Genomic DNA, 288,358 nt, shown 5'->3' with positions numbered 1-288,358 from the left:
TAAATTCATCTAGATATATATAAGTGAGTTGATCTTCTATGAGATGGTTTATCTCTTGCGTAGATTCATCTAGATATATATAAGTGAGTTGATCTTCTACGAGACAGTTTCCATCAAGTACAACACATGCATCATAATTCCAACAATCTCCCCCTTTGGACTTGATGGCAACAATACCAAATCACTCTCCCCCTTTGACATCAAGGGCAAAGGGCGGACCAAGATATTCTCTTCCTTTTTTGTCCATACTCCCCCTGAGTACCCGCTGAAATCTTTGAATGAGCTCCCCCTTTGTATATGCCATGGTGCACCAATCTGTCCATTCTCTTTCTGAGAACATGCTAAAATCTCTGCTCTGTTGAAATATGCTGTTCATGCTCCCCCTGACTATAAGCAAGGTCTACAAAAATATGTTCTACAAGAAGATCATGACTCTATACATCATAAATGACCTTCCTATCACCAAAGACTCATACATACATCTATCTCCCATCACAATGGTGATATACCAAAAGTTTACATATGATAACATAAGAGAATAACATCATTCATCCCAGGCATAGTGGGGAAACCAACATAGGCCGTTACATGACCTGAAGAGATCTCATCAAATGACTACAATAGATAGAGACACACTATTACATCATGAGTCATGATATGACCTTTACATCGAATGATATACATGACATTTATAACAGAGTCCAAACACCTAAATAAGATCATGATAAACATCAGCAAAAACACTGTATGATCTGCTCCATAGCATCTGTCAACAACAACTAGACTAGCAACTTGTATTAGTGCATGAATCATCAACTCATCCTTTTGAACAGAATTCTGTATATACAGAATCATTCACATTCTATCATATGTGAGAAACACCATAGCAATCCAGATCTGCATGAACCAAGTATCATCAATTGGGAATATCTGCATCAATCAACATATGTACGAAACAACCTATCATCATATAGGTAAGAACTCATCATCATCATGTCTCCAACAATGCAACTTTGAATAATCATCCATGTATCCAGCCAACAATCCTCATTCATATATGTGCCAAAAACAATAGGAATCCTGCATCATAACTGTGATATATGATCTTTATGCATATGAGGACAACAACATATGAGTGACTCATCATCAAGTAAAGAAGATGTGAATTCAAGCTATGTACTTCTCCTTATCCTTATGAAGATCACCATGTAATCACCATTAGAGAATCAACCACAAATCTGATCTAAATATCAACTATGTAACCCCAAGAATCATCTGAACAACTCATAACCATATCATAGCAAGATGAATCATTTATCCATATAAGCATCATCACTAAGGACTATTAACCATAATGCCAACAATGCATTAAAAGCGTATGCTCCCCCTAAACATGTGCCATCTTGTTTACTGTCAGATTTGATCATGCATATCAGCAAGAAGTATCAAGTCATCATCATTATCAAGTTAGAAACAAAAAAATTCTAACCATCAAGTCATTTCCACACATCATCAGCAAATTGTAACCATTATCAAACAGCGCAAATAATGAACTGAATCATAACTGATCCTTTTCCTGAACCTGTCCCTACTGCCTTTCCTCAAACAATCATATACACGACTATGCCATAACCAACTTGCGTATATACATGACTTCTCTTTAAGAAACTTGCGTATGAGATTTAAGACACTGAAGTTTTACACTTCTAGCTCCCTCTGATTCTGTTATGTCTGTATGTTGTATTGTGCCGCCTCTTTCTGATTGTACTTATTTCTTCTTCCACATCTTCAAGTGTGATGATGATGTTTTCTCCTTTTGGTATGGTGCCCATACATTATTCCTGCATTCCTTAGCTATATGTCCAAGCTTGTTACATGTGTAACATCTTACATGTCTCATATTTCTTCTATAGCAATCAACAGCTCTGTGACCAAACATATTTCAAGCAAAGCAATATCCATTAAAGTAACTTGAATGTGACGATCTTTCTGCATGATGGTCTTGAAACCTTGTTCTTCTACATCTAGTTGTAACATGTCCAAGATTATGACATACATAACATTCAACATTATTCATAGGAGGAGTAAAAGATTTTCTTTGAAGAATTTCTTTCCTTGGTTGATGATGAGATTGACCTTTCATCTCCTTATTGAGCATTTCAGATTTTGCAGTCGAGTCCCTTGTCTTACTTTGTGAACTAGATTCACCTTCAATAGATTCATGAAAACCAAGACCAGTTTTGATAGCATGAGACCTTTGACTATTAAGAATATCATCCAAGACTTTAGTACTATCTTGAAATCGTAACAGTTTATCCTTTTCTTCTAATTTATCTTTTAGAATATTTACCTCAACTTGATGTTGCTCTTCCTTTTCAAGATACTGCTTCTTCACATTTTCTTCAGAATTTCTTTCTTCTTCCAACTCATGTCTTAGTTCAAGAACTTCATTTTCATGAGCTTGGAGTAGTTCTTTATTCTGCTTCTTTGATTCTTCAAGATCTTCTTTTAGCGAGCAGATCGTGGCTTCAAGACTTTCATAGTAACTGGATCTATCTCTGAGTTTCTTGATGGATGTGCTTCTTTCATTGACTTCATCTCTTAGTGATGTTACTTCATCCTGCAACTTTTGATATTTGTCCTTGAATAACTTCCTTGCCTTGTTTCCTTCCTCTATTTGAGCTTTTAGTTTGGCAGCTTCTTCTTTGAAGACACATTCCCTTTTGTTCAATAGATCTTGTTGATCTCTAATTTTGTCTGTAAGCATTTTAAATTCTGCCTCTATTTGATATCTTTCTTGCTCACCCATAAAAGAAAATTCAGTTGTTTCACTATCACTTTCATCTTTTCAAAATGGATAGATAGCTGGAACATCAGAGGATAAAAAATTCATACCTGATAGTTCATCTTCATTCTGAAATGATTCTGAATCTGAAGTGCTTCTTCCACATAATCCCCAATAGATTCTCCCACTGTCATAGTCCTTCTGAGATGTCTTCTTCTCCTTAGGCGCTTTCGTCTTAAGCTTCTTTCCCATTATTCCACGGATCTCCTTCAAGCGATCAAGCTTCTACAAAGGGACCTGCTCTGATACCAATTGTTGGAAATAATACTGAGAGGGGGGGGGGGGTGAATCAGTATTATTAAGTCAATAAAACTTTTTCATTTCCATACTATGATTCATATAAGCTGCTTCAGTTAAGAATACCCGCGTATATTCAGTAAACTTATGATTCAGTTAATTGATCTTCAATGAGTGCATTAGAACATTATTAACCATATTAACACTAAACAGGTGCATTAAAATATAACAGATTATCACACATAAGCCACACACATGAACACCATGATATAAGGTGGAAACCCAATGTGGGAGAAAATCACCTGTTGCAAGTCATCTCAATCTTCTTCTTAATAAGAAAATCCTTTTACAAAAGTTCTGTACTAGTGCAGTCCTTTACCAGTACGTAGGCTACTACCTGCAGAGAGCTACAACCCTCTCTCATTCTCCAGTCTCTCCTGGAAGGGAGCTACAACCCCCATAGTTCTTGTACTAGCCGATCCATTTACTAGTATGTAGGCTGCTACCTGCTACAATGCTCCAAAGTTTTCAACTACTACTGGAAGGGAGCTACCACCCCCTTAGCTCTTGTACTAGCTAAGATACTAGTACGTAGGAACCGACCTACAATCTTCTCTCCTCCAGGTACCACGTTTCATACATTTTCATGCTGGATACTCCTGAAGCACAACGCATAATCTGAAAGGCCACGTTTCATCCAATTTTCATACTGGACCCATTAATATCATTGAAGCACATAATCAATCAATCTTATGAATCACCCAAACACCAGATCAATACATATACAAGTATAATATGTGTGTTAGCAACCCGATCTAGTCCATTAGATCACATAAATATGAGTCATTATGATCTTGATCCATTATTATATCTCATCCATCAACACAATCAATCAAACTGAATATGTAGAACACTGACACCATTAAATAGTCATCAGAACACATCAACAACCTGAACCACCTACAATGAACCAAACCTGTGTACATACGTGCTTTCACCAAAGCCAACCCGCATATAGATCTATAAATATTCAATCATGACTTGCAGCGATTTCAAACTTAAGTTATACCCAGTTCAGATCATTACAAGCATTAGTATACAGATCTAGAATAAGCATAATCAACTATATAGAGATAGTTCATTTCAAACCATTTGATCCTGATCTATCCTTAGATCTTGTTCTCCATCAATCGGTGAGATCCCTCTTTAGCTCAGATCCAGATCTGCACCTTAACCCAATCACAGTATTCTAGATCTAGCACTTTATCAGATATTCAATAATTCAGATGATGCTTTGCCAAATGATCTCCTTCCTCTTTTATAGTCTTAGGCCTTTCACAATACCACGGTCTGAAACCATAATAACACAATACCACGGACCCAATACTTGGGATCAACACTTTTGGATGCAATACCACGGACCAAAACCATAGGATCAAAAACTGTCCGACTAATACCATGAACCAATCATGAAAGTGTGCGAACTTTTCTCTTCCATGAAGGGAACTTTTCTCTGGATGAAAGTGCGTGAACTTTTCTCTACATGAAAGAAACTTTTCTCTGCATGAAAGTGCGTGAACTTTTCTCTACATGAAAGAAACTTTTCTCTGCATGAAAGTGCGTGAACTTTTCTCTACATGAAAGAAACTTTTATCTTCATGAAAGTGCGTGAACTTTTCTCTACATGAAAGAAACTTTTATCTTCATGAAAGTGCGTGAACTTTGAAAATAACTTTGCTGCACTATAATTTATCATCTGTGTGATTTTCCATCAAGGACAACACTTGTCTCATAATGCCAACACATATTGTGTCTTGTTAATGTAGTGGGAAGTGTTATTGGAAAGGGGAGTAAAGTCATAAAATCTCTGAGGCAGCAGACGCGTTCGAGATCAAAGTTATAGATACTGTTCTATGCCTTGATGAGTGCGTCATAGTAATCTTCAGCTCACCGTCAAGCGACCACAAGGAGCAAGATGGCGAGGATTGAAATTATGAGAATGAAGTGGAACCTGTGTGTGCTGCTTAGGATGCTCTTCTTAGAGTGCACTCTCTTATTGTCCAACAACCTTCTGGCACAGATAATGACATCGACAGAAAGAGACAACACATTGCTAGGTTGATGGTTGCTAATAGCTAGAATGGAGGTTTGATTGGAAAAGGTGGCAATAACATTCAAAAGTTGAGGAGTGAATCGGGAGCACAAATTTAGATATAGCCAAAAGACGAGTTTCACTGCATCCTTAAGTCGATTGCATATTCCCTGAATATCTGGGAATCGGATGGACATGGGTGTGATCAAAATATTGACCGCGCCCATGACAGTCCGATTCTCGAATATTTAGGGAATCTGCAATCGACTTAAGCTCAGGGTGAGTTTCTAGGCTATGCTTTTAGTTTTGGTGAAGTCAATGTTATATCCAGAGATAATTCCTTGGACAGATATTTTCTCTGCAACCAACCCAACTTCACTCATTCCTTCTGGTGTGCCTGCATTATTTAGTTTGCCAAGTTATGTTCCACAATGAGATTAACTGTTTACTCATCATCGTTCAGGTGCTCCAATTCTTGGTACTTATGCCTCTGGCCATTTACCAGCACTGGAAGGACATGGAAGTGAAGCTACTGAAAGTTCATGGCCTCTTATGCATAACCCTGCTCTTCCCATTGCTCCAAAATCTAGGAATTCTGTTGTTGACAAAAGTGTTGGCATTATGACATAGGTTTGGCGCTATGAAACAGGTGTTGTCCTTGATGGCAACTCACTCAGATGACAGATCACAGTTCAGGATCACAGAATGAAGGAAAAAGAGGTATACGCAGGTTCCCCTTGACCAAACCGCGTATACACGCGAGTTCGCAGACCAAAAGGCGTGTATGCATATACACGCACTTTCATGCAACGAAAAGCACGTACATGTTGGAAAACATGGTTTTGGTCCGTGGTATTCGGTCCTTGGTATTTTGACCCATGGTATTGGTCCAAGGTATCTTGTCTGAAGTATTGACCCTAGGTATTTGGTCCAAGGTATTGATTCGAAAGTGGTTTTGGACCATGGTATTGAGTAAGGCCTAAGACTATAAAAGGAGGAGGAGATCATTAGGCAAAGGTACTCAAACATTGAATATATAATGAAGAGTAATATCTACAATATTGGTCATTAGGTTATGGTGCATAGCTGGATCTGAATCAAGAAGGAACCTGAGCACTTGAAGAAGGATAAGTTCTATTCATGGGTCAAGATCTTTAGGCTTGAAGAGAAGTATCTTTATGTGGTTTTGATCTTTTATAATTGGTGCATGTCATAATCCATAAATCTGATGATCTGTGTATAATTGATGTCTGAATAGTTGTAAAGGTTAAATCATCTTTTATAGATCTGTATGCAGGTTCAGTATAACAAAGGCGCATACACACTAGTTCGGCATTTAAAAACAACGTATACACAAGTATGCCTTCAGATAATAGCTTATGAACGTAGGTTTGACACATTGAAGTAGCGTATGTCTCATAAAATATGTTTTAGCTACTTCTATTTATTGTTGCAGTGTTCTAGGTTCTACATTGGGTTCTGGTTACTGTTACTGTGTTCTAGTTACAACATTCAGAAAAGTGGCTGTTTGATTCAGTTTTGGTTGATGCAAAGGAGATTGATTGATGCAGATATATTTGATGTTTGATTGATGTTATTGATGGATCCAATCTGAAAATTTATGAAACGTGGTCCCTGGAAGAAAAGAGAAGGTTTTAGTCTTCTGTAGGTCAGCACCTACATACTAGTAAACACATCAACTAGTACAAGAGCTAAGGGGGTTGTAGCTCCCTTCCAGGAAAAGCTGGAGAAAAAGAGAATGTTGTAGCCTTCTGCAGGTAGAAACCTGCGTACTAGTATAAGGCTACACCAGTACAAAATTTGTAAAAGAAGTTTCTTATTAAAGAAAGATTGAGATGATTGCAGCAGGTGGTTTTCACCCACATTGGGTTTCCACCTTATATCTTGTGTTAATCTGTGTGATTTCCTGTTATGTTTACTGCATCTGATTACTGGTTATATGGTTCTAATACACAGATTAAAAGATTGCAAGGTATACGCTAGTTGCTCTAAACACAATTGCATATACACGTAGGTTTCATTAACAGAGGTAGCCTATATAAATCTGTTTATGGAAATGAAATATTGTTAAATTGGTAATATTGATTCACCCCCCCTCTTAGCATTATTTCCAACAATTGGGATCAGAGCAGGTCCTTCAGAAAAAGCTTGATCGCTTGAAGGAAGATCTATCATCATGAGTACCTACGAAAGAGAGGGATCCATTAGACCACCAATCTTCAATGGGAGCAACTTCGTTTATTGGAAGGTAAGAACCACAACCTATCTTCAATCTCTTGGAATATAAGTTTGGGAAATCATGGGAGGATACACATTTCCATCAACAATTCCTTCAGATACTACAGGTAAAAAGAAATATGAAACAAATGCCAAGGCTATCAACACACTATTGGGGAGTCTGTCATAATTAGAATTTTTCAAGGTGATGCAACTCAAAACCACCAAAGAAATATGGGACAAGATCATTCTAATCTATGAAGGAGACTATAAGGTAAAATGTGCAAAACTAGAATATCTCAGAATTCAATATGAAACTCTCAAAGTGCACAATTATGAAAGTATAGCTAATTACTTCTTACGTATAGATGAGATTGTTAATCACATGAAAAACTTGGGTGAAGAGATAAAAGAAGTTATTGTAGTTGAAAAGGTTTTGAGATCCCTGTCTTCTAAGTTTGAATCAAAAGTTTCTACCATAGAAGAAAAGCAGAATCTTCAGAGTATTACTATGACACAGTTGCACGGAATCCTAACTACTTTCGAAATGAGAAAAGGGGGTCCATCAGATATGAGAGAAGCCACATTCAAGGCTTCGGGAAGAGAAGAGATCAGTGAATGGGAACACATTTCAGAAGGAGAGGAAGAAGCAAACTTTGTTAAGAACCTTCAATGGGGTTCTAGAAGATTTAGAGGTAAACTATCTTTCAAATGCTTTGCGTGTGGAAGAGTTGGTCATTATGCAGCCAAATGTCCTCATAAAGATAAGCTGGATAAAGGTAAGGAACCGACAAAATGGAATAGAAAATAGAATGTAAGTAAGAAGAGCTACTATACACATGAAGATAGAGATGGTTTATCAAATAGTGATGAAGATGAACATGGTAATGATTATAGAATTTTGATGGCTTTTGAAGATGATGATTTCTTGGATGCTTTAGATGAAGATGGTCTCTATGAAGAAATTTCTAAACGTAAAATATGTTTAGAAGAAAAGAGTATGATTATAGATACTCTGACATTCCAACTTGCTGAAAGGGAAAAACACAATGAAAAGTTAGAATGTGAAATTGTGGGTCTAAGAAAATATATTGAGAAAAAAAAAGCTCTCAATCTTAGATTTGCTAAAGCATCAGAAACTTTAGATGAAATTATCAAAGTGCATAATTCTCCTCTGATAAAGACAGGTCTTGGATATACAAAAGAAGAATCTCAAGCACAGAAGCCATCAACCTCCAAAAGCTATCTTGATGCAGCAAGGAGAAGTGAACATGTTGACAATCGTAAGAAAAGGCATAAAGCAGATCATCAAGTAAATCAGGTTCAATCTACTTCAAGGATGAACAGAAGCTATAACCAACCACAGGTAAACCAGTCTCAATTTTCTTCAATAATGAATGTCAATGGAAACTACAATCATCGGGTCAGTAGATTTTATAATTGCAGGAATTTCTTTAATGGCTAATGTTTTTCATATCATAACCTTGGATAGAAAGCTGCTCAATATGTTGCTTGCAAGACCATCATGACTAGAGAAGCACGAAATCAAAGGAATGTGAATGGGATCATGAAAAGGACCTACAATAACTTTTCTGCTCTTGAAAATGAAATAGAATGCTCTATCTGTAACAACTTCGGTCATGAAGATTCTGAATGCAGGAGTAAATTTCGGCAAACATCTCAGAAGGAGAAAGCTTCATTGGGTCCCAAAACATGGAGAAAGAAAGAACCATAAACAAAAATATGTTGAATAGCCTTATATGCAAAAGGACAAGAAAATCAGTGGTATACCGATAGTGGATGCTCGAAACACATGATAGGTGATAAAGAAAAACTTCAGCTGTATAATGACTTAGAAAAGGAAAAGAAGGTCTCATTTGGTAATGACACTCCTATAGTCATAAAAGGTAAAGGCACTATTCTCTTAAAAGAAAAGGATAAAGCTGGGAATGTTATGTATGTAGATGGTCTAAAGCATAATCTATTGAGTGTCAGCCAAATGTGTGATCAAGGAAATGAGGTAGTATTTCGATCAAATGGATGTGTTGTTCATGAGATTGATACAAGAGAAACAGTGATCAAAGGTGTAAGAACTCTAAACAACCTGTACATACTCAAGGGGGGACAACAACAGTGCTACCTAAGAAAAAATGATGAACACTGGCTAGGCATAGAAGATTGGGCATCTCAGCTTCTGTCAAATAATAAAAGCATGCAGATACAAGGTTGTTCGTGATCTTCCAGATATCAGCATTCCAGAAAACACAATATGAAAATCATGTCAATTTGATAAGCAAACCAGAGCACATTTCCCTGAGAAGGAAGGATCAGCTAGTAAGCCTCTTGAACTTGTTCACACTAATTTATGTGGTCCATCTAGGAAAGAGTCACCTCATGGAGAAGAATACTTTGTATTGTTCATTGACGACTTTTCCAAAATGTGTTGGATAGGACTTCTAAAGCATAAAGACGAAGCTTTCGAAAAGTTCAAAGCCTTCAAAGCGTTAGTTGAAAATGAATCATATCGCAAAATCAAATTCCTAAGGTTTGATCGAGGAGGGGAATTTACCTTGGATGAATTCTTTGACTTCTATGAAGAACATGGAATAAGAAGGGAATTCTCTACAGCAAGAACTCCTCATGAAAATGGAGTAGTAGAAAGGATGAACATAACTGTTCAACAAATGGCTCGTGCTATGCTAGATGAGTCTAGAACTCCTATAACCTTCTAGGGAGAAGCTGCATTTGCTGTTGTCACTATTCTCAACAAAACAAACGTCCGGGTAAACAACACTCAAACTCCACATGAACTTTGGTATGGTAAGACTCCTACTGTAAAATACTTCAAGGTTTTTGGAAGCAAATGTTACATCAAAAGGACTGATGAAAAACTTGGCAAGTTTGAACCTAGAGCAGATGAAGGCATTCTCCTTGGTTACTCTTCCCAAAGTAAAGGATACAAGTGTTATAATAAAAGACTTGGGAAAATTGTTGAAAGTATTGATGCTGTGGTCGATGAAGCAGGAAAAAATCCAAAGCAAGTAAAAATCGAAGATTATGAAGAAGATTAGGACTATCCTTCCACATCAAATCAGACAAATTCTGAGGAAGAAACCAATGAGGCACCAGAAGAACAAATAAGGGTAGAAGAAAAGACTCCATCTAGTTATGTTCAGAAGAATCATCCAGAGACTCAAATTTTGGGGCAAAAAGAGGCGAAAGTGCAGACAAGAAGAACTATTATAGAAGCTTCAAGCTATCTAGCATTACTTTCCTCTGTTGAACTGCAAAATGTAAATGAAGCATGCAAAGATGAATGTTGGGTCAAGACCATGAATGAAGAACTTGAGCAGATTGAAAATAATAATACTTGGAAATTGGTTCCTAGACCTAATGATAAGAATGTCACAGGAACCAAATGGATATTCAAAAACAAGCTGAATGAAAATGGAGAAGTTATTAGAAACAAGGCTAGACTTGTTTGTAAAGGCTATGCTCAACAAAAAGGTATAGAATTTGAAGAAACTTTTGCACCTGTTGCTAGACTTGAAGCCATAAGAATGTTTCTTGCTCTTTCTAGTTTCCAAAAGTTCAAAGTATATCAAATGGATGTGAAATCTACCTTTCTTAATGGAGACCTAGAAGAAGAAGTGTATATTGAGCAACCAGAAGGATTCATCCTTGGAATGATCCAAAACTCGTATGCAGAATTAGAAAGGCTCTCTATGGTCTAAAACAAGCTCCAAGGGCCTGGTATTATCTTCTTGACAAATACCTTCATCAACGAGGCTTTTCAAAAGGATCCACTGATAGCAATCTATATATAAAAATTGACAATGATAAATTTCTAATACTTGTTGTGCATGTTGATGATATCATTTTTGGTAGCAATGAAGAAGCCATGTGTCAAAACTTTGCCTTGGTAATGCAGAAAGAATTTGAAATGTCCCTTCTTGGTGAGCTCACATATTTTCTTGGCTTACAAGTTCAACAAAACAAAGATGGTATTTTTTTATCACAAACCAAGTACCTCAATTAGATCTTGAAGAAATATGGCATGGAAGATTCTAAATTAGTATGTACCCCTATGGTAACAGGATGCAGCCTCAGCGCAAATGATGAATCAACAACAGTACATCAACCAACCTATAGATCCATGATTGGTAGTCTGCTCTATCTAACAGGTACTCGACTAGACATCATGCGTGCAGTGGGAATAGTTGGAAGATTCCAAGCAAATCGAAAGGAATCACACCTGCAGGCAATCAAAAGGATCTTCAAATATCTTCAAGGAACTCAGAATTTTGGCTTATGGTATCCTAGGGACACGGATCTTACACTTCATGCATACACAGATGCAGATTGGGCAGGAAGTGTGGATGATAGAAAAAACACTAGTGGTGGTGCATTCTATATAGGTTCTAGATTAGTGTCTTGGTTCGACAAGAAACAAAGTTCAATTGCATTATCTACAACTAAAGTAGAATATGTGGCTGCCGCATCTTGTTGTACACAACTCCTTTGGATGATGCAAACATTGCAAGACATTCAGATCACATGTACTCCGCCCATCTCCATTCTATGTGATAATACAAGTGCAATCAACATTTTAAAGAATCCAGTCATGCATTCCAAGACCAAGCACATACCTATCAAATATCATTTTCTCCGGGAACAAGTGCTTGAAAAAAAGGTCAAATTGGAGTATGTTCCCTCCAAGGAACAAGTTGCTGATATATTCACCAAACCACTACCCAGAGAGACATTTGAATACCTCAGACAGAAGCTGGGAGTAGTTGATGCATCATCTTGTTGTTGACACTTATCTGTTTTAGAGAACAGTGGTTGTATGCGAGTTTCATGAAGCATATCCGTGTACATAGGCCAGTTTATACGGATACAACCACGTATATGTTGGTTTGAAAAATATCAGTGGGCCAGACTGAGGATGAAACGAGTCTGATATGGGTCTAACAATGATCATCTGGTGTAGGTTCAAGGGGAACATATACTTCTAATAAAGCATTATCATTGTTGGCATTACCTTAGAAGATCTTGGTACAGTTTCACAGTTTTTTCTAATTCAGGTGGAACAAGTGTAGAGGGAGATCATGGTTGCTAGTCTGGATGGTGATTAGCAGATGCTGCTGATGATAGTTGCTGATGACTATCATAGTCTTGCTTTAGATATTTTGTCTCTATCTTATTTATATTTTATTTTCAAGGTCATGTAACGACCTATTTTGTTTCCCCACTATGCCTGGGATGGATGATGTAATGTTCTTGTTTTATCATGTATAAAATTTTGATGTATCCCCACTTGGTTGGGTGGATGAGTAAATCTTGGTATATCCCCACTTGGTTGGGAGATGGATGCATGTATGAGTATTTGGTGATAGGAAGGTCATTTATGATGTATAGAGTCATGTTCTTCTTGTAGAACATCTTTTTGCAGAACTTGCTTACAGTCAGGGGAAGCATGAATAGTACACTTTAGCATATCAGAGAATTCAGCATGTACTCAGGGGGAGCATAACCCTTTTCCCTTGATGACAAAGGGGGAGAATGAATTGGGGTTGCCATCAAGTCCAAAGGGGGAGATTGTTGGCATTATGACACAGGTTTGGCACTATGACACAGGTGTTGTCCTTGATGGCAACTCACTCAGATGACAGATCACAGTTCAGGATCACAGAATGAAGGAAAAAGAGGTATACGTAGGTTCCCCTTGACCAAACCATGTATACACACGGGTTCGCAGACCAAAAGGCACGTATGCATATACACGCACTTTCACACAAGGAAAAGTGCGTACATGTTGGAAACTTGGTTTTGGTGTGTGGTATTTGGTCCTTGGTATTTTGACCCATGGTATTGGTCCAAGGTATCTTGTCCGAAGTATTGACCCGAAGTATTTGGTCCAAGGTATTGATTCTAAAGTGGTTTTGGACCATGGTATTGGGTAAGGCCTAAGACTATAAAAAGAGGATGAGATCATTAGGCAAAGGTACTCAAGCATTGAATATCTAATAAAGAGAAAGATCTAGAATACTGGTCATTGGGTTATGGTGAATAGCTGGATCTGAATGAAGGAGCATCCTGAGTGTGTGAAGAAGGATAAGTTCTATTGATGGTCAAGATATTTAGGCTTGAAGAGAAGTATCTTTGTGTGGTTTTCATCTTTTATAATTGGTGCATGTCGTAATCTGTAAATCTGATGATCTAGGTATAACTAATGTTTGAATAGTTGTAAAGGTTAAATCATCTTTTACAGATCTATACGCAGGTTCGGTATAGCAAAGGCATGCATACACGCTGGTTCGGCATTTAAAAACAATGTATACATAGGTCTGCCTTTAGATAATAGCATATGAATCCAGGTTAGACATATTGAAGTAGCGTACATCTCATAAAATATGTTTTAGCTACTTCTGTTTGTTGTTACAGTGTTCTGGGTTCTGCATTGGGTTCTAGTTACTGTTATTGTGTTCTGGTTACAACATTCGGAAAAGCGATTATTTGATTTAGTTTTGGTTGGTGCAAAGGAGATTGATTAATGCAGATATATTTGATGTTTGATTGATGTTATTGATGGATCCAGTCTGAAAAATTATGAAACGTGGTCCCTAGAAGAAAAGATAAGGTTGTAGCCTTCAGTAGGTCAGCACCTACATACTAGTAAGCACATCAGCTAGTACAAGAGCTAAGGGGGTTGTAGCTCCCTTCCAGGAAAAGTTGGAGAACGAGAGAAGGTTGTAGCCTTCTGCAGGTAGAAGCCTGCGTACTTGTATAAGGCTGCACTAGTACAAAATTTGTAAAAGAAGTTTCTTATTAAAGAAATATTGAGACAATTGCAGCAGGTGGTTTTCACTTACATTGGGTTTCCACCTTATATATTGTGTTCATGTGTGTGATTTCCTATTTTTTTTACTGCATCTGGTTATTGGTTATATGGTTCTAATACACATATTAAAATATTGCAAGGTATATGCTGGTTGCTCTAAACACCGTTGTATATACACGCATGTTTCATTAACAGAAGTAGCATATACAAATCTCTTTATGGAAATGAAATATTGTTAAATTGCTAATACTGATTCACCCCCCTCTAAGTATTATTTCCAAAAAAAAGTGGCGAGGAGTTTTGTATCCGAATAGTATTCACAAATGATAAAATTGGAGGTTTGATTGGTAAGGTCAGCAATAGTATCAAAAGCATGAGGAAAGATACAGGAGCAAGTATTAATGTCAAGGACACACAATCAGATTTAGATGAATGTGTAATTGTAGTTTCCTGAACAGAGTTGGCTAATGATGGTGTTTCACCTAGACTTGAGGCCCTTCTCCAATTGCAAGGAAAGACTAGCATTGACAATGACAATGATGAAACTGGCATTTGTACAAGGCTTCTTGCTCCGTCAAGGCACATTGGTTGCCTTCTTGGTAAAGGTGGCAACATCATCAGTGAGATGCGGAAGCACAGTGGAGCAAATATTTGCATATTTCACAAAGAGGAGTGACCAAAATGTGCCTCCTCAAATGAGGAGCTCGTTCAGGTCACTAGAGAGCCGACTATTGCTAGAGCTGCACTCATCGAAATTACAAAAAGGCTGAGGGAAATTTTTTTCAAAGAGAAGCTGGATAGTGCTAACAACATTGACACTTTCCTTCCTTTATCTAGTCTATTTGTGCCTAGTGCGATTCCTCTTTCATCGAACTATCAGACAAGGCAATATGATACATGATTTCCTAGAGGAACAAGGTAGACCAGCTATAAGATGTTTCTTAAATTTGATTTTTTCTATTTGGTTTGATTTAAATTCATTACACCACAAGGATATACCAAATTCAATATTTCATATCATAATAGATATATTATTGGTTTGATTTAAATTCATTACACCACATGGATTTACCAAATTTATTCTTTTATATCATAATAAATTTATTATAATGTTGGAAATGAAATTTTATTTTTAATAAAATAAATGCAATTGTAAATTAAATAGTTAGTAATTATTGTAATCCAAATTTTTAATCTTTAAATAGATTTTGTTATATTATCATAACTAATACCATGACTTACAAATATATATAATTTTTCCATACAAATTTAATATCGGCTACTAGGACCAAGTATTGTAACACCAAGACCTACGAGATTAAGAATATATCTAGTTAGCTTTCCATTTGGTGTCTACCCGCTTTGCAATTATTCCACATATGGATCCCATTGTTCATCTCAATTTTAATCAATTTCAAACGATTAAAATGGTATCATTAAAGGATTCATTGCTCGATCCCTCCCCATTTTTCGTTCAGATTTTGGATCAAGTAGAAGTCCCCCCACTATCGAAGCCTCATCTGGAAAAGAGGCTTTTAGTGTATGTAGTTCCTAATGGAAGGCTTATTTTTCTTGTGGGATTGTTTGGCCATAAACAATAGTTAGAGTATACCATACAGTCGATCCAATAGGCCAAAATCTACCCGAGAGGGTGTGCTTGATGCTCACCCATTCATCAAAGACAAAGCATTGGTGGTCCCATATTATGACCATTCCACCCACTTGAACTTTTCCATCCAACACCACAAACATGATCCCTTTCTAACATAATTATATGGCATCAGACATCTTGGTTTCCACCATCTTTGTTTCATTGAGTAATACTATATCAGGTTTCATTTTTTTTATTTTATGTTTCAGGGATCAGAGCTTACCTATGCTATTCAAACCCCTAATGTTCTAGGATATAATCTTCATTGGGATGGATGAGGTGTGTGAGGGAAATATTTCATTAGCGGACCCATTTTGTTATGCTCTTAACCTACAACACAATACCAGAATACCAAATATGCGAAGAAATATACCTAGAACATAGAACAATGAGAAATAATTGCAAGTATTTTATTATTCAGAAAGAAATGTTCACTTGCCTCTTCGAGGGGGCAACCTCCAATAGAGCTGAGCTCGATTACAAAATAAGACATGATGCTCCTTGAAGGGAGTCTCTATCTTTTATATAGGATTAATACAAGCAATACCGTTGGGCAATACCAGGGTTTTTATTAATACCATCTATCTAATACCATGGCCCATTTGCAACTAACTGTGGTCCCTTCATTAAATTCGGGTTAACCACTTACAATTATTAATATGGGCTTTATTGACTCTTTACTTAACTATAACTATGACTCGATCCTATTACATAAATAAGGGGGTTAGGGTGGGACCCTAACATTCCCTCCCACATAAGAATAGCCTTGTCCTCAAGGCTGAAGCTGGGGAAACTATTGAAGAATAGTGGTTGGTTCCCAAGTTGCATCTTCCGAAGAGGTGTCTTTCCACTTGACGAGGACTTCCTTGATCATGCGTCCATGCAGGTGCTGTTCTCATGTGTCCAGAACCTATTCAGGTTGGAGCCAGATTGACCCTTCTTCATCTAGTTCAAGTAGACTGGTTTGAATTCTACAATTGTTCCCAATCACCTTCTTGAGGCATGAGACATGCTAAACTGGATGGATTTTTGCAGTGGGTGGCAAAGCTAGCTTGTAGGCAACTTCTCCAATGTGTTGAAGTACTTGATACGGTCCGTAGAATTTTGGAGATGGTTTCTGACAACCCTTGTCTTTGAGTGATGTTTACTTATATGGTTGCAGCCTCAAAAATACCTAATCTCCTTCTTGAAATTGGTGTTATGAGCGATGTCGATCTACCTGTTGCTTCATGCGGTTTTGAGCTTGATGAAGATTCTCTCGAAGATGAGCCAGCATGGTTGTGCAGTTCTGTAGGAGTTGATCCACTTCTTGTACCTTCGAGCATCCCTTGATCTAAGAAGTATGGGAAGGAGGGAGTGATCATAAACTGCTTCATATGGAGTCACTTTGGTGGTGGCATGATAGTTGGTGTTATACCACCATTCAGCTAGAGGTAACTACTGTACCCAAAGATGTTGCTTTTCTGAAGTGAAACACCTAAGGTAGGTTTCCAGACATTTGTTGACTACTTGAGTTTGACCATTAGTTTGTGGATGATAGGAAGTATTGAGTTGTAGTTGGGTACCTTGTAGTCGGAAGAGTTCCTGCCAAAAGTTACTAGTGAAGACCGGGTCACGATCAGACACAATGGAAGTGGGCATGCAATGCAATTTGAAGATCTGATCCATGAAATATTGAGCGACCAAAGTCAGTGTAAAAGGGTGGGGTAGGGCGCAAAAATGAGCATACTTAGAAAGTTTTTCCACAACCACCATGATGACTGACTTGTTTCCTGACTTTGGAAGACTCGTAATGAAATCCATAGAAACCTCTGTCCAAATTGATGTCAGGATGGGAAATGGCTGTAATGTGCCTGGTGATTTCACTGTTTCTCCTTTGTGGTGTTTGTTATCACTCAGATTGTTCCCTACCTCCTGAAGGTAATACGGCCAAGGTAACCACTAACCAATCTTTTAGCTACAGGTCCTAGCTTACCTGCAACCAGAGAGGGCTCTCTCTTTGTAATTTAGCTTTGTTTTACAGTATTTTAGGCTCGTTATTATGCACATGTTTTTTGTTTTGAGTTTTTTGGAAGGTAATTTTAGGTGGAACAGGGGTGCAAGTAGGAAACAATTTCTTCCATTGGGTAGATGGAGTCAGAGTGAGTGAACTGGTGAAGTGTTGAAATGTTCATTTGGTAAAAGGAGTTTGCTACAGAGCAGGGTAGTCAATTTAGGAGCAATTTTGATATCTGAAATGGTGGAATGAAGTCAGTGAATGAAAGGAAATCAAGAATCTTTCATTATGCTGGCAGAGGGAAAGTGCATGAAGATTACTAAGGAGCAATGAAGAATTCCTAAGCAACATTCAGAGTGAAAGAACTAGTGCAAATAGGAGCAATTAAGAATTCCTATTTATGACTAATTCTGAAGAAAACATATACAATAGCTGAGATTGAACACAGAGTGCCTTTAGGCAAATTCTGTGCTATTCTTCTTCTCTGCTACCAAGTTTATGGAACATACATGAAATTGCATACATAGAAGACATAAAAAACACAGAGAAGAGAGACTTATTGATCCATAAACGACGCAAGAATTCTGTAGCATTTCCCAGAGCTTCAATTCCACATTCAGATGGTTCAGCACAGTGAAATTCCAACAGCCTTTGTATTATACAGCTTCAATAACTTACAGCGCGGTTCAAAAATGAAATTACCAACCCCAAATACATTCTATGGGGGGGTATTTATACAAAAATAAGATACAAAATATCTTATGGATGAGTCTTCATGCAATAAGTTCCCTCACCAACTATTCAAGGAAGTAAATGAAAGAAATAAATGCTGTAGTAATTGTTGGTGTGCTAGCTGTCCACTTTGTCAGGGAAATTTGACTTTTTTGGACCAACAAAGTTGGCTGTGGCTGCGTCTTTAATATGCGGTTGCTGGGTTTTGCTGTCCTGCTGTCTTTACTGTGTCACCACTTTGTTGTCCTGCTCTTGGCATGCATACTTGGCCTTTTTATAAAATTGTTGTAGTCATATTTTGACTTCTTTTGCTTGCTGTCTTCATGCTTTAACTGGTGGTCTGTGTACCCAATTTCACTGACCTGTAGTTGACCAAAATCTGAAGCTGATCAAAAGAGGGAAAAGGACTGAAATTACCTTGGCAAAACCTCCAGCATTGCTTGCCACCAATCTTCTGTAGGAAATTGATGCCTTTGTATCTTTATTAATGTCTCATCTGCCTCGGTATATCTGTAAAAATTGGGCGGGACCTCAAACAAGTGATTGATCTCATGCTCAATGTAAAATAAGTTTTCCAGCTTGTCATAAAGGCTCTGTCCAGATGGAGGTCCTGTTTCTTCTGAGGTACTTGAAGATGCTGTAATCTGATTTGAAACATAATTATTTACCCTGGTGGCATACCGTTCACGGGTCAACAGTCTTCCAGCGTTGGTCAGTAGGCTGGGTAATCCTCTGCTCTGTAATGCTGCAAGCTTTAGCTTGAAATCATCTACTTCTGCCTACGTTTCCTGACACTTTCTTTCTAGACTTTCCACAAAATTTCTTAGGGTCAACACCTTTTTTGCTGTCAAAACAGTATCTGTCTTGTTACTGATGTCTAATGCTGCCAACTCCTCTTTAGTATGAGTGTTCAGGAAATGAATCATTTTACTGGCCTGCTCAGGCATATTTCCCAATGCTACTCTAGCCCTTTGAGTCTCAAATTGGGCTAGGCCTATCAATTCTATCTGTTCATGCATGGTTTGGATCGATTTCCATTGGTCAGTGATTGATTGGCCAATTTTGGCCCACAAAATCTTCTTTATTTCAGCTAGAGTCTTGTCCAAAGTCAGCTCCTTCTCTAAGGCTTTTATTTTGTCATTCAAGGCCTTAATTTCCCTTGTTTTTTCAGCTACTGTCATCTTGGACTTATCGTAGCTTACTTCCAGTTTGGCCAACTTTTCTTTGGCCTCTTTCACCTCTGTCACCTGACCTTCTAGCTCTTTGACAACTTTCATCATTTCATCCATGCTCATGCTAGATTTAGGTGTTGTTGTTGTTGCTGCTGTAGCATCTGTGGTTGTTGCAGTTGTTGTGGATGTTGGGATAATAGGAGGGATTGCTGCTGCTTGTGTAGGAGGAACAGTGACCACAGTTGGAGCTATTTGAGGTGGCTGGGAGGTCGACTCTCCTTACTTTCCTTGCAATGATTTCTCCAACTCTCCCTCCATCTGAATTATTCTCTGGTTCATTTGCATCAACAGATCCATTGTATCCTCAGCTTCTTTCTCTTGCACAAGTCCTGAAGTTTGTGGGTGCATAGTTGAGGACAACCTCAATTGTTTTTCAGTGCAGCAATATCATCCTCTTTCTTCTTCATAAGGGCCTTGATGGCTTTGGCATCCTTCTTAGGATCATGCCCTAGATCCACAATGATTTCTTCCAATGTCTTTATTCTGTTATCTTTGGCAGAGGAAGACATTCTTTCCAAATCCAACTGAGTGTTTGTGTTTTTCAATGATTCCTTCAGTTGATGAGCCAGTGTGGCCTTGTCTGCTAGGGTGGCATAGACCATCTCACCCGTTTGTTTGTGCAGCTCTATCTGATCCATCAGATGTATGTCCTTAGAGAGGACCTCTAAGCTTGTCTTGATATAGTCTGCAGCTGTCTGGGGCTATGGTATCTTGGGCTTAAAATGACTCAGAATCATCTTTTCCTCCTTGAAGTTATAAGCTGCCATTAATCTCTGCTATTTGGAGGGTGTTGCCTTAAGAAACTGATCATATAGTTGCACTCTTAATAACTCATTCTGAGCCTTGATCTCCAGAAAAGTTGATTTGATGCTAGGCGGTTGTTTGGTTTGCTGCCTTGAGGAAGACACCTCCATACCATGCTTCCTCTCTTGTTCTTGCTGGAATGAGCTAGTAGCTGTTTGCTGGCTTGTTTCTCTTCTCGGGCTTTCTATGACCTCTTCAGTAATTTCTTCCTCAACTTGAGGATCAACTCTTTGTCTTTTGGCCTCTGGTTGTTGTGTTGAGCCACTAGCTGGTGTAGTTTCTTCCCTATCTCGCTTCTTGCCTCTTTCTTCATTGGCAAGAGTTTGCAATGCTGGAATCTGTGGTGGCTCAGTCTGCTATGGAGGGGCTTGCCCTTGACTCTGCTCCTTTGAGGTAGCAGGCTGTTCTGTCACTGTTTCCTGTTCTGCATCCATTGGCTCCTTGCCTTTTGCTGTACCTGTTGCTGGTGTAGACCGTTGTTGGGCAGCTTGTGAAGCTGCAGCTGTAGATGGGCCTTCTCCGACTTGTTGTGGCAGTTTGAAAGTTACCTGGTCAAAAGAATCCAAGTCAAGAGTTTTTTCTAAATCTTTGACATTTTGCTCCATAATTTCTTCTTGGGTAAATTCCTCAACTAGTGTCCCTGCCACCCACTCATCTTGGTTGGCATATTGTTCAATTTGTGGGATTCTACAATGCTCATAGGCTGTCAGCCTATATTTTACCTTTCTGGCACTGATAAAGCCATCTGGGTCATAAGGAACCCACCAGAAACTCCTTTTCAACTTGAGCTTCTGCCCCAATATTTGGTCAGCATCTTGCCAACCTTCTTTCTTGTTCATGAGAAAGGGGCCTAGTTGGTCTCTGAATTTCAGGCGAGCCTTCTTCTTGGCACTATGAAAATGAGTTAAGTCTGAGTTGATGAGTTGCCTATAATACTCCAAGGCAAAGAGTCTCATTGGCACATACCTTGGGAGCCTGTAGGGACAAAGCTCACAACCATACATCCTAATGACAGTGTGATTCTGGTAGAGATACCAATCACCTATTTTATAGTTCTTGGACAACTGCAATATTTTCTGCATGTCATAAGATAGTCTGGGAGGAGGAGTTATTTTCAAGAGATAGGAGACTGGGTAAACAAATTGGTCAATGAACTCACAGTAGGAATATGGAGAGTTTTGAACCTCATGAAAGACTGATGACCAAAAAATAACAGACCTTCTTTCACCTTTTGAATCCAACTTTTTGATGGGGCATTGGAAGCAATCTGGCTGATAATACATGAACAAATGATAAATGTATGATGAGTATTTAAAGACTCCCTCCCTATCCAGCTTCAGTAGTTGGTCATGTATCTTGTTGGAGATAAATTTAGCATAGTTGTACTTGAAAGCAGGAGGCTGTCCTAGGCTATATGCGGACAATAAGACCAGAATGGTTTCATCAATGTGCTCACTTGTTTTGAAACCTAGCACATAGGAAATCATGTCTACCAGTAGTTTCCCTACTTCATTGAAATTGACATAGAGAAAAGGAGGTGGCTCTGTAGGTTGGCGATCTGCCCTCATGAACACTTTGGCAATTCTGGCTATCTCTGAGGTGGAAAGTTTGGGACCTTCATCAAGCAGATACTTCATTGAAAGAGGCATTAGAAGCTGAGTTTGCTTGAAGTTGAGCATTTGGTTGATTGAATCAGGGGTTATTTGGAAAAGAATTCTCCCAGATGGAGACTTAACTGCTCTTTGATTTGGCTCATAGTTTTCAGCACAGAGACGAATTATCTCAGGGAAAATGTTGACAAAAGGGAGGAAGTAAATGGGAAAATTAGACTCCCATATCCCATACATATCACAGTTGTTCAAGTGACTGTTTCTTAGTTGACAGAAGGTCTGCAAGTGGTTTCTGTCCCCAACCAAATCTTGAATAAGGTGGTCTCTATCAGTTAGGGGTAATGCTTCAAGTTCTCTATGAGGTACATTTAGAGGAGCAATGTTCAAAGCTGCTGGAGTAGCCATCTTGAAATTTTCTATGTTTATACTTGGAATAAGGATTTGTGCAAAAGCAGACTAATGAAAATTGCCTCTGAGGATTGGTAGGGGAGCTATAGAATGAGCTTGGATATGGCATTGGCCTTCACTGTCTATAGTTATGATAAACAGGCAAATTTACAGAGTTCAGATAGGCTTTTTCTTTTTTCAATGAATTCACTGGATTGACAGGCTGTGTGGGTAAACTAGAGAGGGAATGGGAATGCTTTTTTGAGCCAAATGGTGAAATTTTGCAGAGGATTTTGCAAAGGGAGTAATTGCACGGGTAGTTTACAAACTCTGCGGGTGAAAACGACCTTTAAAATGCGTTTTTACAGGGAATTTTGCAACAGAGGGCAAGTTTGTCGGGCTTCTCTTGAACATGGGATCAATTAGTGAATTTAGAGGTGGGATTCAGGTGCATGAGTGCTTTCTGGTTGGAAATGGCAGATGTTTACGCAACTGTAATGGAGAAAAACTGAGAAAAATAGGGTTTACAGGTGAAATACGGGTAAATACTTGGCTTTATGGTGCACAGGGCAGTTCAGCAGGTTCAATGGCGGACTGAGGGGTCAGATTTTTAGGCGGAACTTGCTTGGATGATCAAATTTGAGCACTGGCAGTAAATCGTCGTAAAAAAGCATGCATGTCGCTCCCACATTAACCAATGAAAATGAAACGAAATGGTCGTTTTCACGGCTTTTTTATAAAATTCGGGACTTTTGGCGCTTTTGACACTTTTTGGGGATGACGTCAGCATGACGTCATTTGGCGCATAATGGGTACGGAAGATGATGTGGCTGCTGACTCAGATGGTGACATGGCAGAGGACACGTTGGCGGGGTGGTGACGTGAGTAGGTGATGTGGCAATGGCACAGGGCAGCAACGGGCCGACGCGAACGTGACGTCAGAGGTGACGGAGCGCTGACATCAGGGGGCAGGAGGGCGGTTTGTGGTTTTCTCCCGCACCACCTTTGGTTCGGGGCGGTATTGGGGAGGGGGCCTCCGATCACGCCGGGAGAACGACGCGTGGCGGGGGTATGGCAGCAAAACCGCCCATCCCCCGGATGCTAATCTCCGGTAGATCGGGGGTCCCGAAATGACCGCCCACCGTTGGATTTGAAGCGCGGGATCGGACGGCGTTCGGGCGATGACGAGCGGCATGCAACTCTGGAGCGGGACCCGCCTTTTATTTAATGTTATAACATGCGCGCCAAGGTTTAAACTTTGGTTTATATGAGTTAATGTGGTTATGCGCCGGGGATATGGTTTATTTGTTTAATCAAATATTAAACAAAAACCCGAAAAATGAGCGCGGAAGGTAAATAACATATGATTTATGAATGAAGGGGGGGGAATGGTTATTAACTTAACCAGATGCTAAGTTAATTCCAAGGGCTAGGACGCGGAAAGGCTAACATTAGTCCCAAATGGACCAAATATTTCCCCAACTTAGGTTATTTAGCTATAGTGCCAAGGGGTGGGGATATTTACGTTTTTTGGGGTTTTAATATAGTTTTTTGTACCATAGGGATAGAAAAATGATTTAAGGGAGCTAGATAATAGGGTTAAGTGTTAATATGACCTTGTGAATTGAGATTGTATGGATGAATGCCAAGTTTATAAAGTGAAAACTTAGACACAAGGAAGATGAAAGGAGTATAGAGCAATGATTTTTACACAAGAAATGTGGCTTCTTTTCACTAAGTGGAGTTAAAATTCAACTCAGCATCTAGCATGAAATGAAGTGAAATAGGCCCCTTGGGCAGATCCCAAGCTCCTTGAGGGGATGTTAGTGAATTATTTATGGGGGAATGAAGGGGAATTAGACATGCTTCCATTGTTATGCAACCAAACAACTGGCATGGTACCAATGTCATTGATGAGATGAATCTTCTTTGACAAGACAAAAAATGATCATAACCTTGCTTCTGCAACCTCAAACTACCTACCCAGCCTAATACACCTAACATGTTTTCTTCATTTTGATTGGGTGCACTTGAACTAGCAAACCCTGATTCTCCTCTTTTCTTTTGACTACCCTCCTATCTAAATCTACCCTTATCTCTTCCAAGGGCCCAGATTAAGTAGTTGCACTCCTTTACTTTCTCTATCTAGCTACTCATCTGCCAAGCTTGAACTTTTTGGGCAGATATTCCTTATTTATTCTACAAGAAGCAATTTAAACATGGAATGTTCCAGATTGAACTATTGGACCACCCATCAAGTGTGATAAGCAACAGTATCTGCACATTGTGAACTTGCAGATAAGATAGCAGTGGCATTTTGGCTAGCCACTTTCCTGGTCTTTGGTTTGGGGTTCATTTTTATTATTTTTCCTAACCAATTTACTCTTTTTTCCCTTTGATTATTCTTTTAGGGCATACCCTCTTTACATTTTTTTAACTTTCTTTTCCCGTTCACAAAATATGGAACCTTTGTAGCATGCAAGAATGAACATATTTGGCACTTCCATTGTCAATCATGAAAAATGAAACCTATTGGTATAGGAACCTAACAGCGTTGACAGATGTCGCATTCAGCTACAAAAGTAAGAATGTCCTTTTTCATGCCTGTCCAAAAAAATGATCTTCGAGTGCGAGCATACGTCTTTTGAAAACCTGAATGTCCTGTAGTGGGAGATGAGTGCAACTCCACCAAAATGCATCTTTTGAGGGTGGATGTTGGTGCTATTATGACTCTATCCTTGTAGTGAAAAATCTTATCCTGCCACGAGTAGCCCACTGTGGAATTTGGATCCGCCTATAATTGAGTGATGAGTTGGGAGAGCCAGGGATGTGAAAACCATTCCTTACGAGCCTCTTCAATCCATTCTGGAATGGGAAGGGAAATTGTGAGCAAGGTACTTTCCTCCTCAAATTGGCGGGATAATGCATCTACTACAATATTTTCGCGCCCTTTCTTGTAGATTATCTCATAATCATATCCCAGCATTTTGGCGAGCCATTTATTTTGTTGTGGTGAGGATAGGCATTGCTCCAAAAAATATTTAAGGCTTTCATGGTCTGTGCAAATTTGGAAACGTCGCCCCAATAAGTATGGTCACCAGGTATCGACTACATGTAAGATGGCCATCATCTCCTTCTCGTAGGTAGATTGTCCCAGATTCTTCCCACTTAGTTGTTGGCTTGTGAAGGCCAAGGGTCGACCTTTCTGCATTAAGACTGCCCTAATACCCATACCTGAAGCATCACATTCAATCACAAAAGATTTGGTGAAGTTGGGTAGTGCTAAGACTGGAGTGGAACACATGCCATTTTTGAGAGCTATAAAGACCTGTTGTGCTTCATCATTCCAGAGGAATGAATTTTTCTTGAGGAGTTGAGTGAGGGGCATCCCAATGCAACCATAATTTCAGAAAAAATTGCGATAGTAACCTGTGAGACCCAAAAATGCTCTCAGGCTCTTCAAGGTCTTAGGTTGAGGCCAATCCTACATTTCCTGGATATTTTTTAGGTCCACCCTGACACCTTCACACCCCACAATGTGGCCCAAATACTCAACTTCTTCCATGCCAAAATAACACTTGGACATCTTGGCAAATAATTTATGCTTGCGGAGCAGTTGCAAGAGTAGATCTACATGCTGAAGATGTGCGGCCCAAGTGTGACCGTAGATGAGGATGTCATCAAAGAAAACAAGGACAAATTTTCTGAGATATGGTTTGAGTAGGTGGTTCATAAGGCTCTGAAAAGTGGATGGGGCATTACAAAGACCGAATGGCATGACTAGGAACTCATAATGGCCTTCATGAGTTTGGAAAGCAGTCTTTGGAATGTCGACTTCTTTCATGCGAATTTGGTGGTAGCCTGAGCGAAGATCAAGCTTAGTAAGGAATTGAGCCCCATTTAGTTCATCCAGCAAATCATTGACAACCGAGATGGGAAATTTATCTTTGACTATCAACTTATTAAGGGCCCTGAAGTCTGGACACATATGCCATTCTCCATATTTCTTGAGCACCATGACCACGAGCAATGAATAAGGACTAATGCTGGGACGAATGACGCCTGCTTCCAAAAGTTCCTTGATTATTTTTTTTATTTCATTCTTTTGGGTGAAAGGATATCTATATGGGCACACATTCGGTGTTTGGGCCCCTAGGACCAAAGTGATGCTATGATCATGTTCCCCTCTCAAGGGTGGAAGCTCATGAGGCTTGTCAAAGATTGGCAGATGGTTATATAAGATTTGTTGCATCTCAGGATGAATATGAAGAGAATTGGGTTCGAAGGCCTGGATGTCATTAAGTTGAGCTATAACTCCATGGTGGCCCTTTTTTAACAATTTTTTCATCCAATGTGAGCTGATGATAGAGGGAGCTCCCACCTGGAGTCCACAGAGGGTATGTGTGTGGTTTTTCTGCTTAAATCTCATATATAACTCCTGGAAATCCATTGTGATTGGGCCAAGTGTGCAAAGCCATTCATCGCCGAGGACAATGTTGCACCCTCCCATGTGTATGGCAAACATGTGGGTCTTTAATTGATAATCCCCCATTTGAAGTTTGACATTTTCACAGCGGCCTTCACATTTCAGTGTTCCCCAATTAGCAATTTGGACCTGGAAGTTAGAAATTGCTCGGACAAAACAATGCACTACTTCCGTGACTTTGATGGATAAATTATGTGTACTTCCACTATCAATCAAGACTACTACTGGGCGATGCTTAATAAAACCTCTGAGTTTGAGAGTTTGAGGCGAAGAAATCCATGCAAAAGCATGCAGTGAGATAACTAGTTCTTCAAGTACCTTGTCCTGTTGGTTGTCCTCTTCTTCCTCCTCTCGTTCCTCATGTGGTGGGGCTTCTTCCGATGAACTGTGATCAGTAGCATCAATTTGAAAGAATTTGGGCTCCTTGAATTTTTGCCTGGGGGAGTATTTCTCATCACAGTAGTAACATAATCCTTGCTTTCTTCTTTCTGCCATTTCTACTGGTGTCACCTTTTGAACCTTGAGTGTTTGGGTAGTGCTTTGAGCTTGTGGGGAGCGACCTTTGGCGATGAAATTTGGGCAACTGGACTAGGCTGCTAACGCACGTTCTACTTCATGAGCTATCTTACAGGCCTACAGCCATGAGCTAGGGCGGTGTAGTCGGACGTGGTCTTGTATGGCTTCTTTAAGACCACTGACAAAACACTCCATGTAGAACTCTTCTTGTAGACCACCAGTGCAGAAAGCTAAGGCTTCAAAGGCTATAATATATTCATCCACTATTCCTATCTATCAGAGCTTAGTGAGATGACCCAAAAAGGCAGATTCATGGTCAAAGTGATCCATAAGAGCCTTTTTGAATGTCTCCCAAGTCAAGGGCCTTCCATAGCAACGTGGATGCTATTGCCACCATTGCCATCTTTCATTGTCCAAGTACATGATACCCACACTAAGCTGAGTCGCATTATCCATGATGTAACTCAGATTGAAATATTGCTCCATTTGTGCTATCGATGTTGTCGGGTGAGAGGCATCAAATTTATACATGTCCAGCTTGGGTGGTCGCAGATGGGATTATTGGTGGGTGCCATAGAGGTGAAGCGATTGGCTAGACTCACCCTCACTATTTTCATTGCCAATATAGGCCTCCTCACGTGCCTCCACCTTGCCCTTAGAGAGTGTTGTATTTAATTTCTTCAGCAACATCACGACCTCGTTCAATGTTGATTTAAGTTCGTCGATCTTCTCATTTTCCATAGCTTGAGCTCTAGTTTCTACCATGCACTGATCTAATGTACTTGAAATTTTGGGACCGCTGGAATATTTTTGGCACTAACAATTGAATGGTACCACCTTGCTCAGCTCATCGTCCTGATTCTCTTTTTTTTCTTACTCTGAATGGAGTTTTACTCCTTTCTTAGGAATACTGCAGTAGCCGAATCCCAAAATTGTCAATGCTGCCAAAAGTCCTGAGAAAATCATGCCCAGGTATAGGAACCCACATAACTACTTAGATTTGGATGGCGGATCTGATGGATCTGAGAGATCCAAATGGCTGATCTGATAGATCTGAATGGTGGGACTGATTACTGCTATGGTTCTAATAGATCTGAATGGCTATTCTGATAGATCTGAACAGTGGAACTGATTGCTGCTGCTGCGACAAAAACCCCAGTTGCGAGAGCTGATTTGGTAAAGATTATGCATGATCTAGAGATAGAGAAGGGAACTATGGTCTCCAAGAGTGTCAGGTGCTATAGATCGCAATATACCTAAGGGTCTAACAGTGGTACTGGGCCCAATTTTTCAGGGCACTAACCAAGGAGGATCAACCATACCCTTAGCCGTACAATGCGACTACCCTATCGTATGGGTGAGTAATCTCTTCGAGTGCTATTCTCGGTGTACTGTAGCAGTAAGACGGCCAACGGTTTATCTATGGAAAGGTTTCAAGGGAGATAGGGGGCTTCCAATATACCCAGAGGGTACTTGGAAGACAGTCCATGCACAGTTCTGTCTAATGCGCTACTACTCGACAGGGTACCCACAGGGGTTACAAGGGAGTCCAACAAGAGTGACCACCTCTTGTATTTCTTGCGTGCATGCCTCCTGAAATTTATAGGTTTATGTGCTCAATGATAGATCCTGTGGTTTAAAGACACAGAAACACGTCTCTAGCCCAAAAAAAAAATTGCTAAAAATTGGAGATCCCACCAGCCCTGGAAAGCGCTCTGATACCACTTGTTATGCTCTTAACCTGCAAGGCGATACTAGAATACCAAATATGCGAAGAAATATACCCAAAACATAGAACAATGAGCAATAACAGCAAGTATTTTATTATTCAGAAAGCAATGTTCACTTGCCTCTTCAAGGGGGCAACCTCCAATAGAGCTGAGCTCGATTACAAAATAAGACACGATGCTCCTCGAAGGGAGTCTCTATCCTTTATATAGGATTCATACAAGCAATACCATGGGGAAATACTAGGGTTCTTATTAATACCATCTATATAATACCATGGCCCATTTGCAACTAACTGTGGTCCCTCCATTAAATGCGGGTTAACCACTTACAATTATCAATATGGGCTTTATTGACTCTTTACTTAACTATAACTATGACTCGATCCTATTACATAAATAAGGGGGTTATGGTGGGACCCTAACACATTTTCCCTAATTTTAATAGGAACTCTCATGCTTCCCTGATGGCATACTTTTTTTTTAATTTTTCCCCTTCTTCCCTTTCTCCATTGGTTGCAGGTCCATCGAAGGGAGGGATGGAGACTCTCCTTCCTTGAAAAGGGTCAGAGACCTTGACTCTCCCTCCTCTCTTAGAATTTTGGCACACCATTGGTCAAAGATATTCCATAAATGAGATAACTGGTTGGGTGAATATCTTTCACCTCATATCTGCTCCAACTATGGAAGAATTCCAACATTGAAAATTCATTTGATCCTAAGAGATTATGCTTCTCTTCCACTTCGAACACCGTGATTTTTTGAATAAGAATATCCATCAAATTATGGTCTTCTTCTAGGTCTTATGGCATTTTCCTTTTTGGCCTTTCTTTTCTTACTTGAGTTGGGTTCTCCTTTTCAACCTCCATGATTTGCATGGTTGATTGAGCTAGTTTCTCGACCAGTTTTCCTTCAATTTCCAGGTTCCTTAGAATCATAAATGAGTTCTTCTCCTTATCATTTAGGGGATCATTGTGTCCTTGTGGGGGTGAAGCATTTTCTGGTGCTTTTTGGTTCAACCAAGTACTAGATTTGGGTTGTTGAGGACACTGATGCCTATTTTTCCTTCCACTTACGATATGGAATCCATATTTGTCCTTCTTGGAGGATGACGGGGATTTTCTGCTTTTATGAGCGGGAAGTCCCGAAATAGGTGGCCATATGCATGGAACTTCCTATATTCAAAAGGGACATGTTCATATTTAAGTGACTATGACCAGATTGTATTGTGGTACTCCATTTTTATTGATTTCGGTAGGGGCTAATACATGTTCATGTACACACATATGCGAGCATAGGAAACATGAATTCGACATTTTGTGATTTATGATATTTTTATGAAATCTCTAGTGTAGTTCCCAATTAATTATAAGATATCTAGCTCCCAAAAAACTTGTGTTACCCATGAAGTATGGACCATTATCAAACACTCGTTTATGGTCATCCAAATCTGTAAACACCACCGTGAAGAATACTTTAGCCCTCAGACATAACTCCACTAGTCCACTAGGGTTCCATTGGATGATATCATGTTCTCTAGGCAATATGACTATAAATCTCCATATCAGAGCATGGTCTTTCAGGAATTATTGTGATTTCTCTAGACAATTTTTAGGGGTAATGAACTTGGGGTTTTTTTTATAACTTTCGGGAGGCAGTGAATTCGATTGTTTTCCTACCACTGTGCCCCCATGGATGGGGATTCTCCTACACCTGCATTATTTCCTTCAAATCTAAATTTCTTGGGAATTGCAACCTTTGGTCCTTACCTTACCACTCAGCTCACAGTTAAGAGATCTCCAATATTGCACTCAATGATTATTCAATCTTACTTCCCTGGCATCAACGTCACAGGTTGCGTCACACAACCTGTCGAAATAAAAACCTCTAAACCATAGTAGAACTAATGTGGTGTAGGTTGTTTTAATTAACTGGTCAAATATCTTTATTTCGAAAGTGGTTGAAGTAATTGACAAATACAAATGATTTATTAATCACTCTATGAGAATTAAGAAAAGTGTGAATTTGAAATAATTATTAAATAATGGTTTAAGAATTATCCCAAAAATAAAAGTAGGAATAAAAAATAAATAATGATTTATTTAATTATTACAAGGTGATTAACTCAAAGGCAATTACGAAATAATTATCAAATAATTATTTCTAGAGAAAATTAAATAAATAATGATTCATTCAATTATTCTCATGGGGTTTTTGAATTTTAATGAGAAATGATTTAGGAAAAGTGGTTTACTAAATTATTTTTTATGGTGAAAGTAAATTTACCATGGTAAAATTAATCCTACATGCTGTATTTAGAACCGCCTAAAAAGAAATGACTAGGTGATCATTTTTTGGGTGATAATAAAATTCCCCCCAATGTAAGAGTGTCGAGTGTAAATCGTTTGACCGAAATACATTGTAGGTTCCACTTTCTTGAGACATCGAAGGGAAGTCAGAGAGAGAAAGAAAGAGATGAAGCGAGGCAAGTAAGGACTAAAAATGGAAGGGGAGAGACCTATTTAGTTGATATAAGTCTCCTTTTATAGTGAGTACATGATCTCAAATGAGGTGGGTGAGGCATACCCATGCCCATTAAGATAATTGGGTATAAATAATAATTATGTGCCCAATAATTTGGTTATGAGTAAAAAATTACATGATACATGATATATGACATGCTATAATCAATGGGCCATAAAGTGATTAACTGATACAATGAGTCCCATATACATAGCGCATCTGGAAAACACAAGCCAAAACTAAATACAAAATGTTGCAACTAAATCTACAAGGAGTTGTTACTCTGTGATCTTGTGTCAAAATCAGATCACCAAATAGAGAAATAAAAGACCAGTGAAACAATAGAGTGGTCCCAATCCCAATTTTCAATCGTGCAGCAAGTAGTCAAATCTATGATATAAATACAAGAGATCAAACCTGGAATCCTCACATGTTGGGGAAGGGTTTTGAGTTTGATGCAGATCTTGCATTCCACTTGAGTGATCCAACACGCCCACACCAGATCTCTATCCATGCACAAAATCAAAACCAAACAAAGGCAATGGGTGATCTTCCTCAGAAGATCGTTAGATCAAAAGAAATAGATACAACCATATAACGTGCTAAACACAAATTTTTGTAAGGAAGGGAACATATGTTTCCATTAATTATGAAACATCAATACAATGTTATACCTTCACCTCCAAACTTCCTCTCCACAATCTAGTAGATTTTCCCCACTATGTCCAAGAAATAAAGAGTAGTAAACCAATGGAACAAAACCTCACAAGCTAACAACATAGGCTCATGATCAAGCTCTCAATACAAGCTCTCCAAAACTAGATGACCCTCTTGAATGATATAGTATAAGTAGGCAGAAGAGAGGTCCCTAAAGGATCTATCTGGACACTTAGGAAAAGGATAAGTCATAGAAACTTCTAATTGATAAGCCCTGGCCAAATTGAATAGATGAAAAATAAAACTGATATCGTAGGGACTAAGGCACTCAGAAGTCATCCCTAGACATTTCCACTGAAAGAGGGAAAAAATTCCCTGGGCACTCTCAAAGAGAAGGCCCGAGAGTGTCTAGGAGGCTTAGGACACTCCCATAGGCTGTTGTGCTAGCGTCTATGGGTAAAATGGGAGAAAAAGAAGTCTTGGGTCTTGAAAAAAGCCAATCAAACTCAAGTACTGAGGGTCACTGACCCAGACGGGTAAAATAGGTTGATAACACAAAAAAATCTGTTGATCTGAGTGCATGAGACATAATTCCCTTCAAGCTGACATGGAGAGGGGTAATCATAAAAAAATAATCCCTAATCAATATGATATGGCTTTGAAGATGTGAATGGATCATTTGAAGGAGATGGAAATGTTGTGAGCTCTACGATTGGTGGAAACCAAGCGAGTCAAAGAAACAGAATTGCATCTGAGGTTGGATCATAATTTGTTTTCATCTAGGAATGTGAGGGGGTACCTGAAGGGTTACCCCCTCACGAGGTCTGGAACATCTCAAGCACCCCTAAGAAATTCTAGTACAATCTGCTAGATCACTGGAGCATCAAGTGTACAATTATTTAGTGTGTGATAAGGAGCTAGAGTCGAGCACATGAGAAGCAACCAAGTCATACGAAAATGATGATTCCTTATGATTGATTCGAGGCACCAAACAATGATGAAGGATGGAGCTAAGGTAAACCACCCTCTAAACCTCTCAACTAGAATAAATGTTCTTAAGACAAGAGAAGAGGGCCTGCTAGATTCGAGGAAGTTAGGAGTCCTCAACAAAGGCGTGAGGATCATAGTAATGTGACTAAGAGACTGTTACTAGGGATAATGATGAATGGATAAGATGAGTGGTGGATTGATGACTTCCCTTGTCAGAGTATAAGATGCGTTTTTGACTTGGCAGTGACTAACTTAATTCGAGAGGGGATGATCAATTACTCAAATGGAGGCTTTTCAAAGACTAGTTAGTATAGTGGGAGGTCAAATATGAGAAAAATGGGATGAATACAACAAAAATATGTATGATACATTGTAACAACCCACAATGGGAATCTGAAAATACTCCATGGATGCAAGGGTGACTCATCTCAGATGCTCTAAACAAGGGTGACTCGATAATGATTCCACATGGGAGAGCCTTAAAGGGGACCATAAAAACATGAGAAAATAATGTTTACTCATGTTGAAACTTGACACATAAGTGAAAAAGTGCAAAGGAAAAGTGGTACTAGACTACAAGTGACTCATATGAAGATATTCGGTTTCGATGGGCAATAAAGTGAGATGTCATGGAAAAAATGGCTTTTTGGTGAAGTATCAAATTACCAAAAACACATAGAGACCGATTCTAGAGCTCGGTGAGAGCTTCCCGATGATGCTGACGTTTCGTGAAAATGAGCTATGGTTTGTCATAATGGCCAAGTGAAAAAATATACTTTTTTTTTTTATAAAAGGGGTTCTTTCCCCCAAATCTAATTCATTTACACATTGAGCTGTTTGAGAATTTGGAGAGGAGGAAAATTCCCTAAATCTTAGCAAGCTCATAGTGGACAAATCGACTAGAAGAATTCAGATCTATGAATTTCAGGTAGGTGGCCTTACCTATCTACAAATGACCTTAATGCTTCTTGGAAGGATGGTTCCTAGTGAAGAATCAAGGTAAGAAAGGAATACAAGAATGAACTACTATAGAAGGTCTAGAATCAACCCCACTCACCAATTTAAACATGGGGACTGGTTGGTAAGTGTGGCATCACATAGAGTAGAATATTTGAAGATATGGTATGAAGCATCTATGATACGTGATGTGTATATGGCTAGTCAGAAAGGTCGGTAGGAAAAATTATCCATCAAATGAAAGGATAATCGAGCATACCTAGATCATTGTGGTCTAGGTCGAGTCATATGATAAATAATGAGAAGGCGGCTAGGGGAACCATCATGCCCCCAAGCATGAGATATTTCCACCTAATATATGTGATGGAGGGGACTAATTGAGTATGGTAGGATGGGAATGATGCCCCTATCTGGGATGAGTTTGTGGAGTGCCATGGTGTTCCAAGTGCTCAAATAGGGGATTCAAGCATTCGACCCTACTGGCACAAGATCCTCCTAAAAAGGATGAGGAGACGTAGGGGCATAGGTGCCCCCAAATTTTGTATGGATGCATGTAGCATGATGTGGACATGCCAAATTTATTTAGAGTAGTGGACTATAAACAAATTTTTATGATTTGGTTTTCCATTTGTTGTTATGGTTGTCTTCTTATGGGAAGAATGAGTGATGGGTGTAGTATGATAAAGGAAATTGAAGATTACTAATCTCACTTGGCACTGCATATATGAATCACGTGGAATAAATTTTTGGGTTCACATACATGATGTCACTATAGCAAGGAACGGCTTGGGATATAATGAACAAATGCACACCTAGACAACACTAGGATTGGATAACAACAATGCCTATGGGGCTGGGTTGTTGATGGAGAATGAAGGAATGATTAAGTGGATCATCCCTAAGGTTATTTGGACTGATATGTGACTCCATAATTTCTTCAAGATGGGGAAGAGTAGTGGCATTGGAATCAACACTACCATATGCACTATAAGATTTGGGGAGAATTGCGTCTCCTAAACTCTGAAATAAGGATGCCACCTTACCAAAACATTGTGTGGTAATGTAATGTCCACAAGTTGGATGTGGTTTGAATTCATGGGTTCGAAATAAGGGGTCATGGAATTAATAATCATCATGGGAGATGTGGTTCACATGCACATCATAAGAAATATTGGAGGATGACTAGTAGATGTGATATCTATTGATGTTGAGACAAAAGTGTCTTCCAAAGAAGCTTCGAAAGAAGCACAATAAAAAGCTCCTAAAGAGTCTAAATAAGTCAATCCCATGAATGATGAAAAGTAGAGAATAGGGGTTTAGCTATCCATCATCTCTACATCGTGAGGGGGAATAAAAATGGTGGTTTAAGAAACCTCCTGTCCCGGCGAAGCATAGGGGTCATGACCCACAAGTAGAGTGGAAATGGAGTCACTACGAGCGACATCTAACTCACGAAGCACTTAAAGTGTATTAGGAGAATTTTCAATACAAGGATAGTGATGGGAGTAAAATCCATACTTATCACACAAATCACAAGGGTGATTTTTGCATAAGGTTTTTTTTTCTTAGCAGACTCAGGCAATTTGACATGGAACTAAAGAATGTTAGGGTCAGCAAAGGTATTAGAGACCACATTCTTAATATGGGGGAGTTCAAGACCATTTTTCATGGTATTCCTGAAAACATCACACAAAGCACATGGAGCAATAGGATTTGGAGGTTTATGAGGGGTGGGAGTTTCTTGTGGTGCCTTGTCTTTATTTCCCTTTTTATATGATTTCCCCCCCTCACAAGATGCTTTTGTAATAGAAGTGGCTTCTTGATGAAGTTGTTGTGGAACTGAAGTGAAGGAAGGGGAAGGAACAATAGGTTGAACTAGAGTCAAATTTGTGTAAGGTTTGAGTTGGTTGGGGAGAGTGATTGTGGGAGGATAAATGTACCATACTGGAATCCCCAAAGTGATGTTAGGTGGACTCAACACAACCATAATAGGGGTATAGAATATTCCAGGTGGTGGGAAAAGGAAAGGTATTTGACTAGAGGGGTGATGACCAGGGGGAAATTCTCCTATGTGGTTAAGTCTTGGAGGAAAGGTTCCTGGTTGGAAAGGACCAAGGGAGATACCACCTGAAGGGAACTAGCCCAAAGGAGTTATACCTGTAGGATGGGTTGAGTCTTGAGAACGTGGTTGTGGAGGAGTTGGATGCTGAGAGGGAATGTCAAACCACTTTCCTACAGTTGATGACTCTTGAATCTTGAAAATAATGGAAGAGATGGGCTTAGAAGGAGTAGGGGGTGGGAAATAATAAGCCCCAAGTAGTGTGGAATATTTATTGACTCCATGGGAAACATCAGTTAAGGAAGGGGTGGTCTTATTGTGATTCATTGATGAAATAATGGACAAGGGAGAGGTCTGAGACTGTGGGTCATAATAAGTCAACAAATTGATAGTGATGATATTTCTATTATGAGGAAAGCACATCTTGTGAAAAACAAATGATACTACAACTAACATGGCATATGTGTAACTACGACCAAAAAATATATTATAATCTAAAGGGGAATCAATGACTTCAATGTAGATTAAGACTGTCTTTATAGAAACAATGATGGGGAAGTTGTGATATAAAATGAGGGGCTATAAGGGATGACTATCCCAAGTACAAAGAGTGATAGTGGATGTGGATAGGTTAAGGGAACCAAGTTTCTTCTAAACACTAGCGACCATCACAGAGGTGGAGACGCATTCATTTTTTATAGACCATTGTATAGTGGCATTTTTTATGTAGGTTGGTATTTGAAACAAAAAAAATGAAGGAAAGGGGTCATGTTATGATTTATCAACATCAAAGACAATCATACAATAGTCAGATGGATCCATAGTTCCCAGAACAAATAGTATAGCTTTACATTGGAATGGGCATGTCTGGATGACTTCTAACATTGACATGACAAAGGAGACTATGCCAGGTCATCAAATATGTTATAAGTATGGATGGCTTTAGAACAAAAAACATTTCGATGTAATGTACCTTTAGGGATCTTGGGGGTGACCTATACCTCAGGTTGAGGGATTTGTAAGGTACCATTTGGTGACGACATAGGCTTAGTGGAAACTTTGGGTTGTGAATCAGTCACTGACTTCGCATGAGGTTTTTCATATTGATGCGGCCAAGTTTGGAGGTTGACTTTTTCGGTGTTGACTTCTTCAGAATTCATCATGAGAATATGGTAATTGTCCTAGCTAGATTATGAAGGTTTAAGGGTTGCAGTACTCTTTGAGGGTTGGGAAGCCACATATCCTTGATGTGGAAATGGTTTGGTAAGAAATGTTGGTTGTGATGAAGCAGGAGGGGGAGGAGATGAAGCAGTGGGTTGAGGTCCTTTAGAAGTATTTGCTTGAGGTTTCCATACTTGACACATCTGAGGTAAACAGAGAAATTCATGAGTATAATGGCCAAAAACTATTCAAAATTCACAAGGTTTATTAGTTCTAAGAGCCTTTTTCTACTTGGGTTGTCCATCCTATTGCTGTGTTCTAGGATTAGGCTAGGCACCCTAAGGAGAATTAGGTTGTCAACCTTGATTTCCTTGGTTACCTTGAGATTGTTGATTATGATTACCCTTCCCCTTATTCCTTCTCTTAGGGTTGGGGGGATTGGTCGTACTATGCTAAGCGTACACTTGATTATGTGGAGGTGGTTGTTGTTGTGGCATGGGAGGTTGAGGCATTGTTGGGATGGGATCCCCTGGGTCAGTTTTTCGGTTAAGAACCCAAGTATTGATGTAAATTTTGGTAAAAAGATGTAAAGTCTTTGTAATTTGTGGATGCGAAGCATGTAGATAATTAGAAGTCAAAATGGGTTTTATCCCCTTCGTTATGTAAATTCAAGTCGGTTTTGAGATCCGCACATGGTCTGTGGACCATGGGATTGTATGTAGAGAGACATAAATAGGTGTGTATTAGAGAGTCTAAGGTAGATCTATGCATGCTGATGTCTACATATGAGGAAAAAGGGCAAGTAAACAATGGGTAGATAGAAAGAAAAAGGCTCTGCAGCTGAGTGCATGAAGGCCTAGGGTAGAGTCCGCAGCTGAGTGTGTGGAGGCCTAGGGTAGAGTCCACAGCTGAGTGCGCGAACCCCTGCAGCTGAGTACGCAGGGTAGTTTTGAGTGTGTAACATCATATTGAAGATCAATAAAGAAGGTTGTTGAAGAAACTCATGTGTTGATCTGCTTACTTCTGTTATTTATGTTTTGGTATATGTTGTGATAGAATAATGTCTTTATGAAATAATTTTCTATTTATGGGCGACTCTATTGGATAAGTCTTATTAACTGAATGCAATGCATGTTAAGTGTTTATGTGAAGATTACAATACATATTGTTATGTTTACTAAGCACTTAAGTAGATCTGGGCGAACTCAAATCTAAGTTTAATTTATGGTGCGCATAAGTGGTTGATTCATATGTTAAGGGTCCATAAAGACCTATCATAGACCTTTGCGAAGGTCTAGAGGCCATTTAAAGGGAATTGAAGTACCATGACCTAGGGGCTTATAGATCTGTGCTAGCACAATAGAAGTCATCATACTAATCTTTGGATATGGAAACTTGGTTCTAGCGTCCCCCCATATTGCTTTGGGTGAGACTTCATCTGGAACTACGTAGGTTGATGCCGAAAGGGCCAGTAGTGTAGGGTTTTGTTTGGTGCAACTAACTCTGAACCTGGGTCAGGACCCACTAAGCCAACAACACTAGTGTCAGTGAGGCTGGAGCACTAGGTGGTGCATAAGGATAGTAAGGAGACGTGGAAACATAATGGTAACTAGGTTGATAAAGAGATGGCCTTGACATTAGTTGATGTATATGGGGATATGAATATGATGTTCTTGTACCTTAATAAGAGTTGACACGTGAAGGATAAGGAGGGGGATAGGTGTAAGCAGAACTAGTCCCCCACTTAGAGGACCATAAATCATGTGAGGTTGAGGATATGGGGGTGGTTAAGGGTAGGAAAGAGATCCAACAATACCATTAGTGGCATCAGATTCCCTTGGTGCATTACCAGCACTAGGTCGAGGTGGAGTGAGGAGGAGAGTATAAACATAACCTGACTGGGCATATATCAGGTCATATTTTAAGGCTATCTGGAGGGCATCTTACTTAGCCTTAGGGAAGTGAGAAGCGATATCTTACCAATGGGGGCCAAAATACTTCTTAGAAACCAGTCCATATATACATGACCTTTAAATTTAGGGACTCTATACATGTTCCTCCTTCTACACCATTCTTGGACATGGTCAGAAAGGCGACTGGAAGAAGTTTGACGAAAAGAGTTCAAAAGTTTGATAATGGTGTTGTATCAGAGAGGTAACTGGAAATATGAAAGAAAATATTTGGAAAGAGATGCAAAGGTAGAATGGGAGGCACAGTTGGCCCACATACTATTAAGCAACAACTCTAGTTAGGGTGCCTTGGAAGAGACAAGGATGAATGGAGTCTTCGGTAATGGAATTTGATGAAAACCATGTGTGGAAAGAGTAAACATGATTGGTGAGGTGTTGCGTAGGACTACCTTCAAACTTTGGAATGTTGTAAGGAAGCTTGGTAGGCATAAGAGGCTAACTGAGGTTATGGAGAAGAAGATAATTGATAAGCTAGCTAAAATCACGGAGGCTCAAGGCAGCCATATACAAATGAAACGGGGGATTAGTGGCCATACCTATAGAGGTTCCACCTGTGGGGTTTCCTTGGTTAATAAATTATTTAAAACCTTTGTTTCCACCACCCACATTGGTGCCTAACCTGGTGGTAGTTCAAGGGTGGGAAGATGAAGAATTAGAGGAAGAACTGGAAAAATCAGAAGAACTAGAGTCAGTATGGATACTCAATGGAGGAATAGGAGGATGCATTAGGGGAGTTTTGAGGTCTAAAATGGGCCTCCTAAGGAAATTATAAAATAATTGTGGAAATAATAAAATAATATTAGAATACATCATCAAATTTTAGAGGGAAAAAAGGAAAAACTATTTTTTTCCACTCGTATTTTCAACTTACCTCCCTATGCATTTACTCATCTCCCTATGCGTTTACTCAAATTTCAAGTGGCAACACTTGTTGGATGCATAATTTGATTCTTCATCCAAGGAGTACCCATGTTGCATACTTTCGATGGACCTTGCTACACGAAAAATGAGAAATACATGAAAAATGTGATTGCAATCATGTTTTTTCATGTATTTCTCATTTTTCATGTAAGAATGCCCATAGAAAGTATGCAACATGGGTACTCCTTGGATGAGGAATTAAAGTTTGCATCCAATGACTAATCCCCCTCAAAATTTGAGTAAAACCTTAGGGAGATAAGTTTATAATACGACTTGAAAAAGTAGTTTTATTATTTTATTATTTTTTAATCTTTTTACTTTTTTACTATAAAAATGATGAATCATCCCCCATGGTTGACATCATCATCTTGAATCCTATTGGTTCTTATAAAGTTTATTTTTGTTGTACATATTTCTTAGGAGGCCCATTTTAGATCTCATAATTCCCCTAATGGTTGTGTACTCGATGAGAGGGAGTAAGATTTACTAAAGTAAAATGGGGTGAAGGCCATGAAGTCTCCATGATAAATGCCTAGGGGGTGAAATGGTGTCAAGAGAAAATATGACTCAAGAGGCTAAAGGGTCAAGAAAAGTGAAAATACTAACGAACAATAAGTAAACAGTAGTGCAGTGGTGCAAGCGTAAACTAGCTATAATGATATGTTACTCTAATTCAAGGAATCACATCCTATCAAAGAAAAAATGAACTCTAGCCTAAAGGTGGTATAAATCCTCAAACAATTCCTAGACCTTCTATTTCAGATGGCCTTCCAAGAAACTTCTTACTTGACGGAATGTGATCCTTGCAAGAAGAGCTATCTAGAAAAAGGTGGGGTAGAGGACCAACCCCTTTCCCATAACCAGTCCTACAAGGTGTTTTCCTAAGATTGGCCACTAAGGATACCTTTGTCCCACAAGGGTGGTTGAGTCTCGAGCTTCTTGGTGATCAACCACAAAACAAAATTCCCTACCACTGTTTGGGTAGCCCCGAGGAGAACCACTCACACCATGATCTAGCCTAACCCTCTCTGAATCAAGTTCCTAACGCACTTCGGCTTTGGACCATGGGATGGTGAAGGATTTTAAGCTCCCTAATATGTCAAATTTATATGTCTCAATGTAAGAAATCAATGGGTGTTATTGGAAGCATATCCTAATGATCCTACACCTAACTACAAAGGTTATTTTGGCCTTGGTGCGCAAGTGGTTTTAATCTATGTGAGTTAATTTATTATGGTGGCTTGTTGCAAGTCTTGGCTTGGAATTGATAACCAAGCTCAAGTTCGCTTAAGGTCTATGTGTGTGAAGTAATGTCTCAACTGGATGAATTAATTAATCATGTTTTGATGATACCATGAGTTGTTGGAAATCAATTGTAGAAAACTGTAAACAATTCTGAAAATAGATAGTAAAATAAACAAGAAACTCAAGCACACAACTCCCCATCCAAGAAGGAAATGAAGGTGTTAAATAAATTGAAGGTAAACAAGAAACTCAAAGACACAAAAAATGGCTAAAATATCTAATTTCTAGGGGACTGGGATCTAGAGGCAAAAGGTTGTTGAAAATGGAGCAGAAAACCAACAAAAAAATGGTGAAATTGCTCGAATAGGATAGGCAAGAAGCTACAAAAGCAAGGATATAGAAGGGAATTATGAGGGGGAATGGAAAAAAAAGACTCTAAAGGGAGTGAAGTGTCTTAAAAATGTATCTAATAGGGTTTTAAAATAGTAAACAAAACCCTAAAAATCAGTGGCTAAAAATGTTGCAAAGTAGACTCCTCAACTCAACAATTCTCATCCTAAATGATGGATGTGTACTCTAAACCCTAGGAGTCTCTTTCCTTCCTAAGTGAGAAAATAATAAGTGGATCCAGGCCCAAGTGTGACTTAGGGAATAATAGAAACCCTTCTTGACACACACGCAACATTATCGACAAAATTGGAAAAATTTGAAAAATTTTCTAAAAAATTGCGGAGTGTGGAAACCGACGTGAAAAGTGTGTTGCGCAGTTTTTGGGATGAAAAGTGCATTTTGAGCATAGAAAAAAGGGCCAAAAAGTGCACCATGTTCCCACTTCTCCTTCTTAGCATATCAGACCCAAATTTAGCTGCATCCTGCTTGGTTGGTACTCGTGACCCGCAGAAAGTTGTAGAACCCCAATAAAAACAAAATTGTTTCCAAAAACCAAAGGAGATCTAAAAATATAAATTAAGAGGGGAAAATGTAGCTAGAAAAAAACTAAAGATAGCTGAAACAACAACCACCCATGTTTTGAATTACTACACTATTGGAGTCACCATTTGTTCATGACTAAGTAGCTAAAAACGGAGTGGAGTCACCATTTGTTAGTATCAAAATTCTTAGCATGTGTACCAAAAATGATTCACTTAAGTCACTAGTGACAAGTGACCCTAACAATAAAATATGGTTGTTTACACTTCAGATTTGCAATGAAATAAAAGAAGAAAATCCTTTAAGCAAAATATCATATGGAACCCAGAACATATAACAACAAAAATGAAATATTAGAAACCGAATGGATCATATAAATAATTGAATTTTATTAATGTAAATGAAACACTTGGTGAGGAGAATTTACAAACGTGGTTTTATAGATCCCCCTCCATGGGATGTGTCCTTTTGAGGTCCTTGTGCTTCAACGATCTCTTTCTCTCTCTCAACTTTTAATGGGCAAAAAACATAAAATAACTTGACCTCAAGTGGGAGCTCCAATGTGATGAGATGATAGCGGTGACGATGACAATGATAAAGGTGAAGAATGAATGGAAAGCCATCTTATTTATAACAAAGTATTGAGCCAAATTAGGAATTATAAAATAATAATATATTATTGACTAAATCAAAATCTAATAGTTGAGAATACATTATTATATTTTTTGAGAAGGAAAACATATTCAAAATGGTCAAATATATTTATTTGGAAAGTTGTTGAACTAATTAAAAAATAAAAATGATTTATTAATCACTTTGTGAGAATTAAGAAAATTGTGAATTTGAAATAATTATTAAATAATGGTTTAACAGTTATCTCTAAAATAAAAATAGGAATAAAAAATAAATATTGATTTATTTAATTATTCCAAGGTGATTAAGTCAAAGGTAATTAACAAATAATGATCAAATAGTGGTTTAATAATTATTTCTAGATAAAATTAAATAAATAATGGTTTATTCCATTATTCTCATGGGGTTTTTGAATTTTAATGAGAAATAATTTAGGAAAAGTAGCTTACTAAATTATTTCTTATGGTTAAAGTAAATTTACCATGGTAAAATTAATCCTACATGGTGTGTTTCAATCCATCTAGAAAGAAATGGCTTGGTGATATTTTTTTGGGTGATAATAGATTGCTCCCCAACGTAAGTGTGCCAAGAGAAAATCGTATGACCAAAATACATTGTAGGTTCCACTTTCATGACCTACTGAAGAAGAGTCAAAGAAAGAGAGAGAGAGATGAAGCGATGCAAGGAAGGACTGAGAATCGAGGGGGTGAAGGCTAGTAGGATAAAATATTAAAGGACTGAAAGGATAAATAACCATACCTATATTTTTGCGGTTTAGGCAGAGACTAATGATAAATAATGAGAAGGTGGCTAAGGGTGCCATCATTCCCCCAAGCATGATATATTCCCCCCCAATATATGTGATGGAGGGGACTAATTGGGTTTGAAATGGTGGGAATAATTCCCCTAGCTGAATGGTTTGTGGAGTGCCATGGTGATCTAAGTGTGCTCAAATAGAGGATTCAAGCATTCAACCCTACTAGCGCAAGATCCTCCAGAGAAGGATGAGGAGACGTAGGGGCATAGGTGTCCCCTAGTTTTTTATGGATAGATGTAGCATGCTATGGACATGAAAAATTTACTTGGAATAGTGGACTCTACGGGCCCATTTTCCAACGTAACACACCCCAGAAACATGCAAGAGGAGTTAGAATGCTCCCCATAAACTACCCAAGGGTGTGAGTCCCTAGGTCAACTCACTGGTTTCCCTAAAGGGCCTCGTTACCCAAGATTTGTGAGATTTTGGAGGTCAAAGAGCAGGTTGACTGATTGAAACTCCACTTTTCACTCAAATATTAGCCTGAAAAGCAGGAAACATCTGCCTTTGACCTAACTAAGGACATTTCTATTCCTAACAGAGTCTCATGGAAAGGGAAAGAGATATAAGGTGAGGAAACATCCCAGTTTTTGCCTCAATGGAACTCATGAGACAATTGACAAGGATAATCCTGTTATCATTTATATATTGGAGGCTTGGGCATTGTGATGGAGGTCAAATGGTTGTCATATGATTATCAAAACTTTGTATGAGATATAATGGTTATGTTGCCAAGAGGTTGAGAGAGGGGGAGAAGAGCTTGAGGACTAGAGGAAGCTTGATCCAACCAAGATTGTTGTAATCATTCGTGTTGATGTAGTGTTTATTTACATGTTGATTCAACACCATAAATTATAAGTAGCTTAGATGTATGTTGTTTCATATATTTATGTATCAAAGTTTTAGTTATCAAAGTTTATATGTTGTAGGATTACTCTCTATCTTGTTTATGTACACGTGCTAATTTAGGAGCTGGAAAATGGGTCTTTCGATTTGCTATGTTGGGTTCTCCAGCTACACTGCACCAAGGACTGAGGTAATCTTTCTTCTTATTCTTTTCCAATCATGCATTGATATAGATATGTATATGATTCTTTGTGACAGATGCAGTTAATCTAAAATGGTATGCCTTGGATCCTGGGATGTTCCTTCATGGTATTCCAGCCACAACCACCCATGCATTAATCCCTATAGCAGAATTGGGGACTCGAATTGTCTTACCAAGCCATTCAATCTGCATTTGATTCTTCCATCACTTTGGTTAAGACCAATGATACCATCTCCTCTCCCATAAAAACTCCCTTTAATTATATCCTCGATGAAGTCCTACCTATGGATGAAGTTATTCGAGATATCTTGTCTTTAGAGGAGCAACCTTGGGAAGTTTCTCACCATCACGCTTTGATATCTTATTCAAACATGACATTTGTAAAAATCCTACCTTGTTAACCACCTAAGATTGTTCCCTCAATTTATACGACTATTCAAACTGTGGATTCGGAAAGGAACTTGGGAAATATTTCAAAGTCTATGCTCATTGATATCTCAGTCAAAACATGTATTGTGGAAAACATTCAGATTGGAGCTAACTGCAATCTTGAGGAAATTGCAAGCTTCATCTGCCCTTTTAATGAATTTCACGATGTTTTCACTTGGTCTTATGAGGAAATGCTCAACATAGACCCTTTTATTGATGAGCATGAGATCAAGAATTTTCGAGAATTATTTTTGTGGAGTTTTTCTTACTTGTTAATCCGAAAAACCTTGAGTCTACTTCTTTAGGCTCATTAAATTAATACAAAGAAGCTATGAGAATTCCTTTTAGGGACATTTTCTCACACGTAAAAGTGAAAAAACCCCGATTTACTTCTTCAGACTCGTTAAAATATTATGGAGAAGATTTGAGAAAATCTTTTTCTCTCTTTTTCTAGCTCACTAAGCTAGAAAAGATAGTCTGAGCCTTCTTTTTAGGGAATTTTTTCTCGTTCGTAAAATTGAAAAAACCTCGAGTTACTGTCTTCGGGCTCGTAAAACTCATACAAAGACGATATGAGCACTTTATTTTTTGTGACCTTTTTCTTGCTCTTGAATTGAAAAATCCCTAATTTATCTTCTTCAGACTCGTAAAACATCTACAGAGAAGACTTGAGGAGTTATTTTATCTCTTTTTCCTCGCTCCTTAAACTGAAAAAGACATATCGAGTTTTCTTCATCTTACTCGTTAAATTTTTATGAATATCTATTGAGTTTTTCTTCATGTGACTTATTAAAATTTTAGGAAGAATATCAAGTTTACTCTGTCCCCTCGTACTTGTAACAAAATGAGGCAACCATCTATTGAGCATAGGTTTATCACTTATTCCAGACTCATTAGACTAACTTATAGAAATGGAACTGTGTCAGGTATACTATTGAACCTTTGTCGCACTTGGTTACCCACCATGACGAAGGGACCCCCTGGAGTTTCTCTTTAAGATCTTTTCAGACTCTTTAAATATGAAAAGACCACCGAGTCTACCCATATGGAGTCATTAAACTTAATCATATGGGGGGAATTAGACAACACAGTGACTTACTATCTATATTCAAAAGGATTTTTTGGTAGCAATCATTCCCTTGAACATGGCACTCTCTCAGCAAATATTTTTTGTCAGCCTCTCAGATGAACCTTACCATCCTATGATTTTAGCCTTTATATACTCTGATGTTCCTAAATCCATGTATCCTAACACTCTTTGGTGTTCATGAGTCTATGTTTCTTGGTAAATCTTTGTGTCGTGCCTTCTAATGTTTAAGGGATCCACCTATCCTATGCTTTTTGTATCGACCATCGGTCATATACTTCCATCATGCCCTCTGTCTATTTGACCCATTGCTCAAAATTTATCTCCAAAAAAAATCATTCTTGTCCCGTTTCATGTCGATTGATGTAGGAAACCTTATTGCCTACCTTTCGAGAGGTCTCTTCCTATTGACTTCAACACTCTATCTAGGAAGCAGATCCAGAAACATATCAATACCCTGGAACTTGCAGTCATCATTGGCAGATTACCTTATGTTTGATTGGGGGTTTTCATCATTGGCTCCTAGTTGAATGATTCTACGAGTGTTCAATAACAACATCATTCTTTACACTCACTAGATTATACTACATATCTTAGAGACCATCATCATTATTGATGGCCATCCTTACATCTATTAAAAATTATTATTATTAACTGGTAATCAGATGATTTCTCACATGTTCAATGTCAACTCCTTTATTTTTATGTGCAGAAGTATGTTGTTAAGATAAAGCACCAACCAAGACCTTGGGTAGAGGCTTGCATCACTAAGCCTTGTTTCCTCTCCCAAGCTATGCATATTATTTTCGAAGACAGGGATGATCATATTATGACACACTTCCACATTGTGCTTATCGATGGAGATGATCGTGATACTTCTTTTGAGAAATCACTCTTACATAGCTATTGAGGATGGGAATTCCCGACTCAAGAAATGATTTTATATTTTTGGCATATGTGGTTTGTTTTAGGTTTCTCGCAGTCCTGAAGCTCTGATCCTCTCTCTCTTTTCCCAAACAAAAATTATAAAGTATTTCATCCATCATCTTCATCTCTGACCTCACACTTTAGGGGGCATCTGTTATAGATGAAAATGACCTCTTCATCAACTCAGAGGAGAAAGACAGTTTTGTTAAAGACATGACCTAATTCACAGGCCTATTTGCCAAGGTAATGCACCCCAGAAACATGCAAGAGGAGTTAGAATGCTCCCCATGCACTAGCCAAGGGAATTATTCCCTAGGTTCACTCACTATTTTGCCTAAAGGATTGTGTTACCTAATATTTGTAATATTCTGGAGGTTAAAGAGCGGGTTGAATGACTGACAGTCCAATTTTCACTCAAATGTCAGCCTGAAAAGAAGGAAACATCTACCTCCGACCTAATTAAGGACATTGTTATTCCTAATGGAGTCTCATGGAAAGGGAAAGATAAATAAGGTGAGGAAACATCCTATATTTTGCCGCAATGGAACTCATGAGACAATTGGCAAGGATAAGCCTTTCATCATATATATATTGGAGGCTTGGGCATTGTGATGGAGGTTGAATGGTTGTCAAATGATTTTCAAAACTTTGGATGAGATATAACTATTATGCTGCCAAGATGTTGAGAGAGAGAGAGAGAGAGTCGCTTGAGGACTAGTGATCGAAATAGCTCAAAAATAAAAATTCTTGGAATCGTATGGAAGCTGAATGACTGCGTCTGTCTCATTTATATGATCCCAACTCAACTCGTTTCATTGAAAACAAAGCTTGTATGAGGAAGTTAGAGCTTGTTGACCATTTCACCAAATAGTAAAACAATTTGCAAGTACTGCCCAGTCAGAAGTCCGTACTAATGACGTGGCAGGTGACTAAGTAGGTGACGTGGTCAAGTCAATGGATTCAATGCCTGATGAGGGCTCACCAAGTGTCATTAGGTGATTGGTTTTCAGATTGGTGATTTGACGCAATTTCATTGGTTTATTTTGGGCCAATGAGAGAATGCCACGTGACAAGCCCGGAGGCCACCACATGGCACCTACCAATAGCCTTGGCAGGCTCCGTGCACAAAGGATAAAAATTTGTTGGAGACATTGGGGTTCAACCTTGTGTCCTCCCCTCCACTAACCACACACATTACCAACTCCACTACACATTAAGTCTTGTTATGTAATGGAATGCCCTCATTGTTAAAGGTTAAGTGCTAAAGGTTAGGGTTTAACCACTAGTGGTTAACGCTAACAGTTAATGTGCATGTGACCACCACTATTAACCACCAGAATTAAATCTTAGACAACATGGATTAGTTGATAATTAGTGCTAATTAACTATGTTTAAGTGCTAATTAAACGTTCTTTACAAATTGTGTGGATTTTGTGTTAAGCACAATTAGTGCTAATTAACCCTATTTAACCATTATTTAAAAGCATAGTTAACTTGGCAGAGATTTTGGTGGATTCTGCCAAATCTGGAACCACCCCCAATTTTAGTGGGATTAACTGAAGTTTTCCAGATTTGGAGGAGATTTCTAGGGAAAAATTGTTTCTCTCATAACTTGGGAAATTTTCAACCAAATGAGGATCAGAAAAAGGTGTTCTTAGATGATTTAGACCTTCTAAACATAATGGAATAGGTTTCAGAGGTAATGGGGTACTTATTTTTGTTATTTTTCCACATTGAAGTTTTAGGATGCGTAGGGCCACTAGGGAGGAGGTCAAGCCCAGAACAATTGTGGTCCATTTACAAAGTTTGGAGAGTCATATTAGGGGTTTTGGGATGATTTGAATCCATTGAAGCAGATTTTAGGAGCTTTAGAGCATTGTAAACTATACTTTTTCCATTTTGAAAAAATATAGAGGCCCAAGCCATGGAGACTAGACCAAGGAGATGTAGCCCAGGAGGAGTGAAACCCTTTATCAATACACTATGTTGAGTGTTTTTATTGATGGCCTTTTGTTCATTTTCTTACTTCTATTCAGTACTTTACTTTCAAGTTATTCTGCTCATGGTTTCACATAAAACTTGACATAAAATTTACCTGTTTCCAATCACAAACAACATAAGAGAACCCTGCGCATGAAGCAATAGACATGCATGTGTTTATAAATCTGTAATTGAAATTAGCACAACAAAACTAGCATTCAACTATAGATCAACTATAGGAACCTCGATCCATCCAATATGGTTGTAATCATTCTTCTTCAATCTAATAATATAGATATGTTATTGTGTTGTCTACTTGATGGTGTTTATGTAGTTTTTATTTACATGTTGATACAATATCATAAATTATAAGTATCTTAGATGCATGTTGTTTAATATATTTATGTATCAATGTTTTAGTTATCAGATTTTATATGTTGTAGGTTTACTCTACATCTTGTTTATATGCAGGCATTGATCTGGGAGTTGGCAGAGGGGTCACCCGCTTTTCTATGTTGGGGTATCCAACAGTGCTGCACCAAAGACTGAGGTAATATATCTTCTTATTATTTGTCCATCATGCATTGATATAGATATGTATATTCTTCTTTGTGACAAACACTCTTAATCTCAAACAGTGTTCCTTGGATCCTAGGAAGATCCTTGAGGGTATTCTAGCTACAACCAACGGTTCATTAATCCCTATAGCAGTTTAGTATGAGAAATGAAATGGTGGATCATGAATCTTACTGGGCACTGCATATATGAATCACATGGATTAAATTTATGGGTTCACATACATGATGTCACTATACCAAATAATGGCTTCAGATATAATGAAAAAATGCTCACCTAGACAATGCTTGGGTTGGACAACAAAATTTTCTAAGGGACTGGCTCGTTGATGGAAAATGAATGATCATCCCTAAGGTGATATAGACTAGTATGTGAATTTATAAGTTCTTAAAGATGGGAAAGAGTAGTGGAACTAGTGTCAAAACTACTATATGCACTATACGAACTAGGGAGAATTTCTTTTCCTTGACTCTCAAATAGGGATGCCCACTTACCCAAAAATTGTGTGGTAATGGAATGGCCACAATGTGTATGTGGTTTCAATTCACGGGTTCTAAGGGGTGATGGAACAAATCATCATGATGTGAGACATGGTTCACAAGTGCATCGTTAGAAATATTGGACAAATGACTAGTAGATGTGACGTCTACCGATTTTGAGACTGAAGTGTCTTCCCAAGAAGGTTCAAAAGAAGCATAATAGGAAACTCCTAAATAGTAAAAAAATGTCGATCCCATGAATGAAAACTAGTGGAGAATAGGAGTTGGAATATCCATCACAATGGTAGGTTGAGAAACCTCTTTTCCTAGTGAAGCATTGGGGCCAAGACCCACTGGTAGAGTGGAAGTGGAGTCACTATGTGTGACATCTAACTCACAAAGCACTTGAAGTCTATAAGGAAAATTTCTAAGGCAAGGAGAGTGATTGGATTAATTTCCATACTTATCACACAAGGAATGAGGGTGATTTTTTCATAAGGTTTTGTTTTTCTTGGTAGATTTAGGTAAGGTGACATGGATCTCAATAATGTTGTGTCGAGAAAAGTATTAGAGACCAAATTATTAATTTGGGAGAGTTCAGGACAATTATTGGTGGCATGCCCGACAAGATGACACAAGTCACATGGAGGACAAAAATTTGGAGGTTTAGGAGAAGTGGGTGTTGGGCACATCATAACTTGGCCAGATTTTGGGCAAGGGTTATTTTTTTTTGGAGTGTGTAGTACAAAGGATGTTGCAGAGTGTGAAATGGACAGCACAAAAGAGTAAAAGAGCACAACGAAGACCACTCAAAAAATTCACGGTGCATTATAGGGGCTTCGCGATGAAGCTCCTCACATTTTGTAAAAGCATATAATATTATAAAAATTGGAAGGTTTTGGACCATAGTCCCTTGTATTTTGGAAACCATGGTATCGAGCCCATGGTAATGTAGCGATGAAATCCATCCATGTAATATAGTATATAGGGATGAATAATAAAGAAGGAACATAGCTATTGTTCCATATATATGTTTTATTGTTGTATCTTTGTAATCTATACTTCGGAGAAAGGGTGAGGCTCTGCAGCTGAGTGCGTGCAGGCCTGGGTCTGCAACTCAGTGAACAGATTGTCTACAACTTAGTGCATAGACAATCTGCAGCTATGTGTGTACGGAAAGAAATATTTTTTGTACCAAATTCTATATTATAAGCAACATTTCCTGTCGACGTAGTCCTACATTAGTATGAACCATGGTAAAATCTCTGTCTTCAACAAATTTTTTTTTATTATCTACACTTTATTTTAGTACTATGAAGTTTATGTATGTTTATGTATGTTTATGATATATTTAAATGATGAACGTAATTATACAAAGTAATATATAAGTGCAAAGTAGTTCATGAACATGAACAAATTTATAAGCATTAAAGCATAAGAAAATAAAAGATTGCCACATCGTAGTATCCCTCAAGGATGTGAAACTTGGTTATGAAACCTCCCATAGTCACCTCGGGTGAGACCACGACTTTCTTGCAGGTCATTGCCGAAAGGGCCAGTTATTGAGGGTTTTGCTGGTGCACAGTAAAATCTGAACTTGGGTCAGCCCAACTTAAGCCAACAGTGGTAGTTGCTTGGGGTGACTTGTCTTTATTTCCCTTTTTCTTGGATTTCCCCTCCTCACCAGATGCTTTCACAATAGGAGTGGCTTCATATTGAGGTTGTTGTAGAACTTGATCAAAGGAAGGGTAGGGAACAATAGGTCGAACCAAAGTCAAAGATGTGTAAGGTTTGATTTGGTTAGGGGGGGTGTTTGTGGGAGGATCAATGTACCATACTGAGATCCCCAAATTGATGTTAGGTAGACTCAATGTATCTTTAATAGGGGTGGAAAATATTTGTGGCAGCACGACAAAGAAAGGTATCTGACTGGAGGGGTATTGACCCAAGGGAACTTTTCCTCAGTGGTTAAGTCCTAGAGGAATGAATCTTGGTTGGAAAGGACCTATAGAGATAACAGTTGAGGGGAACTAGCCTAGAGGAAATGTACCTACAGTATGGCTTAAGTCTTGAGCAGGCAGTTGTGGAGGAGTTGGCTACTCAGAAGGTGTACCAGATTGCTTGCTTGTCACCCATGACCCTTGAAGCATACAAACACTAGAAGAGTTGGGCTCAGAAGGAGTAGGTTTTGGGCCATAATAAGCACAAATCAAAATGAAATCTTTATACACTCGAGGGGAAATATTGGTTTAGGAAGCGGTGGTATTATTGCTAGGAGTTGATGAAATAATGGATTGTGGAGAGGTTTGAGACTGAGGGTCATAGTAATTCAGCTTATTGATAGTGAAAATACTTCCATTATGAGGAAAGAACATCTTGTGAAATACATAGGATGTTATAGCTGATATGGAATATGTGTAACTATGACCCAACAAGATATTATAATCTAAAGGGGCATCAAAGACTTCAATGACAATCAATACTATATTTCCAGCAATAGTGATGGGGCAGTTGCGATATAAGCCGAGGGGATGCGAGGGATGATCATTGGAAGCATGAAGAGTGATAATGGATTGGGAAAATTCAAGGGAACCAAGTTTCTTCCAAACACTAGCAACCACCACATAGGTGGAGGATCCTTCGTCTATTATACATCACTGGAAAATGGCATTTTTTATGGAGACTAGTATTTGAAAGGAAACAAATGAAGGAAGGGGGGGATGTTTTGCTTTATCCACATTAAAGACAATCATATGATTTTCATAGGGATCCATAGCAACCAAATCAGATAGTAGATCTTTTCTTTAGGATGGTCACATTTGGAGACTTCCAGCGTTGACATGGGAACATGAGACTACGCCAACTCATATACTATGATATAGGTATGGGTAGCTTTAGATGAAACAACATTTTGATATAAGGGACCTTTTGAGATCTTGGGGGTGACCTCTACCTCAGGCTGATGGATCTGTAAGGTAACATTTAGTGACAATATATGCTTAGTGGAAAAATTTTGTTGTGAATCAGTCGCTAACTTCATTGGAGGTTTTTCATATTGACATAACCAAGTTTAGAGGTTAACTTATTTAGTGTTGACTTCTTTAGAATTCATCATGAGAACACGATAATTTTTGTAGCTAGAATATGAAGATTCAAGGGATGTAATACTCTTTGAGGGTTGTTCTACCACATATGCTTGATGTGGAAAAGGGTTGGTAAACATTGTCAGTTCTGATAAAGCAAGAGGGTGGGGGAGGTGGAGTAGTGGTTTGAGGTCCTCTAGAAGCAATTGCTTGAGCTTCCCATACTTGACATATCTGAGGTAAAAGGGGACATTGATGAGTATAATGGTAAAAAAATCCACAATATGCACAAGTTTTATTAGTTCTAAGAGCCTTGTTCTACTTGGGTTGTTCGTCGTGTTACTTGGTTTCAGGATTAATCTTGTCACTTTGAGGGGAATTAGGTTGTTGACCTTGATTGCCTTGATTACCTTGAGATTGTTGATTTTGGTTATCCTTCCCCTTATTGCTTATCTTGGCATTGGGGGGATTGGTATTAATCTTCTTAGGATACATTTGATTCTCTGGAGGTGGTTGTTATTGTGGTAGAGGAGACAGGGACGTGGGAGGTTGAGGCACTGGTGCTGGTGGGGATGGAGCGTTAGGCAGTCATAAGGATAGTAAGGAGACGTGGCAACATTTTTGTAGCCAAGTTGAGAAAGAGATAAACCTAAAATCAGTTTATTCATATGGGGATATACATATGATGTGCTTGTACCTTGGTAAGAGTTGACATGCGAAGGATCAAGAGGGGGATAGGTGTAAGAAGAACTAGTCCCCCCTGGGGTAGACCATAACTCATGTGAGGTTGAGGATATGGAGGTGGTTAAGGGTGGGAAATAGATCCAATGATATTGTTAGTGGCATGTGATGCCCCTAGCACATTAGCAACACCAAGTCAAGGTAGATCAGGGAGGACAATATAAACATAACCTGACTGGGCATATACCAGGTCATATTTTACAACTATCGAGAGGGCTTCCTTCTTAGTATAAGGGAAGTGAAAAGTGACATATTTACCGATGGGGGCAAAATGAGTTCTTAGGAACCAATCCATGCATACACAATATTTAAACTTAGGGGATCTACACATTCTCCTCCTTCTATGCCATGCTTGGACATGTTTAGAAAGACGAGTGGCAGAAGTTTGATGAAAATAGGTCAAAATATCAGTACTGGTGTCATGTCCGAGAGGTAAATATAAATATGAAATAAAATATTTGGTGAGAGTTGGAAACGTATAATGAGAAGCATGTGTATTTTCCACATGCGATTTGGCAGCAACTCCAGTTAGGGTGCATTGGAAGAGATGAAGATGAATAGAGTCTTTGGTAATGGAATTTGATGAACGTTGTTGGGTTGTGTTATATTATTTCCATGACTATACCATGCATGGGGCAATAACAGGGTGGGTGGAAACCCTCTCTATACATTGCCCTAGATGGTATGCAGGGTGGCGGTAGCTCCCTTGCATAGGGTCTGGGGCAGTGCCCCGGGAAATATTTTTTGGACCCTATATTAGGTGGGTAGACTTACCTATGGTTTTGCACATCGATTTCACACATGATTTTGGGCATGATGGTTTTCTGTCCATGGTATTTTGTAGATCTAGTCAAGGGAACTATGGTTATGTTCTAATCAAGGGTTAATCGATTGGGGTTTATGGATGCTTGAGCATGTATATATATGTATATGTAACATTGAAAGGAAAATGATGAAAAATCAATCTGGTAGTCCTGGTTTTGGGATCTAGGGGAAAATATCTGTGTATATATGTTCTTTTTTTTATGCTCTCGCCATAGTTTATTTTCTGTTTTTAGAAATCGTATGCGAGTAACTTCTATACGGGGTTAAAGCCTACATTTGGTGTGAGAGCTGTTTTGGTTTCAAGGGGACGCCTTTGCTGCTGAGGGATTTTTCTCAGCCTTGTGGTAGACCCTGTTCAGTGCGAGATCTATGGGATCGATTCTTGAGTTGAAAGAAGATGGTGAGTAGTGGAAAGATAGAGATCGAGAAATTTAATGGTCAGATTTTTGATTTGTGGAAACTCAATATGGAGGATTTGCTGGTGGATAAAGATCAGTGGATCACAGTAGATCTAGGTACTAAACGAACAACAATATCAACTAAAGATTGGGTGAAGTTGGATTGGAAGATAAATAGCATAATATGATTGTGTGCCTTAGATTCAGTATTGTTGAATGTATCAGGGGAAGCTTCGTCAAAGGCTTTGTGGGAAAAGTTAGGGACTTTGTACCGATCTAAGTCTCTCGTGAATAAATTGTTCCTATGGAAAAATATGTATAGCCTGAGGATGAAATATGGAGACTCGGTGTCAGAGCATCTAAATGCATTTAATACTATGGTAAAACAATTATTATCTGCTGATATTAAAATTTCAAATGAAGATAAGTGCATCAGTTTGTTTTGTTCTCTACCAAATTCGTGGGATAGTCTATTTGTTGTAATAAGTAGCAATGCAACTGGCTTGCAGTTCGATGAAATAGTCTCATCTTTGTCGTTGGAGGAGATGAGATAGAAAAATATGGAGGGCCAGAATGGTGATTCCTTGTCTATATGAGGACCGTCCCATAACAGAAACAAAAATAAGTCGTCAAGTGGGAGATCTAAATCTAGAGGGAGACATAAATCTCCAGGAAAACTTGTAAAGTTGTGATGGAAATGTGGAAAAGAAGGGCACTATAAAAGGGACTGTAAATCTAAATCTCCTAAGAAGGAAGGTGATGTAATGATGGTCCTTCTGCAGAGGCGAAAACCACCTCAGATGAAGGTGGGGATGTGTACTTGGCTTCTTCTTCAAGTACACATGTAGATCATGAGGCATGGTTGATTGAATCAGGTGCATCCTTTCAGTTCACTCCCCATAGACAGTAGTTCTACGAGTATGAGAAATATGATGGTTGTGATGTATTCTTAGGGGATGACAAGAAGGACAGAATCGTTGGTCATAGAAAAGTCATGTTGAAGTTGCAAGGTGGAAGGATTAGAACACTTTCAGGTGTTCTACATATTCTTGCATTGGCCAAAAATCTAATTTCTATAAGCACGTTGGATGATGAAGGTGTAAAAAAAGTGTTCGAGAAAGATACATGCAAGATGGTTCGGGGAGCATAGGCATTGATGCGGGGAGTTCAGATTGGAACTCTGTACAAGCTTCAAGGTTCAAGGTAGAATTGTTATTGATGGGTGCAATAGTTTTGTGGTTCCTAAAAGTGGAGCAAAAAATCTAATGGTGTCTAGAGAAAATACCATGCTATGGCATCAAAGGCTTGGACATATTGGAGAGAAGGGCCTTCAAATACTTCATGGTAATGGTATGGTATAAGGTATGTATAATAGTTCTCTCAATTTTGATTTTTGTGAAAATTGTGTATATGGGAAGCAGAATCGGGTGAGTTACCCCTCTGGTGGTAAGAGGGTGAAATAGATATTAGAGCTTGTGAACAATGATGTGTTTGAACCTATGTCGGTCCCATCACTAGGAAAGTTTTTGCACTATGTATCATTTATAGATGACTTCTCAAGGAATACATGGATATACTTCCTTAGGAAGAAATCTGAAGTCTTTGATAGGTTTAAAGAATTTAAGGCTCTGGTGGAAAACCAAATAGAGAAGAAGATAGAGGTGCTGAGGACAGATAACGGTGGAGAGTTTTGTAAGAAGGAATTTGAAGGGTTCTATAAGAAGTGTGGTATAGCATGGCGGAGGAATACTCCATACACACCTGAGAAAAATGGATTTGAAACAAGAATGAACAATACATTGATGGAAATGGTAAGAAGCATGCTCAGTGGTGCCGAGTTAGGATAGGAATTCTAGGCAGAGACGGTCAAGACTGCATGTTACCGGGTCAATAGATCACCTTCATCATCATTGGAGGATAAGATTCCACAAGAGGTATGGATTGGTAAGAAACCTTCTCTTTCACATCTGAGGTTATTTGGATGTGATGCATTTGTACATGTTCCAAAGGAGAAACTAACAAAGTTGGATAGTAAATCTGAAAAGTGCATCTTTATTGGGTATAAGGATGGTTTAAAAGGTTATAAGCTTTGGAACCCAGAAACAAGGAAGGTTGTGTATAGTTGAGATTTGGTGTTTAGAGAGGTGAAAGATGTTATTAAACATGAAGTCCTACCAAAGAAACCTGAGATTATAAAGTTTGAGCTAAAGGATAAAGAATTAGACTCTACAATGGAAGAGGAATTAGAAGATGAAGAACCACAAACTTCGGCTGTGAGAAGATCAGTTCGAGAAAGAAGGCAGCCAAAAAGGTATAGTCCATCTACTTTCTGTTCAATTTTTTTTATTATCTATTACTGATGATGATCCCAAAAATGTGAGGGAAGCAGTAGATTTAGAGGATGGAAAAATTTGGAAAGAGACCATGGTTGATTGTTGGCTTAAGGGGGCCTAAACCAGGTTTAGAGTTATTCACATCAACAAACAAAACCCTAACTGCTGGCCCTTTCAAAAACAAGTTGCATAGCGCAGACTATAATCTCACCCGAAGCAGTATTGGGGGATGCTAGAACTAGGCTTCTGCATCCAAAGACCGTGTGATGTGTATTCTGAAGCCCTAGTAGCTCAGTTCTGCCATTGTGCAGATTTATACCTTCCTATGGTCCACTACTGCAACTCTATTCAAACGTCTCCTAGACCTTCGTGAAGGTCTACGATTAGGATTTTAGACCTAAAAGGAGTAGACTCACAACTTTTTCTTAGTAAATAACAACCCTAGATCTTCCTTTACGCATATCTACCCATTCAGAATAGTTATATTACTAGATCTATCTAATATCTTTGCAGAACAATTTATTATACTTTTGATGCATGAGTATTAAATATCTAACAGATTCACACAGAGAATACACTTTATCTCATATAAAACATATAATTACGTAATGATGCATAAACTTAATAGAAATAAGAACAAGGCACAAATACAATAGATTCAGTCCAAAATCAGTCTTTATTAGATTCAACATTCAAATTACAGACTCTTCCACCCTGTGCACCCAACTGCAGGGGCCCATGCACTTAGTTGTGGACTTGTCAAGGTCTTCGCGCACTCAGCTACAGGAGGCTTCCCCTTCCGCCTAAGTACAGGAAAAAAGATTTCCCCACCTTAGAAATTTTCCCTTACACTTTTTGTTCACCAAAATTTATTCTCCTATACTCGCTATGACTCAAATATGTATAGCCTTTCTATTACAACACCATGGCACACAGCCTATGGGTGAGTACCAAAACCATCCTATCACTTACCCATACATGGGGCTAAAGCCCATTTGACTCTTACCTAGCTTGACGCTTTGCTTTTACATTCATTACAAAATTATACTCAAAAATTTAGTAAACTAACCCACAATTGACCCTAGGGACCCTATCCCAATAGGCCTCCAACACAAATATGGTGACTCGCCCTCGAGTCACTCAGTTGGCTTCTCCACTTTGTGGTGGAGCTCACTAAAATCCTCCTTTAATTCTTCCATCTATGTGATGCCTTGTACTACAACCTGCTTCACCTCTTCGACCAAATTTTCTGTCGTTGGTCCCTCTACTGCAAGCTGCATGGTTCTATGAGTCTGTTCTAGCACTTTTAGTTTCTCCTTAATGGTCTAAGAAATCTAGTTGGCCTCCTCTATCCAAGGCTGAATTCGAGCCTTTAACACTAACTATTTTTGTTGCAACCCATGTACTTGTGCCTGTATCAACTTCCCTTCCTACAGGCACGTGAAGTGTTGGAATAGTGCTAATGTGCACGAAGTTTCCCAGATCTCATCATATCTTTGTTGGGCCTCTCTGAATTACGTACTTAGTCTCTACAAGTTTGGGTCCTCTTGCAAAGTGTCCCATAACTCCATGGTGCTGTTAAAAAGGAAGTTGTAGCCTTTGATTTCATTCTCCAGAGTAGTCATGTTCTCCTTTATAGTTGTGTTGTGCTGCTCCCAAACCTCTAGCAAAGTAGTTGGTTGTAGCTTTAGCTATAATTCTGATATCTTCATCTGGAAGTCAGATGTGACTCTGCCTATCTCATCTTTTTATTCATGGACCATAGTTGCCAATTTTCTGATCTTCGTTGTAGTTGTGGCGTCTTCTAGGATATGTAATTTTGGGACGGAATTACACACCTATGTAATTATTACTTCCAGGCTATGACTCCGTGCTTCTACCTCTTCCTTTTCTTTTAGGGCTTGAGATTTCTCAGCGAATATTTTTTCATTTTTTACCTTAACTTCGTTTATTACTACAAGTGCGTGCTTCTCTCTAATTCTAAGCTCGTCCGAGAACCCCTGATGCAATGCATGGAGGATCTGAAGTGGTAGCTTGGCTAAGTTTACCTCTATGTCTTTGATCGTTCCCAGTAGAGCACAGTCTTCCTCTATTTGCATGCAAAATAATCCTTCTGGTAAGGAAATGACTCTAAGGTCTATAGTCCTTTCCATCTACAATACTCTCTTTTTCCATTGCGCTAGGCTCACTTGCACACCGCTCGCTTGACCTACACTTGCTTGAATCCTGCCTATTTGGATCCACAACTCACATAGATCCTTCTGGACACTCTAGCGTCTGCATGTATTGTTGCTCAAATTGTTGCGACAACTCTATTGTGGTGTCTTTGACTTCATCCCCAATTTTTTCGAGGTCCCCTTCTATGAGAACAATTAGGTCAATGCGCACTTGCTTACCTGATTTGTGGTTCTTCCTTGGCCTGACAGTTCCCTACTTACTCCATTTCTTTAATGTGAAGGGAGTACTCTACTTGTCCCCTCTATCTATGCCTTGCTTGGCTAGTTCCTGTTCCTTAGTATGCTGGGAAGATGATACTTCAAATTCCACTAAGTCGATGGGCTCTATCTCAGCACGCTCTTTCTCAGTGTGCTCTTTTTCGGCGTGATCTGAAAATGAGATCTTTTAAGGTATTACAGACTCATGTGCAGGATTTGCCTATATTACTTAGCGCAATAGATCGAAAAGATTTCGAATAGTATAGACAATGAGAATTTAGAGAAACATAATAGACACACACACACATAACACAAAAAATAATCAAGGTGTTCACCCAAAACTCTTGGGCTACGTCTCTGTCGAGCCGTAAAAAGGGTATTTTTCACCTCTAATTAACTCACATTAACTTTTCAATCCAGGAACGATTTGTTATCTTAAAGAGTGTACTTAGTTTGAGGCTGTCATTTGTCAGAGTAATGCTAGTAGTATAGCTCAAGAAAATACAAGAGTAAACGGATGCTTGAAACAAGATCTACTTACAGCAAAATACTTCAAAAACTAAATCATGCACTCGGAAAACTAAGCAATTTATCAGTCAAGGGTCCAGTGACAATAACTCATCCCTTTGTAAACTGATGTAACTAAAGGTAATCAAGGAACAAATCATCATTCTGGGGACTAGACAATAAATGCCAATGCCCACTAGAGTTTCAGATCGTTCCACACACCAAAGCACAATAATGCAAATAACAGGAAATGGAACAGCAACTAGAAAATGTAACAACAACTAAGTCTGATGAACAACAACACCTTAATCTACAAGAACAAGCACAACAATCGTATCCTACAGAAATCAGATGGCAATCTTTACTCTAAGAATAAATTGGACAGCAAATAGAAATGGAACGACAACCAATTACCAATGAAATATAGAATAGTGCTTAGAGCCAATTGTGAATATACAGTATCGAAATAAATAACACACACAACACATAGAGATATTAAGAGAAACATTAATCTGAGTCTGATATCACAAGTATTGATCTCAGTTAGAAAGGATAACGATTGCAATTCATAATGGAACAGCAATGTTAATTGAACAGAAATCGTATGAAGTATAAACCATAGACGAATACAGTAATAAAACAGAGTTACAGTGGATCACTTCTCAACAAGAGTCGATGATCAAAGTTTCAAATACAGAGCAAAGTTACATAAAAATTAACAGTCGATCCCCGGGTTGGCAGTGCTGCCCCTACTTATAACAGCTGAAGCACAGATATCAAGGATGCGAAAATAGTTAAAGCAGCAATCCCTCAGGATTAAAGGATCCTGAGGGATTTGCCAAGCTGTTAATCCTCAGTTATCCGGTCATTTTCTTGCGCCGAGCTGATATCTCCTTTTCCTTCCTTGGCTGAGATGTTTTAATTTAGATCGTCTTGTTTGCATATGGTTCCCCGCCAAAGGGACAACAATTAACTTGGCCCTGTCTTTTTCTTTGGAGCAGCAATCTTTAGCTTTTCCCTTTTCCTGCATAAGAAATGGCAATTATTAGTGTTTTCATGTTGCATATAAATCTTATAGATTTGTCATCATTTCCCATTATCTAACTAGTTCATGATGCAAAGATGTTCCGAGTTCTAAAGAAAAGGTGACAAAATAATCAATAAAAACATACCTTCTTCAGTACTCCACACACACCCCTGCTTACCCTTTTTTATGCCCTCATGAAAACATTGTAGTTGACATGTAAGGTAGTGAGAGAGTAGGCTAGAGATGGGATCTCATGTGGTGGTCTACAGCCATGATGCCTAACTAGGGTGTTCAAAAAGATGCCATGTCTTACCGTCAGGCATTTCATACAGGGCTTGGTATCCAGGTGCAGGGTGCCAAATAATCGGACTCCGAAACCTATATCCTAACCAAAATGGCCCTGCCCTCAAGATAATTTCACCATAGAGGTTCAAACGATCAATGGCTAACTTAAAGTTCTCGTAATTAAATGGTTCCCTGAGTTGGATGTTCGAATTAGAGGTCTGATATCAAAATTTAGCAGCTGCAATGGCAAGGTCCTTAATGGTAAAGAAGTATTCTATCCCTTGCCGATTGATTACTATATGAATGGGTCCTAACGCGTCAATCACACCCGGAGTCCTCATGAGGCTCCTGTGTTTGTTCCATAACTGTAATGGATCTCTAGGCTTAGCTCTTACTCATAAGTCTAATCTGTTTTCTTGTCTTTGAAAGGCATTATAGGATTTAAGCCATTTGATTTGATTAATTCCAAATGAAATAAATTCCTGCAGTTGGATATCCCCAACGAAAGGGCCAGGGTTCTGCTCTGTCTCTTGATCTAACACAAGGTTATGCAGATAAAATTCACACAGTAGTCTTTGAACCTTTACTCCATAGTGCTTACAAAAATGTATAAAATCATCAATTTAATTTGTATAGGGGCTCCTGCTTTGACGGCCTTAATTTTCAATTGCAAATATCGTTCCATTAAAAACAAGGCATAATTCTTGGTAGGGACTCTACATGCTAGGACGTCAGTGTACAAAGAGCATAAGGTATCCATCTGTCTGATAACTACATCTAATCTATGAGTTACCTTTGTGAATTTTTCTTGTTCTTTTCGCCATACTTCAAAGGCCTAGCTTTCGGATAAATTGACATTCCTTAGTTGTTGTTGCAACTATTCATACTTTTCTCAAGAAACTATTTGTTCTGTGAGTTTTTCTATTGCCCGCTGAGCTTGCAACAAACCCTCTTGTAGGGTTACTGTCCTTGGATCGTTGTCCCACGTAGTAGTGGCTAGTGGAAGATTTACTTGAATCTTCTTATTGCATCGCCTCATGTTTATAGTCTGTATTCCTTCAGAGGACTATGCCTCTGTCTGAACTTCCTTGTCACAGGCCGATATATCGTCTGTTTTCACTTCAACATGGGCAGCAGTGGAATGCTGTTCCCTTTTCTTTTGAACAGCAGTCTGCATTTCAATAGGGGTTTGAATAGCAGACTGTTCTTCAACAGCGGTTTGAACAACAGACTGAATAGGGGTCCTTAGAACCTTTTTCTTGGGGGGTCTCACCAGAGTGGCTGCATGTCTGCCCCCGGAAGTTCTTTTTTCTCTCTTTCTCTTTCTCAAAACCTTGACTTGTTGTCGAAGTAGAGCTATCACATTTAGTAATCTTTGCTATTCTTTTTGTAATTGTTTAATTTCTTATATTTCCTTAGAAGGAACAACTGTCTGTTTACTCAAGCCTGGACTGTTATCTTGGCAAATTCCCTGGAAGATCTTCATGATCTTTTGCAGTTTCTCCTTCTTTAGAGTCCACACAGGTCTAGTGGCTGGCAGTCCCGAGACCTCTGCAATTACGTCATCGATAACTGCTTATGTGTTTTCCCCTTACTGTGGAGTGGTATACTTGCAAGTTCTGCAAGAATTCTATTGCCACGGTCTTGTTGGATACCTGTAAACGATTAAGATAGACTAACCATCCTGCCCTTGCCAGGATTTCCCGTGTAGCGTCAGAAACTGTCAATACATGTGGTTCTCTTCGAATTGACCTTCCTCCCATGCTTTAGCTCACTGTAAAAATGCAGAGACGACAATGGAATAGAAGGATGTTCAAAATGTTAGAAACACAGAGAAAATAGCAAAATCGCAAGGCTCATTCAAATCTTACTAATTGTTGTAGACTATGATACAGAAATATCTTAGGAACAACAAGGTATGCAAATTGAAAAACAAGATACCGTTAATCCTTGCTATCCCTGAGTAAGAGTTTGCCAAATAATAGCCTGACATGTATGTCAGCAAATTATGAAGTCAGCCCCCCCACACAATGTGATACTCCATCCTCGGCCATCAAATGAAGGAGTGGCGGGCCGATCTGTCCTAGTACAGGGTCATAAAGGAACAACGTATGCCAAGATGCCATGTTTACAAAAGGAATAGGTTACCAAAATCGAGGTGTATAATAGGATCGCTTAATAAATAAGAAAATGTGGTTACATGATGCGAGGCTGGGAGGATAGGACAATTGACGTGCACAACGAGTGTAATGCGATCATTGTCTACTTTTTCCGTCATGATTGGTTATGATGGATTTTCATGTGTTTAATGGTTCGGGGAAGTGATATGCATAATCTTATTTAACGGATTACAAAGGTATAAGACAGAGAAGGGTATTAATGATTACTATTGGTGTATAAGAAATGTGACTTCAATACCATTAACAGAGCTCTGCTGCCGACAGGTGTCCATAACCTTGGCAAAGTTGTTTGTTTCACCCATGGAACCATGATCCTTTGTGTATGCCTAGGAAGTATTGTTCAGTGTCAAAATGGAGGTCATTATGCTGGCTTGGTAACCAGTTAAATCATAATGCCATTCACCAGGAAGGAGTGAAAGGTGGGCAGGTTGGCTCATGATGAGACCTCCTGTTCCAAGGACTCTTTATTTTTTCTGATGTGCCACTTGGACCATATCCCTAGTGTGGTGGCCATAGTGGGAATGCCACTTCACTTTCTTCCTTATGATCATGGTAGGCTAGCTCTTGATGAGACCCCCTATCCTGCATTTGACAATTCAAAACATTCTTCTTTTTTTCTTTTCTTTTTTTATAAAATGCTTTCCTATTTATACACAAAGGGTGGTTCGGCCCTCCTTAAGAGTAGGAATGGTGGAAGAAGTCTTAACATCTCAATAGAAAAATATAAACCCTTTGTTCTTATTCCTTAATAATGATCAAAAAAGATTATGGGAATTTAAAAAGAACCAGCATGATAAAGATGACCAATCATGTCAGTATTAGTAGGGTAATGACAGCAAAAGTGATGAATAATTGTGTCCTTTATTTGTTCCTCTTTATCAATTCCCAACAATTTCTTGTAAAATTAGTTATTTTATATAATTTGCTGATTTCACTATGCTCTAGCTTTGTATCCATTGCATGGGTGTATAGTTGTGCTCCAAAATACCTGAAACAAGAGGAACATCAGGTATCTTTAGGCATAAGTAAAAGGAATACGAGAATTTTGTCATTTGAAAAAGGAAGGGCAAAAGAATACAAGTGCTGTTCTTTTGAAAAAGGAACAACAAAAACCGAAAAGTGTCATTCCTTTGAAAAAAAGGAACAGCAAAAACCGAACATGCTGTTCCTTTAGAAAAGGAATAGTAGAAAACCAAAAGTGTCGTTCCTTTGGAAAAGGAACAGCAGAAACGCAAGTGCTAAAAGTGTCGTTCCTTTGGAAAAGGAATAGCAAAAATGCAAATGTCGTTCTTTTGGAAAAGGAACAACAAAAATCAAAAGTGTTGTTTCTTTGGATAAAGAACAACAAAAAACTCAAATGTCGTTCCTTTGGAAAAGGAACAACGAAAATCAAAAGTGTTGTTCCTTTGGAAAATGAACAACAGAAAACTCAAATGTCATTCCTTTGGAAAATGAACAACAAAAATCAAAAGTGTTGTTCCTTTGGAAAAAGAACAGAAAACTCAAATGTCGTTCCTTTGGAAAAGGAACAGCTAAAATCAAAAGTGTTGTTCCTTTAGAAAAGGAACAGTAGAAAACTCAAATGTCGTTCCTTTGGAAAAGGAACAGCAAAATGAAAATGAAAAAGAACGGTTGAAACAAAAGGTGCTATTCTTTTGAAAAAGGAACGACAACAAAGACAAAAGTGTACAAAAATGTTGTCCCTTCAGAAAAGGAACAACAAAATGACAACGCTTTTTCTTCTGAAAAGGAGCAATACAAAAAAATGAAAATACAAAAATATATACAGAAACTGATTTAACAAAAAAAAGAAATTATGTACAAAGTGTAAAAATAGGTGAATCACTTAATGAATCACAGGTGAGGAAGATTTCTCTTCCTCCGGTAGAATTTGCATATCAGAGTCCTCGCATAGTTGTTGGCGGAAGGATTCCCGAGTAAGTAGTGCGGTATAATCAAACTCGGTGGCCATTTACTTTAAAGGTATGTCCAGATCCATCAATAGTGACTAGAGTAAGGGTGCCATTATCATGTACCTTCTGGATTTCATATGGCCCCAACCAGCCAGTCTGAAGTTTCTCGGGAAAATCTTGAAACCTAGAATCGTATAAGAGCGCCCAATCTCCTTCGCGGAAGACTTTCTTTTTAATGAGAGCATCATGCCATTTAGCTCATTGATGTTGGATTAATGCAGTGTGTTGAAGGGCAGAGATCCTGATTTCATCTAGCTCATTGATCTGCTGTAACCTATTAATCTGTGCCTCGTTTAGATCTAGGCTGACTTCTTGTGATGTTCGCAGTGTTTGGATTTCGAATTCTATGGGGAAAATGGGTTTCCTTCCAAACACCAATTGGTATGGTGAATAGTCGATAGTGCTTTTCCATGTTGTTCTGTAGGCCCACAAGGCTTCTGGTAGTATTGTAGCCCAATCGTGTCTATGTGACGCAATGGTTTTTGTAAAGATTGCTTCTATTATCTTGTTATTGCTTTCTACTTGACCGTTTGCCTGTGGATGGTATGGAGTAGTAATTTTATGATGGATATGATAGTTCTTAAGTGTTGCAGCAATCTTGTTACCAAAAAAATGTGGTCCATCGTCTTTAATTATGTCTCTTGGAAGTCCATATCGCACAAATATATGAAACAAGAACTGTATGACAGAATCCTTTGTAGCTCTCGGCAATGCTTCTGCTTCAACCCATTTAGTGACATATTCTATTGCCACTATAATATATGTTTTCTGGTTCGAGGATGGGTTAATTGGACCAACAAAATCAAGTTCCCATTGCTCGAATGGTTCAATAACCAGTTGTGAGTTTAGGGGTATTTCATCGGATTGGCCAGGGCGTCCTACCCTTTGACAACTATCACAAGTTTGAACAAACTTCTTTGCATCTTTGAAGATCATAGGCCAATAATACCTTATTTACAGCACCTTATGTCCAATTCTCTTATTAGCAAAGTGTCCGCCACATGGTCCGTCGTGACAAGCTTTCAAAATATCAAAAAATTCATTCTCCTGGACACATCTCCTGATGTGCATATCTGCTCCTGTATGGAATAGGTAGCCCCCAATCCAGGAAAATCAAGCACTTCACTGGACAATCTGTTTTTGTTCATTGGGGGTTAGATGTTTTGGTATTTTACCTACTGCTAATTAATTCGTAACATCAGCATACCAGGGTGTTTTAACAGTGACAACAAATAAATGCTCATCTAGAAATTGATCTTCAACTGCTGCTGCGTCCACTAGTTTTGGCATTCGCGAGAGAAAGTCAGCTACAAGATTCTCTTTTCTAGGTCTGTCCTTGATTGTAATATCAAATTCCTACAATAAAATCAGCCATCTAGTTATTCTACCATTTGTGATTGATTTATTTGCTAAATATTTTATGGCAGAGTGATCTGTATACAAGATAATAGGATATCCAGTAATGTAATGCCTGAACTTATTGACAGCATGTATTACAGCTAGAAATTCCTTTTTAGTAATAGTATAATTCAATTCAGCAGGGGATAAGTTCTCGCTAATATAATAAATTGCATATGGTTTTTTATCTTCTTCCTACCCAAGGATTGCTCCAATAGCTGTATCTGAAGCATCTGATGAAATTTGGAATTGAAGGTCCCAATTTGGTCCTCAAAGGACTGGAGCTGTGCACACATGCTTCTTCAGATTCTGAAAAGCATGGTCACATTTTTTTGTCCAAAGAAATTCAACATTACCTGTCAGTGCATATAGAGGTGCAGCAATATGTGAAAAATGTTCTATAAACCTTCTATAATAACCAGAGAATCCGAGAAAAGTGTGTACCTCTATTTGAGTGGTAGGAGTGGGAATTAGCAAAATTATTTGAATTTTGGTTCAGTCTACTTGTATGCCAGCTGCTGAGATATAATGGCCTAGAATAAGTCCTTCAGTCATCATCATATAGAATTTTTCATGGCTTAAGAAAAGCCTGGTGGCAATGCAGCGCTGTAGGACTTTTTCCAATGTATTTGGGTCAAAATCATCCCCATATGGTGTAAAATCATCCATGTAGACTTTGATCCCCTCATTTATTAGGTCTGAAAAAATGCTGAGGATAGCTCTTTGAAATGTGGTAGGAGCATTGCATAAGCCAAAAGGTAGAACTCTGTAGACAAATGTTCCCTAAGGAGAAGTAAAAGTGGTTTTGTCTTGGTCTTCAGGGGCAATCTAAATCTGATTGTATCCACTCAAGCCATCTAAGAAAGAAAAGAATTTCTTTCCTGCTAGAGTGTCTAATAGTTGATCAATGAATTGAAGATGAAAGTGGTCTTTTTGTGTTGCTTTTTTTAATTCTATATAGTCTACACAAATCCTCCACTTTCTGTTCTTCTTTGGTACCACAACAAGTGGAGAGACCCATTTACTATCGGAGATAGGGTAGATGAAGTTAACATCTAAAATTTTTTGAAGTTCATCTTTTACAACATCTTTTAGATGAGGATTAAGTCTCCTTTGTGGTTGGCGAACAGGTATCGCATCCTTTTCTATGTAAATGTGGTGTGTACATAACTGGGGGTCAATTCCTTTCATACCAGGGTAGTCCCATGCAAATTCTTATTTTCTTGTTCAGAAGTCGGTTTGGCATTAATGTTTAAAGTCTTTCCTGGCTCAATTTCCACAATTTTTCTATTCGAAACAGAGGTAGTAGGTATTGTTTGATCATGTGTATCTTTAAGAAGATCCTCTTCTAATCCATTATCAAATGCTACTTCTATCATGTGACATTGTACGTGGGATCCGGGTTCAGCTTGGCTAATGAAATTATTAATGGCATCATCTTCTCTTTGGTCTTTGAAATCGAGGGCCTCTTGTATGGTTAATGGATATCTAATATTTTCGGTGAGGTATGATACAGGATGCTTGTTAGTTTTTATTATTGTGACATTTGGCTGCACTGGGGGGTATAAAACTATATTCTTAATATTTGTCCCCCTCATAATGGTCATATTACCTTGTCGGCAGCCAATATAAGCATCGGCAGTGGCGACCCAAGGTCTGCCTAAGATCAATGGGTGTCCATCAAGTCGGTTTTTAGGGTTTATTATCAGGAAATCGGCCGGATAATCCCAGGAGTCAATAGATACCATAACATCTTGTAGGGTGCCCTTAGGCCTAACTACAGATTGGTCAGCCAATTCTAACAAAGTGGAGGTCAGTTCTACTGATGTAATGCCCAGTTTTTTGCAAGTAGTGGTTGTTAAGATGTTAATTGTAGCTCCTAGATCAACTAAGGCATTTGAGAAGGTTTGGCCATAGATTTGTACGATTACTATTGGATTTCCTAGATCTTCATATTTAACGGGTGTTTCTTTTCCTGATAATAAGTAAGATAAAGTGCCAACTACTTGGACTTTTGGGTTATTTGTTATTGTCCTCCTTGGTTTCTTTATACATAGTTCTTTGATAGTCTTTGCATATATCGGGATGTCTTGAATGGCTTGGAGGAGCGGGATTTTTATGTATAGGTTTTGTAATTCTCCCAGAATGTAAAAATCAAGATATTGTATAGTTCGAGGTATAATTAAGCATTCTGGGAATGGAGGAGAGGATGTGGTTGCTGGGTCATGAATTTGTTTTCTGGTCATGTCCTTTTCTTGTAATGGTTGTTCTACAGGCAACATATTTTCAACTTGAACTGTTTTATCTCCCTCTGTTTCGATGATATGCCCAGATCTTAATTGAAGGTCATTACACTCCCTTAGATCGGTTCCTATCTCTAGTGTTTTGATTATTTGAATGGACTGGATCGGTCTGTTATTGGGATTGGGGTTGGGTTGGGCTGGGAGTTGCGGCCTTAAGTTAGACTGGGGGATTTGTTGTAGGGCTAGTAGTGTAGGTTGAGGGAGCGGGATGGTTCCTACTGGCTGATTCATCGGTCTTTGCCAGGTTTGATTCTGTGAAGTAGGAGGGGTCCATTGCAGTGGATAAACATTGTTTTGCCAATATGGTGGGGTATATGGAAAATTTGGCCAATTGGATTTGCTTGCTTGATTCGGCCATGGAGATGATGAAGGGAATGATTGCTGTGACCAATTTGGAAAGGGAGGTTGATTTTGCCACATTGAATTATATTGTTGAGCATGATATTGCGGAGGCTGGAAAGAAGAAGTTGGATCTGAAAAAATACCTGTTTGTCGTGGCTGCCATTGACGGCACTGATTAAGTAGATACACCGATTATGGCTCTTCTTCTGCTTCCTTGTATACTTCTTTCAATCCAGGAAGTGAGGGGCATCTCTCTGTGGAGTGGTCTTTTGTACAAATGGCGCAAACTTGAAATGCATCTAATGGAAACTCCTTGTGGCTATGTTTCTTTCTGCATCTGGGACAAAATATTGCCAAATTCTGTTCTGCTTCTGCTTGCTTTTGTTTGGCCTGGATAGTATCAAGTTGTGTTGTCAGCGTCCCCAATATATCAGTTTTAAAATTTTCTAATAAATTTCCAATATCTGGATGAGTTACTCCTTCTGCTGAAATTCTATTATCTCTTACAAATTGATCATGTTCTGTTGGTTTTAGCCTTGTGCTTCCTCTCGAGCTCCTGATACATAAATCAATAATGTCAACAAATTTTTCTTGATAAATATCTCCTTTCCCCATAATGTTTAATGTCTCAATCCATTGTTCCTTCATTCCCCTAATTAATGTTGTTTTTAATACATTATCAGGTAAAGGTAATGATGCATAAGGAGATCTTTGAAGATTATACTGGAATCATTCAACATACTCTTCTAATGTTTCATTTGGTTTAGCTACCATCTAAAATATTTCATCTTTTAACTCTCGAGACCTGCAATAGTCCTGATATTTTTTTAGAAAAGACTCTTTCATTTGATCCCAATTATTTATAACACCACCACCTAATCCCATAAACCATCTTAAAGCAACCCCTTTTAATGTAGAGGGAAATAATTTCAGTTTCTGGGGATCGGTGGTATAGTCATATCCTCTACACAGCACATCGAATTCAAACAGGAATGCATCCAGATCTTCTGATGTAAGGCCATGGAAAGTAGGGATATGCTAGAGAGGAATTCCTTTCATAGGTGCATTAGCTGCAGTATCCACAATGGGGTATTGCAGTGTAGAGGTTTGGGTGTTAGGCTAATTTTGGACCATTTGGTCAAATATATGCCAATAGCCTTCTGGGATATCTAGGAGGGTATTCCTAGGTTGTCGAGGGGGAATGGCTCTAATCGGGATGGCCTTGACAACACTTCCTTATCTGGGATGATGAGAGTGCCTAATGTCTGGGGGGATTCAGGTCCTTCAATTTCGTTATAAATGATTTTTGCAGCACTTCCCTTATCTAGGCTGCTTAATGGCTGAATTATCCTAAGAGGAGATGTTGATTCTTTAGCTTCTCCTGTTTCTCCTCTTCCTTCACAGAGATTGCTAAGGTTCGCTTCCTGCAATGATTTTAGGCTAGAATTTTCAATTTCTTGAAAATATTGCTCTTCGATTTGGCTATGCACGTCAGCAAAGACTATAGATGGTGATCCTGTGGCCTGGAGGGAACTAGTAACCTGTCTAGAAGTAACTTTTCTAGGTCCTATTGAAAGCTGAGATTCTGCTTTCTTAAGGATTTCATCTATAATGGTCGATCGGCCAAGGGTCACTGGACCCTTAGCTTTATCAGACTTGGGTAGAAGTTTGGGATTCTTTTCTGGCTTTTTCTGCTTAGTCATGCACACAAATCAGCTACTAGGTTCTACCCAAACAAAATAGCAACAAATCTACAGGAAAGCAGGTAGGGGAGCAGGGCTATTACATACTCCACACATCGGCTCTTACCTTCTATTTTTAAAACCCAGTTCTTTCCTAACATGTTCTTACACTACTCTAAAAAAGAAACAAAGGGCTACACTCTTCCCTGTCAACGACGCCAAAATTTCGAGCCGTAAAAAGGGTCTTTTTCACCTCTAATCACCTCACATTAACTTGCCAATCCAGGAACAATTTGTTATTTCAAAGAGTGTACTCAGTTTGAGGCTGCCATTTGTCAGAGTAATGCTAGTAGTATAGCTCAAGAAAATAAAAGAGTAAATGAATGCTTGAAACAAGATCTACTTACAGCAAAATACTTCAAAAACTAAATCATGCACTTAGAAAAATAAGCAATTTATCACTCAAGGGTCAAGCAACAATAACTCATCCCTTTGTAAACTGAGGTAACTAAAGGTAATCAAGGAATAGATCATCAATCTGGGGACTAGACAACAATTTCCAATGCCCACTACAGTTTCAGATCGTTCTGCACACCAAAGCACAATAACGCAAATAACAGGAAATGGAACAACAACTAGAAAATGTAACAGCAACTAAGTCTGATGAACAACAACACCTTAATCTACAGGAATAAGTGCATCAATCGTATCCTACAGAAATCAGATGGAAATCTTTACTCTAAGAATAAATTGGACAGCAAATAGAAATGGAATGACAACCAATTACCAATTAAATATAGAATAGTGCTTAGAGCCAATTGTGAATAGACAGTATCGAAATAAATAACACACACAACACATAGAGATATTAAGAGAAACAATAATCTGAGTCTGATATCACAAATATTGATCTCAGTTAGAAAGGATAACGATCGCAATTCATAATGGAACAGAAATGTCAATTGAACAGCAATCGTATGAAGTATAAACCATAGACGAATACAGTAATACCAACTTAAGAATATTACAGCTCGGTTACTTTGCAATTGAACAATAATAGCATTCTGTAAAGAACAGTAATGTTACATTAATGACTTAAAGGAATAGCAATACGTTATAAGGTTAGAATGAACAAGAAAACTTTCCTATTATAGAGATGATATTGTAAATATAACAGAGCTGTGATAAAATAACAAAACACACCAGATTACCAATCAAAGCTGATAATGCAAACCACACACAAACTAAAGATAATGATACAGGAGCAAGTGTTACACCAGGGCTGGGCCCTTAGCCTCCAAGGACACACTGCTTGAAATTATTCCAGGATCAAAGATAGAACAGCAACCAGATTTATATTGAAGCATTAAAATAGAGTTACAATGGATCACTTCTCAACGAGAGTCGATGATCAAAGTTTGAAATACAGAGCAAAGTTACATAAAAATTAATAGTCGATGCTCGGCCTAGCAGTGTTGCCCCTACTTATAATAGTTGAAGCGGAGATATCAAGGATGCGGAAATAGTTAAAGCAGCGATCCCTCAGGATCAAAGGATCCTGAGGGATTCACCAAGCCGTTAATCCTCAGTTATCCGGTCTTTTTCTTGCACCGAGTCGATATCTTCTTTTCCTTTCCTTGGCTGAGATGTTTTAATTTAGATCATCTTGTTTGCATATGGTTCCCCGCCAAAGGGACATCGGTTAGCTTGACCATGTCTTTTTCTTTGGAGTGGCAATCTTTAGTTTTTCCCTTTTCCTGCATAAGAAATGGCAATTATTAGTGTTTTCATGTTGCATATAAATCTTATAGATTTGTCATGATTTCCCATTATCTACCTAGTTCATGATGCAAATACGTTACGACTTCTAAAGAAAATATGACAAAATAATCAATAAAAACATGCCTTCTTCAGTACTCCACAGTCTCCTGGTCCAGCTTTCAATGGCGGCCTCTCTATTATGTCTTCAAGAGGAGTTTTTACAAATGCGAGCTCAAATTGAGTCTCAACACAACATGAACAAACAAAAAGGTTTTGCTTGAATCCCTCAAGTCTTTCTGAGTACACAGACTCTCCCTCTCACTCTCTATCTCTGTTTTCTCTCTATTTTAGCACTGCCTGCTCCTATCTCTGTCATTTAGTGGCTTTTAAGCCAATTGGCTCTTGTCTGTTCGTTTTTCCTTTTAGGCTCTCTGGCTCCTGGCCTCTGTCTGCTCAAATCCCCTCTGAGTGTTAAACAATCATTGTTAAACATCTTCAGGGATGGTGGCCACCTGTTTTGTAACAGAAGGAACCATCAGCGCGTTAAAAACCCAAAAATATAGTTCCTATGTTTACACAGAGAAATACACATAAAATGCTATAAAATCTGCAAAAATTCCTTTTATCGGACTTGAAATATTATGGAATCTACCCTAAACTCCATTGAGTCTGCCTTTAAATCATTATCGCAAATCGCTTAGTCATGGTTTCCTTCGTATTTGGGTTTATAGCGAAAAACCCCAAATACAAAGGAAAACCCGATAAAAATGCCCTATATCGAACTTCAAATATTATAATATCGAAATCATAACCCTTTCAGGTCCAGCTATATATCGCTACCGCATATCCCTTTTGGCTTCCAATCATCGATTGTGCTAATCGACCTTATCGGCTATCAGCGCATCACATGGTCACTGGCCTCCTTGGCATCACCCCTTACAAAGCTGCGATGTGTTATTTCGATGCGATATATCGCAATCACATATCACCAATCCTTATAACCATGGGCTAAGTCCTACATATGAGTGATGTGATAGCACAGGTAAATCTGGACCATTGATTTGCGTGGTTGATCGATGGTCCTCGTTTAATCACGTTGATCACCATCATGATTTCCATAAGTCCACCTCCGATAGACTCTACCTGCTACCTGTCATTGTGATATGTTGATTAGATCTGGACCGTTGATCGTTCAGATCCGACGGCTCTTGTGCATTGTTGTTTTAGCCTCCAATGGGCTCTGTTTTCACCATTTCTGCATGTTTTTCCTGTCTGATAGTGTTTTCTGCCATTATTTAAGGTTTACCCTTTATGATGGTGTTTAAGTATTAAAAGAATTAGAGGGTTTTAGGATCCATTTTGGATCACAGTAGCTACCTTAGCAACAACTTATTTATTTCTTTGCTCAACCAATGCCGAGGCTACTGCCTGTGCTGTTTCTTTTCATTTCTGTGTAGCTGTCGTCCGTGCAGCAGAGATCTCTCTGCCCTGACTCGTACCTGTGCCAATATCCGTGGGTTGTTACCATTCTACTGGCCAACTCCTCACAATTTCCTGCACGTCTGCCTCTGCAACCAGGTATGGAAACTTGTGCCAGATATGCCTAGGGTCTCACCTCACCCAGATCGATACATTTTGGAAGTCAGCCTTAAACTCTGCGAAGGCCCTCAGTTTCTTAAACAAGGTTGGAGACAACCTTGGCTGCTAACTTATCACTGTGTGTAATTCCATCTCAACGAATATCCAAGAAAACTTTGACTCCATGATTCGCTTTGGATCCTTTGTTGACCACAGCGAAGCGAGCTTCGCTGCCTCCAGTAAGTCTTCTTCCTATAGAGGAAACTGACTATCCTTTGGCAGTTGCCATGGTACTAACGCAATCAGCAACATGATCCAAGCATAGTGAAACACCTTGCCCTCCTCCTGTGCTTCACGACAATTCACTAGGAATTATTTACATAAATATTGCACCCCCCTTGCGTACTGTGCAACCAACAAAACTACTGGTGCCAGAACTTCGTCTGCGCGACACTTCCTCATTATATTTCCAGCTAGAATTTGGGCAGAAAACTACACCGTTTGGTCTTGAATTGAGTGGATAAAATATATGTGCGACTCTTTTATCAACTCAAACTCCATCTTCATCTTATCTGCCAACCCCTTTTCTCTGCGTTTTCCTCCAAAATCCTTGGCATGGTCTGCTCGTTTAGAGGGAAACTTTGTAATTCTATAAATGAGCACATTAGTTATAGCGATGGGTTCACCGAGCCATAAGCATCCATCATGCACCAATGTGAGAAGCTTGTGCACACAAACAATGTTGGCGATCGACCGGTGGAAGTGTGGTACACAAAGCATATGCAACAATCCGGCCAGCTCAACGCCTTTGACCCATTTCATGGGTTCTAGCCTTGTGACACAAGTTTCTTCGTATTAAATATTCATCATATACTTATTGGTAGCTAGATGAGGGAATTTTTCATGGTCAATGAGATCCCAATTTGCCATCTTCAACACTGAGATGCGCGCTAAGAGCGCACCTTCAAAATTTACCTCCTCGGGCAACAGTGGTGTAGAGAGAGTGAACTTTCTTGAATCTGAGTCCTTGGGCACCTTGGCCTTCCCTTTTCATGGAGGGATATACATCAGGATCTATTTGATAGGCTCACCCTCCTCAACGTCTAACTCCTCAACTCCATCACAGAGTTCCTCTACCTCCAATTCCACTAGTTTCTTGACTTCTTCACCTTGTCCTTCTTTTCTTTCTGTAGAATCTTCAGGTTCTTCCTCGGTGAGTGCCTCACCGACACAGGTTTCTTCTTCTTCTCCTTAGTAGCTGATTTCTTCAGCCTAGGCGACCTTAGTGCCATAGCCACTGAGGTCATAGCTTCCATGGATATGATTTCAGGGCCTTCCACTTGAGAAACAATGAATTTGGAACTGACTGGCACAGACATCTTTTCGAGGATGATCTTTTGGTTCCACTCAGGAAAGGTTTCAAATATTGGGCTTGAAGCTAAATCCTCCCAAAACTGTTGACACTTATAGCAAGAAAAAGAGGGCTCATACACAATCTTCAGAATGCAAAGTGTTCTTCGACACACCAACATGCCCAATTTATAGGTGATTTTGAATTCAAATCTCACAATTCCCTCCATTTTTTTATCGTAAATGCATCTTTGATGGCAGATCTCCAAATATTTTCACCAGAAATGTCACATACCCGCTACTCCTAATAGGAATTTTTCCATCCAATCATGAATAGTGACTCCAATGAATATTTTTGGAACCATCTACGCGGTACCTCCCCCTGTGGTGTAACTCATGTATCACAGCTTCTTCTATCACACCACTTGCCTCCATCGCACAACCACCTTACTATACTTTTCTCCCCCCTGGGCAGCATTGTTTATAGTCCTGCACTCCCCTGCAAGTGCCTAGAGCATTAAGACTGTTCTACTACCATGTCGTCATTATGCAGGGGTAGGATCTGTTAGTGCCTAAATACTACCTCAGGCTGAGAAAGGCAGGTCCAGGGTAACATCAAACCACGCTTAACCTGGTAGCTAGCCCTACCAGGTCGGGAGAGGGCTCTCTCCTTGTCAATCTCAAAAAATATGGCCAATGAAGCTTGAAATGACTGATGTAATGACTCATTTTAGGCTAGGTATGTGTACAGGGGTATTTGATTGAATTTGATGATGTTTTGTTGGCTCAAATGTGAAAGGCAGATTTGGGTCCGGGGAATGAGGCTCAGTTTTGCAGAGATCTCTATGGGGCAAGGTAGGAAAATGGTTTGGTACTTCAAATTAACTGAGATGGAGAGCTTGTAGATTGGTGAGAGTTGGAGAGGGCATGAAAAACTTAGGGATCCTCTTCAAATAGCTGAAAACATAAATAACTAAGCAAACCCTAGGTAGAGCACTGCACTTTCAATGTATTCTACCTTTTATCCTTGTTTGATTTAGTTAAGATGAAGTAAAGAGAGATAATGGCATACATAAATGACATGTAAATTTACAATTCATAAGGAAACATAATACCAAAGAAAGATGCCACAAGAATCCCATAAAGTGCTGCAAACCCTAGTCTATTCCTTAGCCAAACTACTGAAATGTGTATACAATGAAGCTCCAAGCTTTCCCAGAAGTCCAACCATGCTAATGACTGAAAATTTACAAGATATAGGAAACCAAAAACTCATCCTAGCCTATAGGGGTCGATCTCATAAGTTTATGAGCTGTTCCAACAAAGTCTAAACTGAGAACTAAAAAGTAGGTAGTGGAACAACTTCCCTCTAAAAACTAGGAAACTAATTCATTCAGTTGCAAACTACCTTTTGATGGATGAATCTACCTCTATGAGTGAAAATTTAGCATAATTACATCAAAATCCATCATTTCACATTAAATTACATCATGATTTTGACAATTAGAAGGAGAAAAGTCAAACTGTGAAGAAACTAGGCGAAAAACAGTGTTTTTGGCCAAAAATGAGCAAAATTCCTCCAATGTGCCGCATTGATTTCCCTATGTGTAGCGCCTTTTTGCAGCTCATTTTGGAGGCCTTTCTGGTGTCCAAATTTATGCTAAGTGGGCTTTTTAGAAATTTCTACCTGTCTACTTTCTAGAACAAGTGGAATTTTTGAATTTGGCCTCTATTTTCCCCTCCAAAACTGAGTTCTCTCAACACTGCTTCCTGTGTGTCTAAAAAGGGGCTGAAAGGTCATTTTTGAGGTGTTTTTGACCTTTTTGAAGCTCAAAACCTGTCAAAATTTCTTGGCCATTTGTGGCCATGTATACTTTTCCATGAAAAATCCAAAAACGATGAGTTTTCCTCAAAATGAGGTCCCCATCAAAAGCGCGCGCCAAGTGGTGCAGCGCATCATGCAGAAAAACTTGTTTTTTTAGGCCAAAAATTCCAAAATTGCAAAAAGTGTCCCAAATTTCTTGAAATTTGTGCTGACTGTCCTTCATCAAGTTCTGTGTTGAGCCAAGGAAGCCTTAGCCAAGATCTGAAGTCTATCTTGCTCTTTTCACTTCCTCAATGCTTTCTTCAACTTGGCCTTCAAGTTCCTGATTCTTGCCTTGCACACTTTGTTTCTCGCCAAGTAATGATATGCCATGTGCCTCAACATAGTCTTCTCTCTGTTGGCCTTCTCTAGCATCTTTTCCAAGTGGATATTTTCCCTCTCAAGCCAAGATTCACGATCAACATTGATTTCTTGTTCAAGTTTTGTGAGCATGACTTTCCTCCTTTTGGCAGCTTGCCAGTTTTCTCGTATGTTTTGTAGCTCCATAATGGTTTGCTAATCCTCTAGCTATTTGTTTCTTTGCTCCAGATATTTGATTATCTGCTTGGCTCTTTCTAGGTTGAGAGACAAATACTGAATGCCATCTTGTTTCTCTTGAATGATCTCTCTAAGCTTTGAGCTTTGTGAGCCCAAATCGGTGTCGTCATCCTGAATAAGAATGAAATCTATCTCCTGCCCTCCTGAAGGCCCCTCATCATGTAATGGCTGCTTTCCCTTGTCCTGTACCTACTCTTCTGATGGAGGAAATGAGACCCCTTCCACCCTGGGTGGAGATAATACTGGTTTTGCCGCTGCAAACAACCTTCTAGTGTCCTTTTGATAGGTGACAAACACTGGCACACTAGTGGTTTGTGTCTCATGAATCTCCTGATGATGTGAAGGTCCTCCTGTCTCATGAAAAATTGTTGGGGGTACTTGAGGACCTTTGAAGACCTCAAGTGAAATGAAATCCTCCCATGAGATGTTCTGTAAACCAAGCTGATGCAAGACCACAATTCTGATTAGTGCAAAATGATATATACTATTTAACTGCTACTGAGGAGGCTTCCTTTGCACTAAGGTGGTCATCTTCTCAATGTTCCAACAAATAAAATAGGCGAGATTCATCATTCTCACCATAGTGAAGTGCATCAACAATCTTATGTGATAAGCATATAGGCAAGAAAAACAGCCTTCACAGCTGAAATATTTAATTATGAGTTTCATTAAGGGAGCATATGTGTCCTTCAGATATCGGAACGAAAAAACCCTACGGAGATGCCTCTTATAACGAGCCTCGATGTAAGGCTCATAATGCTCTCTATCAATCTGCTGCCTTTTATTCCACTGCTCACCAACATTTGGAATGCCAGTTGCTTGAGAAATAGTCTCGGGTGTCAAGGTGAATGTCACACCTACCAAAGTGACTTTACCATTATGAAGATGGAGCACAAACAATCTAGCCAACTCATGATGGTACTAGACTCTCTCTTCCAACTCACAGAACTGATAACAAGATTGGTGTTGAAAGCATGTGACAGCAAGAGGATAGGCCAACAACTCGACAAGTGAAGTAGGCTCTTCTCATACATGTTTACCACCCTTGTGAGGTCTCCTTGGTGCATTCATTTCTCTAGAGGAATCATTGAGTGTCTCCTCATCTCAATCATAGGAGGGATTTGACTCCATGTTTGCCAATGTTTGAGTTTTCTTGATGAGTATGAAGAGATTTATGGTGTCTTTAAGTTTTTGCTGTCAAGGATGAGAATGTATGAGGGACTATGGAGGAAATGTGTATGAGGGGTTTTGGGAATATTGTTGTCAAGTTTCTGGGGAATAGAAAGGTTTAGGGAATAGTATTTAGAATTTTGGGACAACAATTAGGGTTTGGGAATTTTTAATTAGGGTTTGGGATAGTGGGATTTAGGGATTTGGGGTTAATAATCTAGGGATATGGGGTTTAGGGAGTGGGTAGGTGAAAATGTAATGAGAGGGAGGGAATGTAAGAGTGAGTGAGTGAAATGGCTAGGAGTAAAATTGGCAGCAAAACATACAATTTGCAAACCCTATGCAACTGTTTTTGTCAAGAAATGAAAAGAGGTAGGGTTTTGATTTTTTCTCATTAAATCACCATAAACATCAAGGTAACTCATTCATTGGTCATGGGAGAAATGTTAAATTACTTGAACACAAGAAGATTGAGCAAATTTGGCAATTTGGATGAATTTGTGGGTGAAATCGGGCTTGAAACCCTGTGCGTTGCGCCACAAACCCAGTGTGCCATGCCTTCTCTATGCGTCACGCCTGTGTAAAATTTATGCTGTAGAGGGTGGTCCAATGCGCCGTGCCAGGTGGATGCACTGCACCCATGACCCAATGCGTCGCGCCTCTGAAACTTCAAACTTGTTGCAATTTTTTGCCTCCCTCTCTTCAACACGACCTTTCTCTTGTACACTTTTTCTCTTTTGGATGCAAATGAGCTTTTTGAACATGAAAAATGGTTTATCTACAAAATATTTTAATTTTTCACTTATCAAAAACCCACTTTGTAATGTTTGCATTTGACTTGCTTTTAAAACTCTGTTTTTGGGCAGTTTGCTTTATTTTTGCCTTTGATGAACTGAATGCTTTCACTTTTTGTTTGCCTTGCAGGTGATGGAGTTGTAGAGGCTTGGCAAGGTGACCAGGGTTGCCACTGAGGTTATTACATATGAAAAAAAATGAAATTACATCAAATTTATACATGAAAGCATAAAAAAACTCTGTTTTTCCTCAAAACAGGGTTTTGAGGAAAAATCAATCACTGAGCATGCGATTATGGAAATTATTGTTGCTGAAACTTTATTTGACCTCCTCCTACACCTGTTGACCATTATTGAGCATGTTGAATACCTTATTGACGAAACCCTAGACCTAATGAGACCTAAAACCCTAAAAATGAATTTTGCAGATTTAAAGACCAAAATTGACTACAGATGATCTAGATGAATGAAATTGGGGCAGCACATGAGGGAAAATGTATAATAAGCCACTATCTTCAAATGATCCATGACCCTAATGGAATGCAGCTAATTGGGTGAGACACCTAACATGCAATGCAAAAAGAGAATTTTGATCACTGATGGAGGGATGAAGATACTGACACTAACAAGATCCCCTGTATACAATTTCAACCGACTACCATTCGCTCTTCTAGGGAATAGTTCACCATCCAACTTCATGAGTTGAACTGCACCACCATCCACGATATCCTTAATAACATATGGCCCTAACCAGTGCATTTGAAATTTCCCCAAAAACATTGTCAACTTGCTCTCATATAGCAACACTAAATCATCCACCTTGAAAGTGGGCCACTTAATATACCTATCATGCCATGCTTTCTCACCTTCCTTTTGCACTTGTTGGTGAAATCCTACAAGAAAGTGGTCCTCTTCCAATTCCATCAGCCGCATGAGCCATTCCTCCAAGGTCTCATGATCCTCCATGTCTGTCAAAGCGACAATACGTAGACTTGGTGCAATGTACTCCATAGGCATCACTGCTTCAATCCCATAGACCAACCTAAACAATTTTTGGCCTGTCAACTTCTTGCAGATTGTCCTATATGACCATAGAACTACTGGTACGCACATGTCCCAATCATTCCTCTGCACATTGCAGACTTTTTTCAACCCATTCTCCAAGATTTTGTTAAATGCATCCACCATTCCATTTTCTTTTAATTGATAGGGTGTACTCTTTTGACGATACACTTGAAATTCTTCAAGAATCGCATTGATCGTTTCATTCATGAAATGTGTACCTCTATCACTCATCAACACCCCAGGGAATCCAAACTGTGTTAAGACATATTCAAACAAAAACTTCGTAGTGGTGGTGGCTGTACAATCCTTCACTGGTTGTGATTTTTCCCATCTAGTCAAATAATATGTAGCAATAATAATATACCGTGTGCCTGTCTTCTTTCCTGGTGGTTGTATTGGGCCTATGAAATCAATAGCCCACTTATCAAATACTTGCAATGAAATCTAAGGACTTAAAGGAAATTAATCTCTTCGCGAAGGCTTTCCCATCCTTTGGCAAGCATGTCGTGCTTTGCAGTACACCTTAGAATCCTTGTGTAATGTTGGCCACCATAATCCTGCGTGCAAAATCTTTTCCATAGTTGCCTTCCCTGCATAGTGTCCTCTTGCCACTCCTCCATGTGCTATGATGAGGATACCAACACGCTCAAACTATGGAACATACCTCCGCAGTATTTCATCTGTTCCCATCTTATACAAGTGACCTGAAATCACTGAAAAATCTACAGAGCAGATTGCTAAGTCTTTCTTTTTCTTAATGGAATACCCTTTCGGAGTTGCACCCATGGTTAAAAATTGAATGATATCAGCAAAATAGTCATCCTCGATGCGCACCACAAAGAGTTATGCATCTAGTAGTCCTTCCTCTAAACTATTTGGTTCTTCACCTGTTTCAATCCTTGACAGGTGGTCCAGTCCTGCATTCAGCCTTTCAGGCTTCACAATCACTTCAAAGTCCTATTCTTGAAACAACAATAACCATCGACAGATTCTCTCCACAACACAAGATTATTAACCAGGTACTTCAGCACAGAGTGATCTGTATACATTTTAAATTGTGCACCCAACAATAATTTCGAAACTTTTGCAGTGAGTAGACCATCACAACCCTTTGCGCTCTGTAGTGGAATAATTATTCTCATCCTTTGATAACTTTCTTCTCATGAAGGTTATCAGATGATCAATTTCCCCTTCTCCTACCTCAGTGAATACCACACCGAGCGCAATGCAAGAGGCATATACATGCAAATGGACTTCTTTCTTCCAATTTGGAAACACCAAAATAGGTGCAGTCACCATCTTTTCCTTCAAGACATCCAGATTGCACTGAAATTCTTCATCCCAACAAAACATCGCATCTTTCTTCAATATTTTTTCCATCGACATAGTTATCTAAGCATACGCCTTGATAAACTTCCTATAATACCCAGTGTGCCCCAATGTCGCACGCAACTATTTTACATTCCTAGGAGCTTCCAAATTCACAATCATAACAATCTTCATAGGGTCAACCATCAATCCCTTCTTACATATGACATGGCTGATAAAAATTCGAAAGGGCACACAAAATATGCACTTCTTCAAATTCAGTGCAATCTAATACCTTAGACATGTATCCAACATAAGATGCAGACTCACAACCTAGAAATTCATCAACCCAAACATAGTCCAATCATCAAAATAAACCTCCAAAAATTTATGAATAAATTCCTTAAACACCGTGATTACTACTCGGGAGAAGATTGCAGGCATGTTCTTCAATCCGAATGTCATTACTGTATACTGAAATCTACAGCACTCCGTCATGAAGGTTATCTTACTTCGATATTTTGGTGCAATATTTATTTGATGGTATCCTAAGAACCCATCAGTAAATGAATAAGCCTCCTGTCTACCAACATTCTCTAATACTTCATTTGTAAATGTTGGAAACAGATCATGCACGCATGCATCATTCATCTTTCTTAGATCTACGGATATCATGATTGCATCTTTATGTTTCTTCTCTTGGACAACCATTGGGATTACCCAATCAGATTCTTCTACTAGTTCAATAATATCGGCATCCACCATCTTATCAAGCTCTTGGTGCACCTTTTCTTTATACTTTGGTTTTAGCTAATAAGGTCTCTTCTTAATGAGCTTTGCCTCTGGTTTCAACGTAATCTTCATAACACCCAAATATCCAATGATCCCCTTCAAATCTGAAAACTTTGTTGGAAGATGGTCCTTGTATTCGTGCAGTAGTTCAACCACGTTATTAACTATATCTTCATCCCAATATTCTCTTATCTTTGCAAAATTAGGATCTGCTTCATATCCAATATTTTCTTGTTTAGTTTTCAACAACAATGATACATCTGATTTTTCTGCTTTTGGTCCTTCAACTTCGTGTTGTCCTTATATTTCTGGAATGTTAATATTCCATGGGTCTTCTTCTTCCTCTTCAACAATCAAATTGTAGCATTCCAACACATGGCACAACTGTGTACTCCAATTCATCCAATCCCATTTGATCGGTTCCTTTGGCGTTCTGAATATAGATGATTTTATCTCCTGGAGCGCTTTATCAATGCATTCAAACCCATCCTCAAAGATGAAATTCAATAAGAAAATCTCTCTTAAGATATCCCATTCAACTATGCCATGGTGAAGCTCTCTTTCCAAATACCAGTTCATTGGGATTGTATCTAAGGTATGAAAGAAAATGTGTACCCATTCTGGTTGTGGCACCATTCCCTAGGCCTTAGTCCATCGTGCTAGATTATCATGCGAATCATCCTTCCCACTGTACATTTTTCTGTCATCTGGGTATTAGGATACCCAAACATTAATCTCATTGTTCTTCTGTATTCCTTCCATCCTGTGAAGCTCTCCTTGTGCGTAGCTTACCAATGGGTAGGCGTAGCGTGCAATGTCAATGCCAGTGCTTGGAAGCAATGTTCTTCAGGTACTTCCCTTCCAAATTCATCTAGAAACAAATCAACATTAGTCAAACCATCATAATGTAGAAGCTTCCTTACCTTGGTTGAGACACACCGCAATGATTTGGTCATCATATTGCAATGGAGCATAGATACTTCATGCAATCGATTCTGACAGTGTTCAAGCTCTTCATCCAAGTCTGAGGTGTAGGAGCTATCTGTGTCCCACGCAATTTGTCCATCAGTTGTAGGATTGATCCAATCTTCATTTCGCACTGTGATCTTGTATATCTAATCCAGGTCATCATCATCCTCCACAAAGTTGTGAACAGGTTCAGTATAGTGTGCTCCCTCAACAGGGTCTAGTGGTACTACCACCCTGAGTGACTTCCTTTCAAATGTCATTTTCCACTTCATCAAGTTTATTACCACGTCCATATCAAAATCCCAGTCAATTCCTAGTAGCATGGGGTATGGGTTACTATCGTCCACTATTTCAATGACCTCAAAGTCAGTCGGCGCACTGGCGCCCTCAATGTCTACTGTTACACCATATAAGCACCCCATCAGAATAATCTTCTGTTGATTTTCCATGCATAGCTGAATAGGAGACCACTGCAGCACATGTATCCCCATCCTTTCCCACGACTGCTTAGGCAGGAAATTTGAATCAGATCCTAGATCCAAGATTACTTGGTCGATTTCATATTCTCCTATTTTCACGATCAACGTCATCTCATGTCCCGTTCGCTTCTTATGCTTACTAATTTTTCTCACGGTGCTTTGTTCAACAAGGGTATTTTCTTTATTTTTGCACTTGTTGATTAACTCTTACAACCCTTCTACTACTTTCTTATCGTGTAATAACTTCATACAGGTCTTTAGAAAATTAGCTAATTCCGATGGATCTACCTCTTGTGTTGTACAAGTTTCCGGTATTTTCTCCTGGCTTCCTAAGGTGGAGGCCTCAACAAAGTTCTTCTTTGCTTCCACGAAGGTCTCTTTAGCTCAATTAATATCAAAGTCTATTCCTTTCACAGCAGCCTTGCACACCCACTCATTAGTCTTAGGCTACTTTCCCTTATCTACACCAGTGGCCATCCCACTTCTTGTTACTATATTGATGCTATAATCTTCTTTGCGGGGCTCCTGTTGGGAACAGGATCCCCCAAGGATAGTTTTGGGGCTAAAAGCCCATGTTTTAGATAAATTTTTTAATAAACTTGTAAAGACTCCACATTTTGTGGTCTCGGAGTGCAGAGGTGTCATAAGTCATAAAGGGTTGTCCGCCCTTAGTTTTTTGAAGTAAATTCGGTTGTAAGAGATCTACCCATGGTCTGCAGACCATGGGATTGTATAAAAAGAGCTAAGCTCTAAGTAGTTTGAAAAGAAAAAAACAATCATGTAAGAGAGTCATGGCTTTGAAGTAAGAAGTGTAAGTTTCAGATCATAGCGTAGGTATAGGCTTTGTAGCTGAGTGCACATAGGCCTAGGGTAGAAGTCCGCAGCTGAGTGCACAGACCCCTACAGTTGTGTGCACAAGGTGGATAGAGTCTGTAATCACTTGCAAGATATCAATAAAGAGAAATATTCTACAATTCTTGGGTCTTTGTTCTGTTAATGCATCTTGTCATTTTATGTATGAATTTCCTTTGTAATTCTTATATGATGCACAAATGGATGCAATTACATTGGAAAACCAAATGCAATGAAGGATATCTATTTACGCTATGCTAACTATGAGTATATAATAAGACAAGTAAGATTCTTAAGACAACTTGATAATCTGTGCAATACACTGCCTTAGCAATGTGAAAATGTCTAGATCAAGGGTTAAGGCTGCACGAAGGTCAGTCGTACCCTTTCGAGGAGGTATCAAAGGGAGGAATAATGGTTTAGGTAGATAGAGCCATAGAACTAAGCAATGTGCACAAAGGTAGGAATAGAAGGAATAAAACGACATCACAAGCATCTCAGGGTGTAGAAACTTGGTTCCATCATCCCCCCATACTGCTTCAGATGAGACTTCAGTCCACACTCTGCGGGCTAATGCCGAAAGGGCCAGTAGTGTAGGGATTTGTTTGGCTAATTAATGTTGAACCTAGGTCAAGCCCCCACAAGCAAACAAATAGTTTTGTTGGTTGGAGAATTCGCTAACCAAGGTTTACAATGCTAAATGAAGTGATTGGGACCTATGCATACCTGCAGTACTATGGGCTTATCGAACGACATGCAAGAAGTTGACTGGACAAACTCCCTTTAGGCTTGTGTATGGGGTTGAAGCAGTAATTCCTATTGAATATATTATGCCTAGGCTATGCATAGCGGTGCTCACAGGTATGACAGATCGTGGAGTCTTGGAGGAAAGGATTGCACAGCTGGATGAGCTTGAGGAAGAAAGATTTCTAGCTGGATTTCAGCAACAGGTCCAAAAGCAGTTGGAAAAATCATGGCATGATTGACACATTAAGATGTGCACGTTTAAGGTAAATGAGCTAGTTTTTTTATATGATAGTAAGTTTGATAAATTTCCAGGGAAGTTTAGGATGCACTGGTTAGGGCCCTATGTCATTAAGAAGATTACGGACAGAGGAGCAGTACAGTTGGTCAAATTGAATGAAGATCCCTTCCTAGGAAAGGTGAATGGCAGTAGATTAAAGTCATACATCGGTGGCCCAACCATGTAACTAGATGAAGGTAGCACAGTATTAGCATTTTAGGCAGGTGAAAGAAAGCACGAGATCATAAACTACACTACCTGGGTTGGGGAGCTACACGATTGGAGATTTGTGCGAAACAAGGAGGTGTCCCAGGGTTTGCGGCAGTGCGAAGGGAGTGTGATTCCTAGGGAAAATTTGCATAAGTTGGCCAGGAAGTTACCATTAAAGTCACTTTTCATGATTTCACAGTTGAAATGTGGCCAAATGGAGTGGGAGACCGACATTTAGGACAAAACTTATGGCTCAAATCCTTGAAAATTTGTCGCCAATCTAGCATTAATGAACCGAATTTGGGGGGAATGGTTGGATTTGAATTCAAAATGCCCTATAAATTACAAGTGGCTGTCCAACAAAAAACACTTGGCATTTTGAGAATTGAGTTGTTGAGCTCTCAGGTGCACATGAATCATGAGCACTACAAACTTCTGATCGCTACTAAGATATTTGATACATTGCTGAAGGAAATACAGGAGTTCTTGCATAAAATCATGTCGGCACTAGAGATACTGAAGGAGAGGAATCAGTGCCATAAATGGAGATGGAGGTAGGAGTAGCTTCTCCATGTTCGCCGAAGTGCACACTGAAATCCATAAATCACCAAGAACGTCGAGACTGAAGCTGACCCCGACCAAAGAAACCATGAAGGATAAAAAGGGAAAGAAGCTTGCCATACCGGTGCATGCATCGCCAAGGAGAAACCCACCAAAACCCACCGCACAAGAGAAAGGCAAGACTATAAATTTGGAGTCGGAGGAGGAAGATATTGAAGACATCCCGATGGACGATGAGGATGTGGGAGTCAAGGTAGACGAGGTTGAAACCCAGGGTGCGGAGCCTATTACTCAGTTTCCGGAGTATGTCCCTCCGTGCAAGCCTAATACCAAGGTACCAAAGGAAATCAATGAGAGCAAGACTCCCCTGCAAACCGATCTGTTGCCAGACGAAATTGTTTTCAATTGTTCGTGCTTGGCACAAGTGCTATTGTTGAAACTTGAAGATTGGGACTTGATGTATCATGAGAAGTTCCCACACCTGGCGACCGAGTAGCTGATGCACCGCATCATTTATACGAATATTGGAATGACCGCATTGGAGCTGTGGAGATGGCTCAAGGGGGTAGAAAAGGCAGGGTTTCTCAACTTGCTCTAGGTGTTGCACTACAACTGCACCCTGGTGACAGTTTTGGTCATCAAGCAACTACTGTGCTTGGTGCATGATGGGTGTCTATGGTTGGAGGATCCCACACCCATCACAGATAGGTTGATTCATCGGATAACATGATTTCCATATATAGGTGAGAATACGGCCATGCTATTTGATGGAAAAGGTGGTGAATAGGCTCTCGCGAAGTCTATGAAGGAAAAATTTAAGTTGGTGAAGAAGTCACACCGGTACGCTATATCCAACATCTGTAACCTTGCTGTGAAGGTAGCCATGCAGGTCCTCGTAGGGAAAGTGATGAGGAAGTGTCACGTCGATTAGGTGCCGATGCCTGTCATCACGCTAGCAACACAGTGCACTGAAGGAGTCCAATTCAACTGGTCAGACTACGCGTGGCTCTTGCTATCAATTGTACTGGTAGTGTGGGAGCTGCTAGAGGATAGCTAGTTCCCTTCGGTCATGCCAGACCTCCCTAAAGCAACGAAGTATGCTACGTTGTGGGTGACCAAGGACACGTAACACGTTAGCGACATTGTTATAGGAAAAAATGACCTCCTCATTAACTCAGAGGTGAAAGATAGCATGACTAAAGCAAAGACCACAATTGCAGGCCTTGAATCCACACTAATGCTAGTTTTGCACTGCTAACCTGCTTTATAAAATTTGTTACCAAGCATAGAGGAGCGTTAGTCACCCTGCTAACTCAAGTTGTTAGACCAAGGGGAGAGTTAGTGAAACTAAGAGATAATAAATGGGTCAAGCCAACGAATCTACTCACAAATATCTAGATATTTGTCCCTACATTTGTTCAAGAAAAGCAGGGAAAGTCCAGAAAATCGAACTATTTTGGGAAATTCCAATCTGAGAATGAAAGAAAATGGGAAAAAGCTTGAAAAGAAGGCAGTTTCATGGCTTTTTCCCTTATGAACTCTAGGAGGAGCGTGGCAGCCCTAATTCGATTGTTACATAAGCAGCGAGAGGGCCATTTTGAAAGGGGTCAGAGTATTTGAAAGGATAGCCCACTAAGCTATTGTGAACTATCATACACTTGAAGAAGTGAGCTGGAAGAGAGAGAGAGAGAGAAGAAGAAGGGGCAAGGGAAGGCTGATACAACAAACGGTTGTAATCACTCTTCCATTATAAATATAGAACTGCAGTTGTGTTCCCTACTCCATAGTGTCGGTAACATTGTTCATTGAGTTGTTCATTTCGATACTTGTCGAGTTGAGTAGTTTAAGTTGTATACAAATATATGTTCATTTTGCATTCTTATATTAGTTTTCAATATTGTATGATGTGATTGTGTTTGCCTTTCCTTTGTGGAGGAATTGTCTTGGAGCCAGCTTTGAAGGAGTTCTTCTTGGCTGCATAGTGATCTTCAAACAAATCTAGAAGGAGACTTGAGGTAATCCTCTTTCCATAGTTTTTCAACTTATATTTGATAGATGAACATGTGTATAACTTGGTAGCTTCTGCAGATAATCTTACAGTCTGTCGAAGGTCCCGGGAAGGCCTTTGAGGGTAGTTTTCATTCTCCATACACTGTGCATTTTACCCCATAGCAGAATTGGTGACCATACTGGGGACTATACATCTAGTTCCCGGTTTACCTGGACTCCTCTTAGTTCTTCTCTTTCTTCTAAGAGCTCCCTACTTCTTCAAATTCTTTTCTGATCCACCAACTATCTTGTTACATCCTACTAGTTTGCATTATCCTCAGAAACTGATCCTAAAGGCCCTTTGTTTGAGAAATTTCCCTCACTAACATAGGTTACTAGGCTAAACAGAGTTTTATAAAGCACTGTGCCTGTGTTTAGGGAGCGTTAGTGGGCCAACTAACTCTCTGTTTACACTGAAACAGAGTGTTAGTCTCCCATTTCCATAATTTCCAGTAGTTTCTGTGGACCAAAAGGGGGGAGGAATTTTCTCATGGGCTGAAGTAAGATCTACAACTATATTATGTTAGCAAATTTGGTGTCCTCAAAATTTATATTTAGGAAAAAGTTTTAGTTTTTCTCTCTTAAAATACATTTTTATTTTGAAAGAAAGACTGAATTATTTGTATTTATCCTTCTGTTGAAATAGTTGTAAGTTGCTTCATTTTGGTTTTCAATAGTTGTTAGGAAATATTGGAAAAAGAATATTTTGGTTATGCAAGTTTTGAAAGGCTATAGATGCACAGACAAATCTATGAATATGTGAAAAGATGAATATGTAGAATAAAAATTGTTTGCATAAAAAATTGAAAAAAAAAATAGAGCAAAATACGAGACAACATCAGACTGTAATTGAAGGTAGCCCACCTTCTCCTACAAATCCTTTGGGCATTCTGTGTACTGGGGGTCCCTTCGAGGATTTCGGAACTGAGTCAGGGACTCAAGTTTCCTACCCACACAGCATGCTATCTACGACTATGTCCCCCCTGGTAATGTCTATGATTTGAGGTATCTCTAGTGGCCAAAACTTCTAGGTACTTACACAAGGTGACTGGGACAGGCTGTCCTGGTACCTAACATGGACAAATCTACTCTGTCTTCAGTTTTTGGGAGGGTGCTCATCTTCACGAGAGTACTTGGCCCCTTAATATGAGGTTCGGGCGAAGCTCTAGAGTAACCGTAACCGTATATTTGGCCATCCTTCTCTGTTATTCATTGAGATACTGGGTTTCATCTCCAGTGATCAGTGCCTATCAGATGAGGTACTTTCCCTCTATTTCCCGATTGATATCTTTAGTGTATTTTTTACTTTTAGGTACCTGAGTGCTATCATTTTAAGACTTTAAAGAATATCACGATAAAATTTATTTGATAAAGCTTAACAATCACCGTGGTTACATCTGGCCCTCATCGTCACTCCAGACGATTGTTAGGACTTCCTCCACTCATTGTGGAAGATCCGCCGAGTTCCCGAGTTCCTAAATCTCACACAGGATCTATGTGGACGACCAACGATTCAAGTTTGCCAAAGGATTTCTTCACGGAAGGATTTATTCCTCACTTTAACACTCTGCTCACAAATCCGTCAAAACCTATTGTGGTCCCTGTGGTACCTGTACTTCCTTGTTTAGTAGGTGGAACTTTGCCATATATCCAACTGACGATTCACGGGTTGTGGAATTTTAGCGACACTATTTGTCCTTTACCACTTCCCCAGTCAACAATCATCACAACACCAGTAATGTGGAATCCTGTTATTCCATTTGCCCTAGGTACAACAACTCACATGACACCCTCTATAAGTGGAACCCAACAGATGCCAGGCTCCACTCCTATGGTGCCACAATGCATACCTTCGACAAGTGCCACATACAGTGCTCCATATAACACTCAATGTGGCACTATGGGCACGGTTCCCATTTACCAACAATACGGTTAGCCACCAATGTATAGTTCCAACCCCCAGATTCAGATATCTGGGGGGGTTCCCAATATGCACATGCCAGTAGGGAATGTCACAGTTCCCCCTCCATTCTCAGGCATGCATGGACAGTTTCTAATTGACATGAGTGTTCCCTCTATCAATCAAAGCCAAATGGTTAGTTTTGTGTCGGTCAGAAACCCACAAGGGGTTCCCCACCAATCCATGGGGGCACCCTACTCATAGACTCAGATGAGTCAAGGGGGCACCACTTATACTGGGGGAAATTTCATACCCCAGTATCAAAATCCTCATGGAAATCCACTCTACAACACCATACTGCAAAGAAACTACTACACCATGCAACCCATGTACACTATGGGGAACCAAATGATGGGAGGAGCACAGAGCTCCTTAGGTCATCCGTCATCACCATGGTCCGATTCGGGGGAAATTAACTCTCTGCCTTTTTTGGCAATGTTGGATATTCCCGACTTATACAAGCTCACAAATGACCCCATCTATCACAACTTACAATGGTCGCCAATCCCGCATAAAATACCAACGGACATTCCCAAGTTCGATGGCAAGCAAGGGGAGGATCCGGGCACCCATATCACCACCTACCATCTTTGGAGTGTTTCTAACTCCATGGTGGATGATAGTGTCCAGTTATGTCTTTTTCCCCACACCCTTACTGGAAATGCAGTAAAGTGGTATATTGAGTTACCACGTGCATCAGTAAATACCTTCGATAATTTAGCGATGGAATTCCTGAAGCACTTCCAGCTACCTATCCACTATGAGACTGGGACAAATCTCCTCACTTCATTTCATCAGGATACTGCCACCCACATCTCTGATCATATTCATGAATGGAGACGTAAGCGAAGGTTAGTCAAAGATCCCCTCCTAGAATTTCTCTTAATGAACTAGATCTGTAGGTCGTTACTTTCACAAATTGCTAGAGATGTCGCTCTAGGTGGTACGGTCACAGAAGACCAATCCATATGTCATGCCTAGCACTTAGAGTTGATATATTCACAGTCTGGCACTCTTTACGACATAATCCCCAATGCCCCTAGCAACCCTAATGCTTCTGCTACCACCAAATCGACTACTCTTCCTACCACTACGATAAACTCTGTCTAGTCTACACAAAAATCTAGTGGCAAGAATAAGAAGAACAAGAAAAAGACCGCTCCTTCTGAGGAGTAGTCAACAAAGCATCCCAACCCCAAACAAAAGGCCACTGCGCCTACTGACGAAGAAAAGGATAGACCCGTGAGATATCCATGCAAACTCTGTGCTGAAGAGCATATGACCTAGCGATGTTCGCGGCTTCAAGAATGCATCGAATACCTTTCTAAAAAGGATACTGGTAAGGCTCCTGCTATCCTTAGAAATATTTTTCCCACTCAGCAGTAGCAAAATCTAATTGCAAACCAACTACAATCCCCGCAAGGGGGCAATGGTAGTTCACAACATCTTTTAGCTAGAGAAGGATCCTCTGCCATTTACACATTTTGAATGGTAGATCTCGCCACAAGAGCCAAATCTTATGGAGCTCCTATCGCTCATGCAATGGAACCTTCCTCAAGTCAAAGCCCACCGCCACCCAATGATTTGCATATCAATGGGCCGGTTGCGAACCTTGTAATTTGATCCCCAAAAGGGGCACTTCGACGCACAACACGCAATACATCTACACGTGCCATCCAACACTACAACATTGTAGAGGATTTGGTGCAAGCGCCATCGACTATGTTGGCACTCGAAGTATTACAAAAATGCCCAACACAATGGAAATCTTTGCTTTCGGCTATTGGCGGCATCGACCCAGAGGATTCCATGGTTGTTTTTTTCAACATGAACAAGTTTAAACCTCCACTTTCTCACCATATTGCATTCCAGGTGCATATCACCACGAAAGGTAAAGGTATACACAAAATTGTCATTGACGAAGGTGCTTTGACCTGCATCATGTCGGCTTCATGTTGGCTCGCCTTGGGTTCTCCAACCCTATCCCCACTATCGAACTCCCTGAAAGAGTTCGATGGCCACACCTTTATACCAAAAGGATACTTAGCGAGTTTCCCCATTACTTTGAGTGGGAAAACTGTAATGGTGGACATAGAAGTCGTGGACAAAAAACTCGAGTATAATCTCTTGCTGGGTCACAGTTGGACATATGCCATGATGGCCGTCGTATCTATTGCCTTTCACATAATCCAATTTCAATTGGATGGAAAGGTAGTTACAATAGATCAGTTGTCTTTCTACACCCCTGATTATTCACCATTACCAAGTGGCTCAGTACCCCTAGTAGGAGGTGGAACTGACTCTTATGTCAGTTTAGGTACCGGTCTATTGAAGGCTTCTTCCCTCATGGGTTGTTTCCCTCTTCAGCCGCTAAAGGTTTCATAGATGGTCAATATGCTTTCATCTATTCCTCATGAATAGACTGATCCATGGATCCTACCAACTCCTTCAGACATTGACACATATGGAGTACAAATGCTGTTGTCACCAGCTGAATTGGCCTGTGAAGCCATTCAAATTGCAACTGAATCTCTAGTCACTTTGGTTTCGGCCAATGGTACCACTACCCCTCTCATAACCGCTCCTTCATTCGATCCACTCAATCAAGTCCTACCTATGGATGAAGCTATTAGAGAGATCACAAGGTTAGAAGAGTGACCTTGGGATGACTTACACCATCATGTTTCGATATCTAATTTGGACATGCTGCCTCTTCAAATCCTATCCCCTGACATACAAAAAATCATTTCCTCACCCTATGCGATCCTCCAAATTGTGGAAGCAGAAGGAAATAGGGGCAATATTTCAAAACCATTGCTCATCGATATTTATGTCATGACAGGCATCGCGGAAAAAATACAGATTGAAGCCAATCGCAATCCTAAGGGAATTGTGAGCTTCACATACCCTTTTGGCGATGTTTTCCCTTGGTCTTATGAGGAAATGCATGGCATAGACCCTTCTATTGTCAAGCATAAGATCAAATCAGATTGAGCATTCTTTTTATGGTATTTTTCTTGCTTGTTAATCTGAAAAATCCTCGAGTCTCCTTCTTCAAGCTCGTTAAACTACCATGAAGAAGATCAAGCTTTTTTTTTATGGTATTTTTCTTGCTCATTAATTCGAAAAACCTCGAGTCTCCTTCTTTGGGCTCGTTAAGCTACTACAATGAAGAATAGAATAGAGCACGTTTTGAGATATTTTATTTCTCTTTAAAAAATATAAACATCTCCGAGTTTTTATCATTGAGGTCATTAAATCTATGTGACAATAGTCGGAGAAATTTTTGTGATATTTTATTGCTCTTTAAAAAATATAAAAATCTCCAAGTTTTCATCATAACCCTCATTAAATACATGCAACCATGCTCTGAGAAACTCTTTTTTTATCTTTTTCCAGCTCATTAAACAGAAAAAGACCAAAGGAGCATTCTTTTTAGGCACTTTTTTCTCTCTCTTTAAACTGAAAAAATCTCGAGCTATGTCTTTCGGCTCATTAAACTCGATAAAGATGACCCGAGCATTCTTTTAGGTAGTTTTCTTGCTCGTTAAAACTGAAAAATCTCGAGTTTTTGTTACTGGGCTCGTTAAAAATAGACAGCAGCAACAAGAGCACTTTCTTTTTTGGGACCGTTTCTCGCTCTTAAATCGAAAAATCCCCGAGTTTTTCCCCTCCTTCGAGCTCGTAAAACTATGAAGAAGGGATGAGCCATTCTTTTCCCTCTTTTTCTCGCTCATTAAACTGAAAAAGATACCCTGAGTTTTCTTCATCTAACTCATTAAAAATTTTGATGAAGGTATTGAGTTTGTCGTCATGTGACTCATTAAAAATTCACGACGAAACATGAGTTTAGTCTGTCACCTCATACTCGTAATGAAATGAGGTCGACATCTATTGGAAAAAGGTTTCTCTTTATCCAAGTTCAATAGATTAAAGGACAGAAAAGTAACTGATCCGGGTATACTATTAACCATTTGTCACACCCGGTTAACAACTATGACAAAGGGACCACCATGGAGTCTCGCTTTACGATCTCTTCAGACTCTCTAAATATGAAAATACCACTGAGTTGTCTAGTCTGGACTCTTTAAATTACATAGAAAATATATAGATTCGTTCTTTTTACGATACTTTTCAGACTCTTAAAACATGAAAAAATCGACGAGTTTGCCTGTCTGGACTCATTAAACTAATCAGATAGGGCAAAGGGTCATTCTTTTTTGTGATCCTTTTCAGACTCTTTAAACTCGGAAGATCGATGAGTTTACCCGTTTGGACTCATTAAATTAATCAGACGGGGAAAGTGGACAATACAACTGTATTCTGTATTATATAGCGTGGTTTGGTAGCAGTCGTTCCCTTGAACATGGCACTCCTTCCTATAAACCTTCCTTTTGATGGCCTCTCAATATGAACCCTACCAACCTATGATTTTTTAGCGTATATACCCTGATGTAATTGCATTTCTATATCCTAACACTCTGTAGTGTTCATGAGTCTAGTGTTGTCTGGTTAAAACCATTGTCATGCCTTCTATTGTTCAAGGGTTGCCATTTGTTTCCTCTATCAACCGATCATACATATCCTTTCGTCATGCCTTCAATTTTTTAGACCCAAATGCTCAAAAGATTCCTCAAAAAACAAAATCATTCTTGTCCAGTTTCTTGTCGACTAATGTAGGACACATCATTGCCTACCTTTCGACAGGTTTCTTCCTATCGACTTCAACACTCTATCTAGGAAGATAACCCAGAAACACATTCAGTGCCTTGGTACTCGCAGACATTAGTGGCAGGTTACCTTGTGTTTGATCAGGGCTTTTCATTATTGGCTCCTGGTTAAGCGATTCTACAAGTGTTCGATGACAAAGAAATCTTTCACACTCACTAGTTTTCACTGTGCATCTTGGAGACCATCACCATTATTGGTGGCCTTCCTCGCATCTATTAATAGTCTCCATTATTGACTGGTAATCAGATGATTTTCATGCATGTTTGACGTTAACACATCTTATCACATGTACCGATCTATGTTATATGGTGAAGCGGAAATCAAGACCTTGGGTAGAGGCTTGCATCATTCAGCCTTGTTTCCTCTCCCAAGCTGTGGATATTGTTCTTTGGAGACAGCTATTTCAGGATGATCTATTATGACACTGGATCTGCTCTGTGCTTATCGGCGGCCAGCATTGTTATATCTCAGAAGAGAAAATTACTCTAACATAGCTACTGAGCATGAGAATTCCCAACTCAAGACATGATTTTAGCAGTTTATATATGTGTATGTTGTTGTATCAGGTTTTCCATTGCCGCCCAAAGCTTCTCTCTCTAAAACTTTTCACAGAAAATTACAATTTTAGTAAAGTATTTCGGCCATCATCTCTACCTCTGATCTCACACTTTATGGGGCATATGTTATAGGACAAAATTACCTCCTCATCAACTCAGAGGTGAAAGACAGCATGATTGAAGCAAAGACCACAATTACAGGCCTTGAATCCACACTAACATTGGTTTTTCACTGCTAACCTACTTTATAAAGCTTGTTACCAAGCATAGAGGAGCATTAGTCACCCTGCTAACTCAAGTTATTAGACTAGGGGGAGCGTTAGTGAAACTAAGAGATAATCAATGGGTCAAGCCAATGAATCTGCTTACAAATATCTAGATATTTATCCCTACATTTGCTCAAGAAAAGTAGGGAAATTCCCAAAAATCGAACTATTTGGGGAAATTCCAATCTAAGAATGAAGGAAAATGGGAAAAAGATTGAAAATAGGGCAGGTTCATGGCTCTTTCCATAATGAACTCTAGGAGGAGCTTGGTAGCCCTAATTCGATTGTTACATAAGCAATGAGAGGGCCATTGTGAAAGGGGTTAGAGCATTTGAAAGGATAGCCCACTAAGCTATTGTGAACTGTCATACACTTGAAGAAGTGAGCTGGAAGAGAGAGAGAGAGAGAGAAGAAGAAGGGGCAAGGGAAGGCTGATACAATGGATGCTTGTAATGACTCCTCCATTATAAATATAGAACTACAGTTGTGTTCCCTACTCCATAGTGTCAGTAACATTGTTCATGGAGTTGTTCATTTCGATACTTGTCGAGTTGAGTAGTTTAAGTTGTATACAAATATAAGATCATTGTGCATTCTTATATTAGTTTTCAATATTGTATGCTGTGATTGTGTTTACCTTTCCTTTGTGCAAGACTTGTCTTGGAGCTGGCTTTGAAGGAGTTCTTCTTGGCTGCATAGCGATCTCCAAACAAATCTAGAAGGAGACTTGAGGTAATCCTCTTGCATACTTTATCAACTTATATTTGATAGATGAACATGTGCATAACTTGGTAGCTTCTATAGATAATCTTACAGTCTGTCGAAGGTGCCGGGAAGGCCTTTCATGGTAGTTTTCATTCTCCATACATCGTGCATTTTACCCCATAGCAGACATCAACATCTTCTGGATCTTGATGGAGATGAACATCTGGATGGCCATTAATCGCAAACCACGATTTTCTCCTATGGTGTACGCTAACTTGTAGCGCTATGCCAAATTTGAAGCAAACTTCCATCGAGTATCCATCAGGGCGCAGAAGGACCCTGCGTAGAAATGGTACGGCTTGCATTATTTGGCAACAGATGATGCCATTGATGTGGTGCTTGATCAATGCCCAGCAGAGTGGTGCACTACCACAGGCTTGGATATGGGCGGGAGCAAGTCCACTGCATAGAAGAAGAAGGAGGAGGCTTAGCTTAAGATGACACAACTGGCTGAGAAGAAGAAAAATGAGGCAGTTGATAAGGCCCAAGCGGAGCGCGAGGCTACATAGCAGACAAGGAAGCAAATAGGTGGGACAGAGCGAGGCTCTGACAAAGGTGCAAGGTCGCCTTCACTTGAGACAGATGAGGAGACAAAACAACACGACGTAGACCCTCAGTAGACATCTACCCGCATTAAGCACCCAAAGGAGCTAAAGAAGGGAGGGCCCAGGAAGAATTTAAAGGTGACCAGGACCTCACTGGACCCAATCACATGAACATAGGGCGACTTGCATGATAACGGTGACACAGTGAGGGATGTAACCTAAAAGGCCTTACAACAATTTGAACAACAATAGTAGATCATCCTGGGGGCTATCCAAAAAAGGTTACAGGAACTGCAGACCCATGTGTCACAGGATGGTATGGTGTCTACCATCTTGGCCATCGACACTTCAGAGGCTGTCGATATGTTGTGTGCTAAGGCCTACAGTGTGATAGTGCTACATGATGGAGCATTGACCACAGAGTATGAGGTTGACAGGCCCACTGTTAGTGCCCTAAAGGGAGCAGGTTGAACCTAGAAGTGCTTCCGCGTGAAGCGTTCTGGGAGGGAGTGATTGTAAAGCTGAGGGCCTGTGAGCACCATGCCCTCTAGGTGATCAGTGAACAACGGATCAACAACGAGAAGATTGCCCTACAAAGAAATGTCATCATTGCTAGTGAGACCGAGGCAACCAATTAGAGTAAGAAGATTATGCAAGTCATTGAGGAGGCATGCCGAATGGTCCCAGAGTTGGCCATTCCGGAGGATGAGCTAGTCGAGGTATGCATCCACAATTTGGCCACAAGGGTGCATGACACTCAAACTGATATGGCACGGGTTCAGTTGGAGTTGAACCTACAAATCACAGAGTTACAATTGAGGGCGTATCCTTCAACTCCACAAGAAGTGAAGGAATAGTGGGCAACGACTATCACATAAACAGTAGCGACGGTGGACACTGTAGTAGCAGATTGCACACAATTGTTTGAACAATCATTTGAGGTCCTGACCAGCTTGCAAGAGGACACCAATGTACAGAGCCCAGAGACGGAAGCGTATGAGCTACAATAGCGCTATGATGAGGTTAAGAGCACAATGCAAACCGTTGCACTGACATAGAGACTAGCCAAGCTATAAGAGGCCAAGCAACTAAAGGAATAGTTGGACACAACGTTGTATAAGGAATCAGTGTTGAAGGCAAGACTAAAGCCCTAGCTAGATGAGGCTTACATAGTGACAGGATCTATCAAAGGAAAGCTTGCGACTCTACAAGCGATGCAACAAAAGCTTCAGGCTAAAGCGCAGGAGCAGTGACCGAGTAGACAGTGGAAGACATGAAGCAGGTGATAGCTCAGTGCATGGCCGAGGTTGAAGTCATATGGGTCGAGTAGGAAGGGTTTCATGCAAAGATCACTGCACCTACTGAGTGACTCGAGGCTGAGTCACGATGTTTGTGTTGCGGGCCTGTTGGGAACAAGATCCCCCAAGGATAGTTTTGGGGCTAGAAGCCCATGTTTGAGTGAAATTTTGTAATAAACTTGTAAAGACTCCACATTTTGTGGTCACAGAGCATGAAGGTGTCATAAGTCATAAAGGGTTGTCTGCCCTTAGTTTTGTAAAGTAAAGTCCATTATAAGAGATCTACCCATGGTCCACATGCCATGGGAGTGTATAAAAAGTGATAAGCTCTAAGTAGTTTGAAAAGAAAAAATAATCATGTAAGACAGTCATGGCTTTGAAGTAAGAAGTCTAAGTTCCAGGTCGTAGCATAGGTAGAGGCTCTGCAGCTGAGTGCACAGAGGCCTAGGGTAGAAGTCCGCAACTGAGTGGGCGGACCCCTGCAGCTATGTGCACAGGGTGGATAGAGTCTGTAATCACTTGGAAGATATAAATAAAGAAAAATATTCTACAATTCCTAGGTCTTTGTTCTATTAATGCATCTTGTCATTTTATGTATGAATTTCCTTTATAATGCTTATATGATGCACAAATGAATGCAATTACATTGGAAAAATTAATGCAATTAAGGATATTTGTTTATGTGGTGCTAACTGTGAGTATCTAATAAGACAAGTAAGATTTTTAAGACAACTTGAAAATATGTGCAATATGGTGCCTTAGCAGTGCGGAAGTGTCTAGATCGATGGTTAGGGATACGTGAAGGTCAATCATACCCTTTCGTGGAGGTATCGAAGGGAGGAATAACTGGTTAGGTAGACAGAACCCTAGAACTAAGTAATCTGCGTGGAGGTAGGAATATAAAGAATGAAATGACATCACGACCATCTCAGGGTGCAGAAACTTGGTTCCAACATACCCCCATACTGCTTCGAGTGAGACTTCGGTCCGCGCTCTATGGGCTGATGCTGAAAGGGCCAATAGTGTATGGATTTGTTTGGCTAATTAATGTTGAACCTGTGTTAGTCCACCACAAGCCAACAACTCTGCCCTCATTATCTGGATGTTCTGCGTAGGCTACTGGGGCTAAGTCTTATTTTCTTGCATCTTTGCGATAAGTATCAAACATTCCTCTATCACATGGTCAAACTATCTGCAATATTGGCATGACAAATGCGTGGGGTTTCAGAAATCTCGCACGAAGTGTCCTGCTTCGCCACCGCTATAGCAAATTATCTTCCCACGTCGTCGGCCAACTCTGCCCCCTCTTCCTGATCCTCAGCTTTGGAATCCCTTGCGCTGTTGTTCACTAAAATTTCTTATTTAATTAAAACAATCAAGTGCGACATAAATTGTCAACCCAGGGAAGTCTGTTTATTTCAAAGACAATCACAAACTGTATATGCTCAATCTCAAAAACAATCCAAAGTTGTACTAAAAGTTACACTAATCACACCTTGCTTTGAACAGACTGAAGCTCTACTTTGAATTACAATAAAAGCAATCTTTCTATTGTAGAATTCAAGATTCAAAGGAAAACAATCATCAAAAGAATCCTAGATTATATTAAGAAACAACAACCTAGGAAAAAGGAACCTTTCAGCAATCTGCAAAAGAAAAGACTAACTATGTTGTAACAGAGAACATGACCCTATTCCCCAAAGTAGGAATCTTCAACACCTGTCTCTGACTATCACACTTTCATAAACTCATTCTGCAAACAGAATTACCAATCGAAATGATCAACAATTACCTAGGAATGAATTGTATGAAAACGATGCAACAATCAGTTGAAACAGAGTTTCAACAATAGATAGCAAAGTTCTAACAAGGCATGAATGAAAACAATAATTAACACACTACAGAAACTAATGGGTGAATCTTGTGAGGAAGGTGGGCCCTCTCCTTCTCACAAGATTCCCCAGAAATGAACGGGAACTAAGAAGAAGTGCTCAAAATGATCTTTTATTCATCTGTCCAATGTAACATGTTACAATATCAAAATTAAACATGCTCCTCCTCTATAATTCCCTTCTAGCTAAGCCTTTTGTATTCTGTCGTAATCCCCCTAATGCTGATTTCCCTTCTTATTTAAAGAGGAGAATCCTCTTAATACAATTAAGCATATGATTACATGTGTACATACAAATCCTATTCTTAGTCTGATCTAATCTTCTATGCTGGAATAGGATATTCTGATCTTCCGTAGCAAAATGTTGTTACAGTGGTTGTAATGGTGCTGGCTTTGAGGTACAGCTATTGCGGCCAGTGTAATAGCTCCTTTAATTATCTTTTCTTGTTACTGTTGTATATGAAATACTGTTTCAGCATCGCAAATCACGGACTGTTTCAACATCGCAAATCACGGACTGTTTCAGCAACGAGATTTGCGTACTGTTTAATTGTTTCAGCAATGTGGTCTTCAAGCAGCAACGATATATTAACTGCAGTCTTCAAACTATTTTAGCAACTATATATTTCTGATTAATGGCTAAGTATGAAAGTAATGTAAAATTACATGTAAAACAAATTAAACATATAGCAAAGAGAAGAAACGTTATATACCTTTGGAAAAATAGATTAAGGTGATAATGTAGGCTTAAATATGAGCGGGAAAAGGATGTAATGATAGCAAAAAGTATGAGCAAAAAGGTACATTATAGGATCCTAACATCCCCCCCAACTAAAAAGGTTGCATGTCCTCAGGCAACTTCAATCTGATTCAGAATCCGGATACTGACTCTTGGTGTGCAAATTACTTAAGCAGTAGCTGTAGAAAGTACTGTCTGTTGGAGCTCTGAATCCTTGAACATATTGTAGCCTTTGCTAGGCTGCTACTTCAACCTTCTTGGGCAACCTATGATGAGCCTGATACTTCTCTGCTGGCATCCACAGAATGGGAAAATGGAACTGATAACCTATCCAATTTTCAGCACATTGCTGGACACATTTGATGTAACTGGGTACCCGGAAGATTGTTGTCTCAAGATTGGTAGGACTAAAGGGATTGTGCTCCTACCTTTCCTCAGAAGATTGTTGCCAAAACATGTTATTTTCTTTTAGGGTAGCAGTCTCTTTGGATTTAATAAACTATTGACAATCCTAAAGTACTGTTGCTTGTAGTTGCCGCATATGTTGAATCATCCTTGGTTTCTTCAAAAATTGATAATATTCTGCAACAAAGGTGGCAACGTTCTATGGTTCTGGTTGTATCCAGAGGAGATGGTTATCTTCATTATGCCTGGTAGTTAGAAAATCATTCTACCACGTAATATTTATGGCAAGAAAGGAGGTGAGTGCCTGAATCTAGATATCACCAACAAGAGGATTAAAATTAAGCTGTATGTCCTCACGAATAGCTTCATTATGAAGATATAACTCACATAATAGATGTTGATCACTAGTAGAGGCTTCTGCAAAAGTTTGAACAAAATCTGCTAGTTTAAACACTTCATAGGTTCTACCATCTTTGATTGCTTTCATCTGAAAGAATGCAAGTCGTTCTGTAAGGAAAAGAGAGTAATTTAGGGATGGTTTCCTAGAAGCCAACAATTTTTGTACCAAATCGAACATCAGGAGCAATTTTCTTTGTAATTCCTCATTCTGCTTCTTATGAGCATGAGATTCTTGGAGTGTTTTCTCCAAAGCTTCCCAGTTTTAATATATGTGGTTCAGCCAAAGTAGTTTGTGCTCCTGCAAGATTTTTTCCTGTGTAATAGCAGACTCCTTCTTCCATTTGTTCATTATTACCTGCTCATTCCATGGTTGAGTTTGTATTCCAACATTTCAAGTGGTAGGCTGAGGTAGAGTCTGAGTGGCTTGTTCCACAAAAGTAGGGGTACTGATCTTGCCAGGAGGGGTAGGTTCATCAATAGGCAGAATTTGAGTAGATTGATCCAAAAGAACAGTTGCATCATGAGGCAAATTTTGAACCGCTTCACTAATAAAAACAGGAGCTTCAGATTTAACATTTTTTGTAGGCGAGGGTTCCTGTAGTTTAACTTCATTTTTTTGGGATTTTTGAAGGGCCTACTGGTTCTTGTGTAACAGTAGGGCATTCCTCTTTTTTAAATGAAAAAGATGTAGGTTCAAGGGAAGCTCCAGGCATCGGGATTTGAACCACTTTTTAGCCTGCTTGATCATAAATATCGCCACATTGGCTGCACATATGCTCTCTATACTGAACATCTTTTGTGCTTTTCTTTGCCATGGCAGCTGCATGAGCTAAGGTATACAAATTAAGTTCCCTGTCATAGGCTTCCATTGCCATTACCAGCTCTTTCTTGTAAGCTTATAGTTTTGATCTTAGAAACTAATTCTCTTGTAAGAGAGAAGCCATTGTTGGTTTTGGTTGTTGATCTGTCATAGCTGTATCAAGAGGGGTGACTATTTCTTATGTAACAGTCACAACCTCAATAGCTGGTTCTTGTGGAACAGCTACAAAATCAGCAACTGATTCTTGTGTTTTAGCTACTTGATGTAAAGAAAATAGTGTTGCAGCACCCTGGGCATCTGATTCTTGTATAGTAGGAACAAAATCAGCAGCTGGTTCTTGTGTTTCAGCTGTTGAATGAGTAGTTGGTTCTTGTGTGACAGCTACTGAATGAGTAGTTGGTTCTTGTGTGATAGCTGCTTTGTGTGAAGAAAATAATGTCGCAGCACCCTGGGCATCTGGTTCTTGTATAGTAGGAACAAAATCAGCAGCTGGTTCTTGTGTTTCAGCTGTTGAATGAGTAGTTGGTTCTTGTGTAGTAGCTATTGAATGAGTAGCTAGTTCTTGTGTGACAGCTACTTGATGTGAAGAAAATAATGTCGCAGCACCCTGGGCATCTGGTTCTTGTGTTTCAGTGCCCATGGGTGAAACAGGTGAAAATTCTGGGATTTGGGAGGGTGGAGGTGTATGGGCTTTTAGCAAAATGGGTTGGGGGTTTAGGGTAGTGGCAGTAGTTGCTACTTTGGTTGAAGCCCTCCTTCGTCTTCTAGGTAAAAAGGCAGGAAAAGTAGTAGTTTTCTTCTTTCTTTTGTGAGTGGGCTTTTCCTCAGTGATGAAGCAGGGAGGGTTATCAGGTTTATCTGCTTGAGAATCATCACTAGGGATATGAACAGTAGGAGTAGATGATTCTGGTAAATTGTGGGGTGGACTTGGTATGGTAGGAGGGTTAATTGGATCAATTGGATCTGTAGGCAGATTAATAGGTATTTCTGGAGGGTCAAGAAGGTTTTGTCGTTGCTCTTCATGAGGGTTTTCAGGATCTTCAATAGATTCCTGAGGGTTTATGGGTGGATTGTTTAGGGGAGGGTTTTGTTGGGAAAAACCATTTTGGATGAGTAATTGAATGAGACGGTGATGAGTGAGGGAAAGGATGGGGTTTTTAACCTGTCTACAATAATGCGACATATTTCTAAGACATCCGAGCAGATAGTATGGAATATTCACCAGTCTAGCATGTCGTAAATGAGATAACAAGACAAAGTCATACTGGTAAACTACCTGGTATCGGCCTTCATAGGTAAGGTAGTGCTTGACAAACTCTGCAACTTTCGGCCAAGGAGGTGGCAACGAGCTAAGTCAAACACCCCGGGCTTTAAGCTCAACTTGTTCTCCTGGCAAGAGAAAATCCTGTTGGGCATTAAGAATAATGTGTTTGCAGCTGAACCAGTGAATGCCAGTGACGGGAAGACCCGAAACCTATGCTATATCATCCTCTGTGACTGGAATCCGAACCCCTTGAACAATAGAATGGTCTTCTTAAAGATTCCAAGCAAATTGAAGAACCTGTTGTTGATCAAATCCCTGGAGCCTCTGAAAATAACCCAGCCAGCCTGCCTGCTGAAATATTTGGTAGACTTCTAGATACAATTCTAGTAGGGTTGTCGTGGTGGGTTCGTATCGTATAGCAGGACCTCCCATAGCTATTCAACTCAGTAAAATGCACAGTCACAGAGCCGAGTAACCACACCCGAACAGAGTAAGTTTTGCAGATGAGGACATGTAAATGATGGTGAAAAGATGAGATAATGGGTAAAAAGAAGTGACATAGTTAGTTCGTGTGAAATGATGGCATAAAGTTTCGATATTCCCCCCCAACTACGGCTGAAATAATGACTTTAAGTGTATGGGGATCATGGTAATAATGAATCGGAATCTTCTCATTAACCATAGTTCAATTGTATTTACATATAAAGTTTACATACCTCATCTTTACCTTTGATTCATACTTCGAAAAATATAGTGCCTGTTCATAATAGATCTGCAGTAATCATGGAAGAAACTTTGGAATTATGAGAGAAATTGTATCAAGGGTTTGTTTAATCATGGGAGAAGGTAGTGAAAGGATAGAATGTAGCATGAAAAATAGGAGAAGTGAGAGTGAAAGAGCTGAAGAAGATGTTTTTATGACAGGAAATGCTGAATAGTCATGTCTTAACAACGAAAAAATGGGAAATGCTGAAAAAAGTGGTGTTTTAGCAGTAGTAAAAGAATGGAATTTTTTTTTTGAAGTGATGTCTCAACAATGGAAAACATTGATGAAGAAATGGTGTTTCAACAATGGGAAAAATGGGGACAGGGAATGGAAGGGAAAAAAATGAGAGGGGATGAATGATGGGGATGTTGAAAGAAGATTGGAAGATGGGAAATGAAGATGAATGGATTGAAGAAAGAGGGAGCAATGCTTCACAAGATGAAGCTTGGATCTGCTTGTAGTAAGATTGTCTTTTCTTGGTAGGCCTTTTCTGGATCGAGAATTTGCAAAAGAATCAATTGTAACATGCCATCCCTTGGCAAGGATTATTAGTAAAATAAATTTAATCTAATACTAAAAGTAAAATTCAAAAAAATTAAATGCAATGAGGGGTAGGAGGCTCCTCTAAAAAGAGATAATGTGAATCTGCTATAGATGTGGCCTTGAAATCTTCTTTGGAAATGGGGCATTGGTGTAGATGGAGCTGATGACCATTTACTAATAACGGTGTTTTAGAGTCATCAATTGTTAGGAGCCTTACTGTTCCATTGGGGAAAACAGTATCCACTTCGTAAGGTCCTAGCCATCTTGTACGTAGTTCCCCTTGAAATTCTTTAAACCGAGAATCATACAATAAAGCCCAATTACCTTTTTGAAATTGCTTGTGCTTGATGATTTTATCGTGCCATTTTGTTATTTGTTGTTGAATCATAGTTGTTTGATGAATGACATCTAATATTTTTTCATCCAATCCATTAGGCTGTTGCAACCTCGCTGTCTATGCATCAGTCAAATCAAGGTTAACAACTAAAGCAGTCCTTAAGGTTTTGATTTCAAATTCCATAGGAAAGACAACAATTTTACCATAAACTAAATCATAGGGAGAGAATCTTGTAGTGTTTCTCTATGTAGTTTTGTAAGCCCATAATGCTTCAGGGAGTCTTTGAGACCAATCCTTTTGGTTCTCCTTCATTTTTTTTGTTAGAATGGCTTCTATTAATTTGCTTGTGCTTTCCACTTGTCCATTAGATTGGGGGTGGTATGGTGTAGTCATTCTATGATGAATATGATATTTTTGAAGGGTGGCTTTAAAACCATGAGACATGAAAGTCGGTCCTCCATTTGTGACTAATTCTCTAGGAACTCCAAATCTGACAAAGATATCTTCAAATAAGAAAGCTAGAACAACTTCTTCAGTAGCTCTAAGGAGTGCTTTAGCCTCCACCCATTTGGTCATATAATCTGTGCAGACCAATATATAAACTTTTTGATTGGATGGAGGGTTAATGGGTCCTACAAAATCTAAGGCCCATCTTTCAAATGGTTCAAGTACTACCTGGGGGTTTAATGGAATTTCATCTCTATGATTAGGTTGACCCATTCTTTGACAGCTATCACAGGCCCGGACATATTTCTTTGCATCTTTAAAAAGTGAGGGCCAATAATAACCCATCCTGAGAATTTTATGTGCCGTTCTTTTATCAGCAAAATTCCCTCCACAAGGGCCATCATGACAAGCTTTTAGTACATCATAAACCTCATCTTCTCTAATGCATCTTCAGATTTCTTGATCAAGTCCTGTGTAGAAAAGACACCCACTTATCCAGCTATACTGAGCACTTTGTTGAATGATTTTTCTTTTCTCTCGGTGGGATAGGTGTGGTGGTAACTTCCCTGCAACCAAATAATTAGCAATGTCTGCATACCATGGTGAGTGAGTAGATACTGCAAATAAATATTCATCAGGAAAGGAATCATCTACTGGAGTATTATCATCAGGTGTTAACCGAGAAAGAAAATTAGCAACTACATTTTCTTTTCCTGGTCGATCTACAATTGTAATATCAAATTCTTGTAACCATCTGGTGACTCGAGCATTTGTGACAGATTTGTTCATTAAATATTTAATACCTGAGTGATCAATATGGAAAAAAGTAGAATAACCAGTGATGTAATGTCGAAATTTATTAATAGCATAGATAACTGCTAAAAATTCCTTTTCGGTAACTGTGTAGTTAAGTTCAGCAGGACTCATATTCTTGCTAATGAAATAGATAGCATAGGGGAGATGATTTTCTTCTTGTCCCAAGACAACTCCAATTGTAGTATCTGAAGCATCAGAGGATATATGAAAGAGAAGTTCCCAATCAGGTCCCCTTAGAATAGGAGCTATAGATAACTAATGTTTGAGTGCGTCAAATGCTTCCTTGCAAAGATTAGTCCACTTGAATTCAATATTTTTCATAAGTAACACAAACAAGGAGAAGCTATTTTGGAAATTTTTGTGATAAATCTTCTGTAGTATCCAGCATGTCCTAAGAAGCTTCTCACTTCTGTTTGGGTTTTCGAAATAGGAAGGTTCTCAATGACTTGTATCTTGGATGGATCTACCTGAATTCCTTGAGATGAAATAAAATGTCCAAGTACCACTCCTTCACTCATCATCATATGACATTTTTCAGTGCTTAAGGAGAGGTGGGCTTGTAAACATCGGTTTAAGTACTTTCTCAAGATTTTGTAGTGCCTCCTCAAAAGAGACACCATAAGGGGTAAAATCATCCATAAAAATTTCCATAGAGTCATTAATCATATCAGAAAAGATTCCTATAACTTCTCTTTGAAAGGTTGCCGGTGCATTACATAGCCCAAATGGGAGGACTCTATAAACAAAGGTTCCCGAAGGGCTAGTAAAAGTGGTCTTATCTTGGTCTTGGGGTGCAATTTTGATATAGTTATACCCACTGAAACCATCTAAGAAAGTGAAGAATTTCTTCCCTGAAAAACTATCTAACACCTGATCAATGAATGGTAACAGAAAGTGATCTTTTTGAGTGGCTTTATTTAAGGCTCTATAATCTATGCACACTCTCCTTTTTTTGTTTTTCTTAGGAACTATTACCAACGGGGAAACCCATTCACTGTCAGATATAGGATATATAAACCATGCATTAAACGATTTTTGAAGTTCCTCTTTAACAATTTCCCTTAAATTAGGGTTCATTCGTCGTTGAGGTTCACAGATCGGATGACAATCTTCCTTGATATAGATACGATGAGTACATAATTCAGGAGAGATTCCCTTCATATCTGTATAGTCCCATGCGAATGCTTCCTTATTTTCAAGAAGTAACTTCATTATTTGTTGTGTTTCACCAATTGTGAAGTTGGGGTTTATATTCAGTGTTCTGCTAGGTTCGATTTCTACTGGTATACTTTTAGAGGAGATGGTAGATGATATTTGAGGTAGGTCTTCAGGATTAAGCTTTTCCTGGGTATCTGACTCAAAAAGTGCAGCTACTTGATTATGTGTTTCTGGAGTCACAGAGGAGGGTTTGCAAATAAAATTATTAATTACTTCATCCTCAGTGGCATCTTTAAGGGTTAAAGCTTGTCCCAAAGTCAAGATAGGTTGAGTAGTTTGATCATCATAGTCCACCCATAAGGAATTGTCATTATTAATCAAGGGTGTAGCGTGAGGGTAGAGAGTAAGTTGTTTGGTTTCATATCCATTGGAAATTTTCATTGAACCAGATCTGTAGCTGATAAAGGCATCTGCTGTGGCTAGCCAAGGCCTACCCAAAATTAGAGGATGACCCCCCAACTTTGTTTTAGGTTGTAATACCACAAAGTCAGCTGGATAATTCCAGGACTCAACTGAGATGATTAGGTCTTCAATAACTCCTTCTGGTTTGATTGTAGAATGGTCAACTAATTCTAGAATGGTTGGGGTATCTATGATTCCATTCTTCAGTTATAACAACTGTGAAGTTTCAAGAGTCATAATATTGATAGCAGTGCCTAAATCTACTAGAACTCGAGGAATTACTGTTTTTCCAATTTTCACTGTGACAGTAGGATGGCCGGGATCACCATATTTAACTGGAGGATCTTTACCCGACATTAGTGCATACAAATCACCCATGACATGAACTGTGAGGGGATCTTTAGTTTTCCTACCAGGTTTCTTAACGCAAATGTCTCGCATAGTTCTGGCATAGATTGGCACATCTCTTAGTGCTTGTAATAGTGGAATTTTAACGTATAGATTTTGTAATTCCCCTAGAAGATTGAAATCAGGTGGCTCAAGAGTTTTAGTCAAAGCTAAACGCTCAGGAAATGGTGGTTCAGTTCTTTCAGCAACAGTGTTAGAGGGTGGTTGTACCTCTTCAGGTGAATCGTGTTTTTTTAATTCTTCTTTATCAGAATTAGAAGAGGTAACATCATCAATGATAGGTTCTACTATTTTACCATATCGTAAATGAATATCATTGTGTGCAGGGAAAATAGAAAGTATAGGCTGGTTTTAAATATCAATAAACTGCACAGCCTTATTATTCGGGTTAAGGTTAGGTTGTATAGGTAGTTGGGGCCGCATCATTTGATTATTCGGTGGAGCACCTGATGGTAAAGGGAGTGGTTGCTGAAATTGTGATTGAAATTGAGGAAATTGATTTGGAAACGAGGGCTATTGACCTCTCCAATTTGGATTCCATTGGTTAAAGTGAGGTTGTCGTTGTGGAGGCCAAGGAGTCCACATTGTTGGGTCTACAAAGGGAGGGTTTGTTTGTTTCATGGGTGGGTAATTCATTTGATTGAAGGGTGGGTATTGCATTTGGTTAAAGGGAGGGTAATTTGCTTGACTAAAAGAAGGATAATTATTCCAACAATTAGAAGATGTAAATGGAATATTAGGATTCATACCTTGTCCTCGTGGTTGCCATTTCCTTCTCTGTGTCAACAGATAGATAGTTTTAGCTTCTTCATCAGTTGGTTGTAATGCTGCTTTGATTCCTGGTAAAGAAGGGCATTTTTAGGTAGAGGAGTAATGACCTGTTGTAGAGTTTTATGAACCCAACGTTTCGGACTACCAAGGGTATTGTTGAGTTTCATGATCCTTATCACAAAGGGTGCAAATTGGCATTTTGTCTAATGGGCATTCCCTTAGTGGGTGCTTTTCTCTGCATTTGGGGAAAAATATGGACAGAGACACTTCTGCTTTGGCTTATTTCTTTTTAATCTGCAAGGTGTCAATTTGTGAAGAAAAATAACTTAACATTTTAGTTTTAAAATCCTCAAGTAAATTACATATTTCGGCTCTTGTTGCTCCTCCACTAGCTGATCTTTGAACTCTTGAAAATGTGGTATCCCTGTTGTTTGATCTATTCCTTGCAGCTCCTCTTGAACATATTTTACAGAGATTAATAATTTCATCATATGATTCTTTAGATATGTCCCCTTTACCAAGCATATTTAGCATATCTAGACAATCATCCCTTACTCCTTTTAATAATATTGTTTTAGTAATATCTTTACTTACATCAGGGTGACTGGATCTTTGTAGATTATACTGTAGTATTTCCACAAAGTCCTCCAGATTTTCATCCTCTTTTTGTATCATCTTGAATAGTTCCTCTCTTTTTTCTCTTATTCGACAATAGTCTTGATATTTGTGCAGAAATTTCTGTTTCATCTGATCCCATGTTGTGATTACATGACCTCCAAGACTCATGAACCATCTTAATGCATTTCCCTTTAATGTTGCTGGAAATAGTTTTAATTTTTGAGCATTGGTAATGTAATCATAACTTCTGCATAATATATCAAACTCGAAAAGGAATTCATCAGGATCTTCAGAAGATAAACCATGAAAGTTAGGTAAAGTTGAAAGTGGAATATTCTTCATAGGAGCTACTCCTCTAGGAAGATCACCAATAGGAAATCCTAAGGTAGAAAGAGAGTTTTCATCTTGTACCTCTCCTTCAGGACCTACCTGTTCTTCATGGTGCAGTTCTTCATTATACTCATCCATGGTTTCTTCTACTTGTTCCCCTACTGCACTTGCTCGATCCTCAATGTTTTCTGCTAGTTTCTCAACTGTTTCAGGGCTCACAATCTCTTTCTCTGCTTCGAAGTTCACTTGAAAGGAAGGTTGAGGCTTTGGTTTTCGAGAGCTTGGTCGCTGAGGAACAGAAAATTCAGATTTTGATATAATCTCGTCGATAAAGGTCTTTCTTCCTCCCCTTCCTCTGCCCTTGCCACCTGTAGGGTTAGTTTTCTTGGGGCTTTGTGTCCTCTCATGCAATCTGGACATCTGAAAGAAAAACATAAATGCTTTTGAAATCTATAATTGCCTTCCCCGGCAACAGTGCCAAAATGTTGGTCACTATAATTGCTTATTTAATTAAAACAATCAAGTGCTACATAAATTGTCAACCCAGGGAAGTCTGTTTATTTCAAAGGCAATCACACACTGTATATGCTCAATCTCAAAAGAAAACCAAAGTTGTAGTAAAAGTTACACTGATCACACCTTGCTTTGAACAAACTGAAGCTCTACTTTGAATTACAGTAAAAGAAATCTTTCTATTGCAGAATTCAAGATTCAAAGGAAAACAATCATCAAAAGAATCCTAGATTATATTAAGAAACAACAACCTAGGAAAAAGGAACCTTTCAGCAATCTGCAAAAGAAAAGACTAACTATGCTGTAACAGAGAACATGACTCTATTCCCCAAAGTAGGAATCTTCAACACTTGTCTCTGACTATCACACTTTCATAAACTCATTCTGCAAACCGAATTACCAATTGAAATGATCAACAATTACCTAGGAATTCTATGAAAATGATGCAACAATTAGTTGAAACAGAGTTTTAGCAATAGATAGCAGAGTTCTAACAAGGCATGAATGAAAAGAATAATTAACACACTACAGAAACTAATGGCGAATCTTGTGAAGAAGGTGGGCCCTCTCCTTCTCACAATATTCCCTAGAAATGAACGGGAGCTAAGAATAAGTGCTCAAAACAATCTTTTATTCATTTGTCCAATATAACATGTTACAATATCAAAATTAAACACGCTCCTCCTCTGTAATTCCCTTCTAGCTAAGCCTTCCGTATTCTGTCACAATCCCCCTAATGTTGATTTCCCTTCTTATTTAAAGAGGAGAATCCTCTTAATACAATTAAGCATATGATTACATGTGTACATACAAATCCTATTCTTAGTCCGATCTAATATTCTATGATGGAATAGGATATTTTGATCTTCTGTAGCAAAATGTTGTTACAATGATTGTAATGGTGTTGGCTTTAAGGTATAGCTATTGCAGCCAGTGTAATAGCTCCTTTAATTATCTTTTCTTGTTACTGTTGTATATGAAACACTGTTTCAACATCGCAAATCACGGAGTGTTTCAACATCGCAAAGTATGGACTGTTTCAGCATCGCAAATCATAGACTATTTCAGCATTGCATATCACGGATTGTTTCAGCAACGGGATTTACATACTGTTTAACTGTTTCAGCAACGTGGTCTTCAAGCAGCAACGATATATTAACTACGATCTTAAAACTATTTTAGCAACTATATATTTCTGATTAATGGCTAAGTATGAAAGTAATGTAAAATTACATGTAAAACAAATTAAACATATAGAAAAGAGAAGAAACGTTATATACCTTTGGAAAAATAGATTAAGGTGATAATGTAGGCTTAAATATGAGTGGAAAAAAGGATGTAATGATAGCAAAAAGTATGAGCAAAAAGGTACATTATAGGATCCTAACATGCGCGCTACTCCTGCACCCTAATCCTGAGGCCAATTTTTTGCCTGCATTTAGTAGGTAGGGGTTCTATCCATCATTAGCTCCTACAATGGTGTTCCTCATGACCTACAGATTTACAGAAATTGCAAAGAAACTAGTGAGGGTTTTGTATAAACTTTTGTAGTAAATGGAAATTATCGGTCACATGTTGTCCTATAAACTGAGAGATATCGCACCATGGCGTAGCTCCCACGTTTGGCCCAACATTATTATTTGGTTTCAGGGGAACAAGCCCTCCCCCAATAAGATAGTTCTTATAAACCGAGCAATGGTCCTTATCATGCCCATGGCCCTTGCATTTCAAGCACCAGACTTCAGCGTGCACCTTCAGTTGGGCTTCTTTTCCTTTCTTCAGGCTCTGCAACTCCAAGTGCATGTTTCCTAGCTATGAGTGAATATGTTACACTCCAAGCTTCATATCTTGTATGGGTGAGGCTTCCAGCTTCATTGCAATTTCGAAGGCTTTTTCTTGTGTTGCTATCTTGTGTTGTGGCAACGGAAATTTTAAGTTTGTTAAGAGTGATGCAATATACTAGTCTCGATGCTAGGAATCTGTAATCACCATATTAGCTTGCCTGGTCTGGCATTTCAACCTTTGATCAAAATCCCAAGGTGTCTCATCTATCTTTTGTCGAATTTCTTTAAACTCAGTCACAGACTCCACCTCTGAATTAGCCTTCCTAAACTCCTTGTTTAGAGCTTGCTCGCTTTCTACCAACATCGCGGTGGGGTTGTCAGTGCAATACTTGATGTACCATGTCAATGCTAGATCTTGTAAGGTTGTGACCAACTACTCTTTCTTGATGTTATCATTTGTAATTTGTTGTGCCATCCATATAGCTCCTACAACAAACTAGAATTTTTCGGGGTCTTCGCTCCCTATCCCTTTAAAAACTAACATCTTCATCGTGTTTTCCATGTTGAATGGTGGTAGTGGAGGTGGAGGGGAAGGTGAAGGTGTTGACATATGAGGTGGAGGTTGAGGTGGAGGTAGAGTGGATAGATGAGTTATCCTTGGGATACCTTTCTTAATCAACTATACTGCACTTCACGGTGTAGTCAGCATTCTCCCTTCGTCGTCACTTGAAGGGGGTTCAATGAGCGGACTGATGCCTCATCATTAGGTAACTATATGGACCTTAATCCACCTCCAAGCTTAGTTAAATTAACCCTTCTCATAATTTATTACATATTTTGATTGTATTTTGTTTAATGAGATGAGTCAAAGAGAGATATTATACCTAGTGGACTAATGTGCATTAATTACAGGTTTTTAAGAGAAAAGCATGGAAATTTTGGCTAATTAAAGGATGAAACTTGAATGATACAAGGAGGAGAGATTGTAGGAGGTAAATCCTCCTCATTTACTCCTCACTCATTCAAATATTACTCCATCAATCACACTAGCTCGGAATGCAAGCAGCCAAGTCATGTAGATCAAAAGGGAGCCGAGCAAGTGACAATTAAAGAGCTAGTTTATCTCGAGTTTGGTAGGTGAGACTCCCTATATTTGAGGAAGTCATTGTAGACTTAAATTGTATAAATAAAGAGGTCTAGATAATCATTAGGATTAGAATTTTTCTGTAAAAACACTAGTAATTTTCGAGTTCAAGACTTGTGGAAGACATTCTTATGTAATTTTTTGATTTGATAATGAGAATGAGCATTTCCTTGATCCAGCATTGAGTTGAATCAGAGGGCTGAAGCTCTTTGGTTAGGGCCCAACCCTAGTAGCAAAGGCTCCTCTTCTCGTATTTGTATGCTTAGATTGATTTCATAGATTAATGGTTGAATTTTCTTTAGAATTACTTCCTTGCAAGTAGTGTAGATTTGATTAGTTTGCTTCCATTTGTGCTTTACTTCAGCAATAGCTTAGAAGGGATAAATGAAAATAAAAAATCTATCAGTAGGTGGTCTTAGCCTCACTCCTTCCTTTAGGGATCATGGTTTGAGGAAAGAACTCCTATGCAGCCCCAAAAAGACAGAATTATACTTTCTCATGGAATTTAGGGTTTTTTGTACTTAGGCTAGCATTTGATTAGTTTGCAAGAGTAGGATTTAGTTATCATTTGTTCTATCTTCAGTATTAAATTAGATCTCATCAATGTTCCATCTTATTATGCAAGTTTTCCTCATGCATCAAGTAGGCAACTAGCTCAAGAAATTATGTTTTCCTTCGATAATAGAAATTCTTCTTGTTTACACGATTTTTGGGTAAATGTCAATGTTTGATGTAGTGAAGGTGTTTCAAAAGTACATAGAGATTTCATGATTATCAACCTAATTCCAACTTCATTCACCCATGATCATTACCTCCTTTCACTAAAGCCCTCACCAATTTCATCATTTCACAAGAAAACTTCTCCAAGCTTATTGAGCAAATCCAACCATCTCACACTCTGCTTTTGAGTTCTGAATTGGTCCTAGGCACTCCCTTGCCTCATTTCATCCACCAACCACCTTCCCTAATATTTCCATCACCTTCAACATACCTCCTTTTTCTCTTGGCTGTATCATATAGAAATATAGGGGATCTGGTAGGTTTTTAGGACATCTTGTAGAACACATTAGGACATCCTGTAGGTTTACCTGTAATGGCCTATTTTGAGGCTGAATTGAGGAAAAATCCTCTAGGAAGCTATAAAAGGACCCCTACTAGTATCCCAAGCCTTTTGGCCATTCATCATCATCCCTAAGCGACCTGCCACATCACCAAAAGAGATTAGCTTCTACACTTTCACCTAAAAAAATGGCAAAAAGAAAAATAGATTTATTTTATTCATTTACATGCATAGCAGTAGAATGCTTGATGTTTTGAATTTGCATGCTTGTGATAGTAGGATTGCATACATGTTAACTTAGAGTTCTTTCTAAGCATAGCCTCTCAGTAGTTAGTTAGAAAATGGTGTGTTTAAGCATTTGATTTCAGTCTTTTTCCTTACTGCAGTAGACAAGCTTTCTCCTAGTGTAGATTTCTCTTTTCCTCATTGGTAATCGAGCTTCCTCTGAATCCATAGAATTCTGGTTTGAAAACAATTACTGGTATATCATCAGCTGAAAAGTGACAAAGATCAGAACCATCAAATTTACTTATGTATATGTTGGGCATGGAATCCCCCCCAGGCATGTTTTGGGGCTCAAAGCCCAAGTTTTGACCCAATATTGTTGTAAAGACTCCGCAAATTGCGGGCACAGAGCATGAAATGTATGATAAAGTCACAGGGTTTCCCGCACTATTTTTTTAATGTAATATCTGCTGGATATACCTACCCATGGTCCACAGACCATGGGATTGTATAAATATAGCAAGGCTTTAAGTGTAAAAGAGAGCATAGCGGAGTAGTAGAGAAAAGAAAGAGTATAAGTATATAAGTGTGTCTTTGGGTCGTAGGGTAGGAGAAGGCTCTGCAGCTAAGAGCATAGAGGCCTAGTAGTATGTAGCTAAGTGCGCGGACCCCTGCAGCTGAGTGCGCAGGGTAGAGTCGAGTCTATAACTGAAGAAGAAATTAATAAAGAGAAGTTTTGTTACCAATTTGTGTATCTGTTCTTTGGTTAATGCCTGTTTGATATAAATTGCAAATATACTATTTATTTACTCTGCGCACCTATATGAATGATTTATATTCCTAAGTATAACTTAAAGCATGCAAGTAGGCTAAATTGATCAACCAATAGTGGAATACTAGTAAGGACTTGGGTAATAACATCATTCGGCCCCCAAGTAGGGTTGCGCAAAGGCAGCATCTCAAGCTGCGAGGGACGGGAAAGTGCGTGTAGCAACGTGCATGCAAGGTCAAACCGTGGACCACTTGAACTCATTAGACATCTCCAGGGTGTGGAAACCTGGTTCTAGCACCCTCCCATACTACTTCGGGTGAGACCTTAGTTTGGGCTTCGCGAACTATTGCCAAAAGGGCCAGTAGTACTAGGATTTGTTTGGCTAAATCACCTTTGAACTTGGGTCAGGCCCCAACAAGCCAAAAAATGGTTCCGTTGCCGGGATCAGGATCTGTAGAAGAGATTTCTAATATCGTGTTGCTGGAATTTGACAAAGAAAGAAATTGAAGAGTGGTTTGACAGAAATATTCATGAGTTCGTGGCGTAGGAAAATAGGAATCCGCAAGTATCGAAGGAAGAGTGATTAGAGTGATACTTATATATGGAAATCCACGAAATTTTCTTTGCATCCTTCCCCTCTAAGTTGTACGAGCGGATCGTGAAGCTAGCAGATAGTCAGGGAAGGTGTTGGCTCGACAAACCTATTGTCTAGACCCCAGAGTTGGTGTGCAGACTAGAAGCATTGGAAGATAGGATCGTGCGTGCTATGGACCACTGGCTCGATCGAATTATAGGAGGGTTTATAACCAAGTTTGCACTAGATACTACAGTTAGGTATAGCAAGGTGGAACGATGCTTCCTCAAAGGACCACGAGGTAAGTACGTTAAATCTTTTAACACTTGGATTAAGATGCTACTGTGTGAAAAGCGGATTATGTGAATAAATTGATGTTTGGGGCTACGCAAAGTGGGAGGATCTACCAAAACGAATGTAGCACAAAGATAGAAACTAGTCCCCTAATTTCACCTCGGCGACAAAGCGAGTAAGAGCTCGTGAAAGTTTCACCAAGAAGTGAGATCAGTCAAATAAGGCAACGAATTCTGCGCATACTACCCCCACCTACACCACCACCAGTTTCACCATATTCACCCCCATCTCCACCCACACCACCTCCACCACCACCACAGTTTAATATTGTGAGCGCAATAAATTTTTCAGTGTTCGAAGGAGTAGGGAACGAAGATCCAGACCAATTTTGGTTCATGGTAAAGGCTGTATGGGAAGCACAAGGAGTCATGGATAACAATATAAAGAAGGCAACACTGGTAAGCATGTGGAAGGATCACACACTGACGTGGTATATTAAGCATTCTAATGACAATCCAAACATAGGGATCGTGGATATCCAAGTTGCGCTAAATAAGGAATTTAGCAGGCCAAAATCAAAGACACAGATGATTATCGGGTTTAAGGAAATCACGATGCTTCCAGGTGAGACCCCCTAGCAGCTGGATTAGAGACTAAAGGGTATGATTCATGAAGCCAACATGACCTTGACAGATGGGTAGCACCGCGCATGGTTTGTAGCATCGCTAATGCTGCATCTAAGAACCGCACTATCACAACAAAAGTTATCCACTCAGGTAGAAGCTTTGGAGATTGCAATGAGATTGCACGAGACCCCAATATAAGATCCTAACCTAGGAGACCAACAGATCCACGTGCATTTGAAAAACTTGTGCCTCGAGATGCAGAGGTTGAAACAAGATAGGACAACTCACCCAGAAGCGCACGAGGAGGTATGGTGCATAAAGTGCAAAAGTCAGGGACATGACAAGGACCATTGTCCAGTCTTCGCAAACTACCTGGCGGGAGGAGAGCCAATGCCATTGAGACTAGAGGCACAAGAAAGATTGATCATGGCACCTGCATTATGGTCTGTGATTTGTCAGATAGGAGGGAAGTATGCTACAGATAACTACCATCTATTATAGAAGTATATGCAGATGTCCCAGCAGTTGTTTGGTAATTTCTGTAGGTCAGTAGGGAAGGATGAACGTACCTGTCAAAGTTATGAACTGATGATGGATCAGACTCCTACCTACAGAGTTCAGACTAAAATGTGAGCCCTCGACCAAAATGCAGGGATGGTGCACACTGGATTTCAGGGGCGCAGACGAGATCGAGGTGGAATGGGACCAGGGAGGGGTCACGGACAGCTGATCTGTTACAATTCTTGAGGGTCAGGGCATTATTCCCGTGATTGTACAAATCCAACAAGACCATCATGTTTATATTGTCGAGCCGTAAAAAGGGTCTTTTTCACCTCTAATTACCTCACGTTAACTTGTCAATCTAGGAACGATTTGTTATCTCAAAGAGTGTACTCAGTTTGAGGTTGTCATTTGTCAAAGTAATGCTAGTAGTATAGCTCAAGAAAATACAAGAGTAAATGGACACTTGAAACAAGATGTACTTACAGCAAAATACTTCAAAAACTAAATCATGCACTCAGAAAACTAAGTAATTTATCAGTCAAGGGTCCAGTAACAATAACTCATCCCTTTGTAAACTGATGTAACTAAAGGTAATCAAGGAATAGATCATCAATCTGGGGACTAGGCAACAAATGCCAATGCCCACTACAATTTCAGATCGTTCTGCACACCAAAGAACAATAACGCAAATAACAGGAAATGGAACAGCAACTAGAAAACAACAACTAAGTCTGATGAACAGCAACACCTTATTCTACAGGAACAAGCGCAACAATTGTATCCTATAGAAATCAGATGGCAATCTTTACTCTAAGAATAAATCGGACAGCAAATAGAAATGGAACGACAACCAATTACCAATGAAATATAGAACAGCACTTAGAGCCAATTGTGAATATGTAGTACCGAAATAAATAACACACACAACACACAAAGATATTAAGAGAAATAGTAATCTGAGTCTGATACCACAAATATTGATCTCAGTTAGAAAGGATAACGATCGCAATTCATAATGGAACAACAATGTCAATTGAACAACAATCGTATGAAGTATAAACCATAGACGAATATAGTAATACCAACTTAAGAATATTACAGCTCGGTTACTCTGCAATTGAACAGCAATAACATTCTGTAAAGAACAGTAATGTTACATTAATGACTTAAAGGAACAGCAATACGTTATAAGGTCAGAATGAAAAATACGACTTTCCTATTACAGAGACGATATTGTAAATAGAACAGAGCTTTGATAAAATAACAAAACACACCAGATTACCGATCAAAGCTGATAATTCAAACCACATATGAACTAAAGATAATGATATAGGAGCAAGTGTTCCACCAGGGCCGGGCCCATAGCCTCCAAGGACACACTGCTTGAAATTATTCCAGGATCATAGATGGAACAACAACCAGATTTATATTAAAGCATTAAAACGAGTTACAGTGGATCACTTCTCAACGAGAGTCGATGATCAAAGTTTCAAATACAGAGCAAAGTTACATAAAAGTTAACAGTTGATCCCCAGGCTAGCAGTGTTTCCCCTACTTATAACAGCTGAAGTGGAGATATCAAGGATGCAAAAATAGTTAAAGCAACGATCCCTTAGGATCAAAGGATCCTGAGGGATTCGCCAAGCTGTTAATCCTCAGTTATCTGGTCGTTTTCTTGCGCCGAGTCGATATCTCCTTTTCCTTTCCTTGGCTGAGATGTTTTAATTTAGATCGTCTTGTTTGCATATGGTTCCCCGCCAAAGGGACATCGTTTAGCTTGACCCTGTCTTTTTCTTTGGAGTGGAAATCTTTAGTTTTTCCCTTTTCATGCATAAGAAATGGAAATTATTAGTGTTTTCATGTTGCTTGTAAATCTTATATATTTGTCATGATTTCCCATTATCTACCTAGTGCATGATGCAAAGATGTTACGAGTTCTAAAGAAAAGATGACAAAATAATCAATAAAAACATACCTTCTTCAGTACTCCATACACCCCCCTGCTTACCCTTTTTCATGCCCTCATGAGAACATTGTAGTTGACATGTAAGGCAGTGAGAGAGTAGGTTGGAGATGGGATCTCATGTGGTGGTTTACAGCCATGATGCCTAACTAGGTGTTCAAAAACATGGCCTGTTTGACCCTCAGGCATTTCATAGAGGGGTTGGTATTCAGGTGCAGGGTGCCAAATAATCGAACTCTGAAACATATATCCTAACCAAGATGGCCCTACCATCAAGATAATTTCTCCATAGAGGTTCAAATGATCAGTGGCTAACTTAAAGTTCTTGTAATTAAATGGTTCCCTGAGTTGGATGCTCGGATTAGAGGTCTGATATCGAAATTTAGCAGCTGCAATGGCAAGGTCCTTAATGGTAAAGAAGTATTCTATCCCTTGCCGATTGATTGTTGTATGAATGGTTCCTAACTCATCAATCATGCCTGGAGTCCTCATGAGGCCCCTACATTTGTTCCATAACTGTAATGGATCTCTAGGCTCAGCTCTTGCCCATAAGTATAATCCGTTTTCTTTTCTTTGAAAGGCATTATAGGCTTTAAGACATTTGATTTGATTAACTCCAAACAAAATAAATGCCTACAGTTGGATATCCCCAATGAAAGGGCCAGGGTTCTGCTCTATCTCTTGATCTAACACAAGGTTATGCAGATAGAATTCACACAGTAGTCTTTGAACCTTTACTCCATAGTGCTTACAACAATTTATAAAATCATCAATGGTATTAATTTGTATAGGAGCTCTTGCTTTAACGGCCTTAATTTTCAATTGCAAATATCGTTCCATTAAAAACAAGGCATAATTCTTGGCAGGGGCTCTACATGCTAGGATGTCAGTGTACAAAGAGCATAAGGTATCCATCTGTCTGATAACTACATCTAATCTATGAGTTACCTTTGTGACTTTTTCTTGTTCTTTTCACCATCCTTCAAAGGCCTGGCTTTCAGATAAATTGACATTCCTTAGCTGTTGTTGCAATTCTTCATACTTTTCTCGAGAAACCATTTGTTTTGTGAGTTTTCCTACTACCTGTTGAGCTTGCATCAAACCCTCTTATAGGGTTACTGTCCTCGGATCGCTGTCCCACATAGTAGTGGCCAGTGGAACATTTACTTGAATCTTCTTATTGCGTCGCCTTGTGTTTATAGTCTGTATTCCTTCAGAGGACTATGCCTCTATCCGAAATTACTTGTCACAGGCTGATATATCATTTGTTTGCACTTCAACATGGGCAACAGTGGAATTTTGTTCCTTTTTCTTTTGAACAACAGTCTGCATTTCAACAGGGGTTTGAACAGCAGACTGTTCTTCAACAGCGGTTTGAACAGCAGACTGTTCTTTGACAGGGTTTTGAATAGCAGGCTGAATGGGGGTCCTTCGAACCTTTTTCTTGGGCGGTCTCACTAGAGTGGCTGCATGTCTGCCCCCTGAAGTTCTTTTTGCTCTCTTTCTCATTCTCAAAACCCTGATTTGCTGTCGAAGTTGAGCTATCACATTTAGTAATCTTTGTTGTTCTTTTCGTAATTGTTTAATTTCTTCTATTTCCTTAGAAGGAACAATTGTCTGTTTACTCAGGCCTGGACTATTATCTTGGCCAATTCCTTGGTCTTCTTCTTCGGGTGCTCCTTCGTTGTTTTGTTCAGGTTTCTCAGTAGTAGAAACCCTAACTGGCTCTGTTATTTCCTGGGTAACTTCTTTGTCCACCCCTTCTTCTTCATGCAATTCTTACGGTGTAGTCTGGCTAGGAGTAGATTGTTCCCCTTCTATATCTTCATCATTTTCTTCTCTTGTCATACTTGCAGAATGATTCTCTTCATTTTCTTCCCTGTCGCGCAATTCTTCAGGTGCATTTTTGTCCTGAGCAGAATGCTCTTTTGGTTCTTCCTCAATCTGGAGGCCTAGCGGGCTAAGATGTTGGGCGTATTCACCCATATTGGCTAGAATTTTGGCCAATTCGTCCTCTTGCAATGGATTTTGCAATGCAATCTCTTCATGTTGCTCTGTCTCCACCTCCACCTGCTCAGGCTGCTCGGTCTCTTCCTGTGTTTCTCCTTCCCAATTTCCTCCCACTTCTTTCTCATTCTCTTCTCCTTCCAATTGCGGGGGTTGCTCGTCCCTTGAGTCGTTTATCTCCACAAGTTGGCTGATACTCCCTTGGGGATTTTCTGATCTCCCTCTAATCCGTGCCAATCTAACTAATTTTCTAAGTTTTGATGGTCTATTTAGTGTACTGGCAGTATGTTTTCATTTTGGGGCTGGCAGAGTCGGTGCCCCGTCTATCATAGAAATTAGTTCTTCCCAACTGCTCTACTACTGAGCAAGACTGTGGCTAACTATCAGCCGTATTAGTCCATGGTGACTTACTACCGATTCCATATGTTGTGACTTTTTCATGCTTCGGACAACATCATGAAGTAATGAATTTAAAAATGCAGGTAGGTTCACAGAGCATTTCTCTTTTAATACAGCTAAGAGTTTAAGGTGTCATGATCTTACCATGTCTTTCCTTCCTTCACAAGTGATCTAGCTCTGGATGATCTTCGCCAATTTTGCCCATGGCTCTCCTAATGCTACTGGTAGGACTCCCTTTCCTCTGCCTGTCAAGTTCTAGCCTTCATCCTGGAAGATCTTCATGATCTTTTGCAGTCTCTCCTTCTTTAGAGTCCATACAAGTCCAATGGTTGGTAGTCCCAAGACCTCTACAATTACATCATCGGTAACCGATATGTGTTTTCCCCTTACTGTGGAGTGGTATTCTTGCAAGTTCTGAAAGAATTCTATTGCCATGGTCTCGTTGGATTCCTATAAATGATTAAGATAGACTAACCATCTTTCCCTTGCCAAGAATTCCCGTGCAGCGCTAGAAACTGTCAATGCCTATGGTTCTCTTCAAATTGACCTTCCTCCCATGCTTTAGCTCACTGTAAAAACGCAGAGACGACAATGGAACAACATGTTGTTCAAACTGTTAGAAACACAAAGAAAATAGAAAAATCGCAAGGCTCATTCAAATCTTACTAATTGTTGCAGAGTATGATACGGAAATATCTTAGGAACAGAAAGGCATGCAAATTGAAAAACGAGATATCATTAAGCCTTGCTATTCCCGAGTAAGAGTTTGATGAATAATAGCCTGACACATATGTCAGAAAATTATGAAGTCAACGCCCCCCCCCGTAATGTGATAGGTCATCCTCGGCTATCAAATGAAGGAGCGACGGGCCGATCTGTCTTGGTACAGGGTCATAAAGGAACAATGTATGCCAAGATGCCATGTTAACAAAAGGAATAGGTTACCGAAATCACGGTGTATAATAGGATCGCTTAATAAATAAGAAAATGCAGTTACATGATGCGAGGTTGGGAGGATAGGACAGCTGACGTGCACAACGAGTGTAATGCGATCATTGTCTACTTTTTCTGTCATGATTGGTTATGATGGATTTTCATGTGTTTAATGGTTCGAGGAAGTGCTATGCATAATCTTATTTAACGGATTACAAAGGTATAAGACAGAGAAGGGTATTAATGATTACTCTTGGTGTATAAGAAATGTGACTTCAATACCATTAATATAGCTCTGCTGCCGACAGGTGTCCATAACCTTGGCAAAGTTGTTTGTTTCACCCATGGAACCATGATATTTTGTGTATGCCTAGGAAGTATTGTTCAGTGTCAAAATGGAGGTCATTATGCTGGCTTGGTAACTAGTTAAATCATAATGCCATTCACCAGGAAGGAGTGAAAGGTGGGCAGGCCGGCTCGTGATGAGACCTCCTGTTCCAAGGACTCTTTATTTTTTCTGATGTGCCTCTTGGACCATATCCCTGGTGTGGTGGCCATAGTGGGAATGCCACTTCACTTTCTTCCTTATGATCATGGTAGGCTGGATCTTGATGAGACCCCCTATCCTGCATCTGATAATTCAAAACATTCTTCTTTTTTTTCTTTTTTTCTTTTTATAAAATGATTTCCTATTTATACACAAAGGGTGGTTCGGCCCTTCTTAAGAGTAGGAATGGTGGAAGAAGTCTTAACATCTCAATAGAAAAATATAAACCCTTTGTTCTTATTCCTTAATAATGATCAAAGAAGATTATTGGAATTTAAAAAGAACCATCATGATAAAGATGACCAATCATGTCAGTATTAGTAGGGTAATGGCAGCAAAAGTGATGAGTAATTGTGTCCTTTCTTTGTTCTTCTTTATCAATTCATAACAATTTCTTGTAAAAGTAGTGATTTTATATAATTTTTTGATTTCAGTATGCTCTAGCTTTATATCCATTGCATGGGTGTGTAGCTGTGCTCCAAAAGACCTGAAACAAGAGGAACAACAGGTATCTTTAGGCATAAGTAAAAGGAATACGAGAATGTTGTCGCTTGAAAAAGGAAGGGCAAAGGAATACAAGTGTTGTTCCTTTGAAAAAGGAATAGAAAAAACTGAAATTGTCGTTCCTTTGAAAAAAGGAACAGCAAAAACCGAACATGCCATTCCTTTAGAAAAGGAATAGCAGAAAACCAAAAGTGTTGTTCCTTTGGAAAAGGAACAACAAAAACGTAAGTGCTAAAAGTGTCGTTCATTTGGGAAAGGAACAACAAAAACGCAAATTTCGTTCCTTTATAAAAGGAACAACAAAAATCAAAAGTGTTGTTCCCTTGTAAAAGCAATAGCAGAAAACTCAAATGTCGTTCCTTTGGAAAAGGAACAACAAAAAACTCAAATGTCGTTCCTTTGGAAAAGTAACAGCAAAAATCAAAAATGTTGTTCCTTTAGAAAAGGAACAACAGAAAACTCAAATGCCATTCCTTTGGAAAAGGAACAACAAAATGAAAATGAAAAAGAATGGCTGAAACAAAAGGTGTTGTTCTTTTGAAAAAGGAACAACAACAATGACAAAAGTGTACACAAATGCTGTCCCTTCAGAAAAGGAATAGCAAAATGACAACGTTGTTTCTTCTGAAAAGGAGCAGCAGAAAAAAATGCAAATACAAAAATATATACAGAAACTGATTTAACAAAACAAAGAAATTATGTACAAAGTGTAAAAATAGGTGAATCACTTAATGAATCACAAGTGAGGAAGATTTCTCTTCCTCCTGTAGAATTTGCATATCAGAGTCCTCGTGTAGTTGCTGGCAGAAGGATTCTTGAGTAAGTGGTTTGTGGTATAATCGAACTTGGTGGCCATTTACTTTAAAAGTATGTCCAGATCTATCAATAGTGACTAGAGTAAGGGTGCCATTATCATGTACCTTCTAGATTTCATATGGCCCCAGCCAGCGAGTCTGAAGTTTCTCGGGAAAATCTGAAACCTGGAATCGTACAAGAGAGCCCAATCTCCTTCGCGGAAGACTTTCTTTTTAATGAGAGCGTTTAGCTCGTTTCTGTTGGATTAATGCAGTGTGTTGAAGGGTGGAGAGCCTAATTTCATCTAGCTTCTTGATCTGCTATAACCTATTAATCTGTGCCTCGTTTAGATCTAGGCTGACTTTTTGTGTTGTTCGCATTGTTTGGATTTCGAATTCTATGGGGAAGATGGGTTTCCTTCCAAACACCAATTGGTATGGTGAATAGCTGGTAGTGCTTCTCCATGTTGTTTTGTAGGCCCACAAGGCTTCTGGTAGTCTTGCATCCCAATCGCGTCTATGTGATGCAATGGTTTTTGTCAATATTGCTCCTATTATTTTGTTGCTACTTTCTACTTGACCCTTTGCTTGTGGGTGGTATGGAGTAGTAATTTTATGTTGGATATGATAGTTCTTAAGTTTTGCAGCAATCTTGTTACCAACAAACTGTGGTCCACCGTCTGTAATTATGTCCCTTGGAAGCCCATATCACACAAATATATGAAACAAGAACTGTATGACAAAATCCTCTGTAGCTCTCGGCAATGCTTCTGCTTCAACCCATTTGGTGACATATTCTGTTACTACAAGAATATATGCTTCCTAGTTCGAGGATGGGTTAATTGGACCAACAAAATCAAGTGCCCATTGCTCAAATGGTTCAATAACTATTTGTGGGTTCAGGGGCATTTCGTCGGACTGGCCAGGGCGTCCTGCCCTTTGACAATTGTCACAAGTTTGAACAAACTTCTTTGCATCTTTGAAGATCATAGGCCAATAATACCCTGTTTGCAGCACCTTATGTCCAGTTCTCTTATCGGCAAAGTGTCTGCCACATGGTCCATCGTGACAAGCTTTCAAAATATCAAAAATTTCATCCTCCCGGACACATCTCCTGATGTGCATATCTGCTCCTGTATGGAATAGGTAGCCCCCAATCCAGGAAAATCGAGCACTTCGCTGGACAATCTGTTTTCATTCATTGGGGGTCAGATGTTTTGGTAATTTACCTACTGCTAAGTAATTCGCAACATCAGCATACCAAGGTGTTTTAACAGTGACAGCAAACAAATGCTCATTTGGAAATTGATCTTCAACTGCTGCTGTGTCCACTGGTTTTGGCATTTGCGAGAGAAAATCAGCTATAAGATTCTCTTTTCCAGGTCTGTCCTTGATTGTAATATCAAATTCCTGCAATAAAATCAGCCATATAGTTATTCTACCATTTGTGATTAGTTTATTTTCTAAATATTTTATGGCAGAGTGATCTGTATACAAGATAACGGGATATCTAGTAATGTAATGCCTTAACTTATTGCAAGCATGTATTATAGCTAGAAATTCCCTTTCAGTAACAGTATAATTCCATTCAGCAGGGGATAAGTTCTTGCTAATATAATAAATTGCATATGGTTTTTTATCTTCTTCCTGCCCAAGGACTGCTCCAATAGTTGTATCTGAGGCATCTAATGAAATTTGGAATGGTAGGTCCCAATTTGGTCCTCAAAGGACTGGAGCTGTGGACACAAACTTCTTCAGATTCTGAAAAGCACGGTCACACTTTTCTGTCGAAAGAAAGTCAACATTACCTATCAGTGAATATAGAGGTGCAACAATATGTGAAAAATGTTCTATAAACCTTCTATAATAACCAAAGAATTCGAGAAAACTGTGTACCTCTGTTTGAGTGGTAGGAGTGGGAATTAGCAAAATTATTTGAATTTTGGCTGGGTCTACTTGTATGCCAGCTGCTGAGATATAATGGCCTAGAGTAAGTCCTTCAGTCACCATCATATAGCATTTTTCATGGCTTAAGCAAAGCCTGGTGGAAATGCAGTGCTGCAGGACTTTTTCCAGTGTATCCAATGCTGGGTAAAAATCATCTCTGTATGGTGTAAAATTATCCATGTAGACTTCGAGCCCCTCATTTATTAGGTCTGAAAAAATGCTGACGATAGCTCTTTGAAATGTGGCAGGAGCATTGCATAAGCCAAAAGGTAGAACTCTGTAGGTAAATGTTCCCCAAGGATAAGTAAAAGTGGTTTTGTCTTGGTCTTTATGGGCAATCTAAATCTAATTGTATCCACTGAAGCCATCTAAGAAAGAAAAGAATTTCTTTCCTGCTAGAGTGTCTAATACTTGATCAATGAATGGAAAGGGAAAGTGGTCTTTTTGTGTTGCTTTGTTTAATTCTCTATAGTCTACACAAATCCTCCACTTTTCATTCTTCTTTGGTACCATAACAAGTGGAGAGACCCATTTACTATTGGAGATAGGGTAGATGAATTTAACATCTAAAACTTTTTGAAGTTCAGCTTTTACAACGTCTTTTAGATGAGGATTAAGTCTCCTTTGTGGTTGGCGAATAGGTCTCACATCCTTTTCTATGTAAATGTGGTGTGTACATAACTGGGGGTAAATTCCTTTCATATCAGAGTAGTCCCATGCAAAAGCTTCTTTATGTTTCCTCAATAATTGGATGAGCTTATTTTCTTGTTCGGAAGTCAGGTTGGCATTAATGTTTAAAGTCTTTCCTAGCCCAATTTCCAAAATTTCTCTATTCGAAACAGAGGTAGTAGGTATTGTTTGATCATGTGTATGTTTAAGAAGATCCTCTTCTAATTCATCATCAAATGCTGCTTCTATCATGTGACTTTTTACGTGGGATCTGGGTTTAGCTTGGCTAATGAAATTATTAATGGCATCATCTTCTGTTTGGTCTTTGAAATCAAGGGCCTCTTGTATGGTTAATGGAGATCTAATATTTTCGGTGAGGTATGATACAAGATGCTTGTTAGTTTTTATTATTGTGACGCTTGGCTGCGCTGGGGGGTATAAAGCTAGATTCTTAATATTTGCCCCCCTTGTAATGGTCATATTACCTTGTCGACAACGAATATAAGCATTGGCAGTTGTGAGCCAAGGTCTGCCTAAGATCAATGGGTGTCCATCAAGTCCGTTTTTGGGGTTTATTATAAGGAAATCGGCTGGATAGTCCCAAGAATCAACGGATACCATAACATCTTGTAGGGTGCCCTCAGGCCTAACTACATATCGGTCAGCCAGTTCTAATAAAGTGGAGGTCGGTTATACTGATGTAATGCCCAGTTTTTGGCAAGTAGTGGTTGTTAAGATGCTAATTGCAGCTCCTAGATCAACTAAGGCATTTGAGAAGGTTTGACCATAGATTTGTATAGTTACTATTGGATTTCCTGGGTCTTCGTATTTAACGGGTGTTTCTTTTCCCGATAATAAGTCAGATAAAGTGCCAACTACTTTGAATTTTGGGTTATTTGTTATTTTCCTCCTTGGTTTCTTTATACATATTTCTTTGATAGTCTTTGCATATATCGGGATGTCTTGAATGGCTTGGAGGAGCGGGATTTTTATGTACAGGTTTTGTAATTCTCGCAAAATGTCAAAATCAGGATATTACATAGGTCGAGGTATAATTAAGCATTCTGGGAATGGAGGAGAGGATGTGGTTGCTGGATCATGAATTTTTTGTCTGGTCACGTCTTCTTCTTGTAATGGTTTTTCTACAGGCAACTGATTTTCAACTTGAACTGTTTTATCTCCCTTTGTTTCAATGATACGCCCAAATCTTAATTTAAGGTCATTACACTCCCTTAGATCGGTTCCTATCTCTAGTGTTTCGATTATTTGAATGGACTGGAGCAGTTCGTTATTCGGATTGGGATTGAGTTGGGCTGGGAGTTGCAGCCTTAAGTTAGACTGGGGGTTTTGTTGTAGGGTTGGTAGTGTAGGTTGAGGGAGCGGGATGGTTCCTACTGGCTAATTCATCGGTCTTTGCCAATTTTTTTGCCAGGATTGGTTCTGTGAAGTAGAAGGGGTCCATTGCAGTGGATAAACATTGTTTTGCCAATATAGTGGGGTATAGGGAAAATTTGGCCAATTGGGTTGGTTTGCTTGATTCGTCCATGGAGATGATGAAGGGAATGATTGTTGTGATCAATTTGGGAAGGGAGGTTGATTTTACCACATTGAATTATAATGTTGAGAATGATATTGTGGAGGCTGGAAAGAAGAAACTGGGTCTGAAAACATACTTGTTTGTCGTGGCTGCCATTGATGGCGATGATTGAGTAGATAGAATGGTTCTGGCTCTTCTTCTGCTTCCTTGTATACTGCTTTCAATCCAGGAAGTGAGGGGCAGCTCTCTGTGGAGTGGTCCTTTGTACAAATGGCACAAACTTGAACTGCATCTAATGGACATTTCTTGTGGCTGTGTTTCTTTCTGCATCTAGGATAGAAGATTGCCAAACTCTGTTCTGCTTTTGCTTGCTTTTGTTTGGCCTGCATAATATCAAGTTGTGTTGTTAGCGTCCCCGATATATCAGTTTTAACATTTTCTAATAAATTTCCAATTTATGCACGAGTTACTCCTTTTGCTGAAATTCTATTATCTCTTAGAAATCGATCATGTTCTGTTGGTTTTAGCCTTGTGCTGCCTCTCGAGCTCCTGATACATACATCAATGATGTCAACAAAATTTTCTTGATAAATATCTCCTTTCCCCATAATGTTTAATGTCTCAATCCATTGTTCCTTCATTCCCCTAATTAATGTTGTTTTTATTACATTATCAGGTAAAGGTAATGATGCATAAGGAGATATTTGAAGATTATATTGGAATCATTCAACATACTGTTCTAATGTTTCATTTGGTTTAGCTACCATCTGAAATATTTCATCTTTTAACTCTCGAGACTTGCAATAGTCCTGATATTTTTTTAGAAAAGACTCTTTCATTTGATTCCAATTATTTATAACACCACCACCTAATCCCATAAATCATCTTAAAGCAGCCCCTTTTAATGTAGAGGGAAATAATTTCAATTTCTGGGGATCAGTGGTATAGTCATATCCTCTACACATCACATCGAATTCAAATAGGAATGCATCTGGATCTTCTAATGTAGGGCCATGGAATGTAGGGTTATGCTGGAGAGGAATTTCTTTCATAGGTGCATTAGCTGCAGTATCCACAATGAGTATTGCAGTGTAGAGGTTTGGGTGTTAGGCTCATTCTGGGCGATTTGGTCAAATATATGCCAATAGCCTCCTGGGATATCTAGGAGGGTATTCCTAGGTTGTCGAGGGGGAATGGCTCTAATGGGGATGGCCTTGACAACACTTCCTTTATCTGGGATGATGAGAGTGCCTAATGTATGGGGGGATTCAGGTCCATGAATTTCGTTATAAATGATTTTTGCAGCACTTCCCTTATCTGGGCTACTTCATGGCTAAATTATCCTAAGAGGAGATGTTGGTTCTTTAGCTTCTCCTGTTTCTCCTCTTCCTTCGCAGAGATTGCTAAGGTTCCCTTCCTGCAATGATTTTAGGCTAGAATTTTTAATTTCTTGAAAATATTGCTCTTTGGTTTGGCTATGCACCTTAGAAAAGGCTACAGATGGTGACCCTGTGGCCTGGAGGGAACTAGTAGGCTGTCTAGAAGTAACTTTTCTAGGTCCTACTGAAGGCTGAGATTCTAGTTTCTTAATGATTTCATCTATAAAGGTCGATCGGCCAAGGGTCACCGACCCCTTAGCTTTATCAGACTTGGGTAGAGGTTTGGGATTCTTTTCTGGCTTTTTTTGCTTAGTTATGCACACAAATCAACTGCTAGGTTCTACCCAAACAAAACAACAACAAATCTGTAGGAAAGTGGGCAGGGGAGTAGGGCTATTACATACTCCACACATAGGTTCTTACCTTCCATTTTTAAAACCTAGTTCTTTCCTAACAGGTTCTTACACTACTCTGAAAAAGAAACAAATGGCTACACTCTTCCCCGACAATGGCGCCAAAATGTCGAGCCGTAAAAGGGTCCTTTTCACCTCTAATTACCTCACATTAACTTTTCAATCCAAGAACAATTTGTTATCTCAAAGAGTGTACTCAGCTTGAGACTGTCATTTGTCAGAGTAATGCTAGTAGTATAGCTCAAGAAAATACAAGAGTAAACGGATGCTTAAAACAAGATCTACTTACAGCAAAATACTTCAAAAACTAAATCATGCACTCGAAAAATTAAGCAATTTATCAGTCAAGGGTCTAGTAATAATAACTCATCCCTTTATAAACTAATGTAACTAAAGGTAATCATGGAACATATCATCAATCTGGGAACTAGACAACAAATCCCAATGCCCAATACAGTTTCAGACCGTTCTTCACACCAAAGCACAATAACGCAAATAATAGGAAATGGAACAACAACTAAGTCTGATGAACAGCAACACCCTAATCTACATGAACAAGTGAAGCAATCGTATCCTACAGAAATTAGATGGCAATCTTTACTCTAAGAATAAATCGGACAACAAATAGAAATGGAATGGCAACCAATTACCAATGAAATATAGAACAACGCTTAGAGCCAATTGTGAATATACAGTACTGAAATAAATAACACACACAACACACAGAGATATTAAGAGAAACAGTAATCTGAGTCTGATACCACAAATATTGATCTCAATTAGAAAGGATAACGATCGAAATTCATAATGGAACAACAATGTCAATTGAACAACAATCTTATAAAGTATAAACCATAAAGGAATACAGTAATACCGACTTAAGAATATTACAGCTCGGTTACTCTGCAATTAAACAACAATAGTATTCTGTAAAGAACAGTAATGTTACATTAATGACTTAAAGGAATAGAAATACGTTATAAGGTCAGAATGAACAATACGACTTTCCTATTACAGAGACGATATTGTAAATATAACAGAGTTGTGATAAAATAACAAAACACACCATATTACCAGTGAAAGTTGATAATGAAAATCACACACGAACTAAAGATAATGATACAGGAGCAAGTGTTCCACCAGGGTCGGGCCCTTAGCCTCCAGGGACACACCGCTTGAAATTATTCCAGGATCAAAGATGGAACAACAACCAGATTTATATTAAAGCATTAAAACAGAGTTACAGTGGATCACTTCTCAACGAGAGTCGATGATCAAAGTTTCAAATACAGAGCAAAGTTACATAAAAATTAACAGTCGATCCCCGGGCTAGCAGTGCTGCCCCTACTTATAACAGCTGAAGCGGAGATATCAAGGATGTGAAAATAGTTAAAGCAGCGATCCCTCAGGATCAAAGGATCCTGAGGGATTCACCAAGCTGTTAATCCTCAGTTATCTAGTCGTTTTCTTGCACCGAGTCGATATCTCCTTTTCCTTTCCTTGGCTGAGATGTTTTAATTTAGATCGTCTTGTTTGCATATGGTTTCCTGCCAAAGGGACAACGGTTAGCTTGGCCCTATATTTTTCTTTGGAGCAACAATCTTTAGTTTTTCCCTTTTCCTGCATAAGAAATGGCAATTATTAGTGTTTTCATGTTGCATATAAACCTTATAGATTTTTCATGATTTCCCATTATCTACCTAGTTCATGATGCAAAGATGTTATGAGTTTTAAAGAAAAGATGACACAATAATCAATAAAAACATACCTTCTTCAGTACTCCACATATATTATACCCAGTTTGATCATGAGATGGAAGACTACCCCACACTGATAGCGAGGTTGCGCGATAAAGGAACAATCTAGCCTCCCTCGACTCAGAACCTACAAATGATGAGGTTTGTGCTGTGCGAGCAGGACCCGAATGTAAACATCGTGCTCGAAAGCGGTATCATGACAAGAGATGACAAGGGCAAGCAGCCTGAAGAGAGTGCCTAGGTTCGAAAGGCTCCAACAAAGGAACCAGGGTTCGATTTGGAGTGTGCAAAGGAGACATTCATGGAAGCTAAGAAGAGCTTCATGGAGGCCTCCACTTCAGGTAGTAAAGACAAACTAGAACTAGAGATAGACCCGTCAATGCACACTACCTTTCTGGAGACATGCATGAAGTTGCTATGCAAAAACAAGGCTATGAAAGGACTACGAGAACTCATCACTAGATGTGCTGGGTTAGGAGAATTGTGCGTATTCCAGAAGCTCGGGAAGCACACAATGTGAATAGGAAGGGAGATGAGATTGACCGCACAAATCGGGGAATATGAAATGGATTAAGTGATTTTGGATCTAGGATCAGACGTAAACGTCTTACCAAAGCAAATATGGGAGTGCATGGGTAGGCCTACACTATAATGGTCACTGATCCAACTGCAAATGGAAAACCAGCAAAAGATCCTACCCATGGGAAGATTGCAGGGAATCACATAGATATCGAAGGTGTGAGCGCACTTGTAGATTTCGAAGAGAAAGATATTGTTGATGATAGCAATCCCTATCTCATGCTAGTGGGAATAGATTGGGCCACTGACATAAATGGAATGATAAATATAAAGAAGCACAAGATGATTTTTGAGAAAAAGTCACTAGACATGGTGGTACCTTTAGACCCTGTGGAAGGATCATGCTACACAGAGCCAGTGCGCGACAACGTGAGGGACAACGACCTAGACTATATCTACAAGATAACTAGGTGAGAGTAGGACTGGGTGAATCCAACAACAGATGGCAAGATTTCATGGGAGCACGAAAGCTCATGCACATCAGATTTGGACGAGGAGATAGAACGATGGCATAACCAGTTACATGAGGTAACCACGCTCAACTGCAACATGATGGTAAGGTCACTACGCTGCATGACAACAGAGGTAAGAGATTTTCCTATGTATGATGGGTTGAGCGAGGTGGATGATTTCCTGACCAAGTTTGAGAAAGAAGTACTAGAACAATAGTAGTTCGACGCTCTGAAATAGGTACTGCACACTACGCCCATAAGGTGGTGGGGTACGCACTGGTAGAATTTTTAGGACTAGCCGGAATGGAGAAGAATGTTGTGCCTACAATTTGGGAACCTCAGATGCGGCTAACAGACAAGTATGACAGATGGGATGATCCACATACACACCTCACGAAATGGACCAAGGTCTATGGGGAAGAACCACAACCTGAGTGGGTGCATCTGTTTTGTCATACCCTGGATATCATACCCATGAATTAGTATACTGAGATGGAGCTCTGCCATGGCACGAGCGAATGGGATATCTTGCGCGAAGGATTCTTGTTAACCTTCACGTTTCAAGATCGTTGGTGGGATAGTGTTGATGATGCACTACAAGCAGTAAAAGTAGCTATCTTCAACATACCCCAGGAGCCAATGGAAGTGCTTCAGCTAGAATGGGCGACCCAGTTGAGCTGTGCATTGGAGTGTTACAATGTAAATATTGAGGAGGATGATGAGGATCCACAGAAAATTAACATTCCAGAAGTTGAAGGCTGTCATGATGTTCGAGGACCATTGATTGAAGATCCTAACATCACCACACTGCTAAAAACAAAGAAGGTAAACATTGGGACGGTGGCTGAACCACAGTATGCAAAGCTCGGTGATTATTGGGATGATTCCACGGTGGATAAGGTCACTGATTTACTCCGCAAGTACCAAGACTTATTCCCGACCAAGATTACAGACGTAAAAGGGGTAGTTGGTGACTTACAGATGATGAAGATCACCCTAAAACCCGATGCGAAACCGGTCAAGTAGAGGCCTTACCACTTGAATCCAAATTATAAGGAAAAGCTCCACGTAGAACTAGACAAAATGCTCGTAGCCAAAATTATTGAGTTGGTGGAAGAATTCGACTAGGTGAGCCCTATGGTAGTGTAGGAGAAAAAGTAGAAGGGAGAGATAAGAATATGCGTGGACCTTAGGAAGTTGAATGATGCCTATGTACATGACCCATTCCAAACACCGTTCACAGATAAAGTATTGGAAAATGTTGGCAAACAAGAAGCATACTCTTTCACAGACGGGTTCTCAGGGTACCACCAGATCAAAATCGCGCCAGAAGATAGAAGCAAGACAACCTTCACAATGGAATGGGGCTGCTTTCAATACACTGTTATGCTGTTTGGATTGAAGAACACGCCAGCCATCTTTTCACGCATCATTGTTGCCGCATTCAAAGAATATCCACAAGTTCCTAGAGGTCTATCTAGATGATTGGACTATCTTTGGATTGGTTAAGAACCACGTAGCAAGATTACCCTTGATGCTGGATACTTGCCGACGACACCAGATTGTGTTGAACCTTAAGAAGTGCACATTCCTCGTTTCGTTTGGGAACCTGTTGGGACATGTGGTGTGCATACAGGGACTGTTGGTGGACCCCACAAAGATTTCAGTGATTCTAAACTTGGCAGCACCGCGAAATGTTAAACACTTGTGCGCTACCTTGGGATACACAAGGTACTACAGGAAGTTCATCAAAAGCTATGCCCAAACCACCACACCGATGGAGAAACTATTGAAACAGGATGTCACATTTTGCTGGAATGATGATTTCATGAAGAGCCTATATGTCCTAAAGGGGAAATTGCCCTCCGCTCCAATCTTGGTCTTCACAAAATGTGATATGGAGTTTCATGTCCATATTGATGTGTCATGTATCGCGCTAGGAGTAGTGCTCACAAAATAGGGAGGAGAGGTCTTGGATCACCCTATCGCATTTGTAGGTCATATATTGTCCAAAGCCGAGAAGAACTATTCCACAACCGAGTGCGAGGGGTTGGTGATGGTGTATACGCTCCAAAAATACCAAAACTATTTGCTAGGAGCACATTTCAAGATGTCTACATACCACTCCACACTAAAGTACTTGGTCAATAAGACTGTGTTGGTGGGTTGCATATGTAGGTGGCTCTTATTGTTCCAAGAATATGAATTTGAAGTCATGGTAAAACCTAGACGCTTGAACGCAAGACCAGATCACTTGTTGCATATTGAGACGGGCGAGGAACCTACTTGTTTGGAGGAAGGATTATCTGATGCACAACTATTTCCTGTGCACGTCATGGATGGGCACTTTGAAGATATAATCCACTTTCCGACAACAAGGAATTTGCTGAAGGAATACTTCATCCAACAAAAGAAGGAATTGGTGGTGCGTGTGACAGATTTTTCTGTCATCGCAGGGCACCTATACAAAATGGAAACGATGAGATATTGTGAAGGTACATACCTAAATTTGAACGAAGTCAGATCCTCGCAGAAGCACATGGGGGCGCTGCAGGAGGACACTATGCAAGATGAGTGACCACACAAAAGATTCTTCGCGTAGGGTTGTGGTAGCTAACCCTTCACCAGGATTCAAAAGCACACTGTAACATCTGTGATATATGTCAAAGGACCGAAAAACCATCGCGGAGGGACGAGATGCCATTGAATCCACAAATGACAATGCAGTCATTTGAGAAATGGGAAATCGACTTTGTGGGACCTATCAAACCTCAAGGAAAGACAAACGCATGCTATATCATCACCACAATGAATTAACTAACATGCTGGGCGGAAGCATAGCTGGTCAAATATTGCACGGCCACTATGGCTATGAATTTTTAGTTTGAAAATGTGTTGACCCAATTTGGCTATCGAAAAATATTAATGAGTGATCATGGAACACATTTCTTGAACGAAACCATCAGCGCGCTCACAGAAGAGTTTCAGGTGTATCATCAGAAAAGTACATCGTATCACCCACAAGCCAATGGGATGGTAGAAGCATTCAAAAAAACACTGGAGACTGCAGTAACCAAAGTGTGCAATGCGCAACAAAGCGATTGGGACCTACGTGTACCCGCAATACTATGGGCTTATAGGAAAACATGCAAGAAATTGATGGGACAAACACCTTTTCATTTAGTTTATGGCATGGAAGATGTCATGCCGATAGAATATATCATACCTTGTCTGTGTGTAGCAGCGCTCACAGGGATGACAGACTGCGAAGCTCTGGAGGAAAGGCTCACAAAATTAGAAGAACTTAAGGAGGAATGGTTCTTGGCTGGTTTCCATCGGCAGGTACAAAAGCAGCGTGAAAAGGCCTGGCATGACCACCATATTAAGTTGCGCACATTCAAGGTAAATGACTTAGTGCTGTTGTACGACAGTAAGTTTGAAAAATTTCCGCGAAAATTCAGAATCGATTAGCTGGGACCATATGTAGTTAAGGAGGTCACAAACGGAGGCGTGGTCCAGCTAGTCAAAATAAATGGAGAACCCTTCTTAGGCAAAGTGAATGGTAGCTGCTTGTAGCCCTATACAGGTGGGCCGACTATCTGACTAGTTGGAAGAACCACAGTCTTCGCGCTGCAAGGAGCCGGACAAAGGTGCGGGACTATAAACATATGCAGCAGATACTAGTACATATTTATGGAAGTAGTTCGGATGCAGAGATATCGGAACAGTGGATGCAACAGATTCAGTAAGAAGCAGCTCAGTGCGCTGCTAGCCTCGGCACAATTTGAGAACAGTTGGAGGGACTCCGTGCAAAGATCGTCGCACCAACAGACTGACTTAAGGGTGAGTCATGATATTTGTGTTGGGGGCCTGTTTGGCATGGAATCCCCCCAAGGCATGTTTTTGGGCTCAAAGCCCAAGTTTTGACCTGATATTGTTGTAAAGACTCCACGAGTTGTGGGTGCGGAGCGTGAAACATATGATAAAGTGACAGGGTTGTCCGCCCTAATTTTGCAATCTAGTGTTGGCTGGATAGACCTACCCAGGGCTTGTGGACCATGGGATTGTATAAATAGAGCGAGGCTCTAAGTGTAAAAGAGATCATAACGGAGTAGTAGAGAAAAGAAAGAGTCCAAGCATCTAAGTGTGTCATTGGGTTGTAGGGTAGGATAAGGCTCTGCAACTGAGTGCGTAGAGGCCTAGTAGTCCACAGTTGAGTGCGCGGACCCCTACAACTGAGTGCGCAGGATGGAGTCGAGTCTGTAACCAAACAAGAAATTAATAAAGAGAAGTTTTGTTGCCAATTTGTGTATCTGTTCTTGGGTTAATGCCTGTTTGATATAAATTTCAAATATACTGTTTATTTACTCTGCGCACCTGTATGAATGATTTATATTTATAAGTATAACTTAAAGCATGTAAGTAGGCTAACTTGATCAACCAACAGTGGAATACTAGTAAGGATTTGGGTAATAAAAGCATTCGGGCGTCGAGTAGGGTTGCGTGAAGGCAACATCTTAGGCAACCAGGGACAGGAAATTATAAGTAGTGACGTGCGCGTAGGGTCGAACTATGGACCACTTGAACTCATCAGATATCTCCAGGGTGTGGAAACCTAGTTCTAGCACCCTCCCTAACTACTTCAGGTGAGACCTCAATCTATGCTCCGTGGAATGTTGTCGAAAGGGCCAGTAGTACCAGGATTTGTTTAGCTAAATCATCTCTGAACCTGGGTCAGGCCCCAACAAGCCAACAAATGGTTCTGTTGCTATGATTGGGATCTGCATAAGAGATTTTTGATGTCATGTTGTTGGAATCCAAAAAAGAAAGAAATTGAAGAGTGGTTGGACAGAAAGATTCACGAGTTCGCGGCACGGGAAAATAGGAATCTGCGAGTATCAAAGGAAGAGTGGTTAGAGCACTACTTATATATAGAAATCCATGAAATTTTGTTTGCATCCTTCCCCTCTGAGTTGTATGAGTGGATCGTAAAGCTAGCATACAGTCAGGGAAGGTGTTGGCTCGACAAACCTATTGTGTGGACCCTAGAGTTGGTGTGCAAACTAGAAGCATTGGAAGATAGGATCGCACATGCTGTGGACCATTGGATTGATCGAATTATAGGAGGCTTTATCGCTGAGTTCGCGGTAGGTACTTTAGTTAGCTACAACGAGGTGGAACGGCACTTCCTTTAAGGACCGCAAGGTAAGTACGTTAAATATTTGAACTTGGATTAAGATGCTACTCTGTGAAAAGCGGATTATGCGAATAAATTGATATTTGGGGCTATGAGAAGTGGGAGGATCTATAGAAATGAAGGTAGCACAGAGATAGAAACTAGTCCCTTTATTTCACTGCGGTGAGAAAGAAAGGAAGAGCTCATGAAAATTTCACCAGGAAGTGAGATTAGTCTGATAAGACAGTGAATTCCGCGCATACCACCCCCACCTACCCCACCACCAGTTTCACCATCTTCACCCCCATCTCCGACCACACCACCTCCACCACCATCACAGTTTAAAATGGAGAGGGCAATAAAGTTTCCAATGTTCAATGGAGTAGGGAACAAAGATCCCGACCAATTTTGGTTCGTGGTAAAGTCTGTATGGGAAGCACAAGGAGTCACAGATGACAATAGAAATAAGGCAACACTAGTAAACACATTGCAGGATCACACACTGATGTGGTACACTAAGCATTCCAATGACAATCCAAACGCAGGGATCGTGGATACCCAAGTTGCGTTAAACAGTGAATTTAGCAGGCCAAAATTCGAGACAGAGTTGATTATCGGGTTGAAGGAAATCACGATGCTTCCAGGTGAGACCCCTTGGGAGCTAGATTAGAGACTAAAGGGTATGGTTCGTGAAGCCAACATGACCTTGATGGATGGGCAGCACTGTGCATGGTTTGTAGCATCGCTAACGCCACCTCTAAGGACTGCATTGTCACAGTAGAAATTATCCAGTAAGGCCGAAGCTTTGGAGATCGCAATGAGACTACACGAGACCCCAATACAAGATCCTAACCTTGGAGTCCAACAGATCCACATGCAATTGAAAAGCTCGTGCCTCGAGATATAGAGGTTGAAACAAGATAGGACAACTCGCCTAGAAGCACGTGACGAGGTATGGTGCATAAAGTGCAAAGGCCAGGGACATGACAAGGACCATTTTCCTGTCTTCGTGATCTACTTAGCAGGAGGAGGGCTGATGCCATTTAGACCAGAGGCACAAGTAGGACCGAACATGGAACCTGCATTATGGTGCACAATTTTTCAGATAGGAGGGAAGCATGCTACAGATAACTACCATCTATTACATAACTATACGCATATGTCCCAGCAGTTCTATAATTTCTGCAGGTCAGTAGCCCAGAATGAGTGTACCTGTAGAAGTTATGAATTGATGATGGATCAGACCCCTACCTACATAGTTTGGACTGAAACGTGAGCCCTTGACCAAAATGCAGGGATTGTGTGCACTGGATTTCAGGGGCGCAGATGAGGTCAAGGTGGAATGGGACCAGGAAGGTGTCGAGAATAGCTAATTTGTTACAATTGCGGAGGGTCGAGGCATTATTCCCGTGATTGTACAAATCCGACAAGAGCATCATGTTTATATTGTACCCAATTTTATCATGAGATGGAGGATTGCCCCACATTGATAGCGAGGTTTTGCGATAAAGGAACACTCTAGCCTCCCCCGACTCAGAACCTACAAATGATGAGATTTGAGCCACGCAAGGAGGACCTGAATGTAAACATCGTGCTCTGAAGCGGTATCATGATAGGAGATGATAAGGGCAAGCAACCCGAAGAGAGTTCCTGGGTTCGCAAGGCTCTAACAAAGGAACCAGAGTTCGATTTGGAGTGCGTAAAGGAGACATTCATGGAAGCTAAGAAGAGCTTCACAGAGGCCTCCACTTCAAGTAGTAAAGACAAACTAGAACTAGAGATGGACCCATCAATGCTCACTACCTTTCTCGAGACATGCATGAAGATGTTGCATGATAGTAAGGCTATGAAGGGACTATAAGAACTCATCACTAGATGTGCTGGGTCAGGAGAACCGTGTGTAGTCTGGAAGCTCGGGAAGCACACAATGCGAACAGGAAGGGAGATTAGATTGACCACGCAAATTGGGGAATATGAAATGGATCAAGTGATTTTGGATCTAGGATCAAACGCAAACATCTACCGAAGCGAACATGGGAGCACATGGGCAGGCCTGCACTGCAATGGTCACCAATCCAACTATGAATGGAAAACCAACAAAAGATCCTACCCATGTGAAGATTACAGGAATCACGGTAGATATCGAAGGTGCGAGCGCACTTACAAATTTCAACATGATAGAGATTGTTGATGACACCAATCCCTATGTCGCGCTACTAGGAATAGATTGGGCCACTGACATGAATGGAGTGATAAATCTAAAGAAGCACAAGAGGATTTTTGAGAAAAAGTCACGACACGTATTGGTACCTTTAGACCTTGGGGAAGGATCATGCTACATAGAGCCAATGTGTGACAACGAGAGCAACAATGATCTAGACTGTATCTATAAGATAACTACATGAGAGTAGGACTAGGTGAATCCAACAATAGATGGCAGGATTTTGTGGGAGCACGAAAGCTCCTGCACCTCAGATTTGGAGGAGGAGATAGAACGGTGGTGGAACCGGTTACACGAGGTAACCACATTCAACTACAACATGATGGTAAGGTCACTGCACTGCGTGATAATAGAGGTAAGAGATCTACCTATGTATGATGGGTTGAGCAAGGTGGATGATTTCCTGACCAAGTTTCAAAGGGAAGTACCAGAACAACAACAGTTCGATGCTCTAAAATCGGTACTAAGCACTACGCCTGCAAGGTGGTGGGGTATGCACTAGCAGAATTTTGAGGACTAGCAGGAATGCAGAAGAATGATGCACCTATGATTTGGGAAACCACAGATGCAGCTAACAAACAAGAATGACGGACGGGATGATCCACATACACACCTCAGGAAATGGACCAAGGTCTATGGGGAAGAACCACAACTTGAGTGGGTGCATCTGTTCTGTCATACCCCGGATATCATACCCATGAATTGGTATACCTAGACGGAGCTCTACCATGGCACGAGCGAATGGGATATCTTGTGTGAAGGATTCCTGTTAACCTTCACATTTGAAGATTGTTGGTGGGATATTGTTGATGATGCGCTAAAAGCAGTAAAAGCAACTATATTCAACATACTCCAGGAGCCAATGGAAGTGCTTCAGCCGGAATGGGCGACCCAACTGAGCTGCAAACTGGAGTGTTACAATGTAAATATTGAGGAGGATGATGAGGAATCAGGATCCATGGAAAATTAACATTCCGGAAACTAAAGGCTATCGCAAGGTTCGAGGACCATTGATTGAAGATCTTGGCATCACTGCACCGCTAAAAACGAAGTAGGTAAACATTAGGACGGAGGCTGAACCAAAGTATGCAATGCTCAGTGATTAATTGGATGAGGCCATGGTGGATAAGGTCATTGAGTTAGTCCGCAAGTACTAAGACTTATTCCCGACCAAGATTACAGACTTAAAAGGGATAGTTGGCAACTTAGGGATGATGAAGATCACCCTAAAACCTGATGCAAAGCCATTCAAGTAGAGGCCTTACTGCTTGAATCTAAAGTATAGGGAAAAGGTCCGCGTAGAACTAGACAAAATTCTCACAGCCAGAATTATTGAGTCGGTGGAAGAATCTGACTGCGTGAGCCTTATGGTAGTGCAAGAGAAAAATGCAGAAGGGTGAGATAAGAATATGCGTGGACCTCAGGAAGTTGAATGATGCCTATGTACATGACCCATTCTAGACACCATTCACAGATGGAGTATTGGAAAATGTTGGCGGACAAGAAGCATACTCTTTCATGGACGAGTTTTCAGGGTACCACTAGATCAAAATCGCATAGGAGGATAGGAGCAAGACAACCTTCACAATGGAATGGGGATACTTTCAATACATCGTTATGTTGTTTGGATTAAAGAATGTGCTAGCCATCGTTTCGTGCATCATTGTTTCTACATTCAAAGAATACATCCACAAGTTCCTAGAGGTCTATCTTGATGATTGGATTGTCTTTGGATTGGTTAAGCACCACGTAGCAAGCTTACGCTTGATGCTGGATACTTGTCGATGACACCAGATTGCGCTGAACCTTAAGAAGTGCACATTCCTTCTTCCCTTTGGGAACCTGTTGGGACATGTGGTTTGCAAATAGGGACTGCTGGTGGACCCCGTGAAGATTGCAGTGATTCTAAACTTGGAAGCACCGTGAAGTGTTAAATAGCTGCATGTTATCTTGGGACACACAGGGTACTATAGGAAGTTCATCAAATGCTATGCCAAAATCACTATGCCGATGGAGAAACTATTGAAAAAGGATGTCACATTTTGCTAGAATGATGATTACATGAAGAGCCTAGATGTCCTAAAGGGGAAATTGGCCTCCACTCCAATCCTAGTCTTCCCAAAATGGGATATGGAGTTTCATGTCTATGTTGATGTGTCGTGTATTGCACTGGGAGTAGTTCGCACACAAGAGGGCGGACAAGGCTTGGCTCACCCTATCGTGTTTGCAAGTCATAGATTTTCCAAATCCAAGAAGAACTATTCCACGACTGAGCACGAGGGGTTGGTGTATGCGCTCTAAAAATACCGGCACTATTTGCTAGGAGGAAGTTTAAAGATGTATATAGACCACTGTGTGATAAAGTACTTGGTCAATAAGCCTATGTTGGGGGGGAGCATATGTAGGTGGCTCTTACTGTGCCAAGAATATGACTTTGAAGTCGTGGTAAAACCTAGACACCTGAACGCAGGACTAGATCACTTGTCGTGTATTAAGACAGGGAAGGAACCTACTAGTTTGGAGGAAAGATTACCTGACGCACAACTCTTTCCTGTGCACGTCGTGGATGGGCACTTCGAATATATAATCCACTTTCTAACAACAAGGATTGCACTGGAGGAATACTCCGTCCAACAGAAGAAGGAATTGGTGATGCGCACGGCGGATTTTTCTGTCATCGCGGGGCACCTATACAAAATGGGAAAACATGAGATATTGCGAAGGTACGTACCTAAATTCGAATGAAGTCAGATCCTTGTGGAAGCACATGGGGGTGCTGCAGGAGGACACTGTGCAGGAAGAGAGACCACACAAAAGATTCTCTGCACAGGGTTGTGGTGGCCAACCCTTCACCAGGATTCAAAAGCACACTGTAATGCCTGTGATATATGTCAAAGGACCGGAAAACCATTGCGGAGGGATGAGATGCCGTTGAATCCAAAAATGACACAGCAGCTGTTTGAGAAATGGGCAATCGACTTTGTGGGACCTATCAAACCTTAGGGAAAGACGGGCGCATGCTACATCACCACCGTGACAAAGTACCTGACATGTTGGGCGGAAGCGCAGCTAGTCAAAGACTACATGGCCGCTACGACTGTGAAGTTTTAATTTGAAAACGTGTTAACCCTATTTTTCTGTCCGAAAATCTTAATGAGTGATCGCGGAACATATTTCTTGAATGAAACCAGCAGCGCACTCACAGAAGAGTTCTAGATGTATCATCAGAAAAGTACACCGTATCACCCATAAGCCAATGGGACAATAGAAGCATTCAAAAAAATACTGGAGACTGTGCTAACCAAAGTGTGCAACGTGTAGCAAAGCAATTGGGACCTGCGCATACCCACATTACGGTGGGATTATAGGACAACGTGTAAGAAATTGACGAGACAAACACGTTTTTGGTTAGTCTATGGCATGGAAGTTGTCATTCTGATGGAATATATCGTACCTAGTCTACGCATAACAGTGCTCACAGGACAGACTGTGAAGCTCTGGAGGAAAGGCTCGTGAAATTAGAAGAACTTGAGGAGGAATGGTTATTAGCTAGTCTCCATCAACAGGTATAAAAGTAGCATGAAAAGGCCTAGCACAATCGCCATATTAAGTTGCGCACATACAAGGTAAATGACTTAGTGCTGTTGTACGACAGTAAGTTTATAAAATTTCTAGGAAAATTAAGAATGCATTAGCTGGGACCATACATGGTTAAGGAGGTCACAAATGGAGGCATGGTCCAACTAGTCAAACTAAATGGAGAACCCTTCCCAGGAAAAGTTAATGGTAGCCGCTTGAATCCCTACACAGGTGGGCCAACTATCTGACCAGCCAGCAGAAGCACAGTCTTCGCACTCCAAGGAACCGGACAAAGCCACAAGACTATAAACATATGCAGCAGATACTAGTACAGATGTATGGAGGTAGTTTGGATGTAGAGATCTCAGAACAACGGATGCAGCAGATTCAACAAGAAACAACTCAGTGTGCTACTGACCTCAGCACAGTTCGAGAACAGTTGGAGGGACTCCGTGAAAACATCACCGTGCCGACAGAGTGACTCAAGGGTGAGTCATGATGTTTGTGTTGGGGGCCTGTTGGGCATGGAATCCCCCCAAGGCATGTTTTTGAGCTCGAAGCCCAAGTTTTGACCTGATATTGTTGTAAAGACGCCACGAATTGTGAGCGCGGAGTGTGAAATGTATGATAAAGTCACAGGGTTGTCCGCCCTACTTTTGCAATGTAGTGTTGGCTGGATAGACCTACCCATGATACATGGACCATGGGATTGTATAAATAGAGTGAGGTTCTAAGTGTAAAAGAGAGCATAGAAGAGTAGTAGAGAAAATAAAAAGTCTAAGTATCTAAGTGTGTCTTTGGGTCGTAGGGTAGGAGAAGGCTCTGCAGCTGAGTGCGTAGAGGCCTAGTAGTCCGTAGCTGAGTGCACGGACCCCTACAGCTGAGTGCGTAGGGCGGAGTTGAGTCTGTAACCAAAGAAGAAATTAATAAAGAGAAGTTTTGTTACCAATTTGTGTATCTATTCTTGGGTTAATGCCTGTTTGATATAAATTGCAAATATATTGTTTATTTACTCTACGCACCTGTATGAATGATTTATATTGATAAGTATAACTTAAAGCATGCAAGTAGGCTAAGTTGATCAACCAACAGTGGAATACTAGTAAGGACTTGGATAATAATAGCATTCGGCCCCCGAGTAGGGTTGCGCGAAGGTAGCATCTCAAGTTGTGAGGGACGGGAAAGTGCGCGTAGCAACGTGCACGCAAAGTCGAACCACAGACCACTTGAACTTATCAGACATCTCCAAAGTGCAGAAACTGATGAGCCCCATAAATGGATAATTATCTGGGCTCATTTTTCCTCCTAACTTAGCTTAATCCACAATTATCATTAGTTTATTGCATGTTTTTTATTATATTTATGCTAATAGAGTGAGTTGGGTTGGTCATTATGCCTTGAAGTCTAATGTGTGCTTAATGCAGATTTTTGGTCAATTTTGGAGACAAAGTCAAAGATTTAATGAACATTTGGAAGCAAATAATCGAAGAAGACAAGTGAGGGGATTTATAGGAGGGCGTCGCCCTCATTTATGACTCCCTACTTCGAATTCTTCTGCAGAAAGCTCGGAGCACAAAAAGCCACATCAACGCACCAAAGAGGTAGCCGAGCAAGTGAAGGATAATTGTTGTCTATCTCAAGTTTTGGGAGCCAAGCCTCCATAATTTTAAGGGAGCTGTTGGGAGCTCTAATTTTATAAGTAGAGAGGCCTAGGGCCACATTAGGTTGTTGGATGTTAGTCAAATTTCCGCACTTTTGTTGCAGCTTTGCTCTGCTCAACTTCGAGCTTATTTTTGTTGACAGTTTCATGTAATCCTATTATTATTTTGATAATGAAGATGAGATCTTGTTCAAGCTAGCACTGAGTTACCTCAGAGGGATGAAGCTCTTAGGCTAGGGCCCAATCCAAGTAGCCAAGCACCTCTTGTTTTGTATTTATATGTTTTTTTTCAGTTTATGAATTCAATGTTGTTAGATAGATTTCTTTCTTGGTTAAGGATAGGTTATTTTTGGCGATTTAAAAGGTTGTTCCCATTTTAGTTTGCTATAGCAGCTTGAACAGTGATAGGAAAAAGATAAAAAAAGGCCATCAATAGACCCTTGGCCTCCTTTCCTCCCTTTGGTATCATGAACTGAGGCCAAGACCCTCTTGCTGCCACAAAAAACACAGATTTGCCTTTTCCATAGGATTTCTAGTGTTGCAGCTTGTTAGAAGGTTAATGCTTTGCTATAGATATATTTCATCATGCTCATTTATGTCTTTGCAATAAATTTCCTTCCATGTTTTCTTTCCATATAGCATTGTTCAACATTTACTTTCCTAGATTAGAATTTAGACTAGCTTGATGAACAGTTATGTTTTTTTAGTGTAGCTAGTTTCTTTGCTTGCTTAGTCTCAGTGTTTGATTTTTAGTTCTCTTGCAATACTTCTCTACTCACAATAATTCAACCATTCAGACATCACCATCTCTTTTTGATCCATGTTCCATAGGACATCCAAAGTCCCTCACAAATCTGCCTTAATTTTCTGCACTTTTCTCATGAACTTTCCTCTCTTTCCTTGAACAAGTCCAACCATCTTTCTCTTTCCTGGTCCTTCTTGATGAACCATAGACACCTTAACACAACACCCTATCCTTTAGCTACCCTTTCCACCAGCTTTCCCACCTCCAAAACCTCCAAAAATGCTCTCGGTATCCTCCTGTAGACCTCCTGTAGATCCCCTGCAACCTCTTGTAGATTTACCTGTAGGTGTCTTTTTGAAGTCTGATTGCAAGAAAAGCCTCTAAAAGGCCACCCGGGACCTCCTAAAAATACATAAAAATCCAAAATGATGTTTTTTTTTCTCATTTCGTTCAAGAAATAGCTTGAGTAGATGTTGTTTACTTCCTAAGTAGGTGAAAACATTCATTTGATGGTTTTTCATCTCTCTTTCTGCAAAAGTAGGATTAGTTGGTTAATTAGGGTTTGCTAGGTTTACTTCACATTTCAGTCTTCTTTCACTTTCTACAAGTAGAGTAGCCTCTGTAGGGTAAGATTTCCTTTCTTTCATCACATATAAAGCTTCTTATGGAATTCATAGAAGTTGGCTTGAGCTCCTACTGATCTTGCACCAACTGACCAAGTGACAGCCTGCAGTAAGAACTAGTACTTGTGCATACAACACCGTCCCTTCCAAGTTTGTTACGAACTACCGGGTTGATAAAAGTAAAGAAGGAAACCCATGAGTTGCAGCATTATTGCTACAATACTAGTGCTCACAACTTTTTGGCACTATTGTGAGGGAAGCATCATAGTATTTTGTGATTACTGCTTTTCTTCTATTTCCTACTGCAACATTCTACTAAGTAGTTTTTTTCAGAAAAAGTAGAGTAGTTGTTTCTTTCAATTTCTGTATTTCCTTGTTTTCATTTCAAATCTGCAATTTCCATTCCAGCAAAAGTAGATTAGCCATTTCTTTATTTTCATTTCAATTCTGCAATTTCCATTCCAGCAAAAGTACATTAGCCATTTCCTTGCTTTCATTTCAATTTTGCAATTTCCATTCCAGCAAAAGTAGATTAGTCATTTCCTTGCTTTCACTTCAATTCTGCAATTTCCATTCCAGCAAAAGTAGATTAGTCATTTCCTTTCTACATTTCATTTTCTTTCCTTTTTCAGTTCTAAAATTTAATTTTAGCAAGTTCATTTTAGTTAGTTGCAATTTGTTTGTTCAATAAATTTTAGTTTTGCAGGTACAAGCAGAGAAAAAAGCAAAAACCAACCAAAAAAAAGATTTCCTTTCATGCCTCGTAGGAACCGAGATAATTCAGGAAAATTCTTACCCAACACCCCCACCACATCACATAGCCACCCTTATCTCTTCTTTGGTGGTAGTGATCAAGAAGAAACTTTAGGTGAACAGCCAGAGATATTTGAAGAAGCTATAGGGGAAGAAGAAGAAGAAAACATCCCTCCTCAGACAATGGCTGAAAATAGAAATGCTAGGGGGGATGGGGAAAGAGTAGGGCGTACCTTTCCCATCTAAGAGACCAATGAGGACACTAAAATGAAAAACATAAGCCCTTCAGCCCTACCTCACTTCCATGGATTGACTACAAAAGATCCTAACACCTTTTTGTTTGAGTTTGATGTTATTTTTCGAACCTATGACAATGCAGAAGATGAGAAAAATATGAAACTATTTCCTTCTACCCTCAAGGATGTAGCATTGCACTAGTTCATGGGGATACCTGGCAATAGAATCACAAATTGGGCTCAGATGCAGCAAGCCTTCAATAAAAAATATCGAGACTATTGTAGGTCAAAAGACCCCAAGGAAGAAATCTTCCTAATGACCATGGGAAGTGATGAATCATTGGAATATTATGAAGAGAGGTTCCAGCTCAGTTATAAAAGGGCCAGGTACACACTTGACCCTGAATCACTGAAGTTGGTCCTGCTTTGGGAATTTCGGAAGACCTTCTAGACACCCTCCATCTGCTGACTGGGGCAGACATCTACCAACTACCTTATGAAGACATAAATATTCTCTTTAGAAACCATTCTAGGGCAGCTAGAAAGAGAGATAGGGGGAGTCAACCTAGCCAGTACCTCCTCATCCAGTTCATCCATAAAAGGTGAACTTGGACACATGCTAGAAGACTTCAAGAGTGAGATGCTGCAGACTCTTGCCATGCAAATGGATACCTTGCATATCAAAAGGAAACAAGAGGAAGCAGGGAGGGCTTTGGCCATTTTTTTTCCTAGGTGCACCAGAAGGCATCCTAGGGAAAAATGTCCATTGAACTCTATAGAGGTTTGTTCAGTTTGTGAAGAAGATCATTCTATAGATAAGTGCCCTTCCTTGCCTAGACTTAAAGTTGCATAGCAAGGGGCCGAAGGAGTCATTGAACCACTCTATTTCATGAACCAAACGAGACCGCCTAGACCTAGACCATACCAGCAAGGAATGCAAGCGACATCTCAGGCATACTACAACCCCAACTAAGCCATTTCCATACCTTCTTAGGGCCCTCCTACTCATCCTTCCTCGTCCACACCTCCTCCTTGGTCCTATCCATCTCAATATCATGCCCAACCAACTGCTCATGCATTTCAATCCTATGCTCAGCCACAACCTCGATGGAATGCATCTCATCAGGCGTGGAGGCCCTAGTACAACTCTCATCCCACTCTTTTGCCTCCACCACCTGCTCAACCACAACCATTGCCTCCTGCTCAACCAAGGCAACCCCAAATTCCTGCTCAACCGAACCTAAACCCAAACAACAGATAGGCTCATCAAGTATATATTAGGGAACCATCGTGCCCAACCTATGCTGTGGAGATTCAGGAGATTAACCTATGATCTAGGAAGGTTTTACCAGATAGCCAGCCTCCCCCTCAGGAGGTTGAGGAAGATAAAGAGGAAAGTGAACCAAAAGCAATTCCACCCTTTCCTGAGAGACTATCCGAGACAACACAGCCCACCCCAAAAGGAACTGAACTTCTGGGAGAATTGAAATAGTTATGTGTAAAGATACCACTTCTCCAAGCCATAAAGGATGTGCCTATATAAAGTAAGATGATCAAAGAGAAGTGCTTTAGGCATCCAGGCAGGCGCAAAAGATATGCCCCAACCATCAATGTCATTGGACAACTCTCTGACCTGATGTTGGGCAAGGTAATCTGTCTGAAATATCTAGACCCTGGAAGCCTAGTAGTTGATGTCCACATCAATGGCACCATGATCCCAGATACATTGATTGATCTGGGAGCTTCCATTAATGTGATGACGAAGGACACCATGCTCAAACTAAAACTCTAGCGCTCCTTGAGAAAGACCACGACAGTACTGCGGCTAGCAAATCGCTCCACCGTGACCCCTAAAGGGATTATGGAGGATGTGATGGTCTCCATTGATTCTTGAGAGTACCCTGTTGATTTCTTGGTTCTCCAGCCAAAGGCAAAGCTCACTAGGTATCCTCTCATCCTATGAAGACCCTGGTTGGCCACTGTCGATGCTTACATCAGTTTTTAGGCTGGGAACATGACCATCAAGAACGCGCATATGTCCAAGTAGCTAATCCTATACCCTCCTACCCAACCCCTGCTAGAACATGATGTACCTCTCTGGTTGGAGGAGGAGGATGAGGATGAAGTCTATTCTTCACCACTGTGTGCAATAGAAACTTTCATGGGGGGGAACTGCAAAATGAGGATGATATCATTGGAAATTTTATTCAGAATCCACCCCCAATATTTTTCCATTAGAAGATCTAGTGAAAGAAACCCAAGACAATCCCCTAAGTGATCTTTGTGTGGCCAACCCAACCTCTCTCCATGTTAAGAGTATAGAGTTTGGCCTAGAAAGAACCTTGACAATCAACTCATCCCTATCCACCTCCCAGGAGAAGGAACTGTGTAGCTTATTAACAAAACATTTAGATGCCTTCGCTTGGAGTTATAAGGAGATGAAGGGAGTGCACCCTTCAATATGTACTCACCATATATACATTAAGGAAGATTGCAAACCAGTCAGGTGGCCTCAAAGGAGGATGAATCCAACGCTGAAAGACATTGCTAACTAAGAATTGCAAAAACTACTTGATGTAGGATTCATCTACCCCATCTCTGATAGTGAACGGGTCTCTCCTTTGGTGCTAGTGCCAAAGAAAAATGGTAAGTGGAGAATCTGTGTCGATTATCGAGAATTGAACAAGGCCACTAAAAAGGACCATTTTCCTTTTCCTTTCATAGATCAAGTGTTAGATGGTCTGGCAGGGAAAAAGTTTTTCTCCTTCCTAGATGGGTTTAGCGAGTACAATCAGATTCAAATCAGCCCGAAAGACCAAAATAATACCACTTTCACTTGTCCTTGGGGTACCTTTCCATACCGGGTCCTTCCTTTTGGTTTGTACAATGCTCCAGCCACTTTCTAGAGAGCAGTATTGAGTATATTTTCTGAACTGGTTCATGATGCGGTGGAAATATATATGGATGATTTTAATCCTTATGGTTCTAACTTTCAAGAAGCTTTATCTAACCTAGGGAAAGTTTTGGACAAGTGTATTGAAATGAACCTATCCCTCAGTCTAGAAAAATGTGAATTTTTTATGACTGAAGGGACCGTGCTAGGTCATGCAATATCTCAACAAGGATTGTAGGTGGACCCCAACAAAATTGCCATCATCCAAAGGGTTCCACCTCCTCAAAAGGTGAGATACATCCAAAGCTTCCTAGGCTTAGTGGGATATTATAGAAGATTCATTAACGATTTCAGTAAGTTAGCCTATTTGTTGTTTGGTCTTTTGGGAAAAGATGTCGAGTTCATATAGACTGAAAACCGTCAAGAAACCCTACATACCTTGAAAACAAAACTTGTGATTGCCCGAATTTTGAGAGGCCAAAACTGGGCCCTACCTTTCCACATTCACAAAGATGCCTCAAACAAAGCAATAGGAGCAGCCTTGGGACAAATTGATAAAAATTTACCTTATGCCATCTACTTTATAAGTAAAAATTTGTCAAAGGCAGAGTTAAACTACACGGTCACTGAGAAGGAACTCCTAGCCATACTGCATTCCTTAAATAAATTTAGACATTACATCACAGGCTATCAACCCTTTGTACACACTGATCATGCTGCAATTAGGTATTTAATGAGTAAACCAGATGTAAATGATTGCTGCAGCAGTTTGATTTAACCATTGTTGATAAGCCAGTAAAGAAAATGTTGTTGCTGACTTTTTGTCTAGAGTAAATTTTCCTGCAGTTGAGGAAGGAATGGTGGATGATTAAATGCCATATGAGAACCTATTTTCTATCTCAGTACTCTCTCCATGGTTTGCTAATATAGAAAACTACTTGGTTTCAGCACAATTCCCACCACACCTATCCTCAAAAGAGAAGAGCAAGATTGTGAGGAAACGCACCCCTTTCACTTGGATTGGGGGTAATCTCTTCAATCTTGGCCTAGATCAGATCTTGAGAAGATGTGTCAGGGGGGAGGAATTTTTTGACATTCTCCTAACCTGTCGTGATGGGTCTTGTGGAGGGCATTTTGCAGCAAAAAGGACTGCCTTCAAAATCTTGCAAGCAGGTTACTATTGGCCCACTCTTCATCAATATGTGAAGAGATATACTAGCCAATGCGATTGATGCCAAAGGATGGGGAAACCTACTCCAAAGGATGAGATACCCATGCAACCTCAAGTGACTTTTGAGCCATTTGAGAAGTGGGGCATGTACTTTGTGGGTCCTATCAACCCTCCTTCAAAATAGAGGCAATACATCATTGTGTGCATTGATTATCTGACAAAATGGGCAGAGACAAAAGCAATCAAGGCAGCAACAGAGGAAAAAGTAGCTAATTTTTTAAGAGAGAACATATTCTATAAGTTCAGGTATCCAAGAGAACTGGTTACAGATCAAGGCAGTCAGTTCACTTCCAATTTGATTGAGTACCTACTCACACATCATAAAATCAAGCATAGGACTTCCATCCCCTACCATCCACAAGCCAATGGGCAGGTGGAAGTCACTAATAGAGCTTTAGAAGGAATTATGACCAAGGTAATGAGTAGCAGCAAAAAATATTGGGCGGATAGACTAGTTGAGGCCACCTTGGCCTATAGCACAACTTGGAAGACCACCATAGGGTTCACACCCTATGAACTGGTCTATGGGAAGAAGGATTTGATATCAATAGAATTTTAATACAATACACTAAGGATGCCAGCTCAGCTAGACCTAGACCTCATCCATGCACAGAGGGAAAGGCTACTCCAGCTCAATGGATTGGATTAACAAAGATTGTAGGCCCTTCTTCACACAGAGGTAGTCCAGATTCAAAGGAAAATATGGCATGATCAAAATATCAGGGAGAAGCAATTCTAGGAAGAAGATTGGGCACTGCTCTATGAATCAAGGTATAAAGACTTCAAAGGCAAGCTGAGGACAAGATGGATAGGACCCTACACTGTGGAAAAATACAATGACAACGGTTCAGTTATGATCAGAACCATTGATGAGGAAGCCATCCCCATGCTTATCAATGGACATAGGTTGAAAATTTACAAGAAGCCCCTCTCCAAGCGAGAGTTCATTGAAGATCTGAATAAGATAGTGTTGGTAGTGGAGCAGGTCTCAACCTCCACTCCACCCACTCACTAAAGAAGCAGAAAAAAGAAAAATAATAAGGACTCAAGCGAAAACCTCCATGAAGCGCTTGAGTCCCATCATTGGGTTGAAAACACGTTTTAAGGTGGCCCAGTGATGAAAAAAAAAAAAAAAAAAGAGAATAAGTTCCTTGAGTGAAAACTTCACTTGGAGGCACCTAGGGCATGCAGTTAGGGTAAAAATCTCCTTGAGGCATCCTAGTTTCCTTTCAAGAAACAAAAACAAAAAAAACAAAGAAAAAAAGGAAGAGGAAATTGACTTCTAAAATTCATTACAGGTTATAGGTGGACCACAGGAAGCCAGAGAAGATGCCAGAAAGCCTATTTCACATCCTCCATACTCTTCTCAATTATTTCTGATCTTTCTTCCACCTCACCATGTTTTTTTCCGAACACTATGTATCCTACAGGAGGCCCTGTGTGTTCTACAGGAGGCTCCTCTAGAAATCACAGAGAGCTCGAAATGGATTTTAAAAATAGTTTGAGGAGCTAGTAAGTTTCATGAAGAGCATGTAGGCCCTCCTACAACTATCCACCCTACTAACTATCCATCCCACACCTGCACCACCTCATTATCATGGATTTATTTCCTTCATGCTAAAAAAAAAACACAGAAACCAGTTTTTAGAAAAAAACAAAGAAATAAAATAAGAACACCTCCAACACTCACCTACAGCTTACCAAACACCTCTCCATTACCATCAACATCTCTAGTAGCATCCTCAAAGCTCCCACCACAAGAATCAGTTAAAAATTTTAAAGGGAGAAGCAGCTACAGGAGCTCCTATAGGATTTCCTGTAGCAGCTGATCCACTTAAAATCAAGCCACAATAGCAAAATAGGTGCAGCCATAGGATGGAAGAGGATGTCTGAAGCCAGATCCAGCCAAAGGGTACCTACACAAAGCAAACAAGCCACACATTAGGGAGCATAAACCATATAGCAGAGGAGATATAGGCATGCAGCAACTGAAATACGAGCATACAATAGCAAAGGAACCAAGATGCACCACAACACGAACATTCGACTTGAAGGTAAGTGTCTAACCCTCTCCTCTGTTGCATTTGTGTAATTCAAAAATATGCATAAGCGAATGAGATGGTTAGGGTTGAATGAGAAAAGGTGGCCAGTTAACTGGCCACCCTCATCCAGTTGCCCGTGCTCATCCGAAGATGCCATGTGTGCCTAGTCAACTCACAGAAAATCCAAAGGATAGGTAGTGGAGGTTATACAAACTCCGATGAACTTCAATGCAATGATGGGAAGTGATTGTGGGAAAGAGTCATGAAGAGCCATGATGACAGAGCAGTGGGGACCAATAGTATGAATCTGGCAACGTACCTTTTTGCCAGCTCACCCCATCACCGGAAATATCTCAAAGAAAACATAAGTATTCCTCCTCGAAACTCCTTCACCACCTTTTCTTCCATTTTGTCCTCGTCCACTTAGCTGCAACAAGATCTATACCACCTCCATAGCCTTGAAAACATTGTTCTCTATCGAATTCATCCATTCTTCTACTATCGGAGTCCTATAGGAGCAGTAACAGGTTCTGCAGGAGAACCTACAACCAGTTCTACAGGAGGGGCAGTAAGCGTTTTTTAAAGAGGAAACACGGGATTTTTGCTCAAATTTTGGCTTGAGGAGGTAGGTTTTGTACAGACCCACCTTGAATATTAATATGTGGAAGAAGTGATACAATTTTAAGGAGAAATTAAGCCTGTAGAAGGAGAGGAATTCCATAAAAACATTTATGCCTATTTTCTTAAAAATACACAGTTTTTCTCTGTTTCCTGTGTCTTCAAAATTTTTTGTCTCCATCTCTACCTTGTTGTGGCGAAAAATTCCTATGCAGGACGATCCTATCCACCTAAGGTGTGACAGTGCCTTAGCAACAAACAGAGATAGCTATTCTAGTATTCTTCCTTTATGAATTAAGAATGAAGAGAGATAGATGGACTAACCGGTGTCTTCCGTTTGTCCCTCGATCCGGTCTCTCTTCTCTTTCAGGGTTCCCAGCTACTTGCCTTCTCGCTCGCCCAGCTTCAAGAGGTTTCTGCAAGATCACAAGAAGAGAACACTACACAAGACATGGATTCATATTCATAACTAGTTCAGGATTAGAAATAAACTAAACATACTAATGCAATCATACATCAAAGATACATCAGTATATAGGAGAAACCAAGATAGCTTTATTGATGAATAACAAGGTTCAGGAAGAGATACAACCCAGAGGGCTCCAATCCAGCATCTCCTTCCCAGCAAATGGAATTCCTATCTTCACCCCCTTCAAAGCATTAAGCACCCAATGATTCCAATCTCAAACCAACAGCAATTCTTTGCAATAACGAAATTCCAGCCTCTAGATCTCATGGAGGAGAGATACATATATAGATGTTTGGAGAGAGGATGAGTCAGCTTGAGATCTGACTAGTGTCCTCTCCCTCTGTCAGTTCTTGATTCCACTTGGAGGTTCTTGCTTCCACTTGGAGATTTGGAACCTCTTACTCATCACTAGTCGAATTCACTGAGGCAAGTGTCATTGAGGAAGATTCTGGAAGCTTCCTGGGTCTTGACACCTCTTGGAATGAACTTGCCATTTGGCAACTCTCGCTCAACGCACCCTGGTAGTGCTTCTACCTGCATTGCAGTGCAGGTAGCCAGTGTTGGCTTTGAAATTCAGCGCAGACAGCTAGTGGAGCCACTGAATTGATCCTGAATTGACTTGTTTTTGAGCAGTTTCTGGTGGAGAACTTCTGTGAATTGCTGTGGTTTGTTAGCCTTGTTCCTCTAGGGGTAGGAACAACATGTTTAGGGACTTTGGATCCCTTAGATTATGGACATTTCATGCTCAATGATGTAAGGCACAAAAATGTCTATAACAGTTGCCCCCTAAAGTATGAGGTCGTTTATCGGGTGAAATGCTTTATCAGGAGGATCCGAAATTCATGCAATGCTGGGAGGAGACCTGTAATAAGATACAATACAATACATTATTTTTCATACTACTTTCATGATCTAGCTGAGGCAGGCATTCCCATGCTCTGCTTTATAAATTCATTTTTCTGTACATAGAACAGACAATCGTCTGATGGTAGACTGATAATTTTGATGAAATTATCATCCTTTGGGTAGGATGATTATCTGCTGCAATGATGTACATGTCAATGTCTTTATTTTTTCTTGAATATATATCACAGCCCGGATGGATGAAACTAGATCCGGGGTCTTCAAACTTATTTGATCTTCACTCTAAGTACAAGTTGATCCATGTGAGAAATGTTCTGAAGTCGAACATGGAAAGACATCGCTTGATTACCAGTCAATGAGGTAAATCGTTAACAAGCGCGAGAGGAATCACCGATAATGATAATGACCCTCAAGGTACTGCAGTACAATTCACGTGGTGTGAATAAAGGACTTGGCGTCGAACACCACGCAAAATCTTTCGGTCGAAGGTCATTGATGTATACCTGTCGCCAGAAGTGAGAAACTTGCCATTGAGGCATGCAAGCTTCAAAGTACTGAAGGGGTTGTTCCTAGATCAACTTCTTGGATAATGAGCTGATGTCGACAAGAAGCGATCCGTTAAAGGAGGGCCTTAATGAATCCCACATCAATGACACGGAACGGAGCTAATGATTTTGATGGAGGTGAAAATGATTTGTGACATATGATTCAGGGTGGCGGTCATGAAAGGATGAAGGATAATGTACGGCAGTGGATGGGACACAGTTGACTTTTCTGAACGACTTCTCTTGAACATATGGCGACACTGATGCGATGGATCGGTAGCATTACCCCAAATATGGATGGTATGGCGAGACCATGGTGATGTGACCGGTGAATGAAACAACCCAACCCGATTGTGGTACGGAGGAAAAGTGTCATGTTCAAGAGCGACTTGCTACCATCAAAGTTTTCTTGAGTTTCTCCCAATTTTTCCCCAGTCATTGCTGACCAGTACCTCTTTATTTTTGTCAAGCTTGAGGAGGATAACATATGCTTGTTCTATAACCTGCCCTTCGGGTAAGCCCATTGCTATGTTTTAACGAGCCTAGCGATAGTGAAACTCGTTCTCGTCTAAAGACAAGTTTGTCGCTATTAATTATTTTAACGAGTCTAACGACAAGGATAACTCGGTCCTTTTCATTTTTAGAGAGTCTGAAAAGGTTCATAAAGTTAACTCCAAAAGTCCTTTTTCGTCATCTAATCCCTTAGGTCCGAAAAAGTATAAAACAATACAGAAGGGATGAGTTTTCGATAGTTTTAACGAGCCGAATAAAACAAGCCCTCGATCTTTTTGTGAAATAATCCCTCAGGTCCAAAAAGATTAAAATCTAGAGGAGGGATAGCACTTCCTGTCCCTTTAACGAGCTGGAAGGCCAAGGAATCGGCAATATTTTCATATTTTATGAGTCAGATGAAAAGAGCTTAAAGAAGACTCGTCTTTTGAGGAACGAGTGATAAAACGGGTTAGCAGCTGATTCCAGGTACAGGTTGGAATTTTCCAATCACGGCAGTGTCACAAGGATGGCTAATGAAATCACTCTTTGCAGCTGTTCCTCAAAATGGGTAAACAAACATATGGAGGTGAATGATCGGCCAAAGGAAAAGTGGAGGTGGCGGTGCAAACATGACCAAGGCTTTAATGGCTGATGATATTACATTCACTTTGGTTATTTACTAGGATAGTTCATTTTTTAACGAGCTTAAACACGGGTGGAAACATTTGCTCGATCTTATGTTTATTTTTTAACGAGCATGAACTATGCGCTAAAACTACTCGGATCTTGCGTTTATTTTTTAACGAGCATGAACTGTGTGCTAAAACTGCTCGATTACCCAGTCATATGATAAGAATGTCTCATTAAGATTCTATTTTTTATGGAGCTTCATGTTACAAAGCTATGCCCCGCATCCTTTCATTATGCAAGTTCGGAAACGACTAATCCTACGAGTTTAAAGGGTTAGACCTACAGGTTTAAAGGGAGGACCTAAAAATTTAAAAAATAAATAGCTGCCCCTTGCTTGCACTCCGAAAGGTTTGCATGCCCCCAGGTATAAAACAGAGTTTCAAGGTTACCCCTACTTTAGTCCAGTAGAACAATTGTTTTACCGAGAGAGGCCTACCTCCTTCAGGTTACCCAAAGATTGTCTCGTTAATATTTCAAACAAAACACTTCTTCGCCGATGTCTACCGAAATAGACAAAGGTGAGAGACTCCGTCTGTCAACTCACATAACTTTGACAAAAGAATCTTATTCTAGAATAACCCTCTTCCAACATGGGTGGGGTACAGACTAGTCATATTCTCCCGCAGAAACCTACCCTATACCCAAAGTTTTCCTGCCGAAGCAGACCAGGACGCATGCCCCCTGGGTTCAAGTCATATCCTCCCTGATTACTCGCGCTCATCAGGAGGACGGACCGTGGGTTGAGACATTTCTTGCGTGAAGAGACCATTTAGGGATGGTATATGACTATTTGAGATGCGTGATCCGGGAAATGAAAGTTGGTCCACGAGCTTGACCACTCTTCCTTCATGCGGAAAACACATTACTCTAAAGAGTGAGGAGACGACGACTCCTATGCAATATATATAGTCTCGTCCAAGGAGTAGGTTATAATGCAAGGGTCCTTGAACGACCATCACGTTCATTTGAACGGTCTTCCCTTTCAATTGTATGGGCACATTGGGGAGGATCCCTAAAGGTCGACTGGTTCCTTTATCAAAACCTGATAGATTTCTCATTTCAGGCAAAAGCGCTGGCGAACCAAGAACTTTCCAAGCAATAGAGGAAAGGATACTCACAGATGCCCCCTCATCAACGATAGTGCCAGCCATTACCATTCTGTATATTTGAACGATAACTCTGAATGGTATGCTTGCTAGCAAACGGGGTCTTCCTAGTTGGTTCCAGTCGAACGAGACAACTAGGTTGCTTCGTGGTGGGACCGAATAGACGGCCGGGTATGACTCTGACGAAGTTCCTTCCTGCGACAAAGGAATGGGCAAATTGCCCCCTTGTTCGTCGGAGTCTGTTTTGATGAAGAGAATTTGGACGGTGTCGTCTTTATTCTCCTCTGTGATGGTATCATTCGAAGATAGAGCCTCTAAAGGAAAAACCGGGTCAATTGCCGCCTCAACCTTTTGACTTTCGTCAGGTATGGATTCAGACGGTTCAACCTCAATGATAGGTGCTTCGGCTGACCACCTGGGCGGGCTAGCCGGGTTCTCAACTAGTGAAGGACTTGGCAGGAGTTTTTGATATCCAGGAGGAAGTTGCGCTCGTAAAATCGGGCGATCTTCCAAAACTCTTTTAGCCTCGTCTAAGAAGGGACAACGGTGGATGGCATGGTCACCTTCACACAGTTTGCAAGGAAATCTAGCTTTCCTTCTTTGTCCTGTGACTTCACTTCCACTAGTTGACGGTGAGCTGTCAACATGGCTATCAGAGGTTGATGCCACTGAATTGTGCAAACGGGGAGACCAGTCCCTTAGTATCCGAGGGATGCAGGGACAATCTTTGTGGAAGTGGTCTCCCTTGCATATGACACATGGCGATTTAGGCCTAGTCAGTGCTGTGTGTGGATTTTTGTCAGACGACACTTGTTTGCCCCCAGTCGCTTTTGGCTCCTTCTTCTTCTTCTCTTTCTTCTTCTTTTCCTTCTTCTCCTTAGGAACTTGGTTTTTTGGTTTACCAGTTCCGTCAAGCGAAGAGGAAGGAGGAGAGGAAGAATTAGATGAAGTAGAAGGCTGGTGGGAAACTCTGGTCTGGTCTAACTGTTGATTCGACTGTTTTGGAATGGTGGTGTTCTGAACGACATTGGTTGAAAAGAGCCAGACCGGTAGGCCAATTGTCAGTCCTGGAAGCGACAATGTGGCCATATGAGGCGCACCAACATCTCCCCAAGAGGAGAAAGGACTAGGATTTCCACCAAGGGGAATTCCTTGGTTGGTGTGCTCCATTTTTTCAACCTAAAGATCAACGCAGGAATAAAGGGTGATTGTTCCGTTTAAAATAAATTTTAACGACGCTTTAGACACAACTTGCTTTTTCAATTTTAAAGATTTGAGAAAAAGCTAAAGATGACTCTAGTCTCCTTCGATGTTTTAACGAGCCCGAAGTGACAAATGCTCGGATGGACTTTTTCTGTTATAGAGTCTGAAAAAGGCCAAAAGAAACTGCTCTGGAGTTCTAGGCAGAGGGTGTGCCAAACTTTTCGCAAAACCGCAGAATACTTTTTAGGGTACGGGCGGTCGATCTTTCTGAATGCTGTGTTCAGTGCATTGCGATCAGTAGGGCGGCCGACACGGCTTCCTAAGGATAAAGGTTTTATGCCTATAGGGGTCTCCCAATATATACGCGACGGTACATGGGAGCACAATCCGTACTGGCGCTATCGTCCCTCAGGAGGAATCACCCACCATCAACGAGATCGACAGTCACCAGGCTTTACGACACCGGAACACGTCTCTAGCCTAGACCTCTATGTTGTGCGTTATGTTGCAAAGCGTTGTTAAGTTCATTCAATTTATTTTAGGTTGATCTTTTTAGAAGTTTGCCTTTTGAGGTTCACCACGAGATGTATGATACAATTCCTAAATGCAGTCTAAAGATGATAAGCAAGCTTTATATCTTTTCAACTTTGAAAATCCTAGCTACTAAGGGAAAAGAAAGACACCATCTTTTCTCAAAGAGCAATCAGCACACTCTAATGCACTTTTCCTAAATCAGACATGCAAAATATCAAAATGCAAATGCACAATGCAGGTGTTTGTTTTCCGCTTTCTTAGTATTGATGCCTACAAAGAAAGATTTTTGTACAACTTTGAATTCGCTTTTAAATGACAAATACAAACAAGTTTACTTTTTTGAAATCAGAGAGGGTAGAAGAGATTACAACACTTAATGATTTTCGAAATGAATACTTGTTTCGACACTTAAAAGAGACAAACTCAAACCAAAAGCAAAAGTAAATGTATAATCAACTGCAAACATCCAATGAACTCTCTCCTAAGATCACAATCAACAGATCTGAATCAAGGGCTACAGGATGACTATTTCACTCTTGCAAAGGAAAACTGTAAATGACGCCATAAACACATAAAAACACTCACAGTCTTTTTGTACAAAAGGAGGCAGAATTTAAGCAGAGAAAAGGAGTTATCAGACTAGTACCTATGCTGGTTACAGGCTGCAAAAATCAGAGATCAAAACAAGGCAAAACAGAGAAGAGAACCCCAGCTGCACAAGGCCTAACTGGATCAGCGCAACCTCAACACAGGGGTTTTGACATTCAGCGTAGGTAGCCTTCACGGGACCTGCGTTGAAATGCAGAACCTCTTCACAGGGGTCGCGTTGAAGGAGAAACGAGAGTTTCTCACTAGTTCTGGGTCACAGATTGCTATTTAATCTACAGGTTCAGGCCAAATCAAAGCAACAAGCAAGGTGCAATCAAAGGGATGCTTTGAGGGAGTACTAAGATCTATCACAAAGGATCATCAAATCATTTGTGAGTCCATTGTTCAGATCATAGACAAGTCCAGTGATTGGATCAAAGCATCAACTGTCTACTTTGCATCTCGGAATAGCAGATGCAGTTCGATTGTTGTTGTCGAGTCTATGAAACAAACATTGATAGAAACACAAATAAAATGACTAAACAGATCTCCCCAGTGGAGTCGCCAATTTTTTGTGGGGAAAAATGCCTATGCAGGACGATCCTATCCACCTAAGGTGTGACAGTGCCTTAGCAACAAACAGAGACAGCTATTCTAGTATTCTTCCTTTATGAATTAAGAATGAAGAGAGATAGATGGACTAACCGGTGTCTTCTATTTGTCCCTCGATCTAGTCTCTCTTCTCTTTGAGGGTTCCCAGCTACTTGCCTTCTCGCTCGCCCAGCTTCAAGAGGTTTCTGCAAGATCACAAGAAGAGAACACTACACAAGACATGGATTCATATTCATAACTAGTTCAGGATTAGAAATAAACTAAACATACTAATGCAATCATACATCAAAGATACATTAGTATATAGGAGAAACCAAGATAGCTTTATTGATGAATAACAAGGTTCAAGAAGAGATACAACCCAGAGGGCTCCAATCCAGCATCTCCTTCCCAGCAAATGGAATTCCTATCTTCACTCCCTTCAAAGCATTAAGCACCCAATGATTCCAATCTCAAACCAACAAGAATTCTTTGCAATAACAAAATTCCAGCCTCTAGATCTCATGGAGGAGAGATCCATATATAGATGTTTGGAGAGAGGATGAGTCAGCTTGAGATCTGACTAGTGTCCTCTCCCTCTGTCGGTTCTTGATTCCACTTGGAGGTTCTTGCTTCCACTTGGAGATTTGGAACCTCTTACTCATCACTAGTCGAATTCACTGAGGCAAGTGTCATTGAGGAAGATTCTGGAAGCTTCCTGGGTCTTGACACCTCTTGGAATGAAATTGCCATTTGGCAACTCTCGCTCAACGCACCTTGGTAGTGCTTCTACCTGCGTTGTAGTGCAGGTAGCCAGTGTTGGCTTTGACATTCAGCACAGACAGCTAGTGGAGCCACTGAATTGATCTTGAATTGACTTGTTTTTGAGCAGTTTCTGGTGGAGAACTTCTGTGAATTGCTGTGGTTTGTTAGCCTTGTTCCTCTAGGGGTAGGAACAACATGTTTAGGGACTTTGGATCCCTTAGATTATGGACATTTCATGCTCAATGCTGTAAGGCACAAAAATGTCTATAACATACCTGGGGTGTTCCAAAAGAATATAAGAAAAATGATAGGGGGATTCATGAGGAAGGAACCCACAAATTCAGTCAAGCTCCATGAACATCCCGAGGTGGTAGCCATTTTCACAAGAGCAAATTGCATGCCATTTTTCAAAAAATTTTGAGGGTTTGATGAAGGAGTGGCTTAGGATTTTTCCCTTGCTTTAGTACCTCGCTCAAAGACCCATTCAACTATTACTTTCAGAGGCCTTACCATGGAAATCACCCCAGAATTTATCAGTAGAGTTACCAGCCTTCCCCTTGGATTACCTTGGAGCAAAGATGAAAAGCCAATGGGACAATTTGCCAAGAAAACCTTCTTCCAACCAGATGAACATCCTGTAGAAGAAAAAAATGGAATTAGAAGAACAAGCATACCTTACCCTTCGGATGAGGTCATTTACAAAATCATCAAGTATATTTCTTGTGAAGGGAGGTATAGCATATCTTATGGCTACCATTTTAGACTTCTCCATGTGCTGAGACATGGCATGGACACTCCCACACCCCAAAAACTCAGCATCCCTTATTTTCTCCTGCAGTCCCTTATAGACTCCCACTTTAAGCTAAAGATAGGAGGTCCAGATCAGTTGGCTCACCATGGGTTAATTAAACTATTAGTGGAAGAAGCCCTCCACACCTTCACAATCCCAATAGCATGGGAAATATTCAAAAATATGACAAGAGAAGATGATATAAAGGTCCTCACATATGACCACAGTCCTTCTGAAAGTGAGGGGGAAGAGTAGTAAGGAGAAGAAGGGGAGGAAACCAAGGAACAAACAGAGGAGGAAGACACCAAAACAAAGAAGGAGGAAACTAAACCAGAGGAGGAAGAAACCAAAACAGAGCAAGAGGAAACAAAACCAGTAGAGACAGAGAAGACAAAAAGAGAGGAACAAGGGGCAGAAAAGACAGAGGTGTCTCCTGATACCCTATATCAATGTACTTCACAGCTCGGAAAAGCACAAGGATAAAAATAGGAAAACCATGGACATCTTCAACAATTCCTATTGTAATTGAAGATTCACCCACTGTCAAAGGGGAAGAATCTCCCTCTAAAACCCCCATCACATATGAAAGAGGAAGTCCCAGATCTTCCACCTAGAAGGAAAGAGTGCAACTACAAGACTCAAAAACAGCGCTACAAGAGGCACAGACTGTTCTACATGAGACCCTAACTAAGCTAAAGGAGACCGAAAATCTTGAGAAAAGGGTAGAAGAATAGCCAAATACGAAGGAGGAAACAACAAAGACCCAAGAACCATACCCAGGGTAGTTTGGGCTCTTACTACAATCTTCTTGAGGCGGAAAAATCATTCCACAGAAATTTGCAGTCCCACTTTTCTTTGAGCTGGAGAAAGAAAGAATAAGGAGCCATAGATGGATGCAAATTGCCAAATCCAAGGGGGTAGAGGATATTGGCCACATGGAGAACCAGCTTAGAGAGATGGGCCGAGAATTAAGTGTTGTAACACATAGAGAGGCAATCAGAAGAACTTACTTGGAAACAGAAAATGAGTTGCTAAGAAGAAATTTTCAAGAAAAGGAGACACAATTGGCATGCATGGCCAGCTGGTCTATGGATGCACTACAGTGCAGAACACCAGAAAAATCATATGGAGTATACCTCAAAGACCAATGGCTACAGTTTCAGATCAAGACTTTGGCACAGAGAGGCACCATGCCTTTCCAAGATTATAAACAGTTTACAGACCTATGTGACCAAAGTTCAGCAGAAGACAAGGCAAAGATAGAAGAGTTCTATTTGCATAACATGGCCCTCAACGATATGAACCTATGGGACCCCAATGCTAGGCTAGGGGACTTACAACTGATGGCCATGGCCTCATGGATGAATCATGAGGAGAAAAGGGCAACAAAAATAAAAAATTTGATGACCAAAGAGAAAAATGAACCTTTAGTGATCAGAGCTGAGCCATCAGACCCCATGGCTCTCATCAGCATCCACCAGCTGCTTGCAAATAATCTTGAAAGTGCCCCTAAGTATATCAATGAGGAGGCTCAGGCCATTGCACATTTTGAGGACATGGAAAGGTTACTTGGGGAAGACTATATTCATGCTTGTATGAGGAGGTGGAACACTCTCCCACATAGTCTGTAAATCAGGGAGTATCACTTCCCAACAAGGATGAAAGAAGCATTAAGGAGAGTGCCACTGTACAAGCGCTCTATGCAGAGTTTGAAGGCCAATTGGATTGGCCTCAAATTGAGTCCCCCACTACTGTTAGGCCTATTGGAAGGTAGAAAAGTGGAAGAAGTACAACAACAATCTGAAGAGGCAGACAGAAAGACAGGATTCAACGACAAAGAAGAGGACCTGACATCAGAAGCATGGGATGTCAGTGAGGCCATCAGAGCCATAAAAGATGAGGATATGGACTAGTTGCTCAGAGGATGAGCAACACATTGAGTAGGGGGGTGATGATGAGCCCCATAAATGGGTAACTATATGGGCTCATTTTGCCTCCTAACATAGCTTAATCCACCATTGTCATTATCTTATTGCATGTTTTTGATTATATTTATGCTAATAGAGTGAGTTGGGTTGGTCATTATGCCTTGAAGTCTAATGTGTGCTTAATGCAGATTTTTGGTCAATTTTGGAGACAAAGTCAAAGATTTAATGAACATTTGGTAGCAATTAATCGAAGAAGACAAGGGAAAGGATTTATAGGAGGGTGTCCCCCTCATTTATGACTCCCTACTTCAAATTCTCCTTCAGAAAGCTCGGATCACAAGCAGCCACATCAATGCACCAAAGAGGCAGTCGATCAAGTGAAACATAATTGTTGTCTATCTCAAGTTTTGGGAGACAAGCCTCCCCGATTTTAAGGGAGCTGTTGGAAGCTCCAGTTGTATAAGTAGAGAGGCATAGGGCCTCATTAGGTTGTTGGATTTTATTCAAATATTCACACTTTTGTTGCAGCATTTCTCTACTCAACTTCGAGCTTACTTTTGTTGACAGTTTCATGTAATCCTATTATTATTTTGATAATGAAGATGAGATCTCATTCGAGCTAGCACTGAGTTACCTCAGAGGGCTAAAGCTCTTGGGTTAGGGCCCAATCCAAGCATCCAAGCACCTCTTGTTTTGTATTTATATGTTTGTTTCGATTTATGAATTCATTGTTGTTAGATATATTTCTTTCTTGGTTAAAGATAGGTTATTTTTCGTGATTTAAAAGGTTGTTCCCATTTCAGTTTGCTATAGCAAGTTGAACAGTGTTAGGAAAAAGATACAAAAAGTTCATCAACAGAGCCTTGGCCTCCTTTCCTCCCTTTGGGATCATGAACTGAGGCCAAAACCCTTTTGCTGCAACAAAAAACACAAATTTGCCTTTGCCATAGGATTTATAGTGTTGCAGCTTGTTAGAGGGTTAATGCTTTGCTATATATCTATTTCATCATGCTCATTTCTTTCTTTGTAATAAATTTCCTTTCATGCTTTCTTTCCATATAGCATTGTTCAGCATTTACTTTCCTATGTCAGAATTTATACTAGCTTGATGAACAGTTCTGTTTTTTTAGTGTAGCTAGTTTCTTTGCTTGCTTAGTCTCAATGTTTGATTTTCAGTTCTCTTGCAATACATCTATGCTCACAATAATTCAACCAATAAGCCATCGCCATCTCTTTTTGATCCATGTTCCAAAGGTCATCCAAAGTCCCTCACAAATCTATCTTAATTTTCTGCACTTTTCTCATGAACTTTCCTCTCTTTCCTTGAACAAGTCCAACCATCTTTCTCTTTCCTGATCCTTCTTGATGAACCCTAGACACCTTAATGCAACACCCTAGCCTTTATCTACCCTTTCCACCCACTTTCCCACCTTCAAAACCTCCAAAACTACTCTCGGCATCCTCCTGTAGACCTCCTGTAGATCCCCTGCAGCCTCCTATAGATTTTCTTGTAGGTGTCTTTTTCAAGTCTGATTGCAGGAAAAGCCTCTAGAAGGCCACCTGGGACCCCCTAGGACCCATCCACACCTCCCTACACCTTTGCAAACTCCAAAGTCGCCCTCCATCACCACTTAGTCACTGTCACATTCACAAACAAATAAATTACATGCATGATAATTTCACCTAAAAATACATAAAAATCCAAAAATATGTTTTTTTCTTATTTCCTTCTAGAAATAGCTTGAGTAGATGTTGTTTACTTCCTAAGTAGGTAATGGCATTCATTTTATGGTTTTTCATCTCTCTTTATGCAAAAGGAGGATTAGTTGGTTAACTAGAGTTTGCTAGGTTTACTTCACATTTCAGTCTTCTTTCACTTTCTGCAAGTGGAGTAGCCTCTGTAGGGTAAGCTTTCCTTTCTTTCATCACATATAAAGCTTCTTCTAGAATTCATAGAAGTTGGCTTGAGCTCATAGTGATCTTGCGCCAGCTGACCAAGTGACAGCCTGCAGTAAGAACTAGTACCTATGCATATAGCACCGTCACTTCCAAGTTTGTTACGAACTACCGGGTTTATAAAAGTAAAGTAGGAAGCCCAAGAGTTGCATAATTATTGCTGCAATACTGGTGCTCACCAGAAACCTGGTTCTAACACCCTCCCATACTACTTCGGGTGAGACCTCAGTCCCCGGTCCGCGGACTATTGCCAAAAGGGCCAGTAGTACCAGGATTTGTTTGGTTAAATAACCTCTGAGCCTGGGTCAGGCCCTAACAAGCCAATAGTATACAACACTGTCACCTCCAAGTTTGTACGGACCTAAAGCTGATAAATTAAAGTTGGTAGCCCCAGGAGTTGCAACATTCTTCCTCATTTCCATGGCCAGACCTCAGAAGATCTATACGCTTTCTTGTTTGAGTTTGTTGTCATATGCAGAACCTATGATTACACCAATGATGAGCAGATGTTGAAAATATTCATCCACTCTGAAAGTGGTGAGAGCTAGTATTGCAGCAAGAACGCTGCAACTCCTGGGCTACCAACCTTACTTTTATCAACCCAGTAGTTCGTAACAAACTTGGAAGCGTCAGTGTTATATGCACAAGTACTAGTTCTCACTACAGGTTGTCACTTGGTCAGTTGATGTGAGATCACTAGGAGCTCAAGACAACTTATATAGATTTTAGAAGAAGATTTATTTGTGATGAAAGGAAATAAAGATTACTCTACAGATGCTATTCTAACTACAAAAAGGAGAAAGACTGGAATGTAAAGAAAAACCTATTAAACCCTAATTAACAAGCTAATTCTACTTTTTCAGAAACACTATGAAAACCATGAAATAAATTCCATTACCTACTCAAGGAAGTAAACAACATCTAACCATTCTATTTCTGGAAGTAAATAAGCCAAAAACATATTTTTGGACTTTTATGTGTTTTTATGTGAATTTAACATGCATCTAATTTATTGTGTGTGAGTGTGGCAGCGAACAAGTGGCGTTACAGGGTGGTTTTGGAGATTGGGAGGATGTAGGATGGTGTGGATGGGTCCTAGGAGGTCTTAGGTGGTTTTCTAGAGGCTTTTCCCACACTTGGCCTTCAAAAGAAATTCTACAGGAAAAACTACAGGAGGACATAGGAAAACTATAGGAGGAAAACAGAGAAACTATAGGAGGCCTACAGGAGGAGGCCGAGAGCAATTTTCACTATTTTGAGGGTGTGAGAGTGGGTGCAAAAGGTGGATGGAGGTTGGAATGAGGTGTTAGGGTGCCTAAGGTATACAATGATTCACCAGGAGAGATAATGATGATTGGGTTTGCTCAAGGAGAGAGGGAGAAGTTCTATGAAAAATGAAGGAAACTAGGGCAGAATTGAGGTGAGATTTGGGAGACCTATAGGGAATGGATCTGATGGAGGTCATGATTGCTAGTAAGCTGGCCTACTGCTGGAAGAGATCTATTGTATAGAAACTAACAATCAACCAAGAAAATCAAGCAACCAATAAAATGAGTGCATCCTAGGAAAAATAGAGTTTTGCATTAAAATGGCCTAAACTATGATGTATAGAAGGAAATGTTATAAGAAAGGAAAGAATGAAAAAGGAATATTGAAAATCATGAAGTGAACATGATAAAGAGTATCTAAAGCAAAGAAAAATTGGACTATCAACCTAGTAGAGAGCTGCAAACACTAGAAGTCCTCGGAATGAGGAAAACCTGTGTTTTTGGGGCGGCAAGAGAGTCTTTTCCTCAAATGATGGTACCAGAGGGAGGAACAGAGGCCAAAGCACTATTGCTAGCCTTTCAATTTTTCTTTGATCACTGCTTAACCTACTACAAAAAGCACAAATGGAAGCTACTAAATCATCAAAAGTAACCTATTCTTAACCATAAGAGAAATACATCTTACAGCAAACTAATCTACAAACTGAATTAAAGAATACAAATATAAGTAAAGAGAAGCTTGGATAATTGGATTGGGCCCTAACCCAATAGCTTCAGCCCTCTGAGGTAACTCAGTGATAGCTCAAAAAGGATTCCATCTGCATTATCAAAAAATAGCAAGATTACATAAAACTGTCATAAAATAGTGAGCTTGAAATTTGAGTAGAGTTTACACAAGAAAAACGGTCAACCCTAGTGAGGCCCTAGGCCTCTCTACTTATACATCTAAATCTACCAATAGCTTCCTTAAAATTAGGGAGGCTTGGCTCCCAAAACTCGAGATAACTATCAATAATCTTCCACTTACTTGGCTGCCTTGTAGTGCATGATTCGGCTGCTTGTACTCCGAGCTGAATAAAGGGGAATTTGAAGTGAGGAGCAATAAATGAGGGGAATTCCCTCCTATAAGTCCTATCCTCTATCTACCTTGAGTTATTGCTATAGTTTAACCACTAGATCCTTGAATTTGACCTCGAAATCCATCAATAATCTGCATTAAATACATGTTAGACCACATGGCATAATAACTAACTCAAATCACCCTATAAGCATAAATATAATCAGAAAATAATATAATAAGCTAAGAGAATGGTTGATTTGACTAGGTTAGGAGGTAAAATGAGCCCATATAATTACCCATTTATGAGGCTTATCATAAAGATTCATCTTTGCGCTGGTGCATGGGTTTACCTAGGGATAGCATCACAACTTGGGCTTAGATACAACAAGCCTTCAACAAGAAGTATTGAGACTACTATAGGTCCAAAGACACTAAGGAAGAAATTTTTAGGATGACCTTAGGCCATGATGAATCCATATAGGATTATGAAGAAAGATTCTAGCTTAGCTACAAAAGGGCCAGGTGCACACTTCACCCTCAGTCACCGAATTTAGTCCTGCTTAGAGGGTTAAGGGAAGATCTTCTAGATACCCTAAAACTGATAGCAGGAGGGGACATTTACTAGCTACCCTATGAATATATCAGGATTGTCTTTAGCAACCATTCTAGGGTAGCTAGAAAAAAGGGTAGGGGTAGTTAACCAATGGCCAATCCATCCTCTTCCACAACATCCATCAAGGGTGAAATTGGGAACATGCTAGAATATTTCAAGAATGATATGCTTCAAACCCTTGCGCTACAGATGGACACTATGCACATTAAGAGAAAACGGGAGGAAGCAGTGAGAGACTTAGCCATTTTCTGCACTATATGCACAAGGAGGAACCCTACGAATGAATTTCCATTAAACTTGATTGAAGTCTGCTCAGTCTGTGAAGAAAACCACTCCATAGATAAGTTCCCTTCTCTACCTATATTAAAATTTGTGTATCAAGAAACTGAACAGGTGACTGAACAACTCTACTACATAAATCAAAGAAGACCTCATGGGCCTTGGCCATACTACTATGGCATGCAAGGGTCATCCCACGCCTATTACAACCCCAACCAGACCACATCAATTCCCTCTTGGGGGACCCCTAATCATCCTTCCTGGTCTACACCTCCTCCTTGGTCCTTTGCACCTCAGTATCATTCCCAGCCGACCAGCCAGTCATTTCAGCCATATTCTCCACCACAACCTAAGTGGAATGCATCGCCCTAGGGGTGGCAGCCCCCATACAATAATTCTCCAACTTTATCGCCTTCACCAGCTACTCAACCATATCTTTTATACCCTGCTCCACCTAAATAACCCCATATGGTTGCCCAATCAAATCCAAGCCCGAAAAATAGAGAAGCACATCAAGTATACAGTGGAAAAATATCCTATCTTGCTTATGTTGTGGAGATTTAGGAAATCAACCCGAGATATGGGAGAGTACTCCCGGAAAGCCAACCTCTACCTCCACCTAGGGAGAGTGAGGAAGAAAGAGAGGAAAGCATGCCTAAAGTAAATCCACTACCCTTTCCTGAGAGATTAACTCATACAGTCTAGCCTACCCTAGAAGAGATTTAACTTCTAGGAGAATTGAAAAATCTATGTGTCAAAAATCCACTTCTCCAAGCTATAAATATGTACCTATTTACAACAAGCTATAAATATGTACCTATTTACAAGGAGAAGTGCTTCAAATATCCAGGGAGGTGAAAAAGAGACACCCCTACCATTGATGTCATTGGACAGTTGTCTGACTTAATGCTGGGGCAGGTAATTTGCCCAAAGTATTTTGACCTTGGAAGCCCTGTAGTATATGTGCACATCAATGTCTCCATTGTCCCACACACTTTGATTGACCTTGGGGCTACCATTAATGTGATGACCAAGGACACCATGCTCAAGCTCAACATCCAAGGTTCATTGAGAAAGACCACCACAGTCCTGCAACTTGTAGACCACTCCATAGTGACCTCTCAGGGGATTGTGGAGGATGTGATGGTCTCCATTGAATCTTTGGAGTACCCTGCAGATTTCCTAGTTCTCCAACCTAAGGCCAAGCTTACTGGTTACCCTCTCATCCTTGGGAGGCCCTGGTTAGCCATTGCCGAAGCCTACATTAGTTGCAGGGCTGGAAATATGACTATAAAAAATGGGCATATGTCCAAGAAGTTAGTCCTCTACCCTCCTACTCAGCCATCTCTAGAACATGACTTACCTTTTAGGTTGGAAGACGAGGAAGAAGATAAAGTTTATTCAACCCACCTCTATACCTTAGAAGCAACCATGGGAGGAGGACAATCAGATGAAAATGATTTGATTGAACACATACTCCAAAGTCCAACTCCCAACACATTGTCCTTAGATGAAGTAGTAAAGGAAACCCAGAACGACCATCAGATTGATCTATGATTAGCTGATTCAAACCATACCCGTGTCAAAACCATAGAATTCAGCCCTGAACGAACCTTGAAAAACAACTCATCACTTACTGTACACCAAGAAGAAAAGTTGTGCAACATGTTAAAGGAACATCTGGATTCCTTTGCTTGGAGTTACAAAAAAATGAAGGGAGTGCACCCCTCGGTGTCTACTCACCACATTTATATCAAATAAGGTTGCAAACCAGTCCGACAACCCCAAACGTGAATGAATCCATCTCTCAAGGATATAGTCAAAGAAGAACTACAAAATCTGCTAGATGCAAGATTCATTTGCCCTATTTCAGATAGTGAGTGAGTCTCTCCTTTGGTGTTGGTTCCAAATAAAAATGTGTAGTTGATTATTTGTGTCAATTATAGAGAGTTAAAGAAAGCAACAAAGAAGGACCATTTCCCTCTACCTTTCATTGACCAAGTGATATATAGCTTGGCAGGGAATTTTTTTTTCTCTTTCCTAGACGGGTTTAGTGGGTACAATCAAATCTAGATCAACCCAGAACACCAGGATAAAACCACCTTCCCTTCTCCTTGGGGTACTTTCACCTATAGGGTCCTTCCGTCTGGCCTATGTAATGTGCCTGCCACTTTCCAGAGAGCAGTCATGAGTATCTTTTCCGAGCTAGTCCATGATGCAGTAGAGATTTATATGGATGATTGCACACCCTATGGGTGTGATTTCCAAGAGGCTTTGTCCAACTTAGGTAAGGTGTTGAACAAATGCACTGAATTGAACCTATCCCTTAGTCTAAAAAAATGTGAGTTCTTGATGACTGTAGGAACTGTTCTAGGTCATTCAATATCCCAACAAGGAGTGTGGGTTGACCCAAACAAAATAGCCATCATCCAAAGAGTCCCACCTCCACAAAAATGGAGAGATGTCAGAAGTTTTCTAGGTTTATTTGGATACTATCGGAGGTTTATAAAAGACTTCAGCAAGTTAGCTTCTCCTTTATTTGGGTTGTTGTCCAAAGACTCTGAATTTTTATGGTCAAAAAGCTGTCAAGATGCCTTGGACACCCTAAAGGAAAAGTTGACCACTACACCTATTCTCCGAGGCCCAAATTGGGCCTTTCCTTTTCATATAAATGTTGATGCCTAACACAAAGCCATAGGAGCAGTTCTAGGCCAAATAGATGAAAAATTTCCTTGTGCCATTTACTTTATCAGTTAGAATCTATCAAAGGCCGAACTGAACTACACAGTGACCAAAAATGAGCTCCTAGCTATTGTGCATTCATTGAAAAATTTTAGGAATTACATTATAGGTTATCAAACATTTTTACATACTGACCATGCTGTAATTAAATGTTTAATGAATAATCCTGATGTGAATGCCCATATTATTAAATGGTTACTTTTATTACAACAATTTGATCTAACTATTGTTGATAAGCTTGGCAAGGAAATGTTGTTGTAGATATTTTTTCCATATTAACTTTGCCTGCAGGGCAGAAAGGAATGTTTGATGATAAGTTACTAGATGAGCACTTATTCTCCATTTCATTTCTCTCTCCATGGTTTGATGACATATAAAACTACTTGGTGTCTAGACAGTTCCCACCAAATTTTTCCTCCAAAGAGAAAAGCAAGATTGTGAGGAAGAGTGCCCCATTAAATTGGATTAGGGGCAACCTCTCAAACTAGGCCCGAATCAAATTCTCAGAAGATGTCTCAGGGAGGAGGAAGTCCTTGACATCCTTCTGATCTGCCATGATGTGCCTCGTGGAGGTATTTTGCAGCCAAGAGGACAAAATTCAAGGTGTTACAAGCTGGTTATTATTGGCCCACTCTTCATCAGGATGTGAGAGGGTATACTAGTCAGTGTGATTGGTGCCAAAGGATGCGAAGGCATACTCCAAGGAATGAAATGCCTCTACAACCTCAAGTGACTTTCGAGCCAATTAAAAAGTGGGGCATAGATTTCACTAGACCGATTGACCCTCTATCCAAGCAGAAGCAGTACATCATTGTGTGCACTGACTATTTGACCAAGTGGGCTGAAACTAAGGCAATCAAGGCAACAATAGAGGAGAAGGTGGTTGATTTCTTAAGGGAAAATGTATTTTACATGTTTGGGTACCCTAGAGAACTGGTCACTGATCAAGGTAGCCAGTTTACATCAAACATGATTGAAAACTTGTTAAGCCAGCACAAGATCAAGCATAGAACATCCACTCCTTATCACCCACAAGATAATGGGAAAATGGAGGTGACCAATATGGCACTAGAGAGAATTCTAACTAAAGTTGTTAATAATAGTAGAAAATATTGGATAGTTAGATTAGTTGACGCTACTTGGGCCTACAATACCACCTAGAAGACCACCACTGGATTCACCCCCTATGAGTTGGTCTATGGGAAGGAGGCCCTGTTGTCCATTGAATTTAAGTAAAATACATTAAAGATGGCAGCCCAACTAGATCTAGATCTCTACAACACATAAAAGGAGAGATAGCTCCAGCTGAATGGGTTAGATTAGTTTAGAATGCATGCCCTTTTGCACACAAAGGTGACTCAAACTCAGAGGAGGATGAAGCATGATAAGAACATCAAGGACAAAAAATTTCAAGAAGGTGATTAGGCTTTGTTATATGATTCCAGATATAAAGACTTTAAGGGAAAGTCAAGGACTAGATGGTTAGGGCCTTATGTCATAGAGAGATTTCATGATAATGGTTCAGTACAGATTAGAACCATAGATGCAAAGGCTATTCCTTTACTTGTTAATGGTCACGGATTCAAGGTTTACAAGAAGCTATTTTCAAAGAAAGAGTCCATTGATTGTTTCATCAAAAAAGTGATTGTGGTGCAACAATTCTTAGCTCCTACCTCATCAAGTCACTGAAAAAGAAAAGAGGAAAAAAAAGAAAAAGAAAAAAGGAAAAAGAGAAAAATAAGGAGACTCGGGTGAAAACCTCCATGAGGCACGTAAGACCCACTGTTGGGTCAAAAACATCTTGAGGCAGCCCAATGGTGTCAAAAGACAAAAAAAAGAGAAATAAAAATATCTCTGGGTGAAAACCTCTTTTGAGGCACCTAGGGCAAGCAGCTAGGATGAAAACCTCTTGGAGGCAGACTAGTTGCTTTCAAAAAGAAAAAGAGAGAAAATTAAAAAAAAGAGAAAAGAAAACTTTGAAAATATTGTTTGCAGGTCAGCAGGAGGAGGATTAGAGCAACAAGAGAGAATCAAAAGTGACCTATCCAACTCATGTTTTTATTTCTCCATTCATTATCCTTCATCATTCCATCATTCCCTCCATTTTTCCACTCAATTACCTCAGTTTGCAAGGGTTCCGTGTTTTCTACAGGATTCCCTATAAACCTACAAGATTCCCTGAAAGCCTATAGGATGATCTTGTAGGAATTACAGTGGCTTGGGAATCCTAAAGGAAGTAACCCTAGAGCAAGGGAATGACCTTCCCATGTCACATATATATATATATATATATATATATATATATATATATATATATATATATATATATATATATATATATATATATATATCTATATATATATAGATATAGATATATATATATATATATATATCTATATATATATAGATATAGATATATATATATATATATATATATATATATATATATATACTTCACCATCTCATCACCATACCTCTCTCCACCATGATCACCCCTGCATTCATCCAAAAAAAAAAGTCAGTTTCAAAAAATTTAAATTACAGTTTTCAAAGAAAAAAAACAGAGAAAAGAGGATGAAGACAGAGAACAAGGGGACAACACTTGCAGGCTATTTTCCTCATTCACAAATTCATAGACCCCTTCTCTGCCCATGCCAACCATCCTCATGCTCCAAAAGTGGAAAATGATTAAAATTTTTGAGGGAGAAGCAGCTACAGGACATCCTGTAGGAAATCTTGTAGCAGCCTATCCCACAAAACAAAAAATCATAGGTTGTAGTCAACTTCAAGCATGGAGATCCAGAGGTCAAAGAAGCTCCTCCAGAGCCTAGTAGTAGCATCAGGATCATCAACATCAACATCCAAGTACCTGCACATCAAAGAAAATCATCAGAGGATAAAAAAAAATAAAAGAGAAAAGCACATGTAGTGAACGCATAGAAAAGACTTCATCCTTCAAAAAATAGCATCAAGGCATCATTACCATAGGTGAGTATCTTGCTTCCACTCTCTCATTAGAATCATATGATCAAACAAGTAAAATTTATGAAAGAGTTGGTTTATAAGTGAAAGTTGGCCAGTTAACTTGGCTACCTTCATTCACTCAACGAAGAGAAAGCAGTTAATCCTTACACACATGGTAGCAGTCAAGTCAAGGAAAATGAGAGATTAGGTTGAAAGTGTTTAAGCTATAGATTCCCGAAGTGGGGGTTGATTACAAGGTGATGAGAATGATGATGTGGTAGTGGGATCAACGGTCCAAAAATGGCTACATGTGCCTTGGCTGCCAGTGTAAAACCCCACTTAAATCACCCATATGAGGAAATAAATGTTGATCCCCATGCATATTGACATTCACATTCTCGAGGCTACACACTAGAAAACTTGCTCTCAGCCCTCAAGAAGTCTACATGAAAGGCAAAATTCATTTCTTTATAGCACAAGACCACCTATAGGATCCTGCAGGAAATCCTACAGGATACAGTCCAACACCTACAAGATTGGCAGTGAGCAGTTTTAAAAGGGAAAAACAGAGGTTGGCTTCATCAAGCAGTGATAAGGAGGTAGGCTCTATACTTCCCCACATTTTCCAAGTGAAAATAATATAGAAAATCTTTGTATTTTATTGAAAAAGATTGCAGTCTAGGGGAATTGCATACACACAATTTTCATTTAAAATTCCTCAGTCATTAGATTTTGTATTAGAAATATACACCTCTCCATCCATCAAATAAGAATGACAGGGGGATTTAATAAGAGGGATCCCATCAACAAAGTGAGGGTTCATCAACAACCTCATGTACTAGAGATATTCACAAGGAATAATTGGATGGGTTTCTTTGAAAAATTGAGGGGATATGATGATGAAGTAGCCAGAGATTTTTCTCTCTCCCTCATTCCAATAACTAGGACCCATGCCACTATTGTGGTGAAAGGCCTCTCTATAGAACTCACCCATGAAATCATAGTGAGAACTACCACACTTCCTCTAGGAGTGCCTTGGAGAAAGGAGGATAAGGGAAATATCCAAACTACAAAGAAGAAATTCGTTTTAGAAGGAGAGGAGGCCATGGAAGATAAAAATGGAATCAGAAGAGCAAACCTACCATATCCCTGGAATGAAATTAGCTACGACCTTATAAATTATATCTCATGTGAAGGTTGGTACAATGTGGTATATGGATACCACTTTAGGCTTCTCCAAGGGTTAAGGTTTGGAGCAGATACACCTCCTCAAAACAGACTTAGCATTCCCTACTTCCTTCTTCAATTAGTGATAGATATGAGCATTAAAGTGCAGGAAGGAGACAATCAACATCTAAACCATCATGGGTTAATTATACTTATCATAGAATATTCCCTCCAAAACCTCAGAATCCCTATCACATGGGCAACTTTCAGAGACATATAGATAGAGGAAGATATAAAAACCCTTGAATATGACAAGATCCCCACTGCTGGTGAAAGGGATGAAGAAGAAACTGAAAAGGAGGAAGAAGAAATGGAGAGGGATGAAGAGGAAATAGACAAGGAAGAAGAGGAAGAAAAGGAGAAGGAAAGTGGTGAAGAGATAGAAGAGGATGCAAAGGAGGAAACTGATGAACATAGTGAGGAACTAGAGGGAGAAGAAGAGGAGAAAGACAAGAGTTAAAAGGAAAATGAAAAAGGGGAGGCAGAAGACAAGGAGGAATCACCCAGGCCCACTGAGAAAGAGGCAATAGCTGCCCTCACTACCCTTAGTACCCCTATCAAGCAAAAAGGAAAGAGATTGAGACAAACTCCATTGTACTTTAGGACAAGAAAAAGTACAAGAATAAGGCAAGGAAACCCTCAAACTCCCACCAAGGTTGCTATTGTCATTGAAGACTCACTCAAACAATAGGAAAATATAGCTCCTCTTATGAAAAATCAAGGAGAAGGATCATCAAGACAAGCCTCTCCCAAGTCTCATATCACTTATGTTAGGAGGTTTGCCACTAGATCTGCCTCATCCAAAGGAAAAGGCCTCCTACAGGATACACAGAAGATCCTATAGAAAACTCTCCTAAACCTATAGGAAACTCAGAAATTGGACAAAAAAGGGAGTATGAAGCAAGAAACAAAGAAATAGGATCCAGAGCTAAGGGAACCTAGTCTGGAACCTAATATTGACTCCTACTATAGGTTTATTGAAGGGGGTAGGGTCATTCCACGAAAATTTTCCATCCCCTTATTCTTTGAGATTGATAAGGAAAGGGAAAGAAAACATAGATGGATGTTGATTTCCAAATCCAAAGGAGTGGAGGAAATAGGTCACATGGAGGAGAAAGTTAAAGAGATGGGCAGAGAACTAAGTAGCCTGAGGGACAGAGAGACGATCACGAAAGCTCAGTTGGAGGCAGAAAATGCATGATTAAGAGGACAACTACAAGAAAGAGAGAATCAATTGGCATCCATGCCCTGTCTATCCTTAGAGGAAATCTAGTGTAGGATGCCAGCCAAGTCCTATACATTATACTGGAAGGAACAGTGGTTGCAGTTCCAAATCAAGACCCTAGCACAGAGAGGCCCTATGCCATTCCAGGATTATAGGCAATTCATTGATATTTGTGACCAAAGCACATTGGAGGATAGAGATAAATTTTTTGAGTTCTACCTACATAACCTATCCTTGATAGATTTGAATGTATGGGACCCTAATTCAAAACTAGGGGACTTACAGTTGATGGATTTGGCATCATGGATGAACCATGAGGAAGAAAGGGCTGCAGAAATGAAGAAAATTATGGCAAGGGAAGAAACATAACCTCTCATGATAAGAGTTGAGCAGTCAAATCCAATGGTTGTCATCAGCACACATAACTTGATTGAAAATGACCCTCAACTTGCACCTAGGTACCTTGCTTCCCAAGAGCAAGAAATCACACACTTTGAGGACATGTTCAGGCTGTTAGGGGATGATAACATGCAAGCTTGCCAAAGGAGATGGGATAATTTTCCCTACAGTTTGAAAATCAGAGAGTACCATTCTCCTCAAAGAATGAGAGAAGCATTGAACATGACACCCATGTACAAGCAAGCTCTCCAAAGACTCAAAGTCAATTAGATTGTCTTGAGACTCAGTCCACCACTGCTCTTAGGGATGTTGGAAGGAAGGAAGGAAGAGGAAGAAAGAAAGCAGTGGGAAGAGATAGAAAGGAAGGCAGGATTTTATGCCGAGGAAGAGGAAACTACAACAGAAGCATGGGATGTCTGGGAGGCCACTAAAGCAATGAAAGACATGGATATTGATTCTTAGAGGATGAGCAACACTTTCAGTAGGGTCTGATGATAAGCCTCATCATTGGGTAACTATATGGACCTTAATCCACCTCCTAACTTAGTTAAATCAACACTTCTCACAATTTATTACATATTTTTATTGTATTTTGTTTAGTGAGATGTGTCAAAGTGATATATTATGCCTAATGGACTAATGTGCATTAATTGCATGTTTTCAAGAGAAAATCATGGAAATTTTGGCTAATTAAAGGATGAAACTCGAATGAGACAAGGAAGAGAGATTGTAGGAGGTAAATCCTCCTCTTTTACTCCTCACTCATTCGAATATTCCTCCATCAATCACACTAGCTTGGAGTACAAGTAGCCAAGTCATGAGGATCAAAAGGCAACCGAGCAAGTGACAATTAAAGAGCTAGTTTATCTCATGTTTGGGAGGTAAGCCTCCCTATATTTAAGGAATTCATTGGAGACTTTATTTGTATAAATAAAGAGGCCTAGATCCTCATTAGGATTCAAATTTTTGTTGTAAAATCCTTAGTCATTTTTGAGTTCAAGACTTGTCGAAGACATTGCTATGTAATTTTCTGGTTTGATAATGAGAATGAGCATTTCCTTGATCCAACACTAAGTTGACTCAGAGGGTTGAAGCTCTTGGGTTAGGGCCCAACCCTAGCAGAGCTCCTCTTCTTGTATTTTTATGCTTAGATTGATTTCATAGGTTAATGGTTGAATTGTCTTTAGAATTATTTCATTGCAGGTAGTGTAGATTTGATTAGTTTTCTTCCATTTGCACTTTACTTCAGCAGTAGCTTAGAAGGGATAAAAGACATCAAAAAGGTGTCGGTAGGTGGTTGCAGCCTCACTCCTTCCTTCAGGGATCATGGTTTGAGGAAAGAACTCTTATGCAACCCCAAAAATATATAATTATACTTTCTCATGGAATTTAGGGTTTTTTGTACTTATGCCGGCATTTGATCAGTTTCCAAGAGTAGGATTTAGTTATCATTTCTTATATATTTAGTATTACATTAGATCTCATCAATGTTCCATCTTATTCTACATGTTTTCCTCATGCATGAAGTAGGAAGCTAGCTCATGAATTTTTTTTTTCCTTAGATAATAGAAATTCTTCTTGTTTACATGATTTTCGTGTAAGTGTCAATGTTTGATGCAATGCTGCTGTTTCAAGCGTACATAGAGATTTCATGATCAGCAACCTCATTCCAACTTCATCCAGCCATGATCACTCCTTCCTTTCACTAAAACCCTCACCAATTTCATCATTTCACAAGAAAACTTCTCCAAGCTTGTTGAGCAAATCCATCCATCTCACACTCTGGTTTTGAGTTTTGAAGTGGTCCTAGGCACTCCCTTGCATCATTCCATCCACCAACCACCTTCCCTAAGCCTTCCATCACCTTCAACATCCATCCTTTTTCTCTCGGCTACATCTTGTAGAAATACAGGGGATCTTGTAGGTTTTCATGACATCCTATAGAACGCATTAGGACATCCTGTAGGTTTACCTATAGTGGCATGTTTTGAGGAAGAATTGAGGATAAATCCTCTAGGAAGCTAGAAAAGGACCCCTACTAGTATCCCAAGAATTCTGACCATTCACCATTATCCCTAAGATACCTACCACATCACCAAAAGAGATTAGATTTCACACTTTCACATAAGAAAAGGACAAAAAGAAAAACAGATCTATTTTATTCATTTACATGCATAGTCGTAGAATGTTTCATGTTTTGAATTTGCATGCTTAGGATAGTAGGATTGCATACATGTTAGTTTAGCATTATTTTGAAGCATAGCCTCTCAGCAGTTAGTTAGAAAATCTTGTGTTTAAGCATTTGATTTCAGTCTTTTTCCTTACTGTAGTAGACAAGCTTTCTCTTACTGTAGATTTCTCTTTTCCTCATTGGTAATCAAGCTTCTTCTAAATCCATAGAAGATTGGTTTGAAAAACCTTAGTGGTCTATCACAGCTGAGTAGTTACAAAGAGTAGATCCATCACATTTACTTGTGTATATAGCATTGTTACCTCAAAGTTTGTATGAACCCCCGGTTGATAAAGTAAAGTTGGTAGCCCCAGGAGTTGCAACATTCTTGCTGCAATACTAGTGCTCACCACGAACTATTCTCCGAGATCAATCCTTCATTTCTTTTAAATAATTTCCCACTTTGTGTAGCCCCAAACATCAAGGTAATTGCATAACCCTCTTATCACATAACAACATTTTAATCTATGTTTTCAATGATTTCAAATACTCACCTCAAAGTCCCTTCAAGAGGCTACATTTCACTTCGCTATAGTTGATATTTCTATCAATCGTGAACTCAATCACAAAACTTCTGTGTGATCAATTGAATGATCCATGGCCCGCATGATATTGCTTTCTGATGCTTCCAGACATCACACTAGTTCCAGAGTCCACACTATAGGGTCGTCAAGGCTCCACTTCCCTTGACTATCCGCAATTTAGACAACCATTCCCATAGTTTGCCAGGGAAGAAAAAAAAGAACACTTTAGTCTCATATGTGTACAAATATCTCTGTAACCACTACTCCTTGGATAATTTAGGGCTCCTATTCTCTTAAGCCGCAAACATGTGCACTTTTTGGTCAATCCACTTGTTAATCTCTTCATTGTAGGAAACCATTTATCACACCTCTCTTGGATCCTAGTCCCGACAACAAAACAATTATTAGAGATAGGAGGCCTGACTCAGGTTCAGAGTTATTCGCACCAACCAAAAAAACCCTACTACTCACCCTTTCGGCAACAACCTGCATAGTGCAGGATACAGTCTCACTCGAAGCAGTAGTGGGGGATGCTAGAACTAGGTTTCTGCATCCAAAGGTCATGTGATGTATATTTTGAAGCCATGGTAGCTCAGATCTACCTTCGTACAGATCTATACCTTCTTATGGTCGACTATTGCAACTCTATCCAAATGGCTCCCAGACCTTCGTGAAGGTCTACGGTTAGGGTTTTCAGATCTAAAAGGAGCAGAGTCACAACTTTCACTTAGTAAATAACAACCCTAGATCTACCTTCGTGAAGATCTACCCATTCTGAACAGTTATATTACTAGATCTATCTAATATCTTCGTGAAATAGTTTATTATACTTTTCATGCATGAGTATTAAAGATCTAACAGATTCGCACAGAGAATACACTTTATTTCATAGAAAACAGATCATTAAGCAACGATGCATAAACTTAACATAAATAAGAACAAGGCATGAATACAATAGATTCGGTCCAAAATTAGTCTTTATTAGATTCAACATTCAAATTATAGATTCTTCCACCTTGCTCACCCAGCTACAGGGGCCTGTGCACTTAGCGGCGGACTTGCCAAGGTCTCCGCGCACTCAGCTACAAGAGCCTTCCCCTTTCTCCTAAGTACAGGAAAATAGAGTTTCCCTACCTTAGAACTTTTCCCTTACACTTGTTCTTCACCAAAAGTTATTCTCCTATACTCACTATGACTGAAATATTTATAGCCTTTCTACTACAATACCATGGCCCACAGCCTATGGGTGAGTCTCAAAACCATCGTATCACTTATCCATACAAGGGACTAAATCCCCTTTGGTTCTTACTTAGTTTTAGACTCCTCTTCCACATTTTGTGGAGACTTTACATTCTTTACAAAATTCTACTCAAAAATTGATTAAACTAACCCAAAATTGACCCTAGGGACTCTATCCGAACCTTAATGAAATGACTTCTTTGCGAAAAAATGAGGCTTGGGATCTAGTGGAGTTGTCAGCTAGAAGGAAATGGATTGGTAGAAAATTGGTGTTTAAGAAAAAGATGAATGTAGAAGGCAAGGTGGAGAAATACAAAGCTCGTTTGGTAGAAAAATGTTATTCCCAGGTGTCGGGAATTGATTTTGGTGATTCTTTTTCTCCTGTTGCCAAGGTAGCTTCTATTAGATTAATCTTATCTGTTGCTTTTGCTTTTGATTTTGAGGAAAAACAAATGGATGCAAAGACAACATTTATTCATGGGGATTTGGAAGAAGAGATCTACATGAAGCAACCTGAAGGCTTTGCGGTGAAGGGTAAGAAAGAACTGGTATGTAAGTTAAAAAAGTCTCTGTATGGGTTAAAATAATCACCAAAGATGTGGTATCAAAAATTTGATACATTTATACAGGGACTTTGCTTCACCAGAAGCAAAGTAGATGACTGTGTGTATTTTAAATTAATTGGTGACCATGTTATTTATCTAGTCTTGTATGTGGATGATATGTTGCTAGTTGGAAATGGAAAAGAAATTATCCAGTATTTGAAGACCCAATTGTCCTCCAAATTTGACATGAAAGATCTTGGTCTTGCAAACTATATTTTGGGCATGGAAATTAAATGAGATTGGGCAAAGAGGAAGCTCTGATTAAACCGGAGGAAGTATGTCGATACAATATTGCAGAGGTTTAATACGCAAGATAGTAAACCGGTGAGGGTTCCTATTCTTGTAGGTGTAAAGAAATCTCCTGAACAGTGTCCAAAGACACAAGAAGAGGACGAGGATATGTCCTATGTTCCATATACAAGTGGATTCAATAGATGTATGCAACGGTTTGTACTAGACCAGACATTATACATGGAGTGGGAGTATTGAGCAGGTTTATGTCAAAATCGAGGAAGGATCATTGGATAGTAGTGAAGCGGATTTTTAGGTATTTGTTTGGCACTAGTGATTATGGTTTGTGCTACCAAGGGAGACCGAGATTGGATAGAGTTTTGAACATCCATGGCATTTTTGATGCAAACTAGGCTGGAGATTTGGATCAGATAAGATCTACAAGTGGGTATAGATTTAACCTATTGGGAGGTGCAGTCAGTTGGATGTGTAAGAGATAGTCTATAGTGGCACTTTCAACTATAAAGGTAGAATAAACGGTAGCCACTCATGCAAGCAAGGAAGAATTTTGGTTGTAGAGATTGTGTTCAAGTATGGGGTTAGTACAACGAGATATAAGGATAGACTATGACAGCCAAAGTGCAATTTTCTTGGCAAAGAACCCTGCTTATCATTCAAAGACAAAGCACATTGATGTTCGGTACCACTTTGTGAGGGATGTGGTTGAGGAAAAAAAGGTGTTACTAGTAAAGGTGGACACTGTGAAGAATATTGCAAATGCATTGACAAAGTTTGTCAACATTGAGAATTTCTCTTGGTGTAGAGAAACAATGGGCGTTGCATGGCTGGATCAATGACTAAGCTCTCCTGTGGAAATAAAACAATAAGTGGGAGAATGTTGGGTTGTGTTATATTATTTCCATGACTACCCCATGCACGTGGGGGCAGAATCCCCCTCTCTATGTTGCACCAGGGGTATGGAGGGGGCCGGTAGCCCCCTTACATGGGGTTCGAGGTAGCGCCCAGGGAAATTTTTTTGGACCCTATATTAGGTGGGCGGACCTACCTATGGTTTTGTGCATGGATTTCGCACATGGTTTTGGGCATGATGGTTTTTTGTCCATGGTATTTTGTAGATCTAGTCAAGGGAACTACAATTGTATTCTAATCCAGGGTTAATGGATTGGGGTTTATGGATGCTTCGACATGTATATATATATATCTGTATTGTAACATTGAAAGGAAAATAATGAAAAACCAATCTGGTAGTCCTGGTTTTGGGACCTAGGGGAAAGTCTCTATGTATATCTATTCTATGTTTTATGCTCTCACCATTGTTTATTTTATGTTTTTAGAATTCATATGCAAGTAATTTATGTACGAGGTTAAAACCTACAAACAGCATGTGTGAAAAGAGAGAACATGATTGGTGGGGTCTTCTCTAGGATTACCTTCAAACTTGGGAATTCCAAAAGAAAGCTTGGTAGGCATAGGACTTCAATTGGGGTTATGGAGAAGAGGATAATTGTTAAGATGGTTGAAATCAGGGAGGCTCAAACAAACCATATAGGGAAGAAAGGGGGGATTCTTGGCCATACCTGAAGATCTTATGCCCATGGGGTTACCTATTTTAAGACCTTGGTTTCCACGACCCACATTGGTGACTAACATGGTGGTAGTATGGGCATCAGAACATGTGAAATCATAGGAAGAACAATAAGAATCATAAGAACTAGAGTTAGTATGGGGACTAGGAGGATGGCTTCGAACTCAATGAGGGAGAGTAAGATGTCCAAAAAGAAACTAGGGGTGAAGGCTACAGAGTCTCTATGATAAATAACTAGGGGGCATAATGGTTACAAGAAAAAAGAGGACTTAATAGGCTAAATGGTGATGACAAGAGAAAATAATAACGAAAAACAAGAAAGCACTAGTGCATTGGTGCAAGTGTAAACTAACTATAATGATATGCTACTCTAATTCAAGAAATCACATCCTATCAAATAAAAAATGACCTCTAGCCTGAAGGTGATCTGAATCCTCAAACACGTCCTAGATCTACTGTTTCATATGGCCTTCCAAGAAACTTCTTACTTGAAGGAATCTGATCCCCACAAGCAAAGATGTCTAGAGAAAGGTAGGGTAGAGGACCAACTTCTTTCCCACTAGCAATCCTATATGGTGTTTTCCTAAGATTTCCCACTAAGGTTACCTTCGTCCCATGGGGGTTGTTTAGTCTTGAGCTTCTTGGTTATCAACAATGGCATAAAATTCCCTACCATGGATTGGGTAGCCCTGAGGAGAACTGCTCGCACAATGATCTAGCCTAACACCCTTTGAATTGGGTTTTTGATGCACTCTGGCTTTGGACCATGGGATTGTGAATGATGTATGGTCCCTAAGATGTCAACTTTATATGTCTCAATGTAAGTGATCAATGGGTGTTATTGGAAACCTATTCCACCAATCCTACACCTAAGTACAAATATTGTTTTGGCCCTAGTGACCAAGTGGGCTTAATCTATGTGAGTTAAGTTATTATGGTGGCTTGTTTCAAGTCTTTTCTTGGTGGTGATAACAAATCTCATGTTCTCTTAGGGTTTTCATGTGTGAAATAATGTGTCAAGTGGATGAGTTAATTAAGCATGTTTTGATGATTCCATGTCCTGCTAGAAATAAAGTGCTAAAAAATGTAAATAATGTTGAAAATGGACAGTAAAATAAACAACAAAATCAAGCACACAACCACCCATCCAAGAAGGAAATAAATATGATAAATAAATTAAATTCAAACAAGAAACTCAAATACAAAAGAAAAGGCCAAAAGATATAATGTCTAGGGAACTGGTCTAGAGGTAAAGGGTCGTTGAAAATGGAGCAAAAAACTAACAAAAAACAAAGGTGAAAATGTTGGAAAAGGATAGGGAATAAGCTACAAAAGTAAGGATACACAAGGGGATCCTGATGGGGAAAGGAAACAAAAGACTCTAAATGGAGTGAAGTGTGTTAAAAACCTATCTAAAAGGGCTATAAAATAGTAGATAAAACCCTAAAAATTAGTGGCTGAAAATGTTGTAAACTAGACTCCTCAACTAAGTAATTCTTGTCCTAAATGATTGAGGTGATCATTTTTTGGGTGATAATAGATTTCCCACCAGTGTAAGAGTGTTAGGAGAAAATCGTATGACCAAAATACGTTGTAGGTTCCACTTTCATGAGACATTTAAGGGGAGTGAGATAGAGAGAGAGAGAGAAAGATGAAGCAATTCAAGGAAGGACTGAGAATGGAGGGGGCAAGACCTACATAGTTGGTAGAAGTCTCCTTTAATGGTGAGTACATGATCTCAAATGAGGTGGGGGAGGCATACCCATACCCATCAAGATACCTGAGTACAAATAATAATGATGTGCCCAAAAATTTGGGTTTAAGAAACAAAGTACATGATACATGATAGATGATATGCTGACATCAATGGGAAAGAAGGTGATACAATAATACAATGAGTCCCATATACATAATGTACTTGGAAAATAATGGCCAGGGCTGAATATAATAACATCTGTTGATCTAAGTGAATGATACATAATTCCCTCAAGATGACATGGTGAGGAGGGATAGAAACCAAAGAAGCCCTGTTAAATAGGAAAGGGATCAAAAGATCTAAATGGATAATTAGAAGGATATAGCCATGTTGCGATCTCTACGATTGGAAAAAACCAAGAGAGCCAAATAAGAAAACTGCATTTGAGGCTGGATCATTATCTGTTGTCATTTGGGCATGTGGGGCACTTCCTGAAGGGCCACCCCCTCATGAGGTCTGGGACATCTTGAACAACCCTGAGAAATGATGGTGCAATTGCTGGATCACTAGCTCATCAATTATATGATTCTCAAGTGTGAGATAAGGAGTTGGAGTCGAACACATGTGAAACAACAAAGTCATAGGGAAATGATGATTCCCTATGCTTCATTCGACACAATGAACAATGGTGAAGGTTGGAACCAAGGTACACCACCCCCTAGACCTCTCAACTAGAAAAAATGTGCTAAAGTCAATATAAGAGAGCTACCAGAGTTGAGGCAATGATGAGTCCTCAACAAAGGCGAGAGGATCATATTAATGTGACTGAGAGACTGACACCAGGGATAGTGATGGAAGGATAAGATGAGAGGTGGACTAATGACTTCCCTTGTTAGAGCATAATATCCATGGTTGACCTGGCTGCAACTGGATTGATTCAAGAGGGGATGGTCAATTAATGAGTTGGAGGCTTTTCAAAGACAAGTTAGTATAGCAAGAGGTGAAATATGAGAGAAAAGGGATGAATGCGATCCAAAGATGGATGATACAGTATAGCGAGACCCAATGGAACTCTGAAGAGACTCCATGGATGAAAGGGTGACTCATCTCGGATTCTTTGAATAAGGGTGACTCATCTCGGATGCTTTGAATAAGGGTGACTCAATAGTTCTCCCATATGGGAGAGGCCCAAAGGGAGCCATAAAAAGATTAGAAAGTAATTCTTACTCATGATGAAACTCGACACATAAGTCAACAAGTGCAAAGGAAAAGTAGTAATAGAGTGCAGGTGACTCATATGAAGAGATTCAATTTTGATGGGTGGTGAAATGATACCTCATGGAAGAAATGGCTTTGTGGTGAACTGTCAAATTACCAAAAACATAGAGAGAGGCATTATAGAGCTTGGTGAGAGATTTCCAATGACGTTTATGGTGCGTCAAATTGAGATATTGTTTTTGTTGGAAATAATACTGAGAGGGGGGGTGAATCAGTATTATCTAATTCTTTTACAAATCTTCCTTATTTGTTCTTTGAATTAGTTTTGCATGTCAGTATCATAAAATAATGAGCATGAACAAAGAAAACAGATAGTCACACCAAAGAACACAAGATGTAAGGTGGAAACCCAATGTGGGTGAAAACCACCTGCTGCAATATGTCTCTATCTTCTTTCAAATTAGAAACTCCTTTTACAATGGTTTTGTACTGGTGCAGTCCTTTACCAGTACACAGGCTGCAACCTGTAGAGAGCTACAACTCTCTCTCTCTCGTTTTCAAGTCTCTCCTGGAAGGGAGCTACAACCCCCTACTTCTTTTCATAAAGCATCAAATGATCATTAAGTACATAAAAGTTACAGTCCACTACAGTTATCAGATCAGCAATAACAGAACTAACCCAGAACACCTTATCAACAGAAAAATTCAATCAACAGAACTTTTTAAGACAGATACGCAGTTTTCCCTTCTGTGGCCTGCGTCGCTACACAGTTCACCTTCTGCTTTCCTGCGTCTACCCGCAGAGATCCTTCTGTCGCACTGCGTGCCCACGCACTATTCCTTGAACCGCACTGCGTACTATTACTGCAGGGAGGCACCCAAAGATACTATCGCGCCACGTACTGTTACTGCAGGGACGCACCCAAAAATACTATCGCGCCGTGTACTTTTACTATGCGGACGCACCTGAACCTTAGTCGCTCTGCGTACCCACGCAGTTCTCCTTCTTCTGCTCTACGTACCGACGCAGGTCTCCTGTTTCTGCTCTGCATCCCCACGCAGATCTCCTGTTTCTGCACTGCGTACCCACGCAGATCTCCTGCTTCTGCACTGCGTACCCACGCAGCTCTTCTGTTAAAACTCCTGCGTCCTTCTGACTAGGGCCGAATAGGCAGTCCACCAGAATGGCACAGTTGCTCAGATCTGATCATGCGCTCGAGAGATCACCCTTCACAGATTGGCCTTCAACTTCCCTTTCATATAGATCAAGCTTTTAAGACCATAACCCAATATTTCAGATCTAAAGATATTCAATTGCAAAAGATGCTTAGCCAAGTGATCTCCTTTGCTTTATATAGGCAAGCTCCTCCTCAAATCATGGAACAATACCACGAGCCGACACCATAATAACACAATACCGTCGGCTAGATACCAAGAGTAAAACATAAGAAACCCCCACGTGTGCTTTTCTCTGCCTTGAAATGTGTGCACTGGGGGTACGCACCTCCTGAACGGCTGGCCTGCGTATCTGGACGCGGTCCCTGCATGGTGTACCTGCGGGTACGCACCTTCGGAACTGATTTCCTGCGTACTTCTTAATTTTCAATAAATTGAGAGCCTTGCCACGGGAGTTGCCATCAAGTACAACATCTGTAACATATAGCCATACCAAAAACATAATGCCAACAATCTCTCCCTTTGGACTTGATGGCAACCTCACAAACTTCAGCTTCATTCTCCCCCTTTGACATCAAGGGCAAAGGGGTATGCTCCCCCTAAGGACATGCTCCCCCTGAATATGAACCAGATCTGCAACAAAGAACCATAATCCACCATGAAAGAGATAGAGACATATTGCAGCTATTTCCAAGATCTCCTTCTGACCATCCTCCATAATGCCAACAATGCATTATATGCTTCCCCTGAACCTGTACCATCAATCAGAAAAGGTTCAACAATAAGATGATGCATCAACAACCCCCAGCTTTTGCCTGAGGTATTCAAAAGTGTCCCTGGGCAATGGTTTGGTGAGAATATCAGCAACGTGTTCCTTAGAAGGAACATACTCCAACTTGACCTTCTGTTCAAGCACTTGTTCCCGGAGAAAATGATACTTGATTGGTATGTGCTTGGTTTTTGAATGCATAACAGGATTCTTTGAGATGATGATTGCACTTGTGTTATCACATAAAATGGGAATTGGTGGTGTACAAGTGATTTGAAAATCCTGCAAAGTCTGCATCATCCAAAGGAGTTGGGTGCAACAAGATGCAGCAGCAACATATTCTGCTTCATCCGTAGACAAGGCAATCGAACTCTGTTTCTTGCTGAACCAAGATACCAGTCTGGAACCCATAAAGAACGCACCACCACTTTTGCTTTTCCTGTCATCCACGCTTCCGGCCCAATCTGCATCTGTATAAGCATGAAGTGTAAGATCTGTATCTTTAGGATACCATAAGCCATAATTTTGAGTCCCTTGAAGATATTTGAAAATTCTCTTCACTGCCTGAAGATGAGTCTCCTTCGGATTTGCCTGAAATCTTCCAACTATTCCAACTGCATGCATGATGTCTGGGCGGGTACCTGTCAAATAAAGTAAACTTCCAATCATAGATCTGTAGGTTGGTTGATGTACTACTGCAGATTCATCATTTGCACTGAGGCTACATCCTGTGACCATGGGTGTACATACAGGTTTTGCATCTTCCATACCATATTTCTTCAAAATCTGTTTGAGATACTTGGTTTGAGATAAAAAGATTCCTCCTTCTTTTTGTTGGATTTGCAAATCAAGGAAATATGTCAGTTCTCCTAGCAAGGACATTTCAAATTCTTTCTGCATGACCAAGGCAAAGTTTTGACTCATAGCTTCTTCATTGCTCCCAAAAATAATGTCATCTACATAGACAACAAGTATTAGCAATTTTTCATTTTCAACTTTTATATAAAGATTGCTATCTGCCGATCCTTTTGAAAAGCATTGTTGATGAAGATATTTGTCCAAACGGTAGTACCAAGCCCTTGGAGCTTGTTTGAGACCATAGAGAGCCTTTTTCAATCTGCATACAAGATTTGGATCATTTCCAAGAATGAACCCATCTGGCTGTTCAATGTACACTTCTTCTTCCAGGTCTCCATTCAGAAAGGCTGATTTCACGTCCATTTGAAATACTTTGAAGTTTTGAAAACTTGAGAGAGCAAGGAACATTCGGATGGCCTCAAGTCTTGCAACAGGAGCAAAGGTTTCTTCAAAGTCTATTCCTTCTTGCTGCGCATACCCTTTACAAACAAGTCTGGCTTTGTTTCTAATTACTTCTCCATTTTCATTCAATTTGTTTTTGAAGACCCATTTTGTCCCGATAACATTCTTATCTTTTGGTCTAGGAACCAGCTCCCAAGTGTTGTTCTTTTCGATCTGCTCAAGTTCTTCATCCATTGCTTTCACCCAACATTCATCTTTGCATGCCTCTTTCACATTTTGTGGTTCAGTAGAGGAGAGTAATGCCAAATAGCTTGAAGCTTCTGCAACTGTTCTTCTTGTTTGTACACCTGCTTCTTTCTGCCCCATAATCTGAGATTCTGGATGATTCTTCTGAACATATCTGGATGGAGTCTTTTCTTCTATTCTTGTTTGCTCCTCTGGTTCTTCTTGAGGTTCTTCTTCTTCATCATTCTGTCGTTGGGGGTAGCCTTCATCTTCTTCTTCATGATGTACTTTACAGAAATCGAAAAATTCATTTGAGGTAAACTCCCCACCTCTGTCGGATCTGAGGCACGTAATTTTGTGACCTGATTCATTTTCAACCAAGGCTTTGAAGGATTTGAATTTTTCGAATGCTTCATCTTTGTGCTTCATAAGTCCTAGCCAGACAAACCTGGAGAAATCGTCAATGAATAATATCAAGTATTCTTCTCCTCTAGGTGTTCTTTTCCTGAATGGACCGCATGTATCTGTACGTACTAGCTCAAGAGGCATGCTTGCTGATCCTTCCTTCTCTGGAAAGTTAGTTCTGGTTTGTTTTCCAAACTGACATGATTTGCATATGGTGTTGTCAAGAATTTTGATATCTTGAAGATCGCGAACTGCCTGATATTTGCATGCTTTCGTTATTTGTGAAAAGCTTAGATGCCCCAACCTCCGATGCCATAACCAGTGCTCATCATCCTTGCTCTGATACCAATTGTTGGAATTAATACTGAGAGGGGGGGTGAATCAGTATTATCTAATTCTTTTACAAATCTTCCTTATTTGTTCTTTGAATTAGTTTTGCATGTCAGTATCATAAAGTAATGAGCATGAACAAAGAAAACAGATAGTCACACCAAAGAACACAAGATGTAAGGTGGAAACCCAATGTGGGTGAAAACCACCTGCTGCAATATGTCTCTATCTTCTTTCAAATTAGAAACTCCTTTTACAATGGTTTTGTACCGGTGCAGTCCTTTACCAGTACACAGGCTGCAACCTGCAGAGAGCTACAACTCTCTCTCTCTCGTTTTCAAGTCTCTCCTGGAAGGGAGCTACAACCCCCTACTTCTTTTCATAAAGCATCAAATGATCATTAAGTACATAAAAGTTACAGTCCACTACAGTTATCAGATCAGCAATAACAGAACTAACCCAGAACACCTTATCAACAGAAAAATTCAATCAACAGAACTTTTTAAGACAGATACGCAGTTTTCCCTTCTGTGGCCCGCGTCGCTACGCAATTCACCTTCTGCTTTCCTGTGTCTACCCGCAGAGATCCTTCTGCCGCACTGCATGCCCACGCACTGTTCCTTGAACCGCGCTCCGTCCTATTACTGCAGGGATGCACCCAAAGATACTATCGCGCCGCGTACTGTTACTGCAGGGACGCACCCAAAAATACTATCGCGCCGCATACTTTTACTATGTGGACGCACCTGAACCTTAGTCGCTCTACGTACCCACGCAGTTCTCCTTCTTCTGCTCTGCGTACCGACGCAGGTCTCCTGTTTCTGCTCTGCGTCCCCACGCAGGTCTCCTGTTTCTGCGCTGCGTACCCACGCAGATCTCCAGCTTCTGCACTACGTACCCACGCAGCTCTTCTGTTAAAACACCTGCGTCCTTCTAATTAGGGCCGAATAGGCAGTCCACCAGAATGGCACAGTTGCTCAGATCTGATCATGCGCTCGAGAGATCACCCTTCACAGATTGGCCTTCAACTTCCCTTTCATATAGATCAAGCTTTTAATACCATAACCCAATATTTCAGATCTAAAGATATTCAATTGCAAAAGATGCTTAGCCAAGTGATCTCCTTTGCTTTATATAGGCAAGCTCCTCCTCAAATCATGGAACAATACCACGAGCCGACACCATAATAACACAATACCGTCGGCTAGATACCAAGAGTAAAACATAAGAAACCCCCACGTGTGCTTTTCTCTGCCTTGAAATGTGTGCACTGGGGGTACGCACCTCCTGAATGGCTGGCCTGCGTATCTGGACGCGGTCCCTGCATGGTGTACCTGCGGGTACGCACCTTCGGAACTGATTTCCTGCGTACTTCTTAATTTTCAATAAATTGAGGGCCTTGCCACGGGAGTTGCCATCAAGTACAACATCTGTAACATATAGCCATACTAGAAACATAATGCCAACAGTTTTCTCTTAATGGCCAAGGGAAAAAACTAGGATTTTTCATTTAAAAGGGTTTCTTGCCCCTGAATCCAATTCATTTGCACATTGAGTTGTTGGAGAATTTAGAGAGGAGGAGAATGCCTTAAATATTGGAAATCTCGTAGCGAACAAAGCGAATGTTAGAATTTAGATATGCAACTTTCAAGTATGTGGCCTTAATTTTCTATAGATGGCCTTAATTCTTATTGGAAGGATGGTTCCTATTGAAGAATCTAGGTAAGAAGGGAATATAGGAATGGACTACTAGAGAAGGCCTAGAATCATCCCCACCCACCAAGTCAAAAATGGGAACTGGGTGGTAAGTGTGGTATCTATAATATTTGAAGATATGGAATCAAACATCTATGATATGTGATGTGTATATGGCTCACCATAAAGGTCAGTAGGACAAACTATCCAAGGAATGAAAGGATAATCAACCATACCTAGATCATTGTGGTCTAGGTCGAGATAGATGATAAATAATGAGAAGGTGGTTAGGGCTGCCATCATGCCCCTAATCATGAGATATTTCCCCTAATAGATGTGATGGATGGGACTAATTGGGTATGCAAAGGTTGGAATGATACCCCTAGCTGGATGAGTATGTGGAGTGCCATTGTGTTCCAAGTGCTCAAATAGGTGATTTATAGACTGGGGGTCATAGTATGTCAACTAAGCGATAGTGATGACATTTCCCTTATGAGGAAAGAACATCTTATGAAAGACAAAGGATTTACATGGCATATGTGTAACTATGACCCAACAATATATTATAATCTAAAGGGAATCAATGACTTAAATGTCGATCAACACCATCCTGCCAGCAACGAGGATGGGGCGGTTTTGATATAAATCGAGGGGTTAGGTGGGGTGACCATCCCTTAGTAGAACCAAGATGTTTCTAAACACTAGTGGCCATCACACAAAAGGAGGTAGATTTGTATATTATACACCACTGGACAATGGCCTTTTTTATTGAGACTGGTATTTGAAAGGAAACATATGAAGGAAAGGGGGGGATGTTCTACTTTATCAACATCAAAGGCAATCATATGATCATAAGAGGGATCCACAACACCCAAAGGCAATAATAGATGTTTCCATTAGGATGGGCATGTCTGGAGGACATCCAACATTGACATGGCAGCCATAGACTATGCCAAGTCATATATTATGCTAAAGGTATGGGTGACTTTAGAAAAAATAATATTTCAACGTAATGGACCTTTGGGGATCTTGAGTGGGACATCTACCTTAGGCTGAGGGATATGTAAGGTAACATTTGGTGATGACAAAGGCTTAGTGGAAACTTTAGGTTCTGAATTAGTGTAGGCTTGAGGGGTCTCAGACCCAAGTTTAGAGTTAGTTGAGCTAACCAACAAAGCCCTACACTATTGTCCCTTTTAGCGACAAACCGCATAGTGTAGGCTACAGTCTCACATGCGGTAGTATTAGGGGATGCTAGAACTAGGTTTCTGCATCCAAAGGACCATGTGATGTGTTTTGTTAAGCTTAGGGCTTTATTTTGACCTTCGCGAACCCTAACCCTTAAGACCTGCAAGTTACAACAATTAACAGTTAGCATATCTATGCCCTTCACCGATTGCACTAAACATTCATAACATCATATAAATAAACATATCTACTTCTTCGTGAATATATTAAGTACTTTTCCAGATTAATTGCATTTAACAAACCAAAAATATAGTAAATTCATTGATAAATAGTTATACATAGATATGCAAATAATTCTTCGAAACAAGCCTTTATTATGCTTTAGATCTTCAATTACAGTCCTTTCCAACCCTACGCACACAGCTGCAGGGGCCTGCACAGTCAGCTACAAACTCACCAAGGTCTTCATGCACATAGTTGTAGGAGCCTTCCCCTTTGCCCAAGTACATAATAGACAAAATAGAACCAAATCTTGCACTTCTATATTCTTCCTTCCCTATATCTATGACTCTTCTATGGCTCCTTTTTATATCCTTCTTCATTACAATACCATGGTTTGCGAACCATGGGCGGGTATCAAAACAACTTGAATATTAACAAACTAAGGGGATTTGACCTTCCTAAATCCCCTTTGACTCTTATTGACCTACGGTACTCGTGCTCCACTCCTCAAAATGGAGAGACTTTAAAATATTTAATAAGACTTTACAAAATTCGACCCCAAGCGACCCCGTCGCAATAGGCCCTCAACACAAAGTTGTGACTCTTCCCAAGTCAATTTGATGGTATTGCCTCGATATTTGCTTGGAGACTACTCAATTCAATCTTCAATGCTTGAAGATCTACTATTCCCTGCACAACGGCTTGACAAACCTCTTCGACCAATTTCTCTGTGGTTGGACCTTTGACTACAAGGCCCATGGTTCTTTATGTCTGCTACAAAGGCTTTAACTTGCTCTGGATTTTCTATGATAGTTGACTTTCCTCATCAACCCATGGCTACATCCTTCAGGAGAAAATGAAGGCCTTCCGACATAACTCATAAATCTAGGTCTTGATGAACTTCCCTTCTTAGAGTCTGGTGAACCTTTGCACAGGTGCTAAGGTTCACCTTGTCACCTTGATCTCGTCAAAATGTAGTTGCTTTTCATGAATTTCTGCTTTGATCTTCTGCAAGTGTGGATCCTCCTGCATCTAGGTCCACATCTCCATTGTCTTCTCAAACAATTGGGTGCAATCCTTGACTGTAGTAGCCAGAGAGGTCATATCTTCTTTAATAGTAGCCTAGCGCTGCTCTCTGACTTCCAGATGAGTGGTTGGTTGCAGCTGAAGTTGAAGCTCTGAAATCTACAACTGGAGCTCAAACTGGACCTTTCCATTTTCCTCAAATTCCTTTACCGCAACAGCTAACTTCTTAATTTTCTATACTGAGGCTGCTTCTACTGGAATTTGGAGCTTAGGGAGCTCACTACATACTTGAGTAAGGGCGGTCTCTAGCTGTTGATTCTATTGTATCGCCTCATCGCGGGCCTGCTGTTTCTCTTCAAAAATCTATTGATTGTTAGGTTTGACCTCGTAAATAATCAATAGTGCCTGCTTCTCCCGAATGTGAATCTCATCTAAAACTCCTTGGTGCAGCTCATGTAAGGTCTGGATAGGTAGTGCTACAAGGTTGATACTCAAGTTCTTCCAGAACTGTGTGCGCTCCTGCTCTTTGGCTATCTCAAACTAGAGAGAGCCCCCTGGTAGTGGTATTGGGTGAAGCCTAGATGTGAGTTCTACTGTACTAAATCCCAGCACACTCGTTTGATCCACTCTCACTTGTCCCATGCTCACCTAGATCACCCTTGTATGGACTTGCAATTCCTTCAGGCCCTGCTGTAGTTTGTCCAATACCCAGTGGCATTGGTCCTCAATGTGTCCTTAAAGAGTTTTAGTGGTGTTGCAGACAACATCACCTATCTCATCAAGGTCCCCCTCCATGAGGACCAACGGTGTCACACTCACAGACTTATCGGACTTCTACTTCTTGCGAAGTCCCATGAAACTTTGCTTATGCCTCTTCCTGACCTTTAACGGGGACTCCAAGTCTACTCCCCCTTCCTCTTCACTTTCAGTCTAAACCTCAACATCGACGTGCTATGTTTCAAGTTCGTCGAGGTCAATAGTGACCTGTGATGTTGTAGCTTTCTCCTTTGGCACTTTCATCTCTTTTGCAGAGGCCTTTTCCTACTACGCTGTCATTTCTTTCTGCGCTGCCTTTTCTTTTGTAGAAGATTTTTTTTCTTCTTTCTCCTTGTCTTTCTTTGCAACTGTTGTTTTCCCTGTTTCACCTTCTATGGCCTTACTGGTTTCTGTGCTTGCCTTAGATGGGGTGAGCCATTCACTCGGTCATTTGCTGATGGTCGCCATAATTTCATCCTTTGCAACCAAATATGGCAACTTATGCCATGTTCCTGTGGCATCCTTCTTTGTGCGTATGGATAGATTGTGAAAATCTACCTTGAATTCTACAATATTAGTATACTGCACATGTAAACTAGGTGATAAACGTGGTTGCGGGTTGACTAGATTTTGAAATTATGACTTGAATAAGACACAGAAGATCTTTGTTTCCATGTTGCGATCAGGACCCTTCGTCGCCCATAGCGAGGAAAATTTCAGAGCGTCACACAAGTCTGGATCATGTACACAAGTATCAGTCAACTTCCTTAGATCTACACAGATTCAGATTTCACACTTCGTTTTCTTCTCTTGAACCACCATAGAACTAACCTAGTATAATTCTTGTATAGGCTCAATAATCCTGGTTGTAAGCATCTTACTGTTAGTTTAGTGGGGCCTGAACTAGGTTCAGAGGTGATTAAGCCAAGCAAATCCCGGTACTACTAGCCCTTTCGGCAATAGTCTGCGGAGTGAAGACTAAGGTCCCACCCAAATTAGTATGGGAGGGTGCTAGAACTAGGTTTCCACACCCTAGGAATCTCTGATGGGCTTCTGGAGGTCCGTGATCTGACTTGTCGCTATGCGCACTTGTGATCCCTTCACAACCTACGGTGGAGCTTCCATGCAGCCCTACTTGGGGCGCGACCCGTATAATACCCAAGATACTTGTTAACTAACTGATTACTTAACTTGTGTGAGTAAAATTTATGGTTATTACAGAATATTCATCGATCATAACAGTGCACACAATACATAAACAAATACAACTATAAAGAAGATAATGCATAGAAAATACACATGAATATGAATCAACTTCTCTTTTATTAATCCTCAATCCTTCTTACAATCTCAACATCACCCTATGCACTCAGCTATAGGGGTCCGCACACTCAACTGTGGACTCTACAAGGCCTCTGCACACTCAGCTGCAGAGCCTCTTCATACTAATAAAACCAAATACACTTAGAACTCTACTCTAAGCTTGAACCATTCCTTCACTATTCATCGACTCCTCAACTATGTTTACAGCTTAGAGCCTCACTCTATTTATACAATCCCATGGTTTGCAGACCATGGGTAGGCCGACTTTACACTAATTTACAATACAATGCTTAAGGAAGACAACCCTATGACTTAATTATACACTTCGTGCTCTGCACCCACAATTCGTGGAGTTTTACAACATCTCTGACCAAAACTTGGGCTTTGAGCCCCAAAAACCTGTTGTGGGGGGACTCCACGCCTAACAGGCCCCTAACACAATCATCGTGACTCATCCCGAGTCACTCTGTTGGTGTGGTGATCTTGGCATGGAGCCCCTTCAACCGTTCCTTTGCTTCCCAGAGGTTCATGATGCACTGATCTGTAGTCTTTTGGATCTACTCCACTCTCTCGGCCGAAGTCTCGCTGTCAAGGGAAGCTCCCTGTCTTAAGGCATACATCGGCTTTATCTGTGTGAGCTTTCCTTTGATGTTTGCAATGATGAGAATGGCCTCATCAATCCAAGGCTAGACGCACGCTTTAAGGACCACCTCTTTCTGTCGCATGGCATCCACCTGTTCCTTCAACGCCTTTGCCTGTTGTAGCTTCAGAAGCCACTGGGTCAGGACAACTCTCTACGCTATTTTGTACACACTATCATACTGCACCTGAAGCTCCCGCGCCTCCGTTTCCAGGAACTGTATGTTGGCGTCCTCCTATAATGAAGTGAGGACCACGAAGGAGCCCTCCAACATAGCAGTGTAGTTCTATACTGCCTATCCTATTTCTTCCAGGCCTTTTTGAATAGCACCACCGCGCTGTTCCCTAACTTTTGGGGGCATAGAGGACTGCGCCTTTAATCGCAGATCGGAAATCTAAAGGTTGAAGTCCAGTTGTACCCTCATTGCTTCCTCCTTTACCTTGCGGAATCCACAGGCTAATTTGTGGATTCACACTTCAACTGGTAGGTCAGTCACAATTTCTAGCTCTGGAATGTGGTGACATGCTTCCTCTAACATTTGCTCCAGCTACTGCTTCTGCGCAAGAACTTCATCGCGTTGGAGACTAAGCTTCTTAATGTTGATTCTCTGTTCGTTGAGCATCTGCACTGTGCATCCTTCCCTCGCTCGGAGTTCTGCTGTCACTCCATCCTGTAGTTGATATAATATATCCCGTGGAAGGGTAGCCGAGTTTAGGCCAACTCCCTTGATCCTTCCCATTGTAGCTCTGTCCTCCTTGCTTTTTGTTGTTAGTGCTCCTTCCAGCAGCACTATGGTGTTGGTCAATTTTGCGCGTAGTAGCTGCTCCACTACTGATGTACCTATGGTTCTGTAGGCGGCTACTACTCCTTCCTATGGGGGCCACACCTGTGGTTCCCACATCTACACCCTTAGGGCCCCCAACACATTTTGTTGCTCCATCATCACTTCTTGGGTGCTTCTTGGGTGACCTCATGAACTGTGTCACCAATGTCATAGAAGTCACCCTCTGTTAGTGTAATTGGCTCGATGTCTAGTTTGGAAGCCTTGGCCTTCTTTCGTGGACCTGACCAATTCATAACGTGCACCCGTTTCAATTGGGTGGACATCGTGCTCTTATCCGCACCTTTTGTTGTATCTAGTCTTTGTCCTGTAGACACGTCGTGGCCTCTTTCCTCCTGTTTCGTAGTGGCCCCTATTGCTTGTGTTGCTACTACTCTTTCAACGGCCTTGGCTTGTTCTGCGGCTACCTTTGCTGCTTCGCGGGCGGCCCTTACCTACATGGTTGCTTGTTAATTACGTCTTTTCCAGGCCATTTTTATGACATGGAACTTGGTTGCATCATTTTGCTTCTATGCTATTGTTCTATCCCTTTCTGCCAGATCCAAGGTGCGCCATTCGATAGGCCATGAGTTGAGCATTGAGAAGATAGCGTTGTCAATTGCGATGAAAGGAAGCTTGGTCCAGGTCTATGCCAGATCCTTACAAGCCTTGATATACACATTGTGCATATCCTCCTTGAAGTCTACAAATCTCCATAGACTATTGTACACTATGGGGGATAGGTGTGGCCTTCTGTTAATCCAGATCTAGATGCTCGCCTCCATCAGCACCCAGAAGATATTAGTTTCAGGGATCCGTGTGGCCTCCTTTGTAGCCCAGAGCAATGCATATTTTTCCACCTCTAGCAAGTCCTGTTGAAGAGGAGGGAACTAGCTGTCCTCAGGCAGTTCCCCTGTCACTAATAAAATAGACAAGAGCGACCACATGTAGTGGAAGGTCTTGCCCCACTCTTGAGTTTCCTTGTAGTTGGTGAGGAATTATTGATAGAAAAATTTGGCCCAGTTGAATTGGACCCCCTTCACGTATTTTTCTACCAGCATGATGACCAGTGATGGTACCTCATTGCCGCAACATTTTCTCATCACCTTCCTGGCCAACAATTGGGTGGCTACGTGCAACCCTTTGTCTTGAATGCTATTGATTACGTAGCCTCTTTGCTTCTTTTCCAATTTTTACTTCTTCTTCATGGCCTCTGCAAGCGCCAAATCTTCGCTTTTTTCCAGCTATCTCCGCGGGGTCCCTTCCCTTACAGGGAAGCTGAGAAATCTTGTGAATAAGCTCCAATGTGATGGGAATAGGCTCCTCCGGCCACAAGTACCCATCATGTACTAGGTAAAGCAGTTGCCTAATGACAAAGATCGTGATTGGTGCACGGTGAAAGTGCGGAATCCATAGTAGGTGGAGTAGCCTAACCTTCTACACACTATGCAACCATTTCTATGGCTCTAGTGCTGTAACTGACCCCTCCTTGCTTTGTTTCATGAGGTTGTTAGTATCCAAATGTGGGAACTTTTCGCTCTCTGCAAGGTTCCAGTCTTCAAATTTCATCATGGGCACATGGCCCAGGAACGAGCCTTCAAATAGAATTCCATCTGGGAGGAGATAGGTTTGGAGTGCGCTCTTAGTGGCATCCATGTCCTTGGGTACTTTAGCTTTCCCTTTCCACGGAGGGACATAGTCATGCAATTTTGTTGCAGTGTGCACCGGCTGGATGTCTTCTTCCATTTCTTCATCCACCTCTATCTCCTCTACGAAAGCCTAGAGGTCCTCCTCTTCTTCATCTGTCTCAAGGTTGACAACCTTTCCCTTGTCTTCAATGAAAATTTTACCAAACCGTGGATTTCACGGGGACATGCGGATTGGTCCCGCTTCCTATGTATCCTTCTTGGGCCTCGGCATCCGGGGCGATTTTGGAATTTCTGGCGCATCCCCCACCTACACCGTAGGGCTCTACATGGCTTCCTCGGTGGTACTCTCTACAAATCCCACACCTCTCCTGGTAGTTGTCATCTTGTTCGAACTGTCTATGGTTGTTCGCGAACTTGGGGGCTCAAATCCCGCTTGGCGCTCAACACTCTGTGCTTTTCGTAGTAGCTCAAATCTCAAATGAACAAGTATTGTCTCGTGGATAGCCTTGGGGATTTTACAATGTTTTTTGAATTTGAATTTGACCATTCCCCCCATTTCTGAGTCATTAATGTATCCTTCGCAGCAGATCATCCCATATCTAGCTCTCAATTTGTGTCTTAATTTCCCGTTTCTTGCTCCCTTTTTCCTTAAATTGGACATCTTGTCATGAACACTGACGTCAATGGTTACTTCCTAGCCTACCCGTGCGGCAACGCAGCCCCCAGTGCATGGGTGTAAACCTTGTACTATGCATATTCTGCGTGCACCTTCCTCACCGTGTAATTACCCAACAAACACTTTTAGAGTCCTGCGCTCTCTTTCAACTGTTTGGAGCGCTGAGACTATGCTCCCTACAGATAGTCAAGTCGTCACATCATCTGTGCGAGACCCCAATTCACCTTCCAAGCTAGTCTGTGGACACTCCTCAATTGCCATTGCAACAACTGGCACAATGTGTTCTACCTCATGTGGTATGCTCCCCTTGTTACTGCATTTGGTAAGGTGCGGTCTCAGCCATGGTAGTAGAGTCATAAATTCTCAGTGACAATCATCTAACACAGTGGTATGGTTGTCTGTATCTTGCCTTGTCATGCTTAGTGTATCAATGAGACAGGCTTGCATGATCTCATTCTTTAGTTTTTTGATCTTAGTGTCCATTAATAAGCTTTCCTTCCTCAATCGTACCTGATCTTCTTTGAGTTCACGAAGTCCAAGGTTCCCTAGCCGAATGGCTTCCTGAAACCTTATATGTTCATCCTCGTGTAGCTGTATGATTCCTTCATCCTGGTCTTCGCGTACTGCCCCAACTGTGGGAGTTATTACGTGAGGATTCCTTTCTTCTGAAATTATGGTTTTGACTCTGTTCCGCACCTTTGGAATCATTTTCGTGCTCAGGTTTTTTCACATGGTCCTATAGGCCCATCGAACCGTTGGCATGTGCATGTCCCAATTAGTTCATTTTGGCTATTAAACCTTGTTCAGTACTCCGTGCACCCTATGGGATTATTCATTGTGGGGAATTGGTAACGCGTGTCACCATCTATACCCATGGGGAATCTGTACCCATCAGGAAAGGTGGGCGTGCAGGTCGTTTTGACCCATGTGATTGACTTTCATTCAAAGCTAGGGTTTTCCAAAATGTAGGCACATCATGCTTCTGCATCCGTTCCAGTCTTCAAAAGTTCCTTGATGCGCACCCCACCATCATGCGAGTGTTGCGCACAGTGCCCACTTCAGCACATCGAATCGTTGCTGCTCTGGTACTGCACTTTCCAACTTGCTCAGAAATTCATCCACTGCTGAAAATACATCATATGTCAGCAGCTTCCTTGCTTCTGGTTTTACGCAACTTAATGATCTAATCATCATGTTGCAGTTCAGTGTTGTTACTTCGTGCAGCTGATTTTGCCATCGCTCTATCTATTCATCTGAATTCGAAGTGTAGGGACTTTCGCGTTCCCACGAAATCCTTCCATCTATAGTGGGATTCACCCAATCCTCTCCTTGTCTAGTTATCTTGTAGATACAGTCGATATTGATATCACTATCGTCGCTATGCACTGGTTCAGTGTATTGCACTCCTTCGGTTGGATCCAGCGGTGCTACTACATGTAGTGACTTTTTCTCAAAGATCATTTTGTGCTTCTTAAGATTTATGACTCCATTCATATCGGTAGCCCAGTCTATCCCTAATAGTGTAGGATAGGGATTGTTGTCATCCAAAATCTCTATCACTTTAAAATCTACCTGTGCACTCACACCTTCAATATCGATTGTCACCCCTTGCAATCTTCCCATGGAAAAAACCTTCTGTTGGTTTTCCATTCGTAACTGAATAGGGGACCATTGTAACATGGGTCTGCCCATACGTTCCCATGTTTTCTTTGGTAGTACATTCACATCGGAACCTAGGTCTAGGATTACCTGATCCATTTCATACTCACCTATTTTCATAGTCAACCTCATCTCCTTTCCTGTGCAGAATGCATGCTTTCCCAATTTTCGGACCACATGGGGTTCTCCTGACCCCGCACACCTAGTGATAAGTTACTGTAGTCATTTGAATACCTTATTTCCATGTAGCAGTTTCATGCATGTCTCCAGAAAGGTAGTGAGCATTAAAGGATCCATCCCTGGTTCTTGTTGATCCTTACTACCTAAAGTGGAGGCCTCCATGAAGCTCTTCTTAGATTCCATGAATGTCTTCTTAGCACGTTCTAAATCAAACTCAGGTTCCTTGGTAGGAGGCTTGCGAACCCATGTGCTTTGGTCTCACTACTTCCCTTTATCATCTCACAATGTCATACTGCTCCTGAGCATCATGTTTACATTTGGGTCTTCTTCGTGCAGGTTTAGACCTCATCATTTGTAAATTCTGGGTTGGAGGGGGTTGGAGTACCCCCTTTTCTCACATATTTGCTATCAGTGAAGGGAAATCTTCCACCTCATGATCAAACTGATTATAGTACCAACATGATATCCTAGTCGGGTTCGTGCAATCACGGGCATAATGCCCTAGCCCTCAGCAATTGTAACAGATTATTTGTCCGCGACCCCTTCCTGGTCCCATTCCACCTCAACCCCAACCGCGCCCCTAAAACCTAGTGTGTTCCATCCCTTCATTTGTGTCAAGGGCCCACATTTCAGCCTACACCATATAGACAGGAGTTTGATCCATCATTAGTTCATTGCTTCAGCATTTGCATTCGTCATGGCCTACCGACCTGCAGAAATTACAAAAAAACTGTTGGGATCCCTACGTATACTTCTGCAACAGATGAAAATTATCTGTGGTATGTTTTCCTCATATTTGGCAGATTGCGCACCATAATGCTGATGTCACGCTCATCCCTACCTGTGCCTCCGGTCTTAATGGCATTGGCCCTCCTCCTGCCAAGTAGTTCGTGAACACTGGACAATGATCTTTATCATGGCCCTGGCCTTTGCATTTTATGCACCATACTTCCTCGCATGCCTCTGGCCAAGGTGTCCTATCCTGTTTCAAACTCTGCATTTCCAATCATAGATTTTGTAGATTCACGTGGATCTGTTGGACTCCCAATCCAGGGTCTTGTATACGGGTTTCATGCAACCTCATTTCCATCTCCAATGCTTCGGCCCGAGTGGAAAGTTTTTGCTGTGTCAACACCATCCTTAAGTGCGGCATAAGTGAGGCCAAAAACCATGCAAAATGTTGTACATCTGTTAACGTCATATTAGCTTCACAGATGTACTTTTCAACCTTTGGTCCAGATCCCAGGGAGTATCACCCGGGAGCATCATGATCTCTTTAAACCTGATGATTGATTGTATCTCTGACTTTGGCCTGCTAAATTCCCTGTTCAACGTGGTCTAGATTTTTGTAATTCCTATGTTCAGGTGATCATTAGAATTCTTGATATACCATGTTAATGTGCGATCCTATAGCATGCTCACTAGTGTAGCCTTTTTAATATTATCATCCATGACACCCTGTGCTTCCCATACTACTCTTACCATGAACCAGAATTGGTCCAACTCTTCATTTCCTACTCCTCTGAACACCGACAGTTTGATCTTACTTGCCATACTAAACTGCAAAGGTGGCAAAGGTGGAGTGGGTGGAGATGGAGGTGAGGGGGGTGAAGTGGGTGGCGGTGTGGTTGGGGGTGGTAAACGTGGAATTCGCTACCTTATCAAACTGATCACACTTCTAGGAGAAACCTTCGCGAGCTTGTCCTTACTCTCTCGCGAGGGTGAAATTAAGGGACTATTTTCTAATTCTTCACTACTTTTGTATATCTTTCCACTCCACGTAGTCCCAAAAATTAATTTATTCATATAACTCGCTTTTAACACAATAGCAGCTTAATCCAAGTGTTCAAAGATTTAATGTACTTACCCCATGGTTCATTGATAAAACATCGCTCTGCCTAACTGTATCTGATAGTCATGTCTACCGCGAACTCAGTGATAAATCCTCCTATTATTAGGTCGAGTCAGTGGTCCACATATTGCACTGTCTTATCTTCTGAGGCTTCTAGTCTGCGCACTAGTTCCGGATTCCACACTATTGGTTTGTCGAGCCTACACCTTCCCTGCTTGTCTACTAGCTTTGCGATCCACTCATACAACTTAGATGGAAAAGAAGCAAAGAAACTTTCATGGATTTCAGTGTACAAGTAGTGATCCAACCACTTCTCCTTAGATACTCGTGGATTTTTGTTTTCCTGCGCCGTGAACTCATGAATATTCTTGTCCAACCACTCTTCAATTTTTTTTGTAGGGTTCTAGTGGCACGACATCAGACATCCTTTATGTAGATCCCGGTCTTGAAAATGGGACCATTTATTTGCTTAGTGGGACCAGAACCAGGTTCAGAGGTGATTTAGCCGAGAAAATCCCAGTACTACTAGCCCTTTCGGCAACAGTTCGTGGAGCATGGACTGAGGTCTCACACGAAGTAGTATGGGAGGGTGCTAGAACTAGGTTTCTGCACCCTAGGGATGTATGATGGGCTTCTAGAGGTCTGGGATCTGACGTGTCACTATGCACACTTGTGATCCCTCCACGACTTGCGGTGTGGCTTCCGCATAGCCCTACTCGGGGCACAACCCATATAATACCCAAGATCCTTGTTAATTAATTGATTACTTAACTTGTGTGTATAAGATTTATGGTTATTACAACATATTCATCAATCATAATAGTGCGTGCAATACATAAATAAATACAACCATAAAGAAGATAATGCACAAAAAATACATAGGAATATGAATCAACTTCTCTTTTATTAGTCTTTAATCTTGCTTACAAACTCGACACTGCCTTGTGCACTTAGCTGCAGGGGTCCATGCACTCAGCTGTGGACTCTACTAGGCCTCTACGCACACATCTATAGAGCCTCTTCCTACTACTACAACCTAAGACACTTAGAACTCTACTCCAAGCTCGAATCATTCCTTTGCTATTCATCTATTCATCGACTCCTCAACTATCTTTACAGCTTAGAGCCTCACTCTATTTATACAATCCTGTGGTTCGCGGACCATGGGTAGGCCAACTTTACACTAATTTAAAATACAATGCTTAGGGCGGACAACTGTATGACTCAATTGTACACTTCGTGATCCATGCCCACAATTCACGGAGTTTTACAACATCTCTGACCAAAACTTGGGCCTTGAGCCCCAAAAACCTATTATGGGGGGATTCCATGCCCAACACTTACCCTTTACTTTGCGCACTTTTTCTTTGTATTTAGGATTCAACCGGTATGGGGCTACTTTACCGGCTTTGCATCTGGCTTTATATTCATCTTCATAACACCCATATCACCTAATATCCCCTTCAAATAAGAAAAAATTGTTGGAAACAAGTCCTAATATTCTTGTAATAACTCTGCAACTTTGTCAACTATGCACTCATCCCAGTAATCACCTATATTGGTGAAATTCAGTTGAATGTCCAACCTAATGTTCACATGCTTGGTTTTCAATGGTTTTGACATGTCAGGAACTTCTATCTTAGGCCTAACAACATCTAGCCCTAACATTTGTTGATGTGGATGGGGATATGAATATGAAGTGCTTGTACCTTGGTAAGAGTTGACACACGAAGGATTAGGAGGGGGATAAGTGTAAGCATAACTGGTCCCCCCATCGGCTGGACCATAACTCATGCGAGGTTAAGGATATGGTGGTGGTTGAGGGTGGGAAGCAAAGCCAAGGATACCATTAATGGTATTATATGCCCCTGGTACATTAGCAGCACCAGGATGAGGCAGATCATGGAGGAAAATATAAACATAATGAGACTAGGCATATATCAGGTCATATTTCATGGCTATCTAGAGGGATTCTTCCTTAGTCTGAGGGAAGTGAGAAGTGAAATATTTACTGATGGGGGCCAAAATATCTATTAAAAACTAATCCATGTATACATGGTCTTCAAACTCAGGGGCTCTACACATGCTCCTCCTTCTATGCCATTCTTGGACATGGTTAGAAAGGCGAGTGGAAGAAGTTTAACAAAAAGAGTTCAAGTGTTTGGTACTAGTCTCGTATCAGAGAGGTAACTGGAAATATGAAAGAAAATATTTGGCGATATTCGCGAAGGTAGAATGGGAGGCATGCAGTTGGTCCACATACCATTTGAGAGAAACTCCAGTTAGGTTGTGTTGGAAGAGACACAAAGGAATGGAGTCTTTTGTAATGGGATGAACACCACATGTGAAAAGAGCGAACATGATTGGTGGGGTATTCTTGAAGATTACCTTCAAACTTGGGAATGTTGGAAGGAAGCTTGGTAGGCAAAGGAGGCCAATTGGGGTTATGGAGAAGAGGATCATTGATAAGTTGGTTGAAATCAGGGAGGGTCAAACCAACCACATAGGGAAGAAAGGGGGAATTAGTGGCCATACCTGTAGTGGTTCCACTTGTGGGGTTACCTTGGGTACCACCACTGTTGGCTTGAGGGGGCCTGACCCAGGTTCGGAGTTAATTAGCCAAACAAATCCCTACACTACTGGCCCTGTCAGCATCAGCCTATGGATAGCAGACTGAAGTCTCACCCGAAGTAGTATGGGGGAATGTTGGAACCAAGTTTTTGCACCCTTGAGATGTCTGAGGTGTTGATTTAGTCCAACTGTTCCTAGCTTTGGGCGGGTCACTTTGCGCATTGTCCTAACCTTCAATACCTTCGCGATCTGTTATAATCACCTTTTGCGACTTCCCTTGGGGGATCTTGCGCCCAACAACCATCCGCATTGGTTCCTGACATGGTGGAGGTGCTTGGGGTGGGAAAGTGTTGAATCAGAGGAAGAACCAGAAGAATCATAAGAACTAGAGTCAACATGGGGACTTAATGGAGGACTAGGAAGATGGGTTCGAACTCGAGGAGAGGGAGTAAGATGTACTAAACAAAACTGGGGTGAAGGCCATGAAGTCTCCTCGATAAATGCCTAGGGGGTGCAATGGCATCAAGACAAAATATGACTCAAAAGGCTAAAGGGTGATGAGAGGAGAAAAGACTAACTCACAACAAGAAAACACTAGTGCAGTGGTGCAAGTGTAAACTAATTATATTGATATGCTACTCTAATTCAAGAAATCACGTCCTATAAAAGGAAAAATGACCTCTATCCTAAAGGTGATCTTAATCCTCAAACAAGTCCTAGATATACTTTTTCAGATGGCCTTCCAAGGAACTCTTTACTTGATGGAATCTGATCCCTGCAAGCAGAGTTATCTGGAGAAAGGTGGGATAGAGGACCAACTACTTACCCACAAATAGTCTTATAGGGTTTCTTTCTAATATTGACCATTAAGGTTAACTTTGTGTCATGGGGATGGTTGAGTATGGAGATTCTTGGTGATCAACCATGGAACAAAAGTCCCTACCATAGGTTGTTTATCCAAGAGGAGAATCACTCACAACATGAGCTATCCTAAACCCCTCTCAATCAAGTTTCTAATGCAGCTCAACTTTGGGTTGTGGGATGGTGAAGGAGTTTAAGCTCCCTAATATGTTAAATTTTTATGTCTCAATGTAAGCGATCAATGGGTGTTATTAGAATCATATCCCACTAATCATACACCTAACTACAAAGATTGTTTTGGCCTTGGTTCCAAAGTAGGTGTAATCTATGTGAGTTAAGTTATTATGGAAACTTGTTTCTTGGCTTGGCAGTGATAACCAAGCTCACATTTTCTTAGGGTTTATGTGTGTGAAATATTTTGTCAAGTGGATGAGTTAATTAACCATGTTTTGATGATGCAGCACCTGTGCTGCTAGAAATAAAGTGCTTAAACTGTAAATAATGCTGAAAATGGGCAGTAAAATAAACAATATACTCAAGGAAAAAACCCCTACCCAATAAGGAAATCAAGCATCTAAATAAAGTGAAGGAAAACAAGCAACTCAAAGACACAAAAAATTGACAAATGGACTAATGTCTAGGGGATTGGTATCTAGAGGAAAAATGCTGCTGAAAAGTGAGTAGAAAACCAGCAAAAAGCAGAGGTGAAAATGCTGGAAAAGTATTGGAAAGAAGATACAAAACTAAGGATACATAAGGGGATATTGAGGGGGAAAGGAAACACAAGAATATAAAGGGAGTGAAGTGTCTTAAAAACCTGACTAAAAGGGCTGTAAAACAATTGACAAAACCCTAAAAATCAATGGCTAAAAATCTTGCAAACTAGACTCTTCAACTCAAAAATTTTCATCCTAAATGATGGAGGTGTACAATAAACCCTAGGAGGCTTTTTCCTTCCTCAATGAGAAACTACTAAATTGATATAGGCCTAGTGGTGACTCAGGTAATAACATAAACCCTTCCTGAAAAACATGCAATAGTGTAAAAAAAATGGAAAATTTTGAAAAAAATTATGAAAAATTGTAGAGTGCAAAATCCGACCTGTAAAGTACGTGGCGTGCAGTTTTTGAGCTGAAAAGTGCATTCTGGGGGTAGAAAAGGGGTAAACACATGCACTATATTACCACTTCTCCCACTCGGTAGATTGGACCCAGATTATGTCATCTCCTACTTGGCTGGTACCTATGACCTGTGGAAATATCCAGAACCCCAACAGAAACAATTTTTTTTGCAAAAAAAAAAGGAGATCTAAAAATAGAAATTGAGAGGGAAAATATAGCTGGAAAAAGACTAAAATAGTTGAAACAATAGTCACCAATATTCTGAATTACTACACGAGTGGAGTCACCATTTGTTGATGACTAAGTAGCTAAAAACTAAGTGGAGTCGCCATTTGTTAGTATGAAAATTCATAGTATGTATCCAAAAAATGCTTCACTTAAGTCACTAGTGACAAGTGAACCTAACAACAAAATATTATTGTTTATACTTCAGATTTGCAATAAAAAGAAAGAAGGAAACCCCTGCAACAAAAGATCATATGCAACCCAAAACATATAACAAAAAAATTAAAGTGCAGCAACCCAATTGATCATATAAATAAGAAAATTTTATTAATGTAATTGAAACACTTGGTGAGGAGAATTTACAAACTTGGGTCTATAGATCCCGCTCTGTGGGATGGGTCCTTTTGATGTCCTTTTGCTTCAGCGATCTCTTTCTCTCTCTTAATTTGCAATGGGTAGAAAACATAAAATAACTTGAACTCAAGTGGGAGCTCAAATGTCATGAGACAATAGTGGTGATGATGAGAATGATCAAGGTGAAGAATGAATGGAAAACCCTCTTATTTATAACAAAGTATTGAGCCAAATTAGGAATTAGAAAATAATAAAATATTATTGACTAAATCAAAATATAACCATTCAAAATAATTTATTATATTTTTTGGGAGGGAAAATATATTCAAAATGGTCAAATATCTTTATTTGAAAAGTGATTGAAGTAATTAACAAATGAAAATGGTTTATTAACCAGTTTGTGAGAATTAAGAAAAGTGTGAATTTGAAATAATTATTAAATAATGGTTTAACAATTATCTAAAAAATAAGAATAAGAATAACAAATAAATAATGATTTATTTAATTATTCCATGGTGATTAATTCAAGGGTAATAAAGAAATAATTATCAAATAATGATTTTATAATTATTTCTAGAGAAAATTAAATAAATAATGGACTTAAGAGATCTGGGTTCTCCGGTAACTAAAATAAATAAATAATGATTTATTTAGTTATTCTAATGGGGTTTTTGAATTTTAAAGAGAAATAATTTAGGAAAAGTGGTTTACTAAATTATTTCTTATGGTGAAAGTGAATTTACCATGGTAAAATTAATCCTACATGGTGTATTTCGATCCACCTAGAAAGAAATGGGTAGGTGATCATTTTTTGGGTGATGAGAAATTTCCCCCCAATGTAAGAGTGTTAGGAGAAAATCATATGACCAAAATATGTTGTAGGTTCCACTTTCATGAGACACCAAAGGAGAATCAGAGAGAGAGATAGAGAGATAGATGAAGAGAGACAAGGAAGGATTGAGAATGGAGGGGGCAAGACCTACTTAGCTGATAGAAGTATCCTTTTATGGTGAGTACATGATCTTAAATGAGGCAGGGGATGCATACCCATACCCAACCTTAGCAACAAAGTACATGATACATGACACATGACATGATGGCATCAATGGGCGAGAAGGTGATAAAAATATATTGTTGTAGCTCCAAGAGATAACCCCCAGGTTGAGGAGGGGTCAATGGCTAGGACATCTTGGTGTCACTTGAAGATAATTCAATGCTTCTTAGGAGATAAATATAAAATGTCTTAAATATGGTTAAATTTATTTTATTAGAAATAGATACAAAATGAATATAAACAATAAATCATTCCCAAAAATAAATGTCTCGAGTCTGATGGCCGACACAAAGAGATCACAACCAAAATTTTTAATTACAATAGAGATGGAAAGGAGAAATATAAGAGAGGAACCTAGTGCAGATGGTTTGATAAACGCATAATCATATGCAACAAATCCCAATAGAATCATGAAATGATAAAACAATGGACTACAGAAATTATGGAGCACATTTTAAGGCTTTCAACTTAATATCTCATAGGTATTGTCTGCTATTTCATAACATAGGTAAATATGTGATTTCATAGGTACAATCTACTATTACATAACATATATAAATCTACAGTCTCACAGGTACCTTCTTCTATCACATAACACTAGTAAATCTGTGACTTAAGAGTGAATCCGACAACTACAATTACATAATTTCTGAAGAGTAAAGTACACATATGAAATGACATATAGAGAAAGAACACATACTACATCTCCAAAATTCTTGGAATAACCATAACTTCTTCATTAATCTTCCAAAATGAAAATAGATTACAGGCCTGAATTGGCAAAATTTTCAAAACCAATCACAACCTCAAGAACAAGAAATTAGAACCAAAATTGGAACCTCCTCTGAAAACAGAGTTTAGAAATCTTGAACACAGACTTCAGAACCTCTGAGAGAAAAATATGGGAACTCGTCTACTAAGTTTCTCCTTCCCTTTCATAGGGAGAGGGAGAACTCGAACAATAGTTACAAAATATCTTAAAATGCTCCAACTGTCTGAACTACCAACTTTCAGAGCATGTGAATGTACTAGCTGTCCTAATGAGTACTTAACTGACTCGATTATTTTCTTGAAAATACAATAACTAAAAAAACATGAGAAACAAGAGGTGTCATGATTGACACAAAAAATATCTCCATGCAAATTCGTCCATGGTTACCTACTAATATGCCAGTCGCTTTCTCCCTTTAACTACTTGAATTCCCCTTTTTTGGAGTTGGACGTGGTTAAGAGTGGTGGTGGTAGAGGTGATCTTTAACTGAGCTACTGACCCAGACATCCTTTTTAATCTCTATGTTTCAGTATTGGGCCTTAATGTATCGTAAGTATTATTAAAAGAATGTCACAAAATCACAACATTTCGATGGCCTAGCTCGTTATTTCTTATTCATCATAGAACCACTACTTGTGACTGTAGGCTTGCATACAATATTTCATACGAGACCTCGGATCCCTTATACATCTTAAATTTATTTAAAACAATGTTACAAATTATGAAGTCCCGATTGGCTTTCATCTCCTTATTTGCCTTAGCCCCCTTCTTGTTTTTCATCCATGGGATTGCTTCTTGTGATGACCGGTCTAGTGCTTAGGGGTTACCGTATTAGAGCCTTTGTCCATCATAAATTTACTTAAAATAAGTATTACGAAATCATAACATTATGATGCTCTTATCCCTCTTCTCTTAGCCCTCTTATCGTGATTTCACGATATAACTGAGTGTCATGACAACCAGCTTAGTGCTTGGGTGTTAAAGCCTTTAGGTTCTTGTTAGGGTCCTATCTCCCCTTGTATAGTCTCTTCCTCGCTTGGTTCTTTAAGTCTCCCATAACCATGAGCCATAAATACGTCGAAGCTCTTTTCATCAAAAGTTCTTGGGATTGAAATTAAAACAAAGTTACGATGTCTCCCTCTTCTGATGATGTTTATAGCACTTAGGTGCTCGACCCTCTTTAAGCCCTTAGTTCTTTTGAATCCACATGACCATGTGCCAAATATATATTGGAATCTCGTTCATCATATTGAAACTTTTTTAAATTGGCATTTATGCTGGAGTTATGATAACTCCCACCTTCGAGAAGCTGACCTCTAAGGTGATGTCGTGACAAGGTCATCATCTCCACATGACGCCTCTTGAGTGGTGACACATGTCACCTAGACTTTCCACACAAGGCCACCCCAAAATGTCAAAATTGACTTCTGCATGTCTACTATACATCCATGTCATACTAACATCATCTTCCATGTCTACCTTTCAAATTCAATCACCTGCTTCCACATGTCTTCTTGGAAGAGAGAGAAAGGGTCCCTGCGATCCTTGAATTTTCAACGATTTCCTTTGTATTTCCTCTTCTTGGAAGCCTCGACACTTTTCTGTTGGGTTGTGTTATATTCTTTCCATGACTACCCCACGTAGTTAACCGGGGGGTTAGAGGGGGGGCAAAGCGCCCCCTTTGTTGTGCCGATTGCATAGCGAGGGGAGTTACTGGTGGTTTAAGGGGTACAGGTAACTCCACTCTATGGGGTTCAGGGTAGCGCCCTGGAAAATTTTGGTTTTGGACCCTACATTAGGTTGGGCAGAGCTACCTATTGTTTTTTGCATGTTTTTCGCACATGGTTTTGGACGTGATGGTTTTGGACGCGATGGTTTTTGGTCCATGGTTTTGGACGCGATGGTTTTTGGTCCATGGTTTTGTACGTGATGGTTTTTGGTCCATGGTATTGGATGATTTGGCATGTATAAATATGTATTGTAACATTGAAAGGAATATAATGAAAAATCAAGTTGGTAGTCCCAGTTTTTGGATCCAGGGGAAAATCTCTGTGTATATGTGTTTTATGTGTTATGCTCTTGTATTTTTTAATTTTTGTGTTTTAGAATTTGTATGCAGGTAATTAATGTATGGGGTTAAAACCTACATTTGGTATCAGAGCTATTTTGGCTTCAAGGGGACGCCTTTGTTGCTGAGGGGTTTCGATCGAGCCTATGGTAGACCCTGTTTAGTGGGAGATCTACGAGATCGATTCTAGTGGTGAAATAAGATGGCAAGCAGTGGAAAGATAGAGATCGATAAATTTAATGGTCAGAGTTTTGAGTTATGGAAACTCAAGATGGAGGATCTGTTGGTGGATAAAAATCAGTGGATTTGCGATAAATCCAGGTACTAAACCAATGCGAGTGACCGATGAAGAATGGAAGAAGTTGGATTGGAAGGCAAATAGAAAAATACAATTATGTGTCTCAGATTCAGTATTTATGAATGTATCAAGGGAAGCTACGACGAAAGCTTTGGAGGACAAGTTAGGGACTTTGTACCAATCTATGTCTCTGGTGAGTAAATTGTTCCTACGGAAAAAGTTGTATAACCTGAAGATGAAAGATGGAGACTCGGTGATAGAGCATCTGAATGCATTTAATACTATGGTAATTCAGTTAGCATCTGCTGATATTAAAATTGCAAAAGAAGATAAGTGCATCAGTTTGTTGTGTTCTCTACCAGATTCATGGGATAGTCTAGTTATTGCAATAGGTAGTAATGCAACTACCTTGCAGTTTGATGAAATAGTCCCATCCTTGCTGACGGAGGAGATGAGATGGAAAAATATGGAGAGCCATAATGGTGATGCCTTGTCTGTATGAGGACAGTCCCAAAACAGAAACAAAAATAAGTCATCGAGTGGGAGTTTTAAATCTAGAGGGAGATCTAAATCTCTAGGAAAACCTATAAAGGTGGTGTGCTAGAAATGTGGAAAGGAAGGTCACTACAAAAGGGACTGTAAATCTAAAACTCCTGATAAAGGAAAGGGATCTGATGATGCTCCTTCTGTAGAGGCAAAAACCACCTCAGATGAAGGTGGGGATGTGTACTTGGCTTCTTCAGGTACACATGTAGATCATGAGGCATGGTTGATTGACTCAGGTGCATCCTTTCACTTCACTCCCCATAGAGAGTGGTTCTACGAGTATGAGAAATATGATGGTGGTGATGTCTTCATAGGGGATGATAGGAAGGCTAGAATCATTGGTTGCAGAAAATTAAAGTTGAAGTTGCAAGGTGGAAGGGTTAGAACACTTCCGGGTGTTCTGCATATTCCTACATTGGCTAGAAATCTGATTTTTGTAAGAAAGTTGGATAATGCAGGCGTAAAAACAGTGTTTGAGAAGGATACCTGCAAGATGGTTTGGGGAGCACTGGTATTGATGTGGGGAGTTCGGATTGGAACTCTGTACAAGCTGCAAGGTAGCATAGTTGTTGATCGGTGCAACAATTCTGTTGTTCCTGAAAGTGGAGTAGAAAATATAGTGCTCTCTAGAGAGAAGACCATGCTGTGGCATCAAAGGCTTTGACATATTGGAGAGAAGGGCCTTAGAATACTTCATGGTAAAGGTATGGTAGAAGGTATGAGTAATAGCTTTCTGGATTTTGTTTTATGTGAAAAATGTGTATATGGGAAGCAGAATTGGGTAAGTTTCCCCTCTGGTGGTAAGAGATTGAAACAGATATTAGAGCTTGTGCACAGTGATAGTTTTTGGACCTGTGAAGGTTCCATCACTGGGTACGTCTGTGTACTATGTATCATTTATAGATGACTTCTCAAGGAATACATGGATATATTTCCTTAAGAATAAATCTGAAGTCTTTGAAAAGTTTAAAGAATTTAAGGCTTTGGTGGAAAACCAGACAAAGAAGAAGATAAAGGTGTTGAGGACAGATAACAGTGGGGAGTTTTGCAGTATGGAATTTGAAGAATTCTATAAGAAGTGTGGTATAGCACGACAGAATACTACTCCATATACACCTCAGCAAAATGGAGTTGCAGAAAACATGCAAAAGACATTGATGGAAAGGGCAAGAAGCATGCTCAGTGGTGCCGAGTTAGGACAGGAATTCTGGGAAGAGGTGGTGGAGACTACATGTTACCTGGTCAACAGGTCACCTTCATCATCATTGGAGGATAAGACTCCACAAGAGGTATGGACTGGTAAGAAACCCTCTCTTTCACATCTGAGGGTATTTGGATGTGATGCATATGTACATGTTCCAAAGGAGAAAAGAACAAAGTTGGATAGTAAATCCGAAAAGTGCATCTTTATTGGGTATAAGGATGGTTTAAAGGGTTATAAGATTTGGAACCCAGGAACAAGGAAGGTTGTGTACAACTGAGATGTGGTGTTCAGAAAGGTGAAAGATGTTATTAAACATGAAGTCCAACCAAAGGAACCTGAGAAGATAGAGTTTGAGCTAAAGAGGGAAGAATCAGAGGAGGAATCAAAAGATGAAGAGCTACAAACTCCGGGTGTGAGAAGATCAGTTCGAGAAAGAACACAGCTAGAAAGGTATAGTCCATTTGCTTTCTGTTCAAATTTTTCTTTATCTATTACTAATGATGATCTCAAAACTGTGAAGGAAGTAGTAGATTCAGAGGATGGAAAACTCTGGAAAGAGGCCATGGTTGATGAAATGGCATATTTGCACAAAAATGAGGCTTCGGATCTGGTGGAGTTGCTGGCTAGAAGGAAACCCATTGGCAACAAATGGGTGTTCAAGAAGAAGACAAATACAGAAGAAAAGCTGGAGAAATACAAAGCTCGATTGGTAGCAAAAGGTTATTCCCAGGTGCCGGGAATTGATTTTGGTGATATTTTTCTCCTGTTGCCAAGGTAACTTCTATTAGATTACTTTTATCTATTGCTACTGCTTTTGATTTCGAGGTAGAAGGGATGGATGTGAAGACAACATTTCTTCATGGGGATCTTGAAGAGGAGATCTACATGAAGAAACCTGAAGGTTTTATGGTGAAGGGTAAGAAAGAACTGGTGTGCAAGTTAAAGAAGTCTCTGTATGGGTTAAAATAGTCACCAAGGATGTGGTATCATAAATTTGATACATTTATATGGGGATTTGGCTTCACTAGAAGCAAACTAGATCACTGTGTGTATTTTAAATTAATTGGTGGCCAAGTTATTTATCTGGTCTTGTATGTGGATGATAGGTTGCTGGTTGGAAATGACAAAGAAATTATCCAGGATTTGAAGACCCATTTTTCCTCAAAATTCGACATGAAACATCTTGGTGCTGCAAACTATATTTTGGGCATGGAAATTAAAAGATATCGGACAAAGAGGAAGCTTTGGTTAAACCAGAGGAAGTATGTCGAGATAATATTGTAGAGGATTAATATGCAGGATAGTAAACTAGTGAAGGTTCCTATTCCTGGAGGTGTAAAGTTATCTGTTGAATAGTGTCCCAAGACACAAGAAGAAGAAGAGGACATGTCCCATGTTCCATATGCAAGTGTAGTTGGTAGCTTGATGTATGCGATGATCTGTACTAGACTAGACATTACACATGCAGTGGGAGTATTGAGCAGGTTTATGTCAAAACCAGGGAAGGAGCACTGGACAGTAGTGAAGCGGGTTTTCAGGTATTTGCATGGCACTAGTGATTATGGTTTGTGCTACCAAGGAAGACCAGGATTGGATAGAGTGTTGGATATTCGTGGATTTGTTGATGTAGACTGGGCTGGAGATCTGGATCAGAGAAGATCTACAAGTGGGTATGTGTTTAACCTATTTGGAGGTGCAGTTATTTGGATGAGTAAGAAACAATCTATAGTGGCAATATCAACTATAGAGGCAGAATACATGGTAGCCACTCATGTAAACAAGGAAGTAGTTTGGTTGCAGAGATTTTGTTCAAGTATGGGGTTAGTATAGGGAGCTATAAGGATAGACTGTGACAGCCAAAGTGTAATTTTCTTGGCAAAGAACCCTGCATATCATTCAAAGACAAAGCACATTGATGTTCAGTATCACTTTGTGAGGGATATGATAGAAGACAAAAATGTGTTGCTAGTAAAGGTGGACACTTTGCAGAATACTGCAGATGCATTGACAAAAAAATGTGAGCCCTGAGAATTTCTCTTGGTGTAGAGAAACAATGGGCATTGCAAGTTGGATAAATGACTAAGCTCTCTTGTGGCCCCCTTTGGAAAGAAAACAACAAGTGGGAGAATGTTGGGTTGTGTTATATTCTTTCCACAACTAGCCCACGCAGTTAACCGAAGGGTTAGAGGGGGGCCAGAGCCCCCCTTTTGTTGTGCCGATTGCGTAGCAAGGGGAGTTACAGGGGGTTTTAGGGGTACAGGTGACCCCACTCTATGGGGACCATGGCAGCGCCCTAGAAAATTTTGGTTTTGGACACTATGTTAGGTTGGGCAGACCTACCTATGGTTTTGTGCATGTTTTTTGCACATGGTTTTGGACGCGATGGTTTCCAGTCCATGGTTTTGGATGTGATGGTTTTCGGTCCATGGTTTTGGACGTGATGGTTTTCATTCCATGGTATTGGATGCTTTAGCATATATAAATATGTATTGTAACATTGAAAGTAATATAATGAAAAATCAAGCTGGTAGTCTCAGTTTTGGGATCCAGGGGAAAATCTTTGTGTGTATGTGTTTTATGTGTTTTAGAATTTGTATGCAGATAATTTTTGTACGGGTTTAAAACCTACATTTTCAAAGAATTTTAATTGTTAAGGATTTATGAAACTATGAGGTTCTGATATCACTCTGCCCCAAGGTCTAGCCTTTGGATGTTTCGATATAGCTACCCTTCGGATTTCCTGCTCCAATATTCCCATTTCGGGTCTCGATTAAATAAAACATTGTGGACCCTATGTTCTGACCTATGAAATCCCAATATGTGGAACCTTATCTGTAATTTTCTTCTAATGGTCATCCTCTCCCTTCTCATTTTGGCCTCTGAATTCAGGCTCTTCATTTTTTAGCTCCCTTTTGAATTTCAGCTCCTAATTTTCAGTTCTTCCTTTAGATTTTAAGCTTCGGCTCTTCCTTTAATCAACCATGAATGCCCATGTCTTTATCTGTGCCAGTGATGAAAAATAATACCATTTGACATAAATATAAAATGGCAATAAAAGAGACAACATTGGCTTCAATTCTAGACAGTGCCTTGCTAGTAAGGTGCTGAGAACTTGCAGATTAGTGCCTTTTTTCCATTGGGCATGGAGTCATTTTATTCAAGTACATAGAAAACAAAAAAGAAGTAGTAAGAGCTTAAAATATTACTAGTATGTACAATAGCTCATAGGCATATACAGTGGGTGAAAATGGACCTCTTTAATGTTGGAAATAAATCTTGAGAAACTTCCCATTCACATGCAGTCCAAGCACCTCACCATCTAATTTTTCAAGTAAGAATGTGTTGTTTCCTTTGGATTTAGATATTTTGAAGGGTCCAAACCACAAGGGATCAAAATTACTATGTTTTCCTTTGTCCTCTCTCATAGAATCACATTTGAGTACCAAATCTCCTGGTTGTAAGGGTCTGTCCCTTGCCTTTTTGTCAAAAAGAGCCTTCATCTTTTCCTGATATTTAATCAAATTCTATGATGCATGTCCTTTCTTTTCTTGCAATTATACCAGCTGATTTATTCTCCTGGTTAGGGAATTTGGCTCCTACTTAACATATTGTATAATTTTAGCCACTAGAATAGCTAGTTGGACAGGGAAAATGGAAAACTTTCCATATACCAATTCAAAGGGAGACTTCCCTATTGACCTCTTGGTAGTGACTCTGTTGGCCCATAAAGAAAACTTCAATTGTGAGTCCTAGTTTTGTTTATTTTCTGATATGGTCTTTTTCAAAATCCTTACTAAAGTTTTATTTGAAGATTCAGCTAGTCCATTCCCTTGCGGGTAGTAGGTGGTGGAGTGCCCCATGGTAATGTTGTATTTTTAGTTGAAACTAAGAAAATTGGCTTACTTGAACACTTGAGCATTGTCAGTGATAATATTCCTTGGACAACCAAATATAGAAAGGATATTCTCCTCCATAAACTTAATTACCATTGCATCGATTTCATTTCTAACTGGGATGGCCTCCATCCATTTCGTCAAATAATCAGTGGCTGTAAGTATCCACTTGTGTTTACCACTGGATGGTGGATGTATTTCTCCTATTAATTCTAGCCCCCATTGCCTGAAGGGCTCCTCCACAAAATAGGAATCAAGGGGAGGGGTGTTAACCTCTGCTTCTCAGCAAAAATCTAACATTTTCCACATGATCTGACATAAGCATGAACCTTTAAATACAACTTGTGGCAAATAGAAACATGCTTTAAGGATTTTATGGGTAGTGGAGTTTTAGCTGTAATGTCCCCCACAAACACAATTGTGGAATTCATCAATCACCTTATGAATCTCTTCTTCTACTAGGCATAAAAGCAAAATCCCCATTGTATCCTTCCAATATAGATCACTATTTGAAATGTCAAACTTCTGGGCTTCCAGCCTCAAGGCCTTGTATTTAAATTTGTTAAGATTCAATTGGAATTTCAAAAAAAGTAAATAATGGAGTAGATAATCATACCACTATGAGACAAGGTACTTCATCTGAATTCTTGTGTTTAGGTCTTAATAGTTTTCTTCTCCTCTTCTCTTCCTCTTCCTCTTTCCTTATATGTTAGTAAATTTATACCCAACACCTGGAAATTAGCCTCATTCAATATTTTGGCCAATCCATGCCCCTTGATCAACTTAGTGGGTTTGATCTCGATGTCATATTCTTGAATTTTGGAAATCCACTTGCCCCTCTTACCTTCATTGTTTCCCTGCACGAAAATGTCTTTCACAACAACAATTGGAACATACACTATTATATTAGACTCTAGGACATAAATTTAGAAGACGTTTAGGGATTTATCTAGGGCATAAGCTTGTTTCTCTAAGATATTATACTTCAGCTCTACATCTCGCAACACCTTCCTGAAAAATGAAATCAATTGTTCTTGTCCTTAATTATTTTTTTGCAATAGAACAACTGCCACCATGTTAGGAGAGGAAAAAGATAAAATGAGGAATGGCCTTTGATAATCTAGGCTGGCTAAGATTGGGGCTTCTGCAAAACATTTTTTAATTCTATAGAATAACTCCTATGCTTTTATGGTACACTTGACTTCCCTAACCTTCTTAAACATTTCTGTGATTTCTTTGACAATTTCTGCATAGTTTGGTATTAGTCTTCTCAGAAAATTTATTATGCCCAAGAAAAAATGAATCTCCTTCCTATTTCTTTGTAAAGGAATATTATCAATAGCCTCCACCCTTTTTGGATCAATATTCACTCCTTCCTTTGCTACAATATGGCCCAAAAGATTCCCCTCACTTAAAACAAACTATGATTTCTTAAGGTTTAGGGATAGACCATACCTACTAAATTTTGCAAATGTGAGTTGCAAATGATCAAGGTGCTCTCCATCTGACTCGAAGAAAGCAATTATGTCATCCAGATAGATTAATCTAAATTTATCCTGCTCTCCAACAAATGTTATATCCATTTCTCTTTGGAAGGTAGCTCGAGTGTTTATGAGGTCGAAAGGCATTCTGACATACATAAACATTCCCCATGCTGAAGTAAAATTTGTTTTCTTCTGATCCTCAGGGTGTACAGTGACTTGGTTGTATCCATAGAAACCGTCCATCATGGAAATTCGAGCAGACCCTACAAGTTTCTACAAAATATAATCCATTTTAGGTAGAGGATAGTTATCTTTCAGTGAGGCTTTATTCAAATTTCTGAAATCTACACATACCCTTATTTCCCCATTCTTCTTCCTCACAGGAACAAAATTTCCTACCCACTCAGAGTACCTAAAAGGAACAATTATCTTAGCTTGTAACAATTTCTTCACCTCCTTTTTAATTGATGGGAGCAACAGAGGATTAATCTTCCTGAGCTTTTGCTTATATGGCTTCGCCATAGTTTTCAAAGGAATTCTCTATTATGACACCGAGATCAAAATTATTCAAATCATCATATGAGTAGGGTAAAACATCCATGTACTCCTTGAAAAGGTCAAGAAAAAATTGTTTGTATTCCCTTGGAACTCCTTTAGCTAACTTGATGATTCTTGGATATTCTTTGGTCCCAATATTATAATCTATAACCTCTTACTTCAGATCTGGTTCAGTTGTCTTAGTAGCCACATCATTTGAGTTGAAAATCCTTTCCAATGGGACCAACCCTTTGGGGATGGTATTCCCCTTTAGCAGCAATATCTTGTGACATGAAATGGTTCCCTCCCAACCGGCCTGTTGTTCACATGTCATCTCCTCATCCTCTTGATCAATTGCCAAGTTCGAGAATTCCTCGATGATCTCCATGAAGTGCTTAATATGATCTTCATATTCAAACACCGGCTAGTACTTCACATTCTCTAGTACTCATGGTTTGTACCTGACCTTGACTTCATATCTGAGCAAGGGATTTTGGGGAGGCTTAAAATTGCTGGTAGAGATGGCCAAGGAGTCTTCCATCCTATTATTCTCCCTAGGAAGAAACCAAATATTGAAAGCTAAGAAAACATTTTCAATCAAATCCCACACTTCATTCATGTAGGCCTTCAATCTTGGATGCTTGGTTTGACATTGATTTTTTATTTTCTTCACCACCAGTTTTTTATCCCCAAACACATTCAAGCACCCGATGTTAATTTTTTAGTAGCTTGAAGCCCCAACAACAAAGCTTCATATTTAGCAACATTGTTTGTGGCCTCAAACTCTAGCTTGAAATAGAGAGTGATCAAGCTGCCTCCTAGAGATACCAATAACGTACTTGCCCCATTTCCTTCCCTAGAATAAGCACCATTGAAATACAATTTCCATACCTTGTCACACTCCAATGATTGTTTACTCAGTTGAGTTGTACATTCCACCTGGGTGTCTTCCATTATTTGATCTTCTTCTTCTAATACCAGACAAGAAAAATCCTTCTCTTTACCATACACAAGAGCATTGTTTGAACAATATTCCCTTGTAACTATCTTCACAAATCTAGATTCCCTCTATAATCGATAGCCCTCTCCACCAAACATAGGAATGGTAGCATATGTTAAATCCAACTTAATGGAACCACCGAGTTTCATTCCCCACAACCTAGAATAAAGCATGCCAAATCTTGTAGGTATGTCAACAACTACAATGTCCATTACTATGCTCTTTACTAGAATTTGAGCCAAATTGACCACTATATCCTTGATCATACCCAAGAACTTTACTCTTTTGGAATCAGAGGATTATAGATCTTTGTATGGATTCATTATCTATAATATCAATTGTTCCATCACTGATAATGGCATTAAGTTGTGAGATTCTCCTCAATCAAACATACAATTATGTAGTAGCAGGTCTTGAATTACTAAGGTGACATAGAATGAAGAAGTGTAAGGGTCTTGTTCCTCCACATGGGGTCCAAACACAACCATATGCCTTTATTATTGAAGGTTAAGTCTATTTTGCAAGGGGTAGTGGTGGGTGAACTCATAAACTAAGACACTTGAGCTTTATAGTGGGGTTGTTTCAATAATTCAGTCAAAGGGGTAAGTATCTTGACTTTCCCTAACTATTTTTGTAGATTGAAGGTAGAGGGATTCTTATCAATTTTAGCAGTCTCGATAGGTTCTTTATTCTCATTACAGATTGGCTTCATCATTGGGGGAAACTGGTCTGTTTTGGAGGCTCCATACTCATTTAGAATGGGATGGGGGGATTCTTTATTGCTTGGTGGGACAAGGTTGAGTGGTTTCTTACCTTTATCTGATGGATTATGAGAACTGAGATGAAGAGTTTCTTCATTCTAATCTTCTCCCTTTACCTTTTCCTGGATGACCTGAGATCACATTTCCTGTACATCTGGGCTTGCATGAAGTTAGAAAGTTGCTTACAATAACTTTCTATCTCATCATCATCCAGTGGGGCCTCTAAATCATCCCCTTATCCTTCATTGACTTCTATTTAATTTTCTCCCTCTAAGAGAGAAGAGAACTGCTTTTCTTTAACTTCTATGGTTTCTTCAATGTTCTCTTTAAGATCATCTTCTAGGTATAGAGGAGGCTGAATATGATCCTATTGATCCCTTCTCTCACTTTGCAAGAGATGAAAAGGTGGCCTCCTGTATTGAGGATTAAAATTTTTGTTAGGAGTTGGTTGACTTTGTCGAGGGGGATTTTTGTTCTCCAACTCCAGTTTTACCAGTTTGTTAGAAAAATTCATTATCATATTGTTCATCTCTTCTAACTTATGTTCTTGAGTTTCCTTTACATGGCTTGAAGAGTTTTCTTCTTCCTTCCCTCTCCTCCTGTCACCATATTCCACTTTCTCTTTCCATTTTCCAATAGAGGTGAAATTTTCTTCAACTTACAGGGTACCTATTTGGATTTGGTCCAAAGTATGAGATTTTCTTTCTCTGAGGGTCAACCCAAAATATGGTTCAAAGGCTCCAGCAAAAAAACTTTATAAGCAACTTCTAGAGGTTTAATTTCTATAGGAAGACTGTTATATAATTTATTGAACCTCCTTATAAATTATGAAACATCTTCATTATGATTTTTCTTCATTTCATTAAATTCTGTAAGGATATATCCATAGTCCTTTTTCTCCCCCCGTTTCTAGATGATAGCGTTCTCCATCTCCTGCCAGGTATTAATTGAAGCATTCGGTAGGGTCTTGAACAATTTCTTTGCCTCTCAATCTAAGGACTGAACAAAGAGTGTCAGTACTACATCTAGATGTTCTACATTTAGATTCTTAGCCAATGGACAGAAAGTATCTATATGTTTTTGGGCTGAAATATCATCCTCTCCAGTGAACCTTGGAAAATTTTTAATGTAATTTTGTGGTATACCATTTAGAGGCTATGGCAGGTTAAGTGGAGCATATCTATTAAGTCGGAAGCCAAGGACAACGATGTTTTGGAATGGAGGTGGTGGAAGATTTATCACATGGCGTAGTTGAGGTGTTGTATGCATTAAGGCTATATCGAGCTGAGATGGAGTTCTTGCAGTACTCTGAGTGGGACTATTTATGAGGATATATTTGAATTCTAAGGACCCAGAAAGGTAGGGAGTATGAAAGGAGGAAAACTGACAAAAGCTTCTTTAGATTTAACTTTGGAGGGTAATGAGCCAAACAATTGGCAATGTTCTTCTGAATATTCCCAAGCTTTAAAAGAGGACTCAGAGCAGTTTATCTTAACTTTTTGAGAGTTGGAAGTCAACACTTCAGGAAAATATATTGCAGGATCTGGAGTAACCAGGGTCCTCTCTTTCCAAAGTCTTCTAGATATGATTCTTTCAGGGTCAAATACAGGAGGAGTTTTCTGCTGAGAAGTGTTAGAGTGAGTATGAGGCCTTTTGAAAGCCTAGATGATGAAACACACAATTTAAATAGTGGAGTTGCTATGGTGATATATATTCAACCCACGCCCCATTATTCTCAAACAACCAAAGTGTGTACAAATGTCATACCCAAGAAAAAAAGTTATGATTTGTTCCCCGACAATGACACTAGAAGATGTTGTAGCTCCTAGAGGCAATCCCCAGGTTGAGGAGGGGTCAGTGCCTAAGAAATATTGGTGTATCTTAAAGATAATTCAATGTTTCTCAAGAGATAAATATAAAATGACTTAAATCTAGTTCAATTTCCTTTCTCTGAGACAAATACAACATGCATATAAACAATACATCATTCCAAAAATTAAATGTCTCAGGTCTGGTGGCTGACACATAGAGAACACAACCAAAGTTTGTTGTTGCAGTAGTTATGGAAAGGATAAATATAAGAGAGGACCCTAGTTCAAAGGCTTGGATAAACTCAAAATCCTATGCAAAAAATCTGAGTAGAATCATCAAAATATAAAGGAATGGAGTGCATAAATTATGGAGGGCATTTGAAGACTTTCAACTCAATATCTCATATGCTCTGTCTGCTATTTCATAACATAGGTAAATCTTCAATTTCACAGGTACCATATTCTATTACATAACATAGATAAATCTACAATATCACAGGTACCTTTTTCTATCACATAAAATTAGTAAATCTGTGACTTAAGAGTGAATCTGACAGCTACATTTACATAATTTCTAAGAGGAAAATGCAGATATGAAATGACATATAGAGAAAGGACACATACTTAATCTCCCAAATTCTTGGAATCACCAGAAATTATTCATTAATATTCCATAATGAAATCATATTACATGCCAGAACTGGAGAAATTTGCAAAAACAATAATAGCCTCAAGAACAAGAAACTAGAACCAAACTTGGAACTCCTATGAAAATAGAGTTCAGAACTATTAAGAAAGAAATTTGGAACCTCTGAAGGAAAAATTTGGGAACCCTTCTAATAATTTTCTCCTTCCCTTTTATAGGGAGAGGGAGAGCTTGAATAATAGTTACAAAATGTATTAAAATGATTGAGTTGTCTAAACTACCAGCTATCTGAACGTGCGAATGTACTAGATGTCATAATGAGTACTTAACCAACTCGATTATTTTCTTAAAAATACAAAAAATAACAAAACATGAGAAACAAGAGGTGTCATGATTGACACAACAAAATATCTCCATGTTGATTCCTCCATGGTTACCTACTAATATGCCTATCACTTTCTCCCTTTAACTGCTTGAATTCCCCCTTTTTGGAGTTGGACGTGGTTAAGGCTGGTGGCATTAGAGGTGCTCTATAATTGAGTTGTTGACCCATCCATCCTTTGTAACCTCTGTGATGCAGTATCGGGCCTTAATGTATCGTAACCATTATTAAAATAATTTTACAAAATCACAACATTTCGATGGCCCTAGCTCCTTTTTGTTTAGGTCCTTATTTCTTACACACCATTGAACCACTTCCTATGACCGAAGGCTTTCATACAATACTACATACGAGATCTCGGAGCCCCTGTGCATCATAAATTTATTTAAAATAATGTTACAATTACGAAGTCTCGATTGGATTTTAACTCCTTTCTTCCCTTAGCCCCCTTCTTGTTTTTCCTCCATGGGACCATTGCTTGTTACCATTAGTCTAGTGCTTAATGGTTGTGGCATCAGAGCCTTCGTCCATTGTAACTTTACTTAAAATAAATGTTAAGAAATTGTAACATTCTGATGCTCTTAGCCCTCTTATCATGATGTCACCATAGAATCAGGTGCCATGACCAGTGGCTTAGCACTAGGGTGCTAAAGCCTTCAGGCTCTTGTCATGGGCATATCTCGCCTTATATATGCTCTTCCTCCCTTGGTTCTTTAAGTCTCCCACAACTGTGAGCCATCAACACATCAAAGCTCTTTTCATTGGAAGTTATTCAAATTGAAATTAAAAAAAAGTTACGATGTCTCCCTATTTTGATGATATTTATATAACTTAGGTGCTTGACCCTCTTTGCGCCCTTGGTTATTTTGAATCCCCATGACAATGTTTCGATCATATATTGGAAGCCCCTTCATTAGATCAAAAAAATTTCAAATTGTCATTTATGTTGGAGTTCTGATAACTCCTATCTCCGAGAAGCTGACCTCTGAGGTGATGTCAAGTTAAGGTCATCATCTCCACATAGCACCTCCTGAGTGGTGACACATGTCACCTATATTTTCCACACAAGTCCATCCAAAAACATTGAAATTGACTGCCACATGTCCACTATATTGCCACATCATACTGATGTCATCTGCCATGTTTGCCTCTCAGAGCCAATCACCTACTGCCATGTGTCTTCTTGGAAGAGAGAGAAAGGGTCCCTGGGGTCCTTGATTTTTCAACTATTTCCTTTGTATTTCCTCTTCTTGGCAATCTCAACTCTTTTCAAAGAATTTTAATTTTTAAGGAGTTAGAAAACACTGAGGTTCTGATATCACTTTTCCCTAAGGTCTAGCCTTCTGATGTTCTGATATAGCGACCCTTCGGACTGCCTACTCTGATATTCCCATTTTGGGTCTGGATTAAATAAAACGTTGTGGCCCCTCTATTCTAATCTTTGACATCCCAATATGTGGAACCTTCTCTAATATCAACCTTTGATGGTTAGCCTTTCCTTTCTCATTCAACCTCTAAATTTCAGCTTGCTTATGAATTTTGGCTCCCTATTTTTAGCTCTTCCTTTAGATTTCAGACTTTGGCTCTTCCTTTAGTCAACCAAAAATGTACTTTTCCTTCTCTACACCAATGATGAAAAATAAGACCATTTGACATAAATGTAGGATGGTATGATAGGTGACAACAGATACAATGATACCCATATACATAATGCACATGGAAAATAGAGGCCAAGATTGAATACAATAATATATGCTAATTTGAGTACATGAGACATAACTCCCCTCAAGCTGATGTGGTGAAGGGGGATCACAACCAAAGAAGGCATGTTGAACAAGAAAAGGCTCTGAAGATATGAATAGATCACTTGAAGGAGATGGACATGTTGTGAGCTATGCGATCGACAGAAACCAAGCCAGTCAAATCGACGGAACTACATCTGAGGTTGGATCATAATCTGCTGTCATCCAGGCATGTGGGGGTTACCTGAAGGGACAACCCCTCATGATGTCTGGAACATCTCGAACAACCCCGAGAAATGTTGGTACAATCTACTGGATCACTGGAAATTCAAGTGCACAATTCTTGAGCATGTTATAAGGAGCTAAAGTTGAGCATGCGAGAAACAACCAAGTCACTAGGAAATGATGATTTCGTATGCTTGATTTGAGGAACTAAATAATGATGAAGCCTGGAACCAAGCTAAATGACATTCTAGACCTATCAACTGGAATAAATGTGCTCAAGTCGAAATAAGAGATCTCGCGAGAGTCAAGGCAATGAGGAGTCCTCAACAAAGGCATGAGGATCACAATAATGTGATTAAGAGACTGACACCATCGATAATGATGGAAGGATAGGATGAGTGTTATAGACATTTTTGTGCCTTACAGCATAGAGCATGAAATGTCAATAATCTGAGGGATCCAAAGTCCCTAAACAAGTTGTTCTTACCCTTAGAGGAACAAGGTCAGCAAACCACAGCACTGCAAAACAGTTCTCCACTGAAAAACACTCAAAAACAGGTCAGTTTTGGATCATTGCAGCTGCTCCACTAGGCATCTGCGCTGCATAGCAGGTACAACAAAGGCTACCTGCGTTGCATAGCAAGTAGAACAAAGGCTACCTGCGTTGGGCGTACTTGGACATGTGGAGGAATCTTTTTCTCAAAGTGCCAGTGCCCAGGAAGCTTCTAAAAAGACACTTGATGATAAGATTCGCCTAATGATGAGTTAAGAGCTTCTAAAACTCCAAGTGGAAGACAGAAATTCCGAGTGAAGAACTGAAGAACAACTGGAGTTGAAGAGGACAACAAGTCACACATCAAGCTGACTTATCTTCACTCCAAAACTCTATATAAGGATCTCATCCCATGGGATATTGGAGGCCGGAATTTAGTGCAAAGAATTGTTGTTGGTTTGCAGTTGGGAGTATTGGGTGATTGCTTGAGGGAGGTGAAGAAGAGATTTCTCTCCGTCGGGAAGGTGATGCTGGATTGGACCTCTCATGGTTGTATCACCGCCTGAACCTTACTTCCATATATTAATAAAGCTTTTGAGGTTCTTCTATTCGCATTTGTTTCAATGATGTATTGTCTTACTTGCGTATTTGATTTATGCTAATCCTTGAATCAGTTATGCATGCATGCTTCTAGTAGTTTCCTTTTCTTGTCTTATTTGCAGGATCTCGTGTCGCTGGGCCCGTGAAAAGACTTGGAGCTGGGAGCAAGCGGCAATCAAAGGAGATTGGATCGACCATTTGCGCAAGACATCGGTAAGTGGATCTATTCCTTTTATCTCTTGCATGTCATAAAGAAGAAACTTTAGATAGCTTTGCTTTCAGCTGTTGCTAAGGAACTGTCACCCTTAGAGTGGGTTAGGGTCATTCCGAGTTGGATACTTTCCCCCACAACAGACTGGCGACTCCGCTGGGGATCGTGTCTTGTTGGTAGCTTGTGTTTCTTGCTATTCTTTTCTTAAACAAAAGAGTACCGAATCGAAAACTGCATTCGAGTTCTTCGAATGCAAAGTAGAGGGCAGCTACTCTAGCCCAGTGCTGGGCATGTTTATGATTTGAAGAGCTGATCCACAAGGACTCTTTTTAGCTCTTTGTGATAGTGTTCATCTTCCTTTAATCATCCTCTAGAGTATACTTGACTGATAGCAACTGATTTGGCCAAAAACCGCTCATTTTTTAGCAAACTGTGAGCCGGAATCTGAGAGAGACGAGAGTTGTCTCGTTCAGTGCAGCTGCAACAAAGGCTACCTGCACTGCAACGCAGGTCCCGAAGGGGCTACCTGCGCTGCATCTCAGATTGACAGTGCAACACCTGCGCTGATCCAGTCTTGCCTTGTGCAGCTGGGATTCTCCACTGTCTGTTGCCCAGTTTTCAGTACTATTTTTGCACCCTGTTGTCAACCTGTATACCCAGCTGAAACCACTTCTCTTTGCCTTCATTCCGCCTCAGTTGTGTGAAGAAACCGTGGTTGTTCTTATTGTATTTCTTGCTGTCATTCACAGTTTCCCATAGCGAAAGTGAACTAGTCTTGCTATGACCTCTTGAATCTAGACCTGTGAGAAAGTGTCGTTGTGATTCTAAGAGTTAGTTTATTGTTGTTCATAGCTGCTTGAGCATTTGCTTTCGTTATATGGTTCGAATCTTAGTATTTCTTGTGATTGAAACAAGTGAATCTTAAGGTGTTCTTTTGATTATTGGACAAAACTTGTTTGTTTACGCTTGAAATCGAATTCGAAATTATACAACAGCTTTCTTTTTGTAATTCACCAACATTAAGAAAGAAGAAAAGAAATACTTGCATTGTGCATGTGCATTTTGACAGTTTGCATGTCGATTTAGGAAAAGTGCATCAGTGTGTGCTCTATGATCTGTTTGAAAAGATGATGTCTTTCTTTTCCTTCAGTAGTTAAGGTTTTCATAAGTTGAAAGAATTGAAAAAGCTTGCTTATCATTCTTAGACTGCATTTAGGAGTTGTCTCATACATCACGTGGTGATCCATAAAGGCAAACTGCTAAGCAAGATCAACCTAAAAAGAACTGAATTTATCTAACAGCGCTTTGAAACATAACGAAACACAGTAGAGGTCTAGGTAGAGACGTGAACCGGCGTCGTTAAACATAGTGACTGTCAATCTCTACGAAGGTGGGTGATTCCTCCTGAGGAACGATAGCACTAATACGGACTTGTGCCCCCGCGTACCGTCGCGTATATTGGGGGACCCCTATAGGAACAAAGCCTTTATCCATAGGAAGCCGTGTCGGCCGCCCTACTGATCGCGATGCAGTGAACACAGCATTCACGAAGATCGACCACTCGTACCGTAAAACGTATTCTGTGGTTTCGCGAAAGGTTTGGCACACCCTTGCCTAGAACTCCAGAGTAGTTTCTTTTGGCCTTTTTCAAACTCTATAACTGAAAAAGTCCATCCGAGCATTTGTCACTTCGGGCTCGTTAATACATCGAAGGAGACTAGAGTCATCTTTAGCTTTTTCTCGACTCTTAAAACATGAAAAAGCAAGTTGTGTCTTAAAAGCGTCTAAAATTAATTCAATTCGAAAACACATTTTACCCTGTGCATTGTTGGTTGATCAAGTAATCCGCAATCGTGGAAGAAATTCAATCGATGAACCGTCGTTCGCGGAGGAATACGAGACAAACGTCTTTGTCCCCGGAATCAAAAACAACCCGGGCAAAGCGACCTCGTTCAACTAGTTCCAAATCACCTGTCAAAGTTAGAACAAGTGTTCCAACGACATCTGAGGTTCCGGTTACTCCAAACATTTCTGGAAACCCTGCCCCTATTGAAGAAGTTCAACAACCCCAGAAGGACAGTAACACTGATCCTAGTCTGAGAACAAATACTTGTGTTACTGAATCAGGTCCATCAGTGATCGGTTCAGAGAGTCTTGCTCCTTAGACAACTGTCGCTGTCGAAACAACCCCTTCTTCGGCACCAGAAATATTCTATGGACCTGACGGTCTTCCTCTTCCACCCGGTCTGATCGCAATAGAAGAGATTGTAGAAGATCCGCAAGCAACTACTCCAACACATTTTGGAGCAGGGATCACTCTACTTCCTACTGCATCAGAAGCTAGCCTACCACCCAGAGAAGTTCCTGAAGAATCACTAGGCAATCTACTGGATAGACTAAAAATGTCTGAACAACCGTCAACATCTAGGACTGTGCCAAATGACACAGCGACAGCAGGACTCCCTGCAGTCACTCCGACAATGTTCGCCGGCATACCATCCGTCCCAAACTCTCAACAGCTGGGAGGGGTCCCTTCGGGGGCCATGACGACAGTGTGGTCTGTTCCTGTTTGTTCTCCCGGGATAATACCCGGTAACTCCTATGTTGGAACTCAACAGATTGATCCTTTTGGAAATCCGTTGGGGCAATCCGGTCCTCGAGGTGTATTAAATCCTCTCAGTGCCGGACCACCACCGTATGGGGGGCAATATGCTTTTTCATTACCCCCTCCTGGAGGGTACCCATACGGGAGTTCACAACCATACCCAAGTTATACTGGAATAACTGCAAGTGGTTGGATAGCTATGCTACCCCAGCAACCAAGAGTTGTGTATTCTATGCAACAACAGATGCCTGTGACGAACATCCCGACGACACCAGCGATTGTGACTGTGTCGCAAGTTCAAACGATACCTGTTACATGTCAACCTCAGTTTTCTCAGGTTGTAATGCAACAACCCGTTGACCCTGCAACCCAACCGCAATCGCCGGCTAGCGAGGCGTCACAAACACAAATGGGTACCCTTACCCCTCATCTTGGCCCAGTGGTAAGCATCGCACAACAACCAATGGTATCACAACCATGGTTGGTGCAGTATCAACAACCGCAGTTCCAGCAAGTGTACCAAGGTACCGAGCAGCAAATTTTTGCGAATAATGGACAACCGTACCTACAATACGGTCAAAATCAACCACTCTATGGTGGAGCAGTCCATCAACCGTATCAATCATATCAGCATCAATTACATTATGCTGGTATGCAAAGACCAACTGCTCAGGCGATTCCGTCGTATCCTGGGTACGCTTCACCTAACTTGAGTCAACAGCTGCCATTCGTGGCAACTCTGGAGTTACCCGATCTACATCGGTTGACAAACGATCCTATCGCCTATGCCCCTTGGTGGCCCATGATTCCTCACAAACTTCCATCAGACATTCCTAAATTCAATGGAAATCCAGGTGAAGACCCGTCGAATCACGTCATGACCTTTCATCTGTGGTGTTCATCGAACACCCTGAACGATGATTCGATAAGACTTCGCCTCTTCCAGAGGACATTGACAGGTCTGGCGGCCAAATGGTATATAGAATTGCCAAGAGCCTCTTTCGACAATTTCAGCTCCTTAGCCACAACTTTCTTAACCCACTTTCAATTACCTATCAGGTATGAAACAGGAACCGAGATACTGACCAACTTCAAACAGACGACAGCTACTCACATATCTGACCATATACATGAGTGGCGTCGTCGATGTAGGATGGTCAAAACATACGTTCCTGATCAGCTACTAGCTGAATGGTTTATAAATTCATTACTTCCGGCTATAACGGAAGATGTGGCCAAGGGGGGGGTCGTAACGGAGGAGCAAGTCATTGCTCGTGCTCAGTATTTAGACTTGGTATATACTCAGTCGGGCACGCTCTATGACAAAATACCTGATGCCCCTAGACCTGAATTTTCAATTCCTCCCCCTCCTAAATCGAATATTGACTCTCATGCCGGAGATGGCGTGATTGGCACTGCAAGCGCGAAGTCGAGAAAGGCTTCACCTCAGAAAGCCCGTAAGACTTCAGATCGAAATGCCCATGAAGAGATTCTTGCTTCGGAAGTAAATGCCATATCAACAGATAAAGGCAAAGAAACCAATCAACCAGGAAGCAAGAAGAAGCAAAACAAAGGGAAGAAGAAGCAACATGATGATCCGTCACCTGAGAAGGCTTCTTCAAGCTCTCCTAGGAAAGGGAAACAGAAAGAGAAGTCACCTGGTCCATGTTCTATATGTGACGAGGACCATTGGACACGAGATTGTCCGTACAAGGCTGAGCTCAAGAGATTCTTTAAAAGTCCAAAGAACCCAGCTGTGTTGACTGACCCGTTTCCCAACCCAGGTCAAAATATGGTTGATAGTGGAAAAGCTTCCCCGTCGCAAGTACTGATGTTGTCGATCTCTAAGCACCAAAATGATGCTTTGATTTCGACAAGGAACAAAGATTACGGGAATCCGCAACTGTCAAACGAAAAAGGTAACGATCAACCTAGTAGTTCGACAACAACTTCGTCAGAAGTTGTCCCTCCCATAATGCCGGAATTAACGATAAAACCACCTAAGGGTGTGGTACACAAGTCGACTTTTAATCCTCGTGCCAGAGCGGCGCAACATTATAACATAGTGGAAGATTTGGCTCAATCGCCATCCGCTATGTCGACTCTAGAAGTACTACAAAATTGTCCATCCCAAAGGCAGGCATTGTTATCGGCAATAGGGGGGGTTGATCCTAAGGATTCCAATCTTGTGTCCTTTGATCACAAAGGGTATGACCCTCAGTTACCAGCTCAGCTAGCTTTCCTGATTCAAGTGAAGGCCCTCAACAAAACTGTTCACAGAACAATTATTGACGAGGGAGCATCGACATGTATTATGTCGATGAGCTGCTGGAAAACGCTAGGGTCACCAACCTTGTCGAGATCTTCGACAACACTAAAGGCTTTCGACGGTAGGAAATATACCCCTTACGATATCCTAAGTAACTTGAAAGTTGAACTAGGTGGAAAAACGGTAGAGATTGATGTTGAAGTCATAGATGGAAATCTAGATTACAACATCCTACTGGGAAGACCATGGATTTATGCCATGGCAGCTGTCGTGTCGACTTATTTTAGGAAGATCGCTTTCCCGTTTGAAGGAGGGATTACGGTCGTCGACCAATAGAACTTCCTCCTTAATGGTTCACAAGTTACGGGAAGCATTCCCATGATCCATGAAAGCGACCATTCAATTCAAGATATAGGAGTAGGACTGTTGAAAGACCCCACGATGATGGGGACTTTCTCACTACCAAATCATATGTACATAGGAAATGTACCATTGGTGGCCACCTGCAACATGATATCTTCCACGAAGGTCGCAAAAGAAAAAGTCATCATGGATCGGGCAATGGTGTTACATCCGAGCCCAATCGAAATATTGTAGCAATCAATGTTTCAGGCATGGGAGGCGAGCCCAAATCAATGCTCGTCAAGCGTTTTGGTAGATAGGTCAGGAGAATGTGGAACCCCCTTGGATCCTTGGTCACGAGTGCATGCAAGTGACGAAGGAATCTTGCAATCAATGTGGATTGAGGGGGCGCCATGGGAGGATAACCACCATCGTTCCCTTCCTCAGGAAGATACTCAAGGCGACCTATATCACCCTTCAGTATTTGAATTCCTAACAAATACTGTAAATACGGTGGATTCCGAGAGAAACCTATCCAATATAGAAGAGACTACAGCCATAAATATCTCGACCAAAACAGACATTGTAGAGAATATTTATGTCGGCAAAGGTTGTTCCCCTTCAGAACAAGAAATATATAAAGCTCTTTTCCGCGAATTTAGAGATGTCTTTGCTTGGTCATATGATGAAATGCCAGGCATCGACTCGAGTATAGTAGAACATGAAATTAAGATGTATCCTGATGTCAAACCAGTAAGACAACGGCTTCGGCAGGTGCACCCCAAGAAAGTCGCTACCATCAAGGCGGAAGTTGAAAAGCTCCTCCATGCTGGTTTCATCTACCCGGTTCCTCTAACCGATTGGGTATCGAATATTGTCCCTGTTATGAAGAAACAAGGAACAATACCAGTGTGCGTCGATTATAGGGATGTAAATCAAGCTTGTCCAAAGGACAACTACCCTACACCCTTCATCGACCAGATAATTGATGAATGCGCCGGATGTGAAATCTTTTCATTTATGGACGGATTTACCGGGTATAATCAAATTAATATCCGCCCACAGGACCAGTCAAAGACTGCATTTATTTGTCCGTGGGGCACATTCGCTTATCGAAAATTACCCTTTTGGTTTAAAGAACGCAGGGGCGACATTTCAGAGAGCAATGAATTATGCTTTCCATGACATCAAGAACATCGTTCAACCTTATCTCGACGATCTTCCGGCTCATTCGCAAAAGCGGACTGATCATCCGCATCATTTAAGAGCAATATTTCTACGTTTCCGACACTACAAGATAAGACTCAATCCACACAAATGTGTGTTTTGCGTCGGTTCTGGTCGTTTACTTGGCTTTATAGTCTCCAAGGATGCGATTCGTCTCGACCCTTGCAAGGTGCAGGCAATCATTAATTTGCCTCCACCTTCGAACTTGCTTCAGATTCAGAAACTCCAAGGGAAAGCAAACTTTCTGAGGAGGTTCATTCCAAATTACGCAGAACTTGCTAAAGGTTATACCCGTCTCCTGAAAAAGGATGTACCTTTCGTCTGGGACCAGGTTGCACAAGCTTCCTTTGATGCTTTGAAAGAAGCGCTAATCAATGCATCATTAATGTACGCCCCAGACTATCTAAGGGAGTTTAACCTGTATCTGGCTGCAGCAGATACGACCATTGCAATGGTTTTGGTTCAAGAAGTCGATGGAATTGAACACCCTATATATTATTTAAGCAAAAACTTAAATGATACGGAAAGTAGATATTCTCATGTTGAAAAGCTGGCATTAGCAGCTGTTCAAGCGATTCAAAGATTTCGGCATTATGTCCTCTTTAGGAAGACCACTGTATTGTCAGATTGCAACCCCATGACTTATATACTGTCGCGACAGTTGCTTGGGGGCAAATATTCAAAGTGGATAGCTATCCTTCAAGAGTTTGATCTGGAATTTGTGAAATCCAAATCAAAGAAAGCTTTAGTTTTCGCAGAATTATTATGCGATCTCCCGTCATCATACAACGATGAAACGTCCAAAGAATCGATCGTGGACGAAAGTTTGTTTCTGATATCAGCAAGTGATCAGTGGTATGGAGATATAATAGTTTATCTCCAAACCCAAAAGTTTTGGCCAGACACCTCTCACTCAGAACAAAAACGCATTCGATACCAAGCGAAAGACTACATGATCGTCGGTGATACACTTTACCGTCGTGGTGTCGATACGGTCCTGAGAAGGTGTCTGACCCATGAGGAAGCCGAAAAAGCCCTGAATGAGTGTCATTCAGGCACCTGTGGGGGGCATCAATCTGGATATGCTACAGCACAAAGAATCTTACGAGCAGGATACTTCTGGCCAACCATATTCAAAGATTGCATAACCGCAGTTAGAAGTTGCCATGCATGTCAGATTTTTGATAGCAAAACCAGAAGACCCCCCGCTCCTTTACAGCCAATAATAGCTGTGGGGCCTTTCGCCAAGTGGAGCATCGATTTCATGCAATGTAACCCCACCTCGACCGGGGGGCATGGGTATATTATAGTCGCAGTTGACTATTTTACCAAATGGGCCGAGGCGATGCCTACATTGGATAACACTGGTGAAACAGCAGCCCTATTCTTTTTTAATCATGTAGTCGCCAGATTCGGCGTGCCACAGGCCATAGTAATAGATCATGGATCGCATTTTCGCAATCACATGATGGTTGAATTAACTGCCAAACTAGGATTGTCTCACGACAGCTCTACTCCGTACTATCCGCAAGCTAACGGACAAGTTGAAGCAATCAACAAAGTCCTGAAGCGCATGCTGCAAAGGATGGTGGGGGTTCACAAAAGAAGATGGCATTTGATCCTATACTCGGCTTTGTGGGCCTACCAAACATCGGTAAGGAATGCCACTGGGTTCACACCGTTTCAACTGGTGTATGGCCTGGAAGCGATCCTACCGATCCAGTGTGAAATTTCGTCCCTTAAACTCACAATTGATCTCCTCCCCGGAACCTCAGAAGAAGAAGCTCGTTTCTTAGAGTTAATCCAGTTGGATGAAACTCATCGTGATGCCGCCTTGGCCAACGAAGCCCATAAGAAACGAGTCAAAGCGCAGTTCGACAAAAATGTCAAACCCCGTGTCTTCTCGGAAGGTGATTTGGTCTTGCTTTATGACCAAGAATCCGATAAATTGGGAGCTGGGAAATTCAAGTCCTTATGGATGGGCCCTTATATTGTTAAAAGTGTATTAGCAAAAGGTGCCTACGAGTTGGTAGATTATGACGGAGTTCCACTGGTGCAACCCCGCAACGGGTTGTACCTTAAGCGTTACTATGCCTAGTAGTAACCTGTATGCTTTTGTTACATTTTTGTTTTCGCTAAAGCGTTTGTTCCGGTTTAAGTAATCCACTTTTTACACTTATTGCAGATGTCAAATCCATTGGAACCGTGGGTCGGATATGCTGACGGAGCGAGTCGTAGTTCGAGGAACCTATCCTCTGCAGCATGGGCCATTTTTAACCCAAGCGGCGAGTTAGTGAGTTTCAGGGGGGTATGTATTGGTCAATCAACAAATAATATCGCTGAGTATAGCGCGTTGATAGAGCTCCTCTCTGATGCCATCACCCATGGCATACGCCGGCTAGTCGTCAGGCTAGACTCACAGCTCGTGGTACTACAGCTCAATGGTACCTACTCTGTCCGAAATCCAGCTATTTATCGCAAGTTCCTAAGAGTTAAAATCTTGGAAAGACGGTTTGATTTTATCCAATATCAACACATTTCCAGAAACTTGAACACATTAACCGACTCGTTAGCAAACTATGTGTTAGATAGACATCTGCAAAATTGATAAAAAGAGAAGCATCATCGATGTTTCATACATGGATCACATAAAAACTGGAATAAACTCCGAAAATCAAAAATATACATAACTGTTTACGGTTTACATGTAATGTTCTGTAACCAAGACAAAATCGGTCATATGACCCCAAAACTCAAAAATGGCTGGGGGGCACCCTAGCCTAGTGATGCTCATGATAACATGCCACGGCCTGTGCAATCATGCGCAGAAGACGAGACCATCGTCTGGGAACACCAACAATATGTCGCTGCAATCGTAGAGGCAACTCGTCGATCCGTACATCCGGAATCCCAAGGGTAAGACCCTCGACATGTTCCTGCACAGCTGTAAGAGTCTCGGCCAAGTCAAGGTCTGGGAGAATAGCTCTCCCAGGAGCCTCCCCTGCGGGGGCAGCGACCGGAGCTCTCAGACGAACTGCTGGACGGACAGGGCCCACATCTGTATGCGCACATGAGTTTGATTAGAGTCTTGATAGAGTAAAGCACAAGGACATTATAAATAAAAAACAGTAAACAGTGATAAGGTCAAAATATTTACCAAGATCACCCCACTGCTCGCCATCCGGTAGTACCAAATCCGGATCACCTCGGAAGTCCATGCCAATATATGGATACTCGGAAAAAGCCATATCCTGCCGCTCAAACCACCTAAAGAAGGCATCAGTAAAAGTAATCTTAGATTGACCTGCATGCCTAGCCATGTGGTCAACCCACCTCTGCATGCGTGGCTCAGTAGGAGATGGCAAGTCGAGAATAATGTACTGAGGTTGCATCAGGGGTATCTTCTCCAAAGCGAAGGCAGTCAAAACTGAACCGAAGCCAAAATTCTTCAGTTTCCCGTCCTTTACTTTGGTCAACTGGTTTTTCATCTGAACTAATACTGCATCACACCAGTTAAAAACTTTCGGCTGAAGACACTCCAGGGCGTGCTGCACATATGACCTGTTGGCAACATGAGGGGATGCACTACCGGCCATCCTACAAATCGTGTACAGAATAGACCTGAGAGACCTGTCAGTGACATCACAGATAGAAATCTTGCCGTCTCTGCTCGGCTGAGATCCCTCCCTGCAATACTGACGGATATAATCTTTCACGGAATCACTCCCTCGGGCCGAACCGGACAAGGAAACGGGGGCACCCCGCCTTGACAAACCAGTCAAGAAGTAGATGTCCACTATGGTCAAAGGGATGGACTTGCCCCTAATCTGGAACACTTGGTTAACAGGATCCCAAGCATCAAGCAGGTACTGCAGTAAACGTATCTGTGCCCTCATGCTAGATATGCGGAAGAATTTTAGCAAGCCACAGTTCCGCAACGCGCTCACAGTAACAGGATCATGGAGGGCAATCATGTCCTCCTCTTCATGCTCTCGTTCTCGCCACGTAAGAGTCATTCTGCTCCAATAAACTCTGCAAAACAAACAAGAGGAGGAGTAAGATCCCTGACTCAGTGAAGAAAATGGCAAAAATCTCATGAAAAATTGTGCAACCAAGAAGTTTTCTGCGCCCAACGCAGGTAGAGAAGGGTCTACCTGCGTTGGGGAACAAACTGCCTTTGAAAATGAAGGCCCCAACGCAGGTTTCGATATAGGGCACCTGCGCTGATGGCAGAGCGCCCTAGAGAAACCCCAGGGGCTCATGGGGGCAGGAAAACAAGCATGAAACTGAGAAATAAGACCATGAAAAGATAGAGCTAAGGTTTAGCTCCTACCTGGTGAAAACGGCGCTGAAAATCGTCCACAGAATCTCCCGAAATCAGCTGGTGAAAAATCAAGAGGAAGAGGCACCTCCAAAGCTCCAACAAACCAAATGCACATGAAATGGTAAAATGAGGGGTAAAAACATCTTTTAATTGCTTTTTACGTAGTTCGAAGTGAAATATTAGTATTTTTACTTCATGTTATCCGTTTCTAACAAAGTTTGTTGCAGCAATTGATGATACAGTACTATCTCTGAAAAAGAAAAAGCCAGTCATGGTAAAATATGAATTTGATCTTATCAAACGAGCAGTTTTGGCAAAGTTCATGCTCGTTAAAAAATAAACGCAAGAACCGAGCAGTTTTAGCGCATAGTTCATGCTCGTTAAAAAATAAACATAAGATTGAGCAGTGTTTTGGCGCATTCAAGCTCTTTAAAAAAAAATGAACCCAGTACCGGTAAATAAACATCTGAGACCGTAAATTCATCAGCCATAAAAGCCTTGGTCGTGTTTGTGCACCGTCACCTCCACTTTTCATTTGGCCGATCATTCACATCCACTTGATTGTTTACCTATTTTGAGGAACAGCTGCGAAGAGTGATTCCACCTAGCCATCCTTGTAATACTGCCGTGATTGGAAAATTCCAACCTGTACCTGGAATCTGCTGCTATCCCTGTTTATCACTCGTTCCTCAAAAGACGAGTCTTCTTTGAGCTCTTTTCACTGACTCGTAAAATATGAAAAGTTTGCTGAGTTTTGGCCTTCCAGCTCGTTAAAAGGACCGGAAGAGCTATCCCTCCTCTAGATTTTAATCTTTTTGGACCTGAGGGATTATTGCACAAAAAGATCGAGCGCTTGTCTAGTTCGGCTCGATAAAGATATCGAACATTCATCCCTTTTGTATTGTTTTATACTTTTTCGGACTTAAGGGATTAGATGACGAAAAAGGACCCCTTGGAGTCTACTTTATGTACACTTTTCAGACTCTCTAAAAATGAAAAGGACCGAGTTGTCTTTGTCGCTGGGCTCGTTAAAGATATTAGATAGCGACAAACTTGTCCTTAGACAAGAACGAGTTTCCCTATCGCTAGGCTCATTAAAAACATAGCGATGGGCTTGCCCGAAGGGCAAGTTATAGAACAAGCATATGTTATCCTCCTCAAGCTTGACAAAAATAAAGAGGTACTGGTCAGAAATGACTGGGGAAAAATTGGGAAGAACCTCAAAGCTTAATGGTAGCAAGTCGCTCTTGAACATGACACTTTTGCCTCCGTAAATATCGGGTTGGGTTATTATCATTCACCGGTCCCTTCACCATGGTCTCGCCATACCATCCATACATGGGGTAATGCTACCGATCCATCACATCAATGTCGTTATATGTTCAAGAGATGTCATTCAGAAAGTGTCAACCGGGTCCCATCCACTACCATACATCATCTTTCATCCTTCCATGACCGCCACCCTGAATCATATTTCACAAATTGTTTTCACCAATCATCACTAGCTCCGTTCCGTGTCACTGATGTGGGATTCATTAGGGCCCTCCTTTGACGGATCACTTCTTGTCGACATCAGCTCATTATCCAAGAAGTTGATCTAGGAACACCCCCTCAGTACTTTGAAGCTTGCATGCCTCAATGGCAAGTTTCTCACTCTCGGCGATAGGTATACATTAATGACCTTCGACCAGGAGACTTTGCGTGGTGTTCGACGTCAGATCCTATATTCACACCACGTGAATTGTGCTGCAGTACCTTGAGGGTCATCATCATTATCGGTGATTCCTCTCGTGCTTGTTAACAGTTTACATTATTGACTGGTAATCAAGCGATGTCTTTCCATGTTCGACTTCAAGAAATTCTCACATGGATCGACTTGTACTAATGTGAAGATCGGACAAGTTTGAAGACCCCGGATCTAGTTTCATCCATCCGGGCTGCGATATATATTCAAGAGATAAAGACATAGACATGTGCAGCAGATGATCATCCTACTAAAAGGATGATAATTAAAAGCAGAGAATTATCCGTCTATTATCAGACGATCGTCTGTTTATGTACAGCAAATGTATTTATAAAGCTGAGCATGGGAAATGCCCGCCTCAGCTAGATCATGAAAAGAAAGTATGAAAAGATAATGTATTGTATTGTATTTTGTTACAGGTCACCTCCCGGTGATTGAATGAACTTCGGATCCTCCTAATAAAGCATTTCACCCGATAAACGACCTCATACTTTAGGGGGCAACTGTTATAGACATTTTGTGCCTTACAACATAGAGCATGAAATGTCAATAATCTGAGGGATCCAAAGTCCCTAAACAAGTTGTTCTTACCCTTAGAGGAACAAGGTCAGCAAACCACAGCACTGCAAAATAGTTCTCCACTGAAAAACACTCAAAAACAGGTCAGTTTTGGATCATTGCAGCTGCTCCACTAGGCATCTACACTGCATAGCAGGTACAACAAAGGCTACCTGCGTTGCATAGCAAGTAGAACAAAGGCTACCTGCGTTGGGCGTACTTGGACATGTGGAGGAATCTTTTTCTCAAAGTGCCAGTGCCCAGGAAGCTTCTAAAAAGACACTTGATGATAAGATTCGCCTAATGATGAGTTAAGAGCTTCTAAAACTCCAAGTGGAAGACAGAAACTCCGAGTGAAGAACTGAAGAACAACTGGAGTTGAAGAGGAAAACAAGTCACACATCAAGCTGACTTATCTTCACTCCAAAACTCTATATAAGGATCTCATCCCATGGGATCTTGGAGGCCGGAATTTAGTGCAAAGAATTGCTGTTGGTTTGCAGTTGGGAGTATTGGGTGATTGCTTGAGGGAGGTGAAGAAGAGATTTCTCTCCGTCGGGAAGGTGATGCTGGATTGGACCTCTCATGGTTGTATCACCGCCTGAACCTTACTTCCATATATTAATAAAGCTTTTGAGGTTCTTCTATTCGCATGTGTTTCAATGATGTATTGTCTTACTTGCGTATTTGATTTATGCTAATCCTTGAATCAGTTATGCATGCATGCTTCTTGTAGTTTCCTTTTCTTGTCTTATTTGCAAGATCTCGTGTGGCTGGGCCCGTGAAAAGACTTGGAGCTGGGAGCAAGCGGCAATCAAAGGAGATTGGATCGACCATTTGCGCAAGACATCGGTAAGTGGATCTCTTCCTTTTATCTCTTGCATGTCATAAAGAAGAAACTTTAGATAGCTTTGCTTTCAGCTGTTGCTAAGGAACTGTCACCCTTAGAGTGGGTTAGGGTCATTCCGAGTTGGATACTTTCCCCCACAACAATGAGTCATGGACTAAGGACATATATTTTCATATCATAATATTCTTGGTTGAACTGGAAGTGACTAGCTCGATTCTAGAGAAGATGGTCAGTTACTCAGATGAAGGTTTTCCAAAGGTGGCTTAGTATAGAAATAGGTCAAATATGAGAAAAATGGGATGAAAGTGATGCAAAGATGGATGATACATTGTAACAAGAATCAATGGGACTCTGAACAAACTCCCTTGATGTAAGGGTGACTCATCTCAGATACTCTAAAGAAGGGTACTTGATAATGCTTCCACATGGGAGAGGCCTAAAGGGGACCATAAAAACATGAGAAAATAATGGTTACTCATGACGAAATTCGACACATAAGTCAACAAGTGCAAGGGAAAAGTGGTACAAGAGTACAAGAGAGTCATATGAAGAGATTCAATTTTTATGGGCACTAAAGTGAGACCTCATGGAAGAAATCGCTTCTTGGTTAAGTGTCAAATTACCAAACACATAGAGAGACCCATTGCAGAGCTCGATGAGAGATTTTCAATGATGTTGACAGTTCCTCAAGCCAAGCGATGGTTTTCTCATAATGGCCAAGGGAAACACTAGGGTTTTTCCTATAAAATGGATTCGTGTCCCAAAATCCAATTCATTTTCACATTGAACTGCTAGAGAATTTGAAGAGGAGGAGAATGCCCTAAATCTTGGTGTGCTCATAGCGGAAAACCCGACCGTCGGAATTTAGATATGCAACTTTTAGGTAGGTGGCCTTACTTTTCTAGAGATGACCTTAATTATTAATGGAAGGATGGCTCCTGGTGAATAATAAAGGTAAGAATGGAATACATTAATGAACTACTAGAGAAGTTCTAGGACCATCCCCACACACCAAGTCAAACATGGGGTCTATGTGGTAAGTTTGGTATCACATAGAGTAGAATATTTGAAGATATGGTATCAAGCATCTACAATATGTGATCTGTATATGGCTCACTAGAAAGGCTAGTAGGAAAACTTGTCCGAGGAATAAAAGGATAATTGACCATACCTAGATCATTGTGTTCTAGTTTGAGATAGATGAGAAATAATGAGAAGGTGGCTATGGGTTCCATCATGCACCCAAGCATGAGACATTTTCCCCAAATATATGTGATGGATGGGACTAATCGATTATGAAAAAGTGAGAATGATTCCCCTAGCTATATGAGTTTATGGTGTGGCATGTTGTTCCAAGTACTCAAATAAGGGCTTCAAGCATTCAACCCTACTAGCATGAGATCCCACAGAGAAGGATGAGGAGATGTAGGGGCATAGGTACCCCCCAATTTTGTATGGATGGATGTAGCATGCTATGTACATGCCAAATGTATTTAGAATAGTGGACTCTAAACATATTTTGATGATGTGGTTTGCCATTATTTGTTTATGGTTATCTTCCTGTGGGAAGAATATATGATGGGTGTAGTATGAGAAAGGAAATGGTGGATTACCAATCTCACTTGGCACTGCATATATGAATCACATGGACTAAATTTCTAGGTTTGCATACATGATGTCACTATACCAAAGAGTGGCTTCAGATATAATGAACAGATGCTCACCTAGATAACACTTGGGTTTAACAAAAGCAATGTCTGATGGATTGGGTTGTTGATGGAAAATTAAGGAATGATTAAGTGGATCATCCCCAAGGTGATATGGAGTGATATGTGACTCTATAAGTTCTTCGAGATGGGAAAGAGTAGTGGCACTAGATTCCACACTACTAGATTCACTATAAGATTGGGGGGAATTGCTTCTTTTCTACTCTCAAATAGGGATGCCCCCTTACCCAAACATTGTGTGGTAATGTAATGGCCATAAGGTGGATGTGGTTCAAATTCATGGGTTTGAGGTAAGGGGTTATGGAACCAATCATCATCATGGGAGATATGGTTCACACGCGCATCGATTGGAATATTGGATGGGTGAGTAGTAGATGTCACATCTACAAATGTTGAGACTGAAGTGTCTTCTAAGGAAGGTTAGAAAGAAGCACAACAGGAAACTCCTAAAGAGTCTGAAAAAGTCGATACCATGAAGGAAATTAGGTAGAGAATAGGGGCTGAACTATCCATCATCTTGATATGAGGAGGGAAAATCATGATGGTGGGTTAAGAAACCTCTTGTCCTGGCGAAACATTAGGGCTAGGATTTGCAGGTAGAGTGGAAGTGGAGCCACTATGAGCGACATCTAACTAGCGAAGAACTTTAAGTGTATTAGGAAAATATTTAAGATGACGATAGTGATGGGAGTAATGTCCATACTTATCACACAAAACAAAAGGGTGATTTGTGTATAAGGTTTTTTTTCTTGAAAAAATCAGGTAAGGTGACATGGGTCTTAGGGATGTCAGGGTCAGAAAAAGTATCAGAGACCACATTCTTAATATGGGGGAGTACAAGACAATTTTTGGTGGCATGCTTGAAAACATCACACAAATCACATGAAGGAGAAGATTTTGGAGGTTTAGGAGGAGTGGGATTTGCTTGGTGTGCCTTGTCTTTATTTCCCTTTTCCTTGGCTTCCCCCCCTCACCATATTCTTTCACAACAAGAGTGGATTCCTATTGAGGTTGTTGTGGAACTGAAGCAAGGGAAGGGTAGGGAACAACAGGTTGAATTAGAGTCAAAACTGTGTAAGGTTTGAGTTGGTTGGGGGGAGTGTTTGCGGGAGGATCAATGTACCATACTAGGATCGCCAAAGTGATGTTAGGTAGACGCAACATAAGCATAATAAGGGTAGAAAATATTCCTGGTGGTGGGAAAAAGAAATGTATATTACCAGAGGGGTAATGACCTGGGGGAAATGCTTATGGGTGGTTGAGTCCTGGAGGATCAACTCCTAGTTGGAAAGGATCTGGGAAGATAATAGCTTAAGCAAACTAGCATAGAGGAATTGTACCTATAGGATGGGTTGAGTATTGACTGGGCGGTTGTGGAGGAGTTGGTTGTTGAGAAGGTGTACTAGAAAACTTGCCTATGGTCTATGACGTGTGAAGCATGCAAACACTAGAAGAGATGGGCTCAGAAGGAGTAGGCGGTGGGCCATAATAAGCCCCAAGTAGCGTGCATTTTTTATAGACTCTAAGGGAAACATCGGTTAAGGAAGGGATGGTGTTATTTCCTATCATTAATGAAATAATGGACTAGGGAGAGGTCCGAGGTTGGGGCTCATAGTAAGTCAACTAATCGATAGTGATGATCTTTCTATTATGAGGAAAACACATCTTGAAAAATACATAGAATGCTACAACTACGGTGGCATATGTGTAACTACGACCCAACAAGATATTATAATCTAAAGGGGCATCAATGAATTCAATATCGATCAATACCATATTTCCAGCAATAGTGATGGGGCAGTTGCGATATAAACTAAGGGGATATGAGGGGTGTCCATCCCAAGCACAAAGAGTGATGGTGGATGGGGATAGGTTCGAGGAACCAAGTTGTTTCCAAGCACTAGCACCCATCTGTTGTGGGGAAAAATGCCTATTTAGGACAATCCTATCCACCTAAGGTGTGACAACGCCTTAGCAACAAATGAATACAGCTATCATGATTTCTTCCTTTATGAAATATGAAAGAGAGGAGATCGGCAGACTTACCGTTGTCTTGCGGTTGTCCCTCGAACTAGATCCTCTTCTCTTTGTGTATCCACAGCTACTTGCCTCCTCGCTTGATCAAGAGAACAGCTACTTGAATCCCATGAGATCACAAGAGAACAGCTACCTGTGACAAGAGAACAGCTACTTGCGACAAGAGAAGAACACAATACAAAGGAAAATATACATATTCATAAATGATTCAGGATTATAAGTAAATCAAATATACTAATGCAATTATACAAAATACACCAGCATATAGGAAAGAATCAAGATAGCTTTATTGAAAGTAACAGGATTCAGGAAGAGATACAACCCATAGGGCTCCAACCCAGCATCTCCTTCCCAGCAGAATGGAATTCCTTCTTCAGCTCCTTTCAAAGCATAACACACCCAATGTTTCTAGCCACAAACCAATAGCAATTCTTTGCAAATACCAAATTCCAGCCTCCCTTGACCTCATGGAGAGAGATCTATATATAGGGATATTGGAGAGAGGATGAGTCAGCTTGAGACTGGTCTGAGACTGACTAGTGTCCTCTCCCACTTTAGTTCTTGAGTCCACTTGGAGGTTCTTGCTTCCACTTGGAGATTTGGAACCTCCTACTCATCACCAGTCGAATTCCCTGATCCAAGTGTCATTTTGGAAGCTTCTTGGGCATTGACACCTTGAGGAATGACTCTGCCACTTGTCCAAACTCGCTCAGCGCAGGTAGCCTTCTTTGCAGTTGACATTCAACGCAGGTAGACAGTGGAGTAGTTGACATTCAGCGCAGATGCTCAGTGGAGCAGTTGACATGATCCAGAATTGCCTTGTTTTGAGTGTTTTCAGGTGGAGAACTTTTGTGAATTGTTGTGGTTACTTGGCCTTGTTCCTCTAGGGGTAGGAACAACATGTTTAGGGACATTAGATCCCTTGATTATTGACATTTCATGCTCAGTGATGCAAGGCACAAAAATGTCTATAACAGTTGCCCCCTAAAGTATGAGGCCGTTTATCAGGTGAAATGCTTTATCCAGGAGGGTCCGAAGTTCATCCATCTGCTGGGAGGAGACCTGTAATAAAATACAATACAATACATTATGATTTATACTGCTTTCATGATCTAGCTGAGGCGGGTATCCCCATGCTTAGCTTTATAAATTCATTTTTGTACATAGAATAGACGATCGTCTGATGGTAGACTGATAATTTTGGTGAAAATTATCATCCTTTGAGTAGGATGATCATCTGCTGTAATGATGTACATGTCAAATTTCTTTATTTTTCCTGAATATATATCGCAGCCCGGATGGATGAAACTAGATCCGGGGTCTTCAAACTCATTCGATCTTCACTCTAAGTATAAGTCGATCCATGTGAGAATTGCGCTGAAGTCGAACATGGAAAGACATCGCTTGATTACCGGTCAATGATTAAACTGTTAACAAGCGCGAGAGGAATCACCGATAATGATAATGACCCTCAAGGTACTGCAGTACAATTCACGTGGTGTGAATAAAGGACTTGGCGTCGAACACCACGCAAAATCTTCTTGTCGAAGGTCATTGATGTATACCTGTCGCCGGAAGTGAGAAACTTGCAATTGAGGCATGCAAGCTTCAAAGTACTGAAGGGGTTGTTCCTAAATCAACTCCTTGGATAATGAGCTGATGTCGACAAGGAGCGATCCGTCAAAGGAGGGCCTTAATGAATCCCACATCAGTGACACGGAACGGAGCTAATGATTTTAATGGAGGTGAAAAACAATCTGTGACATATGATTCAGGGTGGCGGTCATGAATGGATGAAGGATAATGTATGGCAGTGGATGGGACCCGGTTGACTCTTTCTGAACGACTTCTCTTGAACATATGGTGACACTGATGCGATGGATTGGTAGCATTACCCCAAATATGGATGGTATGGCAACAACATGGTGATGTGACTGGTGAATGAAACAACCCAACCCGATTGTGTTACGGAGGAAAAGTGTCATGTTCAACAGCGACCTGCTACCATCAAAGTTTTCTTGAATCTTTCCCAAATTTTCCCCAGTCATTACTGACCAGTACCTCTTTATTTTTGTCAAGCTTGAGGAGAATAACATATGCTTGTTCTATAACCTGCCCTTTGGGCAAGCCCATCGCTATGTTTTAACGAGCTTAGCGATAGGGAAACTCGTTCTCGTCTAAAGACAAGTTTGTCACTATTTATCATTTTAACGAGTCTAATGACAAGGATAACTCGGTCCTTTTCATTTTTAGAGAGTCTGAAAAGGTACATAAAGTTAACTCCAAAATTCCTTTTTCGTCATCTAATCCCTTAAGTCCGAAAAAGTATAAAACAATACAGAAGGGATGAGTTTTCGATAATTTTAACGAGCCGAATAAAACAAGCGCTCGACCTTTTTGTGCAATAATCCCTCAGGTCCAAAAGGATTAAAATCTAGAGGAGGGATAGCTCTTCCTATCCTTTTAACAAGCTGGAAGGCCAAAACTCGGCAATCTTTTCATATTTTACGAGTCAGTTGTGTTAACACCCAGGTTGTTCCCTATGACTCCCAAGGGAATACGGCCGGGGTAACCACTAACCAATCTTTGGATCACTGTTTCTAGCCAAACTGTGATCAGAGAGGGCTCTCTCTTTATGATTTGTAACTGTTTATGATAGGGTTTTAGGCTAGCTATTATGCACTGGTTTTGTTTATGTTTTGGTTGATGAAACTCCTTTTAGATTCTAGTGATGTAGTTTTCAGAGAGGTTGAGTACCATTGGGCAATGGAGTCTGTGGCTATATGTGTTTGAAACTTTGAGATGAAAGATGGAACTTACAGGGCCATTTGAGTGCTTAATAGAACAGATTTTTGATTAAATGACTGGAAACAGGTAATACAAACAGTGAAAGCATTTAAGAATTTTCACTTATTGTCTATATAGTCCCAACAGACAGCTTTAAGAGGAAAAGACAGAGGTCTCAGGGGCAAAAATTGAATCCCTGAGAATGCCTGTCACAGTAAAAGACACAGTTTCGAAATGGAGCAACTAAGAATTACAATTCTGTCACTGTATCTGAGGAAAACATATATAATAGCTCAGTTTGAGTCCAGGGTAAACATGGTTAAATCCTGGAACTATCCTTTCACCTTGCTATCAAGTGTAGAACATTTGAACAACAAAAGAGAACAAAAGACTCGAAAACATATAACAAAGAGATTTGAGAATACTTATTGTTTTATGCAACACCCTGGAATCCTGTAACATTCATCTTTCACCACAATACATCAAAGAACAGCAAGCCTTGGAAATTCCATTCTTCCTTTGTATTACTTCTCTGAAAATATTACAACGAGCGAGAGCTCTTCAAAGGAAAATTACAACAACCCTTCAACTGCTGTGAAGGGTCAATATATACTTGCGGTGATTTACAAAATATCTGAGTTCTGAGTTATCTCAGATTTTACATTCTTACCAACTACTTAAGATATTATGACCAAAATTTAATGCAGCATTGATTACAGAGTACAGGCATTTTAATGCTCTGTCAGAAAATATTTTAGCCTTTGGGAACAGCTAAGTCGGTCAAGATATTCTGAATAAATGCTGGAAGATCTGTCTTTAAGGCTTTGTACGCTGTATCCTGGATTTGTCAGCTGTGATTGTGACTGCTGCTAGTGGTGAGTCAATGGTCCTGCTGAGTTGGCTCAGCCTCTGCTTCTTCCCTGTAGATATCTTTCTTCAAAATTGTGCCTGCGCATGTATGCTCATTTGCGCTACTGATTCTGGCCTGACAAAACTGTCTGTGTTAAATTTCTCCAGGCATCCTGTGTGGGCAGTTGGTGTGCTAAGATTGCCCCTAGAGTTTCATCTGCTTCTGTGAATTTGAAGAAGTTAGGTGGTGTATCAAACAGATGCTCAACTTCATTCATGAGGAAAAACAGGTTCTCCACCCTGTCATACATACTCTGCCCAGTGGCTGGCCCTGGCTCTGCTGAAGTGCTGGGTGGTTGTGCAATCTCTGCTACTGCATGTGCATCAATTCTCTTATTGTAATTGTCCAGGGTAAGCAGTCTTCCTACACTGCTTAAGATGCTGGGGAGGCCTCTGTTCTGTAGTGCCACGAATTTTTCCAGGAATCTGTTGATTTCAGTCTGCATATCCTGTGTCCTCCTCTCCAGTGTTCCAACCAAGTTCCTCAATGTTATGACTCTTTTGGCTACAGCAATTGTTTCTGTCCTGTTGGTGATTCCCATGACAGCTAATTGAGAGCTAGTCTTATAGTTCAGAGTATTGATTATCCTAGTAGCAGCTTCTGGCATGTGTCCAAGGCTTGCCCTGGCTCTCTGTATTTCTCTGTTTGCTTTAGTGATGAGCACCATTTGCTCATCCATGGTCTCAATATATTGCCACTGTTTGGCAATGGACCGCCCAATGTTGCTCCATAGCACTGCTTTCATCTCAGCTGTCACTTTTTCTAGTGCAAGCTCTTTCTCTAGTTCAGCAATTCTCCTCTTAAGAGCTTTTACCTCTCTCTCCTTGGTTGCCTCATTCTGTTTGCTCTTGTCAAACTTTTCATTTACCTTAGCCAAGGTTTTCTTAAGTTCATCCAGCTCTTTCATTTGAGATTCCATGGCTTTGATCTCATCTTGCAGCTTTTGCATGTCTAAACTAGTAGCCTGTTCCGATGTTGTAGTTGTTGTTCCTGTGGATGGCGCTGTAGTTGGTGCTGTAGCTTCTGTTTGCTGAGGAGGAGGAGTAGTCTTTGGAGGGACTTCCTCAAGATTTATTATCACAGGAGGAGGCTGGGAGGGTTGGCCCTCTTCTCTTTGCTTCAGTGCTTCTTGTAGTGCTGCCTTTGCAGCTTCAGTTTGTCCTAGCTGGTCTTGAGTCCTGACCAGCTCTTTGTATAGGGACACTAGCAGATCTGTAGCATCCTTTTCTTGCCTTTGCTGGGCAACTTCATCTGTTTGTGGATGGATGGTGGCCGGGAGTTTGATTTTCTTTCTTAGGGCTGCCATGTCTGCATCCCTTATCTTCAGGAGTTCTTGGATGCCTTTGACATCTTTAGGATCATGCCCTATCTCTATAATTACCTCTTCCAAGGACTTGATCCTATTGTCCTTGGCTTGTGATGATGCTCTTTCTAATTCCAGCTGAGAAGCTGTGTTATCCAGGCTGCTCTTTAGTTTATAGTTCTCCAATGTCTCATCTACCAGGGAGGCATACACCATTTCACCAGTTTGTTTATGTAATTCAATCTTGTCCATGGGGTGTATGTCTTTGGCAAGAACCTCCATGTTGGTTCTTAGATAGTCCGAGGTGGACTGAGGCTGCAAAGTTGTGGGCATGAAGTGGCTCATTATCATTTTGCCTTCGCTCACATCGAAAGCAGACATGAGTCTCTGCTGGTTGCTAGGAGCTAGGTTTAACAAGTGATCATACAGCTGCACTTTTATGGGATCACTCCTCCTTTTGATGTCAATGAATTGCTGTTTTATACTTGACTGCCCTTTTCTAGTTTGACCGGAGGAGCTGACCTCTCCTCCCATAGTCATGTCATGTCCACGCTGAGATGAGCTGGCCGAAAGTTCTCCACTGGGTGGGCCCATGCCCATGGCTTGCCTTACTGCTATGTCCTCCTCTTGGGAGTCATTCAGTCTTTGTCTCTTCTCTCCTCTGATGAATGATGAGGTGTGGGGGGTCTCTCTCTCCCTTTTCCTGGTCACATCCTCCTTCTGTGGTGTTTGGAGGATTGAGGTGTCTACATTGGTGTCTGTCCTGGGAGGCACCTCTGTTTGGGGTTGCTGCTCAGTGTTACCAGGTTGATCTGTCCCCTTTTCTTGCTGCAAGGGATGCTGTTCACTAGACTGTGCTTTTTCTTGTTGCTGCCCCAGTTCTTGCTGTTCCATTTCTTCTTGCTGCTGTAGCAAGGTGTCAACTTGTTCCTCTGTCAATACAGGTGGCTGTTCCACCTGTTTCCCTTTGTCTTTGCTTGCTGCCTGGGGTGTCTTCTCAGTAGTTTGCTGCTGTGCTGCTGAAGATTTAGCAGCTGTTCCAGTTTGCTTTCTGTAGGAGAGGGGCACCTGTCCACAAGTTTCCAAGTCAGCTTCTTTTTGCACATTCCTAGCTTCTTTCTCAAGTAATTCTTCCTCAGTGACTTGTTCTACTAGTGTACCCTCTTCCCAATCTAGTGTATTGGCATACTGTTCAATTTCAGGTTGTCTTTTATGTGCATAGTTGCCCAATTTGTATCTAATTCTCCTGAGGGAGATAGAATGATTGGGGTCATAGGGAATCCATTCAAAACTGGTCTGCAATCTGAGGCCTTCCAGTATGCTGTGTGCCTCTTTCCACCCTTCCTCTTTCTTGTTATATAGGAAGGAACCTAGCTGACTTCTTACCTTCAATTGTGACTTCTTGTTTCTACTTTGAAAGTGAAGGTAATCTGAGTTCCCAAACTGCCTGAAATACTCTAAGGCAAAAAGCCTCATGGGGACATATCTTGGCAACCTAAATGGGTTCAATTCACAGCCATATATCCTAATGACTGTGTGGTTCTGGTAGAAGTACCAGTTGCCAATATTGTAGGATTTGTTCAGATGTAGAATCCTCTTCATCTCATCGGTTAATCTAGGAGGAGGAGTACCTTGCAGAGCTGTTAGGGCTGGATGAACAAATAAATAAATAAACTCACAGTATGTATAGGGTGATACTGAGGTAGAATGAAAAACAGAGGTCCAGAAAACAACTGATCTTGGGATTCCTTGGGCATTGAGTGGCCTCAAAGGAACAGAGAAGGTAGCTGGTTGGTAGAAAAGGAATAAATGATATATATAGGAGCTGTACCTGAACAGTCTCTCCCTTTTCAAATTCATGAACTGCTCATGGATTTTCTCTGCTATGTAAGTTGCATAATCATACTGCACAGCTGGAGGCTTACCAGGGGCAAACATAGACAGCATTGCCATTATGCTGTCATCTACATCTTCCAGCCCCCTGAATCCTAGGACATAGCCAATTAGATCCACCAACATTCTGCCCAATTCATTTAGATATTGGTACCCAATAGGAGGGGTTCTGACTGTTTCAGAGCCTGGAGTGACAAACAGTTGGTTGATTTTGACAATCTGGTCACTGGACAGCTTGATCCCTTTGTTAATCAGATTCTGCATGGACAGAGGGGTCAATTTCTTGGTTGTATTGAAGCGCAGCATCTGGTTTATGCTCTCTGGGGTGATCTGGAACAGGACTAGGCCTGTGGGGCTCATGATTGCTCTTTGGCTGGGGTCATAGCATTCCTGGCAGCTATAAATAAGCTCTGGCATTGGATTGACTTGGGGAAGGTTGTATATGGGCAAATTTGACTCCCAAATCCCCAAGATATCTGCCCCACTGAGGTGCTGGGCTCTTAATTCATTCAACATTTGAATATTGTACTTGGTTCCCATAGGGAACCAATCCAGCATTTGGTAGTCCATGTCTCCCAGAGCTTTCCATGCTAATTCCTGGTGAGGTGCATTAATGGGCTTAATATTCAGTGCAATAGGGGTCTCCATAGCTCTTCAAGTTGCAAGAATTGTAGGTAGACAGGTGAAATGGTAAAAACACAGGAAAATTGGTAAATATGGGTTATTTTACCAATTTGGCGCTTTTTTCTGCTGACGTCAGCATGACGTCATTGGTGGGTCATGGTGAGGTGACGTCAGCTGACGTCATCGGGCGACGTGGCAGTGGGTGACTGGTCAAAGGGCAGTGAGGTGGCAATCCAGTCAGCAGTGAGGTGGACCAATACGAGATGCAGGTACGAGCAGGCAAGGACGTGGCGGTTAAAGTGCAGCGGTCACGGTTAAGGCCTTAACCGCCGCGGTTTCTCGGGGCGGTTTAGGTACGGCGCAGAGGATGTCAGAGCGGGCTCCGAGATGGTTCAACGGTTGACGCGTGGAGGAGGCGTGACAAGGCGCAACGTCACTTTCCCGGAAGTTAACGTGCCGCCACAGGAAGCGCTCCGATATTGCTGTGGGCCGTCGGATCTGATGGGCTTGATCCGACGGCTGGCGGAGGGGAAACATGCGCGTTTAATACTGCGGGCGGAAAAATTAAAATTTGTGGGTTTTTGTGGGTTTTTTCAAATGTTTTGATTAACCAACCATGCGGTAGGATTGGGAAACGTGCCAGAGGCGGGTATTAACCTTTGCAAAGGTTTTATGGGCAAAAGGGGTTTGGAGAGGGGGTTTTATCAATGCAGAGGTGATTTGAGGGCAAATTGACTTGCAGCGAAGGGGAAATAGGGTGGAATAGGTTCACCAAAGTGGCCAGATTCCATTTGGTCCCTTTTGAACAATACACGGCTATTATGCCTAGGGGAGGGAATATACATAAGATTTGGGGTTTTATACACCTTAGTGTTAATAATATTAGGGGTGGGGGTAAGATAAGGGAGGTTATATAGTAGAATTAGGGGTTAATATGAATGAAGGGGGAAAATGAAAGGGATTTTACTGAGTTTATCTGAAATTGACTTGGTTTTGAGAGTAGATGAAAATGAAAAGATCTTAGACAAGAAATGTGGATTCTGAATGAACTAGAACCACCATAAAACCATGATCTCTCTCCATAAATCTCAGCTGAAAGAAAGGGAGTATTAGTAATGGAATAAAGGGGAAGAGGGAAGTTAGTCATGCTCCTGCTGTAGTCTTTTACTTTGCTGTCCATCATCACCATTTCTGCAATGATAGGACTCACTTTCTGCGACCCCAACTACCTACCCAACTATTTTGCCTAGCATTTTTTGTTTCTTCTTGGAGGGGCACTTGGACTTGCAACCCTCAATTGCCTTTTCTTTTCCTTGGCTTTTTCCTTTTCTCTCTATCTACTTCTACCCTTATGTCTTCCAAGGTCCCAGATTAAAATTTTGGGAACCTTTGCTTCTCTACCTGAACTGCTTGTCTGCCAAGATTAAGCTGTTTGGACAGACCTCTTTCTCTATTCTACAACTCAAAATTGAAACATGGCATGATCCAGATTAGACTGTTGAATCATCCACAAAAATTGAAATAAGGTCCTCAATACTTGAAACACTTTACCCAGCTCTTGCTTTCTAGGAAATATGGGATCTTTGGGATACCAGAGCAGAGCATATTTGGCTTTTCTCTTGCCAATCATGAAATATGAAACCTATTACTATAGGTATCCAACAGTGGCTCCACATGGGGATGGTTTTTCTTTTGAAAGACCAAGAACAGCAGGTCAGATTGCCTTGTTCCTTGACTATCCACCTTTGTCTTTGAAATCTGCTGCATATAATCTGTCAACATAGTGTGCTTCTTTCTTGGAGAACCTCTGATTCTATCTGCCTGTTGCTGCTAGGTGCAGCATTTGGGAAAACTTCTTTATACAATTTAAACCAGAAAAGAATATGTACAACTGCATATATACAATGAACCTCTGAATTTCTATCATAGTGAACAGTCAAAATAGTGCTTCAGCATCCTGCCATTGACAGGACCTTCATCCATTTCAGTTACAGTCAAACTTTTTAGGAAGTAGGTGTTATTACCTTGTACTGCTTGGACAGAAAATGGTCCCTTCCATAAAGAGTCAAACTTCCCATGTTTTCCTTTCTCTTCTCTTCTTGCATCCCACTTTAGAACTTTGTCCCCTACATTGAAATCCTCTGCTTTAGTTCTTCTGTCAAAGGCCTTTTTTAGTTTCTCTTGTAATATCTGCACTCTGCTGAAAACTTGTTCTCTGGTCTGCTGTAAACAGATTATCTGGTTAATCCTTCTTTGCATGTCATTTGGCTCTGCTTGGCTTTCTTGTAGAAGTTTCATAACCGGCACTCCTAGTGATGAAGGAAATCTGGCCTCTAATCCATAGACTAACTCATATGGGCTGGTCCCAATTGATCTTTTAGTGGTTAATCTGTCTGCCCATAAAGCATTTACTAGTTTCTTATGCCAGTTCTTTTTGTTCTCTTCCAGCACTTTCTTTATGATGTTTATCAGGCTTTTGTTTGATAATTCAGCAAGACCATTTCCTTGAGGATAGTAAGCTGTAGAATGGCCCAAAGTAATGTGAAATTTATGGCAAAAGTTCACCATCTTCTTGGATCTGAAGGCAGCAGCATTGTCTATTATTATCTTGTCTGGGCAGCCAAATCTAGCCAGTATATTGTTCTCCAAAAATTGAATGATTACTGAATCATTTGCTTGTCTGCATGGGACAGCTTCAATCCACTTGGTGAAGTAGTCTGTTGCTGTCAAGATCCATCTGTGTTGTCCCGAAGATGAGGGATGAATTTCTCCAATGAAATCCAAGCCCCATTGTTGAAAAGGTCTCTCTGTTGCAATGGGCCTCAAAGGAAGTGGCAGCAACTGTCTTTTGCCTTCAAACAGCTGGCACTTGTGGCATGATGTTGTGAATTTCTTCACATCAGAGAACATAGTGGGCCAGTAATAACCAGCCCTTAATATCTTGTCCACGGTGGACTTCCAGTACAAATGTCCACCACAGTCTCCAGCATGGAATTCTTGCATGATATTGTCAGTTTCACTCTCAAGAAGACAGTGCAGCAAAATACCTTCATGGTTTTTCCAGAGTAGATTCTCATCTATCACACAAAATTTAGATGTTTTCATTTTTAGGAACCTAGACTTAGTTCTGGACAGTCCTGGGGGAGCACACAGGTTTTGTAACACATAACAGATATCAGAATACCATGGAGATTGTTCAAAGGCTACATTGATCTTTGGAGTCGCCAGCTCTGTTTCACTGTCCAGTTGGTTGATATCTAAGGCTTGGAAATTTGCTTCTGTCATTAACTTGGCCAAACCTTGCCCTTTTATCAGCTTTGTAGGCTTTATTTCAATGTCAAATTCAAGTATGTTTGCAATCCATTTTCCTCTTCTACCCTCTAGGTTTTCTTGGGTGAGAATGTCTTTGACAATAGGACTTGGTACATAAGCCACAACATGGGAGTAAAGGATGTAAATCCTAAAGTCTTTGATAGCTTTGATTAAGGCATAGGCTTGTTTTTCCATTATTTGGTACTTTAGGGGGGCATCTCTAAGAGCTCTGCTGAAAAAAGCAATGGGCTTTTCGTTCCCTTGGTCATCTTTCTGTAATAAAACAGCAGCAATAGTATGTTGGGAGGCGGAGGAGAAAATGATAAAGTCTCTGTCAAACTGAGGATTAGTTAACACTGGGGTTTGAGTCAAGGCCAATTTTATACTCTCAAAAGCTTGTTTTGCTTCAACGGTCCACTTGACCTTTGAATCTTTCTTTAGCATATTGTTTAGTAATCTGATTAACTCTGCTAAATTTGGGATAAACCTTCTCAAAAAGTTGATTTTTCCTAAGAATCCTTGCAGCTCCTTGACATTCCTTGGGTGAGGCATTTGTAGGATAGCTTGTATCCTATCTGGATCAATTCTTATGCCATTTTTCGAAATGATATGCCCTAGAAGTTTCCCTTCTTCCAAACCAAATAATGACTTCTTGGGGTTTAAGGAAATACCATATTTCCTGCATGTTATGAAGATTTGTCTCAAATGTTTCAAGTGTTCTTGGTCAGATTTTGAAAAGGGTGTTAGATCATCTAAGTAAATGACCAAGAAGTCATGAATCTCTTTTGCAAAAGCAATGTCCATTGCTCTCTGAAATGTTGCCCCTGCGTTTTTCAATCCAAAGGGCATTTTCACATACTTGAAAGTGCCCCATGGGGTAGTAAATGCAGTTTTGTCTTGATCATCAGGGTGTACCAGGATTTGATTGAAACCTGAGAAACCATCCAACAATGATATTCTTGAGGCTCCTACTACCCTCTGAAGGATGTGATCCATTTTGGGTAAGGGGTAGTTGTCTTTGAGTGATACTTGATTCAGATTCCTTAAGTCTACACAAAGTCTAATCTCACCAGTTTTCTTTCTTGTAGGGACCAAATTTGAAATCCACTCAGAAAACCTGATTGGTGCTATGATACCAGCTTTGAACATTTTTTGTAATTCCTTTTCAATGGAAGGAAGGAGCACAGGATTGATTCTTCTCAATTTCTGTTTGAATGGTTTTTTATTAGGCTTGAGGGGAATGGTGTGCTGGATAACAGAGGTATCATAAGACTTCAAGTCCTCATAACCCCAGGCAAAGACATCTTGGAACTCTTTAAAGAGATCAATATATTGAGGTTTTTGATCAGGGGGCAAAGCAGCAGATAGCTTTATTATTTTAGGCTTGTCAGTGGTACCAATGTTACATTCTTCAATTGTTGCATCTAATGGCTGCATCTTTGGTTTCCTAGGGATATCATTTGAGTCAAAAATATCCTCTAGTGGGGTAAGTCCTGCTGGAAGAAGATTGTCTTTGAGTTGTATGATTTCATCTTCAACGTTGCTCAGCTCTTCACAGTCAATTTGGTGAATTTGCTGAATGTTTTCTTTGTTGAAAATGGTTGGACTGAGTAATTGTTTGACTGTTCTAGGTGACATTGGGTGGGCAGACTGTTGAAACTGTAATTGTGATTGACTTGCTCCATCTACTATTTGAGATTGACTTGCTGTCTCAAGGTCAATATTTAATCCTGTAAACTCTTGTTGCAAGGTTAAAAAGTTGTTTATTTGCATGTCATTCTCAAATACTTGCCACTCTTTGACATTGTTTGGAATAGAAGGCCTATATTTGACCTCTGCTGTGAAACAATTGTTGGGTTGTAGTGGGAATTTGAAGGTGCTGGCAAATGTTGCCAAGCTATGTGCATGGAGATTGTGGCCCCTTGGAATCTTTGTGATAACAAACTCGGAGAAAGTCTCTAGTATTTCAATTACAGCAGACCTATAGGACCTCAGCCTTTTGTCATTGGTGACAAAATTCCCTTTTACTTGTTGAATTACTAGATCAGAGTCCCCCATGATTGAGAGGCTATGTGCTTGTAATGATTTTGCAATCTTGAGGCCTAGTAGCAGAGCTTCATATTCTGCCACGTTGTTAGTGCATTTAAAGTTCAATCTATAAGCCCGGCCTTCTGCACAGCCTTTCTCTTTGTTATGTATCCATACTCCAGCTCCTGCCCCTAACTTGTTAACTGAGCCATCAAACTCTAGGACCCACAGACTATCTTGCTGGTCAGGAGATTTTAAATTCTTTTCATGGGATGGCCATGTGAGCATGAGTTGAGGTTTCTTTTCCCATTTGTCTCCTAGGATAATTTCATCATTTGTTTGACAATTTTTGACAACTAAAGGAGGGTGAATGGGTACTGTTGGGCTGATTAAAATTTGGCAGGTGCCACTTGTTTGATCAATGTTTTGTTCTTGTATGGGTGTTTCGGTCTTAATGTCATTGTTTGAAGAGCTTGTGCTGTCATTGAAAAGGATGAAGGAGTCTATGTCCGAATGGACAGCATATATTGGAAAATTTTGAGGCTTTTCTTCACTGCTGACCATATATTTCATGAGTGTTTCCCTATAAAGTCTCTTTGGTTGCCCAAAGACAGAGATGGTTGCATATGACATGTCTAATTGCAGGGAGCCTTGGAGCTTGGCTCCCCATGATCTTGATAAGAGCATCCCATATTTGGGTGGGATATCAGCAACAACAACATCCATTAAAATGGTTTTGTTGGGAAATTGAACCAAGGACACACATAAATCCTTTATTAGGCCCAAGCATTTGACTTGACTAGAATCAAAAGAAAACAGGTCTTTGTATGGCCTTGTGATGTCTAAGTTTAATCTTTCCATGACCGCTTTTGGCATAAGGTTGTGAGAGGCACCTGAGTCAAACATTGCATTATGCAGTATTTTATCATGAATATGCAAGCTGACATAAAAAGGTAAAACCCCTGTGACTACTGTTTTTCCATCTACCTCTGGACCAAACAGTAATTCTGGAGTGTCATCTAACACATTTACATCATCTTTGCTATTGGTGAGCCGAAGGGATTTTTTGATCTGTTGTTTATATATGTCATGCTTGGCTAGCTCTGAAAGGGGAATTGCTACCTTTAACTTGCCAATCTCTGTTCCTAGGTCAAAGGGTTTATCAATTTGGATTTTGGAGTCACGGGTAGCAGTTCTTTCTCTGTTCATTAGATCTTCTTGGTGGATTTCATCCTGATTTTGGAACCTGCCCCTTATATTGATGTCTTGAGGGTTAATGTTTGGGTTAGGGTGGGAGGACGAGGTTGCCGTGGGCTGTTGTGGTGTAGACAGTAATTCAGTGACTTCCTCAACCACTACTTCTTTTGTAGGTATGTTTGTTTTGTCATTAGTTTCAGTGACTAAGGTTTCTTTAGATTGTTGTTTCTCCTTTATCTTTTCGGGCTGATTCACGTTCACAGTCCTACTCCTTAGTTTGTATTGCTTATGGACTTCATAGACAGCAGTATCATATCCTTGTTTAAAGTCAAAGGATTCTCCTGATTGAGTTTGGAATGTTTTGCTTTCATCCTCCTCATGGTCCTCCTGAGTTAAGAAAACCTGGCTTTTACCATCCAGACCTATTAAGTTGATCTCAGGATCTTCATTGAGCTGATTAGCTGAGGAAGTTTCTGCATAATTTTCTTGAAAAGGGGGTCTGATATCTTGGTCTGCACTTGTTTTTCCTATATTGGGGTTCTGGATTCTCCTAAAATTTGGGTTTCTAGGAGGGTTGTTTTGTGGTGCCTCCCATGATGATTTCCTTTCTACTGATTCCACTCTCTCGCCCAATCTCTTCATGCTATTTAGAATTGCATCTAACTTTTGATCAAAACCCGAGGGTTCTTCTTTGAAACCAGTCTTCTTTTCCAGCTTTGCCCTGTTTCTTTTGGCAATTAGGTTGGCCTCTACAGTGACTGCAACCCTTTGGGCTTCTGCAAGGGTTGGAGGGTCTCTTTCTCTCAACTGATAGGCCATATCAGAATCAAAACCATCAGGGAAGTTATAAAGGGCCAAATCAGGAGGGGGCCTTAAGTTCTGGGGGATAGCATTGTATATGTTGTTAAACCTAGCACAATACTCCAAAACCGTTTCTTGGGGACCTCTTTTAATAGTGTTATATTCACCAAGTATATGGTGCGGATCTCTCTTTTTCTCCCATCTGTTGGTAAATTCCTGGTATAGAACTTCAGGGGTTGCAATGGAATTTGCGTTTAAGGATCTAAACCAAGTTCTGACATCCCCAGTTAAGCTTTGAACAAAAATTCTCATCCTAACACTGTCATCATCTATTTCATAGGTCTCAAAGTGGTCTTGCATCTTTTTAGCATGCTGGATGGCTGTCAAAGGGCCATGGGAGTCAAAAAATGAGAGTCTAGTTTGGTAGTCTTGGGGTAGAGCTGGAGCATTGGCTGGTATCTGCAGAGGTGCATATCTGTTAGCCATATTTATGGGGTTTATAGGGTTAATAGGAACAAATGGGACAACAGGGATTACAGGTGTAACCGGGTTAAGAGGATGGGTAATAAGTGGGGAACTGGTTGAGGGAGTGTGTGCAGATGGTGAAGATGGAAGGAGAGGACTTTGAGAGGTTGATGGTGAACTGGGGGAATTGGGTGTGGAACGGAAAAGAACTTTGCAAGGAGTTGGAATGAGGATAGGTTGGTCTAAACTTATATCTGAATCAGCAAGCTTTTCCTGCTTTTGCTGTCTCCTTATGTTCTTTGGTATGATATTTGGGTTATCGACAATGATGGGTTGATTAGGGTCAGGGTTTGCCCTAGTGTGCCTTGGGTTTCTTTTGGGAGCCAGCTTCTAAGTATTCTTTTAGAACTTTATACAGAAGTTTTATATGTACAAGGACTAGGTAAGAATTCTGGAATGACTATATATTTTTCAAAGCTAAGATGAAGTTTCCCTAGTTAGCTCTTCCCTAAAGCTGTCCCTGTGTTTACAGAAACAGTCCTAAGGCCTCTTGGCTAGTTTCAGGCTTGATGGTAGCTTATGAAAATAGATAGTAATTGAAAAAATCTTAAGTCCCCAGTGGAGTCGCCATTTATGTTAACACCCAGGTTGTTCCCTATGACTCCCAAGGGAATACGGCCGGGGTAACCACTAACCAATCTTTGGATCACTGTTTCTAGCCAAACTGTGATCAGAGAGGGCTCTCTCTTTATGATTTGTAACTGTTTATGATAGGGTTTTAGGCTAGCTATTATGCACTGGTTTTGTTTATGTTTTGGTTGATGAAACTCCTTTTAGATTCTAGTGATGTAGTTTTCAGAGAGGTTGAGTACCATTGGGCAATGGAGTCTGTGGTTATATGTGTTTGAAACTTTGAGATGAAAGATGGAACTTACAGGGCCATTTGAGTGCTTAATAGAACAGATTTTTGATTAAATGACTGGAAACAGGTAATACAAACAGTGAAAGCATTTAAGAATTTTCGCTTATTGTCTATATAGTCCCAACAGACAGCTTTAAGAGGAAAAGACAGAGGTCTCAGGGGCAAAAATTGAATCCCTGAGAATGCCTGTCACAGTAAAAGACACAGTTTCGAAATGGAGCAACTAAGAATTACAATTCTGTCACTGTATCTGAGGAAAACATATATAATAGCTCAGTTTGAGTCCAGGGTAAACATGGTTAAATCCTGGAACTATCCTTTCACCTTGCTATCAAGTGTAGAACATTTGAACAACAAAAGAGAACAAAAGACTCGAAAACATATAACAAAGAGATTTGAGAATACTTATTGTTTTATGCAACACCCTGGAATCCTGTAACATTCATCTTTCACCACAATACATCAAAGAACAGCAAGCCTTGGAAATTCCATTCTTCCTTTGTATTACTTCTCTGAAAATATTACAACGAGCGAGAGCTCTTCAAAGGAAAATTACAACAACCCCTTCAACTGCTGTGAAGGGTGAATATATACTTGCGGTGATTTACAAAATATCTGAGTTCTGAGTTATCTCAGATTTTACATTCTTACCAACTACTTAAGATATTATGACCAAAATTTAATGCAGCATTGATTACAGAGTACAGGCATTTTAATGCTCTGTCAGAAGATATTTTAGCCTTTGGGAACAGCTAAGTCGGTCGAGATATTCTGAATAAATGCTGGAAGATCTGTCTTTAAGGCTTTGTACGCTGTATCCTGGATTTGTCAGCTGTGATTGTGACTGCTGCTAGTGGTGAGTCAATGGTCCTGCTGAGTTGGCTCAGCCTCTGCCTCTTCCCTGTAGATATCTTTCTTCAAAATTGTGCCTGCGCATGTATGCTCATTTGCGCTACTGATTCTGGCCTGACAAAACTGTCTGTGTTAAATTTCTCCAGGCATCCTGTGTGGGCAGTTGGTGTGCTAAGATTGCCCCTAGAGTTTCATCTGCTTCTGTGAATTTGAAGAAGTTAGGTGGTGTATCAAACAGATGCTCAACTTCATTCATGAGGAAAAACAGGTTCTCCACCCTGTCATACATACTCTGCCCGGTGGCTGGCCCTGGCTCTGCTGAAGTGCTGGGTGGTTGTGCAATCTCTGCTACTGCATGTGCATCAATTCTCTTATTGTAATTGTCCAGGGTAAGCAGTCTTCCTACGCTGCTTAAGATGCTGGGGAGGCCTCTGTTCTGTAGTGCCACGAATTTTTCCAGGAATCTGTTGATTTCAGTCTGCATATCCTGTGTCCTCCTCTCCAGTGTTCCAACCAAGTTCCTCAATGTTATGACTCTTTTGGCTACAGCAATTGTTTCTGTCCTGTTGGTGATTCCCATGACAGCTAATTGAGAGCTAGTCTTATAGTTCATAGTATTGATTATCCTAGTAGCAGCTTCTGGCATGTGTCCAAGGCTTGCCCTGGCTCTCTGTATTTCTCTGTTTGCTTTAGTGATGAGCACCATTTGCTCATCCATGGTCTCAATATATTGCCACTGTTTGGCAATGGACCGCCCAATGTTGCTCCATAGCACTGCTTTCATCTCAGCTGTCACTTTTTCTAGTGCAAGCTCTTTCTCTAGTTCAGCAATTCTCCTCTTAAGAGCTTTTACCTCTCTCTCCTTGGCTGCCTCATTCTGTTTGCTCTTGTCAAACTTTTCATTTACCTTAGCCAAGGTTTTCTTAAGTTCATCCAGCTCTTTCATTTGAGATTCCATGGCTTTGATCTCAGCTTGCAGCTTTTGCATGTCTAAACTAGTAGCCTGTTCCGATGTTGTAGTTGTTGTTGCTGTGGATGGCGCTGTAGTTGGTGCTGTAGCTTCTGTTTGCTGAGGAGGAGGAGTAGTCTTTGGAGGGACTTCCTCAAGATTTATTATCACAGGAGGAGGCTGGGAGGGTTGGCCCTCTTCTCTTTGCTTCAGTGCTTCTTGTAGTGCTGCCTTTGCAGCTTCAGTTTGTCCTAGCTGGTCTTGAGTCCTGACCAGCTCTTTGTATAGGGACACTAGCAGATCTGTAGCATCCTTTTCTTGCCTTTGCTGGGCAACTTCATCTGTTTGTGGATGGATGGTGGCCGGGAGTTTGATTTTCTTTCTTAGGGCTGCCATGTCTGCATCCCTTATCTTCAGGAGTTCTTGGATGCCTTTGACATCTTTAGGATCATGCCCTATCTCTATAATTACCTCTTCCAAGGACTTGATCCTATTGTCCTTGGCTTGTGATGATGCTCTTTCTAATTCCAGCTGAGAAGCTGTGTTATCCAGGCTGCTCTTTAGTTTATAGTTCTCCAATGTCTCATCTGCCAGGGAGGCATACACCATTTCACCAGTTTGTTTATGTAATTCAATCTTGTCCATGGGGTGTATGTCTTTGGCAAGAACCTCCATGTTGGTTCTTAGATAGTCCGAGGTGGACTGAGGCTGCAAAGTTGTGGGCATGAAGTGGCTCATTATCATTTTGCCTTCGCTCACATCGAAAGCAGACATGAGTCTCTGCTGGTTGCTAGGAGCTAGGTTTAACAAGTGATCATACAGCTGCACTTTTATGGGATCACTCCTCCTTTTGATGTCAATGAATTGCTGTTTTATACTTGACTGCCCTTTTCTAGTTTGACCGGAGGAGCTGACCTCTCCTCCCATAGTCATGTCATGTCCACGCTGAGATGAGCTGGCCGAAAGTTCTCCACTGGGTGGGCCCATGCCCATGGCTTGCCTTACTGCTATGTCCTCCTCTTGGGAGTCATTCAGTCTTTGTCTCTTCTCTCCTCTGATGAATGATGAGGTGTGGGGGGTCTCTCTCTCCCTTTTCCTGGTCACATCCTCCTTCTGTGGTGTTTGGAGGACTGAGGTGTCTACATTGGTGTCTGTCCTGGGAGGCACCTCTGTTTGGGGCTGCTGCTCAGTGTTACCAGGTTGATCTGTCCCCTTTTCCTGCTGCAAGGGATGCTGTTCACTAGACTGTGCTTTTTCTTGTTGCTGCCCCAGTTCTTGCTGTTCCATTTCTTCTTGCTGCTGTAGCAAGGTGTCAACTTGTTCCTCTGTCAATACAGGTGGCTGTTCGACCTGTTTCCCTTTGTCTTTGCTTGCTGCCTGGGGTGTCTTCTCAGTAGTTTGCTGCTGTGCTGCTGAAGATTTAGCAGCTGTTCCAGTTTGCTTTCTGTAGGAGAGGGGCACCTGTCCACAAGTTTCCAAGTCAGCTTCTTTTTGCACATTCATAGCTTCTTTCTCAAGTAATTCTTCCTCAGTGACTTGTTCTACTAGTGTACCCTCTTCCCAATCTAGTGCATTGGCATACTGTTCAATTTCAGGTTGTCTTTTATGTGCATAGTTGCCCAATTTGTATCTAATTCTCCTGAGGGAGATAGAATGATTGGGGTCATAGGGAATCCATTCAAAACTGGTCTGCAATCTGAGGCCTTCCAGTATGCTGTGTGCCTCTTTCCACCCTTCCTCTTTCTTGTTATATAGGAAGGAACCTAGCTGACTTCTTACCTTCAATTGTGACTTCTTGTTTCTACTTTGAAAGTGAAGGTAATCTGAGTTCCCAAACTGCCTGAAATACTCTAAGGCAAAAAGCCTCATGGGGACATATCTTGGCAACCTAAATGGGTTCAATTCACAGCCATATATCCTAATGACTGTGTGGTTCTGGTAGAAGTACCAGTTGCCAATATTGTAGGATTTGTTCAGATGTAGAATCCTCTTCATCTCATCGGTTAATCTAGGAGGAGGAGTACCTTGCAGAGCTGTTAGGGCTGGATGAACAAATAAATCAATAAACTCACAGTATGTATAGGGTGATACTGAGGTAGAATGAAAAACAGAGGTCCAGAAAACAACTGATCTTGGGATTCCTTGGGCATTGAGTGGCCTCAAAGGAACAGAGAAGGTAGCTGGCTGGTAGAAAAGGAATAAATGATATATATAGGAGTTGTACCTGAACAGTCTCTCCCTTTTCAAATTCATGAACTGCTCATGGATTTTCTCTGCTATGTAAGTTGCATAATCATACTGCACAGCTGGAGGCTTACCAGGGGCAAACATAGACAGCATTGCCATTATGCTGTCATCTACATCTTCCAGCCCCCTGAATCCTAGGACATAGCCAATTAGATCCACCAACATTCTGCCCAATTCATTTAGATATTGGTACCCAATAGGAGGGGTTCTGACTGTTTCAGAGCCTGGAGTGACAAACAGTTGGTTGATTTTGACAATCTGGTCACTGGACAGCTTGATCCCTTTGTTAATCAGATTCTGCATGGACAGAGGGGTCAATTTCTTGGTTGTATTGAAGCACAGCATCTGGTTTATGCTCTCTGGGGTGATCTGGAACAGGACTAGGCCTGTGGGGCTCATGACTGCTCTTTGGCTGGGGTCATAGCATTCCTGGCAGCTATAAATAAGCTCTGGCATTGGATTGACTTGGGGAAGGTTGTATATGGGCAAATTTGACTCCCAAATCCCCAAGATATCTGCCCCACTGAGGTGCTGGGCTCTTAATTCATTCAACATTTGAATATTGTACTTGGTTCCCATAGGGAACCAATCCAGCATTTGGTAGTCCATGTCTCCCAGAGCTTTCCATGCTAATTCCTGGTGAGGTGCATTAATGGGCTTAATATTCAGTGCAATAGGGGTCTCCATAGCTCTTCAAGTTGCAAGAATTGTAGGTAGACAGGTGAAATGGTAAAAACACAGGAAAAATTGGTAAATATGGGTTATTTTACCAATTTGGCGCTTTTTTCTGCTGACGTCAGCATGACGTCATTGGTGGGTCATGGTGAGGTGACGTCAGCTGGCGTCATCGGGCGACGTGGCAGTGGGTGACTGGTCAAAGGGCAGTGAGGTGGCAATCCAGTCAGCAGTGAGGTGGACCAATACGAGATGCAAGTATGAGCAGGCAAGGACGTGGCGGCGAGTCAGCGGCAGGTAGGTGGCGGTTAAAGTGCAGCGGTCACGGTTAAGGCCTTAACCGCCGCGGTTTCTCGGGGCGGTTTAGGTACGGCGCAGAGGATGTCAGAGCGGGCTCCGAGATGGTTCAACGGTTGACGCGTGGAGGAGGCATGACAAGGCGCAACATCACTTTCCCGGAAGTTAACGTGCCGCCACAGGAAGCGCTCCGATATTGCTGTGGGCCGTCGGATCTGATGGGCTTGATCCGACGGCTGGCGGAGGGGAAACATGCGCGTTTAATACTGCGGGCGGAAAAATTAAAATTTGTGGGCTTTTTGTCGGTTTTTTCAAATGTTTTGATTAACCAACCATGCGGTAGGATTGGGAAACGTGCCAGAGGCGGGTATTAACCTTTGCAAAGGTTTTATGGGCAAAAGGGGTTTGGAGAGGGGGTTTTATCAATGCAGAGGTGATTTGAGGGCAAATTGACTTGCAGCGAAGGGGAAATAGGGTGGAATAGGTTCACCAAAGTGGCCAGATGCCATTTGGTCCCTTTTGAACAATACACGGCTATTATGCCTAGGGGAGGGAATATACATAAGATTTGGGGTTTTATACACCTTAGTGTTAATAATATTAGGGGTGGGGGTAAGATAAGGGAGGTTATATAGTAGAATTAGGGGTTAATATGAATGAAGGGGGCAAATGAAAGGGATTTTACTGAGTTTATCTGAAATTGACTTGGTTTTGAGAGTAGATGAAAATGAAAAGATCTTAGACAAGAAATGTGGATTCTGAATGAACTAGAACCACCATAAAACCATGATCTCTCTCCATAAATCTCAGCTGAAAGAAAGGGAGTATTAGTAATGGAATAAAGGGGAAGAGGGAAGTTAGTCATGCTCCTGCTGTAGTCTTTTACTTTGCTGTCCATCATCACCATTTCTGCAATGATAGGACTCACTTTCTGCGACCCCAACTACCTACCCAACTATTTTGCCTAGCATTTTTTGTTTCTTCTTGGAGGGGCACTTGGACTTGCAACCCTCAATTGCCTTTTCTTTTCCTTGGCTTTTTCCTTTTCTCTCTATCTACTTCTACCCTTATGTCTTCCAAGGTCCCAGATTAAACTTTTGGGAACCTTTGCTTCTCTACCTGAACTGCTTGTCTGCCAAGATTAAGCTGTTTGGACAGACCTCTTTCTCTATTCTACAACTCAAAATTGAAACATGGCATGATCCAGATTAGACTGTTGAATCATCCACAAAAATTGAAATAAGGTCCTCAATACTTGAAACACTTTACCCAGCTCTTGCTTTCTAGGAAATATGGGATCTTTGGGATACCAGAGCAGAGCATATTTGGCTTTTCTCTTGCCAATCATGAAATATGAAACCTATTACTATAGGTATCCAACAAGTTGAAAAGAGCTTAAAGAAGACTCGTCTTTTGAGGAACGAGTGATAAACAGGGATAGCAACTGATTCCAGGTACAGGTTGGAATTTTCCAATCACGGCAGTGTCACAAGGATGGCTAGGTGAAATCACTCTTCGCAGCTGTTCCTCAAAATGGGTAAACAATCATATGGAGGTGAACGATCGGCCAAATGACAAGTGGAGGTGGCAGGTGCAAACACGACCAAGGCTTTTATGGCTGATAAAATTTACGATCACAGCAGTTACTTACCAGGATAGGTTCATTTTTTAGTTAAAAATGAGCTTAAACTCTGGAGGAAACATTGCTCACTGCTTTTATTTATTTTTTAACGAGCATGAAGACCGCGTTAAAACTGCTTGGATCTTGCGTTTATTTTTTAACGAGCATGAACTTTATGCTAAAACTGCTCGATTTACCCAGTCTTTTGATAAGAGTGTCTCATCAAGATTCTATTTTTTATGGAGCTTCATCTCACTAAGCTTTGCTCCTCATCCTTTCTTTATACAAGTTAGGAAACGGTTATCCCAAAAAATAGATAAATAACCGCTCTTTGCTTGCACTCCAAAAGGTTTGCATGCCCCCAGGTATAAAATAGAGTTTCAAGGTTACCTCTACTTACCCTCCGCCAAAACATTTGTTTTAATCGAGAGAGGCTTACCTCTTTCAGGTTACCCAAAGATTGTCTCGTTAATCTTTCAAACAAAACACTTCCTCGGCAATGTCTACCGAAATAGACAAGGGTGAATGACTAGTGTCAAACACGTAACTTTGACAAAAAAATCCTATTCTAGAACAACCCCTCTTCCACCCACGGACGGGGTACGGACTAGTCATATTCTCCCGCGGAAACCTACTCTATACCCAAAGTTTCCCTGCCGAAGCAGGCCAGGATGCATGCCCCCTGGGTTCCAGTCATATCCTCCCGGATTACTCGCGCTCATCAGGAGGACGGACCGTGGGTTGAGACACTTCTTGCATGAATAGACCATTTAGGGATGGCACATGACTATTTGCGATGTGTGATCCGGGAAACGAAAGTTGGTCCACGAGCTTCACCATTCTTCCTTCATGCGGAAAACACATTACTCTAAAGAGAGAGGAGACTACAGCTCCCATGCAATATATATAGTCTCGTCCAAGGAGTAGGTTATAATCCAAGGGTCCTTGAACGACCATCACGTTCATATAAACGGTCTTCCCTTTCAATGTTATGGGCACATTGGGGAGGATCCCTAAAGGTCAACTGGTTCCTTTATCAAAACCTGATAGATTTCTCATCTCAGGTAAAAGTGTCGGGGAACCAAGAGCTTTCCAAGCAATAGAGGAAAGGATACTCACAGATGCCCCCTCATCAATGATAGTGCCAGCCATTACCATTCTGTATATTTTACAAATAATTCTGAATGGCACACTGGCTGGCAACCAGGGTCTGCCTAGTTGGTTCCAATCAAAGGACACAACCAGGTTGCTTGGTGGTGGGACCGAATATACGGCTGGATAATGCTCTGATGAACTTCCTTCCTGCGACAAAGGAATGGTGGCATTGCCCCCTTGATCATCAGAGTCAGTGCTGATGAAGAGAACCTGGATGGTGTCGCCTATATTCTCCTCTGTGATGGTGTCATTTGAAGATGGAGCCTCTGAAGGCAAAACCGGGTCAACTGCCATATCAACCTTTTGACTTTCGTCAGGCATGGATCCAGACGGTTCTTCTTTAATGACAGGTGCTTCGGCTGACCATCTAAGTGGCTCAGCCGAATTCTCAACTAGTGAGGGACTTGGCAGGAGTCTTTGATATCCAGGAGGAAGATTCACTCGTAAAATCGGGCGATCTTCCAGAACTCTTTTTGCCTCTTCTAAGAAGGGACAACGGTGGATGGCGTGATCGCCTTCACACAGTCTGTAGGGAAATTTAACTTTCTCATTCTGTCCTGGAGCTTCACTCCCACTAGTTGACGGTGAGCAGTCGACATGGCTATCAGAGGTCGATGCTCCCGAATTCTGCAAACGGGGGGACCAGTCTCTTAGTATCCGTGGGATACAGGGACAATCTCTATGGAAGTGGTCTCCCCTGCATATGATGCATGGCGATTTAGGCCTTACGAGTGCGGTGTGTGGATCTTTGTTAGATGACATTTGCTTGCCCCCAGTTGCCTTAGGCTCCTTCTTCTTCTTTTCTTTCTTCTTCTTCTCCTTCTTCTCCTTCTTCTCCTTAGGAACCCGATTTTTTGATCGACCAGTTCCGTCAAGCGAAGAGGAAGGAGGGGAGGAAGATGAAGTGGAAGGCTGGGAGGCAACTCTTGTCTGATCTAACTGTTGACTCGACTGTTCAGGAGTGGTGGTATTCTGAACGACATTGGTCGAAAAGAGCCAAACTGGTAGGCCAATTGTCAATCCTGGAAGCGACAATGTGGCCATGTGGGGCGCACCAACATCTCCCCAAGAGGAGAAGGGACTAGGATTTCCACCCAAGGGAACTCCTTGGTTGGTGTGCTCCATCTTTTCAACCTAAAGATCAACGCAGGATTAAAGGGTGATTGTTCCGTTTAAAATAAATTGTTAACAACGCTTTTAGACACAACTTGCTTTCTCAGTTTTAAAGAGTCGAGAAAAAGCTAAAGATGACTCTAGTCTCCTTCGATGTTTTAACAAGCCCGAAGTGACAAATGCTCGGATGGACCTTTTCTATTATAGAGTCTGAAAAAAGGCCAAAAGAAACTGCTCTGGAGATCTAGGCAGAGGGTGTGCCAAACCTTTCGCAAAACCACATAATACTTTTTACGGTACGGGTGGTAGATCTTCGTGAATGCTTTGTTCACTGCATTGCGATCAGTAGGGCGGCTGACACAGCTTCCTAAGGATAAAAGATATATGCCTATAGGGGTCTCCCAATATATACGCGACGGTACGTGGGAGCACAAATCCGTACTAGCGCTACCGTCTCTCAGGAGGAATCACCCACCTTCTTAGAGATCGACAGTCACTAGGCTTAACGACGCCGGAACACGTCTCTAGCCTAGACCTCTATGTTGTGCGTTATGGTACAAAGCATTGTTAGGTTCATTCAATTTATTTTAGGTTGATCTTTTTAAAGTTTGCCTTTCAAGGTTCACCACGAGATGTATGATACAAATTCCTAAATGCAGTCTAAGATGATAAGCAAGCTTTACAATCTTTCAACTTTGAAAATCCTAGCTACTAAGGGAAAAGAGAGCGACTATCTTTTCTCAAAGAGAAATCAGCACACTCTAATGCACTTTCCCTAAATCCAACATGCAAACTTATCAAATGCAAAATGCACAATGCAAGTGTTTTTTTTCACTTTCTTAGTATAAATGCCTACAAAGAAAGCTTTTTGCACAACTTTGAATTTTCTTTTACAATGATCAAAATAAACAAGTTCACTTTCTTCAAAATGAACAAGGGTAGAAGAGATTACAATCACTTTGCGATTTTCAAAATAAAGACTCGTTTTGATACTTTGAAAAGAACAAATTCAAACCAATAAGCAAAAGTAAAACTATAATCAATCTGAACAAACAGCCAATGAACTCTCTTCTAAGATCACTTTCAATCAGATTTGAATCAAAGGCTACAGAAAGACTACTTTACTCATGCAAAGGAAGACTGTAAATGACGCCACAAACACATAAAAACATTCACAATCTTTTTGTACAAAAATTGGGGCAGAATTCAGGCAAAGAAAAGGTTTATTAGACTAGCACCTATACTTGGTTAAAGGCTGCAAAAAACAGAGATCAAAACAGGGAAAAAAGGGACAAAGAACCCCAGCTGCACAAGGCCACACTGGTTCAGCGCAGGTCCAACACTGTCAGTTTGACATTCAGCACAGGCAGCCCCTTCGGGACCTGCGTTGAAATGCAGACTGCCTTCACAGTGCCTGCGCTAAAGAGAGAAACTCTCGTTTCCCTTGGTTTCTGGGTCACAAAATGCTCAAAAATCAACTGTTTCAGGCCAAATCAGAAACACAAGCAAGGTATAAATAGAGGGATTCTTTGATAGGGTACTAAAGACTATCACAAGGATCAATCAAATCATTTGTGGATCTAGTTTAAATCATGGACAAGTCCAACATACTGGATCAAGGCAGCTACTTTTACTTTGCATCCGGGAAAGATGCAGTTCAAGAGTTGTTGTCAAGTCTATGAAGTAAACAAATGATGGAAACATAAATGAAATGAATAAACAAGTTCTTCCCCAGTGGAGTCGCCAATTTTTTGTGGGGAAAAATGCCTATTTAGGACGATCCTATCCACCTAAGGTGTGACAGCGCCTTAGCAACAAACGAATACAGCTATCATGATTTCTTCCTTTATGAAATATGAAAGAGAGGAGATCGGCAGACTTACCGTTGTCTTGCGGTTGTCCCTCGAACTAGATCCTCTTCTCTTTGTGTATCCACAGCTACTTGCCTCCTCGCTTGATCAAGAGAACAGCTACTTGAATCCCACAAGATCACAAGAGAACAACTACCTGTGACAAGAGAACAGCTACTTGCGACAAGAGAAGAACACAATACAAAGGCAAATATACATATTCATAAATGATTCAGGATTAGAAGTAAATCAAATATACTAATGCAATTATACAAAATACACCAGCATATAGGAAAGAATCAAGATAGATTTATTGAAAGTAACAGGATTCAGGAAGAGATACAACCCATAGGGCTCCAACCCAGCATCTCCTTCCCAGCAGAATGGAATTCCTTCTTCAGCTCCTTTCAAAGCATAACACACCCAATGTTTCTAGCCACAAACCAACAACAATTCTTTGCAAATACCAAATTCCAGCCTCCCTTGACCTCATGGAGAGAGATCTATATATAGGGATATTGGAGAGAGGATGAGTCAGCTTGAGACTGGTCTGAGACTAACTAGTGTCCTCTCCCACTTCAGTTCTTGAGTCCACTTGGAGGTTCTTGCTTCCACTTGGAGATTTGGAACCTCCAACTCATCACCAGTCGAATTCCCTGATCCAAGTGTCATTTTGGAAGCTTCCTGGGCATTGACACCTTGAGGAATGACTCTGCCACTTGTCCAAACTCGCTCAGCGCAGGTAGCCTTCTTTGCAGTTGACATTCAATGCTGGTAAACAGTGGAGTAGTTGACATTCAGCGCAGATGCTCAGTGGAGCAGTTGACATGATCCAGAATTGCCTTGTTTTGAGTGTTTTCAGGTGGAGAACTTTTGTGAATTGCTGTGGTTACTTGGCCTTGTTCCTCTAGGGGTAGGAACAACATGTTTAGGGACTTTGGATCCCTTGATTATTGACATTTCATGCTCAGTGATGCAAGGCACAAAAATGTCTATAACACCATCACATAGATGGAGGTTCCTTTGTCTAATATACACCACTGGAGAGTGGCATTTTTTATGGAGACTAGTATTTGAAAGGAAATAGATAAAGGAGGGGGGGGATTTTCTGCTTTATCAACATCAAATACAATCATACGATCATCAGAGGGATCCATAGCACCCAAATAAGATAATAGATTTTTCTACTAGGATGGGCATGTCTAGAGGAATTTTAGCATTGACATGGCAGTAGAAGACTATGCCAAGTCATCTATTATTCTATATGTATGTGATAATTTAGATGAAGCAACATTTCGACATAATGGACCTTTGAGGATTAATGGGCCCCAAAATTGGACATTTTATAAGGCCCATCTGGTCTTTCCTATACACCTGAAACATTTATTTAACCCATTTACTTTCACATTATGGAGTTAATTCAACGTGTCCTTAGGAATTTGATTTATCCTTTCTTATTGTGTGCCTAATATTATCAATTTTTGCAGAATATTGAGAGAATATTTAGTGAAATCTAAAAAAATCTACAGAATGGAATAATCTAGGGACTTGTTCCCTACCAATAAATGAATGGAATGTTATGAAGCTGTTAAGAATATTTTGGAGCTCCATTGATTAAGAAAATGTAGGGATGTGTTCCCCACCAAAACAAGATCTTGAGCTTGGCTAGCTTACAGAGGATCTATCCTCCTTGGAATTTGAATTCAATCAGGGAACGCAATCCACAATTTTAGGGAAATCGAGGAAAAAAGTCCACCTCTTCAAGGAAGCTTCCCCTCAAGTATTTTTGTATAAATAAAGGGACCTAGCATCCCAATAGGGGGTTTGAATTAGTGGATAATAGATTAGGAGGATTAGGAGACTTCTTTGCCTAGTATTTTGTTATTTACTATTTTGACAGTGAATGAAAGCCATCTTATTTTCAGTCTAATCCATATTTAGAGTGTTGATTCCTCTTAGGTTAGGGCCCAACCCAGAGGCTCTAGTCTCTCCATTTTGTGTATTTTATTCATGCATATTCTTTCTTGAATCTAGCTAGCAGTATTTCCTTTCCTTTATAGAAAAATTTTCTTATGAGAATTTTTCTTGTGTAAGTATCTTAATCACCTTTCTTGTGGGAAATGTTGTTGTAGATATTGTGTTGGAAAGCCAAAAATATAGTTAATTTCTTGTTGGAATAGTTAGATCTTGAATTAGTTTCCTTTCTCATCTATGTTTTCTGTAATCAAAAAATTTGTTTGGTAGTATTTTCAAGCATGAAAAAAATGATATATTGTTGGCTTGAGGGGGGCCTGATCCAGGTTCGGAGTTAATTAACCAAACAAATCCCTACACTATTGGCCCTTTTGGCATTATCCCATGGATCACAGACTGAAGTCTCACCTCAACCAGTATGGGGGGATGTTGGAACCAAATTTCCACACCCTTGAGATGTCTGTGGTGTCGATTTAGATCAACTATGCCTACCCTCACACAGGTTACTTCACACACTATTCTAACCTTTGTGATCTGTTATAATCGCCTTTCACACAACTCTAACCAGGGGATGAGATGCTTTCGCTCGACTATGGTAGCGTCCTGTGCTATTTCCCCAAATTACACTGCGTATCTTACTTCTATTCTTAAAGATCTTAGTTAACTTTGCATAAACAGATATTCTATCTTGCATTCACTTATTAAACACTTTGATTCATATTCACGCATCATATAAGCATTAAAAGTGAAATGTATATTGTAGTGGTTCCAGCTAGGGTACTAGTCTAGACTCTATATTTAATATCGACCGAGGTGCGTAAGCTTAGAGGCGTGGTCTAAAATATATAGACATAAAGGATCTTTGGCCAAGTGATTGTGATGTAGGTTACAAGGCTTCTTTACGGAAGACTGGAATATGTAGCCTATCATTCAAACACTCAGATTACCCTACTGATATACTTGATTACAATGCCTGTCATGAGATGCATCTATCAAATTAAGCACTAAATCTAAGTACTGTGTATGACTGTGCAAACCTACGCATTGTGTATGACTATAACAATGATTTTAATCTCCTTACATAGATATTGCCCAGAAAACCCTTGTTCAATAAACACACAGCATTCAATGATATTTACACTATATCAAACTATATAGAAATCATAAATGAATTATGAAATAGAAACAGAGTTTATGGTGGTGTTTCTACAAGCCACACAGGGATCGAATCCCTTACAAGACTCACTTCCAGATCTCAGTGATGACTGTTCAACATAACCATAAACGCAAACCATTCATAAGCGCACACCATATACATGCAATGGAAATCAAAAGCTATGGGAATCGAAAGCTATGTAACTGTTATGCAAACCATATGCTATGGAAATCGAAATCCAATATAAACACTGTGCAAACATATGATAACCGAAACGTAAATGAAACAAACGGACAGTATACTGATTGAACGCAGGGCCCGTCCGCGTGCTAAGGGTACACTGGCTATAATCGATCAGCTACCAAATCAATGCAAGAGGTATACACGTCGTGGCTGTGAATAGGTCTTTGTATTAAACTTAAAACTCTGTTCTGAAAACGATTCAACGACAAAAACTATTCAAGCATTAACCTGACTGTATTTACATATGCGTATGCACAGCCATGGCATTGCTACAATGAATGTACATTCGGCTATTGCCACTTTTATTACATAAGCCTTTTCAAAATGTTTCCATGCTAAATGTTTCCAAAAAGAACAAAAACTAAAATGAAAATGGAACGAGCTGCTGTTGCTGCTTTTGTCTGCCAGAGTGCCCTGCTTTGACTTGAGTTGACCGTGTACATAGGAGGTTCGATTCGGCTGGGAGATAGGTGTTTGTCCATGCTTGGACATTCTGCTTTTCGCCCATGCCTTTCGTTCTAGCTCATCTGCTGCGCCACATGTCAAATGATAAGCTCATTACAGGATGTGGGTACTTCCTGTAATCATTTCATCAAAAACTTCTAATTCTTCAACATAAAACCCCTAAATCAATTTCTATGAAATTTAATAACTATAGAACTATAAATAATCAATTTTCAAGGATTTTGAGGGATATATGATGAAAATGAATGGATAAATGATATGTTTTTGGGAAGGAAAAAGGGGTCTTGGGATGATACCAACATCTCTCCCCGACTTAAGGACTTAGCATGTCCTCATGCTATCCCTGAGGTGCTTCCCTTGAACTCTGTCCCTGCATGGATCTCTGCTGCCTTGAGCAAGGTGTCTACATTCTTCTTCACCTGGTTATCTTTCTGTCCCTTGAGCTCCTGCTTTAACTTTTTATACTTTTCTTTAAGAGCCTTCTTCTGATTGTACCACTTAGTGGCCCAGTTAGAAATCTCAGTTTGCTCAGTCTCCAATTCACTGATTCTTTCCTTTAACTTTTCATTTGTCTTCTGTGTTTCTTTGCTTTGCGCCCTGAGCAGTTCATTTTCTCTTTTAATAACTTTTTCCAACATGTTAGCTTCCATGAGCTCTTCCTTCAATTCTTCAATTTGTTTTTCTAATTTCTTCTGTCTTTTGGTGGGAGGTGGTGAACATTTTTCCTGTTTGTTATTGCTTTCTACCTCCATGTCAACTTCTGGTGCTGGTAGTGAATGGTCACCACTCTCAACATCCATTTGTGCAGGTGCATGAGATTCAAACTGTTCTTCTTGCAACTGGGCTTTTGGTGTCCTCCTTGTTCTTCGTGAGTAAGTGGTAAAAATTTTGTCTTTCTCGGCCCTCTTAGCATCTTCTTTTTGCATGTTCCTGGTCCTTATGCTGCCCACAGGTAGAGGTGCTTTGCTGGCTTTAGACACTGGAATTTCTTCATCAATGTCCTTCATAAACCCTGAATCCTCTTGCACTTCTTCTTTTTCTTCCTCATCTCTGATTTGATTGACAGCTAGGAATTCTTTCCATGGTTTCCCTCGCTTCTGCAACTCATGTTCAATGAGGATTTTATTTAGGCCAAAATGGTACAAGCTTTTGTCTTCATTCCCATTTTGCTTCTGGATAGTCTTGGCCATCTTGGTTAAACTTTTAGCAGAAAGTATGGCACACTGATTACAGATTGTTTCTTCAAATGGAGGAGTAGTTTGATGTGGTATAGATAAACAATAATGTACCTACCTTCACAGGTTATGAACTTTTGAAGAATGTAAACCATTTCATCCCAAGGATGAACTAACCAGCTTCTTGGAACACCCTTCTTCCAGTTTACTGAGGAAACTCTAGATCTGGACATGAACTGTGTCCATGATTTCTCCTTAAATTGCTTGGTTTTAAAGTACTTCTCTCCTTCAGGACTAATCCCAATTGCCTGAGCTATAGTATCCTCTGAGATTCTGAAGGAGAAGTTACCTATTAGGGCCTTTTCTCCATTAAAGGTGAAGGCAAATTGCTTGGTGACTTCCTCATTACTTCCATGGAATTTTTCTAGAAATGGTAACCACTGTATTTCTCTGAGAATCTCAATGCAATCCTCATGGTATTGTGAGCTGTCGAATACACTGGATTCAACCCTATTAGTCATGGTGATGGCAGAGGGTCGTGCCTCTAACCCTTCTCTATCTATACTCTTAAAATTTAACACAGAAATGTCGAATTGGTTACCTGGTATATATCGCTTCCTTCAGTCTTCAATATGGTGCTCGGCCGGTCGATATGACTGTGATGGGAGTCAAAAATAGAATGGTGATGCTTTCCCCTTTCGGCGCTTACTGGTTTCAATCTTTACTGTGTAAACCGACCCAAACGATGATACTCTCCTCAATGCTCCTTGCTTCTGATTTTCACTTTGGAAGTTATGGGAATCGAAGGTGGAAATGATGGTGAGATAACCCTGTACTCACTTCACAACATAACCATTCATTTAAAAAACAGAGTGCTATACGCTTGCATGCATGTTACCACAAGAACGCTGAGAGCGTATCTATAGTGTTGGGCTATAATGCTGGGTATGATTTCGGGGTCCCTTTGGATCATTGGGTACGTTGGGTGGCGAAGTTATGATTTGGCTGTGTGTGGAGTGAAATATATATAGGCCGCTTATTATGATTTGGCTGTGTGGAGTAGTATATATATATAGGCCGCTTTTACATCTGTCTCTTCCTTTGTATTTAAAACACAGCTCACCACATGTCCTTTTCAGTTGGTATTCGGTCGTATAGAGAATGTTGGTATGACTGTAGGGTATATGACAAGGTGGATGCGTTGATAATGGGTTTTTAGGGATATGAATAGGTTGATGTATGGGAATGATGAAAATCGGTGGGATAAGGGTGATAGGAGATGGATGTAGGTGTCCTTGAAATCAATTATAACAGCTCACAGTCATCAAAGTTACATTAAAAACCAATCTAGGAAATTAAATGTTTAAGAACAGAAATACATTACTCTTTTGTTGATCATTATCATATTGACATGCTGAGTTGCTAATCCTTTTTGACTGTTCTTTTGCTTGTTGTAACAGGTCTTCTGAGGAAGATTGAATGCATAGGTCCTTTGAGAAAATTTTTGAAGATGTAACAGGTCCCTTTAAGAAGATTTGAATGTACAGGTCCCTTGAGAAAACTGAATGTAACAGGTCCCTTGAGGAAACTGAATATGTAACAGGTCCCTTTGAGAAAACTGAAGATGTAATAGGTCCCTTTGAAAATTTGAAAATGTTTATGCAGCTCCTTGTATTGTTACAGGTTCACTGAGCTTGCCATTTGCTGGAGTGTTGGTGCCCAAATCCTTGTAGAAGCTTGATGCAATTCTGTTGAAGTAGCCCTTGGTGTCAATTTCTTTAACAGGTCCCAACTGAATGTTTTAAACAGGTCCCATGACTGCTGGTGTTGGTAGCATAGATGTCTGAACAGAACAGGTCCCCCTGCAAAATATTTATAAACAGGTCCCTCTGAAAGCATAAATGACAAAACAGCTTACTTATTGAAGTCTGGAATGCTGGTAACAAGCTGTTGTTGGAAATTTACAGTGAAGATATAGAATAAGAAATCTGAAGAATTTACAAGGGAGAGATAAAAGTAACAGAACAAAATGGTGAAGTCTCTCTCCCCGACTTAAAGTTTGACTTGTCCTCAAGTCATGATTCAGCTGAGAAATGAAACAATGAACAAAAGAAAGAGAATTCATACCCGCCAACGAATTGGTTTTCAGGTAGGAATTCGGGGTTAGATTGTGCCAGATACTGGTTTTCACAGCTAACCCATTATTATTTTTTTTTAGTTTTTTTTTTTTGTTTAAATTTTTTTTTTTTTTTTTTTATGTTTGTTATTTTTTTTTTCTTTTTGACTTTGAAATTGAAAGGAAATGAAACTAAGGCAGTGATACTGCAGCTGAGGGCTGCAGTATCTCAACCTCTTCTTGCTAAGATAGTGTATGGAGAAAATCTTGCTTGCTGATGGGCTTGTTGTACAACTTCAGGTGATGACCATTGACTGTGAAGGAATGACCCTCTCCATCAATAGTTTGGAGCTTAACTGAACCATTGTCATAAGCCTGAATAATTTCATAGGGGCCCATCCAGTGGGTGGTGAACTTGGCTTTATGATCCTTGAATTTTGAATCGAAAAGCAAAGCCCAGTCACCTTCCTTGAAGTGCTTCTTCTTAATGTGTGAATCATGCCATTGCTTCCTGTGTTTTTGCATGAGGATGGTGGTTTGTTCTGCTTGCTGTCTCATCTCATCCAGCTGGTTCAACTGCTGGATTCTCTCTTTTTGTGCTTGGTCCAAATCAATTTGTAAATCTGCAGCCAGTTTAAAAGTGTGAATTTGGAATTCAATAGGAAGCATGACATCCTTACCGTACACCAATTGGTATGGTGTAAATCCAGTGGTATCTTTCCAAGTAATCCGGTAAGCCCAGAGTGCCTCTTTGAGCTTTTCTTCCCAGTTTTTCCGGTTCATTGCAACAGTTTTGGTAATGATCCCCTCCAAAGTCTTGTTTGTTGATTCCACCTGCCCATTGGCCTGTGGATGGTAGGGGGTACTTTTCCTATGCTTTATTTGGTACTTGTCTGTGATGTCCTTCATGAGCTTTGAGGTGAATTGAGTACCTCGATCAGTTACAATTTCCCTTGGTACTCCATACCTCACAAAGATCTCCTCAAAAAGGAAATTGACTACTGTGTGTTCGGTTGCTCTCACCAGTGCTTTTGCTTCTGCCCACTTTGTGACGTAATCAGTACATACTAAGATGTACTTCTTACCATTGGAGGTTGAGTTGATAGGTCCTATAAAGTCCAGAACCCACTTATCAAATGGTTCTAAGTGAACTTGGGGCTGAAGGGGCATCTGATCGGTAGCTGTTGGTCTGCCCATTCTTTGGCAGCTGTCACAACTCTTTACATACTTCTTGGCATCCTTGAAAATGGATGGCCAGTAGTATCCAAGAGTAAGAACTTTGAAGGCTGTCCGCTTTGCTGCAAAATGCCCACCACATGGTTCATCATGGCAAGATTTTAAAATGTCAATTACCTCATCATTTCTTACACATCTCCTAATGATCATATCAAAACCAGTGTAAAATAGATCGCCATTAAGCCATGAATATCTAGCACTTTGTTTGATCAGTCTTTTCCTTTCCTTTGCAGTGAAATGTGGAGGTGTTCTTCCTATAGACAAGTAATTAGCTAAATCAGCATACCAAGGAGTTACTATGGAAATTGCAAATAAGTGATCATCTGGAAAAGAATCTTCAACTAGAACAACCTCACCTGGATTTTGCAATCTAGAGAGAAAATCTGCCACCTGGTTCTCTTTGCCTGGTCTATCTGACACTGTGATGTTAAATTCTTGTAACAATAGTAACCATCTGGTAACTCTGCCACTAGTTATTGGTTTATTCATGAGATGTCTAATGGCAGAATGATCAGTATGTATAAAGACTTCATAACCAGTTATGTAATGTCGGAATTTATTCACAGCATAAATGATGGCAAGTGTTTCCTTTTCTGTAACTGTATAGTTTAGCTCGGCAGGTGTTAGATTTTTACTAATGAAAGAAATTGCATAAGTACAAGATTCTTCTTTTTGGCCTAAGGATGCACCTATTGCAGTGTCAGATGCATCGGTAAAAATATGAAATGGTAAACTCCAATTAGGCCCTCTCAAGACTAGTGCGGTAGATAGTTTCTTTTTGAGTTGTTCGAATGCATGTTGGCAGTTCTCAGTCCAATTGA

This window comes from Pinus tabuliformis, chromosome 1_2 (assembly GCF_031772625.1).
Source record: "Pinus tabuliformis cultivar Carrire ecotype Pingquan chromosome 1_2, CPIR1, whole genome shotgun sequence".
NCBI classification, from domain to species: domain Eukaryota; kingdom Viridiplantae; phylum Streptophyta; class Pinopsida; order Pinales; family Pinaceae; genus Pinus; species Pinus tabuliformis.
The sequence above is the reverse complement of the archived record's forward strand: the minus strand, read 5'-3'. Positions refer to the sequence as shown.